This window comes from Microcaecilia unicolor, chromosome 11 (genome assembly GCF_901765095.1).
Source record: "Microcaecilia unicolor chromosome 11, aMicUni1.1, whole genome shotgun sequence".
NCBI classification, from domain to species: Eukaryota; Metazoa; Chordata; class Amphibia; order Gymnophiona; family Siphonopidae; genus Microcaecilia; species Microcaecilia unicolor.
In genome coordinates, this window is record NC_044041.1 from 76,028,710 (window position 1) to 76,309,248 (window position 280,539).

At 44.9% G+C, this 280,539-nt stretch overlaps 3 protein-coding genes across 6 annotated transcripts; 2 read left to right on the forward strand and 1 right to left on the reverse strand.

The window, feature by feature from the left end:
• Window positions 1-4,862: 4,862 nt before the first annotated feature.
• Window positions 4,863-123,151, forward strand: LOC115480561 (retinal homeobox protein Rx1-like). 3 transcript variants are annotated; one of them, XM_030219326.1, is made up of 5 exons: window positions 4,863-4,910; window positions 68,495-69,083; window positions 104,765-105,014; window positions 114,475-114,573; window positions 122,591-123,151. In XM_030219326.1, exons 3-5 carry the CDS (start codon window positions 104,838-104,840, stop codon window positions 122,609-122,611), a joined length of 297 nt encoding a protein of 98 aa, XP_030075186.1. In that variant the 5' UTR covers window positions 4,863-4,910; window positions 68,495-69,083; window positions 104,765-104,837; the 3' UTR covers window positions 122,612-123,151. The 3 variants fall into 3 exon arrangements, with proteins under 3 accessions (XP_030075186.1, XP_030075185.1, XP_030075187.1); XM_030219325.1 differs by lacking the exon at window positions 4,863-4,910 and adding an exon at window positions 5,181-5,253; XM_030219327.1 differs by lacking the exons at window positions 4,863-4,910; window positions 68,495-69,083 and adding an exon at window positions 92,830-92,884.
• A 23,504-nt stretch (window positions 123,152-146,655) lies between these two features.
• TMEM161A (transmembrane protein 161A) lies at window positions 146,656-162,907 on the forward strand. 2 transcript variants are annotated; one of them, XM_030220195.1, is made up of 12 exons: window positions 146,656-146,746; window positions 147,323-147,426; window positions 150,576-150,656; window positions 150,756-150,853; window positions 151,788-151,944; window positions 154,960-155,111; window positions 155,933-155,993; window positions 156,441-156,584; window positions 157,695-157,808; window positions 158,698-158,872; window positions 159,094-159,190; window positions 159,388-162,907. In XM_030220195.1, exons 1-12 carry the CDS (start codon window positions 146,744-146,746, stop codon window positions 159,651-159,653), a joined length of 1,452 nt encoding a protein of 483 aa, XP_030076055.1. In that variant the 5' UTR covers window positions 146,656-146,743; the 3' UTR covers window positions 159,654-162,907. The 2 variants fall into 2 exon arrangements, with proteins under 2 accessions (XP_030076055.1, XP_030076056.1); XM_030220196.1 differs by lacking the exons at window positions 151,788-151,944; window positions 154,960-155,111.
• Window positions 162,908-164,780: 1,873 nt separating this feature from the next.
• Window positions 164,781-249,626, reverse strand: SLC25A42 (solute carrier family 25 member 42). The gene is given in 12 exon segments (XM_030220197.1): window positions 164,781-165,066; window positions 165,069-165,083; window positions 165,086-165,173; window positions 165,175-165,201; window positions 165,203-165,297; window positions 174,164-174,315; window positions 192,284-192,400; window positions 197,051-197,217; window positions 203,767-203,792; window positions 214,987-215,098; window positions 241,886-242,009; window positions 249,530-249,626. Coding segments are annotated over 11 exon segments (978 nt in total). The 5' UTR covers window positions 241,973-242,009; window positions 249,530-249,626; the 3' UTR covers window positions 164,781-164,974.
• Window positions 249,627-280,539: the final 30,913 nt, after the last annotated feature.

Here is a 280,539-nt window from a genome sequence, read left to right on the forward strand (position 1 = left end):
TTGAGCCATTTTAAGATGGGCCTAGGTGAGGTGCAACGAACGTTAGTACAGTTACATAAATAACCAGCTTGGTCAGACTTAGAGACAAAAATAGTGCACGTATTACATTTAGAAATATACCAGAATATATAACATTACGCTAAATCACACCTAATGACATGTACACACCAACACTATAAAATTGTTTATACATACATTTTTTAGCACACTTCCAATAAACAATGTAAATTCGCGCACTGAATTTTGTACATTATAAATGTACATTATTATGCGGTCAGTATTTCCGATTTTTTGGACACAGACCAGCAGCCTACTCTAAAATGCATGGCTCTGCATCCCAACCTGTTCGAACCTTCATTTGGTATTTGAGCTCTTGAGGTCCACTAATTTGTGGATCACAGGAGAGAGAGAAAGAAAGTGAGCTTTCTCCCCCTTCCCCCACCCCTCCTAGCACATTTGAAACTGGACTACAGATAGCAAAGGATCGCCAGTTTTAGACACAAACCTCTCCAAAGAGATCCTCAACGTGGAAGATTAACACAAAGGCTTATTCAGAGAGCAGTCTGTGCCCATAGTTGTGACATGTACTGTATTGAAAAAAAAAACTGCATTAAAAAAAATCTCTTTCTTTCTACTGCTGGAAGCCGAGGCCTAAATATTTATATCAGTGCTAATGAACTATCTATGTAAACTTGAAATAGTGTATAACTGTTGCCGGACGAGAATGGTAATATTTTCTTCTGTCAAACAATTCAAATATTTACATGAATGGACAAGAAGCAGCGGCGGAAATAGAAGATTTGTGGATTTCCCCCTTATGGCTCTGCTTTATCGCCTTGCAGATTTGTTGTCTCTTGATTACCCGCCTTGTACAGTTTGGTTTAAGCGGGGGATGAACGTGGCTTCCCGTTTCCAACTGCAGGAATTAAGTGGCAGGTACAATGACAGGTGCTCTCGGCATACCTACAGCCTTAAAACCGGGCGTGATAGACGGGAAAGGCAACACCCAAGACTGGAGAGGGTAGTCTTATTGCACGGGCTGCTTCCTGGACTCAAATCCATATAAGTTTCACAAAGCAAGAATGGGTAGTGCTACAAAGAAGATTAACCATATTGCCAAGTACCTACCAATTCTGCTACACTTTCAAAGAAGGCTGTTACTACTACTTGCCAATGGGGAGACCGATTTTACTCAGAAATATTAATTTTCTCATGAATTCCTCATCTCTCTTTCTCTGTTTGGCCTACAAATAGGCTTTCTGCCTGATGCAAAAATGAAAAACGGGGGTGGGAAGTTGGGAAGGAAGTAAATTCTCCTGGAAATAACATTTTAGGCCATATCCTGGTGGTACTGACAGCTCAAGCAGGCTATCAATGTTGTTTCTGTACTAAGAGGAAAGATAGAACCAGACCGTCCAAAAGGGACAAGCTAGCCCATTTCCCTGTGTTCTTCCTATGGCCCTGTTCCGTTCCTTCCAATGTCCTGCATCGTGATCTTCCTTCAGGGCCAGTCTCATGCCAGTCCTTATCCTGTATTTCAGGCGGAACTGAATATGGGCTTCTCACATTTCCTTTTTAATATCTATATTTTTTTGGTTCACATCTTTACTCTGCGTCTCTTCTGATCCGTATTTGCCTCCCAGCTCCGTTTTCATTTTAATGTGTAGGTACTATACATTTTGATATCCCTTATTCAAATGTCTTTATTCCAGTGTGTCCAGTGCCGATGTGAAAATTTTGTATATATATAGATAGACAAAAATGTACTTATCGGCATTGGGCACATTGGCATAAAAACATTTGAATACGGGAGACCTACACAGAAAGAGAAACAAATAATTTAAACGCATAACTTATCAATATCGGTAAACAAAATTGACTAATTACCATTTAACAAGCACATTTTAACATCGGCTTCTTAATATGAAAAAGAAAGTTTGGATTACGAATCGAAAAAGAAATTCTCTTCAGAGGTAATATCGCTTTAAAATTCTCTAGAGTCAGAGAATGGCCTGAAGCCGAATAATTTTAGAAATACAAAACCTAGTGGACTCTATTGGCGATAAGTATCTACACTGATTACCTGGGGGGGGGGGGGAGGCAAGGGTAATTGATATCAAAAGTTTCATTTTAAAAAGATGGCTAGATGTATTTTTACATTTAATAATCCTGGAATGATAATGAGGTCTTGTTATGACGATTAAAACGGAAGTGACCGCTCTAAATGAAGACATTAAACTGGACATAATACATAAAAATATTTGGATTTACTATGAAGAGAGACAACCGAGGCCCGCTGAAAATAATAAGCAACTTCAATATGTTATCTGTGGCGGAACCCACACATTTTCACCTTTAGGTTCTCCAGTATATTTCTCCTACAGTTAAAATTGTAATTAAACATTATCTATTTGCTCAGAACATCGAAAATAGCACAGATAACTTGTGTTTGTTTGTAATATAATTAGGAAAAGGGCCTAATATTTCCAAAAGAAGTTCAAACGGAAATAGCATTGGCGGGAGAACCCCTGAGAAACTTAGGAGAGTTAATCAATATAACTATTTTCCTTTAGGCTCACCTCATGCAAACTTTGATAGAGAAAAATATGACTGTTAAGGATCGAAGAAAAAAAATGAACGAATCTTTGTACAGGTGTAACCAGATTCCTTCAGCTACTGTAAGAGTGCTATAGTTCGTATAAATGCAGGAAGGGTTATAAACATGAAGTTATGGATATGTTCTCCTACCATTAAAAATATCAACAGCAAGGAACTCATTATGGGTTATTCTAGAATACTGTATAATCAGGCAATTAAGGTATGGTACAGAAAAATACACGTTACCATAAAGACAATTATATATAAGGGAATTCACACCCTGCAACTTCCTGGGTAAGGAATGGAGCAGGTACCCCTGCTGTGTACACATGCAAATGAGTTTAAATTGGGAGGAGCACTATACAAAATATACACAATATCCTACCTGTGATACATTAGGAGACAAATATGATACATAGTAGGCACACACATTAAAATCGTCATCACCAAATACCTTATAAGTTTGGAGTTTTATTTTGATGGTGTATATACTATCCATTTTACAGATTATGCCAAAAGAGTTCTGTCTACTTTGATGGCTCTTTGAAGAGGCCAGATTGTACAACTGAATTAGCCATCTAGATCCGTATGCTTAGGGCCCAAATGTAGGACCACATTATTATTATTGATTCACGTGTTTCATGAATGTACAGCTGTTTCAAACGTTGGAGTCAATAGTCAAAATGGTCTTCTAGACCTCAAAAAGCTTACGCAGTATTATTGGCACTGCATTTAGACCTATCTCAGGATCATTTATATCCCTCAGGTATGATCTCGTGAACATGGTATACGACATCCCCCTTTACCCCTTAATTTAAAAAAGTTTCCTTCAAAAGCATCCTTGGTGAGATTCAAAAAAAGGGGAAAGGGTGCAAGCACCTATTAAGAGGGTCACCTACTTAAAATGCCCCTTCTGACCAAAGTGAGGAAGAGGAGGAAAAGGTGGAGGTGGGATGGGAGGGGGTTAAATTGAAGGGAGACCCTGCCTGCGTTAAACCATTACTATTACTTGGTTTAATGCAGTCCACCTTGCAAAGGTGGAATTTTCTCCTGCAGTTAAATAGATAAAAATGAAAAAAAAAAAAAGGATGGACATTTTAAGCCTATTTGGCGTTTATTTTAATAATGTCTCCCTTCATTCCAGCAAGAAGGTTACAGACACGAAGCCTTAGTGAGGTGAATCGTGTGGGATTGTATTAAGACGTCTAATTCTCAGGTTGTTAGTAATATTTCCGCATTTTCGCCAAAATGAGTAAAACGTGAAATACTGAGATGTTTCACACCCATCCAAAAGTATCTTGGAGAGGGAGCTGTGAGGTCTTGGTCTTAGGAGTTTCGTTTTCTGCTTCCATAAGGCAGGCCCGTCTCGATCTGCTTTTGCTTTAAAATCTTCTGTTAGGAGAATCAGCTTTGTTTAAGCCTGTATTTAATTTTACACTGTTCATAGACATTTTTACTGGTCAGGAAATCTGAGATTAAAATTATTAATCCCCCCCCCGTCTCCAATTCCACCTCCCCCCTCCATCTATTTTTGCGTGAGATGAACGCGTGAGAAAGGGGAGGGATTCTTTAGAAATATCTGAAAATATTTAATGGCAACACAGGAACGAAAAGTAACTTGAAAAGTGGTCCAGAAAAGAACATATGGAGAAACAGTCGTGGAGAGGATTTGGTTAGCATTGTCCCTGCAAACGGGGAGGGGGAGAGGGCTTGAGATGGGAGACTGGGGTGCAAAATATCTCCCTCCCCCAAATATCGAGCAAACTCTTTCACTGAGGTTCAGAGAGGGATGATTTGTGTTGAAAGTCTAGCAACTACCACAGTTTTTTGGATTTAAAATGCATTCAGTCTCATTGCAAAATTCTTTATAACCATACATAAAATACATAATTAAACAATAATAACCCGTGTGACTATAATCTGAGTGCTTGAAAAAGATTCTTAAGGAAGGAAGGGTTATCCCCTAAGTCTCACACCAAGCAACAGTGTTGGAAAAGAATCGGGTCACGATTTAAACAGAAGCCGGATCTTAAACGAGTCAACAGCATGGGGTTGGCTGGATATAAACATTGTAAAAGTCGTATTTGTGTACACGTATATTACACACGAATTAAAAAAAATTCATAATCCGGCAACCTGTGTGTTTTATGTATTATATTTACACACTGTACAGACACACCACACATATTCCTAAGAGTGCTCTGCAAACTTCCCTTTACCCAGGGTGTAGATCACCAAGTCCAGGGTTGGTGACATCACCATTGCTTTGCTGTGATGACCTCTGGCCCTGTCTGGGCTGTCCCAGCACAGAAGTAGGCTCTATTCAATACCGGTTGCCCCCAGCTCAGCCCTTGTGCCCCTCAGCCTCCTTTCAGCCTCAGACTTTCCCAGCTCAAACAGCCACCACCGCCTCTTTCGTTTTCTCCGAGAAGAAAAAGGGATCAAGTTTAGGGTGAAGCTGCACCCCCACCCCTCCGGGGGGCGGTGCAGAGGGGGGGGGGGGGGGAAAGGCCGTTTACTGGGTCGAGCTGTGGAGAGCTGAAACAACCTTTCGCCTCCTCTGCTAGAAGCTGGATGAGCCGGATCGTGCCTTCTTGCAGTTTGACTTGGGCAGTGAATTTAGGAAGACCCCCTTCTCTCCAGAACCCAAAGCAGGTATTTCCTCCTCTAAAATGTTTAAATTGTCTGTTTTGTGCTTCTGTGGGACTGGGGTGCGAGGATCTCAGAACTGCTTTTAACAATGCTGCCACTGTGAACGGAGAAGCCTCGGGATTTTGAAGCCGCTGTTTTGCTGCTTGCGATGAATCTGTTTGTTTAGAGAATGGAGTAAGACTGGGCTTATTAGAACGGAGAGTGGTTTTGCTCTATCAGAGTTTTGTTACCGGTTCCATCCTCACTCGGATTACGGGGGGTGGGGGGCAGGTCCGGGCTGCAGAAGGCTTGGCCTTTACCGACTGTTGACTTTAGAAGAGAGAGTTTGCTTTTCGTATTATCTCGGGATATTGGCAGAGCTGTGTTGGTGTTAACGTTTGCTTTTTTCTTAAACTTGCACTGGAAAATGAGGACGCTGTGCATTTTGAGTGTCTCTTTTTAGCTTGTAATTGCATTAACTACGGCGGATATATTCCGCGTTTCATACTTAGGCTACGGGGTTTATTTTTGTTCATGGGGTAGGGGAGAGTGTTGTTCCCGGTGGTTTTGTTTTTCAAGCATGTAGGGCTTACACAAGAGGTTGGGTTTGCCAGAGCCGAGTTCGTTTTTCTCTTTGGTTATCTAGCTGTATGAGTGTATCTGATGTCATAAAGCTAGAAAACCGAATGTAAAACCGGATTCAATGAGCTGCGATGGCAGAGCTAGTGCCGTGTCTGCATCCAGGACCTCCCGCAGGAGCAGCAGCAGCGTCGGAGCAGTGCTTTGCAAGAAGAATACTGATCTGGAGTTCGTCCCTTGTCTTTTATTTTTTTTAATTGGGGGGGGGGGGGCAGAAAACGGAGTTAGAAGGTCGCTGGGCTTGTCTAGCTTTCATTGAAGACTCTGTTGGTTCTGAGAAATTTAAAAACCTGACTTCCTTAAATCAACCATCAACAATTTCCTCTTCCAATAAACAAATAAAGTATCCGGAGCCATTGCCAGGGCCGGGTCAACCATTAGGCAAGGCTAGGCAGTCGCCTAGGACAGCAGCTTCTTTGAGACAATAAAGAGCAGCTGTAGTCTAAGTAATTCAATAGGTCCTGACAGTCACACAAACTCAAAGAATCATCAATACCTACTTTAACCTCCATTTTTGTGGGATGATCAAGCTTGTTGAGTTTAATTATAAAAAATCTTGGGGGGGGGGGGGGGGGAGCTGGCGCCTAAAAGTTGCTTGAGGGGGGTGTAAGGCTGGAGGTTTGACTTGGTTGCCCACTACTCTTGCATGGACTCTGGTGATTGACCTTTAGGGTGTAAGAAAAAAAAGTGTTTAAAGCTGAGGATGGGACTAAGCTTCACTCACCTGGAGGTTTGTTTCTGTAAAGGTTTGCAAGAAAGCAGATTGAAAATGAGCCTTTTTCCCAAGCAGGGTACCTAAGTATTTAATCATATTGCATTACCTCATTCCATCCCTGTGGTGAAATAGAAGTAAACAGCTCTTCACTTAAAGAACGGGGTTTGGCCCTGAATAGTTTTCACTTTGCTATAAATGCATTGCTTTGGGATCTTGCTAGTTATTTGTGACCTGGATTGGCCACTGTTGGAAACAGGATGCTGGGCTTGATGGACCTTCAGTCTGTCCCAGTATGGCAATACTTATGCACTTATGTAATATCAAAGTTTCTAGATTCCCTTTGGGGGAGGGTTGTCTTTAGGATTTTGAATATCAATGTGTTTGAAGTTGACAGGCAGCATGTGAAGGTGAGGGAGGGTCTTACTTTTTTCTCTTCCCCCTCCCCTTCCCCAACAAAAAAGAAAAAGGTTATTTTGCTTTTTAAGTTAATAGAATGGCAACATGAAACTAACAAGCCAATCCTCAAAATGTAATGCCAGCGCTAGAAGCGATTAGCGTCGGACTAGTGCCAGCATTAGTGGTCGCAGGATGCTCAGAGGATTCTAGCACTGGAGAAAATGTGCATGCCGAAGATTAGTGCAAATAACATGCAAATGTAGTCAAATGAATTTAATGAGGTCATTTCCAATTCCCTCCAAATGCTTCTAGAACAGTGCATAAAACGAAGCCGCAGTACTAATGCCAGGCAGTTTGGAGCAGGCATTAGGGTGTTTGAAGACAGGATTTTTTCACAATTTTTTTCTTTAAAGTCTGATGGGTTTGATTTCTTTTGGATGTGGAAGAAAGCCCGCTAAGAAATAAATGTGCACGAATCCAAGCAAAAGTGAAAGTACACATTGGCGCCTTCCGTGTAAAAACAAATTGAAAAGCTTATATTTAAAGGCACAGAAAACAGGCACTGTGTGCTTTGATTTTGGGTTTGCCCGGTGCATGCGCACAAGAGCTGAGCTTACTGCAAAACTCTTGCACATGCACCAAGCACATTCCCCCCCCCCCCCCCCCCCCCCCCCGCATTCACTTTTATAGTGCAGGTATAATTTGAATTCCGTTTTCTTTGAGCATTGGTGAGCTAGTTTTCTATGCTGCACTGGCGGTTTCAGTTCTGTGCTGTTGACTTTACTGTGGGAGTTCTGAGCATCGGCCTGTGAGTGGCTTAGCTCAAATGGGGGTAACCCCCCCCCCCCCCATACACACACGCCTGTAAAAGTCTGGAAGGAGCAGTTTAGTTGATATGTAGTAACCTGCTCTGCTGACCTGACACTTTTCAGGGTATTTTAAAAACCATAACCAGATAGGGAAAGGGAAGGAGAATGGGACTTATATACCGCCTTTCTGTGGTTTTTCCAACTACGTTCAAAGCAGTTTACATATTATATACAGGTACTTATTTGCACCTGGGACCAGGGGCTTAGCCAGACTTCAGTGGGAGAGGGGGTCCAGAGCCCGAGGTGAGGGGGCATATTTTAGCCCCCCCTCCCAGCACTGCCGCCCCTCCCTCATCCCTTTTGACCCCCCTCCCACCGCCATCAATCCTCCCCTGCCACCACCAGGTACCTTTGCTGGCGGGGGTCCCCGACCCCCGCCAGCCAAAGTCCCCTTCAGCACCGGTCTCCGAGTCCGGCACGTTTGCTGATCTGGATTCTGTTTCTGTGAGTCCTGAAGACTCGCAGAAACAGAATCTAGATCAGCAACCCGCTGGAGACCGGCACTGAAGAGGACTTCAGCTGGTGGGGGTTGGGGACCACACCAGCAAAGGTACCTGACGGTGGTGGCGGGGGGAGGTTTGGCGGCGGCAGGAGTCGAATGTGGCATGGGAGGGTCATCGGCGGCGGGGGGGGGGGGTGAAAGCAGGGGGCCAGGGCTAAATCTGCAGGGGCCCATGCCCCCATGCCCCCACCTAGCTACGCCCCTGCCTGGGACAATGGAGGGTTAAGTGACTTACCCAGAGTCACAAGGAGCTGCAGTGGGAATCAAACCCAGTTCCCCAGGATCAGAGTCTGCTGCACTAACCACTAGGCTACTCCTCCACTCGGAAAATGCTGAATTGGTTAGTAACATTTCCTAGTATCCATATTCCTGCTATATTACCTTCTACTACCCTTCTTGGAAACAAAACAAAACCCAGAATGTGTGGCACACACCTCTTTTCATGGGAGGGGGGGCAAGATGCATCTCTATATAGACTGTAGTACATTCCGTAAAGGTATCCTGTTATATACTATGAAAGCGTTGCATGTGTATAGACTCTTTGAGTTCTGATAGCACTAGAGAAATCCACATTCAGTGTAAGCTTCATGATACCCAGTACTGCTCCTACCAGCTGTGAAACTTGAACTAATTCATCTCCCTTCTGTGTCTCTCTTACCATTGGCACATCTATTTTTCTGGAGGCTTTGATATTTTGTATTGGCTTTCTGAGGTTCTGGTCCCTTTAATGGACAGCTGAAGTAGGGACCCATGGGATGCTCTTCCTCATCTTTGAAGAATTCTGATCTAGATCCAATATAATAATAACAACCCAGTCTTAGGTTAGAACATGTGAGTCAGCAAATCTGAAGATACAGAAGTAAGGATCATGTTTACTAAAGCTTAAGGCACACTGACAGACATTAATACGCACTACGGGATTAATGCTATTGCTATAAAATAGATAGTAACATTTATACACCAGTTACATGCACAAATATGTATCAAAAGTCATGATATCAAAAGTAATGTCACACATTCGCAATGTATGTGCTGTGATAGGGCCTGAAAGTTGATGGTGGAGTGGAGGGGTAAGGCTAAAAGTTCACCCGGGGTTCCCAGTGCACATGTAAATGCATAAAATCCACCTAAGCACTTTCTGCACATGTGCACATATCTTCCAGCCAGAAGTAAGTTGTAATAAACTTTATTCAGCACCACTCATTTATATGACCCGACATGGGGCTGTGTTTCGATGTGACACACCCTTTTTTTGCTCACTGTTGGCGGGTTTGATGGCGTCTGACTGAATTTCGAGTCAGTGCTTTTACAAACACAAGTATTATTCTGCACCGACCCCTTATTTTTTTGTGTATCTACTGTAAGACCCCTGAAGCAGATGGGTGTGTTTTGTTGAAACACGGCCCCGTGTTGGGTCATATACACGAATGGTGCTGAAGCAGGCGCAAGTCTGGTGCCTAACGTTAGAGCATTGGAATTGGCACTGTGTGCTATTCTATAAAGCAGTGTTTCCCAAGTCCAGTCCTGGAGTGCCCCTTGCCGGTCAGGTTTTCAGGATATCCACAATGAATATGCATGAGAGAGATTTGCATATAATGGAGGCAGTGTATACAAATCAAGTTCGTGCATATTCGTTGTGGATATCCTGAAAACCAGGGCCGCAGAGTTGGGGGGCAGGGGGGTAAGATTCTCCTGGGTCCAGCCTCCAAGGGGGGCCCAGCACCAGGGTCTGTCCATCTCCTGCTTCTGACAGAGCCCAGATGATCGCGTCCCGACAGGAGCAGGAGAGAAAAAACTCTGGTGCCGGGCCTCCCCTTAGAGGCTGGGGAGGAGCAGATACAGGGCATCGGGGCCTCTGGTTTGGCTGGTGGGGGTCCCCAAGGCTCACCAGCGGAAGCCTTCCTCCAGTGCTGTTCCCTGCTGCATTACCTGCCCCGCGGATGCTTTTCCCCTCACATTGCACATGATGAAATGAGCATGAGCAACGTGAGAGGAAAAGCAGCTGCAGGCCAGGCAATGCGGCAGAGTACAGTGCTGGTGGGGCTTGGGGACCCCTGCCAGCCAAGGTATGTGGTGTTGCGGCGGGGACAGAGAGGTGGGGCAAAATGTGCACCCCCCACTTTGGGCTCTGGCCCCCTTTTTTAAGTCTGACTAGAAGCAGTCTTTGTGGGAGCGGCAGCGGTAGCTGTGGTCCCTTCCCCGGGCCCAGCTCAATCCCTCGGCGGCCCTGCTGAAAACCTGACTGGTAAGGGGTATTCCAGGACTGGACTTGGAAAACACCGCTATAAAGGGCACACGCACATAGGATAATCAAAACCAAATCAAAATAGGAAAACCAAATCTTCATATACCTGCTTGCATTAACAATCATTACGAATGAACGTTAATGTTACAACACCAGAGCTCTGATCTTGATAACGAACCTTCCATAATCTGCTTTCTCTTATGAACATGCATGCATTACCAACTTGTATTTCCTCATACCGGAAATGGCGATCGCCATGACGGAACAATGTAAGCCACATTGAGCCTGCAAATAGGTGGGGAAAATGTGGGATACAAACGCAACAAATAAAAAAATAATCCTTTAGCAGTGTACCTGAGTGCCATATGACCCATTCTATTCCTATGACTTGCAAAGCACTTAACACATGCTAATGTCTGTTAGCACATAGGCTAAGCTAAGCCTCAGTAAACATGGCTCTAAATATCAAATAAGATGCAGATCAGACCTTTTTATCAGACTACCTTGATACATCTGTGGCTAGTTTTGCAGCACTGTGCTCCCTTCTTAAGGTTATTGCAGGAACAGCACAACTCCAGTGGGTTCTAAATGGAACAGAGGCTTGAACTACTGCAGCTCATTTTCAATCACATTGCGCCACGTTTGACATTTTTTGGAAGGTTCACCCTTCCTTTACAGCACCACTGTGCCATCACAACTAGTGAGGGTAGGTTCGCTGACAGCATCTATTTCTTATACTGAGAGGCAGATCCTGGATGGGATCAGTTTCTTGTAAAAAAACAAAATATGGAGCCAGTCTTGTCAAAATGTACTAAGAGGGCTTTTTTTCTGTTTTATATCTATGGGAAAAACATTTCATGCATCCAGGCCCTATCAAGTGGAAAATATGCTCAAGGTTCTGTACAGTGTAGAAATGGATGCCTGAGTATTGTACTGCTGCCAGCGATAAGTAGTGGCAACATAGCCAGGCATTATCAGAGGGATCGATATATTTATTTATTTCAAAGAATTTTTGTTCACTTCTTTAAAATACCCAAGTGAGGTACAATATTACTGACGCATTTATCGGTAAGAAAGAGTATTATAAAATTATGGGTCCTGTCTACTAAGCAGTGCTAAGGGTACGCTAGCGTTTTTAGTGTGCGCTAAACGCTTTTACCGTATGCTAATTTAAGGCATGCGCTAAAAACGCCAGTGCATCTTACTAAACAGGGCCCTTAGTGACAGGTACAGGTACCATGAAATATTTGTCACAAATCAGTAGAATTCAAAATGTTTGCATCATATAGGAGGAAGCCAGGAATCAGTAGTAAAAACAATGGGTTTGATATTCAACCAGCAGCACTCCTTATTTTAACCCCAATTTTCAGCTGAAAATGAACCTAAATTCAGAATTTTGCATGTTATGCTCTTCCATTTAGATCTACCATTCTTTTCCCTAGAATTAGGAGCATAATTTGAGTTGCTTAATGATGAAAATGTGCTAATCCCCTAAATTTAGGAGCCTGAAAATAGAAGCATAAATTGAGGACTGGGTTTCTTTGAAAGTTTACTAGGGCTAATTTAGAAGCCCAACCCCATGTGGCATACAGATAAAAACATCAACAAATCTTAAGTCTAATATCTCTACAGAAACAGTCTTAAGCAACTTTCTAAAATGTTTAAAAAAAAGGCACAATATTCAAAGTGATTTAAGCAAGCACTGCTTACAATGTGCTCCGTGGGCCAGCCGCCAATATTCAATGGCAGTTAGCCAGGGAGTGCCATTGAATATTGGCATGAACCAGCCAACTCTAATCTGGGCAGCAGTGAAGCGTTCCAGGGACAGAGTCAGGGAGGAGCTAGAGGTTATGCAGGTGCTGGCAACATTCATTGCTGGCACCTAAGCAGGCACACTGGAGTGCACAACTTTGCCTGCTTAGCTATGTGGGTGCTGGCAATGAATATGCATTACCATACTGGGACAGACCGAAGGTCCATCAAGCCCAGTATTCTGTTTCCAACAGTGGCTAATTCAGGTCACAAGTACCTGGCAAGATCCTAGAACAATAAAACAGATTTTATGCTGCTTATCCCAGGAATAAGCAGGGGATTTTCTCAAATCCTTCTTAATAATGGCTTATGGACTGTTCTTTTAGGAAATTAGCCAAACCTTTTTTAAACCCTGCTAAGCTAACTGTTTTACTACATTCTCTGGCATTGAATTCCAGAGCGTAATTACTTATTGAGTGAATAAATATTTTCTCTGATTTGTTTTAAATTTACTACTATTGTGTGCCCCCTAGTCCTTGAATTTTTGGAAAGTGTAAACAAGTGATTGACATCTATCCATTCCACTCCACTCAAGACTTTATAGACTTCTATCATATCTCCCCTCAGCCGTCTCTTCTCCAAGCTGAAGAGCCTTAGCCACTTTAGCCTTTCCTCATAGGGAAGTCATCTCACATCCCATCCCCTTTATCATTTTCATCATCCTTCTCTGTACCTTTTCTATTTCCACTATATCTTTTTTGAGATGCTGTGACCAGAATTGCACACAGTATTCGAGATGTGGTCACACTAGAGAGCAATACAAAGGCATTATAGTATCCTCAGTTTTGTTCTCCATTCCTTTCCTAATAATTCCTAATATTTTATTTCCTTTCTTAGCTACTATTGCACACTGAGCAGAGGGTTTCAATGAATCCTTTCCTGGGTGGTTGCTCATAACATGAAGCCTTACATCATTTAGCTATAATTTGAGTTTCTCTTCCCTACTTGCATCACTGTGCACTTCCTCATATTAATTGTCATCTGCCATTTGGATGCCCAGTCTTCCAGCCTTGTAAGTCACCCCATCCCCCAAACATGAGTGGTCCCCCCAAGAACAGACCCCCCTTACCCACCCACCTGTAGACCCCTCACTGGTGGTCTAGTGGAGTAGGCCAGACAGGAGCAAACCCTTTCCAGCTGTAAAATGGCCACCTTGAGCTCTGAGGGAAGTCTCGTGGTTCTACTACTAATGGTCGAACTTGCATATATATGGTCTAGCATTGAACATTCAGCACTCATTTAGACAGTGATGGTAAGCATTTTAAAAATGCTAACTGCTGCTGGCTGAATATTGACCAGTTAGTTTCATGTTGAATCTCATCAAGGAGCTTATTTCACAAAAATATTCACTACTTTATTAAAAAAAAATAAAGCCCCAGAATGATATACTTGCACCACAGCTCACACAGAACGGGAATCCAAAAATAGGGCAATATTTATTATTTGATGATGTTTTGAAAAATGCTGTACTATCCATACAAGACTCCTCCTAAGTCCAACCCTCAGTGGAGTCAGTTCATCAGGGGTACCAGACAATAGGTCACAGTCGGGAATGCAGGGGTGAAGGACCATATCACAGTGTAAAGACAGTCAGTGAATCCTGAGATAGAGCCTGCGGTAGTACAACCTCCTTTCCTGGAACAGCCAAAGAGGTAATTCAAGGGACAGAGTCCAGCCAAGATGAGTAAGTTTGATGGCAAAGCCTTGGATGTAACTTCTGTTTCAGGCAACTGATACATACATGATTTAAGAGCCAACTCTTTACCTTGTGGAGAGATTAACTTATCGTTGTTATCTGGAGCACTGAGGGTGTAGACCTGGACTGGATAATGACAAATGTTCAGGATAAATATTTTTACACAGGGTTCCATTTTTGAGTCTTCCCTTTCTATATTATATATTAGACTCCTCCATCTTCTTCCAAACTAGAGCTGCAGGACTGGGTTCAAAGGGGTCGCTCCTCCATGCTGCAATAATAGGCACATAGTAGTACCCTGTAGCTTGCTCTGGTTCCACAGGGGCAATCCACATGGAATCTCCACTCATCTTCCAGCAGCACAAGCTTCTTCTAACTAGTTCATTCCTCAGCTGTGCAACCCATATGGCGTGGAGGAAGGGGAGATCCTATTGTATGTGGTCTTGAAACCGCCTACTCTACAACAATCTCTTTTGCTGGTAGGCCAATGTGAAGATTATTCAGAGGCCCAATAACACACAGGGCCTTCAAGGCAGGAAGTGAGTGGGTAACCTGGTAGTAAGGCTTGCACCTACCATGCAGGGTAGACTCTGTGTATTATACTAAATACGACCCTGCCCCCTGCAGAATGCATCCAATTTGCAGTGGTTGCTGTCTTCCAGAGATTGTGCTTTACTTCCTAGTTGCTTTTCATATACATGTCAAAGGCAACTTATACCAGTGCAATCAAATAGAATCCAAACAGGAACTGCTTCCTCCCGTCAGCTCTCACCCCTTTTTCTCAACACATGCCTGTGTGCATATGCGCACACACAGGCACATACAGAATGCTCTCAGCCCTGCCCTGGATTAACCATTACTCAAAATAAGCATGTGCTTAGAGCACCAAAGGAAGGGTGGCACCACAGAATTTTTTTTTCTCCAGGCAATCGTGCCTTTAACTCTTTTACCATCGTCTGGCACACCCATTATCCAACATGAATTTCAGTGTTTTCTAATCATATATGATGTTTCGTATAATAATGATATTAAGTGTGATATCAAACGTCATGTCACCCACTAGAGAGGGCCTGATAGTTGATATTGGAGGGGGGAGGGTAAGGCTGAAGGTTTACCCATGGTGCTTAATACTCTTGCACTGACCCTTCCCATTCATTTACTGCAGTGTGTTTTCTGTAGGGGAGTGGGGAGGGGGAGAAATGGGGGCAAGGAGTTGACGTTCCTGTTTGTTTTTTTTAATTTGCTTATCCCTTAGCATATATATGTAAGCCACATTGAGCCTGCAAAGAGGTGGGAAAATGTGGGGTACAAATGCAATAAATAAATATACATCATGACAGTCTAGTGTGAATGGAACAAAAATTGAACAATACAAAGGCAACAATTTTGCCCTACACCTCTGCTCTATTCATGGCAATCCCTTCCTTTGGTGGCTGAACACTCCGTTTTTTTTTTTTAGAGAAAATGAGTTTTAAGAAAAGGTAAATAAGCCTCTGTAATTGTAAAGCAGAGCTGTGAGTCAGTACATGTGCGACTAGTGCACACACACACTTGCTGGAGAGCACACGCACACTTGCTTTTTCTAGGTGCACATGCTCATTGCTGCCAGTCTAAAGCATTACTGTTGATTCTGAGCTAGGCACATGGCTGTAGGAAGAGAATGTGGTCATGGGCCAGGAAAACACAGTAACATCACTGTAAAATATGCATGTTATCAGGAGCCAAGAGCTGCATGCCCATCTAAAAAATCTAGACCATAGGCAATGAAGGAAGCAAGTTCAAGGGATATGCAGGGACCTTTGGAAATGCTGTGGGCAGTGTTCCCCTTAAGCTGTGTGGGGAGAGTCTACCACCCAGACATGCTTCAGCCGTGTCATGGCTTGAATTGCCTGGGATTCCCATTAGATCTGTCCATCCAGCATGATTCAGATCATGAGAGGGCTGCAAGTCTGACATATGAGCATAGGTAGCAGACAACACAACAGCTGAGAAGGGAACATTAGAGGTGTGAAAAATTGTAATTTTTTACAGTTTGGGGGCTTTTACAAAGTTCCCCATTCTCCAACATATGTGTCAGCAGAACCATATTACTCTTGAACTGACAGGCGTGGTCAGACACCAGAAGATTATAAAACTCATCAAGTGAACACTTTTCCATTCTGTTTTCCTGGACACTGCAGACCCCTTTAAAGTTTGTGATACATGTTCCACTTTTTCCCTATGGGCCCTAGGAGCAATTCAAGACAGGTGCCGTGCAGCCTATGACAAGGTGGTGATACTGTGAACTAAGCGATACACCGTCCTATGTTCAACAGAATGGATTGGGGGAGGGGGAATTCTCATAAATTCAATAATTCACTCAGGCAAAAACCCACATGTACCTTTATCACAATCAAACACCATAGTGTTGGAGTTTCCTTGTCTATTATAGTGAATCATCTCAATAATCCATAAATGATAGGCTCAGCCTTCAGAAGTAATCCTTCATGTCTAATGTGTGACTGATTTAATTACTTAGTTATATAATAGTCAGGTGGGTGATATACATCCCTCACGTCACTGCTCACCTCAGTTATTTGTAGGACTGCATGGACTTGGGTTCAGTACAGGTTTGGCACCGAGGTCCTGAGCAAATTGTTCTCAAGCTTTTGTTTGTGGGCTCAAGTATTTGATCTTTTGGTCTGTGCAGGGCGCACGTTTGTACTGTGGGGCTTGTATGGTGTGGATATTGTTGCCCTTTGGCCTACCTACTGGGTCCAGTCCAAGACATGGTCATTGAAGTAGTTGTTTCCATGGAAATGCGGATGAAGCTTGATAGGGGTTCACAGCAGCCCTGGATCCAGCATGTGGTGCTACTGTGGGAATACCTGTAAACCCTGCAGGTGACACATGCATCAGTCAGAGCATAGTGGCAGCAATGCTTACCCCTACCTCCTTTCTGCTCTTCACAGTGGGCAGGAAACTAATGTATTAGCCTCAGAACCTTGATATCAGATAGGGCAACCATAAGCATTGACATGACAGCACAGGACACCCATGTCAAAATCAAACTTTCATATAAAATTACATCTTTTGAGCATACATTTGAATAATCTTTGTAGCATATTTACAATTAATGAAAGGAGTGAGGGAAAGGTGAAGGATCACTGTGGGCAGAGGGGAAGGAAGGAGGTCCCCCAAGAGCTGCTCAGGAGGTAGGACAGACTAAGGGTCCTGGGAGGGATTGGGTCCTAGGATCCCAGCATGCTGAAGGGCAGATAGTATGTGTCCTTGAGCTTGCTCAGTCCTGGCCACAGCAACTTCCATGACCCTTTGTTGCTGGTCCACGGCCTCAAACATTAATCCCATCCTCTTCAGCACAGCTTCAGTTCCAGTGGCAGGTTCAGGGCAAGGAACAGTTGTACCTGCAGCTGCAGCTGCCCTTGGATCTGCCAGAACCTCAGCTCTCTGTGTTGGGGAGGATGGGGAAAGATGCAGGAGGCCATTGTCCTCCCCCTCAGAGATTACAAGCCCCTTCTGAGGCTCCAGCTGCTCCTGGGGTGGCACATGGGGTCTGGGGTGGGCAGTTGGGGTGGAAGTAGTTGGTGCTGTGGGGGCTGCTGTTGTCTGAAACTTTTCCTCCTCCTTCTCCTTGACTCCAGTCTCTTGTACTTCCTCCTCTTCTTCTTCCTCCTTCTCCTCCCTCTCCATAGGGGTCTCTGGGCTCATCCCTGTGGCAGCAGGTCTGGGGGTGCTATAGCTGGTGGATGAGCTACAAAGGTGGGAAACATAGACCTTGATTACAGTCATGCTCTCCATTAGCTCCATTTGTCTATTATATATTCTAAAGTGGGCACTGAAGTTTTAGAGTTGACCATGGTATATGTGAGTTAGGGACCAACCTTTGCCTATTGGTTATACATTGCCATTTATACTTTGTAGCGCCATAGATAGTTACCTGCACCCATGTGCCTACCATAGAGAGGGGAGAGGGGCATTTGATACTAGAGCTGTACTATTTGGCCAAATTCAAATAATGACAAATATTATTCAGCTGAAAACCGAATACAAATAATGGGCATTGAGCTTTAACGTAACAATTAATAAAAGAAGCAACATGAAATCAGAGATCAAGTGTTTATTTCAGTAGGATTTAGCATGGTAGAGCCCCGGATTATTCATATTTGAATTTAAATCACTATTCGGCCGAATACGAATAATGTATTTGGGGCACTAGTTGGGGCCGAATCAAATTGAATATGAATATTCAGTAAAGCCCTATTTGATACTGCAGTGTTACTCACCTGCCTGTACCTGCAGCTGGAGTCCCCCCCTCCCAAGGAGATAAGCTGCCTTATGTTACCGCAGGTAACAGGCCCGTTTCCTCAATTCCTCAGTCTGTATGGAGACAAGGCAGATGAAGTGGTTGCCTAGAGTGGCAGCTTAAGGGAATGGCCACCTCCTCTAACATGGAGGTATTCTTCCCTAGGGGGTAAGTGCAAGGCTCCTGATTGACCCTAGTGCAAGGAATCACTGTTTGCATACTAAGGGGTCCTTTACAAAGCCAAGGTAAAAAGTGGCCTGCAGTAGTGTGGGTGCATCTTTTTGGCGTATGCTGGGTCAATTTTTACCATGGCTGGGGAAAAAAGCCATTTTTTAATGGGCCAGGAAATGGGCGTGCACAAAAATTAAAACTAGCGTCCACCTATTTACAGCCTGAATCCTTAGCGCCAGCCATTGACCTAGCGGTACAGGCTCACATGCTACCCATGCAGTAACCATGCAGTGTGTGCCAACATGGCCGCACTGCCGATTACCGCCGGGAATGCCCCCCCCCCCCCCCATGGTAGAAGATAGAAAAGTATTTTCTACTGACAAATCAAACTCGGTTATATATATAAAGTATCACATATCAAGTAAAATGAGTTTATCTTGTTGGGCAGACTGGATGGACCGTACAGATCTTTATCTGCCGTTGCTTACTATGTATGTTATTTTACTGCAAGATTCGGCGCACACAAGCACTATCCCGGTGGTAATGCCAATTTGGCACATGCTCCCCTCATGTTAGCCCTCCTGTGGCTTTCCAAAAGGGCCCCTCATTTTGTACTTCTAGCAATGGGTGGTGAAGTGAATAAGCAGTGGTGAGATTTGAACCAGCCACCTCTTAAATAACAAGTCCACTGTTCTAACCACTAGGCAACTGCCTCCATGCCACAGCACAGTCTGCCAGGCACCAGTACTGATCCATCAGCAGTACAGCACCTTACTTTCAGACTGTAAGACTGCCATCACCATTTATGTCCTGACCTAGAAATAAAGTCACTCCCCCTCCCCCCGCTATTCTATAAATGGTGCTTAATCTGTTAAGTGGGATCCTCAGGTCAAGCTCTCACCCTTAAAACTAAACTTTGCACAATTAGAGCAAGTCCTAAAAGCCTCTACCTGAGGAAATGGGTAGAAGTGTGTACTGACAGTACTTTGTGACTGGACCATTATTTTTCTTTGACTGCAGCTGCTTATTGACATTCCCTGAAGCTGCTGCCCTAGGCAACCACTTTATCTGCCTAAGGGTTAAGCCATTCCTGTCCATAATGAATTAGGAGAAAACCAGTCCTAGATTTCTACCACCCCAAAGTCTCCTGAAACTGGGTAACATGAAAGGTCTATAGTTTATGTTTTTCCAGGTGCTCCTTCCTTCCAATTAGAAACAGACTGCATTTTGCTATGTCTGCTGCAATATCTTGGGCCAGTCACTTTTCCAGCCTCAGTCTTACCCAACTGTAAATCCAATAAATGAAATTCTGAATCCATTTTATTCCTAAAACATGCATCCAGGCCACCCACCACAGAGAGAGCCACACAAACATTTTAAAGTGGGGCAATTGCCATTCCGAGAAAGCAAGGCTGGTGTAAAAATCAGGCAGATTAGGTGGTCACCCTCAGGGCGAATATGGACATTTCTAAGAGCTCATTTATCCAGGCAAATGACTTTTAGAAACTGTCTTCTTTTGTGTGTACATAAAAAAATTACATAAGAACACAAGAAATGCCATGCTGAGTCAGACCAAGGTCCATCGAGCCCAGCATCCTATCTAGCAGGGGCCAGTTCAAGTCACAAGTACTTTTCAGATCCCCCAAAACAGATCTATTTCCCATAACTCATTTCCAGGGATGAGCAATGGCTCTCCCAGTCTACCTGGACTTTTCCTCCAGGAACATGTCCAAGCCTCTTTTGAATTTCACTATGTTTATTTATTTAGATTTTGCTCACACCTTTTTCAGTAGTAGCTCAAGGCGAGTTACATTCAGGTATACTGAATATTCCCCTGTCGGACTCATAATTTAAATTTGGACCTGAAGCAATAGAGGGTTAAGTGACTTGCCCAAGATCACAAGGAGCAGCAGCAGGATTTAAACTGGCCACCTCTGGATGTCAAGACCGGTGCTCTAACCACTACCCTTCCTCCACTCGGTTGCCTTGACCACATCCTTCAGTCATAGAGTCCACAGCTTAATGACAACACACTTGGAGAAAAAAAAAACTTTCTACAATTTGTTTTCAATCTGCTGGCCTCTAGTTTTCTCCTTTTTTGTGTGTTTCACAGGTTAAAACAACTGTGTCCTATTTAATCCCACTCATAATTTTATAATCTTCTATCATATCTTCTCTGTCTGTGAAGAACCCCAACCTGCTTAGTTTCTCTTCATATAGGAGGTGTTCCATCCCCTTCATTAACTAATATTAATATTTTATCTTTAAAACATTCTATAGTTTTCATCATAGTAACATAGTAGATGATGGTAGATAAAGACCTGCATGCTCCATCCAGTCTACCCGATAAGATAAACTCTTAGCTTATGATGCAATATAGCATATATATTCTTGATCTTGATCTGTCCTTGCCATTTTCAGGGCACAGACCATAGAAATCTGCCCGGCATTGGCCTTATTTCAGAAGTACTGGAGTTACCGTCCAAGCATCGCTAAGCTTTGTTTTGCTTCCATTTCTCTTTCCGCATAGGAATCCTTTGTCTTTATCCCATGTATTTTTGAAATCTGTTACCGTTTTTATCTCCACCACCTCCCTTTGGAGGGCACTGCAGGCATCCACCACCCTCTTCATGGAAAAGTACTCCCTGATATTACCCCTAAGTCAACCCCCCTGCAACCTCAATTCATGTTCTCTAGTTCTACTGTTTTCCTTTCACCAGAAATGATTTGTTTGTATATTAATACTTTTCAAATATTTAAACATCTGTACATTGTCACCCTTATCTCTCCTTTCCTCTAGTGTATACATAGTTTCTTTAGTCTCTTCTCAAATATCTTTTGGTCCAAATCCCATATCATTTTTGTTGCTTTTCTTTGAACTGTTTCTTCTCGCTTCCTTAGCAAGATACAGCCTCCAAAACTGAACACAATACTCCAGGTGGGGCCTCACTAATGACTTGTACAAGGGCATCATCCACCATTCTGAGCAGACAACAGAAAGGTGGTTATTTTAGATGCTCTATTCTAGTTTTGGATGTCTGAAAACTAGCATTTAGACATCCATAATTCATGGATGTCTAAAATCCCAATTTTACAAAGGCAGGATATGGATCTCTAACGCTGCAGTACATCCATATGGCAAGGAGTCATGGTCTGGGTGTGTTTTGGGCAGGACTAGGGAAGGCCTAAAATATGGATGTCCAACTCCAATCACAGAAAGGGAAAGGATGTCAATGTCTAAAAAGGTGTACATTTGTATTTAGACCTGGTACTTGCTATGTCTAGGTGCTCTGCTTGAGAGATTAAGGCAGGACACCTTCTTAACCCCCCCCCCCCCCCCCCCCAGTGGCTGCTGTCCCCCTCCCTCCCCTGAATGTGAAACCAGCAAGGGATACCAGGCTGTGTGACAGCTTCAGGCATTATGGACATTCATAACAGAGCTGCATGAAGGTCTGAGGAGTAGCCCAATGGAAACGCAGTGGATTGTGAGCTAAGGGACCCAGCTTCGGCTCTTTTTATTTTTAATTGTGACCCCTTCAGGGACAAAAAAAATACCTACTGTACATGAATATATAAAGACACCTGCAAGCCTGAAGGCTATCGAAGCGGTGTACACTAGTACGATGTTATGCCAAGATACTAGCAACACACAAGGGACTAGATTCTGTAAATGATGCTCAATGTTGTTCTCTAATAAACACTCAAAGATAAGTGCCCATTATAAGGTAGCCTGAGTGCCTATTTCAGCACCCAAATTTGGACTGCTGAAACCAGGTGTAATTCCCGGCACTCGATTTGAGCGCACATCTGTGGTACACTGAGTGCAAATTGTAAGAACACCCCTGACCCGTCCATGCACCTCCTATGGCCACGCTCCCTTTTGGGTTGCACACTATGTGATTTTGGGGCACATTGTTATAGAATGGTGCGTAGCGAGGTGCGTGTGCAAATTCAAATTGGTGCCAATTAGTACCCAATTAGCCAATGTAGTTGGATGCACATCTTGGATTGGACACCATATATTGAAGCCGGGGGAAATGCACACCATCTCCACAGCCTAACAAAAGAAGCTTATAAGACATTGCTACCACTGTTGGCGCTACGAATTATGTAAAAACACAACTACCTAAAATACTGTAAAAACTTAGCAGTAATAATCAGATAGAAAAATTTATCCAAAAGTAATAAGAATAGACATCAATGTCCTATTTTTCATTTTTACAAGAATGGTTTTGTAGAGGTAGTGTTAGAATGACCATGATTATCAGGTCTGGGGGGGCACCCAAGGGCCTAATGGAAATTTGCGGGGGGGGGGGGGGAGAGGGCAAAGGTGAAGGTATATCTAGGGTACCTCATGCCTTTGTGCTGGCCCTGTGCAATGATGCTCAAGGCGGGCAGTGGGTCCAGTGAGTACCGTGGGCCACAGCATCAGACCCTTTCCTTGCCAGTAATTTTCTAGAAAAATATTCAGATTTATAACAGATTGCACTGTCTAAACTCAAGTTATTACTGAAAACAGAAAGAGTCCTAAGCGGAAGTTATAGGTGCTCATTAGAGAAATAGGCATGAAGGCTATAGGCTTCTTAAACATGCAGCTGTCTCTGGACTGGATAGCACCAGGGTACCAAACAGAAAACCGGGACAAAGCCCACATCCCATAAGAAATGGAGCTTAGCAGTTCATATTTCCTGCAGAATGTATTTGAGATGAGGAGTCACAAAATGAGTTCTGAACTAATCTCTCACAAATCTGTTTCTGTAACCCAGACTTTGAGCTCAAGTCTATCCATACCATCTGGTCTTGGAGCTATCTTTTGCATTTCATCACAGTAAGAAGATCTCACAAAACATCTAGTGAATTCAGGTATAAAATGTAAATGTTCTCATCCTGACCCAATTACACAAGTGCCAGGCACTCCTCAGCTACCGCATGCTCAACCAGTCATTTCTCAAGGCTCTTCTGTTCATCTGCATGAATCCCTCCATGTCCCTTCTGGTCGGGAGGGAAGAGATCATACCTGTTACCACAATACTTGAATAGCTTTGGACAAGAGGGCTCATTCCAGGCAGCGGATAGTAATAGTATCTTCTGATTACAATTGGCTCCTCATTTTATGTGACTCGGAAGGATGAATGTCAGAATCAACCACACTAGATTTGGAACCCAAGAATCACAGGATTGGACAGAAGTTTACAGACAGTGCCTCAGACAACCAGCTCACCTCCAAAGTCGACAGTACAAAATATATTTATGATAAAAAGCTTCATTTCATGGAAAGAGTGAAAGCCCCCACACTTAAGTATTTCCCCAGGCTGGGGAAGATGAAAAAAACCACACACTTATGCTTAACTCTGGGCCATTTCTAAATAACCACTGAACAGGCACCAGTAAATAAAATGGTTTTCACTCTGGAATGTATTGCCATGGTCATGGAAAAGCTACAGTTCTTCAGCAAATCCCGGGGACGGATTGAGAAAATGATGTTTGCCGAGCAAGCCTGACTGCAAATGTTTCTAAAGACGTCAGACTTCATTCTGCCAGCTGGATAAATCTGAGGCCTGAAGGGGTGAGAGGCTGCAGAACTGCATATATGATCGAATTGTTCAACTCTTTCCTGGCGGTGAAGGACAGCTTTCATTTCAGAAAGAGTGCGCTGGGGGGAGAGGAAAGAAGGGAGAAGAATATTGGTCCCCCTTCTCCAGTCTTTCAAGTGCAAGGACTTTCACTCCGCTCGCCAAGGTCTGGCAGAGCTATGCTGGAAGTAGGTATCCAGCTTGACCGTTGGTAGAAATTCAAGGTCATACCAGCAAGAGTACAACATGCTGAAAAGGGAAGGGGGAGTGTGGAAACCTTCTTACCCAACTGGCTGAATATTATTGTATGAAGTCTCTGGGGCAGCTGGGATCGGGAGGGCATCTTTTTTTTAAATTCTTTATCATTTTTCATTAATTTACAAGCATTACTACTTGAACAAGAATAAAACAGTCAAGAATTTTCATATAAGAAAAAAGAAAACAAGAAAACATCATAATCATTTATATGACTTATATTAGACCACCAAACGGGGGGTTAAGAGCCGTTCCTTAGGAGATCAAACTCTAACATATATTCTAAAGAAAAACTTAACAAATATCCACATTCATTTTCCCTTATTATCATTCAGGTTCTGTTCAGAATGTGTTACATAGACCGGCATTATAATACTTTTTCTGCTCTATAAATTGTTTTAAATGATCAGGAATAAAGAAAACATATTTTACGCCGAGATATTTTATATTACACTTGCATGGATAATTCAAATTAAAGGTCGCTCCCAAAGCTATCGTAGCAGATCTCAATAAAAGGAATTCTTTTCTTCTGGCCTGGGTTTCTTTTGTCACGTCTGGAAATACCCAGATTTTACCTCCATAAAATGGAGTTTGCAAATGTCTCAGGGCCAGTTTCCCAACCAAATCCAGATCTTGCTGAAATATAAATGAGACTAATAATGTTTGTCTCTCCATTGTAGATGACAATGAGGATTCCAACAAAGCTGATTCATTTAAATCTTCTTGTGGTTGTTTTTCGTTATTTTGTTTTTTAGTGGGTAAATAGTAAATTTTATTCAACGGTGGTATATTCTCTGAGGAAAATTTTAAATGTTCAGTCAAATATCTCTTGAACATCTCCAATGGAGTATAGACTGGAGTACATGGAAAGTTTAATAAATGAAAATTCAATCTCCTGTTGTAATTTTCGAAATATTCCAGTCTATTAAATATCAAAGAAGTATCCTTTACCAACTTTAATGAGGTTTCCTTCAATTTAACATTTTCTGCAGTCAAGTTATTAATTTTTTCTGTTATCTCAGTTTTCATAGAGGAAAAAGATAGGGTTAATTCCTGAACATTACTCACAAGATCTTCAATTTTACCAGTCGATGCCATCACAGTCTGCAACGTCTCCCAAATCGCATCTAGCATTACCACCACAGAAGAACCCCTTCCCGGATTCTTTAAAGTTGAACTAGAAGTCTCTGTGAAACAGAGAGCCTCGGCAGCAGTGCCAAGAGTAGGCCCCATCTGTGCGGTTCTCTTCTCGTTCTCGCGATCACTGGTTCCGCCCCCACTCTCAGGTTCTGCCGGCTGCGGAGGAGGATAATGCAATGGAGGGGACAATGAAACGTCCTGTCCCAGGAGTACGGATTCTCCCTGGTCCGATAACTCAGCAGGACCTCCTGTTGCTGTTAATGTGGATCGCACGAGGTAATTCTCCATAGTTTGTTGGTTAGGTGTTGAAGTTAAAGCTGGTTGGCTCACGGCTCTAACAGAGCCCTTCCTCTTCGAGTGCGGCATTATCACGCTAGTTGTTTTAAACAAAGCGAACGTGCTAAGAAGAAAAAAAGAACTTGCGGAAAAGGTTTTAACTCTAACAACACCACGGAGTTACTCGTGGAGCAGTATCACCGTCACCATCTTGCTCCGCCCCGGGAGGGCATCTTAATCCCTAACAGGAGAGAGGAGATCTTTGATAGTTAAAAGGAAGATGGGATCCCTGTTTAACATATGCTAAAGATCTGGGGTGGGTGAAAGGGGGATGGTACCAGAGAGCTACAGGAAACACAATGGCACAGCATCCGTCCCCTCCCCACAAAGCAGAACTGGAAATGTCCTAAAATAATTCAGCTCCTGGGGCATTGCCCCAGACATCCTGCCCTAGCTATGGTCCTTGGTAGGGTAAACTTTATATTGCTATTTAGAACAGAAGAGAGAGAATTGGTGGGCATGAGTGAAATCTAGTTTTTGGAAGTAATTTTGAATGAAGCACTTAAAGCTCATTTTTCACTAATTATCTAGTTATGTCCCTAGGCCTGGAGCTGAGATTCACAAGTTCTTTTATAGTGAAGAGCATTTGAGACTTAGAAACAGAAAGTGAGGTCCTCAGTGCCCTGCATCTCCTTCTCCTTCTCTCCCTTAGCTAATTTTATGCCTTAAGGATTGAGAAGGGGGGAGGATGCTTCAGAAAAGGGGTGGCAAGTTCCCCTCCCCCCATGGAGCAGTGGAGAGGTGCTGCCAGTCTCCGACTGCCACCTGGGGTGTGCCTCCCCCCTCGGTTATTGGAGATTCCAGCAAAAGCTGGTGAATGACCTGCTTCAAAAAAGGGAAGAGTCTGTCTCGCCTTGTCTGGGGAGCAGATGGCCTCATCTGTAAAGCAGACACATGCATAATAATGTGGGAGTGAAATATTCCGTTCCCTCCATGCAAATCAGATGTACTTTTTTCAGCTTCTCTCTTCAAACCTTGATCTAACAATCTGTACTAACAGGTTATGCATGCTTTAAGAACAAGTGCAGCCAAGAAAATATCAAGGAACCTTTTTTCTCCAATTTCAGTTCTCAGGGAATCCGGTAGCTGTACCAGGAACATAAGAACATAAGCGTTGCCATACTGGGACAGACTGAAGGTCCATCAAGCCCAGTATCTTGTTTCCAACAGTGGCCAATCTAGGTCACAAGTACCTGGCAAGATCTCAGAACAGTAAAATTGATTTTATGCTGCTTATCCTAGAAATAAGCAGTGGATTTTCCCAAGTCCATCATAATAATGGCTTATGCACTTTTCTTTTAGGAAATTATCCAAGGTGTATTGAGAAGACTGGATACAGGGTAGACTATGAAATCCAGCAATTAAGGATTTTCCAGAGATGGAGAAGTTTCTGAACTTTGCAGAGTACACATAAGCCCCCCTTCCTCAACTGGGTCTTCAGGGACAAAATGCACCCATTCTATCATAGCATCATGGGGGCTGGGGGTGGAGCCACAGCACTTAGCAGATGAAAAAGTGAAGAAATGTTTCTCTTATAGTTTATTGGATAACTTTTAAATCATCTGTTGCAGAAGTTTTGAATCAGACCTGATTACACTGATGCTGGTTTTGTTCCTATCCTGAACAAAGGTTTGGAATTTGAGGGGGTTGGTGAGAGCTCAGGGACATTCTATCTTGTCTGAGGTTCAGGAGACATATTTTATTTATTTATATTTTACTTATGCCATTTTTTTTTAGTAGTAACTCAAGGTCAGTTACATTCAGGTATACTGGATATTTCTGTCCCTGAAGGGCTCACAATCTAAGTTCATACCTGAGGCAATGGAGGGTTAAGTGACTTACCCAAGATCACAAGGAGCAGCAGTGGGATTTGAACCGGCCACCTCTGGATGGCAAGATGGGTGCTCTAACTACTTGGCCACTCCTCCACTCTGTATGATGTATTTATTCACCCAAAAGCCAAGGTGAGCTTCCTAGTACAGGACAGCAGAGGCTGTCACTCAAGTGAAAGCATGAGTGGCCATGGGCAGGTGTGTAGGGGGGGGGGACCCATCAAAAAAAAAAAAATTGGAATCTCTGCTTCTTCCACTGTGTATTTCACACAGTGTTTCCAGGCTGGACAGCTCAGTTTAAATTCAGTATAGGCCACAAAAAAACATTCAAAATGAGAGTTGAGAGGAGGGGATCCTGTTAAAGTGCCTGGTTTTATCTTGATCCAATTTGGCAGGATATTCGCCTTAAGCAGATAAAGATTTGGGAAGGTGGCATGGGCTGTGTGTGTGATCCCTAATTTCACTCTTTTGTGTGTGTGTGTCTGATCCCGTTAGGGTGCTTAAGAGATCTTGGTGGGGTAGGGGGTTTCCCTGTAAAGAGTACTCATGCAAAGAGATTCTCCCCTTAATTCCCCCTGACAGAACCTCACTGCTTGCTATCCCCCTCCCTTAACCAAAAGACCAGAGGATTAAACGCTTTGTAAATATGCTTCTTTTTTTTTTTTCAAGTAGTATCCAAAATGACAAATGTGGAGGGTGGTAGATGGGAGGAGGAAAAGGGCTTAGAGAAGGGACCTCAAGGCAGTGTGAGACAATATTATTACCAAGAAGAACTTCCAGTCCCTGAAATTATGACTTTGTAAAAAGTAACTGTTATTCCTCAGAATACTATACTGACTCCATTTTACTAATTCAGCTGTTCCATGCCTCACTGACTCTTCACAACTAACCCCCTACACTTCACTACAGCATCAGTACAGCCTTTTCCAACTTCTGGATAGTTTAATGAGTGGGAAGGGGGGAATTTGCTGTTCTTCAGCCATGATATCTACTTGTGCATCAGATTTCCATGATTCCAATGTATTTCAGTTGAAGATAATTCCAATATGTAGGCAGTAGGTCTCTAATGAATTACGATCTCTTTCCAGCATGAAATCCTCCAATTGTGCTGTGCACTCTGATGAGTATTATTTAATTTCTGCAGACTTTGATAGGAAAACCTTCATCTGTTCTTGAAATTAATCTGAGTAGAGGTCATAGGCACTGGGGTGGGCATGGAGGGGTCCCAATGCCACCCAAATGTTGCAGGTGTTAATGCTGAATTGATACCCCACACACACACAAACACACACACTCATCAATGTCTTACCCTTTGTCCCACCCCTAAATAAGCAAACAAACCACAGCTATGGTATTTTGTTTTCAAGGAAGTAGCCTTCAGAAAATCAAATTTTATCCAAAAACAACAGAGTGTAGCTACTAATGAAGGAGGTTTAGTTGCTTTGAGTCTCTTGTGGGGCCCTTGGCAGCTTTTGCAAATAAGGAGAAAATAGAGGAAAGGACCCACACCTAAGTGAGGCCCACATCTGAATCCCACTCATAAGGAGCTGGTGAATTACTCAAGATGTATTCAAAATCTCACACCAAAAGTTTCTCACACTGAAAAACAGCCAGAGTCAAGAAACCAAGACACATTCACCTATAAATATGCACTGCCACTTGCAGCCAGGAAGTATTTCTGCTGAAGTTGTCTTGGGGGGGGGGGGTCCCTGAAGCCTTGTCCAGAGGTATGCCAGGACTTCACACAGCTCTCTCTTGCCAGGCTGAGGTTGCCACCAAGCTCTGGTTTTCTAACATTTCAGAAATAACACGATGCAGGCCTTCGAGGTGAGGTCAGTAAATCTAATGTTCCTCTAATTCTTGCTACGGTAATGGTCCATAAACTTGGAGCCTGATATTCAAAGGCGTTTATCTGGATAACTGCCATTATCCGCATAAAGGCCTTAGCTATCAGTACTCAGTGGCAGCATCCAGCTAATGCTGTCCAATATCCTTAGCACTATGCAGTGGAGTGAGGGTAGAGGAGGTAGCCAGAAAGCAGCAATATTGAGCCCACTACCCAAATAACTGTCTGGATAAAGTGATGACAGGAAATTGCCAATGAAGTGGACTCTGGTCCTTGAGAGCTCCTGCCTCAATAAACTGGTTAGTCTAACCTGCCATCTGCTTCTGTCAATTTTGCTAACTTTATACAATCAGCTATCACTACTGGCCAGGCAACTTCAGTGTTGACCACTGTACACAGGTATTCAGCACCACTCACTAGCTGGATAGCAGCACTAATATCCATGTTTTATTTAGACGCTGCAGCCGGCATTTGAAGGCAACTCTGACCATGGCAACTGAACAGTGAAGCCATTGATTTATAATATTTAAACACTTGTGGCCCGATATTCAGCCGGTGGTGATCAATGTTCCCATCATATATCTGCTCTTGGTCCCTCAGCTATATGGTAAGCTGTATTGTAGAAAATCTTTAGCATCATATCTATGTTAGTTGAATGTTCCAGAGGCGTAGCTAGGGGGCGCTAGGGGAGCGGCCGCTCCAAACGGACTTCTGCCGGCGCCATCAGCAGTCCGCTCTATGCTCCCCCTGTGCCTTCAACCTGGCTACACTTCTGGAATGGTCTAATGCATTCTTAATAGGTGTACCATTAGTATTATGCTAGCATTGTATTATATCTATAGTATTTGAATTCCAGTCCTGTTAAATGTGTATATTTTTGATACTGTTTCATGGTAGTTCTATTATTAGGCTTCAATTTACTGTTTTCAAGTTTACCTCATTTATTGTATTTATGTTTATTCTTGGTTATTTTATGATTGTTATGCTGTTAATAAAATTGTAAGTTTTATGTTAAACTGTACTGTACACTACCTTGGGTTAATCTCTTCATAAAGGCGGTTAATAAATCCCAATAAATCAAATCAAATAAATAAATATTTTGCTGACAGCTGCTGGTGTTAACTCCATAAATTCAATGTCGAGCCATGTTCGGCCTCTGGCATTGAATTTCTGGATATAAGGAGCCAGCTAAAACATAGCCTGTTAAGTGTGATATTTGGAACTTAACCAACTCTGAAAAACCGTAACTGGTTAAGTTCAGAGTATCAGCACTTAACCAGCTAAGTGCCAACTCTGACTCAAGAATTTGCCCAAAATAGCCGGTTTTGAGTTGAGCACTAAGGAAGAGATTCTATATATGGTTCCTAAAAAATTGGTGCTGAAATCAGTGCTTACTAAGCGTATTCTATAATCGGTGCCTAGATTTAGGCGTGGTATATAGAATATGCTTAGTTGATATCTCAGCACCTAAAACTATGCACATCCATTTACATCAACGAAAATATCCCGGAGCGTAGATTTGTGCACACTGAGCCATATTCTATAACTACGCATGCAAATTTTGGAACACTCGTGAAATGCCCACTTCCACTCCCATAACCTATGCATGTTAGAAGTTCGGCGCACTTTGTTACAGAATACGCTTAGCGAGTTGTGAGTGTAAATTTTAATCAGTACCAAGTAGTGCTCATTATTGCTTGTTAATAGCTGTTATCGATGCTGATTAGCTTGTTAAGCCAATTAAATTATGCACATTGTTATAGAATCCACGACAATATTGGCACAGATCTCTAGGTGCGCTATATAGAATCTGGGCGTAAGTGGGCATTTTCAGTGGCACTATTCGTTTAAGTGTGACTGAAAATGCCTGGCTATCCCTGGACAGGCAATTTAAATGGCTGGGAGATTATTTTGAATATCGGGCCCTTGAAGGATTGGGCGGTATGCACATTCATGATGAGTCTTGAGCACTAGATGTCAGTGGAGGAGATTTATTTTACTTTTCAATAACTTATTATTATTTTAGCTTTCACTGTTTCATATTCATGTTTTTTTTTAATTACATCTGTGTGTTGATTGTATTATCTGATTGTAAGAACAGAATATTAAGCATTGATATTATTGATATTAAATTGATATTATTGATATTAAATGTCACATGAACAGACTCATACTGTACATCTATGGACACGACGTCCTGCCTTTCTTAGGGAAGTCAGAACTACGGGTCGAGTGGAGTGGGGGGGGGGGGGGGGAACTTATCAATATGGCCTACCGTTAAAACATGTTAACCCCAGTTCGCACCTTGAGTATTGCGTTCAGTTCGGGTCACCGTATTTCAAAAAAGATAGCGGAATTAGAAAAGGTTCAAACAAGAGTGACCAAAATGATAAAGGGGATGGAACTCCTCTCGTATGAGGAAAGGCTAAAGAGGTTAGGGCTCTTCAGCTTGGAAAAGAGACGGATGCGGGGACATATGAGTGGTGTAGAACGAATAGAAGTGAATCGATTTTTTACTCGTTCCAAAAGTATAAAGACTAGGGAACACTCGAGGAAGTTACCTGGAAATACTTTTAACACAAATAGGAGGAAATATTTTTTCACTCAACAAACAGTTATGCTCTGGAACTCTTTGTTGGAGGATGTGGTAATAGTGGTTAGCGTATCTGGGTTTAAAAAAGGTTTGGACAAATTCCTGGAGGAAAAGTCCATAGTCTGCTATTGAGACAAAGCAACTGCTTGCCCTGGGATTTGTAGTATGGAATGTTGCTACTCTTTGAGATTCTGCATGGAATCTTGTCACTCTTTAGGATTCCAGAATCCTGCTATTCTTTGGGGTAGTACATGGAATGTTGCCAAGATTTGGGTTTCTGCCAGGTACTTGTGACGTGGCTTGGCCACTGTTTGGAAAACAGGATACTGGGTTAGATGGACCATTGGTCTGACCCAGTATGGCTACTCTTATGTTCTTATATAGTAGCTAGGTCTCATTGCATAAAATGGGACTAGTGGTAAAATAGCACGTCCTAACAGTAGCTCACATTGATGTTTTTGCCTTAGAGTTTGATTGGTGCCATAGCTGAGGCTCAGCCAGAGAAACGTAACAGGACTGTCACCAGGGGCGTAGGCAGACCTGATGGTGGGAGGGGGCTAGAGCCCGAGGTTGGGGGCACATTGAGTGCCACCCGCCGCCCCCCACCTCCTCGCCAACAAATACCTTTCCTGGCGGGGTCCCCAACCCCCGCCGGACGAAGCCTTCTTCAGCACTGGTTTCCTGCGTCAGCGTGCACAGGAGGAGCAAGAAGAAAGAAGAGCAGGGGCAGGGTTGGGGACCCCCGCCAGCCAAACCAGGGGCCGGATGATATTTGCGGGGGCCCAGGCCCCCGTGACCCCCCGTAGCTATGCCCCTGACTGTCACTGAGGGGCCGATGCTCAAAGCCTGGTGCTAAAGCCCACAATGCAAAACCTTATAATGCAATAACAGCACAGGATCATAGGGCCCTTTTACAAACATGTGTAAGGGCCTACGCGTGTCCAACGCTTGCTAAATTGGCATTACCACCCAGCTATTGCATGCCCCAGGCGGTAATTCTGAATTTGGCGCATCCGAAAACACACAGTAGAAAATATTTTCTATAGTGAGGCGCTTACCCAGTGGTAAATGGCAGTTGATGCGCACTGCGTGCTTACCGCACTGGTAGTGCGTGAAACCTTACCACTAAGTCAATAGGTGGCAGTAAGGTCTCAGGCTGAAAATGGACGCGTGTTGTTTTTCATTTTGTCGCATGTCCATTTTTCAGTTCCTTAAAAAAAAGGCCCTTTTTCCAGGACGCAGTAAAAAATGGCCCGGCGCACGCCCAAAAGACACGCTCACACTGCTGCTTAGTAAAAGGACCCCGTAGTGAAGCTATGCTCAGAAGAAGTCATATTCAAATTATATGCATGCTTAATTTGTGCTAACAAATGAATGGTAAAGGGAGAACCGCGCCTGGCATATGCGCACAAGGGTTTTGCAGTAAGCGCAGTTCTTGTGCACATGCCCATACAAACCTGGAAGTGTAAGCACATATCGGTTCTGTTCTTCTGCACTTTTAAATATCAGTTTTTAAACATTATTTGTAGTTAAAATTTTTGAAAGACTCATATTTAAGAGCAGAAAAAAAACAGGCGGCAATGTTTGTTTTCACTCTTGTTTTTGCTCGAACTCGCACACATGCTTATTTCCCACTATCAGCGCTTTCAAGTTGCACGGGCTTCCTTCCGCTTGCAAAAGAAGACAAAACCCACAAGTTTAATGTGAGAAAGTGACAAGAAAGCTTCCCGAAAACCTTCTGATAATATTTTGGCGTTAGCGCCATCATTTCCTTCTGTGCGTTGCAACACTTTCATTTGTGCATTGGGAAAAAATACTTACTGACTCCATTAACATCCATTTAAATACTTTTAAATACAATTTGCAACCATCTTTAGCATGTATGTTAACACTGGCGCTCAAGCCCTCTGAGTATTCTGCGCTGTATAACGTGCGCTCAAACCCAGCATTAACCACATGTTAACGCCAGCGGTAGTTTTGAGCACTGACCCCTGAGGGAGCAGCGTACGTCATGGAGAAACCCTGTACAAAGGATGTTGAGTCAGGCCAGCCAGACCCTGACTGTAAAACAGCAATTCAGATATTTCTACATATTACATTTGAAAGCACATTTTTGTATTTCTCTACTCAGAGAGCCAAACAGGCCCTTAGCTGGTTCTTGAGAACCCGCACAAATTAGCTATAAGTACAGAAGATCAGGTCTGGAGCCCAGTCCCAAAGTGACAAAGTTAAGATCTGTCCCAGTTACAGGGAGGCCACTGCAAGGTCACTGGCACAGCATCCTTGCCTGCTTACGACACCGTGGTCCAGCCAGAATGTCCGGCTGGAACAAGGGCTGCCTGTGAAAGGTCTGGAGCTCACTGTTGCCACTGGCAGACATTATGAAAAAGCAAGCAGTGAATAGGCCCTGAATGATTGATTACTGATTAGAATTAATGAGATGTTAATATCCAACCCACGTTCTGCTATAGCTATCCAGACAGACGGACAGATGGGCAGAGGCAGGGAAAGGCCAAAACTGCACCAAATGCTGATTATCAGCCTTGCGTTGTGGGCTGTTTATTATTCTGTAGGGTAACAAGCTATACTACCCAAGATGGGTATATACATTTTATATATATACATATATAGAGAGAGGGAGAGAGGGTGGGGGATGGGACTAAGAAACTTCAGTCTGTACAAATCTCTTGCCATGGAGATAAGGCAGGAAGGGAAGGGGTACTTTTTGAAATTTGTTTTATGTCCACTGCACTTTTCCAAAAGATAAAATAAACTGAGGGGGAAACACCCTGATTTAATTTCCAGCTTGATCAGGACATTTTGTTTCTGAAGTAACTTTCTCCCTCTTTTCTGTTAACACATTGTAATGCACACCGCTACAATGAGCCCATGTGTGTGACTAAATCTACCCCCCCCCCCCCCCCCCCCGCACTCCTCCCCAAGCAACTCCTTGGCATACACTTGCCAGACAGTGATGATGGGGGGGGGGGGGGGGGGAGGAGGGTCTTCTGTAGCAAGATTGATTGTGGAGGCAGCCCAGGCCCTGTGGTATTTCAATGCAGCTAGGGCCTGAATAATGAGATGAATTTTTCAGGTGCTCTGAAAGGGAGGCTCTTGAAAGAATGGAAAGGGGGAGAGAGGGGGGGCAAGAGGACCAGTCCCCATTGGCGCATTGAATAAGCAGAGCAGCCATGAAAGGAGGTCAGACCTTTTTCCCACGCCCAGAGGAGACAGTGGAGAGAAGGAGTCACACCCGTTGGGGTCAGTTCAATGTTAACATACACACACAGCCAGCGCACTCGTTCAATACACAAGGCGTAGATTTATTTAGCGTGCACACACAGTCTGAAAGGCTGAGAACACTCCTTCCTTTGTAGCAAAGCTCCTTTTAAAGTGCCTGCTCAGTGGCATAGCCATGAATTTTGAACAGAGAGTGCGTCTCTAGCCAGGCCCACAATTTCCTCACACCCCCTCCCCTGTTTACAGTCCAGTATCTCTCAGTTCCCTTCCTGGCCCACAAAGCTCTCACAATTTCCTCCTCCCCCCCCCCCCCCCCCCCCCCCCCCCACTCCACCTGGGTTTACAGTCTGGTATCTCTCCCTTTCCTGCCTGCAAAGCTCTCACAATTCTCTCCCTCCCCGTTTCCCCCGCCCTCCACTCCCCTTAACTTGAAATCACCTTCAGTCTTTGCCTGGACAGGGCCAGCACCAACATTACTCATAGGCTGCCTGTGGCCTGCACCAGGGCTCTGTCTCTGAACTGTTTCACCCTTCAGAAAACAGGAAGTTGCATCAGAAGGGGCGGGAATTCGGGATGGTTCAGAGAGAAAGTCACTGTTAAAGCCGCAAGCAGCCTATGCGTGCCGCTACTGCTGGCACTGCCCAGATGAAGACTGGATGTGATTTTAGGGCATGGAGGGGAGAGCAGAGGGAGAGAATTGCAAGAGCTTTGCAGGGCCGGGAAGGGAGAAATGCAGGACCATGGGCGGAAGGCAGGAGGGAGGGAAATGCAGTGTGGTACTCAACTGACAGGGGGTGCATATACAACACACGTATCATGAATGGCTATGCAACTGCACTGCTGCTAAACCAACAGTGCTTTCATTTTCAACATACATCCTCCCTCTCCAGCCCAGACAACTGTGACTTTTAAAACGTCTGTCCCTGGGAATCAAAGTTACAAGCATCTGATCAAAAATGCACTGTGTATTACCAGTGAATACAGCACAGGATTGAAGAGGGGGCAGCAAGCAGCCTCTCAGCTAAGTCTGCTGACAGTGAGAAGAAAGGGTTGGGGGTGCCAGTGGGGATGGGGAACAAAAAAAAAAAGAATTTTAGAAGCATCAGTTGTAAAGGTGGCTTGGATATTTCTGCTATAAGTTGCACAGTGAAGGCAAGAAAAGTAGGTCATCAAAGCAGGTGCCCACTGAACACAAAATGCCACTGAAAACTGGCCCTGGCGTCTCATCCCACCCAAAAAAATGTGCCTCCGGAAACAAATCCCCTCAATCCAGCTATGAAACCTGGCTTTCACCTTCAGCTAGATGAAGTGGGGGCTGTTACCAGAGAAGTCAGTTTCCCCAGGTAAATGGCTTTAAAAATGACTGGGGAGGATAGTGGGATATTACAGAGCCCACGAGCAGCATGGGAGCCAGGAGATAGTGTGACCTTCACAAAATTTTATGTATTTATTTATTTACTTATTTATTGGGATTTATTAACCGCATTTATGAAGAGATTCACCCAAGGTGGTGTACAGTAGGTTTAACATAAAACTTATGATTTTGTTAACAGCATAACAATAGTAAAATAACCAAGAATAAACATAAATACAATAAATGAGGTAAACTTAAAAACAGTAAATTGAAACCTAATAATAGAACTACTGTGAAACAGTATCAAAAATATATACATTTAACAGCACTGGAATTCAAATACCAGAGATATAATACAAAGCGAGCATAATACTAATGATTTTATTTTTAGTTACATTTGTACCCCACACTTTCCCACTCATGGCAGGCTCAATGCGGCTATGGAGGGTTAAGTGACTTGCCCAGAGTCACAAGGAGCTGCCTGTGCGTGAATTGGGAATTGAACTCAGTTCCTCAGGACCAAAGTCCACCACCCTAACCACTAGGCCACTCCTCCACTTCACCTAATAAGCAACATTAGAACATTCAACGAACATAGAAATAATGCTAAAGATTTTCTACAATACATCTTACCATATAGATGAGGGACCAAGAGCAGATGTATGATGGGAACAAGATGCGTGGTACAAAGTCAGCTGGGATAATTTGATGGTTAGTTAAACTCAAGGCAGATCCTTTCTGGAGCTAAAGCAATGCTACCCATACCTACTTTAAAAAAATGAATTTCTTAACATCAGTAAGCTAAAAGAAAAGGACAAATGTACATCCTAAGCCTAGTCTGCTCATTTATTCCTGTCCAGGCTGCAAGGATATATCCCAGCTGCCAAGCATTTACTTCTGCATTCCAAAAATCCCAAATTGGGCAGAAGCTTAAATCATATAACAGGCCATTATAACAAAACTCTCATAACTAAAACTAGGTACCTACTCAAATTAAAAACCTCAATGCCTAACCACACCCAGAAAAAAGTCTACAAATCAAGACAACAGAATATGACGGTAATAATACTCACCACAAGGTCCCATAATAATTCAGAGAGCCAACAGCAAGGCTGTTATCCAAACATTTGGCCTGCTGGACTCTTGTGGCCTTTTTTGACCTTGCCCCACCATCCAGCTGACACAGATTGCTGATTGGCTAAATGCCAATAGACTGATACAGAACCCCAACAAATCAAAAACCCTCCTAATATCAGAAGGGGAAACTAGGGTACTCGCATCTTCAATACTTCTTTGTGATCTGCTGATCCTGCTGGTACGCTCTTTGCGGGTTCTGGGAGTTATTCTCAACTGTGGTCTTAATGTTTGGTGCCAAATTTCATCAGAAGTTCAGTGTAGCTTCTATAAACAGTGTATGATTGTTCAATCAGGCCTCTACTCCAGCAATCAGCTCTTCATACTCTTGTTCACCTCTCAGTTCTTAGCTAACTTGATTACTGTTACACATTCTATAAGGGTCTTAGATCTAAATATTTACACCATCGTTAATACAAAATACATCCATTAAAATGATTGTGGGAGCCAAGAAATCAATCATATCACCCCTCTACCCAAGGCAGCACATTGGTTACCTATCTCTCACAAAATCACCTGTAAAATTCTGTTATTGGTCTTTAAGATTCAAAGGTCTGGACTCCTGCTTTTCCTCAATCGATTATTAATCCCTACACAGCAGCCAGAGCCCTTAGATCTACCCAACATAATTGTTTAGTTATTATCACCTTTAGACAGATTAAATATGATACTACCCATCACTGCATTTTTTTTCTGTTACTGGCCTTAACGTATGGAATGCCTGCCTCCTCATTTACAGTTGGAAACGTCTTGAGAAATTCAAGGTTGCACTGAAAACCTCTCTGTATAATGATGCCTTCTGTTGGTAGTATCCTCGGTGGCCTTATAGATGTTTTTACATGAATTACCTGGGGCTGGTTTGTGGAACATGGCATTTTCCTTTTCTCGCCACCCTTTTCTTACCTTTTCTGTGAACGAATGAAGTTCCTTTTCAGCTTTCTTTCCTTTCCTTCCCCCATAAATGTTTTTATCTTGCCTTATACTTTAAAGCCTGATATCTATTCTATATTTTAAACTTTGTAAACCACTAAGATAACCTTCAGTGGGTGGTATAGCAAATAACTAATAATCTTGGAAACCTGCTGTACCAATCCAGTCAGCATGAATAGCAGTAGAGGTTGACTGAATTTTGGTCTTGGCGTTGAAACCAACCCAAAATCTGGATTCAGCTATGTTTTGGTTTTGGCCTATGCTAGCTCCAATCTCAAAATGGCTGCTACAACCTTCAGAGGTAGTCTTGCAAGATGCCGCTGAAGGTCTCGGCAGCCATTTTTACAACAAAGATGGCAGGGGCAGGAATGACAGGGTATTACTCCTACCCTAGTTAGGCCACTAGACTACCAGGACTTCAAAGGTAGGCCTGTGGGATGGCGGAAGGTGGCTTTCTGCCGGAGGTGGCTGCAGGGACCACTTTCTGTCTGGGGGGTACCATACAGCCCATTTTCTGTCAGGGTGTGAGTTTCGGCTGAAGCTGTGTGGTGAATTTCAGCCACAGATTTAGTTTTGTCCAAAACCGAAAAACTTGGTTTCGGTCACACTCTAAGTAGCAGCCTGCCAGACACATCAGCACCTGCTTTTCCTCTAGGACGTCTGGTTATTACTGTGCTTGCAGCCTGCTAGACAGATTCAGTTTCTATTCTAGCACACTGTCCTCACTTTATAACTGAAGATTCATCATTTGTGATCATCTCATGCTTTCGTAAAGCCCACTACCATTTTAGTCTCCACTTCATACTCCAGAAGGGCATTTCATCCATCTAGCTATCCACTCTTTCCTCTAACATTGCTCCTGCATCTATTCCATTTCACAACCCCTTGTTCTAGAAGCTCCTTTCCATGGGAAAAGATTTGTTTCTTGTACACTGAATTCTCTCTCCTCTACTCTTGGTAAATTTATTTAGATCCCTAAGTCACCTCTTATATATAAGTATAGAAGCTTCGCCTTTGAGACAGACTGAAAGTCCATCATGCCCAGTATCCTATTTCCAGCAGTGGCCAATCCAGGTCACAAGTACCTGGCAGAATTCCAAAAGAGTAAAACAGATTTTATGCTGCTTATCCCAGGAATAAACAGAGGATTTTCCCAAATCCATCTTAATAATGGCTTATGGACTTTTCTTTTAGGAACTTGTCCAAACTTTTTTTTTAAACCCTTCTAAGCTTGCCTCTTTTGCCACATTCTCAGGTAACAAGTTACAGAGCTTAATTACACATTGAGTGAAGAAATAATTTTTCTCAAATTGGTTCTAAATGTACTACTTAGTAGCTTCATTATATTTCTCATAGTCCTTGTACTTTTGCAAAAGAGTAAACAAACGATTCAATAAACTAACTCATTCCACTCCACTCACTAATTTATAGACCTCCATCTCATCTCCCCTCAGCTGTCTCTTCAAGTTGAAGAGCCCTAACCTCTTTAGCTTTTCCTCATAGGGGAGTCATTCTATCCCCTTTATCTTTTTGGTCGTCTTTCTCTGTACCTTTGCCAATTAAACTGCATCTTTTTTGAGATGCGGTAATCAGATTGTGAACAGTATTTTAGGTGCACTCACTCTGTGGAGCAATATAGAGACAGAATGATATTCTCTGTTTTATTCTTCATTCCGTTCCCAATAATTCCTAACATTCTATTTGCTTTCTTGGCTGCCGCTGCACATGTGGACGGCAGAGCAGCTGCAGTCAAAGCAAATCAATAAGTCCTGACAACCACACCAGCCCAAAGAATCATCAGTGCATACTTTTACCCACAGGGAGAGTGGGCAGCTTTCAAATAGCCCATTCACCTGGGTCAATTACTTTTGGAACCTGTCTTTATTATGTGCATTTTTAATACTTACAAAACATGATGTCTAATTATGTGTTCTGGCAGGGGTGGTATTGCATGATCACACCAGTTGAATTTGCTTTCCAAAATCTCAGGTTGACAGCTTAGCTTAAAATTGCAATACTGAAGGTTTGCCTAGGGCACTCAATACCCTTGCACTGGTCCTGTCTCTCCCTATGTTCCTCATCATCCCTCCAGCTCTGGCCACCACCTTGTTGCACTGTGTCACTACCTTGAAATCAGATATCATCGTCCTGTTTTGTGGGCCTCGATAGCTCAGCCCTAATTGTGTACTGACTTTTGCACCCCATGTATTTAAACTCTGTAGTTTCGGTGCTGGAACTTAGCTGTCCAGGAATCAATCACTCCTTGACCTTTGACTTTCTACCCCTTTTTGGGAGGATTCATAGGTACAGAATCTAAGTATCACCTGTGTAACAGACTAACTTTTCCTCCTACTTCCTCCACTGGGATATTGAACAGAACCGGCCCAAAAACCAATCCTGAAGTGCTCCTTCATCTTTCTTTCTTCAGAGCTATCTCAATACACTGTCTCTATCTCTAAACCTTTCCATTTTTACCAGGGTATGAAGCAGTTTGCCAGTACCATAGAAATATATAAAATAACAACAGATTGAAGCTATACAGTCTATCCAATCTTTCAGAAGTACATAAGTATTACCATACTGGGACAGACCAAAGGTCCATCAAGCCCACCATCCTGTTTCCAACAGTGACCAATCCAGGTCACAAATACCTGGCAAGACATTTTATACTGCTTATCCCAGAAATAGTGGATTTCCCCCAAATCCAATTTAATAATGGTCTATGGGCTTTTCCTTTAGGAAGCCATCCAAACTTTTTTAAACTCTGCTAAGCCACCCGCCTTTACCACATTCTCTGGCAATGAATTCCAGAGTTTAATTACACGTTGAGTGAAGAAACATTTTCTCTGATTCATTTTAAATTTACTACTTTGTAGCTTCATCACATGCCCCCTAGTCCTAGTATTTTTGGAAAGCATAAACAGACGCTTCACATCTACCCATTCAACTCCACTCATTATTTTATAGACCTCTATCATATCTCCCCTCAGCCGCCTTTTCTCCAAGGTGAAGAGCCCTAGCCGCTTTAGCCTTTCCTCATAGGGAAGTCGTCCCATCCCCTTTATCATTTTTGTCGCCCTTCTCTGCACCCTTTCTAATTCCACTGTATCTTTTTTGAGATACGACGACCGGAATTGAACACAATATTCGAGATGTGGTCACACCATAGAGCAATACAAAGGCATTATAACTTCCTCATTTCCATCCACATCAACTACGAAGCTCTCTAATCTCTTCCTCGCCCAGTAACCAGTCTATTTTTTTCACTCATTCCTATCTTATTCCAGCTTATGATGGCTGCTGTCATATTCTGTTCTCCCTAACCTGCCGTAAGTCCCTTTAAACCACACACCAGAGTACATTAGCCAGACAGAAGAATCATCTCAGAGATGCCACCAAGAATGGACCATCCCAAAGAATGATATTTACCAACCCAAAGGATGAGATTAAAGGCCAAATAGCAAGTCCTTTTTTTTTTTTAGATGGTGTGACTGGGGTATAAATCTAGAAAGATTTAAAGGACATATTGTTTTTTGCTTCTGAAAGAATACAGACAGAAAGGAAGCAGCATGAGACAACTGTCAAAGGAATTTGCTAAGATAATTAAGCAGTTATGCAGGTAAATTCTCTGGGATGAAAACCCCCCTCCATTCAGAGGCTAAAATTATTCTCACAGGCTTCAGAGCACATATAGGTACAAGAAAAGGATGGATGGGATAGAAAGAGGCAATGTACGCAGGAAGCTGAGTTCAGATTTCTTTCTGCTGGTTGGGCTACATGGATTTTCTTCTCATAGGTTTGCCTCTCATGGAAGCAGCGATCAGGTTCAGTGCACTGGCACTGAGGCTCTAATGAGTGACAGAAGGGGCTCAAAGAGGGTGACACACTCCTAATGAGTGAGACTTGGCATCTCTGGAATGCCAACCCTATCTCAAATACAGCTCAGAGTGAAAATAAGGCAGAAATTGCCTTTTGACTGGAGAGACACACAGATGGAACGCTAGCAACAGAACACAAAATCCCTCAGGAAGGAATGCAGAACTGTTATACAGCATAGAATTCCAGCGTTCATAGCTCAAAGCCTGGTGATGGCAGTACAATCTCTAACATGGCTATTACGTCTTGCAGGGATGCTTTTTTTCAGCTCTGACTTGTCCCTTTTAAGAGGTTCATTTTAGGGCTGTGAAAGCAGTGTGCAGGTTCCTGTAATTAAAACAAATTCTGTGCTGGTGAAAGCTACTACACTGCCACTTCTGGAAACACAGGCCCCTCTGTCTACTGGCAAAAAAAAAGATACAGATAGAGCAGCAGCAGGGCAAGTTCAGCCTCATCCCCCTTCCTCCTCCACATAAGCAGGTTCAGGTGGGGCAGGAGCAGTGTAAGCCACACAGGGTCAGAGAGAGCCCCACCATCAGGACTGGCTTATCCATCTGGCAAACCATGTGGACACCTAGGGTGGCAGCTTTAGGAAACAAGGAAGCTCGGGGGGGGGGGGGGGGGGTTGCAGGCTGGCAAAGAGTAGCTGCAGTCGAGGCGAAAAAAATAGGTCCCAACAGAAACTCAAAGAACTAAGTGCATACATGGAGAGTGGACAGTTTTGTGTTGCACCAATCATGATTGCTGAGTGTAATTATCAAACTTGTCTGGAGGGGGACAGGAAGAGTGGTGCTAAAGGTCTTATAGTTAATTAGGGATGGGGGGCACAGAGCTAAAGGTTCAACTAGGCATTTAGGACTTGATTCTATATATGGCACCTGAAAAATAGCACCAAAAATATTTCCATCTAGACGTATTCTGTAAACCGTGCCTAGATTTAGGCACAGTATATAGAATGCACCTAGTGGCCATGCCTGCGCCTAACTCTAGGCACATTCATTTACGCCAAATAAGACTTGCTGTAAATACTGGCGCCTACATTAGATGCGGAGCAGGTTTATTCTAGAAGCGTGCATGTAGATTTTCAGAACACCTTTGGTCCACCTATTCCATGCCCATGGCCACACTCCCTTTTTGACAGTGCGCATTAGAATTTACCTGCACCACTTTACAGAACATGCCTAGCGAGTTATGCGGGTAAATTCTAATTAATGCTAATTAGTATCAATAATTACTTATTAAGTGGCTGTTATCGGTGCTGATTGGCTTGTTAAGTAAACCCAGAATATGACCTGATTTACACACAGTTTCGGTCACGCTATATAGAATCCAGGGTTAATGCCCTTGCACCAGCTTTACCCACATCAGAATAGGCAAAGCAAAAGTAACAGACATAGAAACTTCCCCCATATATACACATAGCCCAGCAGAATAATTGCCATGAGACTGCTCAGCAGGCTCCTCTGCACTTCCAGCTCAGTCTGAACTAGGGGAGGGATCTGGCACTTTAAGCTTTTGTTCACAACTACCCAGAGATGCATCCTTGTAATAGACACACAGAAAATGGCAGCAGATAAAGACCGTATGGCCTATCCAGCCTGCCCAACCATACCAACTACTAAGCTCTACTATCCCATACCCCCTCCCCCCTTTAGAAATCCTATGTGTTTCTCCCATGATTCCCTGAATTCAGATGCTGGCTTCATCTCCACCACCTCCATCGGGAGGCCATTCCATGAATTCACCATCCTTCCCATAAAGTAGTATTTCCTTAGGTTACTCCTGAGTCTGTCCCCTTTCACCTTCATCCTATGCCCCCTTATTCCAGAGGTTCCTTTCAGTTGAAAGAGGCCTGTCTCCTGAGCAAAGTTTACATATTGAGATCTTTAAGTCTGCCCCCATCTGTTTTATGATGAAGACCACTGACCATTTTACGCACCACCCTCTAGACCGACTTCATCCTGTGTATATCCTTTTGAAGATGTTCCGGCCGATATTCAGCCTGTGGGAGGCAGGTCAGTTAAATCCCACAATTAGCACCGGGCCCAGATAGTCAATACCGGGTTATTTCTGGTCACCGCCATTGAATATCTGGGGTTTTTTTTGCCAGTTTAAACTTAACTGGCTATGTCAATATTCAGCGCTGGCCGGTTGGGTTTATAGTGGCCAAATATAGGACTGCTATTTAGGAGGTTCTGTTTGGCCACTAAACTTAGCCAGCATGCACTGAATGATCGTAGCTAGCTGGTTATATCACGCAATATAGCTAGATAGCCACTATCCCCCAGATTCTATATATGGTGCGCTGAGTAGTGTGCATACTTTTGTGCGTGCAGCCAATTTACGTGAGCTACTAAAGTAATGAGCCAATTAGTCTTGATAATTGGCTGGTAATGAGCAATTATCAACACTCATTGGGCATAATTGGAATTTACATGCCCTTCTTTTTAGGCGTATTCAAAAAAGCGACGCACGTAAATTCCCACACGTGCAGCCAAAGGGGGCATGGTCATGGGAGGAGGCTGGGCATGTCAGGGCCATCAATCACATCTATGTGCGTGGTTATAGAATTCGGGGGAGCGCACCTAGATATAGGTGCAGGCATGTACATCAGCTTTTCATTGGTATAAATGGTTGCACTTAAATCTAGGTGCATCCACCCAGCCTATGTGCTATTCTATAAAGCATGTCTGAATGTAGATGCAGCTTGTAGAATACCGCTAGGCACGTGAATTGGACGCACCTAGATCTTAGCCACCATACATAGAATCTGGCCTATGTGCTAAGCGGTAATATTCAGCAGAGGCAACCGGCTATCTTGCACTGAATATTAGCACTTAGCCGGTTAAGTGATATTTAACTGGCCAGAAACTGTTTCTGGATGGTTAAATAGTGCTGATTATCAGCCGGGTGGTTGCCAGTACTGTACACAGTACTCCAAATGAGGTCTCAGAGTATTCTAATATCCCCTTATCCTCTTACAAACCTCATCTGGCCAATCCTAGCTTGAACCTAAGGCACTTCTTTATTTGACCCATCTATGACTAGTGAGTCAGCCCAGCAGCTCTGTAATAGCCCTGCAGTGTTTTCAGCCTGCTCCCAGGTCTGAGACACCCCGTGAAGACACAAAGACTTATTTTAATTGTATTTGTACTGGAAAATAGTAGCTCTTATATTTAAGGGATGGGTTTTACTGGGAAATAGGCAGCTAGTAAATCAGACTGTTGTGCTAGACCCTGCTGGCTTGTCCTTTTTTCTAAGTTGGGTGCTTTCTGCTTCAAATTGCAGCTCCTATAAATCAATACACACTTATGAAACCAGTCAGATGAAACATTTAGCTTGAAAGAAGGGAAGTTGGAACTGGTTGTGGTCAATGGCAGGCATGTTCAGTGAGAACAGTGTGTGCAGAGCACAGCCAAGTGAACATCCCTCACCCCCCCCCCCCCCACCCCACCCCCACACCCCCCACACCCCCACACCCCCCCCCCCCCCCCCCCACACACACACACACCAGTGCCACCTCCATCTGAATGTTTTGGGTCATCCTTTGGTACACCAAACCAAACCCAAAGGTACAAAAAACCCTACATATAATCCAAACAGAAATCCAAGAAGAAGGGGTGGATGAAAAAATCTTCACAGCCAGAGGTCAATAAAAGCAACTTTATTCAGCACCAGTGTGGTGCTGAATAAAGCTGCTTTTATTGAAATCTGCCTGTGAAGATTTTTTCGTCCACCCCTACTTCTTGGATTTCTGTTTGGGTCATCCTTCATCCAGAAATCTTGCATACACATAGCACAAAAACAAACCCATCTAGCTCGTTATACCCATAGCCACCCAATCTTGGCTTTCACCCTTGCATCCTGATTTCTAAGAATACCTTTCTGCTTATCCCAAGCTGTTTTTGTCTCTACTACCTCTCCTGCGTGAAGTTGCTCCATGAGCTCACAGTTTCTTCTGATGTTACTCCCAGATCTAGCACAAGAGATCATGCTATGAGGCTAAAGTAGTGATAGAACTTCATTTTTGAGGGGGGCCGTGGCCCTTGCACTTTGGAATCAGGCCCTCCCAATCAATGGCAGCAGCACAGGCCAACAGGAGAACTGGAAGTGAAACCAATGGATAGTGCCTACCCATATTATTTCAGACCGTGTCAAAAAATCATTTCTCTGGCTAGACAGCTGATTTGAAGAATTTGAACATCTCCTAACCAGGGACAGTAGAACACTTTTTGGTTAGGAGGAGCTTACTAACCAAACTCCACCCCCTCCTGAAGCTCACTAGTTGCTGATGCCACATAGGGTACAAAGCTGGTTAGGCCATGGCCTCAATGTTCCACTCCATTCTGCTGCCTGGGTCATTACATATTCCCCTCCTCTTATCTCTCCTCTCAAATTAGGGTATCCATATTAACATCCTTAGGTCAGGGCTTTTGGTGCAGACCCCATGGCATTTGGTAGTCCTGCTCTGGCCCACCTCCAGTCTATACAATATAACGTCATTGCATAGGGCATGCAATATCCCTCCTACTCCTGGTCACCAAGGCAACCACCTCATTTTAAGGCTGGTTCAAGGTTACCTGATAATTCTTAAACTGGCCCTAGCTTTGCTCCCTCCCACCTTGTTGTTTACAATTTTAAAAGAACGAAGATTTCACAGATGCAGTGAAATCAGAAAATGTTGACATTTTCTGTCTGTTCAATCAACCCATAAATAAATTAATCAAATCTGTTTTAAAATTTGTCCAAAAGTTTCCCACAAAAGTGATAAGATGACTTTTCCCACTTCAAACCTTTTCTTTTAAACATCTACGGGTTATCATATCCCTGTCTTCCAATACCCCCCCCCCCCCCCCCACACACACACACACACACCATTCCATAAGACATGGGTGATTGCCTTCCTCTCACTGGGATTTACATGGTTTTACACCAAATTTCCTGTGAAAGGATGAGAACAAGGGCTAATGTAGCTCTCCCAATAAACCCTCTTGTGCCAGCGACTCTCCTACAACTGCCCTCCTGACCACATACCATCTCTTTTCTCTTCCTCCCCCACAACTCTTGGCAGCTTTTAGCTCTTTATGACTGATTTGCCTCTCCAAATCACTTGTCCCTTTGGCTGCCACTCATACTGGGCAAGTACTGTGGCTGTTCCCTGTTTGTGTGTGTGGTCTCCCCCCCCCCCCCCCCCAGTACATTTCCTCCCTTCCTCCTCTTCTTAGGCTGAGAAAAGAAGCCCTCAACTCTCAGAAGAGATTAACTCTGCCTGTTTGTCAACCAAATATCTGCAATGATCAAGCAATACAGAATTTATTCAACCTCATGCATTCCCATTCTGGAACATGCAACTGGCCATTGTAACAGTTTTTTATGTTATACCGAGATTTACTTCTACAATTCACCTTTCAAACCACCTGCCATCTGGCAGATCCTTAGGAAATGTTTTGCATCTTTGTAAGATATAACATCCACATTCACATCTTGTGCCTAGAACTAAAATGGAAAATCAGCGCAGCCAATGGCTGAGAGTTTGGCCTCACCCAGCCTGGAGAGCCACGTTCCAGTCACACTTCTCACCCTCTGTGGGTGATCTTCCAGAAACCTATTCATCTCTCCAAGGTAAAGACTTGAATTTTAACCACTCATTGTTTCAGGGTTCTTGGCTGATCCTAGTGAAACCGATAGCACTTGCAGCAGAAGTCTGAACTCTTTCTATTTATTTGACAGCCCGGGAATTCTACCTGCCCAGTTTTGGACTTGGCTCCTCCCACAGTCTGCCACACTCACATTGTCAGTGGCCTAACCAGGGTACTAGAATGGAACCATAGACGCATGAAGTGCCTCATCCTCAAGTCCAGACAGAGAACTGGGCTTACATCTCAAAAACTCAAGCTTTCACACAGTCCTACAGCGATTGGACCATGGCCCTACAGCATCAGAGCAGTACCAGAGAGAATTAAGCATCATTAGCAAAAGAAAAAAAAATCCAGAGGGCCACAAACAGCTTCCTTAGTACCCACCCCCCCCCACCACCACCACACATTCCCAACCCCACACTCCCTTACCCATCTTCTTTCTCTTTTTCTTGTGTTTGGCTTCTCTTGCCCAGCCTCCTTCATCTCTCCCTGGAACTGAGCCACCCCCCCTCTAAGGAGGGGCTCTTTGTCTCATCGGGCTGCCTGTTATAATCCCTTCTCCTGCAACAAAACCCATTCCCCCATCTCCACCCCCCCAAGGTTGCAGGGGTATTAAACTCCCAATGAGATAATTACTCTGCTACCTTCTGACATTCCTCTGAATGGCTTCTTTCCTCTGCCTGCAAAGATGTCAATTCCCCCTGCTTCTCCCCATCTAGAAGAAACAAGTAAGGATGCAGCTGTGATGAAAAGAAGATGCGTCAAACCTTTTGTTTCCTGCTTCCCCACCCTGAGCAGCCACCCTCCTAAGTAATGCTCCTAGATAACAGGATGAAACACTGAAATGCTTCCATCAAGATGACCCAGTCCAGTCTAGAAGGGAGCATGCTGCCATATGGGAGAACCTGATTTTGAATCATTTCCAGACCCTCCTAGGTCAGTTACAGTCTATGCCTTTCAAATCAATGGAGAATATCACAGCAGACTGGTGCACTGATTTGCTCCTTACTAGAGAATGACACGGGGACAAAGTTTGTCCCCATCCCCACCCCGTCCCCGCAGGTTCTGTCTCCATCCCCGCCCCATCCCCGCAGGTTCTATCCCCGTCCCCGTGGGCTCTGTCCTCATCTACAGAAGCCTTGAAATCTTATGATTTTATATTTAAATCTTTGTATTAAAGTATAAAAAGGAACAGTATGCTGTGCAACTGTTGTGTATAAATTACAAATAGAAAACAATAATAACAATGAGCAGCTATAATAACCCTTCTTCCCACCACCACCCTCTACCCTTCCAACTAGAAAATGACATAGGGACAAAGTTTGTCCCCGTCTCTATGGGCTCTGTCCCCATCCCCGCCCCATCCCTGTGGAATCTGTCCCCGTCCCCACCCTGTCCCCGTGGGATCTGTCCCCGTGAGCTCTGTCCCTGTCCCCATCCCCGTGATTATTGCAGTTCCCCGTTCCCATGTCATTCTCTACTCCTTACACAGTGCCATAGACCCAACAGTCTCAGGCTTTACCCTCGGCTCGTCATATCCAACCATCACAATGTGCTTATCACAGGCTTTCTTGAACTCTATTACTGGTCCCCCCCCCCCCACCCCAGCTGCACCAGGCATTCACAAACAGGTATGTCAGAAGTGACCAGCAAGATTTTTTTGGGGGGGTGGGGGGGTCACTAGTGCTGAATGCTTCCACTGCTGCTGTCTTGCAACTGTGTTATTGGAAGATCTCAGCCAGCTGTCAAATCTAAGAGGGATTTTCCTGCACCCAAAATCTGGTGCCAGTATTTTCACCAGCTGAAACCTGGTGTAACTGCCAGCACCCAACTCATTTGGGCATGAAAATGGTACTCATTTATAAAACCACATGCAACTTTTCAAAACGTTTCTGCCCCTCTCCTAGCCACTCCCCCTTTTGACTTGCAGCTAGAGGATTTAGACACCTGGTCTAATAGAATACCACACAGACAGATGCATGTGCAAATCCCAATTATTTCCAATTAACTGCAAAAATTGATTGGTAACATCAATTAATTGCTAGTTAATAGCTTGTTAAACAATTTATTTGCATTCACATCTTCGCTCTGCCCTAAAATTTGGGTGCCATATATGGAATCTGGGGTAAGATTTCATTCCATCTGGAAACAGGAGGGGCAGCGGGCAACAGCTGCACAGGTAAAAAAAAATCTGGCATATGTGACCACCTTACTTTATTAATGTGAAGCTAATAACAGGGTGCCTGAGGTAATAGGGCAAGAAGGTGTCCATTTTTATAAAGACATATAGAGGGGCATTTTCGAAAGGGACGTCCAAGTTGCGATTTGGACGTCCTTGCAAAATAGCGAGATCCAGGGGTGGGGAAACCTGTATTTTCAAAACAAGATGGACGTCCATCTTTCATTTCGAAAATACTGTCAGGAACGTCCAAATCCTTAAATTGGGACGTCCCTAGATTTGGACGTTTCTGACTTTCGGCAATTTTCGAAACCAAACACGGCCATGTCAAAAATGACCAAATGCAAGCCATTTGATCATGGGAGGAGCCAGCATTTGTAGTGCACTGGTCCCCCTGACATGCCAGGACACCAACCGGGCGCCTTAGGGGGCACTGCAGTGGAATTCATAAATTGCTCCCAGGTACTTAGCTCCCTTACCTTCTGTGCTGAGCCCCCCAACCCCCCTCCAAAACCCACTACCCCCAACTGTATACCACTACCATAGCCCTTACAGGTGAAGGGGCACCTAGATGTGGGTACAGTGGGTTTCTGGTGGGTTTTGGAGGGCTTGCTGTTTCCTCCACAAATGTAACAGGTGGGGGGGATGGGCCTGGGTCCGCCTGTCTGAAGTGCACTGCAGAACCCACTAAAACTGCTCCAGGGACCTGCATGCGCTGTCATGGACCTGAGTATGACATCTGAGGCTGGCACAAAATATTTTGAAAGATGTTTTTTGAGGGTGTGAGGGGGTTAGTGACCACTGGGGGAGTAACGGGAGGTCATCCCCGATTCTCTAAGGTGGTCATCTGGTCATTTCTGGCACCTTTAGGTGCCTTAGTCGTAAGAAAAACAGGTCCGGGTGAAAACATACAAGTGTTCGTCAGGGACGTCCTTGTTTTTTTCGATTATGGATCAAGGACGTCCAAGAGTTAGGCACACCCAAGTCCCGCCTTCGCTATGCCTCCGACACGCCCCCTTGAACTTTGGATGTCCTTGCAATGGACTGCAGTTGGAGATGTCCTAAATCGATCTTTGATTATACCGATTTGGACGTCCCTGGGAGAAGGACGTCCATCTTCTGATTTATGTCGAAAGATGGATGCCCTTCTCTTTCGAAAATGAGCCCAATAGTAGCCCATGTGTAGTTACAAAATATCAGCACAAATTCTGCAGATGCAGCTCCTAGTCTGTGAAAGCTAACATTGGTGATTGGGCCTGAACCAGGTGTAAATGTTAGTGCATAAGGCAGTAGTTTCCAAATTTGGTCCTGAAGGCACCCCAGCCAGTCAGATTTTCAGGATACCCTCAATGAATATTCAGGAGAGAGATTTGCATGCACTGCCTCCACTGCATACAAATCTCTCTCATGAATATTCATTGTGGATAGCCTTAAAACCTGAGTGGCTGGGGTGCCTCCAGGACCAGGTTTGGAAACCACTGGCACAAGGTATGTGTGTATTTTTATTTTATTACAAAATATATGCGTAAATCGCAGCTCCACCCAAACCTCTCCCCTGAACATGCCTAAACATATCATCTAGTCCACAATAGTCAAACGGTCCACAATATCCAAGATGGAGAACAGAAGAGAAGCAGCCCTTTGAGAAAATAGTCTTGATTAACTCTTTAAATCTCCCAAGTGTCAAACAGCATTGCCCGTAATGGCCATGTTTCGCCAGATGGCTGTATCAGGCGAACCCAAGCTGGGTAGCTGTATTTTTTGCCCCTGATGCAAGCTTCTGTCGAAAACATGGCCATGGCAGGCAACACTGTGCGACTCCTGGGAGTTTTAAAGAGTTAATAAAGACTGTTTTCTCAAAGGGCTGCTTCTCTTCTGTTCTCCATCTTGGGTATTGTGGACCGTTTGCCTTTTTGCTTTTCGAGCCTAATTTTAGGCATGACCTAATCTTATAAGAGGCCTTTTACTCATGAAGGAAGTCTATAAAAATTACCTCCTAAAGGCTGAAATGAAGAACCTCCAGAGAAAACCCTTAAAAACACAGAGAAAAAGAACTTTTTATGAAATATAGATTTTCTCCTAAGGCTGTATCGTACCCATGGGACAGGGTTTATCTTAAAGAGCAGCGCCTACCTTCCAGCAGCTGAGCCACAATGTTCCTGCAATTCTACAAGTGGTAGCTCCCTGTACATATCCCCGTGCCACACAGGGAGCACCCAGATTTTGTTACAGAATACTTGTGTAACCCAGCATTGGTATGCCTTACATTTACACCCCCGCAGTTATACCAATAGAGGTAGCATCACTGAGCACCAGGGGCGTAGCCAGACACCCAACTTTGAGTGGGCCTGGACCCAAGATGGGTGGACAGAAGAACCCCTCCCTGTCCCACAGGTGATTTGGTCTCTCCTTGTCTCACCTGCATGCCATCTGCTATTTACAAGGTATGTAGGAGGGACAGTTGTTGGGAGTTTTCAGCTGGTGGGGCTTGGGAATCCCTGCCAGCCACACCATAGGTGTGCTGCTACTGGGTGGGCCTGAGCCCAAAGTGGGTGGGCTCAGGCCCACCTAGGCCTACCCTTGGCTACGCCACTGCTGAGCGCTCCAAAATGCGACAAGGCTGAGTGTAACTTATAGTGTTCTATAAGATGCATGTGTTAACTGGGAAGCAAGGCTGGCTCAACTTTTGCATCAGTGCTCCCGCCCCCCCCCCCCCCCCCATCTGAGATCTGGTAGCTCCCCCTCTCCATGAAGTCTCCCCCCTCCCCCGCCTGTGATAAAGTGCACCAAAATATCGGATCTCAGTCAGGCATCTCTCCCTCCCCCCCTCCCCCCCCTCCCCCCCCCCCCATGCAGGAAGAAGGAAGAGAGAGGGAGAGATGATGGACTGAGATTTTGCTGCCCCTTATCAGCGGGGCCCTGAGCCAGAGTCTCACCCAGTCCATAGGTTGAGCAGCCCTGGTGGGAAACACGCCCATGTCCAGCCCATGCTCTGCCCACATGTAACCCCCACCCCCTTGCATTTGCATACTATAGCACTTCAGCACAGGGCCGTTGAGAGACAAAGCCTGGCTCAGGGAAAACAATCTTGAGGGCCCCACCTCTGCCTGGGCCCTCCACCCGCAGCCCCCCCCCCCCCTCAGAGGAAACATGCTATGGAGAGCTTTGGAATTGGCTTGGCTGAGGAACCGAGTCTTAACTCCGTAGCTGTGTTCAGCCAATCCCCACACCTAAATTCCTGGCTGTTGAAGCCTTCTTCAGTGCTTAATCCTCAGCAACCGTGTCTCTGCAGTGCTCCCTCAGTTGATGCTGAGTCGGCTGTCTTTTTTTCTGCACTCATGCTCATATGTGCCAGCTGGGACACAGGTTAGCGTATTAACACGTTCTCTTCCGCCACAGATCCTTCCTGCCACATCCCCTCCTGCAGCAGAAACAGGAAGTACATCAGGAGAAGGTGGAATGAGGCAAGAAGAAGGACCTGGCACTGACACTTATAGGCATAGTTTCAAAAGAGAAGTACGTCCATCTTTCGACACAAATCGGAAGATGGGCGTCCTTCTCACAAAGTCATCCAAATCGGTGTAATCGAAAGCCGATTTTGGACGTCCCCAACTGCTTTCCGTCGCAGGGATGGCCAAAGTTCATGGGGGCGTGTCAGAGGTAAGTGGCGGTAAGCCTAACACTGGCTTACCGCTCGCTAAACAGGAAGTACCTCTGGGCTACCACAGCAGCCCAGCAGTACTTCCAACTCCTAGCGTGCCATCATATCCAGTGCCCTGCCCGGTTACCGCTGGGTTAGCGCGGGAGCCCTTACCGCCACCTCAATGGGTGGCAGTAAGGGCTCCCCCCCCCCCAAATGGCACGGCAAGTGGAGGATAGCCTAGTGGTTAGTGCAGTGGACTTTGATCCTGGGGAACTGGGTTCAATTCCCACTGCAGCTCCTTGTGACTCTGGGCAAGTCACTTAACCCTCCATTGCCCCAGATACAAAATAAGTACCTGTATATATGTAAACCACTTTGAATGTAGTTGCAAAATACCACAGAAAGGCAGTTTATCAAGTCCCCTTTCCCTTTACTTGCTGCACAACCATTTCCTGCAGAAAAGAGAGACTCATGCCAGCACAGGCCCCCATTTTGCTGCAGCTTGGTAAAAGAGGCCCTAACTATTTAAATGGAAGCAAAAAAAAAGTGTTTGGGGAGAAGGCCGATAATTTCAAAATATGGATAAGCCATGTTTATTTTTATATCTGTATTAATGAACCACACAAGATTATGAACAGAGTAAACATTTTGCTGGTAGCCAATCCCCAGTCCCCCCTAACCCCCTCCCCCTATTACCATATCCAGCACAAACTAGATCTGGTGTACTGTTATCCAGGCCTAGTAGACAAAAGAAAATACGAGATGACTGAGATTAAACAGTGAAGAATTCAAAACCCAACTACGCATTCTGACCAAAATGGTTCCCAGATAGATTGAAATCGCCTCCAACGACCAGGATGATCCCAGCCCGCTAAGTCATGTTTTTGATATGTCAGTCAAATCACAACAGACATGGCCAGGTTCAGGACCTATTGCAATCAATGAAAGCGATTTTGGCTGACAGTTCCCATCCAAAAACCATGGAAGCCATCGTGTTGTCAAAGCTACAAGTTGGCACTGCCAGCAGTTCAGAGCCTCTGCCAACACCACATATCAAAATTTAAATTGCCCCAAAACCCATAAGTCCTACAGTTAAATAAGGGGCCTTTCCTCTTACTCCTTCCACTCCACCTTTTCTCAATCCCAGCTCACCGAAGCACTGCTCCCAGCCATTCTATATTGGAGACAGTTGTCCTCAGTGAGTACCAATGCCCCTTGGGGCTCCTGGGCAGTTGTGGTGGATATTGTCAGAACATGTAGGCATGCACCAGAGGCAGTCACAGGGGACCCAACATGACTAGTACTTGTCACAGCCCTGCCTTGTGATCTCCACAACTGCAGGCCGATTCAGAGACCCAGGCTATGGAAAGGGATGGAGGGGACAAAAGTCAAAACAGGAACAGTATTTCTCAAACTGAACTGGTGGCTTTCCCCTTCCACTCATTATGCCCTCTGCAAACCTCAGATCTTGACCTCATGTTCTAGGAGTAGTAGTTCTCAAACTTTTCCTGGGATGCCCCCTCCACCCATCAATTGGGATTTCAGGGTGTCCTCCATGATTAGGCACAGAATAGGTTTGCTTTTCTGGAGTGTTTCCTCTCTTAAAAATGTTTCTTGTGCTTAGAATGTGTGTGTGTATGGGTGGGGAGGGGGGGGGGTGCTGCATATACTTGTGCCTAGGCATGGGAGGAGGGGTACATGCCTGCTTGATCTATGTTCGACAGGTGCTAGTAGCAGCATCCAGATATTTTTGAACATGAGTCGTCCATGAGGGGAGGGGAAAAGGTTCTGCAACCAGCGCAGGAAAGTGGCTATTTTCTCCATGTAACAGTTTTTACCAAGAGGCTTGCCTTTCACATTTATTTCAATTTCAATGGGGGAAGCAGAAGGATGGCTTTTGTTGAGGTGGCTTCAAGTCCAATGTTGCTGGGAATGGAAGGGAAAAGAGCCCAAGACCTCCTCCTTCCATTCCTGGCCAAATCCCCATTGACAAGTTAGACAAACAGGGCATTCTGTGCCTCTACAGTCTTTGCCCAGCCAGACACACAATGCAAATCCATTATCCAATGGAAGAGAGAAAGGCTTTAGGTGGTGGGGGGGAAATAGAGAGAGAATAACTTACCAATGACACAACACACACAAGTGCTCAATACAGGAGCCCCCTATTGTGTCTGGCTAGTAGAGCTGGGTCTAGCCCCCCATGAATAGCTCATTGTGTCTGAGCTGTCCATCTCTATCAGCCCACCCTCGCTCTACCCAGCTAGTCTATACAGCCAGCATCAGATGGGCTTTGCAAAAGCAATGGGAATTTGGAAGGCTCTTGGCTTCTAATTAAATCCACCCCCCTCCCCCAACACCCTTCCTCTGGACTCACTTTGGTTTCCAACCCTATTCAGAAGCTGAAGAATGCATGAAAAATAAGAACTCTGCGTACACATGTTAACATCTTTCTCATGTGTCTCTGAGCATATTCAGAGTTTACCCTGGAAGGTACCAGCTCAGCCCATGAAGGACTGCTAATGTAGGATGGACAGGACCAGAGCGTGCAGAGGCTGGATTGCCAAATGCTTTGATTATTGTTATTTTTAACAGGCCAATCGAATGCTGGTTTGTGCCAAGGTGTCTGTCAACTTGTAGTTCTGATGTATTTTGTGTGCAGGGTGGAATGAGGAAAGGGAACAGGACAGTCAACCTGTCAGTAAAAAATATGATTTTTTTTGGATACCCATATCTATCACAAACATATGCATATGAGTAGGATGTTGATATATCTGATCTAGATGTTCCTAGTTCCACTGAATGCATAACCATACATATATAGTTATATATAGAAATTGTGAATATCAGCTCTATGGGGTCCTTTTACTGTGGTGCGCCGAAAAGTGGCCTGCGCTGGTGCAGACGTGTGCATTGGGCGTACAGGTCCATTTTTCAGTGCACCTGCAAAAAAGGCCCTTTTTTTTTGTTTGGCCGAACATGGATGTGCAACAAAATGAAAATCAGCACACAACCATTTTGGGCTTGAGACCTTACCACCATCCGTTCACTTAGCAGTAAGATCTCATGTGCTAACTGGGCGTTAAGTGTCAGCCCACGTGCAATGCCGATTACTGCCCAGTTAGCGTCACGTACCGTAACTTTTTCCAGCATGCGTAGTGGGCGAACATAAAAAATGAAATTACCACCCAGGCCATGCGGTAGCCAGGGGGTAGTTCTGATTTGGCGTTCATTGGGTGCGCATAGGCACCTACGTGGCTTAGTAAAAGGGTCCCTATATGTACAGTTTATTCATTTGGCTCCAAACCAGATTAGATCTGTTTTTCTGCATCCAAGCCAAAATTATGTTTTATATATATATATTTAATCTATCCACCCGATATTTAAAACCATTTAAATGGCCAGGAGCAGCTCCTGGCTGGTTAAATTTATTTATTTAAAAACTTTTATTCCTCTTAATCCAAAGTTCTTAGTGGATTACAAATAAACATACGTACATAAGTACATAAGTACATAAGTAGTGCCATACTGGGAAAGACCAAAGGTCCATCTAGCCCAGCATCCTGTCACCGACAGTGGCCAATCCAGGTCAAGGGCACCTGGCACGCTCCCCAAACGTAAAAACATTCCAGACAAGTTATACCTAAAAATGCGGAATTTTTCCAAGTCCATTTAATAGCGGTCTATGGACTTGTCCTTTAGGAATCTATCTAACCCCTTTTTAAACTCCGTCAAGCTAACCGCCCGTACCACGTTCTCCGGCAACGAATTCCAGAGTCTAATTACACGTTGGGTGAAGAAAAATTTTCTCCGATTCGTTTTAAATTTACCACACTGTAGCTTCAACTCATGCCCTCTAGTCCTAGTATTTTTGGATAGCGTGAACAGTCGCTTCACATCCACCCGATCCATTCCACTCATTATTTTATACACTTCTATCATATCTCCCCTCAGCCGTCTCTTCTCCAAGCTGAAAAGCCCTAGCCTTCTCAGCCTCTCTTCATAGGAAAGTCGTCCCATCCCCACTATCATTTTCGTCGCCCTTCGCTGTACCTTTTCCAATTCTACTATATCTTTTTTGAGATACGGAGACCAGTACTGAACACAATACTCCAGGTGCGGTCGCACCATGGAGCGATACAACGGCATTATAACATCCGCACACCTGGACTCCATACCCTTCCTAATAACACCCAACATTCTATTCGCTTTCCTAGCCGCAGCAGCACACTGAGCAGAAGCTTTCAGCGTATCATCGACGACGACACCCAGATCCCTTTCTTGATCCGTAACTCCTAACGCGGAACCTTGCAAGACGTAGCTATAATTCGGGTTCCTCTTACCCACATGCATCACTTTGCACTTGTCAACATTGAACTTCATCTGCCACTTGCACGCCCATTCTCCCAGTCTCGCAAGGTCCTCCTGTAATCGTTCACATTCCTCCTGCGACTTGACGACCCTGAATAATTTTGTGTCATCGGCGAATTTAATTACCTCACTAGTTATTCCCATCTCTAGGTCATTTATAAATACATTAAAAAGCAACGGACCCAGCACAGACCCCTGCGGGACCCCACTAACTACCCTCCTCCACTGAGAATACTGGCCACGCAATCCTACTCTCTGCTTCCTATCTTTCAACCAGTTCTTAATCCATAATAATACCCTACCTCCGATTCCATGACTCTGCAATTTCTTCAGGAGTCTTTCGTGCGGCACTTTGTCAAACACCTTCTGAAAATCCAGATATACAATATCAACCGGCTCCCCATTGTCCACATGTTTGCTTACCCCCCCAAAAAAATGCATTAGATTGGTGAGGCAAGACTTCCCTTCACTAAATCCGTGCTGACTTTGTCTCATCAGTCCATGTTTTTGTATATGCTCTGCAATTTTATTCTTAATAATAGCCTCCACCATCTTGCCCGGCACCGACGTCAGACTCACCGGTCTATAATTTCCCGGATCTCCTCTGGAACCCTTCTTAAAAATCGGAGTAACATTGGCTACCCTCCAGTCTTCCGGTACTACACTCGATTTTAGGGACAGATTGCATATTTCTAACAGTAGCTCCGCAAGTTCATTTTTTAGTTCTATTAATACTCTGGGATGAATACCATCAGGTGATTTACTACTCTTCAGCTTGCTGAACTGACCCATTACATCCTCCAAGGTTACAGAGAATTTGTTTAGTTTCTCCGACTCCCCCGCTTCAAATATTCTTTCCGGCACCGGTGTCCCCCCCAAATCTTCCTCGGTGAAGACCGAAGCAAAGAATTCATTTAATTTCTCCGCTACGGCTTTGTCCTCCTTGATCGCCCCTTTAACACCATTTTCGTCCAGCGGCCCAACCGACTCTTTGGCCGGTTTCCTGCTTTTAATGTATCTAAAAAAATTTTTACTATGTATTTTTGCTTCCAACGCTAATTTCTTCTCAAAGTCCTTTTTTGCCCTCAAGATACTGACAAACATATAGAAAATGTCTTCATAGACATTCATTCTTAACAAGTTAATTCCATGGTCAAGAGTTCCTTCTTTCTCATGAGGAATCTGAGAAGAATTAGAACATTTTTTGAAACTGAACAGTTTAAATTACTAGTTCAAGCTTTACTTTTGTCGAGCTAGGTGTGGTCTTCAATGTCTATAGACAATCCAAAATACTGCAGTCAGGTTAATTTACTCTTTACGTAAATATGATAGGTTTTCTAAATTCTATGTGGACCTTCATTGGCTCCCCACAGAGGCCAGGATTTTGTTTAAATTTTCTTGTTCATTATTTCATGTTTTACGTGGTGACTATCCTGAGTATTTATTGGCTCATTTTGAATTTTCAAGATTTGCTAGGAGCAGAAAAACCATGCATTGCTCCTGCAGCAGCCCGGCGGTAGTTCTGGATTGGCATGCGGTAAACCCGTGGTGGGTTTACCGCTGCTTAGTAAAAGGGCCCCAAAATCTTCTATTCTCAAGGTATGAGACAAACCATTTCAAAACCTTGCTTTTGATACCAATTGATTGTAATCTATTAAGCAAAATGGCATGATTAATGGTTTCAGACGCAGCTGGCACATCCAGTATAACCAATAAAAAATGCTGACCCTTTACTAAAGCCAAATAATGATAACAATAAAGTTTTGGTGTCGTGATGTGAGTGAAAACCAAATTGATTAGAATGCAGAACATCATTTACATAAAAAAAAAATGCACTTAACCGGCAATCCAGAAATATTCAGCAGGAGATTGCCAGTTATCTCCTGCTGAATATTGCTGGTTAGTGCTTAGCATGTAACTGGTTATATCATGCAATATAACCAGCTATCTGCTAATATTCTGTGTATCACTGGATAAGTTTGGCGGCCAAATTCAGCTACCGAAATAGCAGGCCTATCTTTGGTCAGTTTCAACTTAACCATCCAGCTGAATATTGGCTTGGCCAGTTAGGTTGAAACCAGCCAAAAACACCCAGATATTCAATGCCGGTCACCGGAAATGGCCTGGCATTGAATATCCGGGCTCAGAGCCAACTGCGGGAGTCAACCTGGCTAACTCCTGTAGTCTGATTATTGAGCCCTATATATAGTTAACAACACCTCTCCAGAATGCCCTACCATGCCACTTCCACTCTACATTCCATTCCCGGCATTTATATCCCGCCTATATCCAAAAGAAATCAAAGTGGGTAACACTAAAATTAAATACAGACTAAAAGCTATAAAATCAGAAATATTTATCAAAGAAAAATGTTTTCAGTGCTTTTCTAAATTCTAAATATGTATCTATATTCCATATTTGAACTGAGATAGAATTCCACAATTTAATAGCAAGATAGCTAAAAGAACTATCATGAAAACGCTTACAACGGATCTTATTGACAGCCAGATAACCTAAATTTAACAAGTAATTAGAACAGGTAGACGATTGAATTGACGGATTGATTATCAAGGAAACATGGTCCAAAGGACAATAGCCATAAAAGATTTTAAATGTCAGGCAAGCCATCTTAAAATCGATTCGAGCCCTAACAGGTAGCCAGTGTAGGTCTTTCAAGAATGGAGTAGTACGATCAAACTTCTTACTGCAAAAAAATCAATCTGGCAGCACAATTCTGTAAAAATTGCAGCCTAGCTTGAATAGTCTGTTGAATACCAGCATATAGGACACTGCAGAAATGTACTTGAGGCAGAATGATTGCTTGAACCATTACCCTAAACTGGTCAGAAAAAAAGATGATCCAATTTCCCTAAGCTATCACATTTTAAAAAAGATCCTTCTACTTAAACTTTTAACTTGGCATTCCATCATCAACTGTGAATCTAAAATGAAACCAAACACCCTAGAAGTGGTTTTGAAACTCAAACAATCCCCTGTCCTGAGTGCACTACTATCAGGTATTATTTACTAAAATATAATATTTTAGTTTTAGCAGTATTAACTTTTAGCACATTTTGTGATACCCATAAATATGCTTTTTCTGTACAATCTATAATTAAATTCTCTGCTACAGTGCCCATAGGCACAGCATAGGAGGAAACATCTAGCACTATACCCACCGCAGACTATACATATGGGGGTAAGTCTATAACATGGCATATGGCATTAACGCATCACCCCTTTACCTCTCATGCTTGAATTGATCTTTCTACCCAACGTACTCAACAAGTTACTTCATCATTTATGAACTTTAATGTTAAACTGTTTTGTATTTCTCTTGCCGGAAATGGTGATTATCATTACGGCATAATGTAAGCCACATTGAGCCTGCAAAAAGGTGGGAAAATGTGGGATACAAATGTAACAAATAATATAAACAAATATGAAATTAGATGCCTTGATGCTGGTCAATCACATACACCCTGCTACAGTTAGGCACTATTTGTGCACATATATTATAGAATACAGTAATACCTCGGTTTTCGTTGACTTCAGTTATCGTCGGTTTCAGTTTTTGTTGATTTTTTCTGCAAGAAATTTGTCTCAGATTTTATCGGCATGCCCACATGACCTTGCTGCTAATTTTGCGAAAGCGCGTTCTCCTGCTCAGTGTGGCGTTGTTTCTCGTTGTGTGAGCATCACCCCGTGCGTCTAGCCAAACAATTCCATTGCTTTCCAGTGTTTTTGTGCTTTTTTAATTCTTGCCTCGGTTTTCGTCGGTTTTGGATTTCACTGATTGTTTTCGGACGGATTATCGAAGAAAACCGAGGTATCACTGTACTAACATTTAAACGCATACAATGCACACATATGTGCATAAGTGCTGAATGCACTATTCTATAACACACAAGTCACTTAGCACATAAGTGCAAGGAGCATGTACACAATAAGTTATGTGCTAAAGTGTCACATTTAGCCATGAACAGTTATGCTTGCTATAGACCATGGTGCCAAGATTCCACTTATAGAACAGTAGCATAAATTGGCATTGACACGCTTATATGTAGACAGGCCCACTTACGGTAGGTCTATGACTATCATAAGTTGGTATGCCTACGTGTGGCGTTCAGCACATGCAACATAGTATTCTTTAAGAGTGTGCATGTAAGGAGGAGGCGTGCCCATGTACCACCATAATATAACATAACGTGGACCGCATCCAGCTTCTCCTACATAAGCGCACAACTATGAAACGGACTCCCAAATGCTGTGAGAACAATCCATGACCACTTAAACTTCAGAAAATCACTCAAAACTCACCTCTTCAAAAAGGCCTATCCCACCGATCCAACATAGATCCCAGCAACACAGCATAACTAATGATCGTACTGGACAATTTATAATCTTCACTTCCGTCGACCCCTTGATGCTTGATCCACACCTACCTCATCTGACCACAATATAACTTTGTATCTGTTATCAACCAAATTGGCAACAGCCTCTACGGTACTATGTAAGCCACATTGAGCCTGCAAATAGGTGGGAAAATGTGGCGTACAACTGTAACAAATAAATAAATAACCTTCAAAATCTGCTCGCTGGTATACAGAATAATATTTGGCCTCTCACCAAGCTACATGACCAACCTAATAGACTTAGCAATCTGAAACACAAACAAATCAGCAAGATCCTACCTCACCCAGTGGCGTAGCTAGGTGGGGCGCCAGGGGAGCGACCGCTCCCCCAAATGGAGTTCTGCCGGCGCTGGTGCCTATTTATTATTTTGTCCAGTTGCACTGAAAATGTGCGCTGGCGGAAGTCTGTTCTCAGTCCCCCTGCGCCGTCAACCTGCCTCATCCTGCCTCCGCTTCTGACCTCACCCTCTACTTCCCATCATTTCAAGACATCAAATTCAAATCGACTCTCGCAGCTAGTTTTTCCTTTATCTGTGCCAAAACCTGGAATACACTTCCAAAAGACCCAGTGTGTTTTTTCTAGCAAAAAAGGTGCCGGTACTCAAATGCCAGGCCACCCTTCAGGGGTGGGGTGATCACTGAGGGGCCCATCCTAACCAGTCCCCTGCAACCAGTCACAGAATCTATGACATGGCAGAATTGGTGTGTAGAACATGATCTCTTTCATTAAAACTTGGGGTCCATGGGTCAATTTTAGCAGACAACGGAAAAGGTGCCGGTACTCAGTACCCCCAAGTACCCCCTCAAAAAAAGCCCTGAAAAGACCTAAAACTGAAAGACAACTATCTAACCTTCTGAAAACACCTAAAGGCTCGTCTGTTTAAAAAACACATCCCCAATGAACCAATCTAACCTTCCAGCGACCCACAAACTAGACAGTTGGAACAGAAAAAGCACAAGCTCACAACGACCAACTGGGACCAAAACACTTAACACACCTTCAAAAATTTACAACCCAACCCACCCCACGAATTACAAACCCACTGTCCTCTAGAACAGCAACCCAGCCTGACCAATGATTTAATCTTATTCGACCATGTTATGACCTTGACACTTTTTGTAACTCTCTAACAACGAAGCATATAAACCACAACGATTCTTCTAAGGTCTTAACCTGATTCAATACATTCGCAAGAGACCTCTACAGACTATCACTGTCTCTTTTGAACTGTTATTGCCACTCAATACCTTGTAACCACCCCATTGTTCCGTGTAAGCCACATTGAACCTACCAAGAGGTGGGAAAATGTGGGATACAAATGCAATAAATAAATAAATAAATAAATAAATAAAATGTGTTTGTAGCTAACAGAGGGGCCCTTTTACAAAGCGACGGTAAGTCCAATGTGGGCTTACCACACACAAATCTAGAGCTACTGCCGGCCCAATGTGGGTGCCGGCAGTAGTCCCAGCCCCAGTGTATACCATTTCCTGCATTTGGGATAATAAGGCTGTATTTTTTTAGCGTGGTGCTAACCCAGTGGTAGTCGGGCAGCACCACACACTACTTGGTTATCATTGGGTTAGTGCGGGAGCCCTTACCGCCACCTCAATGGGTGGTGATAAGTGCTCCCCCTCACATGGCCACACGGTAATCTTACTCAATGGCCATGGCTATTTTCAGCCTTTTTTACTGCTGCAGTAAAAAAAAAAAAGGCTGCAGTGCTCAGCAAAAATGGCCCTCACTGCTAGCGCAGGGCGCTTTTTACCACAGCTTGTAAAAAGGACCCCAGAGTGATCATCTCCCCCCCCCCTTTGAGATTTTATTCAGTTGTGAACCTGTTAGACCATTTGTATAGGCAGTATATCAAATAAAGTGAATGTGAACGAATGCTCCCCTTATAGAATAATGCGTAGTGCATTTGCATGTATAAATGTCAATTCAGGCACCATTTAAGCACACAAGGCAGGCGTAACTGTACATGCCCAGTTATAGAATGCCCTGATATTGAAGTTAACTGGCACCCATTAAAATTTTTGGAGCCCTTTTATGAGACAGTGGTAAGCCCCACGCTCGCTAAAAGGGAAGTAGCACGAGGCTACCACAGTTCCCTCCCCCAATGTGTGCCATTTCCGGTGCTGCTTAAATATTTCCATTTTTGTACCACCCGGCAGTAATTGGGCAGTGCCGTACGCTGGCCGGTTACCATCGGGTTACTGCTGGAGCCCTTACCGCCACACGGCCATTTCTTTAAGAAAAGGGAAACCTGCCATTACCCACTGCTGTAAAAGGGGGCCTTGATGTGCATTAAAAGCATGCACCGACGCCAGCGCAGACCCCTTTTGTCGCAGTTTCGTAAAAGGATCATGGGGGTATCTGGCTGTGCACTATTCTATAAGGCATGGCGCATGTAACTCAAAAGGGGCGTGGGCATGGGCATGTCAGGGGCATTCTGAATATTTGTGCACGTAGTTACATGATACGGCCTCAGAACGCCTAACTCGGGTGTCAGCATTTACACCAGGTGTAAGTCTGGCACCCAAAGTTAGGCACAGGAATCGGTGCTAAGTGCAGTTCTGTAAAGGACACGTGTCCTTTATAGAATCGTGTTCAGCGCTGACTTTTCTAGCACCAAATTTTGAGTGTCACGTGTAGAATTCCCCTCATAATGGCCCCTGATATTTAAAAAGCACACACACACTTAGACACTTGATAGCATGCCAAACATCTAAAGAGAGAGAGACCGACCTGGTGACCTTACCTTAATGGTTAATTGAGCCATCTTAACCATTATTTATTTATTTGTTTGTTGCATTTGTACCCCACATTTTCCCACCTATTTGCAGACTCAATGTGGCTTACATAGTACCGTCAGAAGCGTTTGCCTAGTCGGTTGATAACAGATACAAGTTGTATAGTGATAGTATGAGGTATTAGTGGAGGGTCGGAAGGGATGAAGATTGCGTGTTGTCCAGTACAATTATAGTCTTGCTATGTTGCTGCGTGAAGAGGTTTACGTGGGGTCATTATGAAGGCGTTGGTAAAGTTGATTAGATCATCTTTGGTGTGCCTCTTGGGCTTACATAATCAGAGGGATTCTTGGGAGGAGCGTAAATGGCTTTGCTGTCATTAGACAAGACTAGGCAGTTGCCTTGGGCAGCAGCAGTTTCTAAGGGACAGCAAAGAGTCCTTGCTAAACAGTAGACCCTAACAGTCACACACAAATAGAAGCAGATAAACTTTGTTTTGCCTGTATGTGTGTATAATATTTAAAAGTATGATGCCCAATTATGTGTTTTTACTGCACTGTAATGTTGGGCTGATCATGATTTGTTTTAGCTCAGTTATCTAAATCTTGATCAGGGAGGCAGGCTTGGGGCCTAGGGTGCCCTGCTGTTGTACCAACATCTCTGTGTGCATTGGTCTTTTTATCTTGACTCTTCTCCCCTCTCCCTATTGCACTCCCGTGACCCCCTTTCTCCACTGGGCCTATTTCCACCCCTTCCTACCTTCCTTACTTTCAGTCCTACTCCACCTGCTTTTGTGAGCAGAAATGCCCCAACATTCTCCTTTCTGTCCAAAAACAAGTGTTCTGAACCCAATCCTCCAACACACACAGCCAGTTAGGTTTTCAGGATAGCCACAATGAATATGTATAAGATACATTTCCCTGAGCTAGCTCCATTGTATGTAAGCTTTCTCATACATATTCATTGTAGATATCCTGAAAATCTGACTGGCTAGGTGTGTTCTGAGGGCTGGAATGAGAACCCCTGGTCTAAACTATATAACTCAGTTCATCAGTTACTTCCCACATCATCACATAAGCTTCCTGACTCATCTTTCTAGGTTGTGATTTTTCAACAGGTATTGTGGTAACAAAATAACATATTTTGTAATTATTCAAGTAAAAAATTGGGGATTATCACTAGGTCTCTGTCTCCCAATTTGAAACAAAAAAACACATCCAAACGAATGAAGTATAAATCAAAGGGCAACAGACTTCTTTCCTGGAATCACAATCTTCAGTGTAAAGAGACTGGTTTCTGCTTTTGGCTGGAAAACAAGATAAGATCTTCATCCCAGGCTCATGCACTGTAAAACTGTGTGGAGGAGAGCATGTTGATACAGAAAAAACATCTCATTGTTGAGGATTTGGGGGAGACCCATATAGTGCTCTCTGCTTTGGGGGAGGGAGCCAGATCCCTTATTTTGTACTCCAAAACTGTAAAGCAGGGGTTCTCAACTTAGTCCTCAGGACACACCTAACCAGCCAGGTTTTCAGGATATCCACAATAAATATGCATGAAATAGATTTGCATAGAATGGAGGTAGTGCATGCAAATTTATCTCATGCATATTCATTGTGGATATCCTGAAAACCTGACTGGCCATCAGGCTTATTTTTAAAAGAGAAGGGCGCCCATCTTTCGACACAAATCAGGAGATGGGCGTCCTTCTCCCAGGGTTGCCCAAATCGGCATAATCGAAAGCCGATTTTGAGCGTCCTCAACTGCTTCCCGTCGCGGGGACGACCAAAGTTCATGGGGGCGTGTCGGCACTGTAGCAAAAGCAGGACTGGGGCATGATTCGGAGATGGGCATCCTCGACCGATAATGGAAAAAGAAGGGCGTCCCTGATGAGCACTTGAGCAACTGTACTTGGTCCATTTTTTCTTACGACCAAGCCTTAAAAAGGTGCCCAAACTGACCAGATGACCACCAGAGGAAATCAGGGGTGACCTCCCCTTACTCCCCCAGTGGTCACCAACCCCCTCCCACCCTAAAAAAATATTTTTTGCCAGCCTCTATACCAGCCTCAAATGTCATACCCAGCTCCATGACAGCAGTATGCAGATCCCTGGAGCAGTTTTAGTGGGTGCAGTGCACTTCAGCCAAGCAGACCCAGGCCCATCCCCCCCTACCTGTTACACTTGTGGTGGTAAATGTGAGCCCTTCAAAACCCACCACAAACCCACTGTACCCACATGTAGGTGTCCCCCTTCACCCCTTAGGGCTTTGGTAGTGGTGTACAGTTGTGGGGAGTGGGTTTTGGGGGGGTTGGGGGGCTCAGCACACAAGGTAAGGGAGCTATGCACCTGGGAGCAATTTTTGAAGTCCCCTGCATTGCCCCCTAGGGTGCCCGTTTGTTGTCCTGGCATGTCAGGGGGACCAGTGCACTACGAATGCTGGCTTGGATTTGGTCGTTTCTGAGATGGGCGTCCTCGGTTTCCGTTATCGCCGAAAATCGGGGACGACCATCTCTAAGGACGGCCATCTCTAAGGTCAACCTAAATTTTGCGATTTGGGCGTCCCCGACCATATTATCGAAATGAAAGATGGACGCCCATCTTGTTTCGATAATACGGGTTTCCCCGCCCCTTCGCCGGGACATCCTGCAAGGACATCCTCAGAAAACTTGGATGCCCCTTTTGATTATGCCCCTCTATGTGTGTCCCAAGGACCATGCTGAAAACCCCTGCTCTAGAGGGAGGTGAATTTTCCCATTGCAATTCCTGATTCACTCCACACTCACCTATCTTTGTTTTGTTTTGTGTTTGCAGGGGACATCTTGGTTTCCACACCATTCAAACTCTGTAATATCTCGTCCTCCCCATCCCCAAGCACCCGAAAAGGTCCATATGACAAGAAAGAGGAAGCCTGGAATTCACAGACCATGGATACTGCGTAACCTCCTGTTCATTCTCCAGAGCCACAGCAATGCCTCCTCTATATGACCCTATTTGGATCTTGCGTGAACGTCTATGGGCACCCCCTTCACAAAAGTAAGACAGATGAGCCAAAATGAAGCCATCAGAAGCATGAATCCAAAAGGGGAAACCACCTTAAAAATGAGAAACCATAGGAAGCAGACTGAACATTTTAAGACCTGTTCCAACTTTTGACTCTCTAGTTTGCACATACTGTCTGGCTGAAATGGGGCAATTTTGGGCATAGTTGCTAGCTGGTGGCTCAGTAGGTGGAACCGTGCTTCTCTTTGGCTTGTGTGAAGAAAGGCTCACCACCTTGTGCTAGGCATGAAAACAGAGACAAGATTCCTGGTAAATATGGCCTGCTAATTGGGTTCCTTCCACAAGCAAAAAGGAGACCAACTCCACAGCGACTCAAGGACTGAACTCTTGCAACGTGAAGGTAATGTGCTGGGATTTCTCTTTATTTATCAATCTTATCATAAGCTGTAGAGCAGTAGAGTACAGAGTTTGCTCAGAACAGATAGAGATTCGAGCTCAGAAGTCCCCATGTTGTTTAAAATTAAGAATGTGCCCCAGTCTGCACAGCACCGAACAAGGTAATCTAAAGGGGATCCTATATATATGGTGTCTAACTGGCTTAGATTCTCCTACATTTTTTAATATCTGCTAGCTGTTGGCATATTTTGGTGCTTGTGGGTGGGATCCAGAGTCTAGATCAATGTACCACTTCAGTTTCCACCCACAAGCACCATTTTAAAAATGTAGGAGAGTCTAAGTCAGTTATGAGAGCTCTGTCCAAGCAGACGTTGGATCACAGCTATAGAATGTTGACCCAGAATTTAATATGTAGGTTGGCACCATCATACCAAGTCTACCTGGCCAACTATTTCTTAAGGAAGTAAAAGGAGCAGCCTGACCATTGTTTGACTATCCCTACTGAAATCTGCTATCTGCAAAGCGGGACGTGGCTGGCCATGACCCGCTGAAAACCTGTGGTTAGCAGCTAGCTGGTTATATCGTGCAATATAACCAGCTATCCACTGATTTTCAGCGTGAGTTTGGTGGCCATATTTAGCCACTTGAATACCTGGAATATCTTTGGCTAGTTCAAACTTAACCGGCCAGCACTGAATATCGGCTTGGCTGGTTAAGTTTGACCTGACCAAAAATAAACATAGTCAATGCCGGGCCATTTCCAGTGAAAGGCATTAAATATTGCCTTTCACTGGAAATGGCCCGGCATTGAATATCCAGATTCAGCCAGCCTCAGTGGTTAGCCGAGCTAACTCCTGTGGTCTGAATATCGGGCCCTTTCTGTTTAATTATTTGTCACCTTGAGTACCTAAGTACACAAATTTCCATTGCCAAACAAACAACCTGCAGCACCCGCCCCCAGGCTCCTACCTGATCCCTCAACACTGCTCCCATCAGCACATTTCCAAAACTGCCCCTTTATCACTCTTATCCCCAGTCACTGTAGCATAGAAACATAGAAACATGACGGCAGATAAGGGCCAAATGGCCCATCCAGTCTGCCCATCCTCAGTAACCACTAACTCCTCCTTTTCCTAGGGTTCCCATGTGCCTGTCCCATGCTTATTAAAATTCTGACACAGTCTTCATCTCCACGACCTCCACCGGAAGGCCATTCCATGCATCCACCGCCATTTCCGTGAAAGAGTATTTTCTTAGGTTCCTCCTAAGCCTATTTCCTCTTAACTTCATCCTATGCCCTCTCATTCCAGAGTTTTCCTTCATTTGAAAAAGGCTCTCCTTCCGTACATTAACGCCACTGAAGTATTTCAACATCTCTATCATATGCCTTCTCTCCCGGCGTATACATGTTGAGGTTTATAAGCCTGTCCTTATATGTTTTATGACGGAGACTGCTTACCAGTTTTGTAGCCGCACTCTGGACCAACTCCACCCTGTTTATATCTTTTCATAGGTGCAGTGTCCAGAATTGCACGCAGACCCCAAATGGGGCCTCACCAGAGACTTATACAAGGGCACTATAACCTCCTTTTTCCTGCAGGTCATCCCTCTCCTTATGCACCCAAGCATCCTTCTGGCTTTGACCGTCACCTTTTGTACCTGTTTGGCCACTGTGATCACTCTGTCCCAATGAAACATGGCAAAAAACAAAGACGAGCTCAGTGTTATTCTGTGTGACAAGAAGCCCATCAGGTTACCCTGAACTCAGACTGCACCTCTAGCATGAAGCAACACATGTCCAGTCATATCCATGCTAAGGATTCAAAATCAGCATTCCAAAATATGAACACAACAGCAACACTAAATATATAACGGGTGAGGCAAAAAAAAGTAACCCCCTAGAGTTTTTTGCTGTTTTCTCAGCAACTGCTTTGAATTTCAATGAGAAATTTTATGTATTTATTTAGTCATCATACTTACATATTACTATTAAACAACATTTAATTATCTTAAGCTATGTTGATGTTACTGACATTTTAGCTTTACTACCTAGCCATTTTTCTGTGTTAAAAATGTTGAAGCTAAAATACAGTAAAATAATGCCATTCAAACAATACAATTAACAATGCGTCAGAATTTCACAGTCGCTGTGAATGCTCAATGTGTCCACCCCAGCTTTAACACAGGCCTTCAGTCGCTTTGGGAAGTTCTTAACAGCAGGGGCAGACTGACAGTGATCTGGGCCCCCCGAGCAGAAGGAGTCATTTCCCCCCCTCCTGCCGCCGCACTCACCATTGTTTCCAGCACCCCCCTTCACACTACAGCCCCTGAGCCTACCTGAAGAGACCTGGTGGTCTAGTGGCCTCTTCGGGGGGCAGAAAAGAACCCTACTCTTTCCTGCCTGCCGTCCCAGCTCTACCCAGTGCTGCTGCTTCTTCTTTATGGCTGCTGAGACTTCCTACGGCAGTTTTGTGGGTCTTGGCAGTCTCGGCAGTCATTTTGAAGACACAGCAGTGCTGGACAGAGCTGCACAGCAGACAGGAAAGAGTGGGGTTCTTTTCTGCTTCTGAAAGACCACTAGACCACCTGGGTCCTTCAAATTAGGCCCAGGGAGGGCCCACTGAGGCTCGGGAGGCTGTAGTGTGCAGGGGTGGTAGAAGAGAGAGGCACTGCGCCCCCCAGACCTTCTGGGCCCTCGGGCACTGCCTGGTTTGCACATATAGTCAGTCCGCCCCTGCTTAACAGTTTTGTCAATTGATCCCTGTGGCAGGCTGTCTGGAGATCATCTGCAGCACTTCCTTGAGTTCCGAGATTGTGGCTTTGGGTGGAGCTTGTGATAGGCTTCCAACATTGCGTCCCAGACAAATGTCTACGTCACTGTAATGTCATTAACAGTAAGCTGGTATCCCATGTTTTGTTTTGGGTTTTATTCAAATAATGGTAGGTTTACAGTCAAGGCTTTTTTTGAGGGAGTACTTGGGGGTACTGAGTACCGGCACCTTTTCCATTATCTGCTAAAATTGACCCATGGTCCCCGAGTTTTAATGAAAGAGCTCAGGCTCTACACACCAATTCTGCCTTGTCATAGATTCTGTGACTGGTTGCAGGGGGCCTGGTTATTGTGGGGTGGGTCCCTCTGTGATTACCCCAGTCATGAAGGGTGGCCTCGCATTTGAGTACCGGCACCTTTTTTCCTAGAAAAAAATGCACTGCATTAAGTGCAAACATTTTTGAAAATCACAGGGTGGTCACATTAAAAAGTCTGTAACTTCACCGTGTTTAAAGACAATTTCATTCCACTCAGCACATAAACATAGATAGTAACAACAAATAAAGCTGTAAAATTTCAATTTGAAATTCCAAGCGGTTGCTGAGAAACAGCAAAAAAACTGTAGGAGGTTACTTTTTGTTTGCCTCACCCTGTAGATGTGCATCAACACTTCATTCAGGCAGCAGCCTTCTGCTTCTGTTTAGAGATTTTTGTATATTCAAAACATCTAAAATTATTGTTTTATTTCTATTCTTTTGCTGCTCAAAGAAGCCCTCAGCAATCGCAGTCTGTTTACAGATGATTGGTGTGAACACATAGCAATAGGAAGGGAGAAATTAAAAGAAAACCGACTCCTTGCTTTCTAACAGCAACATGTGACAATGACAAGAGAGAGAAAAAAAAGGCATTTTGTCTAGGAAAATGTGTCATCTGTGAAAAGCAGAACTAGAGGCAGATGGAGTCAGCTTTCCAAGTAGATAAAAGGGTTGGGCTATGCAGGCGCCTGGTCTTAAAATGGCCGCCCAGCGGTTACGGGAGAATCCAAAATGGTGCCAAGACACTAAACATCATACGCAGGCCTGTTCCCAGGGAAAGAAGAATGCAGGAGAATTGGGGGGAGGGGGAGGGGTGCCCTGGCATGTGCTCAATATGCAAATTGGAATTAATTGCATTTAAATATGCTAATTCAGCCCTGGAGTCAAGCTGTACTGGCTGTCTTTATTGTTGCCGCTGCTGCGGCTGCTGCGCCCCCCCCCCCCCAATAAAACCACACATACACAAAAAGGATTTTATAATGTATGTGGCTTAATTAATGCTCAATCTAATCATTCATGTAAAGAACCTGAGCTTAAAAAGGCAGCTAAAAAATGTTTAATATATACTTGGAATAATGAGTGTTAAGTACAGCATTTGTTAAACAATTACAGCCGCATAGCGCATTAAGGGGAGTCATCTCTTCCCTTTCCTTGCTATAGGTAGAGAAAGAAATTTGGCAGGCATGCATCTGTGGGATTTTAACTATAATGGAACCTGTAATTGGCATCATGACTCAGCGTACAGAGGGGTTTCATAAGCCCTTTCTGTGGACATGAGAAGTTATGCAAACGGTGCAAGTCGTCTGACCAAGGGTGAATTTATGTCCAAATGTATTGATTTTTGAGGAATATTCACACATTCTTGGATATGGGAGGGAAAGTCCCAAAACATCCTGAAATATTTTAATCAAAATAACATCAAACAGAGTGTCTCACTAAGTAGCACAGAGCTGATAGACCTTGATAAAGCCCCACCAACACATATTGCAGTAGTAAATGAAGGTTCTGTAGAAAAAGGCCTGAATAGCTCATCCAGTCTGTTGGGCAAGATGCTTAGACTAGAATTCTAACTGCCACTCTGTGCTGGTTATCTCAGTGCCCTCTGTCTAGGCACGTCACCAGATAAAGCAATGTCTGGTCCCTTCTGTGGCACACCCAGTCAGAGCTCAGCTCCTGCAATAACTATCTGTAGGCACAAAGTATATTCCATACTAATTACTACAGTCAGGGTTCCAGTCTAGCTCAGGTCAATGAGTGAAAGTGTTGACGTGTGACCCACTGAGCAAAAAGGTGCCAAAAGTGGAGTCAGAAATGAAGGCTATAAAAGTTTGGAGGGGTACATTTTAGCCACTTTCATTTTTGAAAGTTTTGTGTACTATAGGGACAAAATTCTATCCATAACTTCCTGTGGTTACAGAGATATAGATGTTTTAAGTTAACTATTTTTCAAGTGAGTTTTTCCAAAAAACATACTTTTTATTGATAAATGTTTCTCATTTTTTAAAGATATAATTAGTCCATATCTGAGGCTAAAATTTTGCAGGATTATACAGTTAATATTCCTCTACTTTGTGACATAAATAAGTCACATAACCCAATTTTTACACAGAAACACACACACACACACATATATATATATATATATATATTTTTTTTTTTTTTTTTTTTTTTTTTCCGGCAAAAATTTTAAAAAGGCATTTTTTGCAGGTGCGCTGAAAAATGATTCTGCGCGCGCCCAAAACACACATCTGCACTACTGCAGGCCATTTTTCAGCGCACCTTAGTAAAAGGACCCCTAAATTAGATATTTTTGAAACAAATATGTTTTTATTTGTTTATGAAAAATGGCATAACAGTTTATTCAGACTTTCTATACCGCCCATACTGACACGCCGAACACGACGGTATACAATCATAAATGAAAAGATACCTGAGTAAGTAAAGATGGTAAAAGCATTCCAAATATGAACTGCTTGATAGAGAAAAGACCTTGTACATCGAATAGATTTAAATGATGGAAAATGTAAAATAGAATTATCTTTTAATTTAGACGAACATCGAACTGAGTAATGAAAGATCAGACTAGACAGAAGCTCGGAAGCTGTACTGTCCCAAATCTTAAAAACAAAGCAAGCTAATTTAAACTCCACACGGGCTTTCAATGGCAGCCAATGAAAGGAACGCAAAAGAGGTGTAACAAGATCAGAACTTTTTTGTCTAAAGATTAATCTGACCACTGTGTTTTGGAGTAATTGGATCTTTTTCATTAAAATAGCAGAAATGCAATCATAAAGAGGATTGTAATAATCTAACTGAGACAAGATTAGTGCCTGCACCAATATAGCAAATTGATTCATAACCCGAGAGTCAAAAATCAGACATGAGTCCACTATTGAACTCATTTTCAAAGCACTTAGACTTACAAAATTCCATAGGTTACTCTCAGCCTTATTTTTGAAAGTGATAGGCGCCCAGATTTCGACCCAAATCGGGAAATAGGTGACCATCTCGCAAAGGCGCCCAAATCGGTATAATCGAAAGCCAATTTTGGGCGTCTTCAACTGCAATCTGTCGCGGAAATGGGCAAAGTTGACGGGGGCATGTCGGAGGTGTGGTGACGGCGGGACTGGGGCGTGTTTAACGACCGAGGTGAGATGGGTGCCTTTGGCCGATAATCGAAAAAAGAAAGGCGTTTTTAGCGTGAATTTGGGTCATTTTTCTTGGACCCTTTTTTTTCACGAACAAGTCCCAAAAAAGTGCCCTAAATGACCACATGACCACCAGAGGGAATCGGGGATGATCACCCCTGACTCCCCCAGTGGTCACTAACCCCCACCCAGCATAAAAAAAAACTTTAACAACATTTTTTGCCAGCCTCAAATGGCATACCCAGCTCCATCACAGCAGTATGCAGGTCCCTGGAGCAGTTGTTAGTGGGTGCAGTGGACTTCACCCACGTGGACCCAGGCCCATCCCCCCCTACCTATTACACTTGTGGTGGTAAATGGGAGCCCTCCAAACCGCCCCCAAAACCCACTGTACCCACATGTAGGTGCCCCCCTTCAGCCATAAGGGCTATGGTAATGGTGTAGAGTTGTGGGCAGTGGGTTTGGGGGGGGGGATTTGAGGGGCTCAGCACCCAAGGGATGGGAGCTATGGACTTGGGAGGTATTTAATTTTTTTTATTGTTACAAGTGCCCCCTAGGGTGCCCGGTTGGTGTCCTGGCATGTGAGGGGGACCAGTGCACTACGAATCCTGGCCCCTCCCTCGACCCAATGTCTTGGATTTGTTCGTTTTTGAGCTGGGCGCCTTCGGTTTCCATTATCGCTGAAAAACGAAACCGCCCAGCTCAAATCCGCACAAATCCGATGCATTTGCCGGGCACAAACCGTATTATCAAAAAAAAAGATGGGCGCCCATTTTTTTCGAAAATACGGTCTGGCCCACCCCTTCACGTACCCGTTCTCAGACATAGACACCCATGGAGATGGGCGTTCACGTTCGATTATGCCCCTCTATAGAACTTTGTAAGTCTAAGGGGTCCTGTTAGAAGCTGTGGCAAAAGGGGGCCTGCGCTGGCATCTGCACATGTTTTTGATGTGCGCTGAGGCCCCCTTTTACTGCAGTGGGAAAAAGGCAGGTTTCGCTTTTCTTAAAGAAATGGCTGTACGGCAAGTGAACCACTTGCCGTGCGGCCATTTCAGGAGGAGGGAGCACTTACTGCCACCCATTGAGGTGGCAGTAAGGGCTCCCGGGCTAACCCGGCAGTAACCGGTCAGCAAGCAGCACCAGAAATGGCACATGTTGGGGGAGGGAACTACCGCTGGGCTGCTATGGTAGCCCGGCGGTACTTCCCTTCTAGCGAGCAGTAAGCCGTTACCCAGCCATAATGTTTTAGTTTTGGCAGTATTCAATTTTAGCATATAGATATGGCCTAATATTCTACCTTCCTGATACAGTTAAGGATATTAGCAAAAGATTCATCTACAGACGAATTGGCTGTCAGCAAGATAAAATTATCATCCACATAGGAAAGAATCAATTCACCTTCTCCTGCCATAATACCGCCTAGTGACAGCATGAAAGTGTTAAATAGTACAGGTGATTAAGGGGATCCTTGGGGGAACCCCATACAGGTCTCCATGACCAAAAAAAAACACCTTACTTTTTAACCATATAAGATCTTTCTTCCGATACCCAAAATTGTTCTAGATATATCTAGATTACTCAATCCCTCTACTAAAAGACTGTGATCAACCATATCAAAAGCTGCCAACAAGTCAAACTGGAGGAGAAAAGCAGAGCCACGTTGGCTAATAATTTATTTGCTTTAGAAACTAATATAATCAAGAGAGACTCTGTAGAGGCTACGAAAAACAAATCACGATGGAAGTAGAATAGAAACTTTTTCCAGATACCTTGCGGTCCTTTTACAGAGCGGCGGTAAGCCCAATGCAAGCTTACCGCTTGCTCTTTCGGGACTACCGCTGGCCCAACGTGGCTGCCGGCGGTAGTCCTGCCCCGAGCGTACATCATTTCTGGGGGAAAAAGAAAACCTCCGGAAATGGCTTGCGTGGCGATAACCTGTTGGTAATCGGGCATCGCGGTTACCACTGTGTTAGCACGGGAGCCCTTATTGCCACCTCAGTGGATGGTGGTAAGGGCTCCCCATCACATGGCCATATGGTAATAGTTCTCTTCCGCATGGCAACGTGTGCCTAGGGTCCTTGTACCCACTGTGGTAAAAAGGGCCCTGGTGCATGGGAAAAACAGCCCTCGCTGCTAGCACGGGCCCTTTTTCCTGCAGCTTGGTAAAAGGACACTTTTGTTAGTTGTTGATTCACATTAGACTCTACTAGTTTAGTAAACAGCAGTATATTACCTATAGGTCTATAATTTAGGTACGCAAGTATTTCCCTGTTCCTGGAAGCTGTGTAATTTCTGGGCTTCTGAAGTCTGGTTCTTGACATGCTGTTAATGGGCCGATGCTCAGAACGTAACGCCAGTGCTAGAGCCAATTAGCACTGGCCTTGCGCCAATGTTAATCTGTGCAGAATGTTCCAAGATCTCTAGTGCGGGAAACAAAGGGCCCCTTTTATCGAGCTGAGGTAAAAGGGGGCCTGCGCTGGCATCAGTGTGTGTTTTTGACGCGTGTTTACCACAGTGGGTAAAAGATAGATCTTTCTTTTTTTTTTCAGGAAATGGCCATGCAGCAAGTGAAGCACTTGCCACACAGCCATTTCAGGGGGAAACCCTTACCGCCACCCATTGAGGTGGCAGTAAGGGCTCTCACGCTAACCCAGCGGTAACTAGGCAGTGTGCGGCACTGCCCAATTACCGCCTGGTGCACATCGGTGCTACAATAACGTCATTGCTCAAATATCAGCACATAGGACTATGAATTCACCAGTATTTATTCTGGGTAAGAATTACTCTTACACTTTTTTACACTGGGGTTTGAATTTGAGAAACATCTTATATTTATGCAGATGATATTTCAGTTCTAATTCCTATTAGTAGTTGGTCTGAATTGGAGATATCGAATGTACAATCAAGATTGAATCTGATAGAAGTCTGGATGTCAAATCATAGACTGAATTTAAATTCAGATAAAACAAAATTAATTGGATATTCATTTGAATTTAATACCTTCAACAATAACTGTGGACCAGAAAAATTATGAATTGTCGTCTTGTATTGAGTAAAATGTTGTGGTAGCCATGTTAGTCCACTTTTAAAGGTAATAAATAGAAATAAATCAAAATAGAGAAAAGAAAATAAGATGATACCTTGTTTATTGGACTAACTTAATACATCTTTTGATTAGCTTTCAAAGCAGGGGCGTATCTGCATGGGGCCACGGGGGCCTGGGCCCCCGCAGATTTTGCCCTGGACCCCCTTCCCGCCGTCAACCCTACCCCCCCCCCTCGAGGTCCGCTTCCTCCTGCCACTGCCTTTAAAAATATTCCTTCAGCTGGCGGGAAACCCCAACCCCCGCCAGCCGAGCCGAGGTCTTTTAAGTTCTTCTTCGTCCTCCGTGCTGTTCAAAGCTGCTGAATCCAGTTTCGGAGTCTGACGTCGCTGCACGTTGTACGTGCAGGACGTGAGACTCACAAAAACAGAGCCTGTGAGTCTCACGTCCTGCACGTACAACGTGCAGCGACGTCAGACTCCAAAATGGATTCAGCAGCTTTGAACAGCACGGAGGATGAAGAAGAAAGACCTTGGCTCGGCTGGTGGGGGTTGGGGTCCCCCGCCAGCTGAAGGAATATTTTTAAAGGCAGCGGCAGGAGGAAGCAGACCTCGGCTGGCGGGGGTTGGGGTCCCCCGCCAGCAAAGGTAGGTGACGGCGGCAGGGGGGTCGGCAGCGGTGGCCGGGGGTGGCGGCGGCAGGGGGGGCTATAATGTGCCCCCTCACTCTGGCTCTGGCCCCCCCTACCACCGAAGTTCAGATATGCCTCTGTTTCAAAGGTAACCCTTCTTCTTCAGATTGTCTTGTATTAAAGTTTTAGGGATCCATTTAGACAATACATTAACATTAGAGACCCAAATAAATTGTTTAATTAGGAAAACATTTTAACTCTTTAGGAAATTAAGACAAATACGTAAATACTTTTGGGAGGACCAGTTTAAAACAAGGGTGCAGTCAATCATTTTTGAGTCAACTGGACTATTGTTGGGATGCTCAAAACAACTTTTTAAAAGGCTCCAAACTATTCAAAACACAACACTTTGTTTAATTTCCTCATTGAAGAAATTTAACAATTTGTCTCAATACTATATTAAGTTGCACTGTCTACCAACTGATACCAGAATTTTGTTTAAATTGTCGTGTTTTCTTTATAAGACTGGTCCCATCTTATTTTCATGGACATTTTAAGTTAGCAATAAATAATAGGGACTCTAGGAAGGGGTATGATAACCTTTTTTTCTTTCCCCTCCCCTAAAGGTATAAAAAGGCTGAATATCTTTCAATATTTGTTATCCTTTCAAGCAGCTAGGTTCGGAAAAGAAATTTCAAATATAATCAGGTTATCTAGCTCTTACATAGAATTCAGATGTCATATTAAAACATTTTTATGTAGGAAATATGTACTGAATTCAGTATAGTGTTAAATTAGAGAGTTGAGGATTGGGATATACCTTTTATTCTCTAATTACTTTAATGTTAAGTGGAACGTGAGGTAGGAAATATTATTTTTTAATAGGTTTTATTATTGTAATTCCTGGGTATTGACCAGTATCTTATTTTGTAAACCTCTCTGAACTGGAAGGCTAGTGTGGGTAATAAGGTTTTTGTTATTATTATTATTATTTTGGTTCCCAAAGGATTTTTTTAATCTAGCTGTTTTCTTCTACTTATTGGGCTTCCAGTTCAGTCCAACTAATCAAGCTCTAATGCCATGAACTTTCTTTCACAGCCATCAGGGATGGGGGGTGGAGGCCTATTCTATGTTTTATATCCCCTCAAAACTCACTTAATCTAGTGGTTACAGTGAAAATTATTGGCATATATATATATATAGAGAGAGAGAGAGAAATATGGGACGTTCCCACCCCTGCCCCACTCCTGACTGAACTGCAAGCCCAAGGAGTAGGAGGAAATGGCCAGATTAAAAAAAAAATTAATCCTTTGGGGTGTCGAAGTTGAAGCATTGTTCAGGTATATAATGTATACTTTCATTTGTGACTAACATGTTTTGTTTATTGTATTTCAATCAAAATATTTGAACATAAATCAACAAGAAATCCTTTGGGGCCAAAATTACTACTCAGAATGAATATGGGTGCATTTAGGGGTCCTTTTATTAAGCTGCATGATGCCCGATTACCGCCGGGTTACCTCTGCATGAGGAAAAAAATGTCAAATTTCCTGAGTGCCAGAAATGGCGTGCACTTGACCCAGAACTATTGCTGGCAGCTGCGTCAGTCCAGCAGTAGTTCAGATTTAGCTTGCGGTAAGCCCACGGTACTGTGTTGAGTCTACGAATAAAGTGGTACTTTATACATCAGTATCCTGTCTTCCTGGAGTCATTGGTCCACTTCCCACTTCCTTTTAACAAATGCTTTAAGACCCGACATGGCACACCCTGCACATGCTCAGTTCAGACACATGAATTGAGCATTCACGGGGAGTGCTAGTGTCAGTAGCTGGAAGCACACCGCTGACTTCCTCACTACTGAAGCAACATGGGGAGAGGGGCTTGGGCAGGGGACCTCTGTGGCAAAGGGGGAGGGATGAAGAGCAGAGGAGAAATGTGTGCCCCCAAGTTCACTCCTCTCCTCCCCCCCCAAAAAAAAAAATAGACTGCAGGCTACACTACTGCTGCGCATTACTGCAACTGGACCCATTTTAGGGTTCTGAGGCAATTAGCAAAGCCATTCCCTTGGATAAAGCAATGCTTTACTCACAAAAATGAGATTTGGAAAAATTATTTGCCCAACTTGTGGGTAAAAGCATGGATCTAGGTCCACACCCATTCCTAGGGCTAGGGTTTGAAACTGTGCACCTACTTTTGAATTTTCAGAATGTTTTACCCACACGGATTAGCAGGGGTGCCAGGGTGAATGGGTGTGGGTACATCCCCACTAGACAATTTTCATGGGGAAAGCGCACACAGATACCTTTAGTCAGGGCTTAATTTATAGACAAAAAATTAGGTGGAACTATGGAGATGGGGAGGGGCTGGCTAGGTAAAGGCGTGGAATTCTATAGAATTCCATGGTCCACAAGAGAAGAGAGACTGCATTAGGGAATAGAGAATCGGGGCAGGAGAGGAGGAGCTGCATTAGGGAGTAGAGAATCAGAGCAGGAGAGAAGGAGCTGCATTATGGAGTAGAGAATCGGGGCAGGAGAGGAGGAGCTGCATTAGGGAGTAGAGAATCAGAGCAGGAGAGAAGGAGCTGCATTAGGGAGTAGAGAATCAGGGCAGAAGAGGAGGAGCTGCATTATGGAGTAGAGAATCAGGGCAGAAGAGATGGAGCTACATTAGGGAGTCAAGTATCAGGGCAGGAGAGGAAGAGCTGCATTGGGGAGCAGAGGAACTGTTCTTGCTCTGCTCCAGGTTTTACCCTCCCCTCCTCTTCCCTGTACAGTGGCTGAAAGGGAGGGGCCAAAGCAGAGAAATACCTGTGCTTCTCTAGATTCTTAAAAGAAATGGATGAACTGCGTTCCAGACCATCCCCCCTCAAATTAAACCCTGAAAACAAGCACAAAGCTGCAGATAAAAAGTACCCACAGACCTCTCATCAACATGGGCAGCTGTAAATTACCCCTCATGTTTCTATATAAATATATATGTAATCCACATACCCCACTGACCCAACATAAAAAACCTGGATTCCTGCCCGTGGCTTAGGAAGGGGGAGCGGTGGGGCGGTCCGGCCCGGGTGCACACCGCTGGGGGGGTGTCGGCTCCGTTGGTTCCTTGCTCCCTCTGCCCCGGACCAGGTTACTTCCTGTTCCAGGGCAGAGAGAGCAAGGAACCAATGGAGCTGATGCAGCTCCCAGCGACGTGGACTCGGGGGCGGATCGGCCCTCCAGCCTGCCCCTCGCTTCTTTGCTTCTTCATCAATTAAGAATGCGCTCTGGGGGGGGAGGGTGCACTTCGGAGGGTTGGGGCGCCGAGGGGGGCGCCATGCTGCACCCGGGAGGGGTGCGTAGCGGCGACCCACCCCGGGTGTCACCCGCCCTTGCTACGGCACTGATTCCTGCGACATAACATAACCAAAGACCGTAATGGACATATCCTAACTCTTCCTCTCCCTCTCTAAGTTCCCGCAATGTATTTACCATTCATGAACCTCATTCTACCACTTTATCACCTTATATTTGTTCATACCTTGTATTTGTTCATACCGGAACTGGCTAACGCCATTACAGTACTATGTAAGCCACATTGAGCCTGCAAAAAGGTGGGAAAATGTGGGATACAAATGTAGCAAATAAACAAGTATGTATTTTGGGGAAGTTTTGATGTGGTATACATGCATTTGGTAAGAAAACAGTCACAGTACTTCCACACATGCAGTTTTTCATACCCTGGCTAAGGAATGAGGTTCATTACTGTCATGATATGCACCAGAGTTGCCATCATTTCAAAATGACTGTGGGTATCAAACACAATACAGTCTACACCTCCCTGGACACAGGAGCTTGCTGAATACTGGGGTGCTCAGCACCCACTGCACCCAGAGAGCTGGCTTCAAGGGTATGAACAAAACTAACCCACTGGATTTATTACTCTCAAGAGACACCATATGAAAATGCCTCTAGCTACCATACAAACACCTTCTGAAAATCCTAGGGCGGCAGTAGATTTCATCCCTACTGATTTGAAAGGGTAGGGAGGTGGGGACAAGAGGACAGCCCTCCATCCTTCATTAAATGGCATGACGTGCAATCAAGCAAGCTCCAGGTGCCAGCCACAATTGCTACACGCTGCCACTGCCCGTGCCTCACTCCCAGCCGCTCTTTGTTTAGGAAAAAAAAATCACAGGCATCTCCCCTCATCTGCCCAGAGTCTGCACAGCCGTCTCAGACACTCCAAGCCATAAATCAAGGGCTTATTTGCATATTTAAAGCGTTGGTGTGGGGGGGGGATCTGCTTAAGATGCACCAGACAAAAATTAGTCACTACAAGCAGAATCAAATGTGTATTCATGGCAGAGAAGGGGCAATATGTGGTGAGTAGGGGGAGAACGATGTGGGTATATCCATGTACAAGAGAAAGGGATTGAGGTCTAGTTTTATCATTATTAACCATACATGCATAGTATAGTAATGCAAGAATTCTACGCAGGGCTTGGGCAAACATGGAGAAAACACCCCCTTCCCCTCAGAAAGCAAAAGTAACACCATAAATGACACCATATTAATTGGTCCATCCAGGCTTCCCAGCTGTCTTCCATGTCTATTCTTTACCACTGTGAGTAGAGGAGAAAATTCTCGTATTTGCATCAAAAGCCCCCCACCCCTACCCCTACCTCTTGTGGGGGGGGGGGGGTTCACACAGCCTCTTAACCCTGTTCCTACTGCTTGTCCTAAAGCAAGACTGAATTAAAACGAGAATAAATGAGGGCCCATCAACCAATGTAGGGCTCAAACCCACAACCTTACTGGCTGAACTTGCCAGAGAAACAATTTAAAGATCTCAGGTTAACCTGCTTCCCATTCTAAATGCAAACCATAACCTCTCATTCAGAAAAAAAAAAGAACACACAGTTCATTGCACAAGCAGGAAAGAAATGAGGGGGAAAGGGAAGGAAACCAAATAAACAAATGTGATCCCTGCTTATTTTAAACCAGGATTGCCGAAGTAATGGTACAGAATAGATCCATCCATAGAGGCTTCTGCTTTCTGTCTTGTGACCAACTGGGAAACATAACCTGACTAAAACATTTTTTAGGGGTCCTTTTACCAAACTTACCACAGCTTACTGCGTGACACGCTCATGTTCTGGGTTAGCGCACGCACACTATGTGCTAAAAATGTATTTTTACTGTGGGGGTTTATCTGGGTGGGGGGGCAAAGAGTGGACGTGCCTGTGGTAATCAGTTTGTGCAGCTACATTGCCGCGCGGTAACTGATTAGCTCCTGAGTTCCTACCGCCTACAAAAGAGGTGGCGGTAAGGGCTCACCTACTAATATTTTTTTTAAATGGCCACGCGCTACTGGTAATCTTAGCGTGTGGTCGTTAATAGAAAAATGTTTTAAAATTGGCCATTTTACTGCTGCTCTAAAAATGGCTTTAGCGCGCAGGAAAGACCCATGTAATGGTGCACTAAGGGCTCCTTTTACTAAGTGGTGGTAAACCCAACGTGAGCTTACCGCTCGCTATACAGGAAGTACCGCCGGGCTACCGCAGCAGCCCGGTGGTACTTCCCACCCCTAGCACCCCGTCATTTCCGGCGCTACAAAAATGTATTTATTTTTGTAGCACTGGAGTGTACCTGGCATTAATCGGGCAGTGCCGCACGCTGCCCAGTTACCGCCGTATTAATACGGGAGCCCTTACTGCCACCTCAATGGGTAGCAGTAAGGGCTCCCCCCCCCCCCCCGAAATGGCCGCGTGGCAAGTGTTTTACTTGCCGCCTGGCCATTTCCTGTAGGAAGGCAAGACTTCCCTTTTACCAGCTGCAGTAAAAGGGGGCCTCAGCATGCGTGTAAAACATGCGCCAGCCCCCTTTTGCCGCAGCTTGGTAAAAGGAGCCCTAAGACCACTTTTTAACACTGCTTTGTAAAAGGGCCCCTTAATGTTTTATTGCTGATGGCTTTGGGAGTCTGATGTAGGGTGGGCAAGGGGGCAGGAGGAAGGTGTACACATTAACGCTGTCTAAATACAGCCAGTTTTTATGAATGCAGCTGCTGTGACATAAAGGTCCACTTTAGATGCTTGGACTAAGAGCCCTCTTTCACCAATAGGAAAGAAAACAATAAAAGGGGGAGGGGAGATGAAAATCTTAATTCAAAGATTATTATAATCACAGGTTTGCTTCTATCTCTTTTAAAGAAAACTTATTCCACCATCCAGTGATCTCAGGAGGGAAAATTCTGCATTCCTATACTTTTGGCAGGGCCACCAAGAGGGGGTGGGGGACAATGCCATCCAGCCCCCTATAAATGGGCTCCAAAATGTAACCCTTTAACAAGTATCCCTTTAAGCGGGTTATATCTGTAGGAGGATGTGTGTCCTGGTTTGGTTCACTTTGAAAGCGTGTTTCCTTCCCTGGGAAGGAAATTCTGCAAGTGAGCTGAACCACATTTTTTAATACCTGTTCTCTCACTTTCGTCCTACTGCATTCATGGAATTGTAGCACATTTTCTAAGGGATGAAAAATTGAGGGAGGGGGCTGAACTGCAAATCCTTGCATGGCACAAAAGCAGAACACATCAGTTTGTTTTGTTGGCCTGGAGTAAAGTGGCAGCCCTATGTGGTATTAGCTACTGACTGATCCAGCATCTGACTGAAGGCAAACTCCATAGAAGACTCCCACCTATCTACATTAAAAAGAAAATCTTACATCTATCAGAACTAAGCAGTCAGCCATTCCCTACCTCACTTTCTGTTTTCACCTCCTGCCCTGCTGGAAACAAAAGAAAGAAAAAGAGAAATGTTATTATTATACTCCACTTTGGACAATCTGTGAAATATAAGTAGTTTTACGTTTATTTAATGTAGAACATTTCTGTACCACACATCCGAAGGTCCTATGAGGCTTACATATAAATAAAAATCATTTTGACACACAAAAGACTGCAAAACAAACATATTCGTACAAAAGAATCCACATAAACACACTCCACAATAATCACACCACAGCCACAATTCAATGGAAATTATCAGGATCAAATAAATAAAGCCTTAACCTGTTTGCAAGATTACAGCAAGTCTGGCATTGACCTTAAATCATCTGATAAAGTATTCCTGGTAATCTGTTTACCTGCCTGCTCTGCAGACTCAGATGACTTAAACAAATGGATCGAGTAGAACTATACAATAAGGATTTCAAAACCAAAATTAAAATAAGACAACCCATGCAACGAGTTAAATACAGTCTGTATAACCTTAAACCAAATCCGGTACTTTATGGATAGCAAATGTAGCTCAAAGACACAGACTAATATGAATAAGCCTATTCTTATTCAAAATTCTCCATACAACTACATTTTGAAACATTTGAGGAGCCTTCAAAAATCAATTCTAGTAAACCCATTGAGAAAATAGATTGAAAAAATAAACAGTAAAAATGAAGGGACCCTTTTACTAAGCCGTGCTGAAAAATGGCCGGTGTTATTTGTAACACGCGGGTTTACCATGCACTGCAGCCACTTTTAGCATGGTGGTAAAATGGCTGCATTTGTATTTTGTCCCGTAATGGCCACATGCTAAGGGGCCCTTTTACTAAGCCGTATAAGTGTCTACGCATGCCCAAGGCACATCAATTTGGAGTTACCGCATGGCTACCATGTGGCCCTTGCAGTAATTTCATTTTTGATGCACATCCACTACGCTCGCTGGAAAATAATTTTTTATTTTGTGGCGTGCGTCAGAAACCGGGTGCTAATCGTCATCCTACGCGCATAGACGATTACCGCACAGTTAACATGCGAGACCTTACCACTAAGTCAATGGCTGGCTGTAAGGTCTCAGACCCAAAATGGGCATGCGCCAATTTTTATTTTGCCGCTCGGCCATTTTCAGCAAAAATGTTAAAAAGGCGTGTGCCCAAAACACGCGCCTACACTAGCGCAGCCCATTTTTTGGTGTAACTTAGTAAAAGGGCCCCTCGTTTCCCAATTAGCGTGTGGCCGTTACCATGGGAGCCCTTACTAAGGGGTAAGGGCTGCGCTAATTGGGAAATGCACGGCAAAGTATCCATGCTACCCAATTAGCGTAGGGCACAGCTGCTCGCCACCCTTAGACACACTTCCTGCACTAAAAATTAAAAAGCATATTGTAACATGGGATTAGCTTGTGCTGATCGGCACACTACTGAGGGACGCTTCAGCATGTCCTGCAGCAGTGATTTTTGGTGCATGGTAGGTACGTTCTAGTACCTACCATGGCTTAGTATAAGGGCCCCAAAATGATCTAAGAAAGAGTGCTACCACCCAAGATACACATCATAAAGAATGCAGGTCTTTATCAGAATTGGTAGCCAAAATTCCAATGTGATACCCAGATATGTCACTTCTGATTTAACAGAAATAAATAGCAGTTGAAAGGCCACACTTTCTAGCAGAAATGAACATTAGTGCAAGTGCTTTAGGGCTTTTTTGCTTTCTTCCCTACCTGCATGTCTGTAAGAATATAGACATGGGAAGAAAAAACAAAAGAAATCAGGAAAGGGAAAGGAAAAAATTTTAAACAAATGCTTTCCCAAATCTTCGTATGCTGTTTAGGGGATGGGATTTGATATACCACCTTTCTGGGGTTACAATCAAAGCGGTTTACATATTATATATCTATTTTGTACCTGGGGCAAAGGAGGTTTAAGGGGTCCTTTTACAAAGGCACACTGAAAACTGGCTTGCGGTAGTGTAGGTGCAGGTTTTCGGTGCGCCTGCAAAAATGCCACTTTTTTTTCCAAAAATGGAAGTGCGGCAAAATCAAAATTGCTGCGCGTACATTTTGGGTCAGCCCCTCCCGATACCCCCTTTCCCACTGTTTTACACTTCCTAAAAATACATAAATATTCATCTATATGATTTGCAAATTCACTTTTTTGGTACGTACTATGCCTGGAAATCAGTTCACTTTTCATGGGCTTAAAAAGTGCCTTTGTCTGTGTAACAAAAACAAACGTGTTTAGTGCTTTTGGCTTGGGGAAATGATAATGTGGAAGGCCGAAAAGCTTTGCTTCCACTTTAATGTTGGTTAACTATGATATCAAATTTCTGGTGTTTAATTTTAGCCCCTTTTCCTAGGACAGTCCCGGCTGCCCCTCGGGGTCCCTGCCTTTATTCCAAACAGGAGCACAGGCGGGCATGTCTATTCCATAAATATTGCAGCTTGACTTGTCTGGGTTTTGAACAGCGTGGGTGTAACCGTGGGAACAGAGCAGCACAGCGAGCCATCAGGCAGCAGTCGGGGCAGCCCAGGCCCAGCTGCTGTGAATGCCTGCGCAGCGGATGAAAGGAGGAGTCAAGGTCAAAGTTGACGCTCATGCATTATTCAGCAGGGGTCAGGGGAGCCTTAACTTTTGTTCACAAACTAATAAATTAAAACTCTGTTCTGTGCCAGCAAGCTTATTTAGCTAGAGATTTTAACACAAGAAGAAAATGTTCCGATAACCAGGACTTAAATTGGGCTGCAAACCATATCGAGGCATTTTACTACGTGGAACACCTGGTTCCTGCCTTGATCCATCTGCCCATCTCCCTCCACCCTGATCCCCAGTCCTCTTTCTCATTCCTAACCCAAATGATATTGGCACTTTTGCTGGCACTCTGTTCTCTGTATCTCTCCGTGCTTGTATTTTCTATTCACTTGGGTGGCTGTTCCCTCTCACTCATCTCTTCATACAGTGTGTTTGTTCAGCCAGGCTCTGGAAAATAAAGTCAGATTTTGATGCAGCACTGTCTAGGCGGCGTTAGCCTAGTCCTTGCCCAGGATGCCCTCCACAAGTCCCCCCCATCCCATTTCCAGCACCAGGAGATAATGGTGTGTGGCATTTGTTCTGGGTCTAGAGGAGGTAGGAGGTGCATTTGTAAAGCCAGCTGTCAGCCCATCTTGCTGTCTTGAGTTAGAAAAAAATCAACTGTGTTTGTGTAGTTTAATGATTTTAACTTGTTCGATTTTAGACAGGTCGTAGAAATAGAAATTAAGACATGAAAGTCAGTGTGTCTCAAGTTTCACCAGTATTTTAGAACAGAATCTTCCTAACGTTGATCTTTTAGCACACAGATATTTAGTCCCCTTCTGAATTGGGGAATAAATGGCTATGAACTTGCTACGCCCTTATCCCATCCAAAACATGCCCAGATTAAACCTCCATGCTAGTTGCATGTGCTTGGATTTAAGACGTGTATACCCCGGCTTTATAACATGGGACTTAGTTAAACATTTAAGTGCCAGTTACTGCAACCATCAAAAGTGAATAGGACTTATAAAATGAGGGCCATAATGTTTTGTTTTGTTGCCATGTATTTTTGAATTTTGAATGTTTTATGCATTTTTTGTGACGTACATTATTGAATGAAATGAAGCTGCAACCTGCCCTGAGTCCTGCAGTCTAATGGAGCAAGAAGGCAGGCAGACTGACAGCCTGAGAGGGAGAGAGACAGAAGAACTGCCACACTAAGAGAATGCCCACTCACAGATGACCCGATGATCAATTTCCCCGTTCTGTTCCAAACAGCGCTGTGAAATTAGCGCCGGAACAGCACAGGGAAATAACGCCCCTATGATCAAAGCTAATAGCATGCAAATTTATGCACGCTATTAGCTTCGATCATGGAGATACTTCTGTGGTATGATTGTGACTGGGCATGCGCCCAAGGCACTATCCTCCCGCAGAAGTTGTTTGACAGGCCCGGGCTGTCAAAAAAAAAGCCCAGACCTGTCAAACATTACCAATGCAAGGGGCTGAAGATTTGATGGACCTCCAGACCCCCCAACCCCTTCCCCACAGACACGACTAGAGGGCTGGAGGTCCAGTTCCTCACCCTGGTGGTCTAGTGCCCCCAAACCCCAACCTGACCCCTTGACAGAAGACCCCCCCCCACCCCCACAACAGAAGAGAGGGGTGGAGATCTGGTGAATCTCTAGCCCCCCCCCTGTGGTCTAGCACCCCCCAAGATGGTCTAGCACCCCCCCAAACCTTCCCGTACCTTGAAGACGGAGGAGGGAGTCCATTTTGGAGACGGCACTGGAAGGAGGAGGGAGTGCCACTGTACTCCCTCCTCAATCATTTTAAGGTATGGGGGCATTTGGGGGGTGCTAGACCACTGCAGAGGACTGGAGGTCCAGACCTCTCTTCTGTCAGGAGGGTAGGGGGTCTTCTGTCAGGAGGGCTTGGCCAGGAAACCGGCCAAAGAGTCGGTTGGGCCGCTGGACGAAAATGGTGTTAAAGGGGCGATCAAGGAGGACAAAGCCGTAGCGGAGAAATTAAATGAATTCTTTGCTTCGGTCTTCACCGAGGAGGATTTGGGGGGGACACCGGTGCCGGAAAGAATATTTGAAGCGGGGGAGTCGGAGAAACTAAACAAATTCTCTGTAACCTTGGAGGATGTAATGGGTCAGTTCAGCAAGCTGAAGAGTAGTAAATCACCGGGACCTGATGGTATTCATCCCAGAGTATTAATAGAACTAAAAATGAACTTGCGGAGCTACTGTTAGAAATATGCAATCTGTCCCTAAAATCGAGTGTAATACCGGAAGACTGGAGGGTAGCCAATGTTACTCCGATTTTTAAGAAAGGTTCCAGAGGAGATCCGGGAAATTATAGACCGGTGAGTCTGACGTCGGTGCCGGGCAAGATGGTGGAGGCTATTATTAAGAATAAAATTGCAGAGCATATACAAAAACATGGACTGATGAGACAAAGTCAGCACGGATTTAGTGAAGGGAAGTCTTGCCTCACCAATCTAATGCATTTTTTTGAGGGGGTAAGCAAACATGTGGACAATGGGGAGCCGGTTGATATTGTATATCTGGATTTTCAGAAGGCGTTTGACAAAGTGCCGCACGAAAGACTCCTGAAGAAATTGCAGAGTCATGGAATCGGAGGTAGGGTATTATTATGGATTAAGAACTGGTTGAAAGATAGGAAGCAGAGAGTAGGATTGCGTGGCCAGTATTCTCAGTGGAGGAGGGTAGTTAGTGGGGTCCCGCAGGGGTCTGTGCTGGGTCCGTTGCTTTTTAATGTATTTATAAATGACCTAGAGATGGGAATAACTAGTGAGGTAATTAAATTTGCCGATGACACAAAATTATTCAGGGTCGTCAAGTCGCAGGAGGAATGTGAACGATTACAGGAGGACCTTGCGAGACTGGGAGAATGGGCGTGCAAGTGGCAGATGAAGTTCAATGTTGACAAGTGCAAAGTGATGCATGTGGGTAAGAGGAACCCGAATTATAGCTACGTCTTGCAAGGTTCCGCGTTAGGAGTTACGGATCAAGAAAGGGATCTGGGTGTCGTCGTCGATGATACGCTGAAAGCTTCTGCTCAGTGTGCTGCTGCGGCTAGGAAAGCGAATAGAATGTTGGGTGTTATTAGGAAGGGTATGGAGTCCAGGTGTGCGGATGTTATAATGCCGTTGTATCGCTCCATGGTGCGACCGCACCTGGAGTATTGTGTTCAGTACTGGTCTCCGTATCTCAAAAAAGATATAGTAGAATTGGAAAAGGTACAGCGAAGGGCGACGAAAATGATAGTGGGGATGGGACGACTTTCCTATGAAGAGAGGCTGAGAAGGCTAGGGCTTTTCAGCTTGGAGAAGAGACGGCTGAGGGGAGATATGATAGAAGTGTATAAAATAATGAGTGGAATGGATCGGGTGGATGTGAAGCGACTGTTCACGCTATCCAAAAATACTAGGACTAGAGGGCATGAGTTGAAGCTACAGTGTGGTAAATTTAAAACGAATCGGAGAAAATTTTTCTTCACCCAACGTGTAATTAGACTCTGGAATTCATTGCCGGAGAACGTGGTACGGGCGGTTAGCTTGACGGAGTTTAAAAAGGGGTTAGATAGATTCCTAAAGGACAAGTCCATAGACCGCTATTAAATGGACTGGAAAAATTCCTCATTTTTAGGTATAACTTGTCTGGAATGTTTTTACGTTTGGGGAGCGTGCCAGGTGCCCTTGACCTGGATTGGCCACTGTCGGTGACAGGATGCTGGGCTAGATGGACCTTTGGTCTTTCCCAGTATGGCACTACTTATGTACTTATGTACTTATGTACTTGGGGATCTTCCATTGGGTGGGTCAGGATAGGTCTTCCTTCTGGGGGAGGTCAGTCAAGTTGGGTCTTTCTGTCCGGGATGGGATGGGGAAGCCTGCTAGCATGCAGATCTATGCTGGACAGGGCTCCCCATTCCTCTTCAATGCTCTGCAAACCCTAACACCAGCTCCGAGCTGGCGTATGTTTTGCTGCAGTAGCAGCGCCCTTGTTTGGCATGCTGCCTGCTGAGCATTGGGGAGGAATAGTTAATGTCCTCTTTAGCATGCATTTGCATGCTAATTACGGTCAGAGCCAGCAAGCACATTGTTTCACATGCTCACCAGCTCTGGTCATGGGATGGGAGCAAACATGGCCGCTACTATGGCGTTAATAGCCTCTAGCACCCACGTTTGCTTCTGATCATCGGCCCCAGAGAGACTAGTATGAGCAAGGCCACCTTAACCCTTAGATACCCAAGAGTAACTGCAGTCCAAGCAAAGCGTTAGGTCTTGACAGCCAAACAAACTGAGAACCATCAGCGTGTACTTTTCATTTTCGGCATGATGATATTGAGATGATCATAATTAAACTCAACAATTATGAAAATCTTGGGGTGGGGGAGGAGCTTATGGCTCAAATTTAACTGAGGGGGTGGGAGGCAGAAGCCTGGCTAAGGCACCTAATACGCTTTCACCAACCCTGAACATGAGATCCTCTCCCCCCACACACACACACACTCTTGAGAAAGAGAAGAGACCAACAGCAAGCTACAGAAAGACTGTCTTGAAACTCACCCCACCTGCAGCTGGAGAGAGATCCTGGCCAAGGTAACACACATATAAAGTATCACATACCATGTAAAATGAGTTTATCTTGTTGGGCAGACTGGATGGACCGTACAGGTCTTTATCTACCATCATTTACTATGTTACTATGTTACTATGTTACTATGTTACAGCAAGAGGAGACAGAGATGATCACTGACCCCTCCCCCAGCCTAAAAAAGAAACAGGAAACATTTTCGAGAATTCATGAGTTTTAAGTCCTGTTGACAACCACCTCCCTCCTTACACTGTACACCTCTCTCTCCACCCCCACCCCCACCCAATGCTTCTAGGCCACCTGTTAGCTTTAAACTACACCCAGGGCCACCTCTTAGAAATTGCTGGGCCCTGTGTGGATCAGTTTGGTACGGCCCCCTACCCGGGACTTAAGATTTCAAATGAGGTGTCAGAGATTTATTTATTTATTTAAACAGAATTCTTTAATCACTGACTACTATTGTAATCTTTGTGATTTATATAAGTCTGGGATGCCCTGGACCCCAGTGGAAGAACAATGGAAAAACAGAAAACCCTTTGTCATCTAGTTTACATTGTTACATCGTATCACTTACATATTACACCGTATTAGAAATTAAACATTTGCTTATATTTATTTTTTAAACACAATTTATAAAAATAAATAAGTTAAACATATTTACATTATGTTCTGGAGCAAGAATATCAAGATGGAGAGGGAGGGAGATGGAAAGGGAAAAGAAGCTTTAACTTTTGGTCAGGCACCAGTTGCAAAGCTGACTCAGTTAAGCGGGGGGGGGGGGGGGCTCTAAGAGTGTGGGACCCTCTGCTTAAGGCTGCTAGGGAAGAACTGGAGAAAAATGTGGTAATTAATGGCTGTCTTGCAGTAAATTCGACCAGTAAGATCTAGCAAATCCATCTAGTGCAGAGCAGGGAATAAAAACTCAACAGCTCCCTGCCTCTCAGCCATTTTCAGACCAGTTTTACCAAGAATTAATCCACTTCAGTTCTGCCCCACAGAGCTTATTCACAGCCACCTGTGGGTGCCACCATCCCCCCCTCCCCGAAACCAAACATACAGCATTTAATCCCTCTCCTTTAACTCTGCCATTACACTAAGAGTTTACTAATAAGAGGAGCAGACCTGTGCACACCCCCCCCCCCCAAACCCAGCAGCAATTTGCTCTTAATACCATTATGCTGTTACAGTTGGACTCATGGTTGGAAGTCAGCCCTAAAGAGTTATGAATATTTCCTTCCATAGCTCTGCAGGTCCTCAGGAGCAGATGCCAGGCTCAGGAATCCAGCCCGAGCCTCTTACCCCCTCTGGGCCATCGGGGAGCCCAAGCCCCTTTACATTTAGTGCATCAGGAGATCACGTTATCCATTGCACAGCTGAACGTGCTACAGCTTGGTAATCTTGGAGGGAGAAGGAAAGAAAATATAGGTTTGGGAATAGGCTGAAAGGACAACTGACCACTTCTGGAGGAGTGAGCTGGTTCTAGCAGCCTGGCGGAGTTCTACAGAGCACCTGAGTGCCTCTCTTTTCTTCTCTGCTCCTTGAAGCAGGAACCAGGCTCTATAGTAATTTTATAAATCCAGATATTTCCTTCCCCATGCCCCCCACCCCCAGCTTGAAGGACTTTTAAGGTTTATCCATTCTACTATAGAAATTGGTTCCCATGGAATATAACCTTGAACTCCCCAGTAGAGAGAGAAAGGCAAGCCAAGGTCTTTCTTCCCTTAGATAACCCCACCCCTGAAAAAGCACAGGTCCCTCATTCAGTACAGAGGGAGAAAAACATCTTTCTTGTCTGTGTAGTTACATGTTTTCTTTATATATGCTGGAGATGGTGGTGGGGGCAGGGAAGAGAGGGGCTGTACAGATGCAGGTCTATATAATTCCCTTAACTTCATTATTTTGCAATCTAACATTGTTGCCACCCCCTACCCCGGTGTCACATGGTCAGCAAATAAGATTTTGCTTATTCTTCCAGTAATATCCTCTGTCTCCCTTACAGGACCAAACTGGGAAGTGGATACATAAGTATTATCTATATGTGACTGGATGGACTGTGTGGGTCTTTAACTGCCATCATTTACTATGTTATAATATACTGCTTTGGAATAATAATTTGTAAATCCTAGATGTTGTTTCTAGCCTTTTAATTCTATGTGATCCACAATGAACTGTGAAGGTAGTTGCATAATATAAGACTTATCTATATCTATATCTATATCTATATCATAAGGTACATAAGTATTGCTACGCTGGTAAAGACCAAAGGTCCATCAAGTCCAACATCCTGTTTCCAACAGTGGCCAATCCAGGTTACAAATACCTGGCAAGATGTTGAAAATGTTCAATACATTTTATGCTGCTTATCCCAGAAATAAGCAGTGGATTTTCCACAAGTCCATTTTAATAATGGTCTATGGACTTTTCCTTTAGGAAGCCGTCCAGACCTTTTTAAAACCCCGCTATCTGTCTGTCTGTCTATCTATCTATCTATAAACACCCACCAAATGTTCGTTTAGTCTGAGCCTCATATTTATTTTGCTAACAAAATTTAGAATAATAATAATTATAACAATAAAATCTAGGTTGCGATGAGTGGAAGATGTGTGGCCAGCCCCAGCTGACAGCCATCTTTCCAAATAAAACCACTCGGTAGGAAACAGGAGAGAGCATGGAGAGAAAAAAAAACACTTGTTTCCTAGAATTCTTTTTCTTCTTTTTCATTTGTCATTTTGCATGTGTTAACAGAGGGCAAATGATATTTCAGCTTTTGTGCATGTGACATGTTGGACAGGGAAATGACAAAGTTAACAAAGTGTTACCTTCCTATTTTAAGACAGCAGCATAACTCTAGCAATAACACTAACCAGTACAACATTAAATAAAGGCAAAACTGTCTTCCCATTCACTGGCACCACATCATGTATCATTCACAAATCACAGTTAAATCTCTATGACTTTGTTTAGTCATCTGTGGCCCATGACAATATGTGGCTCCCATTATAAGCAGCGAGGCCTATTCACTAAACACATGACACTGTGCATCAATGGTTAGTAAATAATGTCAGAGATTCCCTTATTTTCAAGTTTTGTATTTAACACGATGGACTGCATACAGATAAAGAACAGTCAGATAAGAATCTAAGAGGTGCTGTTCTATGTCAGAACAATGGTCCATCGAGGTCAGCATCCAGTCTCCAACAGTGGCTGGTGCAGGCCACTTGCAGTTCACATATTTATGTATTTGTTACATTTGTATCCCACCTTTTTCCCACTTATTAGTAGGCTCAAAGTGACTTACATAGTTCCGGAGAGGTGGTTACAGACTCCGGTGTGAACAAATACAGTATAGGGGTACTATTACAGTGACAGGTACAGTGAAGAAGTATCGGTAAATAGGTAGGGGTGATTAGCCTCAGCTATCAGAAAATAATCCCGAAGTCACTACTAACACAGAAATTTAAGTCCTAGAGGCATGGGGACCAGCGTTTTCCTCACACAGTCATATAGGCACCTTTACCTCCCCTTCACCAGGGAGTGAGTTATTCAAAATGATAATTTTCTTAGGTCAAGTAACATGGCTATCACCTCAATACCCAAAACATAATACTACTACTACTACTAATTGTCTAAGCCATAGAAAATTTGTAATTATGATGGAAATAAATAATGCAATCATATTTTTGGGGTGGAAAACTGTTGGAGTTGGGTATTATGGGACCACTTAAATGTTCTTGGGTCTCACTGCAAATAAAAATTCCATTAGTCCTCAAATTCTGTAGAAAGATTTTAGACAGTGAATGTAAAGCGTACCCAAACTGGGAATGAGCAGGAGAGGAGGGCACCAGCTAGTGCAAGAGGCAAGTAGGCCCCTGTTGTATGAAAAAAAGGCCAGTAGCTTATTTGAACCCTGTAGAGTGCTATGGGGTGCTGCATAAAACCTCAGGTTGCCTTTTTAGTCTTCCTAGGTTTCCTTTTATTTTTATTTTTCTTTTGCTTTAGTAAATTTGACTCTCATGATTTTTTTTTATAGCACACCTTTTTTTGCAAAAAAAAGAAAAGCTATGCACCTTTATATGATAGACACAAATATTAAATTTCATTTATGGAAGGAGATTTTTTTTCTAATTTAATCTAGCTATATTGAATGTATTGGTGCTTAGTTTATGCCAGTGTAACGTTTGCATGGGGAGGGGAGGGCAACCTCTGATAATGATGAGCAGAGCAACACTCATCATCTGTACTTAGATTTTTTATGGGAGAAAGAGAATGTGTTTTAAATTCTGTAAACAGTAATTTTCCCCTAAGGAACAGAGTCAGTCACAGTGATAAAGGGAACCATGATTTATTTATTTATAAGAAGAGCAAAACAAAAACAACCCAAACAAGTAAACAAAATATTTAAAATTCTTTAATATGTCATGACATACCTAGCCCGTCATGACATAACCAATCCCATCATGACATACCTTGTCAGTCATGGCACCGCTAGTGCTATCATGACATAACCAATCCTGTCATGACATACCTAGTCTATCATGACACAGGTAGTGCTATCATGATATGACTAGTCCTATCATGACACAGCGATAGCTATCATGATATAACTGGTATTATTGTGATATAGCTAGTCTTATCATGACATAAATAGTCCCATTGTAATATACTATTGCGATATAGCTGGTCCTGTCATGTTACTACTGCTATTGTGATAATTAGTGCTATTATATAAATTGTCCTGTCATGATATAGTACTATTGTGATATAATTAGTTCTATCATGGTACAACCAGTACTATTGTGATATAACTAGTACTGCCATGACATGCCTATCATGACACAGCTAGTGCTATCATGACATGATTGGTGTTATTGTGATATAGTTAGTCCCATCATGACACAGCTAGTACTATCGTGTTATAACCGGTACTATTGTGATACAGCTAGTCTTATCTTGACCCAGATAGTCCCATTGTGATATAGCCAACACTATTGCAATATAACTGGTCCTATCATATTACTAGTGCTATTCAGGCTTATTTTCGAAAGTGATCGCCGGCGATCTTCCAACATAAATCAGGAGATGGCCGGCGATCTCTCAAAAGCAGCGAAATCCGTATAATCGAAAGCGGCTTTTTTGACACCATTGCTGCTTTCCCGTCGCCGCGCCAGCGAAAGTTCAAGGGCAGCGTAGCGAAGGCGGGACATGGGCAGGCATGGGCGTGGCTACCAGATGGCCGGCTTTTACCATAGGCGTAGTTTGACTGTTTCATTTGGGGGGGCAAAGGAAGGGGCGGGGCATATTAGCATATTCATTTGCATATATGTATATGCAAATTATGCTAATATGGAGGAAGGAAGGGAGCAAGAGCTGAATCGGAGAGGCAGCGGGTTTGGCGGCAGGCAGTGGTGTGCTGGTAAATGTTTAACAACAGACTCTCCCCCCCGGTCCCCCTCTGCGCCCCCCCCCCTCCAAATTGCAGAGCTGGCTTTAGCCGGGGAGACAGCCTGGGGGGGGGGGGGGGGGGTATAAATAAGTAAATATAAACTTTTAATGTTGAGCACCTGATTCTCAAAGTGAACATATTCCAAACACTATAATGAAAATAAAATAATTTTTTTCTACCTTTGTTGTCTGGTGACTGTTTTTCTGATCATGCTGGTCCAGTATCTGATTCTGCTGCTATCTGTCCTCTTAACTCAGTTTCCAGTGCTTCCTTTCCATTTATTTCTTTCCTTTCCTCCTTTCTTCTTCATTTCTGGTCCTCAGCTTCTGCCTATTTTCTTCATCCATGTGCAGTTTTTCTCCTCTCTTCCTTTTCCCTCATCTCATCTCCTTCCTCACTCTTTCCTCCCCTCCATCCATGTCCAGCATTTCTTTTCTCTCCCCTGCCCTCCATCCACCCATGTCCAGCGACCCTTCTCTCCCTTTGCCCTGCAAGCACCCATACCCAGCGACCCTCCTTTCCCCTTCCCCCATGCCCAGTGGCCCTCCTTTCCCCTGCTCTCCATCCACCCATGTCCAGCAGTGACCCTCCTCTCCCCTGCCCTCCATCCACTCAGTCCAGCAGTGACCCTCCCCTCCCCTGTCCCCATACCCAGTGGCCCTCCTTTCCCCTGCCCTCCATCCACCCAGTCCAGCAGTGACCCTCCTCTCCCCTGTCCCCATGCCCCTCCTTTCCCCTTCCCTCCATCCACTCAGTCCAGCAGTGACCCTCCTCTCTCCTGCCCCCATGCCCAGTGGCCCTCCTTTCCCCTTCCCTCCATCCACTCAGTCCAGCAGTGACCCTCCTCTCTCCTGCCCCCATGCCCAGTGGCCCTCCTATCCCCTTCCCTCCATCCACTCAGTCCAGCAGTGACCCTCCTCTCCCCTGTCCCCATACCCAGTGGCCCTCCTTTCCCCTTCCCTCCATCCACTCAGTCCAGCAGTGACCCTCCTCTCCCCTGCCCCCATACCCAGTGGCCCTCCTTTCCCCTGCCCTCCATCCACTCAGTCCAGTAGTGACCCTCCTCTCCCCTGCCCCCATGCCCAGTGGCCCTCCTTTCTCTTGCCCTCCATCCACTCAGTCCAGCAGTGACCCTCCTCTCCCCTGCCCCCATACCCAGTGGCCCTCCTTTCCCCTGCCCTCCATCCACTCAGTCCAGTAGTGACCCTCCTCTCCCCTGCCCCCATGCCCAGTGGCCCTCCTTTCTCTTGCCCTCCATCCACTCAGTCCAGCAGTGACCCTCCTCTCCCCTGCCCCCATACCCAGTGGCCCTCTTTTCCCCTGCCCTCCATCCACTCAGTCCAGCAGTGACCCTCCTCTCCCCTGCCCCCATACCCAGTGGCCCTCCTTTCCCCTTCCCTCCATCCACTCAGTCCAGCAGTGACCCTCCTCTCCCCTGCCCTCTCTTCATCCCACCCTCTCCCTGTTCTTTCTCCCCCCCGCAGCGAGCCAGTTCTCCTCCCTCCCTCCGGATCCATCCCTCACCAACTTGATCTTCGAATTCTTCGCCTGCCCGCAAGCGCTGACTCTCCCCTGCCGGTTCGCGCTTCAAAATGGCCGCCGAGACTAAGTCTCGCGAGGCCGCCTCTGGAAGTCTCGGCGGCCATTTTTAAAGCGCGAACCAGCAGGGGAGAGAGCGCTAGCATGCCGGGCAGACAAAGGATTCGAAGATCAGGTCGGTGAGGGACGGATCCGGAGGGAGGGAGGAGAAGGAACGGGGAGAGGGCGGGGCGAAGGAAGAGCTGCCTGGTGCCGGCCCTGCGTTTGGGGGGGCATTGCCCCCCCTCGCCCCCCCCAGTCTACGCCCATGGCTTTTACGGATAATGGAAAAAAAAGCGGCGTTAAGCAGTATTTTGCTGGGTATACTTGGTCCTTTTATTTTCATGACCAAGCCTCAAAAATGTGCCCTAAATGACCAGATGACCACCAGAGGGAATGGGGGATGACCTCCCCGTAGTCCCCCAATGGTCACCAACCCCCTCCCACACTAAAAATATAAAAATAAAAACCTTTTTTTACCAGCCTGAATGCCAGCCTCAAATGTCATACCCAGCTCCCTGACAGCAGTATGCAAGTCCCTGGAGCAGTTTTTAATGGGTGCAGTGCACTTCAGGCAGACAGACCCAGGCCCATCCCCCCTACCTGTTACACGTGGTGGTGTTGAGCCCTCCAACCCCCCCCCAAAACCCACTGTACCCACATGTAGGTGCCCCCCTTCACCCATAAGGGCTATGGTAGTGGTGTACAGTTGTGGGGAGTGGGTTTTGGGGGGGGGGGGATTTGGGGGGCTCAGCACCCAAGGTAAGGGAGCTATGCACCTGGGAGGTATTTGTATATATTTTTTTAATTTTTAGAAGTGCCCCCTAGGGTGCGCGGTTGCTGTCCTGGCATGTCAGGGGGACCAGTGCACTACAAATACTGGCTCCTCTCATGACCAAATGCCTTGGATTTCGCCGGGTTTGAGATCGCCGGCATTTTTTTCCATTATTGCTGAAAAACAAAACCGGCGATCTCAAACCCAGCGAACTCTGGCATTTGGCCGGGCTAAACCGTATTATCGAAAAAAAGATGGCCGGCCATTTTTTTCGATAATACGGTTCCGGCCAGCTGTTGCACCGCCGCCAAAATAGATCGCCGGTAATCTATTTCGCTGGCGACGTTCGATTATGCCCCTCATTGTGGCACAACTAGTTATATCATGGTATAACTAGTACTATCGTGACTTAGCTAGTACTACTGTGACAGAACTAGTCCTGTCATATAAGAAGACCTATTGTGATATAACTAGTCCTATCATGATATAACTCATCCTGTTATCACAGTCCTATCATGGCCATGTTCACCACTTGATTTTGGGACATTTTCAGCAAAACGTCCAAAGTTGGATTTAGATATATTTAAAATGCCCCTCCATAGGATCTTGGCATATGCAATACTGTATTGTGATGGTTTTCTTCCTATCTCAGAACAGGTCTCCAGTAGGACATCTTTTTATGCACCCTATCCAGTCTTTTTATGGAGTTCCTTAGGACTCTCTTTTAGCCCTTAACATCATCTCAGCATCCTTTCCTTTGCTCATCCAGTCTTTTGGCTGCAATCCCTACTGCTGTGTCAATGACATCCAAATTCCTTCTTCTTCATTGCATATCAGTCCACTTCAGCCACCTTTTTATTTATTTATTTATTTATTTATTGCATTTGTATCCCACATTTTCCCACCTCTTTGCAGGCTCAATGTGGCTTACAATACATCGTGATAAGTGGAAATACAGTTAGAAAATATACAATTATTGGTACAGAAGGATCTTGGGTAACATTATAATAAGAGACATGATAGTATAAGAAGCAGATATAGTAGGACAGTTCTGAATATATATGGAGGAGTTATATATGTTTTTAGGCAGTGGCTGATTGATTAATGGCTAATGGCCCCTTCCTTAATTCTGCAAAATGCGAGGCCATACACTTCCCTTACCTATGTGCTCTCTCGCTCTCCCCCACTAATGAATAGTTTCACCTTGCCTTTTCAGGACAAGGTGCATGTATTGGGTGCCTTTCTAGATACCAGACTCTCCTTTAAACCACAGACCACCTCCCTCATCTGCTCATCCTTTTTTGCCCTATACCAAATTCATTCAGTCAAGTCCTTCCTGCCCTCTCCCCATCCAATGACACCCATCTTCACTCTTGTTATCTCCCATATTGACTATTGCAATGCTCTTTATCATGGCCTCCCTCTCAGCTCTATTAAACAACTTCAACTCATCCAGTCTACCACAGTCAAACTTCTTCAAAATGCTCATTTCTTGTGCAGTGGAGGAGGATCCTAATGGTTAGTATAGATGGGGAGAAGGGTTCAAATCCCTCTATGGCTTCTTGTGATTCTAGGCAAGTCACTTAGCCCTCCATTGCCCAGGTACAAAAACTTAGATTGTGAGTCTACTAGGGACAGAGAAAGTGCCTGCATATTAAAAATGTTAACTGCTTTGGTTGTACCACAGAAAGGTGATATATCACCTGTTTTTCCACCTTTGTCTTCCTATTCAGCTTCACCTACCAGTACGACTAATTCTGCCACTTGGTCCTCCTTGACTGCTCCTTCACTGACTTAGTTGTCTATCATTCTATCTACTATGCACCTCATTATTTCTTTATTAGACCCTCTCTATTCAAGCTGGATAGAGATACCTAAGCATGGACGTCTTCCTTTAATATTTCATATGGTCAGTCTAAGTCTTTCAACTGGTTCTGTTCCATTACCATGGAAGAAAGCAATAGTTCCTATTCTTAAGAATTCTTCTCTTGATCCCCATCTTCCTGGGCATTATCATCTTATTTCAACTTTTCAAAGATCACCGAACAAGTTGTCTTTGATTAATTGCTTTAATTTATTGACCAGCACTTTATCTTGCACCCTCACCAAACAGGGTTCCATACTACTCATAGCACTGAAACCACTGTGACTGTGTTAAACAGTGAATAACATTCTTCCTTAGATTCTGGTAATGTTGTGTTTCTTGTATCTCTGGATCTTTCTGCTGCTTTTGACTTGGTTAATCACTCTTTTCTCTTGGTTTGTCTTCTATCTATTGGTATAACAGGTTCTGTTCTTAGTTAGTTTTCATCTTCTCTCTCCAATAGATGTTTTGCAGTTTCTACCTTTTCATTGGTCTCCTCCACTGTACCTTTGAACTGTGATGTCCTTCAGGGATCTATTTTGTCTCCACTATTGTTCAATATTTTTCTCAGTCCTTTAGCCCTTCTCATACAAGATTGCAACACAACATTTTTCATTTATGATGATATATATTTTTAATTTACCCAGTTTCACCTTTTACCTCTGATCTGTCACCGTTACGGGCATGTCTGCGATCTTTCTCAAACTGGCTTACCCATCACATTATGATTCTTAACCCCTTAAAAACCATAGCCTGCTGGATCACTGGTTCACTTTCCACCCCTTCTGTACCTCTTAACCTGGTTGATATTCAAATTTCTCCATTTTGTTACCTTGGAGTTTTCTTTGATTCTAGGCTTTCTTTTGACCATCAAGTATCTCAGATTATTAAAAGAGGTTTTACTGGATTTGCGAATCCGCTTTTTCAGCCAGTTTTTGAACTTCCCCACTCTTCATATCCTTATTCATGCTTTCGTAATATCTCAAATTGATTATTGCAACACAATCTGTTGTGGAATTTCCTCCTGTCTCCTCCGTCATCCAAACGCTCCATAATTCCACCGCATGATTTCTTTGTAAAGCAAAATGTTGGGATCACTTCACCCCTCTCTTTGTTCATCTGCATTGGCTACCTGTTCACTTTAGATGTTGGTTTAAGGTTTTGTGCCTTACCTACAGGCTCTTCACCTCAGTTTTCCATCTTATCTTTCTTCTGTACACCTTCTCTTCCATTGCGTTCTCTTGTTTCTAATCGTCTGGTATTTCCTTCTCCAAAACTAGCTCACTACAAGTCCAATCTTAGTTCTGCTTTTTTCTATTTATCTCTGTTCCTTTGGAGTAACCTACCACCATATCTCAGGTCTGAATGATCTTTTCCTAAATTTAAGGCCCTCTTAAAAGCACATTCTTTTGAATTTGCCTTCGGTGTTTCTTTAAATTCAAGTCCTTCTTAATAGTGTTTTTTCCCCTTGTGAACCAATGGATCTGCATTGTTTCAATGGTCAGGGTAAGGAGTGTGGATTACGGTTTGTAGGTATTCATGTCTTGTTGTACACCTGGTCTATATCTTTCCTATTTTTATCTGGTGTTCTTTTCTAAAAATGTTATGATTGTTTTATTGTGAGCTGCTATGACCTGTATTCAGTAATGGCGGGATATCAAGAGTTTTAATAAACATGAACATGACCCTTTACCATGTGTCTCTGCTCCTGAAAAAGCAGCATTGGCTCCTTGTCTCAGCTCAACTGAAATTTAAGACCTTGGTGCTAGTTCACCAAGTATTTCACACAGGCATTGCTCTGTACCTAGCAACTCTGGTAATCTCAAAATGCCTAGTCACACTCCCTTCAATCTTCCCACGCATCACTGCTAGCTTTGTCTCCCCCTTCTGTAGCTTTCTAGAGATATCTAGGAACCCCAAGCTTTGCTTTCTTAGCTCCCCAACTCTAGAATTCCTTAATTTATTATCTGTACTGAATCCTCACATGCCAAATTTTAAAAAGCAGTTAAGACCGAGGTATCTGAACTACCGTGTTCAAGTAACAGCTCACGAGCTTTCAGGTCCCTGCAGTTTCCTTTCTCCCTTCATATCCCCTTCCACCTCCCAGCTGCCGCTTTTCCTGCTCACCCTCTGGTTAACTGCTATATTTATTGTAAATGACTCTTCTATACCATGGGTGTCAATGGCATTATATTAAGCATGTGTAAATTTTGTTCTTTGTTCAGGTATCACCATGTTTGTTAGTAAATGTGAGAGGGAGCTGGATGAGCTGAGGACATGTGTGGGCACTGATACCTCATGACTGGCACAGCCGAGGAAGAGCGGCCCAAGAGGAAACATCAGAGGAACCATACCACATTTACCACCTACCAGCTCCACGAACTGGAGAGGGCTTTCGAGAGGTCTCACTACCCTGATGTCTACAGCCGGGAGAAGCTCGCCATGAAGGTTAATCTACCTGAGATCAGGGTGCAGGTGAGCCAAGAAGTCCTGTGTGGAATGTGGAGTTATATGGAGAGTAGACCGTAGGGCTAGGGTTGGAACTGGGCCTATTTCCACTTAAACTGTTGATAATGCGGGGGTCTAAATTAAAGAGAAAAATCTTTGAAATTAGAATGATCACTCTGAGACTAACACAAAAGAACTGAATAGACATTGGTTTTCTCATCCATTATTAGTGAACTGTAAAGTGTTACTATCTATCTCCCCACTCCTATTCATTAATCTTTACTTACAAACGCAGATAGCCTAAGAACTGGATGAATTTGTACTATTTAAACCTGGTGTAACTGCATTCTCTCTTCACCATCCTGATGGACAGGATAGCTCTCAAAAACTTGCCAAAGATCATTTTAATTGAACTAATATAATGTATCACTTACAATTTGGTGGTTTGACCCTTATTTTCAAATAAAGAAATTTCCACTCACCCCTTTCCCAGCACCCAGTCTCTGAGTTTTGGCTCATTTACCTTATTAACCTCCCTCCTGCCAGGGCCAGAGCTTAAACATGCTGCTACTCAGGGTGGTGACTCCTTCAGTTCTGGGCAGTCTTGGGGCTTTCTGTGACAGTGCTACTACTACTAATCATTTCTTTAGTGCTACTAGATGTATGGCTGCACTGTACTCATATGCAGGTACTTTCTCTGTCTCTTGAGGGCTCACAACCTAAGTTTTTGTACCTGGGGCAATGGAGGGTTAGGTGACTTGCCCAAGGTCATGAGCAGCTGTAGTGGGAATTGAACTCAGGTTGCCAGGATCAAGGCCTGCTGCACTAACCATTGGGCCACTCTTCCTCTCCAAGAGCCCCCCTCCCCTGCATTGGCCCTGCCTCAGCTCTACTTCCTCCACTGGGAAGTCCAGGAGACAGAGCACTAGTAACTTCTGCTTCTTCCTGGTGTAGCACTATCCACTGCTTCCTCCTCCTATGCAGGGCCAGCACAACACAATAAGTACGGCTTGGGCGTTCCAACTTTTGGAAGAGTCAAAAGTTTCCCTGAGCATTGCTCTTACCATTGTTGCATTGGCACTGTTTGCACCATGCAGCAACTCTTTTGTTTTAAGTTGTATAGCACAGGAAGAAACTCCAGTGCATGTCTCGACTCGCAAGACTTGTACCAGAATTCCTTTTCACACCATGAACAATGGAGGCAGGATGGTGGTAGTTGCCGTGGCTGTAGCTCTGAGAGGGGAGGAGTGGTATGAGACAGAAATGGCAGCTCCAGGGGAGAGGGGTGGCAGTGCAGATCTGTTCGTAGCGGGGCACCAGAATCCCTGGCTGTACCCCTGCTCCTGTGCAGTTTGTCCATCTGTGTTTGAACTGTGCACGTTTAGTGCTACAGAGAGCATGGTTCAAAGGCCTCATTGCACCACAGGGGAAGAGGAAGCATTGGAAGTACCAGCACAGAAGTTCAACTGCCTGGACTGCAGCAGCATAGAGAGCAGGGCTCCTGGGCAGAGCAGGGCAGTATGCGAAGAACATTCCCACTCATACCTAGAACAGGTTTCAGTTCAGACCTGCAGGACTATTTTCCATGCATGAATCAAGATGTCTTCATGTTTTAGGGTTATCATGCTGAATGGCAAATATTCCAGGAGGGTTGGGATTGTGATCCGAGCTAGTGATTTTCCAGCCCAGTGGTGATAATCTTCATTTGTGTCATCATGTCCTCCTAAACCAGAGTTTGACAAATACCAGGTGTCATATCATCAGGGTGCTTAAAAATTGAACCCTGGCATCTGGCCTTTTGTGCTGCTGCTGTTGCAAAAGAAAGAAAGATGACACATGCCTTGGATCTGTTGAGGATCTCGTTATCTTTAAGCCATGCAGTGTTGGATTGTCCAATGAGTTTTTGCAGATTACAACTAGCAAGAGATGCAGCAGATGCAAGATACATACCGTATTTCTTTCTGCAACAGCTGTTGGCTTGCCTGGGAGGTGGTGTGACAGGGAGATGGGGAGTGGTGCAGGGTGACTTGCTGAGGGATCTGAAAGGGGTGGATGACTTGTTAGGGGTACGGGTCCAGGAGAACGAGAGAGAGAGAGAGAGAGAGAGAGAGAGACTTGATTAGGGCAGGGTGCAGGGGTCATCAGCATACTTCTGTCAGTATAGATGTGGAAGCTGGAGAGGCCATTGGCTTCTGCTGGCACTGTGCTGTATCACATTAAAGGCTAAGCTTTCTTTTCCTATAAATACAGAGTGGGAAAATAGTCTTTAGTAACTCAGGCCCTAAACAACCTGTGTAGAACTTCTTTTTGAGGGGGAGTAGGCGGTATTGTGAGAGAGGTCTCAGATGGCTGGCTTTAGGAGCACACAGCCTGGCTGTTTGTTAACCCTTGAAGTGGTTGCAGATTGTTCTGCCGTTTTGCTTAACACATTCTGATTCATTGACAATAGTTACTTATACTCAAGTCAGACACAGTAGTGGTTAGATCCTGTGACTCCTGAGGCAGACGTTTATCACCGAAACACAGATCTGTGTCAACTCTGGCAACATTTTCATGTGTATTGCAAACTTATTTTCCGTATGTAATTGAATCAGGTAATCTGTTTTTGTATTTTATTGGTTTTAGGACATTTTTATCATCATTATTCTTTGGTCTGTTAATAAATACTACTTTAAGTATGGTCATTCACCTTTTAATTCATTGGAATTTAATTGATCCTCCCCTACTCCCTTCCTTTAGACTTGGCTACAAAGCAGGACCATGCCAAGCTATAATTGTGCCTTGTGCCCCACCCGCTTCACTATGGCCAATGAAAGGACACAGTGGGCTGGGAATAATATTGGCACCTTATGTGGCCACATCAGTTGCACGGTTTTTGGTAAAGTGCTGCTCCTAACTTCAAATACAATTTGTCAAGGCCTGTGCTAAACCATCCCAGCTTCTTCCCCCTTCTACTTTCCCATTCACACTGCCATTGAATCTATGATTCATTTTTATTTTTACACACATTGGGCCAGAGCCAATAAATTAGGGGAAAATTAGGCCCTGGGAAAATTCAGTGCTATTCTATAAAGGGTGTTCGGGATGAGGGCTCTTTATATAATAGAGCATAGCATTGATTCCTGCGACTAATCTGATGTAAATCCTGGTGCACAAGTTGAGCAGGGGTGAGAAACCAAGAAGGCAACCAGTCCACAATATCCACCATGGAATAAAAGACAAGAAGCAGACCTTGCTGAAGAAAATGCGGTCTTTAATAAGTCGTAATAATGCTCCCAGGGTTCTCAGTCAGATGTCCAACATGGCCATGTTTCGCCAATAGTACAGGCTGTATCAGGGGCATAAAGAACTAAGATAAACAACATAAAAATAAATCAGTAGAAGGTTTAACCAGTCACATATAAATAAATAAATAAACAGGTAAAATTACAAAACATGTGTGCATCTATATAAAAGCTAACTTGGTGCTAAATGCTGTGTGCTGCCTGGTTACCATGGGAACCCTTACCGCTTCCTAATTAGGAGGCGGTAAGGGTTCCTTCCGGAAATGACCGCACAGCAAGTGTTACACTTACCTCACTGCCATTCCCATTTTTTTTAAAAGCCCTTTTACCGGCAGCGGTGAAAGGAGGCCTTGGTGCAAGGCAAACCCACAGGCCAATGCCACCGGAGGGGAGAGAAGGACAGATTATGATTAAGTTAATGAGGGGGTTTCTGTTCCCCCTCCTTCTGCCTCTCGTGAACACACTCTCAGAAGAAATGTGCCTAAAATGGACACAGATTATTCGAGACCTAGGGGGTGCCGACTGAATGTTCCTTTTTGGACTTGCTGACGGGTTTGATGGAGATATTGTCGGAAGGGAACTGCAACCACTTTGCCAGGCCTGTCAGGTGCTCACTACAGCTCTCTTGTGTTCTGCTCCTTCCAGCACACAGCCCAGGCTGGGGAGAGGGGTGGAAAGGAGTCTGCATTACAAATTATTATAAGGGAGAGGAGAACAGAGGGGTGGGCAAGACAATGACCCACCAAACCACCAATTAGAGCAGTCCTGGCATCCAGCCCATATAAGATTTTTAAAAAATGTGGAAAAACATTGCTTTGAGTGAACATATCCTATATAATAAAAAGCACCTCCAACGTTCTGAAGCTGACTCCGTAAAAGTGAAGCTTTGACGGGTTCGTGCTCCTGCTGTATCCATCTCCTGAAATGACGTCACGCACTTTTGGGTTTGTCACAAACAGCAGTGACCAATCACTGGAAGGGAACACTGCAGAGTTGCTGTCTTGTCTGAAAGGAAGGTGAGCCCTTAGGTCCCGCAAGGCCCCGAAGGACCTCAGAGGACAGCTGTGCAACCCCAAGTCTTCACCCGCGGCGACCGCCGTTCACCGAGGGTTGAGCCCCCAGCTGCGGGCGGCCAACGGGACTTCCGGAACCGCGGGGTTGACAAACTGACCCAATACTGGAACCAGGAGCCAAGAGGGCAGGTGGAAAACAGAGGAGTCCAAAACAGGCAACAGGTCAGGGCAGGCAGCTCACAGCGTAGTCGAAACAGGCAATAGGTCAAGGCAGGCGGCTAGCAGAGAAGTCCAGGAACAATGCAAAGGTCAAAACCAGGAGCGCAAGGAAAGCAAACTGGAAACTAGAACACACGGAGACTGGCCTCGGGAAACAGAACCTGAAGCAATGTCCTGTCTCAGGCCCGCTCCTTAAATACTGTCAGCATTCAACCGCCCAGCCCCAGCCGACATGGCCGGCCAATCGGAACCCAGTTACTGACGAAATCCTTCTGATTGGTTCTGTCCGACCTCCCAGGCGGGACTACAGCATCGGCCTCCCAATCTATCTCCTCTAAGGCGGAGCTTCGGATTCCCGCGCCTGAAAGTGGAGGAGACGCCGTCCACTGCGTCTCGGCGCCATTCTCTCCACTGGTGCAAGCACGGACCTCATAGCCGGCGATCGAGGCCCCGGAAGCCGCGATCACCGGCCTACGGCCTATGGCCTCGGCCCCGGACTGGGTGGCCATCACCACGGCGAGCCCTGGCTCTCCGCCGCGGCCTCAAGAAGGCCAGCCCTCGCCGCAATGGACACCGGCTCCCACCTCCCGCAGAGGAGCAGCCGGAGGGAGTGACGGATGTGACAGTTGCCAGGCAATGAGACGCGATTTCACACGCATGAGGGTGTCGTCGTCCCTCCCTTCCTCCCTCCCTCCCTTCCAGTTCCAGGCCCCCTCCCTCCAAATTTTAAAAGTCATCTTCACTTATCGGGTTTACGGCGGCCAGTAGCAGCGGTAAAAGGCGTGCAGGCTCGGCTCTTCTCTCTCTCTCTCTCAGCTCTGGAGCCCTTGCGGAAACAGGAAATGAAGGCGGGACCAGAGCTGAGAGAGAAGGGCCGAGCCTGCACGCCTTTTACTGCTGCTGACGGCCGCCGTAACCCTGACTTGGTAAGTGAAGATGACTTCTAAAATTCGGAGGGAGGGGTGCTGGAACTGGAAGGGAGGGAGGGAGGAAGGAAGGGAGGGATGATGACCCTGGAACTGGGAGGGAGGGGGTGATCCTGGAACTCGGAGGGAGGGAGGGAGGGAGGGGGACCCTGAAACTTGGGGAGAGGGAGGGAGAAGGACCCTGAAACTCAGAGGGAGGGGGGAACCTGAAACTTGGTCCCCTGAAACTCGGAGAGAGGGAGTGAGGGGGACCCTGAAACTTGGAGAGAGGGAGGGAGGGAGGGAGGGGGGAACCTGAAACTCGGTCCCCTGGATCTTGGAGGGAGGTGATGACCCTGGAACTCGGAGGGAGGGGGGGACAACCCTGGAAGTCAGAGGGAGGAAGGGGGGATGACCCTGGAACTTGGAGGGGGGGGATGACCCTGGAACTCGGAGGGAGGGAGGGAATAACCCTGGAGCTGGGAGGGACGGAGGGAGGGAGGGGGAGGACGACCCTGGAACTCAGAGGGAAGGAGGGAGGGGATGATCCTGGAACTCGGAGTGAGGGAGGGAGGGGGGACAACCCTGGAACTTGGAGGGAGGGAGGGGACTACTACTACTACTATTTATCATTTCTATAGCGCTACAAGGCATACGCACGACCCTGGAACTCGGAGGGAGGTAGTGGACGAACCTGGAACTCGGAGGGAGGGGACGGACAACCCTGGAACGCAGAGGGAGGGGACGACCCTGGAACTCGGAGGGAGGGGACGACCCTGGAACTCGGAGGGAGGGAGGGAGGGAGGGGACAATGACTCTGGAACTCGGAGGGAGGGAGGGGGGACGACCCTGAAACTCAGAGGGAGCGAGGGGGATGACCCTGGAACTCGGAGGGAGGGGGACCCTGGAACTGGGAGGAAGGGAGGGAGGGAGGGCCCATGGCACACACTCTCATTCTCACACACACACTCTCTCTCTCACAGACACACTCGCACCCAGTCTCACTCTCTCTCTGTCACACACACACACTCGCACATTCACTCTCTCTCTCTCACACAGTCACTCTCACACACACTCTATCAAACATACACACTCCAAGGAAAACCTTGCTAGCGCCTGTTTCATTTGTGTCAGAAATGGGCCTTTTTTTACTAGTGGGATATATAAATAGATATGTATTTATTAAAATAGGCAGCCACCTCAAGGATGGAAATCTATCTGTTAAGACACAGAGAGACATGTTGAAGGATACACACAGAGTTAGTATAAGAGCTGGGAATCCCAGAGAAGCTCATGTAATCCAAACAACACTATCTCCCCTTAGCAATAACATTCATTCCTATTTCTTCTTTCAATTTCACTGTATTTTATTACTTGCAGGTGGCAGCTGCAGAAACTGAAGGAGCCATTTCAGAAAATTAAAACAGCATTTCCTTTAAATAAAATAATCTAATATCAATTTTATGGTTGTTTAGCATGGAAGCTTCCACATAGCTCAGGAAGCAGACACAGGCTGCCTGTCTAGCTGTCCATCTGTCCATCTCTGTACTTCTGGAATCTCAGTTAATGTGGCAATTTGTGATGCTAGGGACTGCATGCACAGTGCCAAAGTGCTCTTCCAACCCACTCTGTAAATATCTACATGGAACTAACCATACAGATCCAAGGTGGAAAATAAAAAAAAGTTAATGCACCTTAAAGCACCCAAGGAATCATTACCCCTTTCCTAAGAATAAAGGAATTTCAGCTTTAGCTCACAGTACATGACACAAATTAATATATAAATGCCAGAAAGCATGATCCCTGGAAGACTGTTGCTGCACTGCATAGCGGTTTAAATTACAGGACACATAGGATCACCAAGGCAAAGAGAAGAAATCCATTCTGCTGTGGTTTCTTCTTGTCTCCTGTTGTCAAAAACAGAACTTCAAATCCCATGAACACAAAGAGCTCCTTCTGACTGGAGACAGCAAGAAAGCTTTATCCTGTCCTTAGAGTCCACCTCCTGTACTAAGGGACCGATGCTCAAAAGTCACTGTTAAAATCTGCGTGCGTTTAGATCCATGGTTGAAACTACTGATTTCGAAATAGCAAGTGATGCTCAAAGAAAATCACATGCAAATAAGCTGCACGCAATTTCAGCGAGCAGCTCAGTAGGGAAAGCACCCAGTGCATGCTTTACATGCTTAGAACAGTCACTAGCTAAGCGTCGTTGCTGTATGCATGCCCATGAAAAAAAAAGCTACAATGCATGTGCCATGGACGCACCTTCACAACGTGCTTCAGCCGTTTTTTTTTTAGGTCCATGACAACTTTTTTACAGTTTCTTTTTGTAGGGTTCCACGACAAATGTCACACCCCGGGGGGAGGGGGAATTATTGTTTATATGTGCATGTATGTAGTGGCGTACCAAGGGGGGGCGGTGGGGGCGGTCTGCCCCGGGTGTATGCCGCTGGGGGGGTGCCGTGGCGCGCGCCTGTTGCCCTGTCTCCGAGTTCACAATTTGCATGTGTTCACTGCTCCCTCTGAGTCTGCCCCGGAACAGGTTACTTCCTGTTCCGGGGCAGACTCAGAGGGAGCAGTGAACACATGTGAATTGCGAACTCGGAGACAGGGCAACAGGCGTGCGCCGCGGCACCCCCCCCCAGCGGCATGTACCCAGGGGGGGTGTCATTTACCTGGGGGGGGAAGAGGTGTCATTTCGCCGGGGGGGGGGGTCGCATCGGCGATCCGCCCCGGGTGTCAGCTAGAGTCAGAACGCCACTGCATGTATGAAAGCCATGTGTAGCTTTGTCCTGCCCTGGTTTTACAGCCTGCTTCACTGACACAAACTATTCAATAATTACTGTGGATTCTTTTGGATTCGTATTAGGTAAATGAGACTTTTATTAGAGGTTATAAAATCTAAAATACACAATGATGTATATATATATATATACAATGATTAAGCTATATACAATGATTATAACTGAAAAGAAACAATACCAATAAACAATCATTACATCACTGGTCCCTACATCCAAGCAATGCTAGGAGTTTTTAGACCAGGAAAAGAAACAATATTACACTATAATATACATACATTCATCACTGGTTCTTGCATCATTTAGGCTTTTTATATCAGCTGAGAGAAGCCCCTTTTTCAGCAAAGTCAGAGTTTGACCAGGAGTCTGGTTCTATGCAATGCGTCCACCCATAGATGAGCTTCCAGCTTCACTGTAAAAGGCCCCCCTTTTTAATAGACTTAGAACTCATGTTCAGAGCTAAGGAAAATTACAGAATGCTTAAGAATTTCTCTGTTTTGGTAAACAAGCCACACTGTAGGAATGTGGTCACATGTTTCTCAGTTCAGGTGGCCAGTCTGAACTCGAAACAGGCTCCACCTCTCCCTTCACATACCAAATTAGTTAGAGCTGTGTCTTATCTTCTACATTCCAACTTATTTTCACACAATCAAAGTTAAACAATCATTTTTAAGCAGAATTACTTCTAATCAAAAATAAAGACCCCTTGTGCACTTGTCGGTCAAGGCAGAGTTGAAAAACAATCTTTAAAATTCACTTCTATTACAAGCTTTTTATTCCAACTGCGGGTGCCATGGACATGCCTCCACAAAGTGCTTCAGCCTTTTTTTTTGTTCCATGACAACTTTTCCACAGTGCTGTTCTGTGTGAGACATACGCACGTGGCATATTTAACACACATGTGCAAATACTATTACAGTATGACAGCAGACTGCTCTGCTGAAAAGTCGCCATCATGCTACAACAGCTCCAGATCACCCATAAAAATTTGCATGTTAAAGGTAGGCGCTTCTTTCTGTGCATTGCTCGCAATAGCTGTTCATCGTTCGGAATGCTCATTTTAATACTAATCAGCTTGTTGTAATACATTTGCATTGGATTATTATTGACTGCTATCATGAACAGTAAGATCAATTCAGAACCCCTTTGTGCATCACTCGCTGAATAAAATGAATGCTAAACTGGCAAGAAGAACCAGTCTTAATTTGTGCATCGGCCCCTTAGTGATTAAAGAACTGTGTTTGTGTCACTTTCCCACCCAGAAAGAAGATCAGTCAGTGCCAAACACTTTGTTCTGTGAACTGGACTGGACCAGACCTGAGATTTCAGGCTCACCTATCAACGGACATTGGGGCACAAAGGTGAGAGTAAATTGACTGGGAAAGCCTGGTATCTGTCTGTGTGTGTCGCTGCTGCCTGTGATGTAGCTGTTCTGCAGTATTAACATCCCATTTTCAGGGAGGTCATTTTCACGTTATGATTCTCTTTTAAATTTTGGAGTTTCCTTACTTTCCATTGCCCTTCTACCATCTTTATTTATTTAGATTTTGCTTGCACCTTTTTCAGTAGCTCAAAGCAAGTTGCATTCATATTCAGTAAGTATTTCCCTGTCCCCGGTGGGCTTGTAATCTAAGCGGCCCTTTTACTAAAGGGTTGTCATGTGGCAACCTGGAACCACCACAGGCTCAATGCAGGTGTCGGCTGTAGTTCCACCCCCAGCATGCACCATTTCCATTGCTAGTGGAAATATTAAAAAAATATTTTTGCAGGGTGTTACCCGTTGGCAAATGGGCAGCATCATGCGCTTCCCAGTTACCACCAGGTTAGCATGGGAGCCCATACCGCCACCTCAATGGGTAGCGGTAAGTGTTCCCCCCCCCCCCCCAAGCAAATGCAAACTTACCGCATGGCCAGTTCTTTTTTTGGCTTTTTAACCTGCTGCGGTAAAATGGGCCCTGGCACGTGGCAAATGGCTGCAGGGCCCCTTTTAAAAGGGCCCCTAAGGGAGGAAGTCACTAATATGGGCTACTGTTATGATGTGTTATTTTACTGTTAATCCTAGTTATTAGTAAAAATAGCACAAGTTAGTGGTAAAATAAACACATCTTAACATTGATAACTATGTCACTAATTTGTACCTGAGGCAATGGAGAATTAACCCCCGCATTCTATATATGATAGAGGTCTATAAGATAATGAGTGGAACGGAACGGGTCGATGTTGAGCGTCTGTTTACGCTTTCCAAAAATACTAGGACAAGGGGGCATGTGATGAAGCTGCAGTGTGGTAAATCTAAAATGAATCGGAGGAAATGTATCTTCACTTAACGCGTAGTTAAACTCTGGAATTCGCTGCCGGAAAAGGTGGTTAAGGCAGTTAACTTAGCGGACTTCTAAAAAGGGTTGGACGGCTTCCTGGAGGAAAAAGCCATAGAACGTTATTGAATGGATGAGGAAATAACGCAGTATTTCTAGGATGGGCGGGACAAATTGCTTGTTCTTTTGACCGCTGTCGGTGACAGGGTGCTGGGCTCGATGGACCCTTGGTCTGTCCCAGCATGGTGATGCTTATGTACTTATCTACTTGTCGTTAGGTGCGTAGCGAATCTTTGGCATGAAAAAGCATTCTCACAGATATAAAGCACTGAAACAGGGCAGAAATAGCAGATCTGTGTGAAAGCACACTTGCACACCCATTTATAGAATAGCGCCAAAGTGTTTCTGCCTGGATCTGCAAAGGGAGCATAAGGATGGATGGGGCATGGGTGGGCCAGGGGCGTGCTCTTAAAACGTGCGCAGTGTTATAAGATAGTGCAGATCCATGCCCAGCTTGCACGCCAGGGTTTCACCCGGTTTCAGTTGGTATAGATCCTTGCGCCCAAAGTTAAGCGCGGATCCAGGCGCTGCGTGCTATTCTATAAAGATCACCATCCCGGAGCACCCTTTATAGAATACCGTTCAGCACCAGTTTTTTTATCACCAAATTTTTAGCGCCATTTACTGAATCCAGCCTGAAGGGGCCCTTTTGCAACAGGGTTGGCAAGTGGCAACAGGCTTGCTGCACACCAATCCAGAACTGCCACAGGACTCTGGTGGTATTTCCCACCCCCCAGCAAACACCATTTCCGGCACTACAAAAATATTTTCTATTTTTGTAGTGCCAGTGCTTACCCAGTGGTAATCAGGCAGTGCCGCACACTTCTCGGTTACTGTTGAGTTAGCGCGGGAGCCCTTACCTCAGTGGGTGGCGGTAAGTGCTTCCCCCTGAAACGGCTGCGCGGCAAGTGGTTCACTTACCACATGGCCATTTCTTTTTGAGAAAAAAAGACAGCCTTTTACCTGCTGCAGTAAAAGGAGGCCTCAGTGCGCATCAAAACACGTGCTGACGCTTTTACCGCAGCTTAGTAAAAAGGACTCCTAATTTACTTGTCCAAGATCACAAAGAGCAGCGACAGGATTCAAATTGTGCTTTCCTGGTTGTCAGCCCAGTGCTCTAACCATTATGCTACTCCGCCACTCCTTCTGGCCTATTCCGTCTACTACTACTACTACTACTACTTAACATTTCTAGACTCTGGCCTTAGAGTCCCCTCTAAGCTTGGACACTGTATGACTGACTCTTCTGTCCTCTGTTCCCCCTCTAATTTGTTACAGGGAGGGAGCACAGGCAGCTGCAGGGTCCCTATTGATCAGAGGTTATAGAAATAGAATTCTGGAGAAAAAATTAACACCTGCACAGAATTTCTCACCCTCTAAATAATTTGTTTATTTAGATTTTGCTCACACCTTTTTTTTTCAGTAGTAGTTCAAGGTGAGTTACATTCAGATACACTGGATATTTCTCTGTCCCAGGAGGGCTCACAATCTAAGTTTGTACCTGAGGCAATGGAGGGTTAAGTGACTTGCCCAAGATTAACATAGTAACATAGTGATGATGGCAGAAAAAGACCTGCACGGTCCATCTAGTCTGCCCAACAATTTAAACTCATATGTGCTACTTTATGTGTATACAGTGGTGGAAATAAGTATTTGATCCCTTGCTGATTTTGTAAGTTTGCCCACTGACAAAGACATGAGCAGCCCATAATTGAAGGGTAGGTTATTGGTAACAGTGAGAGATAGCACATCACAAATTAAATCCGGAAAATCACATTGTGGAAAGTATATGAATTTATTTGCATTCTGCAGAGGGAAATAAGTATTTAATCCCTCTGGCAAACAAGACCTAATACTTGGTGGCAAAACCCTTGTTGGCAAGCACAGCGGTCAGACGTCTTCTGTAGTTGATGATGAGGTTTGCACACATGTCAGGAGGAATTTTGGTCCGCTCCTCTTTGCAGATCATCTCTAAATCATTAAGAGTTCTGGGCTGTCGCTTGGCAACTCGCAGCTTCAGCTCCCTCCATAAGTTTTCAATGGGATTAAGGTCTGGTGACTGGCTAGGCCACTCCATGACCCTAATGTGCTTCTTCCTGAGCCACTCCTTTGTTGCCTTGGCTGTATGTTTTGGGTCATTGTCGTGCTGGAAGACCCAGCCACGACCCATTTTTAAGGCCCTGGCGGAGGGAAGGAGGTTGTCACTCAGAATTGTACGGTACATGGCCCCATCCATTCTCCCATTGATGCGGTGAAGTAGTCCTGTGCCCTTAGCAGAGAAACACCCCCAAAACATAACATTTCCACCTCCATGCTTGACAGTGGGGACGGTGTTCTTTGGGTCATAGGCAGCATTTCTCTTCCTCCAAACACGGCGAGTTGAGTTCATGCCAAAGAGCTCAATTTTTGTCTCATCTGACCACAGCACCTTCTCCCAATCACTCTCGGCATCATCCAGGTGTTCACTGGCAAACTTCAGACGGGCCGTCACATGTGCCTTCCGGAGCAGGGGGACCTTGCGGGCACTGCAGGATTGCAATCCGTTATGTCGTAATGTGTTACCAATGGTTTTCGTGGTGACAGTGGTCCCAGCTGCCTTGAGATCATTGACAAGTTCCCCCCTTGTAGTTGTAGGCTGATTTCTAACCTTCCTCATGATCAAGGATACCCCACGAGGTGAGATTTTGCGTGGAGCCCCAGATCTTTGTCGATTGACAGTCATTTTGTACTTCTTCCATTTTCTTACTATGGCACCAACAGTTGTCTCCTTCTCGCCCAGCGTCTTACTGATGGTTTTGTAGCCCATTCCAGCCTTGTGCAGGTGTATGATCTTGTCCCTGACATCCTTAGACAGCTCCTTGCTCTTGGCCATTTTGTAGAGGTTAGAGTCTGACTGATTCACTGAGTCTGTGGACAGGTGTCTTTCATACAGGTGACCATTGCCGACAGCTGTCTGTCATGCAGGTAACGAGTTGATTTGGAGCATCTACCTGGTCTGTAGGGGCCAGATCTCTTACTGGTTGGTGGGGGATCAAATACTTATTTCCCTCTGCAGAATGCAAATAAATTCATATACTTTCCACAATGTGATTTTCCGGATTTAATTTGTGATGTGCTATCTCTCACTGTTACCAATAACCTACCCTTCAATTATGGGCTGCTCATGTCTTTGTCAGTGGGCAAACTTACAAAATCAGCAAGGGATCAAATACTTATTTCCACCACTGTACCTAACCTTGATTTGTTTCTGCCATTTTCAGGGCACAGACCGTAGAAGTCTGCCCAGAACAAGGCCCACCTCCCAACCACCAGCCCCGCCTCCCCCCACCGGCTCTGCCACCCAATCTCAGCTAAGCTTCTGAGGATCCATTCCTTCCGAAGGATTCCTTTATGTTTATTATTATTATTAGCATTTGTATAGCGCTACCAGACGCACGCAGCACTGAACACCTGATAGAAAGAGACACGCATTTTTTAATTCCGTTACCGTTTTCATCTCCACCACCTCCTGCGGGAGGGCATTCCAAGTATCCACCACTCTCTCCGTGAAAAAATACTTCCTGACATTTTTCTTGAGTCTGCCCCCCCCCCCCTTCAATCTCATTTCATGTCCTCTCGTTTTACTGCCTTCCCATCTCCGGAAAAGGTTCGTTCGCGGATTTATACCTTTCAAATATTTGAACGTCTGTATCATATCATCCCTGTTTCTCCTCTCCTCCAGGGTATACATGTTCAGATGTGCAAGTCTCTCCTCATACGTCTTGTAATGCAAATCCCATACCATTTTTGTAGCTTTTCTTTGCACTGCTTCAATTCTTTTACATCCTTAGCAAGATACGGCCTCCAAAACTGGACACAATACTCCAGGTGTGCAAGGAACAGCAGTGGGATTTGAACCAGCTACCTCTGGATTACAAGACTGGTGCTCTAACCACTAGGCCACTCCATGAATTTTGGATGAAAGATAGAAAATGGCAATACTCATTGTGGACTATGGGTGAATTAATAAACATTTACTATTTTCCATTTTGTGTTTCACAAATTCCACCTCTTTCCCCTCATCATTCCATGTGGTTTTAAAATTCTGCAGGGAATTGAGCCAGGCAGTCTATTGTCACAAATGTCTTCACAGTTTTGTTCCTTTTCCAATTTTTTTTTAATTATATCCCATGCCATCCACCATTCTGAGCGGGTTACATGAAAACAAACAAAAAAATAAAATGAAAGACTACACCAGACAGGAAGGGAGAAATATGAGCCTATCAACATATTTATTTATTTATTTATTTATTTTTAATCATTTAAATTTCACTTAGACCAAAACAGATTACAATAAAAACATACCTAAAAGAGATTAAAACAAGCAGTCATACAATCCATACCAAACTGAGAGCAAACACACTGTATCCTGTGCTTTATGCAGAAAAAGCTTCCAAAAAATTATTCAGCTGGTGATGGTGAGCATTTTCCTGCCCACGGCCACCATTATTCCTGGATAGTCAATGCCGGGTCCTGTCCAGGCTTTGGTATTTAAGGGCCCTTTTACTAAACTATGGTTAAAAGTGCCCTGCACTAGTAGCGAGGGTGTTTTTCCCACTCTCTGAGCTCTTTTTACTACAGTAGGTAAAAAGGCTGAAAACAGAAATGGCCATGCAGTAAGATTGAACTTATCACGTGACCATGCAGGGGGGAGCACTTACCGTCATCCATTGATGTAGCAGTAACGGCTCCCACGCTAACCTGGCAGTAACCAGGCAGCACGTGGCGCTGCCCAATTACCACCAGGTAATTTTGCCGCACGTCCATTTTCAGCCAAAATTTTAAAAAGGCATTTTTTACAGGCGCGCTGAAAAATGGATCTGCGTGCGCCCAAAACATGCGCCTACACTAGCGCAGCCCATTTTTTTAGCGCACCTTAGGAAAAGGACCCTTTAGATTGTTAGACCTCCAGGGACAGGGAAATACCCAGCATACCTGAATGTAACTCACCTTGAGCTACTACTGAAAAGGTGTGAGCAAAGTCCAAATAAACAATTAAAGATTCTCAGATGAATTAGTGATGGGATTTTAAACTGCACTCTATGGAGTGTTTTCAATTACAGGACTAATATGAACAGATTTAGAAACTCTAGTTATCAGTTTGGCCACAACATTCTGAATAAGCTGCAAAGTCTGAAGACCAAATGATGAGATACCCAAATACAATGAACTGCAGTAGTATATTTTCATCAAAATTAAACTTTGCACAACTGTCCTGAAATCTTAAGCAGGAAACCTTGACTTCAACTTACTTCAGTGGCGTAGCCACAGGTGGGCCTGGGGGGCGGGGCCCACCCAATTAGGGCTCAGGCCCACCCAACAGCAGCACACGTATTAGCGGTAGCAGGTGGGGATCCCAAGCTCCGCCAGCAGAAGACTTCCCCCTGATGGTAATGAAATCGCTATTCTCCAGGATACCAGCACCTGCACATGCTCAGCTTTCAGCGCATGCCTGCTGCAGACTGCTAAGGTGGAAAGAAGCGTTTTCCCACCAACTGAGAGTTTTTTTTGATGGTGGGTGAAGGGGAGAACACTTGGTGCCCACCCACTTCTTGCCTAGGCCCACCCAAAATCTGTTGTCTGGCTACGCCCCTGAAGTCAAAGTTGAAAAAAAAAAAGAAGTATTCACAACTTGATATACCTGATTTTACATTATCAAACCTGAATCCAAAAGATCACCCAAACTTTTGGGGCCCCCTTTACCAAGCTGCAGCAAAAGGGGGCCTGCACTGGCATTGGCACATGTTTTTGGCGCGTGCCAAGGCCCCCTTTTACTGCAGCGGGTAAAAGGTAGGTCTTTCTTTTTTTCAGGAAATGGCCGTGCGGCCGCATGGCCATTTTGGTGGGGAGCCTTACCGACACCCATCGAGGTGACGGGAAGGGCTTCCACGCTAATCCAGTGGTAAACAGGCAGCGTGCAGCACTTTCCAATTTCCGCTGGGTAGACACGGGCGCTACAAAAATAAAAAAAATTTGTATCACTGGATATGACTCACCCTGGGGGGGTGGGAACTACCACTGGGCTTCTGCGGTAGGCTGACGGTACTTCCTTTCTAGTGAACGGTAAGCCCGTGTTGGGCTTACCGCCACTTTGTAAAACATAACCTCCATCTTTGACAAATTCAATAGTGAACAAATAAGTCTTCAGCGCAAGTCTGAAATGTAGGTAGGACCATTCCGTACGAAGAGAGAACGGCAACGAGTTCCAAAGAGTTGGGCTAAGAGAAAAGACAGCAGACTGGCAAGTACTTTGAAGTCTGGAGTGAGCTACAGCAGGAGTGGTCAACTGATTTTGAGTAGAAGAACACAAAAGGCGAACAGGGTTATAAGGAATAATCAGAGATGTTATAGCTGGCAGGCAAATTAATCCAACCTTTTATCCTGTCCAACTTGCCTGGATAACTAGCTGGCCCTGAATATCAGTGGAACCCGGTTAGTTTCTAGCTCAGCCTGTGCTGCACCACTGAGCAGATATTCAGCAGCAAGATCTGGTGAAGTCCTGCTGAATATCTGGCCAGAACTAGGGTAACCTCTCACTGAATACTGATCTTTGTAGTGCTGCTTACTTCCCTCGTTCAGGATACAATGCAAAATTTTAATTTTATGTTTCTTTAACAGATTCTTGATATAACACCTTTCTGTGGTGCAATCAAAACAGTTTACATATTAACACGCAGGTTCTTTCACTGTCCCTAGTGGGCTCAAAATCTGTTTTGTATCAGGGCAACAGAGGGTTAAGTGCCTTGCCCACAGTCACAAGGAGCATCAAATTCAGCCCTGCAGGTTCTCAGCCCACTGCACTAACCATTAGGCTACTCCTCAGTGAACAGTTTTCTGAATGATAAATATTTTGTGTAACATTTGCACCTCCTTCAGCTTTCTTTGGGCTTAGAGCAGAGGGCCAAGGGCTTAGTCTTCAAAGATGTGTGCATTGCCTTGACATCTCTTTCCTTCCCATTGGCAGGAGGAAGAACGCAAACAATAGAGAAGAATTATCCAAGTCAGATGCCATCATTACATCACTTCCAAAGAGTGCCATCAATATATGACATCTAAAAGACCAGTTGACCCATCCGGTCTGCCCAGTTTTTCTGTCCAGATGCCAAGGATATATCCCAGGTGCAAGTCACAGAATGTGGGGTATCACTCCTATCCAGCCACATCTTGCAGTAATCCAAAAGCTGCCATCATGAGCTTGGCTGTTGCCCATACATCCAACTTCTTACATCTCCCTGGTGTTTCCGGATGGTGCTCCCCCACCAAACAGTGACCTGATCAATACAAGGAATGCACAGCCTGCAGACACACCAAAGTGCCTGAGCATCTGCATGTTTGTTACGCCTTGCAGCCTGCCAGAGACAGACCCAGCTGCCGATTAGTCCTTCCACCGTGTCATCTCGTTGTTTGTACCTTATGCTTTCTTGAAATCACAAGGTTGGATATCATTATATCTCTGTTAAATCATGCTTAAAAAAAAGACCTCATGCCATATGTTCAGTATCCGTTATTGTAACTGCACACATAAACCTTGCTTAATAAAAACAAACAAAGAATGATTAAAGAAACACAACTGACCATATATATAAAGAAATTCAAATAAATGTAAATTCTATAACCTTTGATGTGGTTGTGTTTTTTTATATTGCTTTCAGTCGCTTTGTTCACAGGTGTTTAGATTTTAGAGTCGATTGTGTAGGGCAGGTACTCATCACTGCAGTGGGAGGTACCAGAACAAGGGGGGTCTCTCAAAGCTCATTTTAGCCACACCTTCATCCTGCACAGTCTGCAAAGGAACCGTGACTGCGATTCAAGGAGTGCAAAAACATGATGAAAGTGAATTTGAACCAAGTTTCCTTATACTTTACATGCTTTGCTGTTAACCATACGAATGGCAGTTTGGAAAGTTCCTACATCAGCTGTGAATGCAGAAAGTCTCACCACATATATGGAGGGGCACACCAGCTTGAACCAGTGGCATAGCCATGAGGAGGGTCTCAGGGTACTGGTCCCTTCATCTTCAGCTCGCGACCCCTCTGCTTTCCTGACTGGTGGAGATGCCAAAGCCTCACCAGCCGAAGACCTCTCCTGCCTGAGTCGTGCCTGCAGCAGCACTTATTCGGCAGGTGAGCTTCAGCCACTAATGCTGGCTCTTTCATACTTGCTCAGTCAGGTCTAACTGAGCATGTGCAGGAGAGTCAGCATTAGCTGCTAAAGTGCACCTGCTGAATAAGTGCTTCTTCAGGCGTGACTCAGGCAGGAGAGATGTTTGGCTGGTGGGGCTTAGCATCTCCACCAGCTCAGGTAAATATATTTTGAGGAGCTGAGGGCAGAGACCAGGGTCATGGGTGGGTGGGGGGAGAGAATTGCATGCTCACCTATGCCTAAGGCCCACCCAAAGTTGGCTGTCTGGCTATGCCACTGGATTGAGCATCTACACCTTGGATTTTTCAACTCTGTGCTCTGATGATCATCATGGGCTCAGATCTGACACACGAGGCTGAAGGCAGCCTACACCTGAGGATAGAAAAGTATTTTCTCATTATTTACTTCTCCAGTGCTTGATGAACGAGGTCTCCAGAGATGACACAGTCCAATTTAGCTGTGAAGTTCTTCAACCTCATTCCAAGCAGGAATTACTTCAACTTTTGGTACAATTTCTTGAAAGACAAGGGCATGATTGCTGAGCCTCTCCACCCCCTTCTGGCCCACAGCACACCATGGAGGTGGAGACATTCAGAAAGGTGCTTTCCATGCAGTGAAGTGAACGGTTATCAACTGAAATAGTACTGGTGCACTATGAGTCACTCCCCTACTTCTCTGAAGACTTACTCCAGTCCCTTATACTCAAACCAAGCTGCAGAGTTTAAAAAGAAGTGTCTATGAATAAGGCACCAAGAAAAGTTTGAAAAGTCTGTATGAAACCATAGCTCTTGACTGAACACCCAAAGGACTTATCTATGTGAGGTTGCTGAACACCACCTCTGGTTTCTGTCCCTCTTCTGTGCCCAGCAGGCGCCCCCATGTTCTGAATCCAGGAAACCATCACTAGATGTTTCCAAAGCCATGATATCAACACTGGACTTATCAAAAGGCATGCAGCACTGTCAACTCAGATATCTAAATAACTGCACTGTTTCAGAGAACACAGAGTATTTGGCTCCAGCCGCTAGGTGACCTTCAATTCTAGCATGGTTGGGAACACACATGATGTATGTGCTGGGGGCGGGGGGCTCTTACTACTGTCTGGGCAGGAGCTTCCAAATAAACTATTCTCATTACCTCCCTGGCTCTTTTCACAAGCGGGAGATCCTCCTTAGAAAGAACCAGGGATGGTCAGAGGACATGGATCTAGCCACCGCCAAACCATGGGGTAGCTGGACATTTTTACTGAATGAAAGGTGGGGGACAGAGGGAACCCCACATTCTCACTTACTACAAATAGAACACCACAGTAAAACCAATAGATTTCTTTATTTTTAAATTCCACAATATATTACTACCACAATACATTCTCCCAAAATTCAAGGGGGAAGGGGAGAATGGCCAAAGCTTGTCAAGCTCAGAGGACTGTTTCCATGTGGAAAAGTGTTGTTCTGCTCCTCCCCCCTCCCAACACACACGTTAATCCAACATTCAGACTGACCACAGACCACCCAGCAGAAGAAGCTGGCCACATTACACAGGCCGGAGGTGAGAGAAAAGACAGAGTTGAAAAGCGATTTAAGAGAGGGCCACAAGATCTAAACACAGAAGTCCCCTCCCACCCTCTTACGTCCTGAGAGGGTTTCTAGGATGCCTTATTTATACCATCCCAAACAGCCTTTCCAGTCAGCTACCCCAGGTGAGCGTACCCAATGTACATTTCAGAAGGGGAAACCCCTCCTTGGGTACAGAGATTTTTCTGCTGAAATTGTCTATTGCCTACAGCCAGATTGTTCTTGTTGTGCACCACCTTATGTGAATTTCTTTTTAAAAATGCAGTAAATAAACCCTAATAAATAAATAAAATGTCTTTCTTTCTATTGTATGCCTAGAGAGATAATTTCTATCATTTGCACCATTTGTCTTGAATCCATTTGTACATTTCCCAGTTAAAAATAGAGCTAAAGGTCAGAGGGAGAAAAATGTGGAAGATTTTCTGCCTCTTGAGCTGACGAGGTCATAGGCCCAATTCTGGCCTTAAAGAGTCAGTGTTTTCAACAGAGTGTCATAATGTGGGTCTCACTCCCCTCAACAAGAGTATTTGGGGATCATTTAAACCTTCATCTTTGGCAGTCACACAAAGTCATCCCGAAAGCACATTGTTATGGAAAAGAAATGAAAGGAAATCGTAACAAGAGGCTACACTAAACCACATTACTCACACTCGAGGCCCCATTCAGGAGTATGAAATCAAAGTTTTGTTTGATTAGATTTGATATACCACCTACATATCAAAATGGTTTATAGTAACAAGGAAATTTAAGTAAAAGCAATTACAGCATATACTGAAGAAAAATATCCATCGGACACAACCCAGAGCTAGGTAGAGCATGGAGAAAATGTTCAATGAGCTTGTCCAAAGCAAACTGTGAGAATGGTGGCAGTAGTGGGGTACTGACATTCATGTGGCCCTCTGTCTGTGTATAAAGGTTGCCCATCCCTGGGCTAACCACTCTGCCAAGAAAATCTAGTTTTGCTGAATGCTTCAAAAAACAAATTCAGACAGATAAGAGTTTATAAACTGACTCGAGGGTAAACCAGAACCATCTTGCCAAATACACCCCAAGTGATTCAAAATAAGTTATGATGTAAAGCGCCACTAAAGCTTGAGTCTTGCAATCTCCATATGCTGCAAAGAATCTACCCCCCCCCCCCCCCCGCCCTCTCCTCCTGCCATGTCTCTTTCTGAGAAACTGACATCCCCTTCCCTTCCCAACCCAAAAAAGCAGCCAGACATAGAACTATATATAAAATCTGTCTGATTAACTGCTGGAGGGTAGATAGGGGGTGGGGTTGGCAGCTTGTTAGGCTAACTGGAGAAGGGGGCTGACTGAGGGTACAAGGGAGCCCCCCCCCCCCCCCACTCATCTATTCAGACCTCTAATTCTTCCTGTGAAAGAGCAAGGGGTTCACAGGCCCTCTCCTTTTGTCATGGTAAAGGTGCCGCTGACACTCACACACACAAAAGGGAAAATATACACACAGCCAGCTGCCCATCTGAGCATGAAATAAAAAAAAAAAAAAATTCCCTCAGTAATGTGATGCAATGCAGAGACCACCACCTCCGGCTTTTGTCCCCCACATCCACCAACACAAAAAAATATATAATTATATGGGGTGGGTTTGTGGTGAAAAGGAAGGCTGGTGCCTGGATGCAGAGTGAGATGATTTTAAGAAGGAGAAAGCTCCCAAAATATGAGTTATGTGAATTATTAACTTTAAACTGTCCCCTCCCGATTAAAGCCAGCCTGAGCTCCCTCAGATCACACTGTCCCTGGGTCCTACCTAAAGCTTTCACAGTCTAACATACTTGGGTTCCCAGCTCAGTCCCGGAAACCTTTCTGGAAGGACACCTTGTGCCTGTGCTGTCCATTTAATATCTAGGAAAGAAACACTGATGTCTCCTGCTCCTCTCCCAGCATATGATCACCGACAGCCAGAAAACTCCACGTCATGACACAGCCTGACCTGGTCTTTCTTCTGCGTCAGTAGTATAAATGAATGGCCTTCCTTTCCTAATTTTATTTTGTTTTTATAATGTGCATCGCTTTGATTTACGTGTTTAAAAAAATCGATGTAGCAAATTCTAATAAACATATAGTGGTGGAAATAAGTATTTGATCCCTTGCTGATTTTGTAAGTTTGCCCACTGACAAAGACATGAGCAGCCCATAATTGAAGGGTAGGTTATTGGTAACAGTGAGAGATAGCACATCACAAATTAAATCCGGAAAATCACATTGTGGAAAGTATATGAATTTATTTGCATTCTGCAGAGGGAAATAAGTATTTAATCCCTCTGGCAAACAAGACCTAATACTTGGTGGCAAAACCCTTGTTGGCAAGCACAGCGGTCAGACGTCTTCTGTAGTTGATGATGAGGTTTGCACACATGTCAGGAGGAATTTTGGTCCACTCCTCTTTGCAGATCATCTCTAAATCATTAAGAGTTCTGGGCTGTCGCTTGGCAACTCGCAGCTTCAGCTCCCTCCATAAGTTTTCAATGGGATTAAGGTCTGGTGACTGGCTAGGCCACTCCATGACCCTAATGTGCTTCTTCCTGAGCCACTCCTTTGTTGCCTTGGCTGTATGTTTTGGGTCATTGTCGTGCTGGAAGACCCAGCCACGACCCATTTTTAAGGCCCTGGCGGAGGGAAGGAGGTTGTCACTCAGAATTGTACGGTACATGGCCCCATCCATTCTCCCATTGATGCGGTGAAGTAGTCCTGTGCCCTTAGCAGAGAAACACCCCCAAAACATAACATTTCCACCTCCATGCTTGACAGTGGGGACGGTGTTCTTTGGGTCATAGGCAGCATTTCTCTTCCTCCAAACACAGCGAGTTGAGTTCATGCCAAAGAGCTCAATTTTTGTCTCATCTGACCACAGCACCTTCTCCCAATCACTCTCGGCATCATCCAGGTGTTCACTGGCAAACTTCAGACGGGCCGTCACATGTGCCTTCCGGAGCAGGGGGACCTTGCGGGCACTGCAGGATTGCAATCCGTTATGTCGTAATGTGTTACCAATGGTTTTCGTGGTGACAGTGGTCCCAGCTGCCTTGAGATCATTGACAAGTTCCCCCCTTGTAGTTGTAGGCTGATTTCTAACCTTCCTCATGATCAAGGATACCCCACGAGGTGAGATTTTGCGTGGAGCCCCAGATCTTTGTCGATTGACAGTCATTTTGTACTTCTTCCATTTTCTTACTATGGCACCAACAGTTGTCTCCTTCTCGCCCAGCGTCTTACTGATGGTTTTGTAGCCCATTCCAGCCTTGTGCAGGTGTATGATCTTGTCCCTGACATCCTTAGACAGCTCCTTGCTCTTGGCCATTTTGTAGAGGTTAGAGTCTGACTGATTCACTGAGTCTGTGGACAGGTGTCTTTCATACAGGTGACCATTGCCGACAGCTGTCTGTCATGCAGGTAACGAGTTGATTTGGAGCATCTACCTGGTCTGTAGGGGCCAGATCTCTTACTGGTTGGTGGGGGATCAAATACTTATTTCCCTCTGCAGAATGCAAATAAATTCATATACTTTCCACAATGTGATTTTCCGGATTTAATTTGTGATGTGCTATCTCTCACTGTTACCAATAACCTACCCTTCAATTATGGGCTGCTCATGTCTTTGTCAGTGGGCAAACTTACAAAATCAGCAAGGGATCAAATACTTATTTCCACCACTGTATTTGGTGATGTGATGTTATAACAGGGATCACCGAAAGACTCTGTCGTAAGGTAAAAAGACTCATCAAGCCTGTGTTTCTCCCACTGCTTACAGAGAAGGGGGGGCATCATTGAAATCTTTTCCTTTGTCAGTCAAAGGAATGCTTGATCTAAGAGAGAAAAAAAAAGAAACTGGAAAAAACAGGACTGTATACTGTGAAAATGAGGACATTTATCAGGATCAAAATAGGGAGAAGTAGGAATAAGACCAGAAAAGGATTACCTGAAAAAAAAAACCACCTCAATCTTTTTATGAACGAAGCGGGGCTGCTATTTCAAAACTACTGCTGAGAAAGCGCCACAGTGCTGTGCCAAATCTTGGCACAGTTCCACCTTGGGCTTATTCCCAAAACTTACATAAGAACATAACATTAGCCATATTGGGTCAGACCAATGGTCCATCTAGCCCAGTATCCTGTTTTCCAAAGAGTGGCCAAGCCAGGTCACAAATACCTGGCAGAAACCCAAATCAGGCAACATTCCATGTAGAACCCCAAAGAATATCAAGTCTCTGGAATCCTAAAGAGTGACAAGATTCCATGCAGAATCTCAAAGAGTAGCAACATTCCATATACTACAAATCCCAGGACAAGCAGTGTGCAGAGCCATGACTTGGCATTGTTAATTTGATTTAATTTTCATTTATTACCATTTATATTCCACTCTTATCCAGAGTGGAACACAACATACACACATAATAAAATCATATGTAAGCCACTTTGAGCCTACTAATAAGTAGGAAAAGGTGGGATACAAATGCAACAAATAAATACATTAAATACATAAATAAAAATACAGTCAGACTTGTCACAGCACTGTGTCCCCATTATACTGAAATCAGATCATGAAGTTACGCCAGTGCCAATAAGATGGAGTTTCCTGAGCTGTTAACAATCAATATTTGGAAGGTCTTACAGGGTGGGGCAAAAATGAGACATCACAGAATGCCCCTTTCACAGAGATTTAGAAAGAAAACCAACATTTGAAGAATGTGCCTAGGGTGCACCCCTCATTAACATGCTGCATTTGACACAGTGAATCATAACATTTTGTTACAGCATTACAAGCAATAAGAATAGATGGAGTTGTATTGAAATGGTTTGCTTCCTTTTTGACTACTATTGTGTGATAAAAGGTCAGGAGTGTTCTTCATTTATGGATATTTGTTCTAGATTTCCACAAGGGTTGGCCCTCTCTGCAACCCAGGCCCATCAAGAGGGGGGCAGGAGGGGCAACATTCCCCTTGGCATAGCCTCCAAGGAGGCTCTGGCACCAGCAACCCCCCCCCCCCCCCCGGTACTGTACTTGCCGCAACAGTGAGCGAAGGGAGTTTTGCATGGCAGGTGGAAGGCATTAATTCTGCTCTGACAGCCATGGGTCCTTCTTCCTGCTGCATCCCACCTATGCAGAAACAGGAAGTTACTTCACAGGAGGCGGGACATGGCAGGAAGAAGGACCCAAGGAGGCCTACAGAGCAGAATTAACCTGATAACCTGGCATAGGAGCAGGAGACTGAGCCAGCCTTCTGCCTGCCACCAGAAACCTCCCTTCACACCCAGGGAAGCAGTGTGGAACCCAGCACAAGACAGGAGTAAAATGGTATGGGAGAGGAGTGGGGCAGCAGCGGCAGGGGGTGGAGGTGGCAGGGGGCCCTTAAAAGTTTTTGCCCTGGGCCTGGCTTTGTCTTTCAGTGGCCCTGCTGCAACCTTGTTTAATATCTTTTTCAAACCTTTATGTTGATTATTTGGGAGTCTAGATTTGGAATACAGGATTTATGCAGATGACATCCAATTTTCCCTGAAAGTCAATAAGACTTATACTGAGACTTTAACATTTTTAGCCTTATCTTTAAAAATAATAAATCAATGCATGTAATCTCACCATTTTAAACTGAATATGAGTAAGACCTAAGTGATGTTTTTGTCTAGCTACCTAGTCTTTTCTTTCCCTAAATCTCTTGTGATGATGGATTTGAAATCTTCTTTATTCAGAAAATATGGTTGTTGGGAGTAATGCTAGATTCTGCACTTAGAATGCAAGATCAGGTCAGACAAGTGACTGGAGTCATTTTTTCTAAATTGAAAATTATAAGGCATTTAAAACATTTTTAATTGCTGGCACTTTTAGGATGGTCGCTCAAAGTATTATGACTCCATATTTTGACTTTTACTTACGTTATACTTTTTGGTGTATCTAAACAGACTTTGAAGTCATTACAAACAGCTCAAAATGCAGTAGCACGCATGATTCAAGGGTTATCTATATTTGAACATTTTACACCAATGCTAATCTCTTTGCATTGGTTGTCAGTAGAATATGTTATAAAATTCTTATGCTGGCATTTAAGGTGTTGACCAATAAGATCTCAGTAGTGGTTTTATCAAATTTATGTTTACATCAGCCTCCTCGGTCATCTTTGGTGATACCCCTGGAAGAATATATCTTATGTTGGTTGCAGGTCCTAAACTTTTGAATGAACTGCCAACTCATATACATTCTTCAACAAGTCTAAAGAAGTTTAAAATTGCTTTAAAAACAATTATTTCAGCAGGCGTTTGGTGAGAATTTGAATGAATCTGCTTAAAACTATTGATGTATAAATTATCTCCTTCTGATGTAGAGCTTGAAGATTGAAGATGGGATAAAGCAGGATTAATGTAATTTCTCTTTGTATTGTTTTATTGCTTGTTTAGTCATTGTTATGTATGCAAGTTTGTAATCTGTTGACATGATTTTTATGAATGTGAGTTGCCATCTGCCTAGAAGTTTTAGATAGTGCGGAATGTAAATGTTTTAAAGTAAATAAATATCATGCTGTGGGTATACAGCTCGAAAAGCGTGGAGACCGTATATACATGATAAAAGCAGGGCATCCCCTTGTAGTCCTCAACAGATGGAAATCTACATAGAAAATCGGCTGGGTCATGGGCCCAAAGAGATAGATTTGCTCCAGGGATTCTCAGACATAGCATAGCCCTGTAGCGGTTTCTTGAGTTACTTTTCCCATCCCTCATAAGTCAGAAAGAAAAAGCATCACTTTAACCTTTCCAGATATTTCATTCTTCTAACTAGGGAAACAATAAGGCAGTTTGCAAGACCCAATCCCCCTGATTCTATAAAAGTCGCCCAAAATTACATGCACAAATTTAGGCACGTTCCTGATTTGTGCAAGCAATTTAACAGAATAATAAGCCAGTTAGTGCCAATAATTGGCTTTTAACAAGCAATTATTGGCATAATTAGATTTAATTGGGACTTCCACGCCTAAAATTTACGTGTGGCCTGAAAAAGGAGCATGGAAATGGGAGGGTCATAGGCGTTTCGAAGCAGATCGGGGGCATGGTTTTAAGTTACGTGCGTAATTGTAGAATAATGGTGTTCTACGCATATGTTTAACCGCGAGCATTAGGAGACAAAGAACAGCGAAGATGACCAAAAATATCAAAATGGAAGATGCTTCAGTTGAGAATCCAATAAAACGATTTAATAAGCAATAAGAGGATAAATAAACAATAAAAAAAATCAGTGAGCAAGACTCAACACAGCTGTGTTTTGGCCTATCTGGCCTGCATCAGGAGTCTTTCTGCTATCCAAAAGCTCACTATTTGGATCTTTCACCTTATTATCTGATCAATTTAGCTCTCTCGTCTGGCGTCTGACGGCTCGTGTCAGGCTGGATCTGAGAAAGTGATCCTATTTATGGTTTTGCGAAGACTGGTTTCTTCTGTTTTTTGCATAAGTGTAAGCATTTACACCACGTTTTCATTGACGTGTAAATTTAGGTGCCACCATTTCCACCACCTTTCTGTTTAAGCGTTAATTCTATAAACCACACTAAACTTTAGGTGTGGCTTAAAGAACACTGCTTAAGTGGTGGTGGAGGAGGGGGGTGGGTTGGTGCCGATTTTTTAAGCACCATGGGCCAGATTCTATATAAGGCACCTAAAAAATCCACGTCATAAACATTTCCGCCCAAGCGTATTCTATAATTGGCGCCTAGATTTAGGTGCGGTATGTAAAATATGCTTAGTTGATATCCCAGCACCGAAAACTATGCACCTCCATTAACACCAATGAAAATGTGCGCATAGATTTACATGCACTGGGCCATATTCTATAACTACAAGCACAAATTTTGGGATGCCCATAAAACACCCATCTCCCCCCATAGCAATGCCCCTTTTGAATTGCGCACATTAGAATTTAGGTGCAGTTCATTACAGAATACGCTTAGCGAATTGTGCATGTAAATTCTAATTATTGCCAATTAGTGCTCATTATTGCTTGTTAAGTGCTATTACCAGTGCTGATTAGCTTGTTAAGCCAATTAAGTTAAGTGCATTATTACAGAATACGCCTGGATTTCGGCACAGATCTCTAGGCGCGCTATATAGAATCCGGCAGCATGTGGAGAATCTAGCCCAATATGGTTAGCAAGAAAAGGCGCAGACCGAATAAAATAATGATCACCTATTGGACAGAGAGCCTGTTTCAGGTGAACTTCCCTAAGAAGGTAAAATAGCTTTTTGAGGAGTTAGATAGGTGGGAGGGTCTTACAATATCGTGGTTGGGCAGAATTCATGCTATAAAAATGATGCTATTGCTGAAGCTGCTGTACCTGTTTCTGGCTCTCCCAATACCAATCCCCCGAGCCTTCTTTCAAAAGCTGAATTGAAAAATGTTTGCCTTTATATGGAGGAAAAGGCCACCTAGGGTGCGCAGAAGCATGATGTTTCAAATGCCAACTAAGGGGGGTATGGGAGTCCCCAATTTTTACCTTTACTACCAGGCAGCACAGCTTAGGATCTTGGCTGAATGGGATCCGAGGGTCACCAAGAAGTGGCTGCATTGGGAGAGAGCTTGGATGGGTACCCGCTTCTTGGGAGACATATTATGGAGATCGGGGAGGGATATATTGGCCGCGGCACGGAGGATCCCAGTGGGGTTAAGCCACTTACTAAACACATGGCTCCAAATACGGAAAAAGGTTTTCCTGGAAAGAAAATATTTTCTGCAGATGGCCATACGAGGAGCACCGGGATTCCCCTTGAGGATGGAGGAGAAAACATATCAGAACTGGGCTCAGAAAGGGTTGTATAAACTGGGGCAGATTTGGGTTAATGGGAAAATAAGAGCCTTTGAGGAATTGCAGGAAGAATATGGACTAGAGGATAAAGACTTAGTATATTATATCTGCTTAAGGAATTATATCTTTAGGCGAGCAAGGGATGAGCTGGAACTGGTGGAAACAGAGTTGGAAAAAGCTATGAGAGGAGGTGGGGGTAGGGGCAGCATAACCCAGCTGTATAGGGCACTCTTGCTTCTCTCATCGCCACAAGAATATTACACAGGGAGATGGGAGAAAGAGCTTAAGAAAAAATACACAATGGAATGGTGAGCAGGCAGCTACAGGCATTTGCTGAAGCCCTCCATCGCCCAGCCGCTAGTTGAAAATGGATACAAAATCCTATATTGGTGGTATTATACACTGGATAAATTACAAAAGTTCTATCCGCAGATCTCAGCGGATTGCTGGAGAGAATGTGGAGGGCAGGGAACATTTATGCACATCTAGTGGGAGTGCCCAAAGGCCCAGGCATACTGGACAGGGATCCTGGGAATGGTACGGGAGATGGTAAAGATAGAGTACCCCTGCCAGGCTGAATATTGCTTACTGCATATGTGACCCGTGAAGAGTCTGCTGCAAAGCCATAAGTTGGTTGTTCAACTCTTTGGAGCAGCTAAACTTGCACTGGCAAGAGCCTGGAGGCAGAAGGAGGTCCCCATTATGCAGGTGATAGAGGGTAGAATGCATCATCTCTATCAAATGTGGAAACTGACAGCTATGCAGAAGGGGCACCTCCAATTGTTCCAGAAAATATGGCATCCATATGAGCAATGGAGAGAAGTACAAGTAATACCACCATAATGCTGGGGGGAGAGGAAGGGGGATAGGAGGGGGAGGGCTATGGGAGAAAAATGTTATTGATGTTAAATTAGCAATATGAAACTAATATTATATAGGTAATGCGTTTAATGTTGGATCAGAGGATGGTTTTGTTGTATACTTTTGAATATAAAAAAAAAAAAAACAATCATTCAAAACTGGAGCTGAAACCAGCCCCAGTGTCGCTAAACTAGCAGCGTGGAGGCAGCTGAAGTAGTGAATGAAACCTACAATTTTATACGGTCTGCTCCTTTTCTTGCTAACCATATTGGGCTAGATTCTACATTTTATTACTCATACCCACCGTGTCTTGGGAGTGTCGTGTTGATCTCGCTACTTTTTTGCTGTTCTTTTATACATATACAGCCGACATGGCCATGTTTCGCCAAGGGGCTGCCTCAGAGGCAAATGGGTACCAGTTGGTGTAAAAGTCCAACCTTTACGGAACTATTAAAAAACATATCTCTGACCTGGGCCTTCATGTAGTGAGTCCATGAAAGCCCAGGGCAAAGATACGGTTTTTAACCTGGCAGCTGAAGTAGTGAATAAAGCCTACAATTCTTCTACGGTCTGCTCCTTTTCTTGCTAACCATTTTTCTCAACAGAGCAGGTAACACTGTGAAAACATGCAAAGAGAATGTAGCGAGAAGAACCTCCCTCCCCCAGCTTGGTTCACCAAAAAAAAAAAAGGATGCTACCAAGCAATGAACCATATAGAGAGGGCAGGAGCTGACCCCTTATTCCAATGTGGCATGGATGTCGCAGCCTGTCTGGAGGTCACCGGGTGCTGTCTGGCTCAGCAGACAGCACAGGACCATCCCCATCCCAAGAGATGCTGTGATTAGCCGAGGCCATCTTCTCTGCCTGGCACAAGTCTTGGGTTGAGCTGAGGGATATTTTTGACTGACCATCACCATCCACATCCACACCGTGTGCTGCTCCACTCCAGGCTCAGTGTGAGCTTGAATGATTGAGGCAGATATACTCTGCTGCTTGGCTTCTCATATATGCACACTTAACCAGCCCATTTCTTCAATTGGGGAACGAGGGTCGGGCAGCTGTCCCACAGTTATTGAACACATTTCTTCCCTTTGTGATAAACACCCTAAGCCTAGCCTAGTGGTTAGCGCAGTGAACTTTGAGTCTGGGGAACTGAGTTCAATTCCCACTGCAGTTCCTTGTGACTCTGGGCAAGTCACCTAACCCTCCATTGCCCCTGGTACAAATAAGTACCTGAATATATGTAAACCACTTTGAATGTAGTTGCAAAAACCTCAGAAAGGTGGTATATCAAGTCCCATTTCCCTTTCCCTAATCAATATGAACTCTGACCCTTGATTTCCTGTGCTATCCCTTTGTTTTCTACATTTTCTTAATCTTTTCTGCAAAAACACCCATGTTTCCTAGATTTTCACTTGTGGGGGAAATGTGCACTTGTTTTTGACCTACAGTTCCCCCCCCCCCCCCGCTTCCAAGTGTGCTGGCTCTGTAGCATCCGTAGCCCGGCAAACCAAGAAGCAAAAGACCTGACCTGCATTTTTTTTCTGTGTGTATATTTCATGTTTAGATGTACAGCCAGAAATTGAACCCAGGCCCGAGAGCCACTGGGCTTGTGCAGGTATGCACTTGTACTGTTCTAAACCTGGGCCTTTCAAAATCCACAAGTTCTAATATAATCTGTGTTTACTGTGGTGCAAACAGAGGCTTTTGACAACAAACAGCACAGCAGCACTGGAACCTACTAGGAAAAAGGACCTGCCAAAACTCACACAATTCTTTTAGGAAGGCTATATAAAAGCATTGAAAAGAGGAGGGAGACATATAAGGAGTGTCTTTGGCCTGTCAAATGAATTTATCTGGAAAAGCAGTGTCATTGATAGGTGTTACAGTTTTAAAATGTGAATAATCACTCTACGATGCTGCACTGAACTTACTCCACACTTCTTCTGTGACAGTTGGAGTGAGCTGAGCCCAGAGCCTTTGGTATTTTTGTAAGTAATTGAAAAGCAGGGAGAAAGTTGGGCTTCTGAGAAAGAGATGAATGCCAGCCCTGCAGCAGGGTGAGGGTGAACCAGACAGCTACTTGAAATCATTATTCAAATCACAATCTGGATTAAAAAAAAACCATCTAGGAATGCCTGTCAGGCTTGCAAGAAGGGCAAACAGCAAAACTGCAGATACAGCTCAAGCCCAACACCTACCACAGCTATCTGCTCCAAAATTAGCTGCACCACTCATGAAATGCAAAGAGCTCCATCCTCACACTGGAGAGGGGCAGGGCAGGGACAGAATGGAGTGATGATGGAAATGAGCACTCTAATTTTGTGTTGCATCATGTATCAAGGGCTTTCAGCCATTCTGTGTCTCTGGCAGAATTTCTTATGCCCAGACTCGATCCCTGAGGCTGGGTGCATCAGAGACTTTTCTGCTGTCCCTCCAGAAAGCGGTTTAAACCTAGATCTTTTGGCTTTTAAAACCAATACCTATCGTACATGAATGTAACTCACCACAAGCTAAATATTTTTTAAAAATACAGATCTGGTATTTCAACAGGCTTTTAGGACTTAATTGTGGCTGCCTTGCCTTAGCAACAAAAAAAAAAAATAGAGAAGCCAACACAAGTAACAGCTCTGGGAGTATATATGAGAAGATCCCACAAAGGTAAATATCCAGGAAAGAACACCTTTATTGGCACCATTATAGACCCGACGTGGGGCCATGTTTCGGCAAGACAAACCTGCCTGCCTCAGGGGTCGTGGAAACATTGGCAGATGTTAAATATTGGTACAAGCATATAATCCTGGAGCAATAGCATATATAAATGTTGACAAACACAGCTCAAAGAATTGTAAGGCTTAAAAAAGCCGTGGTGCAAAATAAGTGGCAAAACCTTGAATACTGGGTGCAATTCTGGTCACCGCATCTCAAAAAAGGTATAGTGGAATTAGAAAAGGTACAGAGAAGGGCGACGAAAATGATAAAGGGGATGGGACGACTTTCCTATGAGGAAAGACTGAAGCGGCTTGGGCTCTTCAGCTTGAAGAAAAGACGGCTGAGGGGAGATATGATAGAGGTTTATAAAATACTGAGTGGAGTGGCATGGGTAGACGTGAATCACTTGTTTACTTTTTCCAAAAATACTAGGACTAGGGGGCACACAATGAAGCTACAAAGTAGTAAATTTTAAAACAAATCAGAGAAAATATTTTTTTCACTCAGCATGTAATTAAACTCTGGAATTCGTTGCCAGAGAACGTGGTAAAAGCAGTTAGCTTAGCGGGGTTTAAAAAACATTTGGATAGCTTCCTAAGGGGGGGTCTTTTACTAAAGGTTAGCTCGAGTTACCTGCAGCAGGTCCCATTTTATTCCTATGGGCCAGGCTGCAGATAACTCGAGCTAATCTTTACTAAAAGGCCCCCTAAAAGAAAAGTCCATAAGCCATTATTAAAATGGACTTGGGGAAAATCCACTGCTTATTTCTAGGATAAGCAGCATAAAATGTATTGTACTGTTCTGGGATCTTGCCAAATACTTGTGACCTGGATTGGCCACTGTTGGAAACAGGATACTGTGCTTGATGGACCTTCAGTCTGTCTCAGTATGGCAACACTTATGTACTTATGTACTTTAAAAAGTCATAATAAACAACAGAATTACCACAGAACACCACTGTTAAATTGCACCAGGGCTTTTTTAAGTCTTACAATTCTTTGAGCTGCATTCATCAACATTTCTTTGTATGCCTGGATTTGTTGTGGTCTCCTATTTTCCTGTTTTTGCTGGTAGGGTCTATACTGGTGCCAATAAAGGTGTTATTTACTTGTGTGGGATCTCCCAGAGCTGCTACTTGTGTCTTCTCTGCTTTTTTTGATGCTTTTGGATTTTCATGGAGGTGTTTTCCTGTTGTCACTTGTGTTGCCTTGCCTTAGTGTATCTCTATGTGATTAGAGCCGAGACCATGCTGATGAAAATGATCTTCTGCGGGATCTTAGCTATATTTTGCTGCCTGAATTTTATTTCATCTTGTTTTATTATAATTACTGTTTTACTTACTATAAAATACACTGCACAAACCTTACATCTTGCATTTGACAGCGTGTTGAATTTGATGCATTCTGTAATATGCTCTTCCTCATCCTTATAGTTTTAGAAAGTGTGTTACAAATTGATAAATCAATGAATGAATGCTGCTTGGCTGCCTGGTTAAAGCCACCCAGAGTTTATTGGTTTTGGAGGGGAGGGGGGGGGGGTAAAAAAATTATTTACTAGCATCGTCAGATTCTGCAGAGATAATTCAGCCTTCAAAGCTCAGGATGTGTTCACTCTTGGCAGCTCCTGTTCTATCCTAATCCCTTCCCTCCAGCCCCAGTTTCACCCAAGACATCCCAGGCACTACTGCTGTACAAAACAGAACTTTCCGAGTGACAACTAGTTCTTGTAACTGAAGGGATGGAATAGGAATGCTTTATGCTGTTTGATGTATGCATACAATCTACATGACTGGCCTTCCCTAACTTCTTTGTATTTTACCCCTGGCAGTGTTGTCCTAAGTCTTTGGGCATTTAGCTCAGATCAGAATCAACCCTTACTGGCATCAAAACCCTGGGTACCCCTTTCCCCCCTCACTATTTTATTTGTAATACAATCTTTTATAATTGGAAAGGGTGAGCATTTGCATTCCTCACACACTGTGCCAAAGACCCTGCCCCACCTCCACATCTGAGTGTAATTGAGCATGCCAAAGGCAAGGGCTTGTTGAAGATCATCCTGTCTGTGAGTCCACAGGCTACAGAGACAGCTAGTTCAGGATTGACAGCCTCTGTCACAGCTTGGGTGCTTGTTTCCAAACGGGATAGAAATATTTATGTTTATTAAATCAAATTTGATATATCGCTAAAGCTCATTTTTGTTTTTCATTATGGGGGGGAGGAAGCCTGTGACCAAATTATTCAAATATATTGCAAATGGTGTTAGCTCATTGACTGAATACTGTATTTTAACATTCTCTGTACCTATTCCTTTTACAAATTACTCCTTCCATTCACCCTTAGTACAGAGGGATATCAGGAAATGGGTACCATACAGATTTCTAAAGACAGAAAAATAATATGTTAATTTTTACAGAAGAATCTCAGACCTTTATGAAAGCCACAGAATAATGGGAGAGGAGGAACAACAATCTTTAATGGGGAGGAGGATATTTTATGGGCCATTTGTTAGGGCTAATGTTGGCAAGAGGCAGGCTCCTAAGTAAATTCAGCCAGGTGAGAAAATTATATTAAAATCTGTATTTTTAAAACACGTTTATAACACAGATGAAGAAGAGAAGCTATTAACTCTGAAAACCCAACAATCATGGGCACGAGCTTGGTGGTCAGTGGCAAACATGTTTCAAAGCGACACCTAGTGGCCTAACCAGGAATCATCATCTTGGAGCCCACATTCCAGCCTGGGGATTTCCTCATCCAAAGTGGACTTCAAGATATCAATTTAGTTTACTAAGCATAGCCACAATTCATTCCACCCGAGGAAGGAAGAAAAAGTGAATCCTTCATAGAGAGGCTCTCTAGTTTAAGAGCATTTTAGATTAGGGTGGGCAACCCCAGTCCCCAAGCGCTATGAACAGACATGAGAGATATTTGCGCACAGTGAAAGCAGTGTATATAAATACATCTCCTGACTATTTGTGGACAGTTTTGAGAGAATGATCTTACCTTATTACCTTTAATTTTTATTTTTTTATTTTCCATCTTTTCATGGAATGACTATTCTTGGTTCCCCTCCCTTTTAGTGGACTATGATTAAGGTTCTTTTCTGAGATTTGAGATTGTGTTTTCTTTTGAAATCTTTTCTGAATTTCTTGTCAAAGTGCATTTTGTCTTTAATGTATATTTGAAATGTAATTAAAAAAAAAAAAAAGAAAAGTATTTGTGGAAAGCTTAAAGAAAATCCCATTGATCTGTTTTTGACTCTTCCCCACCCAAACTGCACAGTCAGGAAGGGACACAGCATTAGCTAGAAGAGCTACATTTTGATTTTCAAAAAAATGTTGTTTATGTTTATATTTTCTGAAGTTAGAAGCATAATTTTTTGTTGTCATTGGCAAAACGAAACCTCCCAAATTTTAACAAAGCAGAACAGAAATTAAAGACAAGGGACCTGATAGTTAAAGGATTTATGCTCCTAACTTTGGGCCTTTTTTATCAAGCCATGCTAGCAGTTCCCATGTGGCAATGCCGATGGAGTCTATTCAAAGTGAATAGGCTTTGTCAGCATTACTGCACCTGGAGCCACTAGTTTGGCTTGATAAAAGAGGCCCTTTAAGAGTTAGGCACCTAAATTAGCCTCTTTGAAAATTTACTAGGCCCGAGTGCCTACCTTATACTGAAAATTTCACTAAACTTCTAAATTTAGGAGCAAAAAAAGTAGATGGGAATAGGAGTGGAGATAGATCGGAGAAAATCTTTAGAAACTTAGCACTGATTTTCAGCATTAGGCTCATAAATTTAAGCAAACAAATTCGACCACAATACAACCTTGTATTTGTTATCAACCAACTGGCAAAAGCCTTTACGGTACTATGTAAGCCACATTGAGCCTGCAAATAGGTGGGAAAATGTGGGGTACAAATGTAACAAATAAATAAAAAATATAAACATAACCTTTAATCCCTAAGAGGGTCTTTTACGAAGGCACGGTAGCATTTAGCACATGCTAAAAATGCTAGCGCCCCTTTATAAAAGGACCCCTAAATTAAGATGAATTTTCAGTCGAAAACTTAGGGGTCCTTTTACCAAGCTGCAGTAAGCACTGGTGTGTGTGTACCGTAGCTTAAAAGGGCTTACTGCAGGACATATTCCGGCATCCTGCTGTAAGTGCCTAATCTACTACTACTACTACTACAAATCATTTCTATAGCGCTACCAGTCGTACGCAGCGCTTCGCAATTGAACATGAAGAAAAGACAGTCCCTGCTCAAAAGAGCTTAATCTGCGTGCTCAAACCAAATGCTAAAAATGTTTTTTCCATAGAGGGCGCGTGTCAGGGAGTGGAGAGTGGGCACTTCTGCACTAATCAGTCGGGGGTCCTTTTACTAAACTGCGGTAAAAAGGGGCCTGTGCTACCCTCTGTGAGTGTTTTTGATGTGCACTGAGGCCCCCTTTTACCACAGCAGGTAAAAGGCTGTCTCTTTTTTTTTTTTTTTAAGACAAGAAATGGCCATGCGGTAAGTGAACCACTTACCGCGCAGCCACTTCAGGGGGGAGCACTTACCGCCACCCATTGAGGTGGCAGTAAGGGCTCCTGCACTAACTCAGCAGTAGCTAGGCAGAGCGTGGCACTGCATGATGGGTAAACATCGATGCTACAACAATAGAAAAAAGTTTTGTAGTGCCTGATATGACGCGTGCTGGGGTTGGGAATTACTGTCGGACTGCTGCGGTAGCCCGCCAGGAGTTCCTGTTTGGTGCACGGTAAGCCCATGGTAGGCTTACTGCTGCTTAGTAAAAGGGTCCCTTAGCGCAGTTACATTATCATGTGCTAATTAGTGCAGGATTAGCACATAAGCCCTTATCACCTACAAAGTAAGGGACCTTTTTACAAAGCGGAGGTAATCCCAACGCGGACTTACCAATTGCTCTTTCAGGCTGCCGCCGGCCCAACGCAGCCACCAGCGGTAGTCCTACCACGAACGTGTGCCATTTCCTGGGGAAAAAGAAAACCCCCGGAAATGGCTTGTGCATTGGTAACCCTGGCGGTAATCAGGCATCGCCACGCGCTGCCCCATTACTGTTGGGTTAGTGCAGGAGTCCTTATCGCCACCTCAATGGGTGGCAGTAAGGGCACCCCATCGCATGGCCATATGGTAAGAGTTCTCTTACCACATGGCCATGTGTGCTGGGGGCTTTTTTACCCACTGCGGTAAAAAGGGCCCTGGCGCGTGGGAAAAATGGCCCCTGCCACCAGCACAGGGTCCTTTTTCCTGCAGCTTGGTTAAAGAGCCCCTAAGTATCAGTAAGTGCTCATATGCTAATTTTTTTTTAATGGCCACATGCTGATGACACAATCCTAAATTTTGTCCCACACCAAAAAGAACTTTTTTCAATTTATGTTTCAACAATTTTTATTGATGCTTCAACAAGTTCAACACAACCTTTAAATCCAACATTTGACACATTAGATAACAAACCATATTCGCATGAATATATCATTTGCTGTTATCATCAATGTTTTTGTGATATTTTCCCTCCTTTCCCCCCACCCAGTACCTCTGTACCCACAATACTGGCACACTGATTTCTAAAGTAAACAACGTAATAACATCTGAAATTCAGTGGTGTAACTTGCCAGCAATCTTTTAATGCTGCAAGACTTTACAGCACCAACCTCTTCATCGGTTTTCAGACATTTTTCTAACAAAAACTTTGTTGTATATATGAAATATTTGCAAAAAACCAGAAGAAACCAGTCTTCGCAAAAAAAATGATATCAAACAAAACAGCGAAGATGACTAAAAAAAAGGGGGTAGACGACGCTTCTAATGTAAAAATGAGTTTATTTAACATGAAAAAGATAGTATATAAAAGGTGGGTGAGTCACCTTTGCTGTTTTGTTTTATATCAAATATTTTACATATCCAAATCTTAATAAATATCACTTTTTGATTTTTCCCAAATATTTCTAACAAAATATAATACTTATCCTAAAACTGTATGTCGTATCAACCAAAGTGGGGACTCAATGTCCGACATGATCATATGTTACCTATCCAGGTTGTCTCAAGGACCATCCCCTGAATCGTCTTAAGCACCAGCTTAGCTCATAAATAGAAAGATTCCACCTGCTAAGGTGCTTAAGACGATTCAGGGGATGTTCTATGACGTATTGTGTTGACATTGTACGTAGTATACTGTGCCATACTTTGTATTGTTATTTGAATATTTTTACTGCTGTTATTGCCTATTGCTCATGTTTGATCTATTCTTACTGTACACTGCCTTGAGTGAATTCCTTTGAAAAGGCAGTAAATAAATCCTAATAGATAAAAATAAATAAAATGTCAAATATACACAATCCACAGAGGAAGCAGGGCAAACTACCATACAATAAAAAACAAAACTCCCTGCTCAACTTGCTGGCACACATATGACCTATACACAAACTCAAATGTAGTGCATAAAAACAGCACAGATGAAAAAAGCAAGAAAACAAATAGGAAGTATAGCCTCAAAGCTAAACACCCCCTCTGAGACAAAGTCTCAACAATTGGGACTATAGCAGATAACTATCACAGGCAAACTAACTTTCACTACCAAACAACACAATACAGGTGGAGAAAAAAGCCAAACGACATAAAAAAAAAAAACTCCACCACAAAGCAGGGGCGTAGCCAGACTGGTGGGAGGGGGGTCCAGAGCCCGAGGTGAGGGGGCACATTTTAGCCCCCCTGGCACCGCTGACCCCCCCCCCCCCCCCCGCTATTTTTGACCCCTCCCCCATTGCTGTCACCACCAACAACTTTGACCCCCCCTGCCGATGACCCTCTCAACCCCTTCCTGCCACCAACCCTCCTCCGCCGCCACCGTTGCCTACCTTTGCTGGTGAGGGACCCCAACCCCCGCCAGCCAAGGTCCTCTTCTTCCGACGCAAGGCTTCATTCTGTTTCTGTGAGTCTGACATCCTGCAGGACGTCAGACTCACAGAAACAGAACGAAGCCTTGCGCCAGAAGAAGAGGACCTCGGCTGGCGGGGGTTGGGTCAGTGCAGTGGTCTGACGTCCTGCACATTGTACGTGCAGGACGTCAGACTCACAGAAACAGAACGAAGCCTTGCGCCAGAAGAGGACCTCGGCTGGCGGGGGTTGGGTCAGTGCAGTGGTCTGACGTCCTGCACATTGTACGTGCAGGACGTCAGACTCACAGAAACAGAACGAAGCCTTGCACTGGAAGAAGAGGACCTCGGCTGGCAGGGGTTGGGGTCCCTCGCCAGCAAAGGTAGCCAACGGCGGCGGCGGCGTGGGAGGGTTGGCGGCGGAAGGGGGGTCAAGAGGGTCTTCGGCAGGGGGGTCCAGGGCCAAATCTACGGGGGCCCAGGCCCCCATGGCCTCACGTAGCTACGCCACTGCCACAAAGGTGTGAACAGTCACAGTATGTCAAACAAAAAAAGTCACTACAAGCCAGTGTGTGCATGCAAAAGGCAATGGTATCAGAAGAGTGGTCTGACCCCCCCCCCCCCCCCCCAAAAAATACCCACTTATCGGGCTAGATTCTATATATGGCGCCTGAAAAATCCACGCAAAAAAAAAATAACCTAGGAGTGTTCTATAAAGTATGACTAAATTTAGGCATTCTTTATAGAATAATCCTAAATGTCCACGTGGATTACAGAATACGCCAAGCGTTCATCCGCGCAACTAAATTTAGTCGTGGGAAGCTACGCCAAGTAAAGCTCGGTGTCAATCCCAATGCCTAAATTAGGCGAGGACCAGGTATATTCTATAACCACATGCACAGATTTGAGAAATGCCCATGACCCGCTCATTCCACGCCCCCTTTTCAACTATGCAACTTAGAATTTATACACATCACTTTGTAGAATACGCTTAGACAGTTCTGCATGTAAATTCTAATTAATGCAAATTAGTGTCAATAATTGCTTAAGTGGCAATTATCAGTGCTGATTGGTTTGTTAACTAATTAACATGCGCAAATCCAGAATATGACTGAATTTGCATGCACAAAGTTGTGCTATTTAAATTCCCCGGGGACTATGCAAAAAGCAGACTTAACTCTGAAGTCTTCAGTACATGTGTGCAGTCCAACCAGTATAGGATGAAATATCCAACAAGGGACCCCTCGTTTTGTGAAACTGCATAACACTTTTGTTTTAATGAAGATCAGGAAGCAGGAGGGTGATTAGTCTATGAAAACAATCAGTATTCACTGATGCAAGATTTTTTATTTGTGTGATACCCAGAGCAGAAAAAAAAATCACCTTTTACCCATAAAAAAAGCTTCTCCCAGTTGAACCTTACTGGGTACTTGCATAGGAGCCCGCTCTGTAGGTGCCAGTGGGTGCTGAGCGCTCCCAATATTGAACGAGCTCCTTCATGTGTCAAGGAAGGGTACTTTGGATTTGAAATTTTGCATTGTGAAATGCTAGCACACTTCGGACTTTTTCAGCAAACTAACGATATTTTTATACGATCGGCAAGGAAAGAACCTGACCCTAACTAGTGTGCCCATTATCTATCTTACTTAAAAGCCTACTCTGCACGCCTTTAGTTTACAATGAGTTTAAAATAAAACTTAGGGGCTAAAGATTAGCTCGAGTTATCTGCAGCAGGGCCCATTTTATTCCTACGGGCTCTGCTGCAGATAACTCGAGGTAATCTTTAGTAAAAGACCCCCTTAGAGAACTTCCCTCCGAGCTTTGTCCCGAAATCCCTGCAGGAGCTCCCCCTCCCTGCGCGGCAGTACGCCAAAGCCAGAGACTACAACTCCCGTCGTGAAACAGTCCCCATGCGGAAACTGCCTCTCTGCTGTACCCCCAGTGTCCCATTGGCTTCAGCCTGCTGGTCCTTATCTCTGCAGCTACTGATTGGCTTGTACTGTCGAGGGCGTTTAAAGGTCGAAGGGGGCGTGTCCCGTCCGAGCAACAGTGGCTCCGGGGCACGTGGATGCAAAGTTAGGCGTGAGTGTGAGGCCTGTGCCTGTAGAGTGCCGGTAAAGCTGGGGCTATGGTGAGTCTGAAATTATCAGGCCCGTCCGAGGTGCGCTGCTACTAGCACGGTGCACGCTTTGCACGCTGGCTGGCTGACTGTGCAGGAGGGGGAGGCCCGTTGCAGATCCAGGTTCTCTGATCTTAATCAATGGGGTAGAACCAGAACTGGATCCGTCTGTCGGATGGCAAACCTACTTGCTGCCCAGTTTATCAGCTATTCCCATACTATCTAGACATGCTGAGCCAGTTCTGGCTGTGCTCATATATATTTGCGTCTCGTCTGTGCACTTCAAAGATTTGGAACCACAAGATTCTGGTCTAGTGTGCTTTGTCAGCCCTATAGCCGAGCTACTCTGCATGCCTTTTCTGCACTCCCGTACCTTGGCTGTTCTAAATGTTCTACCCAGCCATTCCCATACTGGAAGTCAGACTAATGCTCGCTGTAATGTGCTGAGATTGCTAGCTGAGCCAGGTGAAATCCTGACTGGCCGATTCAGCCCTTGTTTTCCCACATTCTGTCATGAACTGCAGACGGATGCCTGTAGCACAAGTTCTCTGCTTGGTTTAATCATGTGTGTTTTGTGCTCTTTGCCAGGCTGTGATGGGTGTGCAGCTGGTGGTAAGTCTGCTGATGGCCAGCATCATGCAAAGGATGTCTCCACACTGGTCCTTTGCTCGCTGGCTGCTGTGCAATGGCAGGTGCGTGCTGGACCTTTCTGAAAACTTCTTATAATCGTCGTATTTACAGAGGGCACTAGAAGCAAAAGCTGAGCGTTCCTGACATGCATAGAAAAATATAGTGATAAAAAAGATCTCATGAGGTGGGAATATATCACAGGCATTAGCACCCAGAGTGCAATAAGTGACCTTCATCTCTCAGAGATCCTTTAGAAGAAAAGCAAAGAAATTTGTTTCTCACCTCCTCACCTCTGTAATAATCTGGCCTAATGTTTGTAAACAAAGCTTACAAACTAGGGGAAATGCTAAACCACCAGAGTCATATCATAAATATACACATTAAGACTCCAGAATTATATCGCAAATACAACTTTTATTGCATCTATGTGTCTTTACAAACCGAATGACACATCTACAAAACACATACAAATACACCACCATTCAATCACCATTCACACTTCACCAGCAATAACAACCAGTATAAAGTACATGTAATTGACCATCAGAAATGTAATTCATGTAATATGGCTGTTACAGTGAACAAATATCCATCAGCAAATGTCCATCAGAAATAGACTGGCGCTTATCTTCTTATGTACTGTTCTTTCTATAGGCGCATTCAATAGCGCTGATGCATATCCTTGCTTGTGCAAGAAAGCAAAGGGGCAGACGATCCGCAAACTCCAAGGTGGAAACTATACAAAGCAGATCGTTAATAAACCAAAATATATTTTATTGATATAACCAAGTTAAAATATGCATACAATAGCCCGACACAGGCCGTGTTTCGCCCAACTGGGCTGCTTCAGGAGCTATATAATAATTCTCCACTACCAAAATAGAAATATGCTGATGAGAGCAAATATACAGTTGATATCCTGAAAACAACGGCTCATCCATAGATGCAGAAACAATTGGTTGTGGACATGAGGTCGAACAGACAGCCTCTTATCTCCAAATGTGCCGAAAAAAACAACCGTTGCATTAACGCTCAAAATGAATACATCTGCTGAACTCAGATGGTACATTGCCAGTTTTCAATTTTTACAACCAGTTGCAGGTCACAGGTGAAGGGTGACTAAAACCACCATCAAGGCAGATACTTTTCATATTCGTCACGAATGTACCATCTGAGTTCAGCAGATGTATTCATTTCAAGCGTTAATGAAAGCAACGGTTGATTTTGATGACTGTGAGTCACACCGGCTGTGGAGCACAAGCAAGGATATGCATCAGCGCTATTGAATGCGCCTGTAGAAAGAACAGTACATAAGAAGATAAGCACCAGTCTATTTCTGATGGACATTTGCTGATGGATATTTGTTCACTGTAACAGCCATATTACATGAATTACATTTCTGATGGTCAATTACATGTACTTTATACTGGTTGTTATTGCTGGTGAAGTGTGAATGGTGATTGAATGGTGGTGTATTTGTATGTGTTTTGTAGATGTGTCATTCGGTTTGTAAAGACACATAGATGCAATAAAAGTTGTATTTGTGATATAATTCTGGAGTCTTAATGTGTATACTAATGTTTGTAAAGTCAGATAGGAGCAGGCACCAGGATTTAGAAACAAAACATTTAATGCAAATTTTATCTTTCCTTGTGCTCAGTCATAGGAGCCAACGTTTTCAAAATTATTGCTGATTTAAAACTAAAAGGCAAAGAACTGAATATTCTTTGCCTTTTAGGTTTAAATCAGCACTACCCATTCTAAATCTGTAAATTATAAGGTAGATCCTTTCTCCAAAGGGTTTATAATTTTAGTTTCCGCTGCAGGTGATAGAGGGTAAAGTGACTTACTCAAGGCCAGTGAGTGGGAGAAGCAGGAGTTGAACCATGGCTTTGCTGGTTCTCCTGTAACCACTAGGCAACTCTGCTTTCTTAAAGGGAAGAGCAAAGTCCTAGTGAAGGTGAGAAGTGCTGCTGATCTTAAGACAATCAGAGGATGCTGGGCTCTTGGACTGGCAGGTTTTTAAAAAAATTATTTCATTACAACTGGGCTGGACCCAGGCAGAAACTAGGAAGGAGGCTCCAGAGCCCATTGGCAAGGCTTGTGCCCTGTTAACTATCCTCTAACATCAGCCCTGTAAATGGGGGGGAAATGGTTGAATTGGTGGGGGGAACCCTCAAAAGTTCATTTTCAGGCAAATGGACATTCCTCCTCATGTGTTTTTATTGAGCATCCAGGACCCAGGGGCTGCATGCATGCCATACAAGGTGTTTCATCCCAGAAGCTACAATGGGACAGATCTATAGGAATTAAAAAGAACATTGTTTGAAGAAAATTAAGGGCTTCTTTTACTAAACTGCGCTAGTGATTCCCAATGCGGAAAATACACCGCAGCCCATTCAGTTTGAATGGGCTGCATCATATTTGCCACACGGGAATCGCTAGCATGATTTGGTAAAAGAGGCCCTTAGGCCCCCTTTTACCGCAGCTGGTAAAAATGAAGCCTCGGCAAAGTAAAGCACTTAACGTGCGTCCATTTCGGGGGAGAGCCCTTACTGCCACCCATTGAGATGGCAGTAAGGGCTCCCACGTAAACCCGGCGGTAACCAGGCAGCGTGCGGCACTGCCTGATTACCGCCGGGTACACTCCAGCGCGCTAGGAGTGGGAAATACCGCCAAGCTTTTGCGGTAGCCTGGCAGTACTTCCTGTATAGCGAACAGAAAGCCTGCTTGGGGCTTACCGCCACTTAGTAAAAGGAGCCCTCAAGTTTCCTTCTTTCTTTTCAACATTTATATCCCACATTTTCCAAAATTAGTTCCGTTTAAATGTGGCTCACGATAAATGTCATAGGAACAAATACAAAAAGTTCATCTCTACAGCATCAAGATACCCAGAAGAACAGAAGCAACTCCTACCTAAAAGTGGCATATTGTTTACTATCATCACAGAAAAGTTTTATGAGAAAAAAAAAGCTTTCAGATGTTTGCAGAAGCTTAAGTAGCTGTGTGGTTTATTTGTGTGTATGATTTCTTTTCTATCACATATTGTATTTCCTTTCCTATGCTTTTGTATTTATTTGTAAACTGCTGTGATCTGTTCATCAGCTACAGCGGTATATTAAGTTTTGAATAAATAAATATTCCTACATCTTAATTCCACCATTTTGTACTTTTAATTGATTTGTGATGTTTTGTGGCTTTTTAAAACTAGCTTATATCGGTATAAACATCCCTCAGAAGAAGAACTTTGTACCCTAGCTGGGAAACAGAAGCCAAAGCCCAGGAGGGACAGGTGAGAGGGTCTGCTTCCCAGAAGTGCTGGGTGGAGGTACAGGTAGGGAGGGGGATTCCAAACCTGGTTCCAGCTGCCTCTCTTTACTTTGTTTCTCAGGAGACTGAATGGAGTGGCCGAGGATAAACCGCTGTCCGTTCCAAAGGACATCGACCTCCACCTAGAGTCAAAGCCCATTACTGCTATGGATGCTCTTGGTAAGTCACTTCAGAAGGGACAAAATGGTCAGTCTTGCTTTTACTGTACTATATCCATGGTGCTTTTCTGCCATCATCTGTAGATCAAATTGACCCATCCCGTCTGCCCAGTTATTCTTGTCCAGAGTGCTAAGAATATACTCCAGCTGCTAGTCTCAGTCTCCGTCTCCATCTCCACATTTGGCTCTCTACTATGCTGAATAGATGAGCATACAAGATCCCACACATAGCCACACCAATCTCTGCCTTACTTTGAGCATAAAGCACCCCTGAAACTGGAGAACACTACCCCGACATATGAGTGCCTTCAGTGGCGTAGCCACTTTGGACGCAGGCCCACCCGAAATTCTAGCACCATTGTTATGGCTGGATTGGGATCCCCAATCCCCAGCTGCTGCAGAGGTTCTCCAGCAGCATGAACAGCTCCCTTATTTGCTCCAGCCTGTGGCACTGTGTATGTGCTGTGCCGTCATGCTGGCCTCCCCCTGCTGCACACACTCGGTTTTCAGTCTTGCGTAAAAACCAAGTATGCGTGAGGGAGCTGTTCTTGTCTCTGGAGGAACTCTGCAGCTGGTGGGTCTTGGGGATCCCCACCAACTTTGGTATTTCATATTTTTGTGGTGCCAAGGAGGGGGGGGGGGGGGGGTGATGTAGAGACTGCATGTGCCTATCTAGTTTTCCCGGTGGCCCGTCCAAAACTTGAAGTCTGGCTATGCCTCTGTTGCCTATCGCAAATGTATTTTCTTTTCTTCCTTTTTCCTATCAGATATTGTAGTTCCATCCTCTTTCCCTCACTGTTGTCATTGTCTGCACATGACCCCAACCATTTACTTAGTATGTAAACTGCTCAGACATACCCACTGATGGACGGGGATAGGAAGTCCTTCAATAAACTTGGAGTGCCTGCAACCTGCCTGTTCTTTGTGTTTTCCAGTTCTTCGTTATTTCTTGGAGTACCAGTGGTTTGTGGATTTTGCACTGTATGCCACTGTCGTGTACCTCTTCACAGAGGTCTATTACTGCTTTGCTGACCCATTGAAGGATGTGAATATTGGGGTCCTCTGGTGCTTGCTCAGTGTCTTCTTTTCAATGTATCCTTCACTTTCTGGCGCAGGAGTTTCACAGCAGGACGCTGGTGTGATTCCATAGATAGCACTTTCCCTTTGTGCTATAGGGAGCTTAAGCTATAAATTTACCAGTGAAAAAAGCTTGACGGTTTTTCATGTGGAGTGCAGTAAAAGCTGAATCATGGTGCTCTGGAATATCCCTTCTGAGTCAATTGCTGCTGCTTCTCATACCCATGACATCTGTGTCGTGCTGAGGCTACCAACCTGCCATGGGCCATGAAAATTCCCAGCCAGCTCTCAAAAGCTCGCAGCCCTTCTCAGAACTCTGAGGGTGGCTGCCTTACCCAGGTCATTGCGACAGGCTGGTGTTGCCCTGACCTTAGGGATTTACTTTGGAAAACCAGAACCACAGGTCAATGCCTACATGGAATAAAACCAGTCCTGGGTGAGGCAGCAACCCTTCTGCCTGAGTTTCCATGGCTGAATTCACAGACTAATAGCAGGCTGGCTAACATTTTGTAAATGTGTCTAATGAGCTGTCTTGCTGAGAGGAGATTGGGAGGGGGTGTGGATACTGCAGGGTCTCTACACATTCTGCTCAGCTACAGAACATTTTTATAGACTGTTTAAAAAACACACACACACACAATTGTGAGAGGCTGGAGGGTGGGTCTGTTTGTTTAGGCTGAACTGCCTCTCTCCAGACCTTCTGCAGGGATGCCATGAGGGGCACTTGCAGGCCATCACACTCAGGTCATTTCTGAATGGGCTCCCAGAAAGCAAGGAAAGAGATCAGAGCAGCAACAGGGAGCTCTGCTTTAAGGTCCTGCCCAGGCCTCCAGCCCAACTTTCCAACCCATACTGGGGACCCTTCAGCTGGTCAGGTTTTCAGTGTGTCCACAGTAAATGCAGTAGATGTATTTATATATAGTAACATAGTAGCATAGTAGATGACAGCAAAAAAAAGACCTGCACGGTCCATCCAGTCTGCCCAACAAGATAAACTCACATGTGCTACTTTTTGTGTATACCTTACCTTGATTTGTACCTGTCCTTTTCTGGGCACAGACCGTATAAGTCTGCCCAGCACTATCCCCGCCTCCCAACCACCAGCCCCGCCTCCCACCACCGGTTCTGGCACAGACCGTATAAGTCTGCCCAGCACCATCTCCGTCTCCCGCCACCGGCTTTGCCACCCAATCTCGTCTAAGCTCCTTAGGATCCATTCCTTCTGAGCAGGATTCCTTTATGTTTATCCCACGCATGTTTGAATTCTGTTTTCCATTTTCGAACATGCGTGGGATAAACATAAAGGAATCCTGCTCAGAAGGAATGGATCCTAAGGAGCTTAGATGAGATTGGGTGGCAAAGCCAATATATATACATATATATATATACATATATATATATTTTTAGTTATATTTGTACCCCGCGCTTTCCCACTCATGGCATGCTCAATGTGGCTTACATATACAGGTACATATTTGTACCTGGGGCAATAGAGGGTTAAGTGACTTGCTCAGAGTCACAAGGAGCTGCAGTGGGAATTGAACCCAGTTCCCCAGGATCAAAGTCCACTGCACTAACCACTAGGCCACTCCTAGTGGGGGTCTGTGATGTATTCAAATCTGTTCACGCAGTTTTGCATATCTTGTAAACTCAACTAGCTATTAGGGTATTGGCAGCTTAGGGGAGCCCAGGACTGTACTATAAGCCGGTTTGAATCTGAGTTTTAAGTGGCTCCATACAGACTAGTTTTTCACTTGCTGCACTGTGCCTGTTCCAGTGACCCAAACTCCTATGGATGTCCATTTATGACCCTTCAGTAAGGCTGCCAATTGGATCCAGATTGGCAGGACAGGGGTGATCCAGTCCTATGTTTACCTCATTGCATGCAGGGACTTGTAGTTCTGATTTCCCCATTGCATTCCCTAGGAAAAGCAAGACTGCAAGCCTCAGCATGCACTGGGGTAACCCTTTAGAGATCCCTGCTATTATCTGCTAAGAACTCAGTCAAGCTGAGCTTTGATTGGGTCCTCAGCTGGCTTTGAATTTTCAGGCTGGTCTGGTCCTGCATTTGTCCTCATTTTAGTCATGGGCTTGTGATTTGGACTCGGGGGGTGACAGGGGCGGTCACACATCTCTGGCACATCTGTCCTCCTGTCTTGGAACACCTCTCTGCTCCATACCTTAATGTGCATTCCCATTTCAGCAGAAAGCATCAGGCAGCGGCAGCAATTTTCATATCCCATCAACTGTCGAGCGGTTTAGAGCTCTCGGAACCCCCACCTCATCCATACCTTGATGTGCATCCACCACGTTTCAGTAGAGAGCAGAAGACAGTGGCAGCGATTTTCATATCCTGTCAGCTGCCGAGCCCAGAGCCTCCTCGCTGCTGCGTCCTGCCCTATTTTGATGTTACTTCTTGCTTCTGCAGCGGCAGGACGCAGCAGCGAGGAGGCTCTGGGCTCGGCAGCTGACAGGATATGAAAATCGCTGCCACTGTCTTCTGCTCTCTACTGAAACGTGGTGGATGCACATCAAGGTATGGATGAGGTGGGGGTTCCGAGAGCTCTAAACCTCTTTTTAATCTCTGATAAATTATGGCTTATGGTGGTGGGCGGGGCCAGGGCCCTGCAATTGCTAAGACTGGTCCTGTTCGGATTGCTGCACTTGGGTGAAGCCAGTACTGAATCCGCCTACCATGCCTGGCATTAGGTTGCCTCATCTGCAGCGATGCCAAGTTACCTAGTTCCAGTCCTGGTTTTGAACTTACATCCCAAAGCAGTGTGGTATTTGTAGTACCTGATCCTGTCCATTGAAATCAGTGCTGCAACTCCCATAATGCACCAGGATAGGGTGGTCTGAATTCCAGAACTGTCCCAAAATCTCCAGCCTGGAACTGGGTAGTTTGCCATCTCTGCATTCGTGGTATCTCTATGTCAAGATATCTCCCAAGTATATATTTAGAAAGCAGAGCGTGGAGACATTGCCTGTTTAGAAGAGTCTTCAATATGGCCTTTGACCTCAGTCCCACAGAAAGGTGCTCTTCACAGTGATGCACCATTACTTCCGCTCAGAGGAAGGCGGAGAGCGCTCAGTCTGCCTCACCTTCGCATTCTTCTTCCTGCTGGTTGCCATGGTGACAATGATTGTGCGGGAAGAGTACCTGGAGTTTGGGCTGGAGTCTGGTCAGTAACTTCCGCCAGGAAAGGTGCTGCAGCCACTCTGGCAATGCTGTGGCATCACTAATGAACAAAATGAGAGTGCAGCAGGTTGCCAAGGAGAGGGTGAATCCCCCCTCCCTCCAGCACCTGATTTTATTATGGAATTTAGAACTACATCTCCCTGCATGCAGTGGGGGTGAAACCAGGGCTGGATCAGACTGTCTGTGGTGAGGTGGAGCTTTATGATCACCTTACCTTAAAAAGCTTCTGTTTCCTTAAATGCAGAGGAACACCTCTCTCCTGTTTCATTGCTGTAACCCTCTCTGTCAATGTGTAAATGGCAGAACCACAAATCCCACAGTTAACTAGCAAGGAAAGCTCAGAAACAAAGAGTACTTAACCTTAAGATAAAAAAAAACGTAATGAGCTCTTCAGTCCTAGAGATAACAGGCTCTGTATCCCTGTGCCCATCTCCTGATCCTTCCAGATCTAGAGGTGACAGGCTCTGTATCCCTGTGTCCATCCCTCGAGCCCTCAAGTGGCAGGCTCTATAGCTCTGTGCCCACTCCCTGAAATCTGCAGTCCTAGAGGTGACAGGCTCTGTATCCCTATGTCCACCCCAGAGCCCTAGAGGTGAGAGACTATCTCTGTGCCATCGCCTGAGCCCTCCTGTCCTAGAGGTGACAGGCTTTGTATCTGTGCCTTCCATTCCTGAGGTGACTGATTCATTTTCTCTGCTGGGTCCCTATGCTTGTCCCCTTGAGCCTTACATCGTACCTCCTTCCTCAGTGGTCCTCAGCATAGATCCTACTGTCCTCATGTTTTGTTTTTGCTTGCATCTGCAGGGTTTGCAAATCTTCACGAGAATCTGGAGTTCTTCCTGAAGCATCAGGGCTGGGATTGGTTGTAAGTTGCCACTGGGCTGGATTGTACCAATTTTAGTGCATGCATGGAAACTTGGAGTGTGCCTTGAAGTGGTGAGAACTGCAGCTGCACATGCCAAGTGCAAGCTCCACTGAAAACATTGCCTCAAATCCAAGCCAAGAAGCCTCTTGCCAGGTTGGAAGTGGAGAAGCAGGTGTCAGAGAAACACCCTTGGGGGTCCTTTTGTTTTCTCCCCGATCATGCTACCTTTCCTATTTGTCCTTGTTTAATTCATTCCTTAGGATTCCCCTAATTTTAAAATGTAAACCACTTAGATCTGATTTGAATTATTTGTGATGCATCAAATAAATATGAAATACAGCTGTAGTGATCCTAAGGGCAGCGTAGAAGGTTTAGGTTCTGGAGTGTGTGTGCTGTACGCTGTGCGTATCTTACCTGGCTGAACCTATTATGTATTTCCATTTACAGAGCCCCTGTCAGCAGATTGGCCATTAAATTCAGCCTGGTAGCTTTCTGCTCCGTCATTGGTGCATGTTTGACGTTCCCAGGGCTGCGATTGGCTCAGACTCACCTGGACGCTTTAAAGATGGCAGCAGATAGACCCTTGCTGCAGTAGGTATATTTTTTTCAGGATGGGGAGGGTACATAAGAACATAAAATAACCATATTGGGTCAGACCAATGGTCCATCTAGCCCAGTATCCTGCTTCCAACAGTGGCCAATCCAGGTCACAAGTACCTGGCAGAATCCCAAATAGTAGCAAAATTCCATGCTACCAATCCCAGGGCAAGCAATGGTTTCCCTTATGTCTATCTCAATAGCAGACTTTTCCTCCAGGAACTTGTCCAAACCTTTTTTTAAACCCAGATTCGTTAACTGCAGTAACTATATCCTCTGGCAATGAATAAAAAATATTTCTTACTGTTTGTTTTAAAAGATTTTCCATGTAATTTCACTGAGTGGCCCATAATCTTTTTACTTTGTGAAAGAGTAAAAAAATCGATTCACTTTTACCCATTCTACACCTCTCAGGATTTTGTAGACCTCTATCTTATCCCCCACTAGCCATCTCTTTTCCAACTTGAAGAGCCCTAACTTCTATAGCCTGTTGAAGGTAGTTTTTTCTCCTCCAGCTCAATATGAACCAGAACTAGAATTCTTCACCCCCAGCCTTTATTCAGAACCATCTAGGCATTTCCCCAGTTCAACAGAGCCTCTCTCTGACTGTTCCTAATCTAGTCATTGCAGCTATGTGCTAGGGAGCCTTCCACAATCATGGGCTTTAAAAACCCAGCAACTAGCTGTGGTGCTTGACCAATAACTGCGCCTTCCCCTCCACCCCCACCCCGGGAGTTGTGAACCCTGTCTCTGCAGCTTTTCTGACCCCATCTGACTCTGGGATCTCCCACTGTACCAGTCCAAATCCAGAGCTTTAAGTACCCAGAACTCAGTGTAAATGCTCCAATGTTTTCTTTATTTTTTAAATTCTGAATGTGATAATGTTTACAATAGTAATAACCTCAGGTAGGTAAAAATACTTGCTCAATGCCCTTGCAATTCAGCTGTTACACCACTTAAGGGCGATTCCCAATCTCTGATTGTGATATTGGGTTCAGAGTTCTGGGTAGCTAATAAGGTCTAAACCTATAGGGTGACAGAGAGGGAGGGGATCCTAGAGATTTGCTGCCCAGATTCCTAACCTGAGCCCTTTCTGATCCCTAGGATCTTACTTCATGCCAGCTTCCTGCCTCCTGTCATTGTGGTGTTGCTGTGGATAAAACCCATCACCAGAGATTTCATGCTGCAGGCGCCTCTAGGCAAAGAGTCTGTCCAGCTGTGAGTATACGGGTTGTGTGCAGTTATGTAAACACCTGGCTGGAAATGGAGGCTGCATTCTGGCTATGGTTTCCTGAGATTCATTTGCTCCGACCTATAATAAACTGGTATTACAGTGTACTGGAGAGATGTCATCTGATTTCATGTCATAAGGAACAGACAAATCCAGTTCTGGTTTTACTCCATTGCATGCATGGATTTCTCAGGAAAAAAATCAGAACTACAAGCCCATGCGTGAACTAAAGGAAAACCAGGACTGGATTAACTTGTTCCTTATGACATGGAGTCAAGCAGCATCCCTAGAGTGTTGAGGCCAGAAGGCTGTAAATTTACTGAACCAGGATTATGCCAAATACATATCATCATCTTAGTGAATCAGATTGCTGCGCTGCTTGGTAGGCCACACACCCCCTCTAATTTCCAGCACATAAGGCAGGAGTTGCTGGACTGTTCCACTGTGCACCATGGAGGGGAGCTTTTCCACACAGCACTAATTAAATCATAAATATTGGAAGGAGGGGGTTGATTCATTTTTTATAAAGCCCCTATTTATCAGTAGAAACTGTGCACATGCTTTGTACTAAGAGAGGCGGCTGCTGGTGCATCTCGTTTCAAACCTTGACTCTCCCCATATGTGACTGTCAGTCACAACCAAACAGGGTGAGAGTACTGTACAATACAAGAGACGGTCAGGATGTGTTTCACCTGTGACTAGAGGGAGAGGTGCATAGCTCTGGCAGCTGCTGGGGGTGGGAGGTGGGGAGGGGAATCATTTACTGAGTGATAAACTTCTCAACTACAGCATGGTGTTTATAATGGGATTTTATTGTTTCTGCACTTATCTATTAAATCTGTTACTGAGGTTTTCTTTCTCCTCTGGCTGGGACAGGATGTCCGATTCTACCTTTAACTCGGTACGCCTCTGGACCATTGTCCTGCTCTGTGCCTTGCGCTGTGCTATGACACGCTGTCATTTGCAAGCATACCTTGGGCTCGCTGACCGCTGGGTGCAGCAGATGAAGAGGGAGGCTGGACGCATCACCATCATTGAGATCCAGCGCAAGGTGCCTGGGGTGGAAAAGAGTCACAGGTTCATGGGGAGTGGGAGGAGGCGATGTGTCTTTATGCAGGGGTCATATTATACTTAAATCACACACGTTGCCTGACACCCCCCCCCCCCCCCCCCCCCCCCAGCTTCCCTGCACATCTTCCTTGTCATGTTGACACTATAATTTCTCTGCCTCGCTGTTCATCCTGAGCTATTCTGGTTTCTTCTCCTTTCCAGATCTCACGTATTTTTTGCTATCTGACTGTTGTCGCCCTGCAATACTTAGCGCCAGTTATTCTCACCTTTCACACCACACTGCTTCTGAAGACAATGGGTGAGTAGTGCCAAAAGCGTGGTCCTGCCTGAGCCAGTTCAGAGCATGCTTCCAGCAATGAAGTCATTTTTGGATGAGGCTATGCTGTAGGTGGCTCCATGGCAGTTGGGTCACTTCTGCTTTTTACCCTCACTGCACTGTAATTTTTCTCTGCTTTTTGAACCTGAAGCAGTGTTTCATTTTTGTTTGCCGTACAGGTAACTATTCTTGGGGTGTGTTCCCAGTTACTTCCCCCATCATAGAGACTGTGCCAGACACCTCAGATGCACCTGCAGCAGATGGAGAAGAGGGTGAAGTAAACATTCAGGCAACAGTAGCACAGATTATGAGTGCTCTGCGTGGGATCTTCACCCCACTCTTTTACCGTGGGCTCTTTGCCTTTCTGACCTGGTGGGTGTCCCTGTGCCAGATCATCACTAGCCTGTTTGGGCTGTACTTCCACCAGTACCTGGTAGCATCGTAGTAGCACTAGAAAGGGTAGCTGGTGAATGCTCCGCACCCCTGGATGAGAGCTTCTCTCTTATTGGGTCTTAAGTACAGGTTTATTAGTACACACATAGTGGCAGTGGAAGGGAGCATAACCTCAGGCAGGTCTGAAAAGAAATTCAAAACCTCTTACAGCACACTTAAAGGCAGCTATGAACAACTTGCTCCTTCTGCAAAGCCTTCATTATGCCTTGGCAACTATGCAAGAGATACAGTCACACAAGTTTCTACCACTCCCAAAGTTCTGTTACACAGAGTTTGTGCTCTGATAACAAAAGGAAATAGTGTTACACCCCAGAGACACAAGTGTATCCCACTAAGGTGATGCATGTGAGGACAAAGATTAACAAAAAGATGCTATAGCAACTGTGCCTTACTAAAGGCAGGCCTTGAGAGATATTTTCACTGAATCAGCCTGAATAATGAAATTAAATGTACAGTAAAAATAAGGCAATGCCACTTGTTTGCCAATGGGATGCTTTGGTCTGTGTGTGTGTGTGTATATGTGCACCTACGTGGGAGAAGGATATGTACATATATCTTAATCTTTGCTGGGGCTGTGGGAAGAGGGCTTGAATAAACCATGAACATTTTTTTTCTTCAGGGCTTAATGTAAACAAAGTATATTGTTTTGATGATTTCTCCTAAAAACCTTGAAAATAAAGGGAAACATATTAGGATGTGGCACTGGAGACTGAAGTACATCATGCTGGCTAGATTGGACTATCACGTATCAGGGAGATCTTGGCCCATTAGTCAGTCTCATGGCCCACTCATGATCCTGAGTGTCAGCTGAACAATTCATTTGACAATTAGTAACTCCCCTCCCCCAATCCTTTTTATCACCGAGTAGGGGCAGAATGTTTTCTTTAAAACCTCTGATATAAGCATAACCCTCCTGGCTTTGCCATGAAAAATTACAAAAAAAAAAAAAAAAATCACACTAGTTCCTTCATTTTCAGCAGAGGATTCCTCTCCCCACCACCTTTGCAGAAGTTAAATAAAAGGACATGAACCCTCCCCTCCTTCATGCACTTTCCCACGGAAAGAATATTTGCCCAAATGTATATTATTGGATACAGAAGAACACCCCCCCTTATGGTTAGAGGCTGGAATTTCCATGCAAATAGCAGCCTATAAAAAGCCATCAAAGCAGCCTGTCACACTCTAGCCTCCTCACGGGCTTTGTTCAGAAAGGGGTGTTGCTTTTTGTCTTGCTGTATGAAGGTGCGGGGGGGGGGGGGGGGGGGGGCAGCACTTCTAGCCTCTGTATCCATCATTCTTTTTATAAACATGGTCACTGTGGTAGTTTGTGCTCATGCTGTAGCAAACTAAAGGAACTTAAAACTGTAGTGCCAGACACCAGAGAAGGTATCAAATATTACATTTTCATGAAAAGTGAGTGACTGTTCCACTTCACTAACAGAATAATCATCTTCTCTCCAGCCAGACAAAATTAAGCCTGGCACAGGCTTGTGAAGGACTTCTTTAGCTGGCTTCACTTAATTATGTGCATTTTTTTGGTGTTGAAGCCTGTGGTGGGGCGGTGGTTGCTAGGGGCCTCGGCTGTGGCCTATTCAGACATGCAGACAGCAGCCCCTCTGGAGAGGTGCCCAGACATGACCCAAGAGGGCTGGGACAATGACTGATAGTCTATATAGACAGCAGGCAAAGAAAATTTGCCGGGGTTATAAATCTGCAAAATCTATGAAATGAAGCAGCTGAGCACGTTGGACCTGAAGTTTTGAGCTGTGCAAAGATGAAGCCACAGTGAAAAATGGATGGATGTATTAGAGTTGGAAACATTAAAAAAAAAAAATAAGGGCCAAGATACATACTGTCCTGTAGCTTCAAGCTTGGTGATGGACTGGTGTCTGGGTAAATACACCAAATGGCTGAAAGGTCATTTGAGAACTGAATTTCTCTTTTAAGCAGGCTTTGGAGTATCTAGATTTTGGCTCTTTGCTGTGTCATTTTTTTAAACTGCTAATTTTGCTCTCTCCTTGCTCTCCTATCGCACTACTGCCCCTGACTTAAATCAGAAGTGAACCGTAGTGGATTGCAAAGGCTGCCCATAAGAGCATCAGCTCTTTCTGCATGCAAGGAATGGAGCCGCTAGAACAGCAGCTCCCTCCAGTGGCCACATTCTGGAGTCCTTTTATAAAGCTGTAGTAAGCACTAGTGTGTGCTCACTGGGGGTTGTGCTCAGGCATCCTTCAGTAAGTCCCAAATGTGCATGCACTAAAAAAAACTATTTTGGGTTGAGGAGGCATGGGTAGCAGTAAGTGCTCACACAGCAATTGTTTTTAATGGCAGTGTGCTGACATTAGCACTGGCTATTAATACCAAAAACAGAAAACCGGCCGTTTTACTGCTGTGGTACAAACAGCCTTAGCATGCAGGAAAAACCTGTGTAAAGGTGCACTAAGGCCACTTTCTTACTGCTCTATATGAGCAGTGCACAGCAACACCAAGCCAACCAGACCAGGGTATGCCACATTTTGGCACTGCTTTAACAGTTCTTGTAAGAAAATAAAGGCAGGCACTTAAAAAACAAACAAGTGTGATATAAACATTAGTTTTTATTATTAAATATGCATCTTAGCACATATCTTTAAAATATATATTTATGTATGTATATATAATGTACATAAAGATATCTTTAGGGCATTAAAATACAATTTCAGACCAAAAAGCAGTTTAAATGAGAAACACTGATGTAATACATACAAAGGCTTAAAAAGGCATTAGGGCACACTACACACACACCTACACTTCTATACAGCTCCTCTTTCATCACTTATCTTAATTGGATTCCATCTCTAATTTCCCAGTTTGTGTGGAAGGCCCCCCCTAATACTTTAGTGACACTCAGGCTGGAAACGAGCTTAAAGCCAAATATGGCCCAACAGTGAGCTGTATTATTGGAATACTGTACTGTCCTCATCCAGCCTGAAGTCTGGTATTCATGTGGACTTGGTGGGGTTCAGAATACTATAACCCACTTGTAACTATACAATACACAGTACTTGAAGTGTCTCTCAAATGCAGAGTCACTTTATAAACAAGCACCCTGGGCCTGGCTGCAGGAGACCACCAGCACACATGGAGAACATGGAATGCACAGTTCCAGATGTGTTCTGCATTAAGCTGAAGGAAACACATCCTGTGCTTTGATTTCTATTTTGAACTCCACAGAACCTGAAGGCTTTTGTGCCTGCATGGTCAGAAGTGACCTGAAAAAAAGTTCCCTTTGCCTTCTATTCTGCTTCAAAAAGAATACGCATGGGCAGAGTCATAATGGAATCTACTAGATTATGTATGATGCTTGGTGCATTTTAAGTTTTTGCAGTAAAATGTGACATTCAATTTTTTTCACTTCAATAAAGAATGTGGTGAACACAGGTTTGGTCAGTGCTGGGGTATCTGGAGGTGAGGGAAAGCTTTCTGCAAAAGGCCCCCCCCCCACCAAGTGTCACCATATCCAGAAACTAGCCTAGTGTGACAGAGCCACTGAGTGCAGTACACACATGCAGAGATATCCTACACACCTGTTCACACAGTAGCAGCCTAGCAGTGGACACTGCTTAAGTGACCTACTGTTTCTGGCCCACACCATGTTACAGTTCCTAAACACTTCCCTATTTAAGTACCTGTGCCTGACCATGCTTTGCAATCGCCATGACTGGGGGAGGGGGGCAGTGGAGGGGAGAGAGTAGCTGTAGAATTTGACCCTTTTTGGGTTTTAAAATTCTATACCACTGACATTAATAAGCATCTGCTTCTAGGGCATGAAACTAAATCATATGGATGTGTACATTATGTATCTACACATCTCATATATACACGTAGAATATATGTAATTAGATACAATATTTGTGTTTTAAAAAAATTCATAAAAAATGAGTTGAACTAGTGCTGTTCTCTCCAGTTTTCCAAGGAGCTGGAAAAAACTGTCCTTGGAGACTTCCTGTCTAATATTGCAAGTGGACTGACTCGAGTCAGCAAGCATGCAGGTGAGGAGACATGCCAGTGTCCATGAGGGCACAGAGCTTTTCCCTCCACACCTCTAGAAGCCATCTTTGGTCATTCTACACTGCCCCAAAATTAAAATTCAGCAGTATTCGGGAAGTTATCTGGAAGTGAAGATGAGGTGGAGAGGGTATGGATGCAACAAAAAACTACAACGGTTTCCATTATTTGAATGGAGCTTGGTATGAACACCTCTGATTAGGCAGCAGCTACCATCAATGTTTCATGCTGTGTTTCTTTCCACCACACCTTATTTAAAAACACAAATACTACCACATCCCTTCTTGTCTTGCTTGAAGATACTCCAGCAGAACCAGACAATTCCCCTCTCTCTTTCTAGATTCTATTCACTTTTTTTTCCCCCTGATGAAAAAGTTCCAAAGCAAGTAGTGTGGTGCAGAAACTATTGGTTGGTAAAAAGGAGTCAACACGAATTGTGTGCTCGGCCTGCATCAGGAGTCAAGCGTAATGAAGAAAAAAAAAAGCTTCATTCTAGTTTATAAATAGCACAATGCATAAGTATCTGTCACAAAATGTAACATAGACAACAGCTCTAGAATACTAGCTGATTACCAACAGTGCAGCCCTTGTCTGCACCATTGTGATACAGCTAAAGAAAGCATTAAGTAGTTGAAAGGTGATCTCAAGAGGGTTTTGGTTTTTTTTTTTTTAATATATAGAGGGTGCAGACTGGGACATGATTGAAAGTTGGTGTTCAACCTTAAGACTAGCACAAAAACATACTAATCTCCTTGGACCAAAATGGAAAATACCAAGAGCGATGAAGTAAGGAAACAAGAGGGCTGCAACCTTTAGGGAGCTTGAGTAGTGATATAGTTTTAAGTAATCAAGTTATTAACCCTTTGGGTTCTGAGCAAGTAAGGCACTGCCTGCCATTGGTATAAAGATCCCTGCTACCAGTTCCATGAGATGCAGAAGACACAGAGAAGAGACAGAGGTCACCTGCTGGCACTTTCAAATAAAAAAAAAATCCTTCAGCTGACAGAAGTGCAGGTTATCTATCAATAATTTACAAGACTAAAACATCAGTGGCCCAAATAGTCAAACCATACAGCATCATAATCCTTCTATACATACATGCATGGGGATGCACCCTGACACCCCAGGTACAGTACTGATGCAAACACACATTGGCTCATGTATAAACAAAATAGTTCAAAGCTTTTCCAAGCATACAGAGGTCACCGATAGTTTGTGCAGACTATATACCATGTACACACAGGTGCCAGAGGCTCTCTTCTGAAGTCACCCCCTCTGTACATGTAGTTGAAATTTCTGAAGAAGGATCTGCATGAGATCAAAAGTTGTGAAGCTGATTCCTACTGCTATGGGGCCTTCACCCAGTTCATACTGAGCCTGTGTACAAGCCACGCACTAATCCCTCCTCTATGATCACCTCCTTCATGGTGTCCAGGATAGTACTGTAGGCATGACCTGTCACCCCCTGCCGTCTGCATACGCCGCCTCACCACAATCCAATGGGTAAGAAGCAGACTGACCAATAAGTCCGGCACATGCACCAAAAAGCAGACGCTCAACTGGGGATGGCTGAGATCGAACAGTGTAATCTAGGAACAGAATTAAAGGGAAAAATGTGTTTACGTATATATGATGAATAACATACCTGGACATTTTAACTATCATAAAGCTGGGACTTAATCTTTGTAAATGAAGTCTAAAAACTGGGAAAAACCCCACCCCACAAAATGCTGCACAGCAAACAGAATAAAGCTACCACTGGTACTGAGCCAGCCAATTAAGAGCTTAATTTAAGCAAAGCTGTATTCTATCCTGCCTGTTTCAAGTCTATATGCATGTATTTCTCGCATAAAAAAAGCTCCAAGGAACCTCTGTACAATCAGTAAAGGGAAGATACTTACCTGTAGCAGATATTCTCCAAGGACAGCAGGCTTCATATTCTCATTAGTGGGTGACGCAGATCCGTGTCACCTGGTCTGGCATTTTGCCAAAGCTAAAAATACAGCTTTGTGGAGCGCAAGCCATATTCCACCATGGATGAGCGACTGTCTTCCCGCCCGTCGCATGAACGTGGTCTCGGTTTAATACTAAAGCAAAAAATAAAGTAAAAATAACCAAGGAGACGACTCCAAGAGGAGGTGGGAGGGACTGTGAGAATGTGAAGCCTGCTGTCCTCAGAGAATACCTGCTACAGGTAAGTATCTTCACTTTTTCTGAGGACAAGCAGGCCTCAATCTTTTCACAAGTGAGGAATCCCTAGCATTCAGGCTCACCCAAAACAACAAACATTGGTAAATTGGGCCTTGCAAAAGCAAGGACATAACACAGATTAACCTGAAACTATATACAATCTGAATGACAGTGCAGCTTGGATCAGGCCTAGGAGGGTGGAGTTGGATTCTGGACCCCAAACAGATTCTGCAACACTGACTGCTCAGACTGTTGTGTCGGGTATCCTGCTCAAGGCAGTATTGTGATGTTGAATGTGTGGACTGAAGACCACGTCGCAGTCTTGCAAATTTCTTCAATGGAGGACGACCTCGTGGGCTACCAACGCAGCCATGGCTCCAACATTATGAGCCGTGACATGACCCTCCAAAGCCAAATCAGCCTGGGCATAACTGAAGGAAATGCAATCTGCCAGCCAAATTGAACTGGTGCATTTCCCGATGGCGACCCCCATCCTCTTAGGATCAAAAGAAACAAAAAGCTGGCAGACTGTGGGGCCTTGTCTGCTCCATGTAGAAGGGCAATGCTCTCTTGCAATCCAAGGTGTGCAAGCTGCTTTCGCCAGGATGGGCATGAGGTCAGGGAAAGAATGTTGGCAAGACAATCAACTGGTTCAGATGGAAACTCCGACACCACCTTCGGCAGGAGCTTAGGGTGCGTTATGATGAAACTTTATACTAAGTATAAGGGTGCATCCACTACTAAGGCCTGAAGCTCACTGAACCTACGAGCTGAAGTAACAGCCACCAAGAAAATGACCTTCCAGATCAAGTACTTCAGATGACAGGAATTCAGTGGCTCAAAAGGAACTTCCATCAGCTGGGTGAGAATAATGTTGACATCCCATGACACTGGTGGAGGTTTGACAGGGGGCTTTGACAAAAGTAAACCTCTCATGAAGCAACCAACTAAAGGCTGTCCAGAGATGGGCTTTCCTTCTATACGCTGATAAGCACTAATTGCACTAAGGTGAACCCGGTCGAGACCAGACTCTGATAAGTGTAGAAGGTGTTCAAGCACAGTCTGTTTAGAGCAGGTAAGGGGATCTAAGGTCTTGCTGTCACACCAGACAGCAAACCTCCTCCATTTAAAAGAGTAACACCTCTTAATGGAATCTTTCCTGGAAGCCAGCAAGACTCGGGAGACACCCTCCAAAAGACCCAAGGAAGCAAATTCTAGGCTCTCAACATCCAAGCTGAGAGCCAGAGACTGGAGGTTTGGATGTAGAAGCAACCCCTCATTCTGTGAGATGAGGATCAGAAAACACTCTAATCTCCACGGTTCTTCAGAGGATAATTCCAGAAGAAGAGGGAACCATTATCTGCCACAGCCAGTATGGTGCGATTAGAATTAGGGTTACGCAGTCTTACTTGAGTTTCAACAAAGTCTTTCCCACTAGAGGTATCAGAGGATATGCATACAGAAGACCTGTCCCCCAATCGAGGAGGAAGGCATCTGATGCTAGTCTGCTATGAGCCTGAAGCCTAGAACAGAACTGAGAGACCTTGTGGTTGATCTGTGTGGCAAAAATATCCACTGAGGGGGTGCCCCACACTCGGAAGATAAGAACGTAAGAGCAGCCATACTGGGTCAGACCAATGGTTCATCTAGCCCAGTATCCTGTTTTCCAAAGTGGCCAAGCCAGGTCACAAGATCTTATGGGCCAAGTCCATATTGAGAGACCACCTGTTCAGCCTGTTGGCCAGAGTGTTGTTTGCACCCGCCAGATAAGTGGCTCTAAGGAACATGCCATGTTGGCGAGCCCAATGCCACATTTGGACGGCCTCCTGACACAGATGGCGTAATCTGGTGCCCCCCTGCTTGTTGGTGTAATACACTGCAACTTCATTGTCTGTTTGAATAAGAACAATTTGGTGAGACAGCTGATCTTTGAAAGCCTTTAGCGTGTTCCAGATTGCTCGAAGCTCCAGGAGGTTGATCTGAAGATTCAATTCCTAAGAGGACCAAGAGCTCCCCAGTCCAGGAGAGATGCATCCGTTGTAAACACTTTTGTGGCTGAGGAATTTGGAATGGAAGTCCCAGAGTCAATTTGGAATGAATTGTCCACCATTGAAGAGAGCGTATGAGCTCTAAGGACACTTGAATGACATCTTGTAGACTCCCCGTGGCTTGATACCACTGAGAAGCCAGGGTACATTGAGTTGATCTCAACTGAAGACATGTCATGGGTGTAGCATACACTGTGGAAGCCATGTGGCCCAGCAATCTCAACATCTGCCGAGCTGTGACCTGCTGAGAGGCACGAACCTTGGACACCAGCGAGACAAGATTGTCCGCTCTAGTCTCCCGGAGGTAGGCTCAAACCTCTGTGTCAAGGAGGGCTCCTATGAACTCCAAATCGCTGGACAGAGTGTAGATGAAACTTGGAGTAGTTTAAAATGAACCCTAGTAGCTCTAGCACCCAAATAGTAATCTGCATGGACTCTCGAGCACCATCCTCTGAGTTGCTTTTCACCAGCCAATCATCGAGATACTGGAACACATGGACTCCCAGTCTACGTAGCGATGCTGGAACTACTGCTAGACATTGGGTAAAGACCCTGGGAGCTGACAAGAGACCAAAATGCAACATGCGGTACCGGTAATGATGTGTTCCCAGCCGAAATACATCCGGTGAGCTGGAAGTATCGGGATGCGAGTATATGTGTCCTTTAAGTGCAGAGAGAATAGCCAATCATTCTGAATCACTGCGAGAAGGGTGCCCAGGGAAACCATCGGACTAGAAATTTGTTCAAGGCCCCTAAGTCTAGGATGGGATGCATACCGACTGTGCTGACAGCTGAATGAATGAGCTCTTGGTGGCCAATTTGAAGGTTTGAGATGCCAACTGAGGGCGTATCCAAGACAGACTATTTGAAGAACCCACTGGTCAGAGGTTATAAGAGGCCACCTTTGTTGAAAAAATTTGAGCCCCCCCCCCCCCCGACCAGCAAGTCATCCGGGATGGACACTTTTACTGCGACTATGCTCTGCTGGAGCCAGTCAAAAGCTCGCTCCTTGATTGACTGGGGAGCAGCAGGGACTTAGGTGCACACTGTTGATGTGAACGAGCGCACTGGGGCTGAGCCTGAGTAGGCTGACGAGCCAAAGGAGTGTACCTACCTAGAATAGTAGAGGGACCACTACTTGGCTTGCCAAAAACCCTCCTAGATGAGGAGGTGGATACAGAACGCACCCAGCAGAAGACAGAAGAGATGATATCGGTAGGGGCATCCACTAACCTCTGCTGCACAGAATGTTCCAAGTCAGAAACATGCAGCCATGAGAGTCTGCACATTGCTATACCTTGAGCAGAGATCCTGGATGCCACATCAAAAGTGTCATAAATGCCCCTGGCCGATAACTTTCAACAGGACTTTTGCTGCTCGACCAACTGGTGAAAAGGCTCAGTGTGCTCCAAAGGGAGGAGCACACTGTGGAGTGCTCCAGAGTGTGCTCCAAAAGGAGGAGCACACCATGGAGTCTTGCAATCCAGAGGTGGCCTGTTCAAATCCCACTGCTGCTCCTTGTGATCTTGGGCAAGTCACTTAACCCTCCATTGCCTCAGGTACAAAATTAGATTGTGAGCCCTCCTGGGACAGAGAAATATCCAGTGTACCTGAATGTAACTCACCTTGAGCTACTACTGAAAAAGGTGTGAGCAAAATCTAAATAAATAAATAAATTCACCAAGTCCGACAGCTGTCATACCGAATTTCGCAAGCAGACGCTTGTGAAGAGCTGGTAAAAAAAAGACTGTATACAGGAGATGAGCATTGAAGCCTGGTGAATCTACCTCCCAAAACAATCCAGGGTTCTAGGTTCTCTGCCTGGGGTCGTGGAGGCATAGTCACTAGTACTCCTGGTTCTTTTAAGAGCAGACTCCACCACCGTAGAATTGTGAGGTAGCTGAGGCCTAACAAAACCAGATTCACTGTGGATCTGATATTGGGTGTCAATCTTCTTGGGCACAACAGGGACCAACAGAGGGTACTCCCAGTTCCAGACGAGGACTTCCCTGAGTACTTCGTGAAGGGGGGCAGTCACAGTTTCCTTAGGAGGAGAGGTGTAGTCCATGACCGCGAGCATCTTGGCCCTAGGCTCATCCACCACTTCCAAAGGAAAAGGAATGGCATCAGCCATTCCTTAACAAAAGATGGAAATGAAAGGCTCTCTGGCAGTGAACCCCTCTTTCAGGTGGAGGGGAGGGTTCAAAGGGGATCCCATAAGTCTCATCTGAGGAGAAGTATCTAGGATCTTCCTCTGAATCCTAAGAGTGCTCCTCCTCAGTGTCAGACAGTATTTCACTATGGGACTGCCAAGACCAAATTTGCCTCAATGCCGAGGAACCATGCCTTCAAGAGCAGCATCGAGAAAGCAGCATCGACAAACCAGCTTCCTCCACCAACATGATGGGGTACCAGCTTGTGTGGCAGTCGACATCAGGGCCACAAGTGGCACCGGAGGCCAACCGCAGGCGCAAGCACCCCTGATACCAATGCATGTTGCTGCATAAGGCCATCCAGCAGCTCTGGGAGCAAGGTCCAGATGCCCTCATCGAGGGCTGACACTGGGAAAAGCTGAGGTGCCGGTTGCAGAACTGCTGGGGTCGACGCGGGAGCAGGATCTTGGCTGCTTGGAGACAGGCGCATCGGCACCTGCATGGAAGGAGAGCGATCCTCCTGGCGCCAATGCTTCTTGGGTGCGGAATCCTTTAACACCTTGGAGTTCCCGGCACCATGTGTCGAGGGTGACCAATGACGATGCTTCTTGGCCTTCGCCCAAAGCGTATCACCAAGGCTCCTCGGTGCCGAAGACGACGTTGAATCCTCCTCGGGTCCAACGATGGATGGTCACGGGGGACCTGCACAGCAGGAGGCCTCGAGACAGGTGGAGACGCCTCACTGCTCCCAGCATCCACAGGTCTTGAAGCAGCCATGCTTACCAACACTCCCGATGCCACTTAAATGCTCGATGTCGATGCCAACGTTGGCTCCAAAAATTCTCTCTCCTTGAGCCTCTCGGGAAACCTGGGTCCTTTTCTTCATGCGAAGACAGAGAACACAATCAACAGGGCTATAGTTGGGCCCAAGATACTGCAGACACCAAGAATGAGTGTCTTTTCCAGAGATAGCCTGACTGCACTGGGTACAGCGCTTGAAGCCACTGGGAGTCTTCATAGACATGGGCTAAATGACGTGATGGTGCCTACAGGGGTAAGGCACAGAAAAAAGAAAGGAAAGAACCTGACCAAAGTGAGGACCTAAAACAGCTCGATGAAGACGGAAAAATAAGAAAACTTAAAACCGGGCATAATAAAACTAAAGAAATTAAAGAACATGTTGGAAAAAAGGCCCAAATAATGGAGCCACAAGAAAAAAAATGAGAAAATTAGCTGAAAGGCACTTAAAAATTCTCAAGAACCAGGTGAGTGAGGACAAAAAAAAAAAAGATGCACCTTATCCTCACATGGAAATAAGAGAACTGAGGAGACCGCATTCGCACAATGGGCGGGAAGGCACTCGTGCATGCACGGTGGGGCGTGGCTCAAGCGCCACAAAGCTCTATTTTTAGCTTTGGCAAAATGCTGGACCGGGCGATGTGGATCAGCGTAATCCACTTGTGAGAAGATTGAAGCAAGCTTGTCCTTGGAGAAAATCCAGCTAACAGCAGGTAAATAATGCAGGCCTAAGAAACGGTGGAGCAGAACAGCAGCTGAAAGCAGGCCTTGGAAGACACTGGATTTGATGCAGTGCTGCAGAACAGCAGTCAAAAAGCAGAGGAGCACCGAGGACAGTAGAATACCAGTATGGCAAAACGGTGTTTACTGAACAGAAGAACCAATACAGCCACATTTCAGCAGCTGCCTGCATTGGGACATAATGTCAGGTTTGCACACAGATAGACTTAATGTAAGTGAATAACCAACCAGATCTCTGTCTTGTCCTTGGAGAAAATCCAGCTAACAGCAGGTAAATAATGCAGGCCTAAGAAACGGTGGAGCAGAACAGCAGCTGAAAGCAGGCCTTGGAAGACACTGGATTTGATGCAGTGCTGCAGAACAGCAGTCAAAAAGCAGAGGAGCACCGAGGACAGTAGAATACCAGTATGGCAAAACGGTGTTTACTGAACAGAAGAACCAATACAGCCACATTTCAGCAGCTGCCTGCATTGGGACATAATGTCAGGTTTGCACACAGATAGACTTAATGTAAGTGAATAACCAACCAGATCTCTGTCTTAAAAGTAAAATCAACAACTCAAATCGGCAGTTATTTATTTTAAACACTTCTAACCCGCCTATAAACTAGGCAGTTTTCATAAAAACATACATACCAGTATAAAACATCTTCAATTAACAAAAATATAACATAAAATGCTGCTATCATAATTTCCAAAACTATAATACATATCACAAAAAGGCTTGAACAAAAAACTGTGTTTTTAATAGTTTCTTAAATTGCTGGAAACTAGTGGTTAAGCGAGGCTGATCTGGCAAGGCATTCCACATTAATATTCCCACTATAGAGAAAGCTGAGATCTGAGTAAAGACAATGTACTGAAGATACCAACTGCAAACTCAGGCACTTGGAGAAATCTGATTTTAAAGACCTTCCTGATGCAAAGTAAAAACTTGACCAAAAATATTATGGCATTTTACCATATATTACTTGAACAGTACTCAAAACTTTATACTGCACTCGATATTTCACAACCACATGAACAATTTGTTCTTTCATTGAAAGACGACAATCCAGAATTACACCCACACGAAGAAACTAAGGCCAATATTCATCCTCCTTTTTCCCTACCACAAGAATTTCAGTTTAATTGACAAATTACATTCATATAAGATATCAGACGTGAGGACAACTGTTATCCCCATGATACTATCGGGGAAAAAAAAATTGTACATCATCGGCATAAAGCTGGTACTCAACATCCAACGTGTCAAAAACCTCACACAAAGGGGCCATGTAAATATTAAACAAAAGCGAAGATAAGACAAATCCCTGTGAGACTCCTCTCAAAACAGGAAAAGATTTAGGAACCCTTCCTCCACTTTGAACTAGCAAAGCATGTTCTGACAAATAGGATGCAAACCAATCATACACTTTACCCCCTATACCAAGCTTTTGTAGCTTAGCCAACAATATAGCTCCATCAACTGAATCACAGGCAGATGACATATCCAATGAAATCAAACAGTAGCATAAATTTCTAGCCATACCTCTCCTCATGGTATCTACTGTTGAAATTAATAATGTCTCTATGCTTTGAGCCTTTCTGAAGCCATACTGAAGTCTATTCAAACAATGATTCTCTTCCACAAAATCTTCAACTTGTTCCAAGACAACCTTCTCAATTACTTTCTCCAAAAAAGGGACCACACAAATGGGCCTGTAACTACTCATACTTCCAGGATTTAATTTCTCATTTTTTAACAATGGCTTTACTGTAGCTTCTTTGCAAACTGCAGAACAAAACATGTTAAAGGCAACACAATTTTGTCAATCATTTGTCGAATAACCCCAGATGAACATGGGTCAGATAAAGACCGAGTAGGGGTAATTACAGAAACTATTCTTGTCATGTGGCCATGTCAGGTCGCCTGTTCAATAAACACCTTTTTGCCATATTGGGTGTTCTACTGTTCTCAGTGCTCCTCTGCTTTGACTGCTTTCAACATTTTTTGTCTTTCCTTTTGATGACGTGTTGTAGAACAGAGCAGTCAGTGGCCAGGGTGCAGAAGCAGAGCTGGGAGCTGTGCCCCATCCAAGGATGTCCCTCTGTACTGAGTTACTGGGATCAAATGTATTGCTCATCTGCCGGTATTCAGGGCTTTGTATATGTTTCTCATGCTACAATAGTTACACCTCAACAGTGCATTGTAATAAGACAGTGCTTTTCAACCCTCGGAGGCACACTTAGCCCGACAGGATTTTAGGATAACAAAAATAAATATGCACAAAATAAATCTGCAAACAGGGTCTCCAATTTATACAGATTTCTCTCATGCATATTCACCTTGGTAGTACTGAAAACCTGAGAGGCTAGATGTGGTGTGCCTCCAAGAGGACTGAGAAGCATTGGTATACAAGACCCACTGACTGGCTGGCTAGTTTTAGTTTAATTTAGGGATTTTGAGGTTTTCTTCATTTCTTATTGAAATAACCTCTGAGGCTTTCAGATTCAGGTAAGTGCAAGACAGAAGCTGAGAATTACCTGCGTGAAGTTTCTTTAGTGTTTCGTAGGTGAAAAAGCTGAGTCCAGCATAGGGAATTACACCCAGAATTGTAGGTGCAAAACCCCTGTACAAAGTCTGTAGGCCTTCCTCTCGTGATATTCGAATGAAAACATGAATGATGTTGCAGTACCTATTGCACAGGGAAATACTGAATTATTCACAGAACAGCGGGAGGCGCTTTAAAATTCAACTGCAGCCAGGGGCCTCAATTTTCAACAGGGTCCCAAAGAGTTTTCTAACCTGTTTCCTGCTGTCAAAACTGTTTTCCTAATTCTTTAAAATGTCCATTTTGAAATTATTTGTGAACTGGGGTAAAGTAGAGGATACTGAAGAGATGTTATTTTGGTAAAAACAAAGGGGTCAATATTCAAAGCGTTTTAAACTGGGCAGGAGAAGCTCCTGCTGGGTTAAAAATGTCATGGTGGCTGACCCAGGAGCAGATATTCAAAAGGCATTTAATTGGACAGTGCCACTGAATATCCACTCTGACCCCAAGGGGCAGAGACATAGCTAACTAGGCACGTTGAACTGCATAAATTAGCTGTCCTATGCCTGGTTAGTTATGCAGTTATAGCACCGAATGTAGACTGTACCTGGATAGCTTCCCAGATGCCAAAAAGATCCAGATATTAATTGCTGGTGCCCAGACAAGACCTCGCATTGAATATCTGGCCAGTGTTTAAAGAAATGATGAGTTCTGCTAGCTGAATCTAACCCCAAAGTTTCTGAGGTGACAATTTTTTTTTTTGATTTCCCACAAAGTTCTACGAACTGAAGTAGCAGGCATTCTCACAAAACAGAAGGTACTGGGGCACAGCAAGAATTTTACCTAATAGGGCATTTTCAGATTCCCAGGTCTAGGACATCAACAGAAAAGAAGCTTTGAATGTACTCGGAGAACGGAGTCTGGGTCCTCGAGAGTAGAGGTCAACCAAATTTCAGTTTTCGTTTCAATGTCATCAATAGAAATCAAACAAAATAAAACATGGAAAAGAAAATAAGATATACCTTTTTTATTGGACATAACTTAATACATTTCTTGATTAGCTTTCAAAGGTTCAGGGCTGTGCCGATGCGGTAAGCGGGGTAAGCACCGCAAGGGGGCGCCCACCTCTGGAGGGCGCCGCCGTGGTGCTTACCCTTGCCCTGCACCGCAGAAGCCTTTAAATCTTTTACCTCAATCGCAGCAGCGTCAGTGAAAGCGCTGCCGACGTCTCCCTTCCCTTGCACTCGTTGGTTCCCTCAGTGTCCCGCCTTCTTCTGACGTCAGAAGAAGGCAGACACTGAGGGAACCAAGAGCGCGAAGGGAAGGAAGACGTCGGCAGCGCTCCGCTTTCACTGACGCTGCTGCGGAGAGGTGGGCCTGCATGGAGATGCTGCAGGGGAGAGACCTGGTTGGCTGTGTGCCACGTGGGCGGAAGGGGCTGCAGGAAGAGAGATCTGGGTGCCTGAGAGCTGTGTGGAGAGAGGAAAGCTGCAGGAAGGAACAGCTGGGAATTGAACTCACCACAGGTCAGGAGGAAGCAACTGTAAGAAGTGGGTTCAAGCTAATTTGAGAGTAAGACTTTTAGGGGAAAGGCATTCAGCCTAAGCAGAGTGAAAACTGGGGGGGGGGGGGGGGGGGGGAGAGTCAGCCTGGGGCACGGAAGTAAAAGATTTAAAGGCCCCAGGGCGCGGATGGGAGGGCAGAGAGAGAGGCATGGATGGGAGGGCAGAGAGAGAGGCATGGATGGGAGGGCAGAGAGAGGCATGGATGGGAGGGCAGGGCCCAGGGAGGACAAATTGCTGGAAGGGGAGGGGAGGGGAGGGGAGAGAGGAGGATTGCTGGCTATGGATAAAGGAGGGAAGGGCAGAGAGGGACAAGGATGGACATGGGGGCCCAGGGAGAGGACAATTTGCTGGAAATGGAGGGGAGGGGAGAGAGGAGGATTGCTGGCTATGGATGAAGGAGGGAAGGGCAGAGAGGGACAAGGATGGACATGGGGGCCCAGGGAGAGGACAAATTGCTGAAAATGGAGGGGAGGGGAGAGAGGAGGATTGCTGGCTATGGATGGAGGAGGGAAGGGCAGAGAGGGACATGGATGGGAGGACAGGACCCAGGGAGAGAGAAGAAATTGCTGGAAATGAATATAGAGCAAGAAATGAAGAAGGAGGAAAGTAAAGGAAGCCCTGGAAATGGAGTTAAGAGTACAGATAGCAGCAGACTCAGATACGGCCAGCATGATCGGAAAAAGAAAAAGTCACCAGACAACAAAGGTAGAAAAAAATAATTTTATTTTCATTTTAGCGTTTGGAATATGCCCACTTTGAGAATTTACATCTGCTATCTTATTTTGCAATGTATAGCAATTTGTTTCTAAGAATATTGCTGACAATTCCTTTCAGTGTGGCAAGTGGTGAGCGATCATTTTCACTGGGGGGGGGGGGCGTGATCATTTTCACGGGGGGGGGGGGGGGAGGCGCCTACTGATAGTCTGCAGGGGGGCACCAAAGACCCTAGGCACGGCCCTGCGAAGGTTGCCCTTCTTCGTCGATCTGACGAAGAAGGGCAACCTTCGAAAGCTAATCAAGAAATGTATTAAGTTATGTCCAATAAAAAAAGGTATCATCTTATTTTCTTTTCCATGTTTTATTTTGTTTGATTTCTATTGATAACCTTTAAGAGTGGACTAACACAGCTACCACACCTCTCTACGTTTCAATGTCGAAACCAGCCCAAAGTTTTTTCTGCCCAGTTTCAGGTTCAGCCAAAAGGTAAGTTTCCTTCCTTTATTCCCAAAGGATCAGTCCAGACTAGTGGGTTATGCCCATCTACTAGCAGGTGGAGACAGAAAGTACGGCAGATTTCTGCCTTAAAAGGCTCCTGTGTATCTCAGCCAGTATTCGATATCCAAGCAGTATAGACAAAAGGAAACATCGTGGAACTCCTGCCTCCTTAATGCCGAAGGCACAACCTGAAGAAGAAAAATGGAAGCAAAAAAAAACAAAAACAGATTTACCTTCAACAAAACAGAACTTAGTGCCTTCAAACCATGAAAAACACAACTATCAACTGGGACATATTGAGAAAGGCAGGTTCTGGACTGATCCTTTGGGACTAAAGGAGACAATATTAGCAGCCGACTACTTTTACCTCAAGTCCCAAGGATCAGTCCAGACTAGTGGGATGTAAAAAAGCAGTCCTCAAGTTGGGTGGGCCACGGAAACCCCCACCGAAAGAACAGATGCTTGGAAAGATGTCTCTGCATAAGCAGAAACATCCCAGCAATAATGTTTAAAAAAAAGTATGCAGAGAAGACCATATAGCTGACCGACAAATCTCACTGGAAGTGGTCTGAGCCTCAGCAAATGAAGTAGACAGCACCCTAGCGTGCTTTAACATTCAGAGAGGCACTCTATTTCCCAAGAGGAGAAAGGATGATGAGATTTGCCCATTGGTTTAGAGATATAGTAGCTTTAGAAGCCTTCATTCCCTTCCAAACACTGGAAATCAGTTCAAAAAGATGGTCAGAACAATGAATATCATTAGTAACCTCCAGTTAAATGCATAAGGGTCTGACAAACATCAAGGAAGCAAGAGGAGTTGAGCTTCACTCCATAACCCTCCCGTCAAAAGGATGGCAGAAAAATAGGTTAATCCATATGAAAGGGGGGGGGGGGGGGGGGAACTACCTTGGGCAGAAAGGAAGGAATTGTCCAGATGGTCACCCTAGCCACAGAAATACTAAGAAACAGGTCTCTAAAGGATAATGCCTGCAGCTCAGAGATGCACAGGGCTGAAGACATGGTCACCAGGAACATAGTCTTCAAAGTAAGGCCTTTCAGCAAGGCCTTGTGGATGGGCTCAAAGGGAGATTTCTGTAGACCCTTCAGCACCAGAGAGACTCCACTCCGGACAAACAGGCTTACGGGGTGGATTCAAGTGATTAAATCCCTTGAGGAATCTAACCACCTCCAGATGAGCCACTAAGGAATAATTTTAAGACATCCCCAGGAACAAGCAAGAGCAGCGACCTGAACTTAAGCAAATTAAGAGTCAACCCTTTTTTAAGACCACCCTGTAGGAATGCCAGAATCTGAGCCAGAGATGAACTAAATGGAGAAATGGTGTGTTCTCCAAACCCTGGCATACGCTGTCGATGTTGACTACTACACTCCTGCAGGTGCGCAAGCGACCATCTCCTCTGAATAACCCTTCCTTCTCAATCTTGACCTTTCCAGAACCAGGCCGTAACAAAGGGGATAGATCCTCCATTGTTACGGAACCATGAGAGAGAAGGCCCCTTGAGACAGAAGCCGAAACGTAGTTATCTGAAGCCAAACTAAGTCCGCGTACCAGGACCTTCTGGGCTGATCTGGAGCTTAACAGGCCTGGGTGATGAAAGACGCACTGAAGAACTCTGCCCACCACTGGCCACAGAGGGAATACAGAGACGACCTGTGGAGCAAGGCATCCAGACCCTCTGACACGCTGTTCCTGTAGTAGCTGTAGAACTGGTGAGCCTGAGCACTGCATTGGGTTGCCATGAGGTTCAGGACTGGAAACCCCCACCTCAAAGTTATAAGCTGGAATACTTCCAACAAGATTTTCCACTCTCCCAGATCAAGAGCATTCCTGCTGAACATAGTAAATGACGGCAGATAAAGACCTGTACGGTCCATCCAGTCTGCCCAACTCATTTTACATGGTATGTGATACTTTATATTTATTTATTTGCAGCATTTGTATCACACATTTTCCCACCTCTTTGCAGGCTCAATGTGGCTTACATTGTGCCGCAATGACAGCTGTCATTAACGGTAAGAGAATAACAGAGTATTGTTACAATTAAGGTACATTAGTTGTCAAGGGAATTGGGAGTAAAGAAATATGTAAACCCTAGCCACAGAAATACTAAGAAACAGGTCTCTAAAGGATAATGCCTGCAGCTCAGAGATGCACAGGGCTGAAGACATGGTCACCAGGAACATAGTCTTCAAAGTAAGGCCTTTCAGCAAGGCCTTGTGGATGGGCTCAAAGGGAGATTTCTGTAGACCCTTCAGCACCAGAGAGACTCCACTCCGGACAAACAGGCTTACGGGGTGGATTCAAGTGATTAAATCCCTTGAGGAATCTAACCACCTCCAGATGAGCCACTAAGGAATAATTTTAAGACATCCCCAGGAACAAGCAAGAGCAGCGACCTGAACTTAAGCAAATTAAGAGTCAACCCTTTTTTAAGACCACCCTGTAGGAATGCCAGAATCTGAGCCAGAGATGAACTAAATGGAGAAATGGTGTGTTCTCCAAACCCTGGCATACGCTGTCGATGTTGACTACTACACTCCTGCAGGTGCGCAAGCGACCATCTCCTCTGAATAACCCTTCCTTCTCAATCTTGACCTTTCCAGAACCAGGCCGTAACAAAGGGGGATAGATCCTCCATTGTTACGGAACCATGAGAGAGAAGGCCCCTTGAGACAGAAGCCGAAACGTAGTTATCTGAAGCCAAACTAAGTCCGCGTACCAGGACCTTCTGGGCTGATCTGGAGCTTAACAGGCCTGGGTGATGAAAGACGCACTGAAGAACTCTGCCCACCACTGGCCACAGAGGGAATACAGAGACGACCTGTGGTTGGCCACCTGTGAAGCAAGGCATCCAGACCCTCTGACACGCTGTTCCTGTAGTAGCTGTAGAACTGGTGAGCCTGAGCACTGCATTGGGTTGCCATGAGGTTCAGGACTGGAAACCCCCACCTCAAAGTTATAAGCTGGAATACTTCCAACAAGATTTTCCACTCTCCCAGATCAAGAGCATTCCTGCTGAACATAGTAAATGACGGCAGATAAAGACCTGTACGGTCCATCCAGTCTGCCCAACTCATTTTACATGGTATGTGATACTTTATATTTATTTATTTGCAGCATTTGTATCACACATTTTCCCACCTCTTTGCAGGCTCAATGTGGCTTACATTGTGCCGCAATGACAGCTGTCATTAACGGTAAGAGAATAACAGAGTATTGTTACAATTAAGGTACATTAGTTGTCAAGGGAATTGGGAGTAAAGAAATATGTAAACCCGAGTTTGATTTGTCCTTGCCTTTCTCAGGGCACAGACTGTAGAAGTCTGCCCAGTACTGTTCTTGTACTAAGTTCTGAAGCTAACATCGAAGCCCCTTAAAATTTACACTCCAGCCTATCCCTATCTATTCAGTCACAATCTGGGCGTAGACCGTAGAAGTCTGCCCAGCTCCCGTTTTGTTTCCAATTACCGGCGTCGCCATCCAATCTCCGCTAAGATTCCATGGAACCATTCCTTGTAAACAGGATTCCTTTGTGTTTATCCCACGCATGTTTGAATTCAATTACCATTTTTATCTCCACCACCTCCCGTGGGAGGGCATTCCACATATCCACCACCCTCTCCGTGAAAAAATACTTCCTGACATTAGTCCTGAGTCTGCCCCCCTTCAACCTCAATTCATGTCTTCTAGTTCTACCGCCTTCCCGTCTCCGGAAAGGTAAAATTATGTATCATACCTGATAATTTTCTTTCCATTAATCATAGCTGATCAATCCATAGACTGGTGGGTTGTGTCCATCTACCAGCAGGTGGAGATAGAGAGCAATCCTTTTGCCTCCCTATATGTGGTCATGTGCTGCCGGAAACTCCTCAGTATGTCGATATCCAAGCTCCATCCACAGGACTCAGCACTTAGAGAATTACACCCACAAAGGGACACTCTGCCCAGCTCACCACCGCCGAAACGGGGGAGGGGAATTAACCCAGCTCATCCCCACACAAGTGGGGGAGGGGAATCCGTCCAGCTCATCCCCGCGGAGCGGGGGAGGGACACCACCCCGCCGATGCGGGGGGATCTGGCTTATCCTGCAACCGCAACCGCGGGAGGAGCTGACTGACCCTAACACCGCCGAAGCGGGAGGGGTACAAAGCTGCTCTACAGCCGCACGAAGCGGGAGGGAGCACCGGCAGAATTTATGTCTCAATCCAGCCCCGTAAAACGGAGGGGAGAGGAATGCAGCAGCTCACTGTAACACAAACTCGTCTCAACTCTTGAAGAATCCAATTGAAAAAACTTGAACACGAAGTCCTCCTGAACAGGAACTGAAGACTAAACTTGAACCTGAAATGCAACCAGAATATAAACAGTACAGATATCTGGGAGGGGCTATGGATTGATCAGCTATGATTAATGGAAAGAAAATTATCAGGTATGATACATAATTTTACTTTCCATATCATCATGCTGATCAATCCATAGACTGGTGGGATGTACCGAAGCAGTACTCACCCAGGGCGGGACATTGAAATCCCTGACCGCAACACTGAAGCTCCAAACCGGGCCTCCGCCCGAGCAGCCACAGTCAAGCGGTAATGCCTGGAGAAGGTATGGGCCGATGCCCAAGTTGCCGCCTTGCATATCTCTTCCAAGGAGACGGACCCGGCCTCTGCCATCGAGGCCGCCTGAGCTCTAGTGGAGTGAGCCTTCAGCTGAATAGGCGGCACCTTCCCCGCGGCCACATAAGCCGCTGCAATGGCTTCCTTGACCCATCTTGCCACTGTAGGCTTAGCAGCCTGCAGACCCTTACGAGGACCTGCAAACAGGACAAACAGATGATCCGATTTCCGGAAATCATTGGTCACTTCCAAGTATCTGATGATGACTCGTCTCACATCCAGAAATTTGAGAGCAGAGTATTCCTCTGGGTAGTCCTCCCTACGAAAGGAAGGGAGACAGAGCTGCTGATTCACATGGAAGCGAGAAACAATCTTGGGCAGGAAGGAAGGCACTGTGTGAATAGTACCTCCTGCCTCAGTGAACTGCAGAAAAGGCTCTGGACATGAGAGTGCCTGGAGCTCGGAAACTCTTCTGGCTGAAGTGATAGCCACCAAAAAGACTGCTTTCAACGTCAGGTCTTTCAGAGATGCCCTCGACAAGGGTTCAAAAGGCGGCTTCTGCAAGGCTCTTAGCACCAGGTTGAGATTCCACGCAGGCACCACTGAGTGCAGAGGAGGGCGCAGGTGATTAACTCCCTTGAGAAAATGTACCACATCTGGCTGCGAAGCCAGGGAAGCACCCTTCAGGCGGCCTCTGAAGCAAGCCAGAGCCGCTACCTGGACTTTAAGGGAACTGAGCGACAGGCCTTTCTCCAGACCTTCTTGCAGGAACGCCAGCACTGAAGAAATTGGAGCAGTGAAGGGAGAAAGTGAGCCTGCTTCACACCACGCTGCAAAGGTACGCCAAACCCTGGCGTAAGCAGTAGAAGTAGAGCGCTTCCTCGCTGTCAGCATAGTGGCGATGACCTTGTCTGAGAAGCCCTTCTTCCTCAGACGCTGCCGCTCAATAGCCAGGCCGTAAGACCAAAGGGGGAGAGATCCTCCATCACCACAGGACCCTGATGCAACAGGCCCTGCTCCACTGGCAGCCGCAGAGGGTCGTCCACTGAGAGCCTGATCAAGTCCGCATACCAGGGACATCTGGGCCAGTCCGGACCCACCAGGATTATTCGGCCCGGATGTTTTGCCACCCGGTCTAGTACCCTGCCCAACATGGGCCAGGGCGGGAACACATAGAGAAGCTCCTGCGTCGGCCACTGCTGGAGAAGAGCATCTACTCCCAGAGATCGAGGGTCCCGTCCTCTGCTGAAAAAGCGCGGCACTTGGCAATTGGCCGATGACGCCATCAGATCTAGGCTCGGCTGGCCCCAGTGCTTCGTGATGTCCAAGAACGCCTGAGCCGATAACTGCCACTCTCCGGGATCCAAGGTATGGCGACTGAGAAAGTCCGCCTTGACATTCATGACTCCAGCAATGTGGGCCGCTGACAGCTGTTCCAGGTTCGCTTCCGCCCACTGGCATAGATTCATGGCTTCCTTGGCTAGAGGGGCGCTCTTGGTACCTCCCTGGCGGTTGACATAGGCCACAGCCGTGGCATTGTCTGACAGGACACGTACTGGCTTCAACGCCAGTACCGGGAGGAACTCCAAAAGCGCCAACCGAATGGCTCTGAGTTCCAGGAGGTTGATAGACCACTTTGCCTCTGCAGGAGACCAGAGCCCCTGCGCTGTCCTTCCCAAGCAGTGGGCTCCCCAGCCCGTCAAAGAGGCGTCCGTCGTGATGACAATCCACTCCGGGGTCACAAGAGGCATCCCTGCAGACAACTTGTCTGTCTTCAGCCACCAGCTCAGCGCCTTGCGCACTGCTGGGTCCAAGGGAAGGCACACAGCATAATCCTCCGACACCGGAGTCCAGCGCTGCAGCAGAGAGTGTTGTAGTGGTCTCATATGAGCCCTGGCCCAGGGCACTACTTCCATCGTGGCCGTCATAGAGCCCAACAGCTGCACATAGTCCCAAGCCCGAAGCGGAGAGGCTACTAGGAACTGGTCCACCTGAGCCTGAAGTTTGACAATCCGATTGTCCGGCAGGAACACTCTGCCCACTTGGGTGTCGAATCGAACTCCCAGATACTCCAGGGACTGAGTCGGGCGCAGCTGGCTTTTCTCCCAGTTGATGATCCACCCCAGGGAGCTCAAAAGAGCAATCACCCAGTCCACAGCTTTGCCGCACTCTGCATAAGAGGGGGCTCGGATCAACCAGTTGTCCAGATAAGGATGGACTTGTACTCCTTCCTTTCGCAGGAAGGCTGCGATGACCACCATTACTTTGGAGAAGGTCCGCGGAGCAGTAGCCAACCCGAACGGGAGGGCTCTGAACTGGAAGTGTCGGCCCAGGACTGCAAAACGCAGAAAGCGTTGATGAGGAGGCCAGATGGGAATATGCAAGTACGCTTCCTTGATGTCCAAGGATGCCAGGAACTCCCCTGCCTTCACTGCCGCTATAACAGAGCGGAGAGTCTCCATGCGAAAGTGCCGAACTTTCAAGGCCCGATTGACCCCTTTGAGGTCGAGGATAGGCCGTACAGAACCTCCTTTCTTTGGTACCACAAAGTAAATGGAGTAACGTTCCTTGCCAAGCTGATTTTCTGGCACCGGAACGACCGCACCCAGGCGGATCAGATTGTCCAAGTTCTGCTGCACTGCCACAGCTTTGACCGGAGACTTGCAGGGAGAGAGTACAAACCCGTCTCTTAAGGGTCGGCAGAATTCTAGCTTGTAGCCGTCTCTGATGACTTCCAGCACCCAAGCGTCTGAAGTTACCCTGGTCCACTCGCCCAGAAACGAGGACAGGCATCCTCCAATCTGCACTGGGCCATGGACCAGGACCTCGTCATTGGGTACGAGACCCTGGGGGAGGACCGGAGGGCGCACCTCCGGGACGGCGGTCTCTGCGAAAGGAATGCTGCTTGGGGGAGAAGTTCCTCTTGAAGGAAGAGGGGGCAGAGGAGCCCGACTTGCCCGGGCGGTACCGACGGGCTTCCTGAAACCGTCCTCTGGAGATACCGGGGCGAGCACTGGCCCGAGCCCTGACCTCTGGTAACCTCTTGCCCTTAGACGTGCCGAGATCGGTCACAATTTTGTCCAGCTCGACCCCAAAGAGCAGCTTGCCTTTAAAAGGCAACTTAGCCAGGCGGGACTTAGAGGCGTGGTCCGCAGACCAATGTTTCAGCCAAAGCCACCGCCGCGCAGAGACTGTCTGAGCCATACCTTTAGCCGAGGCTCGCAAGACATCATACAGTAAGTCTGCCAAATAAGCCAAGCAGCCCTCAAGGAAGGATCCGAGGGGGAAGCCCGCTGCACAATCGTCAGGCACGCCCTGGCCACGTAGAAGCCGCAAACTGAGGCCTGCAAACTTAAGGCAGCCGCCTCGAAGGACGACCTTAAGGCCGCCTCCAATCTTCTGTCTTGGGCGTCCTTTAGGGCCGTGCCACCTTCCACCGGCAACGCCGTTTTCTTAGTCACCGCAGTGATTAAAGAATCCACGGTAGGCCAAAGAAAGGCCTCCCTTTCACTTTCAGGCAAAGGATAGAGGCGGGACATAGCCCTAGCCACTTTGAGGCTCGCTTCCGGGACATCCCATTGAGCCGAAATTAAGGTGTGCATGGCATCATGCACGTGGAAGGTTCTAGGCGGGCGCTTCGTCCCCAGCATAATGGCGGAGCCAACAGGGGCTGAGGGAGAGACGTCCTCTGGAGAGGAAATCTTCAAAATGCTCATGGCCTGCGCTAACAGGTTGGGCAAATCCTCTGAGCGAAAGATCCGCGCTGCAGAGGGGTCATCCGCTCCATCCGAGCGGGAATCCGTCTCCTCCAAGGAATCCCCAAAGGACCGTTGGGAGAACTCAGATACGCTGCCCTCATCTACATCAGAGGAAACAGAGTCCTCTAAGGCCTGGGAATCCACCCGAGGGCGTTTACTTCCGGGGGCCTCAATCCCTTTATCGGACAAGGGAGAAGGGGCAGCGTTTTGCATAAGGAAGGCCTGATGCAGCAGCAAATAAACTCGGGGGAGAAACCCCCCAGACTGTGCACTTCAGCAGCCTGGGCCACAGCCCTAGACGCACCCTCAACCGGCGCTCGCAAGAGCGGGGGAGAAACATGCTGCGCATCCAAGATGGCGTCCGGCGCGACACTCCACGAAGGAGCCGCGCGGGAAGAACGGCGTTTAACTTTAGCCGCTTTTTTGCCGTCGCCCAAATCAAGGGCGGCCATGGCATTAACGTCTCCCAGCTCAAGGGCGGCCCAAGAAGAAGCCGTCCGAGCAGAGTGGCCGGCCAAGATGGCGGAGGCGAGCAGCGGGGGATGGGCGTTTATGGCGGGAAAAACCGCCGCACCGGAGGAAGACCCGGGACACTGACCGGCCTCCGAACTGACACCCAACAAGGGCGAATCAGACTTTAAGACCCCCGCATCCCCGCTAGAAGCGCACACGCGGTCCAGGGAGCGATTCTTCGCGCCCTCGCCCTCCGACGCCATAGGCCACGTGGAGATCGATCGGGGAACCAACTGCCCGCTATAAAAAGGTAAAAATTACCTGCTTCCCGCTCCGAGCTGTAACGACCTTGTGTCCCAGTGAGTAGCTGCAATAAACGTTTAAATAAACGTCGAAATAAACGCCCTTAAGGACGTCCAAAATTTTTTTTATTTTTTTTTTTTTTACGGAGCCAGCGGGAGGGGGGAGAAAAGGAGGGACCTGGCGCCACCAGGTTTGCACTTGCTCAAGAAGAGCCCTCAACCCCAGGTACTCAACAAAACCTAAAAATTAGGCTTGGAGACCTAGCCAGAGCTGCTGCTGTGTGTGACCACCACCTGCTGAGATAGAGAACATACTGAGGAGTTTCCGGCAGCACATGACCACATATAGGGAGGCAAAAGGATTGCTCTCTATCTCCACCTGCTGGTAGATGGACACAACCCACCAGTCTATGGATTGATCAGCATGATGACATGGAAAGTTCGTTTTGGATTAATACCTTTCAAATAATTGAACATCTGTATCATATCACCCCTGTTTCTCCTTTCCTCCAAGGTATACATGTTCAGGTAAGCAAGTCTCTCCTTGTACGGTTTGCAATGCAAATCTCATACAATTTTCGTAGCTTTTCTTTGCACCGCTTCCAGTCCATAAGTAATCTGCCTGACTATTCAACTCTCCTAAGTATCAAAAATAGAGGAACAAAAAACACTGTGGCTCAAAGAAATCAAATATAACACAATATTGAAGAGTCCAGTAGTATTACAAAGACATATATTACTATTTTTGCTTAAAACGAAGAAAAGACCTCAAAACAACCAAACGCTTACTTAAATTTTAGCTGTGCATCAACGTGTGGAAATTTCCAAAGGATGGTGTCATTCATTGCAATGATCACATTTCATCCTGTTCACTGCTTGTTCAACATTTTGCTGAACAAGCAGTGAACAGGACGAAATGTGATCATTGCAATGAATGACACCATCCTTTGGAAATGTCCACACGTCGATGCACAGCCCCCGAGGAAGCCGTGGAATTTAAACAGGTCTGGCCACCGGTCGGGTGTTAGTTAAGTGCTCAACTTTTTTCTTATGAAATAAGTTATACATACAGTCATTGTTGAAAAAAGAAGGAAAGGAATGTGTTTTGTATAAAATTAAGAAGAAAATAAAGAAGAAAACATTTTTTTTTAAAAAATAGTGATAATTATAAATAAAAATAAATTTGAATAGTAACAACAAAAATATCATGAGGTTTTTAGATCAATGATGAATACCACAACCCCCGTGAAAGACGCTAAAATTTAAGTAAGTGTTTGGGTGTTTTGAGGTCTTTCCCTTGTTTTAAGCAAAAATAGTAATATACATCTTTGTAATACTACTGGACTCTTCAATATTGTGTTCTATTCAACTCTCCTGCAATATCAGCCGCCAAAATGAGAGAACACGAGACTCTGCCCACTGAAATAAGAGCAGCCTCCCTGGCAAGAGGAGCACTCTTCATGCCCCCCTGCCTGTTGATAAAGGCTACTGCCATCATACTGTCAGACAAATCCTACCAGCTTCCCCTGGAGCAGCTGCTGAAAGGAAAGCGATACCTTCCAAATCGCTCTGAGCTCCAGATAGTTTAATCAACCAAGAGGCTTCCGTCGCTGACCAATGACCCTGAGACACGAGATGAAGACAGTGAGTCTCCCAGCCTGAGAGGCTGGCATCCATGGTGACTACCATCCACACTGGTGATGCTAGAGGAAGGCCCTTTTGCAGAATGGCCAGACAAAAGCCACCACTGCAGACTGCTCCTCACCTGAAGAGTCCAAGGGAGACAACCATTGTAGTCCATACAAACTGAGGACCAGCGAGAAAGCAGCGACAGCTAAAGTGGCCTCGTATGTATTTTGGTCCTAGGAAGAATTTCCAAGGTGAAAGCCATGGTTCCCAATACTTGAACATAATCCCATGTGTGTGGGAGTTGAGGATGAAGGAGGCACTGTAACAGATCGAAGCCTGACTTGGTGCAATGAGGGGAGAAATATCTTTCCCTCCCTGGTGTTGGGGAGAACCCCCCAGATATTACAGATATCGAATGGGATTGAGCTGGTTCTTGACCAGGCTGACTACCCAGCCTAAGGAGTGCACATCTACCACTCTGGCAGAGGCCTAGGATTTCCTGATAACAGGAGGCTCTGATAAACCAGTTGTCCAAGTAAGGATGTATTCAAACACCTTGCCACCTCAGAAAGGCTGCTACCATGACCTTGGAGAAAATCCGTGGCACCATGGAAAGACTGAAGGGCATTGATCTGAACTGGTAGAGAGCCCTGAGACCCGGAGAAAATGCAGATGAAGCAGCCAGACAGGCCTGTGGAAGTAGGTCTCCTTGAGATCTAAAGATGTTGGAAATTCTCCAGGCTGAACAGAGCCTATGACAGATTGCAGAGTCTCCATCCTGCAGTGCTGAACCCTGAGCGCCTGTTTACACCTTTGAGATCCAACACAGGCTGGAAGGAACCTCATTTTTTGGGGACCACAAAATAAATGGAGTACCTGCCGGTGCCCAGCTTGTCCAGAAGAACAGGCTGAATTTAGCAGGTAGAGAAACTCCAGCTTGTAGCCTTCCTTTATGATCTAAGACCTACTGGTCTGACGTGATCTTGGACCACTCCTTGTAAAAAGCCATAAGACAACCACTGATGACCTGCACAGAGGAGCAAGACGGAATCCCATCACTGAGAAGGGCACGAGGCATTAGAAGTTCTAGGGTTCATGGAGGAAGCCCTCGTCACCACAAAAGGAAGACTGTTGCTGCTGAAAACAGGGTCTCTGAAAGGAGGAGGAACTAGACTTCTCTGACCTATTACTCTTGGCCTCCTGAAAACGGAAGCGAGACTAAGAAAAAGGAGGATTTACACTGGTCCTCAGGTAAATGCTAAGTCTTAAATCCCCCAGATCTTTAACCAATTTCTCCAAGTCCTCTCCAAACAATCTACTCTGAAAGTGAAGCTTCGCTATCCTGGCCTTGGATTGTCCATCAGCTGCCCAGTGTCTGAGCCACAATCACTATTTCACTGAAACAGCCAAAGCCATTTGCTTAGCACACACCCTGAGCAGATCATACAACAAATCCGCTAGATACAAAAGCCTTGATTCCAAGGAAGGGAGGAACACAGCCCTACTCCAAAGAGGAATACACGATCTAGCTGCATAAGAACTGCAAATTGAAACTTGTAGATAAAAGGGCAGCAACTTCAAAGTCGAGCTTCAAGGGAGACTCCAACCTGTGATCGTGAACATCTCTGAGAGATGTACCCCCTTCTACTGGAATGGTAGTCGTCCACCCTAGGCAATTAAAAAACTTATCTACTTCATTAGGGTGGATAGGATAGAGCCTAGACATAGCCTGCAACACTTTTAGACTCAAATCTGGAGTATCCCACTGAACTGAACTCCTGCATAGCCTTGTGTATGTGGAAGGTTTTGGGAGGCTTTTTTGTGTCCAACATAAAAGTAGAAGATGGAGGCACCTGAGCTGCCGGAGACGAAATAGTCAAAATTTACAGAGCTTCAATAACAAAAGCCGTAAGGTCCTCCCTGTGAAACAGTTTAGCTGCTGTAGATCATCTCCTTCCATAAGGGCCACATCCCCCTCCATACCAGCTTGAGAGGGAATGGCCAGAGGCCATGGACAGGGCAATGTCTGAATCCCAACCAGAAGCTACAGACTAGGTCCCTCAAATGACCTAGTTTCCTCCTTTTAGAAAAGACATACTCTGAGGAGAGCCGAAGGAGAGCCGGGTCACAAGGAGGCTGCAACCTCTTCAGTAAGCAAACCTGATAGAGAGCAACAAGACAAACTCTGGCAAAAATGGGGTAGAAAATGACACGGGGACAAAGTTTGTCCCAGTGGGTTCTGTCTCCGCCCCCATCCCATCCCCGCAGGTTCTGTCTCCGTCCCTGCCCCCTCCCCATAGGCTCTGTCCTCATCTGCAAAAGCCTTGAACACTTGATTTTATATTTAAATCTTTTTAATAAAGTATAACAATATGCTGTGCAGCTGTTGTTTATAAATCACAAATAGAAAATAATACAATGAGCAACTATAATAACCCCTTCCTCCCACACCACCAGCCTCTACCCTTTCAACCCCATCACTAGCTGACTTCTACTACCCCAAGGAATCCTAATCCAACCTGTTAAAATGTCCAAGAGTACAAAATACAACCCGTTCTGTATGCCCTAGTAGGAGAGAAATATGCCCTATGAAGCACTGTTATTATTTAATCTGTGGATGAATAGTCAGCAACAATCTCAGGATTCAGTCTTCCAGTCTTTCCTGCAATAGAAGTCATCTTCTTAGAAGATGTGCTGGTGGCAGGAATGGACAAGATCCCCCATGCAAATTTTGCTAGTTGTGGCCAGCATGTTTGCTTGTTTTTCCAAAAAAAATCAAAATATTGTCTGCATCACTCAAACATGAGTAACAGTCCAGTTAATTAACAGGATTCAAAGTAGAAAATGACACAGGGATAAAGTTTGTCTCTGTCTCCACAGGCTCTATCCCCATCCTTGTGTCATTCTCTAAAATGGGATCCCCTCAGCCCCTTATAACATACTCAAAGATTAGGAGATGTCAAGAGGAGCAGAACTGTGCTGGGAAGAGATCGAAGGAACCCCAGGAAAATCACCCGCATGAGTAGCAGAGAGGCATGGTGTAGTTCCTGAAATGACTGCCGCCATGTGGTCAGGCACCGTGGAAGTAGAGCCCGCCAAAACTTCCTCTCGTTGCTGACCTTTGATCTGCACTTGGGCATGGCAAAGCATCCGTGGCCACTAAATCCTGTCTTTCACATCTCCACAAGAGCATAGCACACTTTCATGACGCTGTTCGGTGGCCCCCATACCTTGGACACCCATCGGTACTCACTTACTGGGCCCACTGAAGTCACAGATTCCACAGGTCCCGGCACCAAGCGACTGAATCGCTCCACACTCCACCCCCAAATAAGCTGCTGGAGGCAAAAGCGGCTGCTTCCCCCCTCCCCCACAAAATGAGGCAGGAGAATGCGGCGAAGGGGGAAGGGACCTGGCATCACCAGGTTTGCACTGAAGCTGCTTAGCAATAGAGTTTCTCGATCCCCAGATCAACTGGGTCAAATTCAGTAGACCAGTCTCAGAGCAACTCAGGATAAGCCTCTACCAGCCTGCTGGAGATAGAGAGTACAGCAGATTTCTGCCTTAAAAGCTACTGTGCATTTGCTCTCAGCCACTCTTCTCCACCTCCACCTACTGGTAGATGGGCATAACCCACAAGTCTGGACTGATCCTCAGGACGTAATGGAAGGTTATTTTAATTTTAGGCCATATTTTCAATTTCAGCTGAAGATGACTCTTTTCGGTGAAAGACAAAAATTTGTGCTTTGTCCTGTTTGTCTCCCTCTCTCCCCAGCCTATTTTGCAATCCCTGGTGGTCTAGGGGTGTAATTGGGGACAAAGTGATTCCTACTTACTCCTGCCCATGCTGGCTCTAATTTCAAAATGGCTGCCACAACTGGGACATTGATCCTGCCCTGATTTCACCACTAGACCACCAAAGATTATAAGGTAGTTTGGGGGGGGGAAGGGGGAGGGAGAATTAACTTCTTTGTTTTTTTACTGCGATTGCAAGTAATACAGTTAAGACCTTGCATGATAGTTTATATGGTAAACAGAGTGTTCCAAATAAATGTTTTTGGTACTAAATTTTAGCAGGAATTTAAGCCTGACAATTTGGGGTAAAAACCCTTAGAAATTAGCCCCTTGCAGACATATGTCAGCTATCACTTCAAGTGTAGCGCAAAGTCAGCCACTGTAAAAGCATGGTGACTTTTAGTTTGTTTTCATTAGCTGCAGACCATGTCTTTGGAGGCTATTTTGCCCTGAAGTAAAATACGTCTTTCACTATTTAAATTATGTTCTGGTTTGGATACTGTGGGTTTAGCAGAGGGATGTAGACTGCAAGCTCAGACAATCCCCAGTGGCCCACAATGGTTCAAAGTCACACAATCAAACTGTTTCCAGTTCCAATGTTAGCTGAAACCAGGTGATGAGTTTTGGGTGCAGTTTGTTTTGGCCAAAAGCTTTCAAGACGTTTTCGGTGGTAGTTGAAATTTTGGCCAAAACTGAAAAAAGCTGTTTCAGTTGGCACATCCCTTAACCCCTCTTTACTGGGAGCTATATAACTCACATATCCTTGCGTGTGACAGCCATGCGAGCGCGGACCACATCCAAGGGATACGTCAGTGTGACAGCGGTGATACCAGCCAGAGAACCAGCAAAAAGCCTTGGCACAGGTGGCAGCACCCTGAGTCAGCAGAAACAGAAAAAAAAATCAGTTTTTCTTTTCACATACATGCAAGAAGCAGTGTGTTCACTAAGGCTTTTCCCCATTCTGTAAGTATAGGGATGGATCAGGGCCTGTGAAAGCCTCCTTAGCAAGGCTGGCCCTTGGAGAACAATTCCTACAGCACAACAGAGGATCCAGTTCAATGAAAAGCATCATTCTCTCAATTCACTATAAAAGGTCCCTTGCATCATGGCTGCATTAACAGGGAGTCAAAAGCACAGAGAACCAGGTAACAATGGGCCTCCAAGAGTGAGTTGGCATTCAAACTTAATATGAAACCTTATTAAAGTTCGGATGCAAACCTACTCCTAGAGGCTAATTGTGCTTCTTCTGCTTTGTATTATCATCAGGAAATCAATTTCTGAACCAAGGGTCTTGAACAATGTTTCCTCTAAGTAATGGCAGGGTATGTGCAAAATTTATTTCGTGTGAGCAACAAGTTTTAAAAACCAACAATTTTTGAGCACCAGTATTAACAATGCATTTCTGTATAGCACAAAAGAAACCATTTTTGTTAGCAACCATGTAAAAATCTGTGAGCAACGCTCTTAAAATGTATGAGCCATCACTTATGCGCTCAAAGGAAACATTGGTCTTGAAGTGAAATGATTATATGGCAAGAATATGTAGGGATTTATGGAGGGCCATACAAGCACCAGTATTTAGGAATCTTCAACATATGTACAAAAGGTTAAGACCAGAGCTTGCTGGGTCAGGCCAATGACTCATCAAGTCAGTATATGTCTTGGGTCATGGGCAATACCCAGCAGACTCTCCTTGGAACCTCCATTCCCTATTGCTCCTTCCTAGTTGTAGGGTTCTTATTTAATAATTGTTAATAGTTCTGTCCTCCAGGAACTTGTTCAAAGCAATAGCTAAGTTTCATAAATAAATAAAAAATAGTAACTGCCTTGACCATATCCTCCAGTACCAAAAGCCCCGGAGCTGAAAAAAGTAATCCTCTTAAGTTTATTTTTAAAAATGCTACCATGTAGTTCTGAGGAGTATCCCCTAATCCTTGGCCCTTTGACAGGATAAATAACTGTTCCACCCACTCAGGATTTTATAGAGATCCATCGAACTCCCTCACAGCTGTCTCTAACCTCATTAGCTTTTCTACACAGGGGAGTGGTTCCATCCCCTTTTATCAGTTTTGGTGCCCTTCTGGGTTGTTTTTTTTTTTTAAGATGGAGCTGTGTATATCAGAGCTACACAGAGGCATTATAAGAGTCTCCATGTCTTTCTCAATTCCTTTCCAAATAATTCTTAGCATTACATTTACTCTTCTGGCCACTCCTGTTCATGAAGTCGATAATTTCAATGTATTGGCTGTAACCAAGTATTGTACACATTTAATCAATATTTTTCATGCTACATTAAATTTCATCCATCATTTAGCTGCCCTGTCCTCTTTCAATTTCATCAGTCTGCTCATATCTGAACTACTCTGAATCATTTTTGTTGTCAAACAATGGTTCCAGTACAGCTCCCGAAGATGCTCCACTACTTGAGAAACTGACCATTTAGTCCTCCTTTGTTACCAATACTTTAGCTAGTTACCAGTTCACTTTAAGATAGAGGGCAACTTAAACCAATTTCTTTGGGGTTTGACTGAAACTGACTGTGCATGCAAAATGTGCTGCTTGGTGTCGGCCTAATCTGAAACTGGCAGCCAGGACACAGCTTGGCCTGGCCCCTGCACGGAACAAGCCACCACTCCCTCCCCTTCCCCCATGCATGAATAGAACGAGTTCCCCCTCCTAGAAGCCCCCCCCCCAGGCCTACCATCCATTCCCTGGTGGTCTAGTGGCAGGTGGTGCAAGCACGATCCTTAGTGGCTCCTGCCCATGCCCTCTTTACCACCAAAATGACCACTGCTAGAGATCACGGCAGCTATTTTGGCAGTGGAGAGGAAATGGACATCCCCATTGGGATTTGCTCCTGCCTCACACACCACTAGACCACCAGGGGATGGACAGTAGACCCGGGGGGGGGGGGGGGGGGGTGTGTGCATGGGGAGGGGAGCTAGGGAAGCCAGTCTAAAGTTTTGGTTCCAGATGAAAATGTATTAGCGTTTTCAGCCAAAACAAGGCTGAACATGAATTTCAGGCTGGCTTCGGTGCTGAAGCTGAAACCAAAACTGAATTTGTTCGACCTCTATGCTAGGACACTGCTTCCTGCCCCATGATTTAAGTTTGTGATGAGTTTCTCATGAGGGGACTTGTCAGATCTAAGGAATCATCCCAGAGATTTATTTATGTGTTCTTGTATCCCATTATTATCAAAAAACAGGTTTTGGTTCAAAGTAGCTCACAAATTTTATAGTTAGATGAAGTTACAGTAGTTTTTTCAGTTACAAAGTATTGTGGAACATCTGTAGTTTATGTGTTTAGTTATATAATTTCTTGAAAAGGTAGGTTTTCAGGTCTTTTCCGAACTGGAGGGTAGTTAGTGATATTTCTTATGGCTTTTGGTATTGAGCTCCACCATTTGGAGCCCAGGTAGCTGAATCCAGCCGTGTGGATAGTTTGTAGATTATATTTCTTGCATTTGAGTAGGTGGAGAAGTAGGTATCCTCTGGTTTCCAGGCTTGCATTTCTTGAGGATAGTACGATTAGGTCTAGCATATATTCAGGAGACATACCAAATATATTTTGTAGATGAGGATGCTTATTTTGAAGAACAGTCTTGCCTTGACTGGCAGCCAGTGTAGCATTACAAGTAGTGGGGTTGCTTTCTCATATTTTGATGTTTTAAATATCAGCCTTGCTGCTGCATTTTGGACCGTTTGCAATGCTTTTATTGTGTTTTCTTTGCATCTTGCATATGCTGCATTGCAGATGTCTAGTTTTGATAGCATCATGAATTGTACTATTTAGCCGGAATGATTGTCTAGGAAAATAGTTCCTGATCCTTCTCAGTTTCCATAGTGTTTTAAGCACTGTGATGTAACTGCAGATACTTGGCTGTCCAGAGATAGGTGTTTGTCAAGAATGACTCCCAGTATTTTTCGTTGTGTTTCGATTTTGTAGGTTTGGTGATTGATTGTAAAGTTTTGGTGATTTGTGGGGTTGTACAGGCTGGATAATAGTACCAGGAATTTAGTTCTTTCTGTTTAGTTTGAAGGTTGTCGCCCAATGTTCCATAAGGTCCAGGCCTTTTTTGACCTTGTCTAGTATTTCTGTGATGCTGTGGTTAAAAGGTATGTAGGTGGTGACATCGTAAGCGTATATGAATGGGCTGAGATACATTTGTTCCAGTTTTTTTTCAGAGTGGGGTCATCATTATATTGAACAGTGCCGGTGATAATGGTGAGCCATGTGGTACCCCGCATTTTGAGGTCCAAGAAGAAGATAACTGGTTGGACATCTTTACAATGTAGGATCTGGTCCTTAGAAGCCACTGAACCATGTTGTCACTGCTCCGCTAATTCCCATATTGTCAAGAAGGGCCATTAGTATTGTGTGGTCTACTAGGTCAAACGCACTCGACATGTCAAATTGTAGTAATAAGATTTTCTGACTTTGAAATATTAGACATATGAACTTTGTTATCCAAGTGGTTATTACTGTCTCTGTGCTGTGTTGTGGTCGGAACCCTGATTGAGACTTGTGAAGGACTGAGGATTGAGTCAGGTATTCCATTAATTGTTGTGCTGCCAGACCCTCCATCGTTTTGGTCAGTAGTGGTATTGAGGCTACTGGTCTATAGTTTGTGATGTCGCTGATGGTGGTGGTGGTGTTTTTAGGGATCAGGGTGAGTATAATGTCACCCTTGTCAGATGGGAATTGTCCATTCGAAAACACGTGTGTGGTGTGTTCGGTGAGGCAATCGATGAACCAGTCTGGTGGGTTTTTCATCATATAATTGGGACAATTATCTAGCATACAGTATGCATTGTGTGTATTTTGTCAGTAGTGTCTTAGTTTCTGTCTGCTATGATGTGGGTATCGTTATAGTAGTAGTAGTAGCAGTATCGTTGGTCTCATCATCGTGTAGGAAGTCTGTGATTGATGTTGTGTTTGCGCTAAGATTTGTTCTTGCCTTTAATATTTTTTGTTCAAAATGTTTTGCAAGCTCATTTGCAGTTGGTGGTGTTTCAGTCGATGCTAGTATGTTTTGGGTTTTCAATAGGCTATTCATAAGTTTGAATATCTTTTTTTGTGTTTATCTGTTCATGGTTCACGTATGTATTGTAGAGGGTTTAAAAACAGAACAGTCAACACTACTCAGTCATAAAATGAGCCCAAGGTATAAACAGGAAGGTGAGCAGCAGGTCCCCAGGACCCTAAGTGTTAAGCAGCATGGATAAAATCAACTTTCTTAGAACTAGAACCTGTTACACTGTTTGTACATAAGCTTCCAGGGTTGGCATCCAGACTTAACGGAAGACCTTATTAAAGTCTGGATGCCAGCCCACTCCTGGAGGCTCATCGTGCTTCTTCTGCTTTGCATTATCATCAGGAAAGCACTTTCTGAACTAAGGTCTTTAGGTAAAAAGGATTATATGGCATGAATGTGTAGGTATTTATGGACCATTCAGAGTTATAAAGCATTGGCATGGTACAAATTTCCACCACACAGACACATCAGCAGAGAGATTCTTACTTATTGTGGGAGCCGCAGTAATGCCCCAGGATGCGCTTGAACTGTTCGTGAGCACTAAACTGAATGGCAGCGTATGGAATCACCCGCACCATAGTGGCAGAGTTCCCCCGCCACAAGCTGAAGAGACCTTCATTCAGGTATGTGCGGTAAATGAGTCGATAGGCTTCCTACACAAAACAAAGGCTCTGATTATTTTCATGTTGAAAGTCAAAAGGCAATGCTTTACCCAGACTGGATCTGTTGCATTTGTGGGAAATAACTTCTGAAAACTCAAATAAAGGGGGAAGGCATTATCCATTGGTGCCCTTCTCATTATCAGACACCTTCCACTCAGAAAAAAATGGATTAGAAAAGCAAAGATACTTACCTGTAAGCAGGTATTCTCCGAGGACAGCAGGCTGATTGTTCTCACATGTGGGTCGACATCCACGTCGGCCCAGGAAACAGCAAATTTTTCTCAGCAAAATAAAAAAGTTTTGCCCAGAGACTTCTGGCGCGTGAATCACACGCACCGCGCATGTGCAGACAACTTCCCGCCCATCGCGCGAGCGTGCCCCTTAGTTAAATCAAAAAGCATACAACAAACTAGTAACAACTCCAAAGGGGAGGTGGGCGGGTTTGTGAGAACAATCAGCCTGCTGTCCTCGGAGAATACCTGCTACAGGTAAGTATCTTCGCTTTCTCCTAGGACAAGCAGGCTGCTTGTTCTCACATGTGGGGTATCCCTAGCAACCAGGCTCACTCAAAACAATGAACATTGATCAATTGGGCCTCGCAACAGCGAGGACATAACATAGATTACTACTACTACTACTATACATCATTTCTATAGCGCTACCAGTCATACGCAACGCTTCACAATAAACAACTGAGAGTGCAGCCTGGAACAGAACAAAAATGGGCCTGGGGGGGGGGGGGGGGTGGAGTTGGATTCTAAACCCCGAACAGATTCTGCAGCACTGACTGCCCAAACCAACTGTCACGTTAGGTATCCTGCTGAAGGCAGTAGTGCGATGTGAATGTGTGGACTGATGACCACGTTGCAGCCTTGCAAAGCTCTTCAACCAACGGAGGCAGACTTTAAGTGAGCCATTGACGCAGCCATGGCTCTAACATTATGAGCCGTGACATGGCCCTCTAGAGTCAGCCCAGCTTGGGCATAAGTGAAGGAAATGCAATCTGCTAGCCAATTAGAGATGGTGCATTTTCCAATGGCAACTCCCCTCCTGTTGGGATCGCAAGAAACAAACAACTGGGCGGACTGTCTGAAGGGCTTTATCCGCTCCACATAAACGGCCAATGCTCTCTTGAAGTCCAAGGTATGCAAACTGCTTTCGCCAGGGCGGGTATGAGAACGGGGAAAGAATGTTGGCAAGACAATTGACTGGTTCAGATGGAACTCTCCACCACCTTCGGCAGGAACTTAGGGTGCATGCGGACTACTCTGTTGTGATGAAACTTGACATAAGATGCATGCACTACCAAGGCCTGAAGCTCACTGACCCTACGAGCTGAAGTAACAGCCACCAAGAAAACAACCTTCCAGGTCAAGTACTTCAGATGGCAGGAATTCAGTAGCTCAAAAGGAGTCATCAGCTGGGTGAGAATGACATTGAGATCCCATGACACTGGTGGAGGTTTGACCGGGGGCTTTGACAAAAGCAAACCTCTCATGAAGTGAACAAATAAAGGCTGTTCAGAGATAGGCTTACCCTCTACATGCCGATGATAAGCACTAATCGCACTAAGGTGAACTCTTACGGAGTTGGTCTTGAGACCAGACTCTGATAAGTGTAGAAGGTATTCAAGCAGGGTCTGTGTAGGACAAGAAAGAGGATCTAGGGCAAAACCTCTTCCATTTAAAAGAGTAACACTTTTTCGTGGAATCTTTCCTGGAAGCAAGCAAGACTCAGGAGACACCCTCTGAAAGACCCAAGGAGGCAAATTCTAAGCTCTCAACATCGAGGCCGTGAGAGCCAGAGACTGGAGGTTGGGATGTAGAAGAGAACCCTCGTTCTGGATGATGAGGGTTGGAAAACACTCCAATCTCCACGGTTCTTCGGACAACTCCAGAAGAAGAGGGAATCAAATCTGGCTTGGCCAGAAAGGAGCAATGAGAATCATGGTTCCCTGGTCTTGCTTGAGTTTCAGCAAAGTCTTTCCTACTAGAGGTATGGGAGGATATGCATACAGAAGGCCTGTTCCCCAATAACATAGTAACATAGTAGATGACGGCAGAAAAAGACCTGCACGGTCCATCCAGTCTGCCCAACAAGATAAACTCATATGTGCTACTTTTTGTGTATACCTTACCTTGATTTGTACCTGTCCTTTTCAGGGCACAGACCGTATAAGTCTGCCCAGCACTATCCCCGCCTCCTAACCACCAGCTCCGCCTCCCACTACCGGTTCTGGCACAGACCGTATAAGTCTGCCCAGCACTATCCCCGCCTCCCAATCACCAGTCCCGCCTCCCACCACCGGCTCTGGCACAGACCGTATAAGTCTGCCCAGCACCATCCCCACCTCCCAACCACCAGTCCTGCCTCCCACCACCGGCTCTGGCACAGACCGTATAAGTCTGCCCAGCACCATCCCCACCTCCCGCCACCAGCTCTGCCACCCAATCTCGGCTAAGCTCCTTAGGATCCATTCCTTCTGAACAGGATTCCTTTATGTTTATCCCACGCATGTTTGAATTCCGTTACCGTTTTCATTTCCACCACCTCCCGCGGGAGGGCATTCAAAGCATTCACTACTCTCTCCGTGAAAAAATACTTCCTGACATTTTTCTTGAGTCCAATGAAGGAGAAAGGCATCTGACGCTAGTCTATTGTGGGCCTGAAGCCTGGAACAGAACCGAGGGACCTTGTGATTGGATTGTGTGGCAAAAAGATCCACCGAAGGGGTGCCCCACGCTCAGAAGATCTTGCAGGCTACGCCCATGTCCTGTGACCACTCGTGAGGTTGCATTATTCTGCTCAGCTTGTTGGCCAGACTGTTGCTTACACCTGCCAGATAAGTGGCTTGCAGAAACATGCTGTGACGGCGTGCCCAAAGCCACATATGGACGGCTTCCTGACACAGAAGGCGAGATCCGGTGCCCCCCTGCTTGTTGGTGTAATACATGGCAACCTGATTGTCTGTCTGAATCAATATGATTTGGTTGGACAGCCGGTCTCTGAAAGCCTTTAGAGCGTTCCAGATCACTCGCAATTCCACGAGATTGATCTGAAGACATTTTTCCTGAAAGGACCAGTCTCCTTGAGTATGACACCCATCTACATGAGCTCCCCGCCCCAGGAGGGACGCATCTGTCGTCAGCACTTTTTGTGGCTGAGGAACTTGGAATGGACATCACAAGGTCAAATTGGATCGAATCATCCACCACTGCAGAGAATTCCGGAAGTCGGTGGACAGTTGGATTACATCCTCTAGACTCCCTGCAGCTTGATACCACTGGGAAGCTAGGGTCCATTGAGCTGATCTCATGTGTAGGCGTGCCATGGGAGTCACTTGAACTGTGGAGGCCATGTGTCTCAGAAGTCTCAACATCTACCGAGCCGTGATCTGTTGAGACGTTCAAACTATGGACACCAGGGACAGAAGGTTGTCTGCCCTTGCCTCGGGAAGATAAGCTCGAGCTGTCTGTGTTCAACAGAGCTCCAATGAATTCCAATTTTTGAACTGGGGTGAGATGGGACTTGGAGTAATTGATCACGAACCCCAGTAGTTCTAGCACCTGATAGTCATTCACATGGACTGTAGAGCGCCTGCCTTTGAGGTGCTCTTCACTAGCCAATCGTCGAGATAAGGGTACATATGCACTCCCAGTCTGTGTAGCGATGCTGCGACTACCGCTAGGCACTTTGTGAACACTCTGGGCACAGATGCCAGACCAAAGGGCAGTACACAGTACTGAAAGTGCTGAGTTCCCAGCCAAAATCGAAGATACTTCCTGTGAGCTGGGAATATCGAAAGGTGTGTGTAAGCATCCTTTAAGTCCAGAGAGCATAGCCAATCGTTTTCTTGAATCATGGGGAAAAGGGTGCCCAGGGAAACCATCCTGAGCATTTCTCGAAGAAATTTGTTCAGGGCCCTCAGGTCTAGGATGGGACGCACCCCCCCCCCCCCCCCTGTCTTTTTCTGCACAAGGAAGTACCTGGAATAGAATCCCAGCCCTTCTTCCCCTGGTGGAATGGGTTCAACCGCTTGGGCCTTCAGAAGGGCGGAGAGTTCCTCTGTTTGCGCTGGGAACTGTAAGAATGAGCTCCCGGTACGCAATTTAGAGGTTTGGATTCCAGATTGAAGGTGTATCCTGACCGGACTATTTGAAGGACCCACCAGTCAGAGGTTATGAGAGGCCACCTTTGGTGAAAAAATATCAACCTCTCCCCAACCGGTAAGTCATCCAGTAAGGACACTTTTACAGAGGCTATGCTTAACTGGAGCCAGTCAAAAGCCCGTTCCCTGCTTTTGCTGGGGAGCAGCGCGGGCCTTAGACGCATGCTGTTGACGAGAACGAGCGCATTGGAGCTGAGCCTGGGAAGGCTGTCGAGAAGCAGGTGTACCTATGCCTAGGATAGGAATAGGGAGAACTCCTCTTCCCCCCAAATACCTCCTAGATGAGGAGGTAGTAGCAGAAGACGCCCGGTGAGAGAGAGAATGCATAGCATCATTATGCTTCTTGATCTGATCAATAGGATCCTCTACTTTTTCACCAAAAAGGTTATCCCCCCGGCAAGGAATATCCGCCATTCGCTGCTGGACAGAATGATCCAGGTCAGAGACACGCAGCCATGAGAGTCTATGCATCACTATACTTTGAGCAGCGATCCTGGATGCTACATCAAAAGTGTTGAACGTACCCCTAGCCAGGAATTTTCGACACACCTCCTGCTGCCTGACCACCTGGCAAAAAGGCTCGGCTTGCTCCGAAGGGAGTGCATCAACCAAGCTAAACAGTTGCCTTATCGAATCCCGCAAGTGAACGCTCGTGAAGAGCTGGTATGATTGGACCTTGGCAGCGAGCATAGCGGCCTGATACGTCTTCCTCCCAAAAGAATCAAGAGTCCTAGCTTCTCTGCCTGGGGGCAACGAAGCATAGTCCCTAGTACTCCTGGCTCTTTTGAGGGCGGAGTCCACCACCATAGAATTGTAGGGTAACTGAGACCTCATCAATCCAGGTTCACCATGGATCAGATACTGGGATTCAGCTTTCTTCAGGATCACGGGGCCAGAGAGAGGGGCCGACCAGTTTCACATAAGGACTTCCTTCAGTACCTTATGCAGCCTCTAGGTGGAGAAGAATAGTCCAAGACTTCAAGCATCTGAGTACTGGGCTCATCCTCAACCTCCACAGGGAAGGGAATAGCCGTAGCCATTTCACGGACAAAAGAGGAAAAGGAAAGACTCTCCGGTGGAGATAGTCTCCTCTCTGGTGGAGGGGAAGGTTCAGAGGGAATCCCATAGGATTCAGAAGAAGAAAAGTACCTGGGATCTTCCTCTGACTCCCACAAACGCTCCTGTTCAGTATCAGATAAGACCTCTCTTAAGGTACTCTGACATTGGACCTGCCTCGACACCGAGGAACGTTTGAAGCCGCTGGGTGTCTTTGATGACATGGAAGGAAAAACGGCTTCGATGAAATTAGACGACGCAATTGTGCCAAAAAAGTAAAGGCCACAAAAAGGGAGAAACCCGACCACGCGGGTCGAAAAGAAAGGAAACTTAAAAATAGGCAAAAAAGTAAAAGAAACTATGGGAGTAAAATTTTTTTTTTTTAGAAAATGACAAAATAATAAAGAAAAAAAGAAAATAGTCGTCAGACTCTGTTCCTGGGCCAAAAACGAGGAGAGCAGAAAAATCCTGTCACCTCATCGCGGACAAAAAAAGAACTAAGGGGCACGCTCGCGCGACAAGTCGTCCGCGCATGCGTGGTGTGCGTGATTCACGCACCAGAAGACTCTGGGCAAAACATTTTTATTTTGCGGAGAAATATTTGCCGTTTTCTGGGCAGACATGGACGCCGACCCACATGTGAGAACAAGCAGCCTGCTTGTCCTCGGAGAAAGTAATTTTACACATTATGCATAAGAAAACACAAACTAACATGCTTGCAACCTCTCTGTTCCGAAACAGCATCCCTTGGAAACAGTCAGTTTGTGAGAGCTCTGAACTGTTAGCAGACAAAACCAGACACAAAAGAAGGTAAAGGGAAAAGAAATTCTGCAGCCAATAACCAGCTGCATTCTACCTAGTGGCCACAAGATGGTGACCTTGACACTTATGGTGTACACAACCTCAGATTAATTAAAGTGGATTACGGTAGACTATATCAGTAAATGGATAAATTACTACCCTTACCCAAAAAAATAAATAAGTATAGTATATATGCTGTTCATTTCATGTAAGTCCCTGCTCCACGTGTATTTGCAGGTTCTGTATTTTAAACTTGAGGGTTTAAAAGAACACAATGTTCAGGGGCTGAGGGAAGTTTAACAGTTCAGTTTGATTGAACTGGTCCAGTTTTGGTCTGCTGTGGTTGATTGGTTGTTTCTGGTGCAGCAGCCAGTGAGTGAGGAACATAACATTTCTTTAGTGCCATTTTCTTCGAATTTCATATGCTACCATCACAGGCTACCTACTACACAGTGATTAAATGACACAAGGCCAACACGTCTGCTGTGAAAAAAGATCCTTTTAGTTTGCCTCACCTTGGCAGAAAATCTGTTTGAAGACACTGGAAGATGGACAAGAAAAAAACAAAACAAAAACAAAACATAGTTAGGCCTTACACAGAATACCACAAACTGCAAGTAGCAGCAAGGACTGCAGACACAGGAATATCTGACATAAGAACATGAGAATAGCCATACTGGGTCAGACCAATGATCCATCTAGTCCAGTATCCTGCTTCAGACAGTGGCCAATCCAGGTCACAAATACCTGGCAGACACCCTCTTACCATTCACTGGTAATTACTAGCACCTCCCAAAACAAAACCCACTTACAGCTTAAAGGAGATGTGCTCTCCTCTCCACAGAGCCAGCAGTCATGAAGTTTAGAAAGCAGATGCAAATATATTCAAAGAATTAAAAAACTCAGATGTATGATCCGAATAAGCCTGGAGAAAGCCATGTTGTTCTCTCATGTTTTCACTGATATACATTAGACCTCACTTTAGAGCAGCCCCACAGGCAAGAAAAAAAATTACATCTTACTTGCTATATTTCATTCCTTTAGTCCTACCAAACCAGCCCAGACCAGTGTATTGTGTCCATCTACTAGCAGATGGAGAGTGAAAGTAGTTTCTCATGATTTGCCCTATACGGGCACCATGTAGACACAGGAATTCAGTATTTCTCTTGACAAAGCAGTGATATCACCCTTAGTAAGAGTCATACATAATATAGTTAACCCAGGATATCATTCCTTTATCCGAAAGGATGAATCTGGAAATGCAACTCAGAAGTATAAAGGGTAGAAAAACACTGGTGTTCTTGCACAGCAAAAATCAGGTAAAAATGGTGAAACACTGAGCACTGAAAATCCTCCAGAATGGACAAAAAAAAAAAAAAGCACTTAAAACTATCACATGACCTCAAAAGGCACTTTAATGCAGTTAGCATGCTACTACTACAATGCACACCCTATGAGAACCACCTTGTGACTGAAGACAACCCAGTGCTGGCAGAACCCGATACTGAAGGCAACTTACTGCTGACAGAACTTTGCCAGAAGAGATAACATAGCACAGGCAGACATGGCTACTGAAGGTAACAGAGAAGACAATGTTGTGTAGGCAAGCCCTTAGCATGGCAGGCAATGGAACGCTGGGAAGCCTTAGTCTTGGCAGGCAAGGGCTAGCAGACACAACCTTGCTATTGAATATTATTACAGAGTTCAAATAAACTGTTGTCACCAATGTCAATGGCATGCACATCTCTTCACCATGGTAAGTAATGCAGTGTAGAGAAGTCCTTTGCTCTTGTAGGCAATGTAGAACAAGGCAGCCTTTGCCATGAAGGCAACAGAGTGGGCAAGACTTAGCCACTAAAGGCGGAGGAGTGGCCTAGTGGTTAGGATGGTGGACTTTGGTCCTGAGGAACTGAGTTCGATTCCCACTTCAGGCACAGGCAGCGCCTTGTGACTCTGGGCAAGTCACTTAACCCTCCATTGCCCCATGTAAGCCGCACTGAGCCTGCCATGAGTGGGAAAGCGCGGGGTACAAATGTAACAAACAAACTAACAATGGAGCAGGCCAAACCTTGCCATTGAAGTCAGTGTAGTGTGGGTAACAATTTGCCAAAGAAGGCAATGTAATGCAGGTCAGCTTATGTCCCTGCAGGCAATGCCATACAGGCCAGACCATGCCACTGAAGACCACAGTGCAGTCCAGACCTTGACAAAGGACACGTATAGCAGGGAAGACATTGCCACCCAAGGCAACCTACTACAGGTTAGATATTGTCCCCAAAGCCTACATGGTGCAGGCCTGACTGCCACCAAAGGCTACGTAGTATGGGCTAGACCTTGCAGCACAGGTAAAACTTTGCCTTGCCATAGAAGGCAGTGTAGCATAGGTAGGCCTTGGCCCTGAAGGCAACGGAGAGCCTGCCAGGTCTGCCACTGCCTACCATGAACTGTAGGACTGACATGCGCCAAAGACAATCCAGTGCAGACAAGCCTCTGCTAGAAAGAGGATTCAGAGTAGATAGGACCTCTCCAAGACATAACAGTGGAAGAATTCCATGCTACTACTAACCTGAGTTACTAAGACACTGGTACTTAAGGCAAACTAGAACCTGCTGCCAAGTCCTAGTGACAAGGTAGTGCTGGATGTCTGCCATCACCATGGACAACAGAATGGAGGCTGCAGTTCACTACTAAAAAGGTAACAGAATGCCATGAACGCACTGCCATAAAAATCAAACATGTTGGGAGCACGTGACCACTGCAACCATACAGAGCCACCAGTATAGCAGCACTGAAACCCATATAGTGCAGGGTGCACCATGGTACTGAACACGCCATTGTGCCGGGAGAATACTGCCACTGTAGGATCAATATTGCCATCAGGACACTGGGGGAAATTCTATATATGGCACCTTAAAAATCAGAGCTGTAAAGCCATGTGGTTAGCGTGATTCTATAAACTACACCTAAAGTTAGGCGTAGTTTATAGAATACGCTCACGCACCATTCTTGCAACTAAAATTTAGGTGCACCCATTTATGCCACCTAGGACCAGGTCTAATACCTGCTCCTAAGTTAGGCGCAGATCGGGTGTATTCTATACTAGTGTGCATGGTATTTTGAAAAGCCCACAGCCCAGCCATTCCAAGCCCCCTTTTCGACTGTGCGCATCAGAATTTACGTGCACCGTGTTATAGAACATGCCTCAAAAGTTGTGCGTGTAAATTCTAATTAGAGCCCATTAGTGCTGCTAATTGCTTAAGTACCAATTATTGGTGCTGATATTAATCAAGTTGTGCATGTAATTTGGTCTTGCAGCCAAATCAGCACACACAACTTAAGGCGCCGTATATAGAATTTGGGTTATTGCCGCCAAAAAGGTATATAAAGAGAAAAAAAAAAAAACACAAACATATTCCCATGAAATAACTAGGGAACATCCAGCATATTTCTCCTGAAGACTAGCATTGCAGCCAAGAGGAGAACCCTGAAGATCTTACAGTGCCTCCAGTATTTTGCTAAGAAAGCAGGTTTAGCCAGCCATGTGACATAGCAGAATTGACAAAAGCACCACCCCTAGCAATTTATGGCTGAAGGACATGAAGTGCTAGCAGCATAGCCCACTGTATGAAAAATGGCTGAACTAGGAACACCACCACTGCAGACCTCCTAGAGTAGCTAGCCTAGTAGCAGTACAGAAAAGCCAGATGACAAACCCGTTTGAAGGCACAGAAAAGGAAACATACCCAGAGAAGGCAACTTATAGCAAGTTGGTCTTCTGGACTGATCTGGCAGAACTATAGGAAAGAAAATTAGCAGGTAAGAATTTTTCCTTCCATGTCATCCTTATCAGACCAGTCCAGATCTGTGGAATGTAACAAAGCAGTCCAGAGAAGGTCGGGATAGAACTGTGAAAGGAGAATAGCAATGTAGAGGGAGATACCAAACCATAAAGAGATTCCTGAAATAAATAATCCACTGAAGCTCCCAAGGTTTGCCCAGACAAAGAAGCTGGTTTGAACTGGCGAAGGCCATAAGAAGAGTGTGGACCCCTGCCCAGGGAAAGGGAAAGCTAGCCATTTCTAATATCCATTATGAGAATGTGCACCAGAAAGAAGGTGCTAAGCCAGAGTTAAAAGAAACTTAGGAGAGAGAATTTTCCAAAATAGAGACTATACTCTGGGATACAAAAATATGCTTGTTTATACAGTTTGTTATGAACGATTGCCCATTGTTGTTATATCTTTTAGAATGGAAGTTTTAGTTTGTTGTGATTTTCTATCAAATTAATGGATTTCTTATATGTTTTTTTCTAATATAATATGTTATTTTTAAGATGTAAACTGTTCTGTTTTGTGAATGCAATTAGAAACGGTATAGTAAATAAATAAACGATAGAAGTTCAGAAACCAGAGACACCAGCAGGCTCAAAAAATACCAAACACATAGGAATGAAGATATGAAAAAGGACACCCCTTTAAAGACAACATACAAATTATTGGGAAAATAAAGCATAGCTCCTGACCTGGACAGTTTAATTCCATGAACAGCCTGTGCCTCCAGACATTTTCCTGGTACACATTTCCTCTGGTGATCAGAAAGTCCCACTTCTTCTGCTATGCAGCACTAATAAGCATAGGCACATAAAGAACAGCTATACTGGGTCAGAACAATGGTCCATCTAGCCCAGTATCCCGCTTCCAACAGTGGTCAATATTTTATTTTTGTTACATTTGTACCCCGCGCTTTCCCACTCATGGCAGGCTCAATGCGGCTTACATGGGGCAATGGAGGGTTAAGTGACTTGCCCAGAGTCACAAGGAGCTGCCTGTGCCTGAAGTGGGAATCGACTCAATACAAGTCACAAGTACCTAGCAGAAACCCAAATGGCAGGAACATTCCATGCTCCAATCCCAGGGCAAGCAGTGGCTTTACCCATGTCTATCTCAATAGCAGATTATGGGCTTTTCCTCCAAGAACTTGTCCAAATCTTTTTTAATCCCAGATATGCTACCCGCTGTTACCACATCCTTTGGCAACGAGTCCCAGAGCTTAACTATTCTTTGAGTGAAAAAAATATTTCCTCCTATTTGTTTTTAAAAGTATTTCCATGTAATTTAATCGTGTGTCCTCTGGTCTTTGTACTTTTTGAAAGAAGTAAAAATCGATTCACTCTTACCTATTCTACACCACTTAGGATTTGTAGAACTCAATCATATCCCCTCTCAGCCATCTTCTTTCCAAGACGAAGAGCCCTAACCTCTTTATCCTTCCCTCATTTGAGAGGAGTTCCATCCTTTATAATTTTGGCCACTCTGCTTTGACCCTTTTATAAATTCCGCTATATCTTTTTTGAGATACGGCAACCAGAATTGAATGCAATACTCAAGGTGAGGTCACATCATGGAGTGAAAGGCTGTAACCTTCCTTTACTAGGAAGCCTGGCAACCTGAACAAGTAATTACACAGTGTGAAGGCCTATCAAGTAGCCAAGGAGCTCCTTGGCCATAGAGAATCCTGGTAAGACTATACATAATATGAAGATAAGTAGGCCTGTATAAAATGTCTCCAAGGATTGTGCTGGCCTTAGAGGAAATATTCTGGAAGGACAGGATCCACAAAGTGCTGGGCTGCTTCTAATAATTATAGAGCTCCTTAATAAGAAACGAAAAGATATGCTGGAATTACACATTCCGCTGACTGAAAACGCCAGAGCAACCATTCACATTCCAGAATGTAAGAATAAAGAGGGAATGAACATAATAGTAAAGACACTCTCCACAAGATACCAAGACCAAATTCAGTATGGAGTGACATGAATATAAATGCTGTCATGGGAGGAAATTAAAATCTAGTGTCCCAAACACTCATCAGTAGAATACTCTTATTGAATCATTGCTTATCCACAAACAAATGTTTGCCATATCCAAAGCTGCATTACAGTGTTAATTCACATACATATAGCTTTTTTCTAAAGGGGATCATCATAGTATCCTGCTACACACACCATATGGGAACTGATCCCTTTGTGACAGTGGTATGACGCAAATCGTCATAGATTCGCTTAATATATTTTGTTGTTATTATTATTTGTTTTAATCTTAATTATGTCTTGAGCCTTCATACTTCTAAAGCCAACAGTGGAATTGAAAATGAGTAGCACTTAACTGGCAGTGATTTTTCACCAGGGAGAACCTCTGCCAACATGGTCAGGTTTTGATTTCCTTCTTCAGGGAAGAGGTTCAAAGTACATATCGCACAGCACTCCTGCATGGGGAAGAAAATGGTGGCCATGTTGGCGGAGGTTCTCCCCTGGTGAAAAATCGCTGCCAGTTAAGTGTTACTCATTTCAATTCCACTGTTGGCTTTAGAAGTATGAAGGTTCAAGACATAATTAAGATTACATTTTTTTTTTAATAACAAAACTTCATTGGCTACCAATACAATACAGAGCTAAATTTAAAACTCTATGTCTGATCTTCAAGGCCCTGAAAGGAAATGGCCCCGAGTACCTGAAGAATAGGATGATCCTCCACACACCGCCAAGGACACTAAGGTCCTCCCAAGGACTTACACTAACTACACCCTCTCCAAAAGACATTACACGATGTGATACCCGCAAGCGAGCCTCCTCCGGAGTAGCCCCCACACTCTGGAATGCATTGCCTGAAAGGCTCCGCTTAACACAAGACTACCTCTACTTCAGGAAGCAGGTGAAAGCTTGGCTCTTCAACCAAGCCTTTAATAGAAGAAGTAACTAACTTGTTAGTCTCACTCACACACACACACAAGGATTGACTCGGGCTTCACATACTGCAGCGGGACATGTTTATCCACTCCTACCCTAGCTGAGATAATATTTAACCATCTCTCTGACCTCACGTGCAACTTTCTTCAATCAATCACCTTACTTTCTAATTCTTCCTACTTTCTTACTCATCTATATGTTACAACTTTGCTTTACCCCTCACTACCAATTATAATGTTCTAGTACAGTGATGGCGAACCTACGGCACGCGTGCCAGAGGGCATGCAGAGCCCTCTCTGTTGGCATGCACGTCGTTGCCAGGGCCGCTGAGAGGGGGGTGCAGGGGGGACAAAATTCCCCGGGCCGGTACCGCAGTCCCCTCCACCCAGTGGTGTGCTGGAGCCGGCTCGCAAGAGCCAGTTGTTCTTGAGGGCGAGCCAGCTCTCCTCCCTCCCTCCCCCGAGCTACAGGGTCCCTCCGAGTACAGGAAGAAGGCATTCTTCGGGGCAGGCAGGAAAGATCCCCAGTCTTGCCTGCCCGCTGTTGGCGCTGACCCTCCCCCGCTGCCGGATCGCTCTTTAAAAATGGCCGCCAAGACTTCTGCTGAAGTCTTAGAGGCCGCCCTTGTAAGTCTCGGCGGCCATTTGAAGAGTGATGCAGTAGCACCATGGGAGAGTCAGCGCCGGCAGCGGCCAGGCAAGACTGGGGATCGTTCCTGCCTGCCCCGAAGAATCCACTAGACAACCTGGGTGGCTGGAGGGGGGCAGGGGAACGAGGAGAATCGCTGGGTATGGGTGGATGGAGAGGGGGGCAGGGGAAGAGAAGAGAATCGCTGGACATGTGTGGATGGAGGGGAGGGCAGGGGGAGAGGAGGGTTGCTGGACATGGTGGATGGAGGGGAGGAAAGGGAGAGAGAAGAAATGCTGGACATGATGGAGGGGAGGGAGATGAGATGAGGGAAAAGGAAGAGAGGAGGAAAAAACTGCACAATGGATGAAGAAAATAGGCAGAAGCTGGATCCACTGGAAAGTCAAGTCTGCGGAGAACCCAGCTTTTTCTTACAGATGTAGGGCAAGAAATGAAGAAGAAAGGCGGAAAGTAAAGAAATAAATGGAAAGGGAAGCCCTGGAAACGGATTTAAGAGGACAGATAGAAGCAGAATCGGATACTGGGCAGCATGATCAGAAAAACAAAGTCACCAGACAACAAAGGTAGAAAAAATCATTTATTTTCATTATAGTGTTTGGAATATGTCCACTTTGAGAATCAGGTGCTCAACATTAAAAGTTTATATTTATTTACTTATTTATGGCATTTTATCCCACATTAAACATGAATTAGATTGGAACCTGGGATCTTTTAATTTGCAACAGCAAAAAATCACATTAATTATTCAAAAGCATGCCAAATGCTTTTAAAGTTCTGTTATTCTGGTTAAATTGCCCTGTTGGCACTTTGCGATAAATAATTAGATTGTGGGTTGCTGTTTGGGCACTCGGTCTCTGAAAGGTTCGCCATCACTGTTCTAGTACATATTGTGTTGTCATATTGTATTGTTGTTCGAATATTTTTACTGCTCTAATTGCCTACTGCTCATGTTTGATCTATTCTTACTGTACACCACCTTGAGTGAATTCCTTCAAAAAGGCGGTAAATTTATTTAATTATTTGTTGCATTTGTAGCCCACATTTTCCCACCTATTTGCAGCTCAAGTGGGCTTACATTGTTCCGTCATGGCGATCGCCATTTATCCGGAGTGGAGAGATACAAGTGGTAATACATTAAGATCATGATTGACATAGTAGAGTAAGCAGTCAAGTATAAAGAATTCATATTCAGAATGAGAGATAAAGTGTATTGCATATAAAGCTCATTCGTGTAGAGTAGACATTGGTAGTAGATTATAGAGAGTCGCTGCGCTCCTCCGGAGTCTGTTCCAGGGCAGTGACGTGAGAGGCGGGAGAGGACGGCTGTAGAGCTGACAGCCAATGCATGATGGTTGCCTGTGGTGCCGCGCTTTGCTTTTTAAAAACAGCTGTTTTTGTAGGCAGCCGCTGCTGCTCAACAGGAGAAGCAGCAGTGGCCAGAAATGGGAGCTTGCGCAGCGTGTTTCGCAGGAGACGTGGCAGGTCTGTGTTGGGTGGGCGGGCCTGGAGGGAAAGTGGCTGGGCCTTGGCGGCGACCTCGGGGGGGTGGTGGGGGGGGGGGGGGAGCGGTGGCGACCTTGGGGGGGGGGGCGTGACGGAGAGGGCAGCAGGGGGGGCCTCGTGCTGCTGTCATGTGGTTGGTCAGTGCTGCGTGTGACGTCAGCCTGGGCTTCGGAGCCTAGCAGACCAACGCTGAAGAAAGCCACGGACACAGGCAGACAGACGCATAGAACATTGGAGGTGAGAATTATTATATAGGATTGGGGCATATGTCAGTTTGAAGTGAGACTTGGCGAACCTGTTGATCACTTGGGTGATGGTATCGTCAGTGAGTATGGCGAAGTTTGTCCAGATTTGGTCTGCTGGATATTCATCGGGGTTGGGTCCAAACATCAATGAATTTTTTGTGGTCGGTGGTATTGAGTGGTATCATGAATCGTAGTTTTACAATTTTCTCATTGAAGTATTAGCAAGGGTGTCTGCTGATGGGGTTGTCTGTGCTAATAAATAAATAAAACAAAATATATTAAGCGGATCTATGACGATTTGCGCCACACCACTATCACAAAGGGATTCAGTTCCCATATTTTTTATTTTATTTATTTGTTGCATTTGTATCTCACATTTTCCCACTTATTTGCAGGCTCAATGTGGCTTACATTATTCCATAATGGCGATCACCATTTTGGTGTGTGCGGCAGGATACTCTGATGATCCCCTTAGAAAAAGGCTATATGTATGTGAATTAACACTGTAATGCAGCTTTGGATATGACAAACATTTGTATGTGGATAAGTCATGATTCAAATAAGAGTATTCTACTGATGAGTGTTTGGGACACTAGATTTGAATTATATTGTATTGAGTCCCCACACAAGAAACTGACAATCTTGTAATTAGACTTCTCAATTATTGGTCATGGGAGAAAAGGCATTTGCACTTTTTTTTTTATTAGCATTTATAACTGATATACAAGCAAAACACTTGACAGCAAAGCACAAAAATAGCAATACAAAACAGGAAAAAGCATAAATTGCATTTTAAACCTCCTAAACGTGTGCCACTTACACCACAAATGGGGAGAACCAAGATTGAAGAATTAACACCCTTGAAGCAACAGGGACTAATTAAGGAAAAAAAGGTATGGAGGTAAAGATAAGAGGCTAAGTTGAAATAAACTACGTTATCTTCCAAATATGGGTTATTTCCAAGAAGCTCTGCTTCTAGTGCTTCAGCAGAACTGGCCACGGTAAAACAGACTTGGAGGTAAGGAGCTCCAGAATGGTCGACTGGCGGTAAAGGAGAATCACCTGGGCCTCAGATGGGAGCTTCCTGGTCTTCCCTTTACACTTTTCCCCCAATCGCTGAGGAAATCATCAGAGCTCTTCTTACTATGTCTTCCCATCAAGTCAACATCTTGTCTCCCTATGAACTCTGCAATTTATTATTTTTATTTTTTGCAAACATCTGCTGTCCTAGAACTGAACTAAGCCTCTAATCTCCAGTCTCACAGCCGTAGACGGTTGCCGTTTGCCTCCCTGTCCTAATTGGACCACATGAGGAACACTTGTAAGGCAGTCAGAGAAGAGAAATTCACTGTGCAGAGGGCACCTGGCATTCGAGCAGGCCTGAATAGTGGTGATCAAAATTCCACCCAGTTCGGGTGGCCATAGTGGCTTAACAGCCCATGGCCAGGCGCACTCAGGTTGGGAACACAAAAGCAGAGGGGAATGGAGCCATTAGAACAGCTGGTCCACAAACTGCTGACCCTTGCCATCAGCGAAGAAAAATGTCATGGCATACAGAAACACAGCATCATTGCCTGACAAAATTTCTGGTGTGGGTGTGTGTGGTGGGGGGGGGGGGGGCGGGGGGGGGAACAACAAACAAACAAAACATACCACCATGGCTGCTACCACACGCAATGCTGGAGAAAAACTGCTGCCAAAGCCCATAATCATTAGGTACTTTCTCCACATACATTTATGAAGAGAATTGAGCATGTGTTTGAAAATTTAGCAGCCTGCTGAAAGGAAACCAAACAACCCCCATGAATGAGAAAGTTACTCCTATATTTTACATAAACAAAACATTAAATGTATATTTGCTGTTTCCTATGATGGCCTACAGTGGAGTGGAGGGGTGGGGGAGGGAGGAAGGAAGGCACTTGGGACCCAGTGTTATCTTAAAACTCTGATAACAGGAGGTAGCACCCCTCGCCCTACTGACAGCCAGCCTTTAAACTGGATCAGTAGCCTGCCTCAAACACCCTGCTTATACTTCATCTGAGAACCATCCCATCTCCAAAAATCCTGGAAAAAGAGAGAGGGTAGAACCAGAGAAAGACTCAGAACCCACTAAGTATTTTTTTTTTTAAAGGATTCCTTCCAACCTTGAAGTAGGTTAGCAGAAACTGTTTCAGAAGCTCAGACAGGGCAATCAAGCCCAGAACCTGCACGGTGTGATATCCGCTAGGAGACAGAGAAAATACTGAATTCCTGTGCTTGCACGGTGCCTTATAGAGTGAATCACAAGGAACTACTTTTTTCCCTCTCTCTCTCCATCCGCTAGTAGACAGACACCCACAGGTCTGGACTGATCTGGTCTGGTAAGGACAGTATGGAAAGCAAGGTTTTCACTTTCACTCAAAGGAGGCAACAAGAACAAACGTGCAGAATAGCAGAATTCACAAGTTACAGGGATTACACTGCAGTAAGAACACAGAGGTCATCCATGGCATCAGTAGCAAGCTGGCTGCCTTAAAAGCCAGGACTAGCCAGAATCTTTCTAAGGACACTACAGATCTCACCTCTCCCACTTCACCCCAAGTACACAATATTACCTTGAAACATGATTTTTGTCCTGTCCAGCGGTGCCACAGCTGTCTTGGCAACAGCACCAGCCAGTGCCCCTGACACCAGGGAGTGGATCACAGACTTGTCATCCTTGGTTCCCTATAAACCAAAGGAAGAATTTTATAGCTCCATTAACTGCTCAAGTGTCCCTCTCCCTGCCAGACAGTTGGCGACATCTTTCCAAATACAAAAAAGATTAAAGGCACTACAAGACAAAATGACCTTGTTAGTTGTTTCCTCTACGGTGCAGGGAGAGCTTTAGATGGTTCTTCTTTTATCATGACTTCTGAAAAAATAGACTTGTTCTCTGTTGATCTGGAAGAACTTTGTCCAGCATTGTACTGGACATTCTTGGAGAAGAGCAGACCAAAACTAGACATAGCCCAAAAATAGTTTACAACACAACCCCAGAGTGAGGAAGAGAGTCTGCTTTCATCAATTGGTGATTAGCTGTTACAAACACACACCTTTCTGGTACCACTTGCCCATATCTAGAAACACAGCCATGCTGGGCACATGTATTTAACTCCTCAAGTGTTGTAACGTTATCAATAAAACTGTTTTTGGACTACTTCTAGTTTTGGTTTGTCTTCCTACTGCCTGGCGCTTGCAGATTGTCCACCTTCCTGTTTGTTTGTTTTTTAACATGCATGGGACATTCAAAATACTGGCTTTGGCATAATCAAGGCCACATGGAATGATGGCAGGATAGGTTTGAGAAGTTCCCTAGACAGAATACCTTGCAGCCACAGAGCAACATAATGGTTTTACATTTAGAGTGTCCGCAATAGAGCTAAACCATGGTATCAAGTTCATTTAACATGCATGCCCACCCTCAAGTATTTTTTCTGGGTCAGTCGGGAGCTCATTCCATGAAAGGTAACAGTAGTTCAATCTGCAGCTTATTGATAAAGGCAGGAGTTTAACAAGAAGCATCAGGAGACTAAGACAATGAAAGGATAATTTATCCACAACTTGAGAAGACCCCACTATCAACTGGGGTGTGCAGGATTTTCACCAAGAATGAAGCTGGTCTTTACATCCTTGCCTCATGTCATTCTATTCCAGTGGTGAGAACAGGGTTGGGAGGTTTCAGCACTGGAAATAATACCTACCCTCACTGCTTCACTCCCTTAAGAGAAGTTGCAAGAGTTGGGTTATGTTTCCATTTTCTGCCTCTTTATTTCTCCTAAGTGACACCACAGGTTCTGAGGTACAAAAGACTAAACCTCCCCAAACCAACAGGTCTGTGTCAATTAAATTAAATTTATATTCCTCTACAAACAGGGCCGGCCCAAGGGAAGATGCCACTTAAGACGGAGCTAGGATGTCGCCCCCCTTCCAACCTCCAACCCGTTTGCAGGCATTGCCCTGCCACCCGTCTCTTCCCTTTATTGTGGCTGCCTGAGCCTCTGATGAAACAGGAAGTTACATCAGAGAGGCGGCCGCAGTAAAGGGAAGAGATGGGTGCTGGGTAGCACCATGAAGGGGAGATGCCAGTGTAGGGCAGCGTATGGGAATCGCTGCCGGATAATGCCGCAAAGGGGAGATCAGATGCCGCTCCTGAAGAGTGCTGCCTGAGGCCCCCGCCTCAGGTGGTCTAATGGTCGGGCCGCCCCTGGCTACAAACCATTACTGGATTAGTGCAGATTACAATATATCTGAGAAGTTCTGAGAGAAGAGGACATTTGTCTGGTAAGTGAACGCCACTTTGCTTTGTGCTTTGGGAACTTAAGATTGGGGTTTAAAGGAAGAATTGTAGGTTAGTGTTAGGCAAAAATAAAAATATAAAAAGCAAATTTTAACAACTAATCTCCATAGTCTTTTCCACTTAGTTTTAAAAGCTTGTACCACAGCATTAACAGATAGAATCTAACAGACACTGCAGGATCTAATTTAGCATTCCACCCACCCTCCCCTAGGACAACTCTTCATTTATAGTCAGTTATTTTAATTAGGGTAACAAGGAGTGCTCTTACAGAGTTTTAAATACATTTCATACCATCTAAGAAGGAAACACTAAATAAATCACACAATATACTATATAAACTAAAAGACACTTTTATATTAGGCTAATATCCTTAATACTGTAGCAAGTTAAATTATTGAAAACTCAAAACACTAAGATGGAGTCAGCAGTCCAGCAGCGAGAGGGGTGCTATCCAGTCCTTTTGCTTTGAGTGTCACATGTATGATTATCTCCCAGTTGGTAAGATGTCATATGTGTGTGCCCGATGCAAAGAGCTCCTAGCTCTTAGAGAACGTGTCCGTTCTCTTGAGGCTAGAGTAGCAGACTTGGTGAGTTGAGGGAGACAGAGAGGTACATAGAGGAGACCTACAGGGATGTTGTACAGAAGTCCCACTCCAGTCTGGTAGCCCTTGTGCTACCTTGGAAGAGGGAGGTCTCCTAGAAGGAGAGCATCACCCTGGTGAAGTAGGAAGTACTCCTGTAGCCAGGACCTGCCCACCATGGGATGAACTATCCCTCTTGCACCGAGGATATGTCTCCAGGTGCTGCCCGGGAGGGAAAGGTTAGGACAGCTGTTGTAGTTGGTGGTTCGATCATTAGGCATATAGATAGCTGGGTGGCTGGTGGATGTGAGGATCGCCTGGTGACTTGCCTGCCTGGTGCGAAGGTGGCGGACCTCACGCGTCACCTAGATAGGATTCTAGATAGTGCTGGGGAGGAGTCCGCTGTCTTGGTACATGTGGGTACCAATGACGTAGGAAATGTGGGAGAGAGGTTCTGGAAGCCAAATTTAGGGCTCTTAGGTAGAAAGCTCAAATCCAGATACTCTAGGGTAGCATTTTCTGAAATGCTACCTGTTCCACGCGCAGGGCCCAAGAGACAGGCAGAACTCCGGAGTCCTCAATGCGTGGATGAGACGATGGTGCAGGGAGGAGGGGTTTTAGATTTGTTAGGAACTGGGCAACATTCTGGGGAAGGGGGAGCCTATTCCGAAAGGATGGGCTCCACCTTAACAAGGGTGGGACCAGGCTGCTGGCGTCGGCATTTAAAAAGGAGACAGAGCCGCTTTAAACTAGAAATGGGGGGGGAAGGCCGACAGTCACTCAAAAGCGCATGGTTCGGGATAAGGTATCTTGCAAAGATACCTCACAAACAGGAAGATAGGGTTTCTGGATAGGAGGTTGCACAACAGACCGTGGTAGGCCACGTGCCCTTAAATACAACTAAAGATCAGACAAAAGATGGCAAATCAGTAGTGTCTAGTACTAAGCATCATGCAAATAGGAACAACAAACATACTCTGAATGTCTATATGTAAATGCTAGGAGTCTAAGAAATAAGATGGGAGAGTTGGAATATATTGCACTAAATGAAAAATTGGATACAATAGGCATTACTGAGACCTGGTGGAAGGAGGATAACCAGTGGGACACTGTCATACCGGGGTACAAAGTATATCGTAGTGATAGGGTGGACCGGACTGGTGGAGGGGTAGCAATGTATATTAACGAGAGCCTTGACTCAGATAGATTACAAATTCAGCAGGACACAAATCACACCTTTGAATCATTGTGGGTTGAAATTCCATGTATAAAGGGAAAAGGACGGTGATAGGAGTGTACTACCATCCACCTCGCCAGGATGAGCAGGTAGATGCAGAAATGATAAAAGAAATCAGAGACGCAAACAAAATGGGGCAATGTGATAATAATGGGTGACTTCAATTATCCAAATATAGACTGGGTAAATGTAACATCGGGACACGCTAGAGAGGTACAATTCCTTGATGAAATCAAGGACAGCTTTATGGAGCAGCTGGTGCAGGAGCCAACGAAAGAAGGAAAAATTCTAGACTTAGTCCTTAGTGGAGCGCATGATCTGGTGAGGGACGTTATGGTACTGGGGCTGCTTGATAACAGTGATCATAATATGATCAGTTTTGATATCAACCTTGAAGTAACTATACACAGGAATTCAAATATGTTAGCGTATACTCACGTTAGCCCTCTCCTCAAGTCGCTTCACTGGCTCCCTATCCGTTTCCGCATACGGTTCAAACTTCTCCTTTGACCTACAAGTGCATCCACTCCGCAGCTCCTCTGTACCTTTCCGCTCTCATCTCTACCTACACTCCTCCCCGTGAACTCCGTTCGCTGGGTAAATGTCTCCTGACATCCCCCTTCTCCCCCACTGCTAACTCCCGGCTCCGTTCCTTCTATCTCGCTGCTCCCTATGCCTGGAATAGACTCCCTGAGCCAGTACGTCAGGCTCAGTCTCTGGCTGTCTTCAAGTCTAGGCTTAAAGCCCACCTCTTTGCTACTGCTTTCGACTCCTAACCATGACTCTCTTACTCAACACCCTCACTTATCACCCCTACAACTGCAATTTCCCCACCCTAGCTGTCTGTTCGTCTGTCCAATTTAGATTGTAAGCTCTGTTGAGCAGGGACTGTCTTTTCATGTTAATTTCTACAGCACTGCGTAAGTCTAGTAGCGCTATAGAAATGTTTAATAGTAGTAGTAGTAGCATTTAACTTTAAAAAAGGAGACTATGATAAAATGAGAAGAACGGTGGAAAAAAAAACTTAGGGGGACAACTGAGAGGGTAAAAACTGTACAACAGGCATGGACGCTGTTCAAAATACCATCCTGGAGGCCCGTAGTTAGTGGGGTTCCTCAGGGGTCTGTGCTAGGACCGCTGCTTTTTAATATACTTATAAATGATTTAGAGATGGGAGTAACTAGCGAGGTAATTAAATTTGCTGATGACACAAAGTTATTCAAAGTCGTTAACTCGTGACATGATTGTGAAAACTTACAGAAGGACCTTACGAGACTGGAGACTGGGCGGCTAAATGGCAGATGACGTTTAATGTGAGCAAGTGCAAGGTGATGCATGTTGGAAAAAAGAACCCGAATTATAGCTACGTCATGCAAGGTTCCACATTAGGAGTTATGGACCAAGAAAGGGATCTGGGTGTCATCGTAGATAATACACTGAAACCTTCTGCTCAGTGTGCTGCTGCGGCTCGGAAAGTGAATAGAATGTTGGGTATTATTAGGAAAGGTATGGAAAACAGTTGTGAAGATGTCATAATGCCGTTATATCGCTCCATGGTGCGACCGCACCTTGAGTATTGTGTTCAATTCTGGTCGCCGCATCTCAAGAAAGCTATAGTGGAATTGAAAAGGTGCAGCGAAGGGCGACTAAAATGATAGCGGGGATGGGACGACTTCCCTATGAAGAAAGACTAAGGAGGCTACGGCTTTTCAGCTTGGAGAAGAGACGGCTGAGGGGAGACATGATAGAGGTATATAAATAATGAGTGGAGTGGAACAGGTGGATGTGAAGCATCTGTTCACGCTTTCCAAAATACTAGGACTAGGGGGCGTGCGATGGAACTACAGTGTAGTAAATTTAAAACAAATCAGAGAAAAGGTTTCTTCACCCAACGCGTAATTAAACTCTGGAATTCGTTTCCGGAGAACGTGGTGAAGGCAGTTAGCTTGGCAGAGTTTAAAAAGGGGTTAGACGGTTTCCTAAAGGACAAGTCCATAAACCGCTACTAAATGGACTTGGGAAAATCCACAATTCCGGGAATAACATGTATAGAATGTTTGTACGTTTGGGAAGCTTGCCAGGTGCCCTTGGCCTGGATTGGCCGCTGTCGTGGACAGGATGCTGGGCTCGATGGTTTTCCCAGTGTGGCATTACTTATGTGCTTATGTACTTATTTAAAGAAGTAGGCCAAAACTAGGAAGTTACAACATCCAATGAACCAAGAAAAAATAACTCAAACCTTCCCCTAAGTATATAGAAAATAAATAAGTTTTTAACATTTTACAAAATTTCAGGTAACCAGAAATTAATCTCAATTCAAGAGGAAGCGAGTTCCAACATTGAGCTGATCTATAAACAAAGCCCACTACATGAATAGGGTACTGCAAAGGCAAAGCCAGACTTCGATTTGGGAGGGAGCATGAGCCCAAAGTGGGGAGATGGCACATTTAGACCCACTTTCCCGCTGCTCTCGATCCCCGCCATAACCCCACATACCTGGGCTGGCGGGTGTCCCCAAGCCCCGCCAGAAGAAGCTTTCTTGCAGCGATACTCGCAAATATCGCCACAGGAAAGCTTCTGTTGGTGGGGCTTGGGAACCTCCCCCCCACAGCCAAATCAACAAACCTTGGGGGACCACAAACTCAAATTGGGGGCAAGACCACAGGGATCCAGGAAGATAGACGTTTGGGTGACAATCTCAACATGGTAGACTATCCCTATGTATCAATAAATAAATAAATAAGAGAGAATGGATTTGTTCCCTAGGATCCTGCTAGTTCCTTGACTTCCTCGATTCAGAATTTCAATGTGAGCTTTTATATCTATGCAGATGATATCCTAGAGGTTTTTCCATTCTCCCAGTACAACACTGATCTTTCTCACGTGCAGTCCTGTCTTCACTCCATACAACTCTGGCTCACTGATCACAGATTGGTTCTTAATCCTATTAAAACAATAGCCTGTTGGATTACTGGTGCACTCTATTCTTTCCATCCCTCTTTTGCTGTTTGAACAAATTTGCTCTCCGGTCAGTTGTTTATGATATCTTGTAGTAATTCTTGACTAATTTATCTTTTGCTCAGCATTCTTAACTGTTGTCAAGTCTGGTTTTTGCTCACTCTGCAAACTTCACTCTATTTGAGTTTATCTTGATTTCACTTTTGACTGTATTATTCCTTTGTTCTGTCATCTTCATTGGTTGCCTTTTCCCTTTAGAACGTTCTTTAAAATTCTTTTTTTAGTACATAGGGCATACTATACTGGTTGTCCCGCATTTTGGTTCTCACTCACAACTCCCTATACTCTCTGACTAGGCAACTTAGGTCACCTGACTCTCACCGCCTGGTCCTTCCCTCCCCTAGAATAGCAATCTACCAGGCATTCCGCACTGTATTTCCACAACATTTGCGTGAACATAAGTACATAAGTAATGCCATACTGGGAAAAAACCAAGGGTCCATCGAGCCCAGCATCTTGTCTATGACAGCGGCCAATCCAGGCCAAGGGCACCTGGCAAGCTTCCCAAACGTACAGACATTCTATACATGTTATTCCTGGAATTGTGGATTTTTCCAAGTCCGTTTAGTAGCGGTTTATGGACTTGTCCTTTAGGAAACCGTCCAACCCCTTTTTAAACTCTGCTAAGCTAACCGCCTTCACCACATTTTCCGGCAATGAATTCAAGAGTTTAATAACGATAACGAACAAACGATGCTTCAAAATTCAAAATGAATTTAAAAACTTTCCTTTCCAAGATGCCTATATGTAAAACACCCCCTCCAAGGGGTTGATCTGGATCGCAGCAACTCCCCTCATTTTTATGTTTCCCCAACTTTCCTATCAATATTGTAGTTCCACCCCCCCCCCCCCAATTCCTTTGTTTCAGTCTAGACACCCTTACTCCTTTCTTTTTAGCAAGTAAGCCGACTAGATGTACTTACGCTTGCGATATGGATGGGGTAGTAAACCCCAAATAAACTCGAGACGTCCTATAAGACCTTCCAAGTCATTACTTAAAACTTTCTTTTTTTTCCTCAAGGTTTTGGGCCTCAGCAGTAGAGAATATTACTGTGTAAATTTTTTTCTCTCCCCCCTTAGTTTATGCTCTATTGTTTAGTTGAGTATGGTTGAACTGATACGATTAAGGCTTTCCTGTCATATTTGGAGTTCTTTTCTTTTTCCTCTGCTTTATATATTATTTTATTTATTGTAATCCGCCCCAACCTGCTTGTCCAGATAGGGTGCTATATCAAATTTTAACAAATACTCATGACCTGGATTGGTCATTGTCTGAGACAGGATGTCAGGCTTGATGGATTTTTAGGCTGAACCAGTATGGCAATTTCTTGTATCAATACATTTTTATTAATATAGCAAATAACAGAATGGCAATTCTTAGGCTTTTATGCTGCTCTCAAGATTATAGAAAATAGTGGTAAAGCAAAGTGGTTGGGGGAGTGGTTGATAGGTGCTGAACTGGGGATGAAATCTTGTATGGAGTGGACATCTATCCCGGTAGATAACCTATGAGGAATCAGACAAAAGCCTTTTTGTACAAGGAACAGTATCCTAAAGATAATCAAGATTTATGGCTGACAGCTGGGCAGAATTTACTGGGCAGACTGGAGGAGTCAATGGGTCATTCTACCTTTTTATATATACCTGCACTGAAGGCCCTTCTCCTACCAAAACAAGACAGGAGGTCACAAGAACCTCAAACCGGCTCCTGTGCTGTCATCCATACTTAGCGTAAGTTAAGGCAGCTATGCCGAGTCAGACTAAGCCCAGCAATCTGTCTCTGACAATGGCCAGTCCAGGTCACAGGTACCTAGCAGATCCCAAAAGAGATCAGATTCTTACAGCTTATTTCAATGGAAAAGCAATGACTTTCACATCTATTTAGCTAATAACTTTTTTTAGCCTTCTCCTTCAGGAACTTATCCAAACTTCTTCTGATTCCGCTAGTTTATAATCGCCTTGAACACATATTTCAGCAACATAAACCACAGCTTCATACTCCACTTGGAGGGGTGGGAAAGGACACAAACTTTCTATGATTTGCTTTCAGATCTGCAGGTCACAGTTTCATGGGCAGAACTGGAAAAATCTACGGGTGTCAAACATCGAAAAGCAAACTCAGGCCTTGTAGCAGATATGCACTTAAACACTTCTGTGCCCGATTTCAGGGAGGGAGGGAGGCAGGCAGTAGTGGCACTGAATAATTAAAGATGACATGAGGCAGTAGGACAACACTGAAGCTCAGACCAATCTTGCTGAGGTGTGGGAAGGGAAGGGAGTTACTCCCTACACTACGGAGAGCCTTCATCAAAGTTTGCTTGTGGGCTTCACATTTCAACTTATGCTACATTACCTATGTAACCTCAAGTTGCAAATGCAGGGTCCAATTTCTTAAGGTGTTTTACTCATGGCTTATAGGAAATAAGATATTAATAACCCACCCTTGCAGGTCACTTTCTCTATTCTAGGGCTGCTGGGAAAAGCGAGAAGAGATTATAAAGTGGTGCCAAATTTGTACTGCTCAGCTGAATTAACAGCTTGCAAAATAAAGCTCTGTTTATAAGAGGTAGCAGCACACACAAATGGGGATTTTGCTTCCGCAGCTCAGTTCTCTTGCTTCTAGGAAGAAAGGAGCACTGAGGCTGTTTGAAGGGGCCCTCTAGTCGATATCTGTCACTCATATCCATAGTTGAGATCTGTACTGATCCTCCCTAGATCTCTGATGATTAGACTAAAAGCAAGGACAGTACAATTATATTACCAGTAATAAGTTAAAATTAAAAAAAATTAAAAAGGTGCACGTTGTTTAATACATATTAATATGGGGGAATTAATTCTGAATGGAAAGAGAATGAAGGATTAGAAATAAGGGAAAGTAAGAGACAGGGAATGGGCATCCAGTGCCACCTAGCTGAGTAACCCTTCTGTTGTGTGACTCTGCTAGAGACCTGCATGGGAACGGGGTTTGCAGGAATCCCATGGAACCCGCGGGATTCCCGCAGGGATGGAAGCAGTTCTGCGGGGATCCCGTGGGGACAAAAGCAGTTCCTGCAGGGTTCCCGTGGGGACAAAAGCAGTTCCTGCAGGGTTCCCGTGGGGACGAAAGCAGTTCCTGTGCGGTTCTCATGGAAGTATAAGCTGCACTTGCGCCAGCCTCCCACCTACCAAGTACCAAGTTCTTTGAGTGCTGTCTCCTCCTCCTTGTTTTAACAGCACAGATGCGGAAAGTCTCCATTAAGAAGGTGGTAGAGATACAAATGGTGATGAAATTCAAAAAGGCATGGGATGAACACAGAGAATTACTAATTAGAAAAAGGGTATGATACATACCTGTAGCAGTTGTTCTCCGAGGACAGCAGGCTGATTGTTCTCACGACTGGGTGACGTCCGCGGCAGCCCCCACCAACCGGAAAGAAGCTTCGCGGGACGGTCGGCACGCAGGGCACGCCCACCGCGCATGCGCGGCCGTCTTCCCGCCCGTGCGCGACCGCTCCCGCCAGTTGAATGACTAGCAAAAGATGAAACACACAACTCCAAAGGGGAGGAGGGAGGGTAGGTGAGAACAATCAGCCTGCTGTCCTCGGAGAACAACTGCTACAGGTATGTATCATACCCTTTCTCCGAGGACAAGCAGGCTGCTTGTTCTCACGACTGGGGTATCCCTAGCTCTCAGGCTCACTCAAAACAAGAACCCAGGTCAATGGAACCTCGCAACGGCGAGGAAACAACAGGAATTGACCTACGAAGAACAACTAAGTGAGTGTGCAGCCTGACCAGAATAAATTCGGGTCCTGGAGGGTGGAGTTGGATTTACACCCCAAACAGATTCTGCAGCACCGACTGCCCGAACCGACTGTCGCGTCGGGTATCCTGCTGGAGGCAGTAATGTGATGTGAATGTGTGGACAGATGACCACGTCGCAGCCTTGCAAATCTCTTCAATAGTGGCTGACTTCAAGTGGGCCACTGACGCTGCCATGGCTCTGACACTATGAGCCGTGACATGACCCTCAAGAGTCAGCCCAGCCTGGGCGTAAGTGAAGGAAATGCAATCTGCTAGCCAATTGGAGATGGTGCGTTTCCCGACAGCGACCCCTAGCCTGTTAGGGTCGAAAGAAATAAACAATTGGGCGGACTGTCTGTTGGGCTGTGTCCGCTCCAAGTAGAAGGCCAATGCTCTCTTGCAGTCCAATGTGTGCAACTGACGTTCAGCAGGGCGGGTATGCGGCCTGGGGAAGAATGTTGGCAAGACAATTGACTGGTTAAGATGGAACTCCGACACCACCTTCGGCAGGAACTTTGGGTGAGTGCGGAGCACTACTCTGTTGTGATGAAATTTAGTATATGGAGCATGAGCTACTAGGGCTTGAAGCTCACTGACCCTACGAGCTGAAGTAACTGCCACCAGAAAATGACCTTCCAGGTCAAGTACTTCAGATGGCAGGAATTCAGTGGCTCAAAAGGAGGTTTCATCAGCTGGGTGAGGACGACGTTGAGATCCCATGACACAGTAGGAGGCTTGATAGGGGGCTTTGACAAAAACAAGCCTCTCATGAATCGAACGACTAAAGGCTCTCCAGAGATGGCTTTACCTTCCACACGATAATGGTAAGCACTAATCGCACTAAGGTGATTCCTTACTGAGTTGGTCTTGAGGCCAGACTCTGATAAGTGCAGAAGGTATTCAAGCAGGTTCTGTGCAGGGCAAGAACGAGGTTCTAGGGCCTTGCTCTCACACCACACGACAAACCTCCTCCACTTGAAAAAGTAACTCTTTTTAGTGGAATCCTTCCTAGAGGCAAGCAAGACCCGGGAGACACCCTCAGACAGACCCAACGCAGCGAAGTCTACGCCCTCAACATCCAGGCCGTGAGAGCCAGGATTGAAGGTTGGGGTGCAGCAACGCTCCGTCGTTCTGCGAAATGAGAGTCGGAAAACACTCCAATCTCCACGGTTCTTCTGAGGACAACTCCAGAAGAAGAGGGAACCAGATCTGACGGGGCCAAAAGGGCGCTATCAGAATCATGGTGCCGCGGTCTTGCTTGAGCTTCAGTAAGGTCTTCCCCACCAAAGGTATGGGAGGATAAGCATACAGGAGGCCGGTCCCCCAATGAAGGAGAAAGGCATCTGACGCTAGCCTGCCGTGTGTCTGAAGTCTGGAACAGAACAGAGGCAGCTTGTGGTTGGTCTGAGAGGCGAAAAGATCCACCGAGGGGGTGCCCCACTCTCGGAAGATCTTGCGTACCACTCTGGAATGGAGCGACCACTCGTGCGGTTGCATGACTCTGCTCAGTCTGTCGGCCAGACTGTTGTTTACGCCTGCCAGGTACGTGGCTTGGAGAAGCATGCCGAACCGACACGCCCAACGCCACATACCGACGGCTTCCTGACACAGGGGGCGAGATCCGGTGCCCCCCTGCTTGTTGACGTAATACATTGCAACCTGATTGTCTGTCCGAATTTGGATAATTTGGCAGGACAGCCGATCTCTGAAAGCCTTCAGTGCGTTCCAGATCGCTCGGAGCTCCAGGAGGTTGATCTGCAGATCCTTTTCCTGGAGGGACCACAGACCCTGGGTGTGAAGCCCATCGACATGGGCTCCCCACCCCAGGCGAGATGCATCCGTCGTCAGCACTTTCGTGGGCTGCGGAATTTGGAATGGACGTCCCAGGGTCAAATTGGTCCGTATGGTCCACCAGAGCAGTGAAGTGCGGCAACTGGTGGAGAGGCGGATGACATCCTCTAGATTCCCGGTGGCTTGGAACCACTGGGAAGCTAGGGTCCATTGAGCAGATCTCATATGAAGACGAGCCATGGGAGTCACATGAACTGTGGAGGCCATATGACCCAGAAGTCTCAACATCTGCCGAGCTGTGATCTGCTGAGACGCTCTGGTCCGCGAAGCCAGGGCCAAGAGATTGGTGGCCCTCGCTTCGGGAAGGTAGGCCTGAGCCATCTGGGAATTCAGCAGCGCTCCTATGAATTCCAGAGACTGAGTTGGCTGGAGATGGGACTTTGGGTAATTTATCACAAACCCCAGCAGCTCCAGAAGTTGAATAGTGCACTGCATCGACCGGAGGGCTCCTGCCTCCGAGGTGTTCTTGACCAGCCAATCGTCGAGATAAGGGAACATGTGCACTCCCAGCTTGCGTAGGTAGGCCGCTACCACCACGAGGCACTTTGTAAACACTCGTGGGGCAGAGGCGAGCCCAAAGGGCAGCACACAATACTGAAAGTGCCGTGCGCCCAGGCGGAATCTGAGATACTGTCTGTGAGCTGGCAGTATCGGGATGTGAGTGTATGCGTCCTTTAAATCCAGGGAACATAGCCAATCGTTTTTCTGAATCATTGGCAGAAGGGTGCCCAAGGAAAGCATCCTGAACTTTTCTTTGACCAGGAATTTGTTCAGGCCTCTCAGGTCTAGGATGGGACGCATCCCCCCTGTTTTCTTTTCCACAAGGAAGTACCTGGAATAGAATCCCTGCCCTTCCTGCCCGGGTGGTACGGGCTCGACCGCATTGGCGCTGAGAAGGGCGGAGAGTTCCTCTGCAAGTACCTGCTTGTGATGGGAGCTGAAAGACTGAGCTCCCGGAGGACAATTTGGAGGCAGGGAGGCCAAATTCAGGGCGTATCCGTACCGCACTATTTGGAGAACCCACTGGTCGGAGGTTATGAGAGGCCACCTTTGGTGAAAAAATTTTAACCTCCCTCCGACCGGCAGGTCGTCCGGTACGGACACTTGTAGGGCAGCTATGTTCCCATGGATCCAGTCAAAAGCCCGTCCCCGGCTTTTGCTGTGGAGGCGCAGGGGGCTGCTTAGGCGCACGCTGTTGACGGGAACGAGCGCGCTGGGGCTGTCCCTGTGCCTGACGAGGCCTTCGGGCCGGCTGGTTGTACCTACGCTTCGCAAAAGAATAGGGTGCAGCCTGCCGGGCCCGGGAAAAACGCCCGCCCGCGGGGGCGGGTGCTGAAGGCGCCCGGTGGGAGAGCTTGTCGAGAGCGGTTTCCCGCTGATGCAGTTGGTCAACCATCTGCTCGACCTTCTCGCCAAAAATATTATCCCCCCGGCAAGGGGACGTCAGCCAGTCTCTGCTGGGTGCGGTTGTCAGGTCAGAGGCACGCAGCCATGAGAGCCTGCGCATCACTATACCTTGGGCCGCAGCACGAGATGCCACGTCACAGGTGTCAAAAATCCCCCTGGACAGGAACTTTCTGCACGCCTTCAGCTGCCTGACCACCTCCTGATAAGGCCTGGACTGCTCCGGCGGGAGCTTATCGACCAGGTCCGCCAGCTGTTGCACATTGGTCCGATGTGGATGCTCATATAGAGCAGGTAAGATTGGAATGCGGGTCACGAGCATGGAGGATTGGTATGCCTTCCTCCCAAATGAGTCCAGAGTGCGAGACTCCCGCCCCGGGGGCGCCGAGGCGGTATCCCTCGAACTCCGTGCCCTCTTGAGAGCAGAATCCACGACCGCTGATCATGGGGCAACTGGGGCCGCATGAGCTCTGGGTCAGAGTGGATCCTGTACTGGGACCTCTGCTTTCTTGGGAATGGTGGGGTTAGTTAGTGGTCCGCACCCAGTTCCGAAGCAGCGTCCCTCAGGAAATTGTGCAGCGGTACCGTGGAGGACTCTCTAGGTGGTGATGGATAGTCGAGGACCTCGAGCATCCTCGGCCCTCGGCTCTTCCACAGAGACCACGGGAAAGGGAATGCTTATGGACATATCCCGCACAAAGGAGGCAAAGGAGAGACTCTCAGGAGGTGAGAGCTTCCTCTCCGGTGATTGGCGTGGGGTCCGAGGGAAGGCCCGTAGACTCCTCTGAGGAGAAATATCTCGGGTCTTCCTCTTCCCCCCACGAGTCCTCATCCTCGGTATCGGACATTAGCTCATGTAGCTGAGTCCCGGTACCGGGCCCGGCTCGACGTCGAGGCACCGAGGCCTCGGTGTCGTCGAGCGGTGGACTCCCGCGCCGGCGGGGACGGAGCTCCCTCCATCGACGTCGACGGGGACTCCACCTGCGTGGCGGTCGAGACCGGCACCGCAAGCGGCGGCGGTGTCGACAGCCCCGGCGCCGGGCTAGAGCTCGCCGGCGCCACAGTCATCGGCGCCGGGGGCGCAAGCACCCCCGACGCCGGCACAGGCCTGGCGCATCAGCCCTTCCAGGATCCCCGGAAGGATGGCTCTGAGGCACTCGTCCAGGCCCGCTGCCGGGAAGGCGGTGGGGCCGGTAAGGGTGTCGGTGCCAGAAGCTGCTGGGGGCCAGGAGACGGCACCGAGGTGCCGGAACCCCGACGCGTCGGTACCTCCACCACCGACGGAGATCTCTCCTCTCTACGATGACGCTTCGGCGTCGACTCCCCTTCAGGGTGCAACCGAGGGCTCCCGGTGACGGCGCTTCTTGTCCTTTTTCCGGTGCACGTCACCGGCGCCGGAGGGCATGGAGGAGAGGAGGTCGATCCCCCTCGGTCTCGAGGTACCGGGTCCGACAGGGTTCGGTCCCGTGGCTCACGAGCTGAGGGGAGTGACCGGGGCCGACAGCCCACGCGGCCTCTCAACCCCACTCTCACCGGCGGACCGGCGGGCCGACGGGACCTGTTTCTCCTGGGGTCGCTGCCATCGGTGCCGATGTCTCGGGCATCGATACCGGTACCGAAGATCCGGCCTTCGATACCGATGCCGTCGAGGTCGACGTCGAGGGGCCGGCGCAAGTTCCAAAAAGACGGTCCCGCAGAACTTGCCTCGCAACCTGAGTCCGTTTCCGGAGGACCGAGACACAGCGCACACGACTTGAGATTGTGCTCCGGCCCGAGGCACTGGAGGCACCAAGCGTGGTGTCGGTCTGCGAGATCGGCCGGCCGCAGCGACCACACTTTTTAAATCCACTCGGGACCTTCGAGGACATCGACGGAAAAATCGCGTCGGCGAAGTCAAAGTCGGCAATGGTGGCTAAAATCACACCACGAAAAAACTAGCCGACCGAGCGGCCACTAGGCCGCAACAAGGCGTCCCCGCTGGAAGCGAGGGAAAAGGGGAGCGCGTGCTCCACACGCGCAGTCTTTTTTCTTTTTTTTTTTTTTTTTGTAACAGAGAAATACTAAAAGGAAATTAAACGAAGCGCGATCCGCGTATACGCGATCGCAAGAATCCGGCGGCTGAAGTAGAGAGAGCGGCAAAGCACGACTCTCTCCAGGCGCGGAAAAAGGAACGGCGGGAGCGGTCCGCGCACGGGCGGGAAGACGGCCGCGCATCGCGCGGTGGCGTGCCCTGCGTGCCGACCGTCCCGCGAAGCTTCTTTCCGGTTGGTGGGGCTGCCGCGGACGTCACCCAGTCGTGAGAACAAGCAGCCTGCTTGTCCTCGGAGAATGGAAGTTATAAAAAACCTAAACTTAAATGGCTGCAGAGGTACATAGAGGTACATAGAGGAGACCTACAGGGATGTTGTACAGAAGTCCCACCTCCAGTCTGATAGCCCTTGTGCTACCTTGGAGGAGGGAGATCTCCTAGAAGGAGAGCATCACCCTGGTGAAGTAGGAAATACTCCTGTAGTCAGGACCTGCACACCAGGGGATGTACTATCCTCTCGCACCGAGGATATGTCTCCAAGTGCTGCCCGGGAGGGAAAGGTTAGGACAGCTGTTGTAGTTGGTGATTCGATCATCAGGCATATAGATAGCTGGGTGGCTGGTGGACATGAGGATCGCCTGGTGGACTTGCCTGCCTGGTGCGAAGGTGGCGGACCTCACGCGTCACCTAGATAGGATTCTAGATAGTGCTCGGGAGGAGTCTTGGTACATGTGGGTACCAATGACGTAGGAAAATGTGGGAGAGAGGTTCTGGAAGCCAAATTTAGGCTCTTAGGTAGAAAGCTCAAATCCAGATCCTCTAGGTTAGCATTTTCTGAAATGCTACCTGTTCCATGCACAGAGCCAAAGAAACAGGCAAAGCTCCGGAGTCTCAATGCGTGGATGAGACGATGGTGCAGGAGGAGGGTTTAGATTTGTTAAGAACTGGGCAACATTCTGGGGAAGGGGGAGCCTATTCCGAAAGGATGGGCACCACCTTAACCAGGGTGGGACCAGGCTGCTGGCATCGGCATTTAAAAAGGAGATAGAGCAGCTTTTAAACTAGAAATGGGGAAAGGCCAACAGTCGCTCAAAAGCGCATGGTTCGGGATAAGGTATCTTGCAAGGATACCTCACAAACAGGGAAGATAGGGTTTCTGGATAGTGAGGTTGCACAACAGACCTTGGTAGGACCAGGTGCCCTTAAATACAACTAAAGATCAGACAAAAGATGGCAAATCAATAGTGTCAAGTACTAAGCATCATGCAAATAGGAACAACAAATACTCTGAAATGTCTACATGCAAATGCTAGGAGTCTAAGAAATAAGATGGGAGAGTTGGAATATATTGCACTAAATGAAAAATTGGATATAATAGGCATTACTGAGACCTGGTGGAAGGAGGATAACCAGTGGGACACTGTCATACTGGGGTACAAAGTATATCGTAGTGATAGGGTGGACCGGACTGGTGGAGGGGTAGCATTGTATATTAACGAGAGCCTTGACTCAGATAGATTACAATTCAGCAGGACACAAATCTCACCTTTGAATCATTGTGGGTTGAAATTCCATGTATAAAAGAGAAAAGGATGGTGATAGGAGTGTACTACCGTCCGCCTCGCCAGGATGAGCAGGTAGACGCAGAAATGATAAAAGAAATCAGAGACGCAAACAAATAGGCAATGCAATAATAATGGGTGACTTCAATTACCCAAATATAGACTGGGTAAATGTAACATCGGGACACGCTACAGAGGTACAATTCCTTGATGAAATCAAGGACAGCTTTATGGAGCAGCTGGTGCAGGAGCCAACGAGGAGAAGGAAAAATTCTAGACTTGGTCCTTAGTGGAGCGCATGATCTGGTGAGGGACGTTATGGTACTGGGGGCCGCTTGATAACAGTGATCATAATATGATCAGTTTTGATATCAACCTTGAAGTAACTATACACAGGAAGTCAAATACGTTAGCATTTAACTTTAAAAAGGAGACTATGATAAAATGAGAAGAACGGTGAAAAAAAAATTTAGGGGGGCAACTGAGAGGGTAAAAACTGTACAACAGGCATGGACGCTGTTCAAAAATACCATCCTGGAGGCCCTGGCCAAATATATTCCGCAAATTAGAAAAGAAAGACGAAAGTGTAAAAGACAGCCGGCGTGGTTGAAAAGTGAGGTGAAGGAAGCTAAAAGAAACGCCTTCAGAAAATGGAAGAAGGAACCGTTTGAAAATAACAAGAAGCAGCATAAGGAGTGTCAAAGCAAATACAAGGCGCAGATAAAGAAGGCCAAGAGGGACTACGAACAAAAGACAGCATTAGGCGGCTGAGTAATAAGCTTGGAAGGTAGCTCCGCTGTTACTTGCTCGTAACTCCTTATTTTGCTATCTGATACCTCTAAATTATGCCTAAATGGAGAGGTAAATCGCGAGGAGGACCCGCTACTCTCCTTTTACCTGAGCTGTGACTATGGATCGCTTCCTTCTGCCGGGCACGCCGACGGGGTCTGGTTCGCTGCTTGAGGGTTTGGGGAGAGGTCTCCCGTTCCCTCAGCTTGAACAAGAAACATCTTTCAGCCCCGAGATGAGGATCCCTCCTCCTATGCCGGCCGTGGCGCTGAACTCAGTCCGGAGACTCCCTGAGGCGCAGGACGTGACGGGGTCTCCTGGCGCGGGTACTGGGTCGACGCCTGAGACGCCGACGAATCCTGCTGTGCAAACAGCAGAGGTGGGGGAGGAGAAGTTGCCTCTGAGGAAGAACACGGAGCAGTGGGAAGTCAACCAGCCTTTTCTTCGTTTCTTGCTTTGGATATTCCAAACAGGTCATTTTTGCCTGAAAAGCCTCAACAAATTACCTTGGACAACATCTGGGAAGCACTTGTAAGTTTAGAAACTTTATTTATACAAAAGTTTTCTCAATTAAATAAGAAACTCAACTGTGATACTGAAAAGATTGTTGAAATAGATAAGAAATTGACGTCTGTGGGCAAAGAGGTGGAAATTAACTCTTCAGCAATAAAAAACTCTCAGCAAATTCAAGTGAATTTAATTAAAGAAAACTTGTATCTTCAAATAGAGTGGAAATACTAGAGAATTACCAACGTTCAAATGCTCTTAGACTGATTAACTTTCCCAAACAGGTTGCCATTTCTCCATTGATAACCTTCAAACAGTATTTAAGAGAAGTTCTAAAAATTCCAGAAAAATCACAGCCACCAATTTCAAAGATTTTCTATGTAGAACCGTTTCGGAAGAAAGAACTATTACAAAAAGAGGAGGCAAATGCTCAATCTTTGGACTTAAACTTGACTCAAATTATTGAGGGAGACAATGTGGGCTTGACAACTGCTACACTCAAAGTGATTTTCATACTCCAACCGGACAGAGACTGGATACTTAAGCAACTTTTTCTTAATAAAAGACCAGGTTTCCTTAACTGTAAAATTAGAATGTACCCGGATGTCTCTAGAACTACGCAGAAAAAAAGACAGGAATTTCTTAAATTGAGACCAAAAGTAATGCAACTTGGGGCATTATTTTGGCTGAACTTTCCTTGCAAGTGTGTGATAAAAATAAATTCAATTAAGTATGTATTTTTTGAGGCAACCCAATTGAATTCCTTTTTAGAAGCAAAGTTGGGAGATCCACTGCAGCCATTACCAGGGACAATAGTAACTTCAACCCCATAGTAAGTTTGTATAGCCTGGACAGCTTATACCGGCCAACATGATTTGATTTTAGAAGTTGGCTTCTAAAAAATTTACAGGTTTCCTTAAAATTGTGATAATCCCCTGTTAATTGTGGACTAAAGACGAGTAATGGATCTTTATTCTTGTTTCTAAATTTCCTTAAAGTTTATGCTTGATAATCTTTGTTTTAAGATACTAAATCGTCTTATCTGTATTCAAGATGATCTTGATGTAATTAAAATATAAATAAATAAATAAATAAAAAGATAGCATAGAGGCAAAAAACATAGTAAAATTTTTTTCGGTATATTAAAAGCAGGAAGCCGGCCAAAGAACTCGGTTGGGCCGCTGGATGACCGAGGGGTAAAAGGGGCGATCAAGGAAGACAATGACGTAGCGGAGAGATTGAATGAATTCTTTGCTTCGGTCTTCACAGAGGAAGATTTGGATGGGGATACCGGTGTCGGAAATGGTATTTCAAGCGGATGAGTCAGACAAACTTACTGACTTCACGGTAAACCTGAAGGACGTAATGGGGCAGTTTCAGCAAACTGAAAAGTAGCAAATCTCCTGGACCGGATGGTATTCATCCTAGAGTACTGATAAAACTGAAAAAATGAGCTTGCGGAGGAGCTACTGCTAGTGATATGCAATTTATCCTTAAAATCGAGCGTGGTACCGGAAGATTGGAGGGTGGCCAATGTAACGCTGATTTTTAAAAAAGGTTCCAGGGAGATCCGGGAAATTATTGACCGGTGAGTCTGATGTCGGTGCCTGGGAAAATGGTAAAGGCTAGTATTAAAAACACAAAATTACAGAGCACATCCAAGGACATGGATTACTGAGACCAAGTCAGCATGGCTTTTGTGTGGGGAAATCTTGCCTGACCAATTTACTTCAATTCTTTGAAGGAGTAAACAAACGGTGGGACAAAGGGGAGCCGGTTGATACTGTGTATCTGGATTTTCAAAAGCGTTTGACAAGGTACTCATGAAAGGCTACAGAGGAAATTGGAGGGTCATAGGATAGGAAGAAATGTCCTATTGTGGATTAAAAACTGGTTGAAGGATAGGAAAACAGAGAGTGGGGTTAAATGGCAGTACTCACAATGGAGAAGGGTAGTTAGTGGGGTTCCTCAGGGGTCTGTGCTAGGACTGCTGCTTTTTAATATATTTATGAATGATTTAGAGATGGGAGTAACTAGCGACGTAATTAAATTTGCTGATGACACAAAGTTATTCAAAGATGTTAACTCGCGGCAGGATTGTGAAAAATTACAGAAGGACCTTACGAGGACTGGGAGACTGGGCAGCTAAATGGCAGATGACGTTTAATGTGAGCAAGTGCAAGGTGATGCATGTGGGAAAAAAGAACCCGAATTATAGCTACGTCATGCAAGGTTCCACGTTAGGAGTTACGGACCAAGAAAGGGATCTGGGTGTCGTCGTCGATAATACACTGAAACCTTCTGCTCAGTGTGCTGCTGTGGCTAGGAAAGTGAATAGAATGTTGGGTATTATTAGGAAAGTTATGGAAAACAGGTGTGAGGATGTCATAATGCCGTTATATCGCTCCATGGTGGCGACATCACCTTGAGTATTGTGTTCAATTCTTGGTCGCCGCATCTCAAGAAGATTATAGCAGAATTGGAAAGCTGCAGCGAAGGGCGACTAAAATGACAGCGGGGATGGGATGACTTCCCTATGAAGAAAGACTAAGGAGGCTACGGCTTTTCAGCTTGGAGAAGAGACGGCTGAGGGGAGACATGATAAGAGTTATATAAAATAATGAGTGGAGTGGAACAGGTTGGATGTGAAGCATCTGTTCACACTTTCCAAAAATACTAGGACTAGGGGGCATGCAATGAAATACAGTGTAGTAAATTTAAAACAAATCGGAAGAAAAATTTTCTTCACCCAAACACTAATTAAACTCTGGAATTTGTTGCCGGGAGAACGTGGTGAAGGCGGTTAGCTTAGCAGAGTTTAAAAGGGGTTAGACGGTTTCCTAAAGGACAAGTCCATAAAGCACTACTAAATGGACTTGGGAAAAATCCACAATTCCAGGAATAACATGTATAGAATGTCTGTACGTTTGGGAAGCTTGCCAGGTGCCCTTGGCCTGGATTGGCTGCTGTCGTGGACAGGATGCAGGGCTCGATGGACCTTGGTCTTTCCCAGTGTGGCATTACTTATGTACTTATGATGGTGTCGAGTGACACTTAGATGGCAACTCTGGCTGATACTGGGATACCTGTATAGTCTCAAGGAACGAATTGAGTTCAAGATCTGCACGAGCGTACACAAAATCATTCACGCAGATGCCCACTTTATATGCTAAACCTAGTGGACTTACCGCCCAGAAACACCAAAAGATCGGCCCGCAAATTCCTCAATCTGAACTTCCTCAGCTGTAAAAGGAATGAAAGACAAACAGGCCTATGCTACTACCTTTGCGTACAAAAGCACATAGTTCTGGAACGCATTACTCATGGCCCTGAAAACCATGAATAATCTAACCAGCTTTCGCAAAGCTTTGAAGACACATCTCTTCAACAAAGCCTACAAAAAACATCCTTAATCAAACAAATCATTCCTTAATCCACCCAAGTACATCAAAAAAACACCTCTCACACGACCTTACCCAACACCTTCCATCTAAAACCTCTTTACCTTCTGCTTATTATCAACTGTATTTAAAATCATGTAACGACTATATCATTACAACACTCTGTAAGCCACATTGAGCCTGCAAAAAGGTGGGATAATGTGGGGTACAAATGCAATAATAATATATGGCAATCTGGTTTAGGATGGGTTGGAAAGGGTTTAGACAGCAACTTTAGTGGCTGTAACATGAGGACAGTGCTGGACAGACTTTACGGTCTGTGTCCCGCAAATGAGAAGATGAATAGGCTGGAGTGGGCTTCGAGGGCAACTCCAGCAATTGGAGCATAAGGATAGGGCCAGGCGGACTTCTATGGTCTATGTCCAGAAACGCCAAGAAAGACCATAATCAGGTATATAATATCACATTCATTGTTTGTTTGTTTTTTTTTTACTTTAACATTTTATTGCATTTTGTCATAAATTTACATTCGTAACCATGTAACATAGCGTAAACATCAAGTGTTATAACTATCCCACCATTGTGCCTCTATATACACACTAATCCACTGTTGTGTCTAATTTCTTTTCCAGTTTTACATTTTGACATATATTAACAGGCTTAACTATGTGACCTTAAATAAACATCAATTGTTATAACTATCTCGCAAATGTGTCTCAATATATTCACTAAACGACTTCTTTAACTTGCTTCTTTTCCATTCAGTTACATTTACAAATAACCACCAGGAACATACTCCCCTCTGTATATCTTGGTATCTGAACGTTGATACATCAGACAATCTCTCTTTTAGTTACTGCATATCACCACTTGATCAACTCTGTATTTCCCCCCCCCCCCCCCCCCCCCCCCCCCCCCCCCCCCCCCCCCCCCCCCCCCCCCCCCCCCCAGTAATATCAACATTCATTGTTGATTTAAGCATGACTTGACAATGATTGTGACTATTGGGCAGACTGATGGACCGATCCGGTTTTTATCTGCTGTCATTTACTATGTTACTATTAATCCTCTCTGCTCCCGGACTGATGCGCAGACCTCAGCTGACATAGGCACGAGCATCAGATATCACCTGACCTACTGCCATTTACATGTGGCGATCTCTTAGCACACAATGCCAGTGAAGCAGAGAAGTCTTACATGTGCGCACCAGAGTGTTCCAACTTCTGTTCCTTCCTTGCCTGCAGTGCTGTGGCTCAAACCCAGAGAGAGACTGAGAGAGCCGACAGCAATTTTTTTTAATGTACCATTAAATTCTTGCGGGACTGAGTGAAGACAGGTTAACTTATTGCGGGGACAGGTTAGATTCCCAGTGGGGACGGGCAGGGATGGGTTAGATTCCCCACGGGGATGAATGGGGATGGGTTGGATTTCTGTCCCCGTGCAGCTCTCTACTCTGATCACCTGAGATGTGTCCGTCATGCTCTATTGCATTCAGACACAGTAAAGAATAATTTCAGAGATCAGTCAACTTCAGCCTTTGTGGCCGAGTCTGGCTTGCTAAGAATGGGTGGTGTGGGACTGGTGGTGGGGGGGGGGGGGGAGGAGGGTGGCTGGTAGTGCACGAGGCTAGCTGGGTACAAAGGGCAAAAGTCAAAATCCTGGAAAGTTTTCAGTAATCTGGTCTTAAGCGGCAGAAGTGCTTTGCTTCCAAAAGGCACACAAAGCAGCAGTTACAACATGAAACAGAAATAATGATGGCAGATAAAGAACATACAGCCTATCCAGTCTGTGCATCCACACCATCTACTATCTCTTCCTCTGCCTTAGAGATACTAAGTGCTTATCCCACGTTTTTTTTTTTTTAAGTCAGATATGGTCTTCCACTCTAGCATCTCCACTGGAAAACTGTTCCATGCATCCATTATCCTTTCCATGAAGTATATCCTCATGTTACTTCCAAGTCTGTCCCCTTTCACCTTCATCCCATGCCCCCATATTTCAGCGTTTCCTTTCAATTGAAAGACTTGCTTCCTGTGAATTTATGCAACAGAGGTATTTAAATGTCTAATTATATCCCCCCTCCCACCTTTCTTCCAAACTATATCTATTAAGATTTTTAAGTCTGTCCCCATACGTTTTATCACGAAGACCACCAACCATTTTAGCAGCCATCCTCTGAACTACATCCATTCTGTTAGTATCTTTGGAAGGTGTGGTCTCCAGAATTGTACAAAGTACTCTACATGAGATCTCACCAAAGTCTTATACAGGGGGCATCACCACCACCTTTTTCCTACTGGCCATTCCTCTTCCTATGCATCCAAGCATTCTTCTGGCTTTTGTCATCATCACCTATTCTACATGTTTGGTCAACATATGATCACCCTCAAATCCTGCTCTTCTTTCATGCACAGAAGTACTTCACCCCCTGAACTCTATCACTCCCCTCAGGTTTTTATAGATCACATGCATGACCCTAAATTTAGCAATAAATCTTAGCTGCCAAATTCTGAACCATTATGCAAGCTTTGCTAGGTCCCTCCTCATGTTTATCCACACCATAAGCAGATACCCTATTGCAGATTATGATTTGCAAAGAGGCAAATCTTACTAGACAGCCCTTCTACAATATTGCTCACAAAAATGTCAAAAAAGAACTAGACCAAGAATCAATCCTTGTGACACACCACTGGTAAAACTTCCCTTTCCTCGGGGTGAACTCCAGTTACTACTACTCTTTGTTGACTTTCACCGAACCAATTTCTAGCCCACTCAGTCACTTTAGGGCCCATACTGAGGACACGCAGTTTATTTATGTCATCTATGCAGAACTGTGCCAAAGGCGTTACTAAAATCTAAGTACACCACATCCAGCACTCTCCCTCAATCCAACTCTAGTCACACAGTCAAAACACCAGATTGTCTGACAAGATTTGCCACTAGTAAAACCATGCTGCCTCAGGGCTTGCAATCCATTGGATTCCAGAAACCTCACTATTCTCTATTTTAGAAGCGTTTCCATTAACTTACTAACCATAGAGGTCAGACTAACTGGCCTGTAGTTCCCAACCTCCTCCTCACTTCCATTTTTGTGAAGAGGGACCACAACCACCCTTCCCCAGTCCTCCAGGACCACTCCCAACTCTGCAGAAGCTTTGAAAAGGTCAGCCAGTGAAGCCACCAGAACTTCTCTAAGTTTCTTCAGTACCTTTGGATGTATGCCATCCGGGCCGCATCGCTTTGCCTGGCTTTAGCTTAGCTAGCTCCTCACAAACAACAGTCCTCTGAAAATTATTCAGTGTCTACCACAGCTCCATTCCTATTTATGTTTGTCTTCTGCAGTCCCAATCCCGGCCCTTCATCTGTGAGCAGTACAGAACAGAAATATGAGTAATTCTGCCTTATCCTTATAGCTTCTACACATTCCTTCCCTCATAGGAGCCAACTTTTCAAATGATGGGGGTGCTGAATTTTTTTTTTCTCACAGGTGGTTGCATTCCCCCCTCCCTCCTCCTCCCCCTCCGAGTTCCAGGCCCCTCCCTCCCTCTCCTCCGAGTTCCAGGCCCCCCTCTCTTCCAAGTTCCAGGCCTCCCTCCCCCCTCTCTCCCCTCCAAGTTCCAGCCCAACCTCTTCTCCCACAACAGTCCTTCGCCTGCCCTCGCCTTCCTGCGTGCCACCCAGAATTTAAAAGTCATCTTACCTCTGGGTCCTTGTGGCAGCAGTGAAAGGCAAGTAGGCTCGGCAAGACGGCACTTCAGCCTGCCTTCCATTCTCTCTCAGCTCTGCCTCTGGTCCCGTCCTCATTTCCTGTTTCCGCAAGGGCAGGACCAGAGGCAGAGCTGAGAGAGAAGGGAAGGAAGGCTGAAGCGCCGACTAGCCGAGCCTACTTGCCTTTCACTGCTGCCGCCAGAACCCAGAGGTAAGATGACTTAAATTCTGGGCGGCACGCAAGAAGGCGAGGAGCAGGCAGAGGACCGTTTTGAGGGAGAAGAGGGCGGGCAGCGCGGGTCGGGCTGGCTCCTGGCTGTGAACTTCCGGTTCCGGCGGGCCAAATATTGGGGGTGCTCGAGCACCCACGGAGTCGGCGCTTATGCCTACCTTTCACCTTTCGGTTTCACAATGCCACTTTTGCACTTCCTCCTATCACTATCTAAAAAAAAAAAAAGAAGAGTCATATATTCAATCAACTGGGTGCTCTCTCAGGTGCCACAGGGTTAATTCTTCCTTCCCCCCCCCCACTTCTCTTTCAGAGACAGCCAGGGGTGGTTCTTGTCTTGCTGAAACTCAGTACTTCGTCTTGTGGAGCGTTACAACAATCCAGACCCTCCATGGTGGGTGTTTTGGTTATGTATGAGTATTGTGAGATAATGTGATTATTCTGGTGTCTGGTTGGGTCTTACTTTTGGTTGTGTATTTCTGTTTTGTTCTATGCTTTGCTAGTTTTACAATAGAGGGTAGGGGTGGGGGGGGGGGGGAGGCTCACTTTAATGTAAAATGCCTGATAAGATGTCTTATGTGCCCATTTTCAATTGTGTATAATTTTTCTGTTTTTGCTTACTGTTCTTATTGTCTAGATCTCCTGTTGGTTGCTTGCATTGTCATCAATAAAATGTTTTTCAAGTAATATTAAGCTTTAACATATGCCACTCCCTCTCCCTTTCTTCCTACCCCATCTTTCCTGAACAGACTATAGCCAGTTAAAACTATATCCCAGTCACAGTTCTCCATGAACCACATCTAAGCCACTAAATCCAAATCAGCCTCTAGATCTAGAACTTACTTTCATACTACAGGCATTAGTATACTAGCAAAACAATAGCTAGAATTCAGGTAACTGCCGTTTTGTTCTGTTGTCTGCCAAAAAAAAAAAAAATCTCGCTGTGTACTCTAAAAGTTTTGGACAAAAGGTTGGAAAGCACAGAAGATTTCCATGTTATGAAAAGTGTTAGTTAGAGGTGTGGGAGAGGGGGACACTGCACTGGAATATAAAGTTTGCAGCTCCATGGTGCTTACCTCAGTCTGCAGTGTAGCAGAGGGTACGAGGGCCTGAGGCTCATTCTGTTTTAAACCCACCTGAGTTTCCTTTATACCATTACCCATACCAGACTTGCTCACTTTGGCAGAAATGACAGGAGTCCTATTAAAAAAAGAGAAACAATTACCACATAGCTTATAACATTAACGAAGGATGGAACAAGATGGTAAACAGATATGTTCAGAATACAGATGCTGGCATTCTATGTTATTTCATAAGGAATAAGGAGACATCAGTGCTATCCCTGTGCAGTGCAGAAGGCAGAAAAGAAGAAAAAAAATCACACGCCTCTCACACACAGGTAAAAGAGGTCATTAGGAGTTTGTAATTCAAAGCTTGGGCTGGGGTTGTTGCTTTTTTTGTGTGTTTGGGTTTTTTTATACACACAAACCTTGAACAAAGCTAATCTGCTTGTCAAAGGCAGTACTGATGCCAAAATTAATTCCATAGAAGACTGAGATGCTGCCAATATTCTTAGGAAACAGACAAATCAAAATTAGAAGATAAATTAGAACACCGACATCTGTCATACACAGTAAGAAGTATAAACAGCAGCCATGTATTAAACCAAGGTTCCATTGATCACTTATCATTCATTGGGTCAAGACAAATCCTTAGCCATATTTGTCTGGTTCCATAAACTTAGTAGAACATACAGAGAATTCAGTATGCCTCAGGACCAGAACCTTATGCTACACAGATTGCTTCACAATACCTATGTACTGTACACACAACGTATCAGTTCACTAAAAGCTCTTAGCCAAGCATTGTTTTGGTCTATGAGGATTTCTGAGTGCCACAGAAGTAAGAATCAGCCCAACAGATTTGCTGTTTCACTGTCTGGCAGCATACTGAATCCTTTTGTCAGAGTCATGTAAACTTTGAAGTCTAAATGGGACTTTGTGGGATCCACAACCGGACATAGTGAACCTTTCACAGTAACAAAATGAAACTTAGCAATCTGAAAATGCTTGCATAAGGTTGAAGCATTATATAACCCAAATAGCCAGATCCTACACCACTGCTTAACATAAAACATGTTTGGTCTGGTAAGGAATAAGCATGTTAATCTGCTGAATCCAACTCTGAGGCCTCTTTGGGAAGAATATTTTCACATTCTGCTTCATCAAGTTTTAACAGGTTATTATATCCAATGGCAAATAACCTCATCTCATCTCTTCCCTTTCACACAGCCTCTGGCAAAACTCAGGTCGTACTCTGCTGACCTTATCCTGCAAAGCTATAGATTTTTAGTGCATAAATTGGAGCTCTGCAAACATGTTTCTCAAGCACCCTCGAGCAAAACAGCAGACAAATTCTGCACTGCAGAGTTGAAAAAAAAATCACAGAAAGAATCCCAGTGCCACATCCATCAGTATGCACCCTTTCCCTCTCTTCCTGTGCTTGGAGCTTCTGAACACCAAGTGCCCCTGCACAGCTCAATTTTCAGGTAAATGCTTAGGATGTAATTTTTAGACTTACTATGACTCACATTTCCAAATCAGAGTTGAATCAGTGTAACAAGGGAAGAGACAAAAAACTTGTCTCGTTTCTGTAACCCTATGCCATGAACTTCCACAGTTAGGCATTATGGCAGGAAATGGAAAGTTATTCTGAGGTTCAGTCATGGGCATGGCTTTGTGGCATCTCAGTTATCCAAGAATTGTCACACTTCAAGACATCAGTAACATAAGATTTGTCAAATAAGAAATGCAGGAGATAGTTAAATATGGTGCTCAATTATATCACAAGTGGGCTTTTCCAAAAGAACAGGATCTAAATTAATCCCAAACTGGAGCCACGGGAATGACAAACTCAGGCCATTTTATAAGCTGCCAAAACATCCAGCAAGTCATCTATTTTTCTTTCCTCATGTTTCAGTGGGAAACCATCTTAATACATTTGTTCTCTATTGCTTCATGTAGCCTTTCATAGTATCTCTTGCTGCAAATGAATGCCACACTTTTGTGGAAGTTTTTACATAGTTATTGTTCATCCCTTGTTTGCCATTATGCCAGCCTTAACATTTAAACGCACAGTTGTTGTAGGCCTTCCAGTTTTGAGTAATGCATTCATTTTTTCTTGTATGACATAAAAACTCATCACTTGTGTGTAGTTCAATCTCTACTATTACCATGTTTGCACAACCTCTTCCTCCCCTTCATGTTGACCTTCTGGGCACATTTTATCAAGAATCAATGTTAGTTTCTGAAATTGAAAAATCTTAGCACACCAATCTAAACACATCTCAAAATTACTTAAGTTCAGGCCCAAGTATTTTAAACCAGCTCCAGCGCTAACTAGCGAGCTGCTTCTCTTTGCTATTTATTGTTTTTGTCATTTTCACCTAGCTGTTTACTACCTGGAGTCTATTTTGTGTGTAACAGGGTAATCTGGAGGAGTGAATGCTGATTCACTGGCACAGTAATACTCTCAGACTCTTAAAGTTGCAAAAAATATATACTCATCACTCACAAATAAAAACACACATTAATCTGTAAAAGGTCTGTCCATCTTGTAAGAACTAGGAAGTTATAAATTAATTTATTAAAAGGTACTTAATATATATAATTTTTGCAGTGCAGCACAGACAACTTTGCAAATTAAATTCTGATTCTGAAGTAAAAAGTCTAGTCTGAGCACGTCTGGCTCCAATTGACAATAGTATGACATTGAAGAGTGACTCATTATGGATTCTTTCCCAGTCAAAGGGTAACTTCATAAGGAAGCCTGATTTAAAAGAGCAAGTAAAAGCTATTTTATAAAGACACAAGTGTAGGTATATCTATAAAATACTAACGTACGCAGCAGAAACTGTTCCTACCTTGCAGATGCAGACAGCTGAACCTGCTCTCAAGTAGGCATAGCTGTCCATACCTAAATTCACATATGCACATAGAAAAACACATTTTATAATCTATGTGCACACCTGCACATTCTGCCTATGCTCTACTTAAACTCCACTCCTGTACACATTTACTGGCAAAGTATGCACCATCAAGTCATAGCACATACTTTTGTGCCAGTCAGCATTTCATAACAAGCCACAAGAGACTTATAAAAAAAAAAAGCTTTCCACATCTACAAGGGGAAACATTTTGGGCCTAATATTCAAAAAAAATGTGAGCTCCTAAATAATTTTCAGACTCAACAGGAGCCTAATTTTGAAGTTGAAAATTAACCTTAATTTAGGCCTGCCATTCATTTATGAACATAATGCTGAAAATCAGTACTAAGCTTCTTTTCCTAAATCCGCCCTGTTGTCACTCATTTTCTATACTCCTAAGAGTTTGGTGAAATTTTGAGTAAAAATGTATGCACTCACGCCTAGCAAATTTTCAAAGAGACCAATTAATGAGATATACCTCAAAGTTAGAATATAAATCCTTTGAAATATCGAGTCATTTGTGAATAAGGCTATGCCTAGGCCTTTCTTTGATACGAGTTACATAACCTCAGGTTGGCCTAGGACCTCAACATCCTGGCAGAGGCTGCTGGGCACAAGTAAATGCCTTGACAGCTGAAAAGTTGGCAGTTGTAGCTTCCATCCTACTAGCTCTCCTCAGTTATAACACTCAGCACATAGGTAGTAGGTTCAGGGAGCAGGATTTCTATTTACTACTGCACAACTTGTTTTAGTTCAGCATTTTCAGGGTTTTTTGTTTGTTTGTTTTAATGGAAACAGTTTCAAAGATGCCTCAAGGAGGGAGGGTGTTGAAGAATTCAGGAGCAAGCTGACCATAGTTATCTACATCTGAACACAGGTCACAGAACCTCATGGGAAGAGGGTGATATGGATCCTGTCACACCTAAGACGTGCACACATGAATGCTGAAGCCTCAAAAGAAACAACCAGGAACATAACAGTCAGGCCTTTGACCCAAATACCACCTCATGAGGACAAATCTGGCATGTGCTTTTGAAAAGCTTAGCAGGGTCACACACTCTATATTTAGTGACACCCCAGCTAACCTCCCTACAGTCAGCAATAGAAGGAAGGAGAGAGAGATTTGTTTAGGCTCTGAACTCAGCAGTATTTTTGGCAACATATACACAGATACCCCTTACACAGGGAGAAAACCATTAACATTTAAATACCTGCTCAGGTTGGCATTCTAATTGTGTTCTGATACTGTAGAAGGCCTAGAGGCCTAGGACAAAGGTATTTAAGGGTGGACTGGTGAGAGCATAATGAGGCAGGACTAGATGGGAAACAAGATTAAGAAAAGGGTGTGGATAAAATTCAAATAGAGTTCTTTGTACACAGAAAGGCCAGACTGAAGAAATGTGTTTTTAGAAGACTTCTAAAAGATAGGTAATCACCTTTAAACTTGATTGATTTAGGAAGAGAATTTCAAATGTGTAAGAAAAGATATTCTCTAGATGAAACAAACTACGAGGGGGTAATTCAGTAAGATTATTCATATATGATGGGGCTTGACCAAACAGAATTTGGTGAATGACAACACATAATTTAAAAGATATTCTAATCTCTTATGGTAACCAATGTAGCTCATATAAAAGAGGAGTGGCTTTGGCGAAGCGAGGAGATCTACATATAAGACAAGCAGCAGTATTTTGAGCAGACAACCTTTAAGTCCAGCATAAATGGAACTGCAATAGTCGAATATGATGAGGACAAGGAATTGAACCAAAGTACGAAAGACAGATTTAGAGAAAAATGGTCTCAAACTCTTTAGCTTCCAAAGTAAATAAAAGACACTTGAGGTCAACTTAGAGACTTGATTTTCAAGGGTGAGGAAACATCTATTGTGACTCCCAAGATTTTCATTGCTGACTCAAGGGAATAGGTTTTGTTCTTAATAGTAAAGTTACTAAAATTCATAGAATGGTGCAGGTAGTTACAATTATAAATTTATTTTTATCCATGTTAACTTTTAGTTTGAAATTAGAAGCCTATCATTCCTTACGTTTTATCCCTAATCATGTGAGTTATGTCAAGTAATTCCTTAGAGAATGGGATATAAATAGTGACGTCATCAGCATATATGTACGTTGAAAGATTTGCATGCAAATTTAACTCATGAATATTAATTGTGGATATCCTGAAAATCTGATGGGACTAGGTGTGCCCCGAGGACTGGGTTGGGAATGGCTGCTCTAAAAAATGACCAAGAGGTATCATCATAATGTTAACAAGACAGGGGAAAGAGGGGAACCCTGAGGGACCCTACAGCCAGGAGACCAAGTGGAAGAAAGTACACCTGATTGTTTGACTTGATAAGACCTAGATCTGACCTAGATCTTAATAAGCCAGAAAAACATTTCAGGACAACGCCGCAGATTCCATAATAGTCAAGAATATGTAAAAGAATATTATGATCAACAGTATCAAAGGCACTGGATAGATCAAATTGAAGTATCAATATTTTGTTGCCAAAACTAAATTCTCTCCTAAAGTTAGCTAGGAGGGTGGTACGCACAGTTTCAATACTGTAAGAGGGCCTAAAACCAGACTGTGAACTATGCAAAGTGACATGAAGCTGGAGATACTCCATAAGTTGGCACATGACAAGTCCTTCTATTACTTTAACAAGAAGAGGAATTGAGGCTAATGGTCTATAGTTGGAAACTATACTTAGGCTACCTTGGGTCAAAATATTATTGCCATTGTCAGAGGAAAAGAAACATTGAGACAACATCAAAGTAAGATTCAAATGCAAATGATGTAAGAATAAATTGGGAGCTGACTTGAGGAGATAAATAGGGCATGTATCATCAAGCAGACAATATGTATTTGTGTAACGTGTGATTGACCTGATCAGTAGTGATGAAAACGGACGAGAATAGGGCTTTAGGATATACTTATAAATTAAAGACAAATTACAGTAAAGTCTTGATTGTATGACCTAAACTGGACTGACCTATATGGAAAACGATAACCTCTCAAACAATGAAGAAACAAAGACAGTAAAAGCAGGGTTCCAACTCACAACGGTGGTAAAAATAGAGTCTAAGGTTCAGGAAAACAGAAAAAGAAGCCATGTGACATCACTGTTGGATACAGTGGCGTAGCTACGGGTGGGCACAGGCCTACCCAGCTGCAGCACCACACTGTTCTCTTCCCTTCTCTCCTCTGCAGCATCCCAGCATCTGCACTCCAGTCTCTGAACCCCTTCCCTCCCCAGTGTCGGTGCAGGCATCCTCTGTGCCCGCAGCGATTTATTCTTGCTGCTTGTGCCGGCCCCGCAGGCTTCCATCTGCTGCGTTCCACTAAACAGGAAACAGGCAATGACATTAGCGAGGGCAGGACATAGCTGATAGAAGCCTGCAGGGCCGGTGCAAACAGCGAGAATAAACCGCTTCAGGCATTGAGGACGCCTGTACCAACATCAGGGAGGGACGGAGGTCACATACAGGAGCACAGATGGGAGACATCAAAGAGGAGAGGGAGAAGATGTGAGGTAGGTGAAAAAAAATCCTCTCTTATGTTCTTAAAAAACATCTCCGAAAGATATTTGTGGTGTGTGGTTGGGGGGGGGAGGGTGCACGTGCGCATGTTAGGGCCCATCCAAAATACCAAGTCTGGTTACGCCTCTGGTTGGATATACTGGATGGTCAGATCAGCAAGACTGCACTGTATTTGCATTTGTGCGAATGGCAGGACCTATTATTTTGCTTTGATTGCAGCTGCTCTTTGTTTGACATCCCCAAGAAGTTGCAGCCTAAGCATCTGCCCAGTCTACTGATGGTTAAAACCAGTCCTGGGTTATCATGCTGTAAATACAAAAATGTTAAGAAACCAATAGCTATTATAAAGTGACATCTAACAGACTTCTTGTCCAGCTCTTTGAGCAGGGACTGTCTTTTTTGTGTATGGTGTACAGCGCTGCGCATGCCTTGTAGCGCTATAGAAATGATAAGTAGTAGTAGGTCTAGGAACAGGTACTCCTTTCATCAGTTCTAAAAAATGGAATGAGCAAGTAAGATTATGAATGTTACAAAGCATGTCAATGATCTGTGTTGTTGGTTTGTTTGTTTTTTTTGGGGGGTGGAGGGTTATGAATGATCAGAAGGTGGCAGTATATTTGTTTTGGATGGGGGGAAATGGAACCTCTGCCTCTTTTCTGGTGTACATTAAATGTAATGCCTTTAAAAACTGTATTCCACCTTCAGCACTACAGTGAAAAAGAAATACTTTTGTATGTACGAACATACTCAGTATAACAACGATCAGTGCACAGCACCGTGCCAGAGAGAAAGCGGTGGACATTTTTGATTTTTATTCAACTATGCAAGACTGCACCCACTAACAGTCTCAGACTGCCTGATACCCCCTCCCCCTCCCCGTCTCACTTTCTGACACCTCCCCCTCAGGTCAGTGCACGTGCTCTTTATTTATCTTAGGCTGGTAACAGTGTCAACCCTGCACTACAGTACTGGATCAGGCCCTTGTACATTTTCCACTAAAGAAGATAACCCAATTCAAGTTCTGCGAGACACGTCCCTACGGCTCCGTCCCGGCCCAAGAATAAGGCGCCTGAAGGCACCACACTAACCGCCCCGGTTTTTCACCACATTCTGGCATTTATAATTCTTGCGCGCCACTCCTCGCAGTAAGTTAAAAGTGACGCTGACTACCGGAGTTCCGCTGCACTTACCGAGAACGTAAGGCTGACGTTTCTCACCCACTACGACCACCACCCGCCGCTCAGGGTCTCAGACTGTGAGAAGCAGTGTGTGAGTGAGACGGACGACGCGGGCACCGCCCCCTGATTCATTGGCTCCCAACCATCTGACGGACAAGCGCTATGCCAATGAGAGCAGACCAGCTGGACTCGGAGACAGGCGGAGCGAAGACAGAGGGGGGAAAGATGAAGACAGATGACCCAGGTGGTTGGCCGCCGAGGAGAGAAGGAGCCGACTCCTAACCAACCGGAACAGAGCGGAGGCGGGTTGTAGTAGTTCCTTCGTGGCAGTAAAACTACAAGTCCCAGACTGGTCTGGAAAGAAGAAGATGACGGTCGTAGCTTTGGGAAGTGGCTTGGTGGACACACCTAAGTCTCATAAATTCATCGTTTAATACCCTGTGTAAATATAAAGAAGCTGAGGGATCGCTTCAAATGTGACATCATTTCACAAAACACCCCAACTTAAAAGAAAAAACGATTGAGGATGCTCACAGAGCAGACACTTCTGTTTACAAACGTGCCGAACGCAATGTTCCTTTTCTGTCTTTTTGTAAAGTTCTAATATAACAGGTGAGACAAGAACCGTGGACCGCCACTTCGGACTCTGTTCAATACTTGAGTTGTGGAACATGACATCCTCCATCCAAAACCATTAAGAATACAAAACATTAGGATCCTACCCAAACTGTAATAAAATCTACCCTTAAGAAATACTAGCTCTGCTGTTCTACTGCCACAGGTTAAATTTTCTGGGCTGCATTAATATGTTTATCTGCTGTGGTTATCTATTCTAATGTTAATAATTACCAGCTACAACCTAAATTATATATTTATTTAACACACAAAAGTACATACATATAGGGTAGGAGTCAGCACTCAAGAAAAAGACTTAGATATCATTGTAGACAATGCGCTGAAATCTTTCTACTGTGCAGCAGCGGCAGCCAAAAAAGCAAACAGGATGCTAGGAATTATTAGGAGAGGGATGCAAAATAAGACTAAAACTATTATATATAGGAGTGGAGGAGTGGCCTAGTGGTTAGAGTGGTGGGCTTTGGTCCTGGGGAACTGGGTTCGATTTCCACTGCAGGCACAGGCACAAATATGTACCTAAGCCGCACTGAGCCTGCCATGAGTGGGAAAGCGCGGTGTACAAATGTAATAAAAAAATGCCTGTGTATCGCTCCATGGTGCGACCTCACCTTGAGTATTGTGTTCAGTTCTGATCACCTAATCTTAAAAAAGATATAGCAGAATTAGAAAAGGTTCAAAGAAGAGCAACCATAATGATAGAGGGGATGGGACTGCTCTCATAGAGGTTAGGGCTCTTCATCTTGGAAAAGAGATGGCTGAGGAGGGATATGATTGAGGTCTACAAAATCATGAGTGGGGTGGAGGTGAATCAATTTTTCACTCATTCAAAAAGTACAAATACCAGAGGCAGTGACGATCCTAGGTCAGCTGCCACCTGGGGCAGATCGCAGATGCCCCCCCCCCCCACCCCGGCTGCATTCTTAGCTGCTGGGAGCAGCCGCGCGGCTCTCGGCTCCACTGGCTCCCTGTTCCCTCTGCCCCGGAACAGGAAGTAACCTGTTCCAGGGCAGAGGGAGCAGGGAACCAGCGGAGCCGACAGGCGCGCAGATGCTCTCTGGATCCCTCCAGCGGCGTGCACCCAGGGCGGACCGGCTCCACCGCCCCACCCTTGGTACGCCGCTGACCAGAGGATATTCAACGAAGTTACATGGAAATACTTTTAAAACAAATTGGAGAAAACATTTTTTCACCCAAAGAATAGTAAAGCTCTGGAACTTGTTGCTGGAGCATGTAGTAACAGTAGTTAGCATATCTGGTTTTAAAAATAGGTTTGGACACGTTCCTGGAGGAAAAGTCCATAGTCAGTTATTAAGATAGACATGGGGGAAGCCACTGCTTTCCGTAGGATTGGTAGCATGGATTGGTGCTACTAATTGGGTTTCTGCCAGGTACTTGTGACCTGGATTGGCCACTGCTGGAAGCAGGATACTGGGCTAGATGGACCATTGGTCTGAGCCTGTATGGCTGTTCTTATATTTAATTTTATAACAGGATGGCACTAGGCTATAGGCACATACATGTATATGTTGGTAACATATACACCTATGCGACTTTATAAAATTGCCTTCCCAAAAACTTGTGCAGAAAGTTACAACTAATCCGAGGCAGGCATAACTTTTCCATGTAAATTTGCACCAATGCTATTAGAATCTCCCACCCTTGACAACCTATGAGTTTTCAGTGAATCTATTTATCCAAGTTATGTCACAAGTGAAAGAGTGGAGTGGCCACCAAATAGACATGAATAACTGACACTATTCCTATTTTTCTCCTGTCCTGTCTACTATTAAAGTTCCTTTCTGTTTCCATTATTTATTTTATTGCAAACTACTATACTGCATACTATGAATAGTGGTATCTTAAATAAAATTTAACCATAACATGAAGAGGCAGAGACTCTAAGTAGAGGAAGCAGAGTTTCTGCCAGGTACTGGTGACCTGGATTGGGCACTGCTGGAAGCAGGATACTGGGCTAGACAGATAATTGGTCTGACCTAGTATGGCTATTCTTATGTTCTTATGGCCCTCTATCCAGAAGGTGTCCGCATTAGGGGTCATATGGTGGGTTCACAAACAGAAAGCTTCCTGTACACTGTACAGTTCAGTAGCAAACGTTATGTCAAGCAGTTAAGTCCAATAATGCATCGGGCAGCACAGTTGAAATCCCACTACAGCTCCTTATTATCTTGAGCAAGTCACTTCATCCTTCACTGCCTCAGGTAGAAAGATTCTGAATAGTCCAGGGACAGAAAAACACCTACTGTACCTGAATGTATACCACTTCAATCACTTTCAGGCTTGCAAGTAGTATATAAGAAATTAAAACCAACTAAAATAAATAATGTAGAGGTAATTTTACCAAGCTGCAGGGAAAAAGGGCCCTGCACTAGGGGCCATTTTACCCACACACGCCAGGGCTGTTTTTTTCCACAGCTGGTAAAAGCCAAAAAATAAAAAATGGCCATGCGGTGAGATAACTCTTACCACGTGGCCATGCAGTGGGGGAGCTCTTACTGCCACCCATTGAGGTGGCAATCAGGTCTCCCGTGCTAACCTGGCGGTAAGGGGGCAGCACAAGTCATTGCCAGGGGTTTCCTTTTTCCTATGTATGTGGGATTGCGGTGGGGTAAAATGTGCCCCCTCTTCAAATCAAGGTCTGGCTACACCTCTGTTGAGAACCCCTGCTCTAAGGCATGGTCTTCCCTGTGATCAGTGCCCATTTTTCAGTTGGCCATAATGCACAACCTCCACTCCTAGGAATGTCTACACATGCATTGATAGCACATTATGCATGTCCACTCCTGGGCAATTTTATAAGTGCCTACATCTATGCATAAAATGTTATGCCTGCAAAGAAGGGTTACACAATTATATTGGGCAAATGCCAACATACACACAAAGCAACTGAATTAGCACAAGTGAGCAATATGAGTAATGACCTGGCAACTGACCATTCATACAACTTTCAGAAACACTTGCCTCAAGATAACAACAGGGGCTTCAGCTGGTCAAAGATCAGGAAATTTTATGTCAGTTTTGTTTGCAACCAGTGCATGGAAAATTCTGCTGTTACGAAGTCCCAGTATTCACAGTAGATAATGGCCCATAGAGTCCAACCAGTGCAGTTGTCAGGGTTATAACTGCAATTCTGTGCAAGACTACTGTTTATGGAAGCAGATTAAACACAGTAGTGGGTTAGTGCTGTTTTTTTGTTTTTTTTCTCTGCTACTGAAGGCTTGCAGGCTGTCTCTGTTACTGGGAGACCGATACAGAAAGCAATCACAGGCTTAGCTGCACGCTTACTGAGGGTTGAATGCTAGTTGTATGCACCAAGGAATGCAGAGAGAACTTGTGCATGGGTATTTTTTGTTTTTGGTTTGTTTTTTTTTTGTTACATTTGTACCCCGCGCTTTCCCACTCATGGCAGGCTCAATGCGGCTTACATGGGGCAATGGAGGGTTAAGTGACTTGCCCAGAGTCACAAGGAGCTGCCTGTGCCTTAAGTGGGAATTGAACTCAGTTCCTCAGTTCCCCAGGACCAAAGTCCACCACCCTAACCACTAGGCCACTCCTAGTGGTTAGGGTGCAAATTGTATTAAAATGTATGCTGATGAGGCAATTTAGGTATTCTGTGGTACGCAGAGAGTACACTACTCACTTCTAATGCATGCACAACATGAGAATTTTTCCGGGAGTTTCTGGGGTAGCATGGAAAGTTTTCTTGTCCATCTTTCACATTAAAGTCTAGGACATAGCCAGAAGGTGATTGGGAGGGGGCCAGTGGGTGGACTGGGGTGGGGGGAGAGCATTTTCTCTCTGTACCCTCCCTGCTGTCGTGCCCCTCGCCCCTGGATCATACCTTTGCTGGCGGGGATGCTCAAGCCCTGCCAGCCGGTTTCACTGCTGGAGCCCTGCATGTGCTACCTGAGAAGCAGGGTAGTGTACTCCAGCCTCCGACACCAGCATTTCCGAGCATACTCAGTTCAAGTACATGAACGGAAGTGCCAGCTTCAGTGGCAAGAGCACCTTTCTGAATTCCTGCTGCTCAGGCTGCATGGGCAGTGCTCCGATTGCAAATCTCTTTGGCTGGCAGGGCTTGAGCACCCCCACCAGCCATGTATTGGCTGCCACAATGTTGGAAGGGGCCTAGCCCCCTGTGGTCCCCCATGGCTAAGCCACTGATTAAAGTTTTGTTTTTGTCTGGTTATGCAAGCAGAAGGAAGCCCGGGCAAGTTTTAAAGGCAGATGGTAGGTAACAAACAAGTGCACTTGTCTGAACAAAACAGAAGGTGAAAGCATATATCAGTGTTTGCTCTTCTGTGTCTAAATATGAGCCTCTCAAAAACTTCAAATGGAAACTATTTGTGCAAGGCTTTTATTTAGGCATAGAAAGACAAGCACTGATTGTACTGACATTTTTGTTTTTGGTTTGGACATGAGCTCAAGAAACTGCGCTTACCGCAAAATCTTGTGCGCAGCCAAGCATACTCCCCCTACATTCGCCACAGGTTTGAAACATATACATTTGCATGCAATTTGCTTCCTGATGCTGTGGTATTATGCTTGCGGTAGAAGCCACATGCTCAAATCTGCACACAGCTCTACTGTGAGTCTTTCTGCATCTTCAGCTGTATTACCTCTGCTATTTAATCTGCACAGTCCCTCGGGCCAGTAAAATGAGTGCAACTGATAAGTTGGTATCTGAAATTCTCTTTTCATTATATGTCTGGAGAGAATTTACAATCAGGATTCACTAATCAGTTAGCTGCATTTTCTGAAGCCCGTATGCCTAAGCTCTAAAACTTACCATATAAGCAAAACTGGTCCAAGAAAACATTAGCCAGTTTTTAGGAAAGAACAGCACATGCTAATTCTGCCTTAGCCGGTGGGAAGGAATGGCATAGTATATCCTCCATGCGCTATGTGGTGCATACTCACTAAGGCCTAAAATTCAACCTCTGCTTTATTTCATTCTCACATGCTATTTCAAAGGCTCATGGAACAGGATGTATTGTGAGATGCTGATGTTGGAGATGGAGCTGTTAAAACAGATGGGGTGGAAGGTGTTATTTCACACTTACAGACAGCCTTTCCTGCATGGAACAAGCCAAAGCAGTTAAAAAAAAATGAAAGCATAATAATTACCATATGTACGAGTAGAGCTGAAAGGGCCTTGGCTTTGAATGTTCGGTTATTTTTGAGTCAGCTAACACATAGCCACTTAAGTCAATATTCAGCACTTAAGTAGCCATGGGGTTGTGCATAAAAATGACAGGCTTTTATGAGCTAAACCTGGCCATTTACAGGCTGAGTATCAGCTCTTAAGTGGCCACATATTGACTCCGCCCCCAGAACACCTCTAACATAGCTGGCTTTGAGTTAGGAGCTAACCACAAATTTCAGCTAAAGTTAGCCAGTTAAGTGCTATTGAAAATTAGCGGCTCGTCCCAACCAACCGGTCAGTAGCTGGCTAAATCGCTTTGAATATCGACCGGTTTGCTCTTATCTCGCCAAGTCTGAAAAACTTCTTGTGTCAGTCCAGGTGTAAAGTCCAAATTAGCCGTAACATGTATGCACTGAATCATGTGAGCGGAGATGTGATTTAAGTTACAGTAATTTATGGATAAGTGTGGAAGGGGATTGGGGGAGAAGCAGGTTGGCAAGGATGGGTTGGGAGGAATGGGAAGGGAGGAGGGTAGCAAGAATGTGCTGGGCATGCAGAGGGTTGGAGGGATTTTTCAGGGAAGGGGAATTTCTACTGTTGGGAGAAGGGGAGTTTGGTGGAGATGTTTTACCAATAATAGTGGGTGGGCTTAAATTTGCTACCTGAAATGTGTAAGGGTTGAATCACCCTAATAAGCACAAACATATTCTCAAGCACCTACGAGGTCTTCAAGTGGACTTTGCGCTACTACAGGAGGTTAAACTGAACTCTAAGGAAATGCTGAAACTCAAAGGGGAGCCTTGGTCAAAGCTTTATTTTTCTACAGGGGTGGGGGGGGGGGGGTCTAGATCTAAGGGAGTTGCTATACTGGTTCATAAAAATGTGCCATTTATTGAATATGCTTCAGGGAGAGACAAACAGGGAAGATATATTTGGGTATCGGGGAGGAAAAATCAATGGGAATTTACTTTGCTGAACGTGTTTGCCCCAAATGGCCCTAAAAACTCATTCTTTCCCAAGTTTATCAACCAAATTAGGCTTCAGGGGAAAGGAGAATCTATTATAGGGGGGGGGGGGGGCATGAATGTAGCATTAGGTAAGCTGGATGGGACCCACAAACGTAGCAGGAAGGAATCAGAGAAAACGCAGTCCTGAAATGGATCTTGCAAAACAATGCCCTGGAAGATGTATGGAGGGTGCACAACCCCATGGAGCATCAATTCACTTGTATTCAGGGAGACACCTGTCATATTCCAGATTGGACTAGTGGTGGGTGGACAGATGCCAGGTGGAACAGTGGAGAGATATTACTATTCATCCAATCAGTTTATCTGACCATGCCCCAGTTACTGGAAAGGTGGTTTATGAGCAAATGCAATCCACTGGGAGACAATGGAGGGCTAACGTGAGTCTCCTGGCAAAACAAACAACACAAGACATAGTGAAGTAGAAGTGGGCAGAATACCTGAGATTGAATGACACAGGGGAGGTCAGTTTGGGGACACTATGGGATGCAGGCAAGGCTTACATGAAGGAAGTATTGTTACAACAGGCAGACAGGGTGAAGAAGGCTCAGAGCCAGTGCAGGCAAGAACAACATGAACACGAATAAACTACTCCTAATAATCTACTGCCTTTCCTAATCCACCACACACTGACAACTCCTCTCACAGACAATAATGTACCTACAATAAAAACACCTTGCACACACACCATAAATAACTCACCGACCCAAAAGATTAAACAATAGTACAGAAAACCCACCTCCCACGGAAACAACCAACAGAAAGACAATAAAGAACAAAACAAACCTAAATATCAAGAGGATAGACAACTAATAAAAATTATTACAACCTCGAACCCAACTGAACCTTACCAACTAATACAAATGGGATATATAAACGCTAGATCTGCAGTTAACAAAACTACTATAATAACAGACTGGATCACTGCAGACAACCTCGATTTCCTATTCATAAGTGAAACATGGATCCATGACCTTAAAGACCCCATAATCTTAGAGTTATGCCCCCCAGGATACAAAATCTCCCACTGGACAAGAAACGGAAAAAGAGGAGGAGGCATAGCTATAATATATAAATCCCAATTCACCATCACAATAACAGCTGAATCACTACTTCCCCAACTCGAAATCGCCTCAGTTAGAGTCAATCACCCAACCCTACAAGACCACCTAAATCTCATCCTATTCTACAGACCACCAGGCAACTAGCAAGACTGCCAAACACATTTCATGGACTTCATATCGAATACTTGTCTCTCTGCCCAAAACCTTTTGATCGCAGGAGACATCAACCTCCACTTGGAGACCACCAACCTAACAAACGTAATCGAATGCAAGGACTTCCTTCAACTCTGGGAACTCAACTGGCCAAACATACAACCCACCCACATGAAAGGACACACACTAGACATCATTACACACAAATTCTCACCGGAACTCAACATCACACTAAAAGACATAAAACGGACAGCCATACCATGGTCTGACCACTACAAAGCAAACATTTTCCTCTACTGGCGAACGAAAAAAAATTCTCAACATAAACAAGAACAATTAACATACACCACAAGAGGCAAAATCGACCCAATAACATTTTGGCAACAACTCTATAATAACGAATGGACAACACCAACAGACTCAACCCAATTTCTACAGGATTGGGACAATAGATGCAAAACCATACTAGACCACATAGCACCACTTCAAACTAGAACTTCACATAGAAAAAACTCAATACCATGGTTCAATGAACCATAGAGGATATGCATAGAGGAATCCTGTGCAGAAGGAATGGATCCTCAGAAGTTTAGCTGAAATTGGGTGGCGGAGCAGTTGGGGGGGAAGAGGGGGTGGTGGTTGGGAGGCGAGGATAGGGGAGGGCAGACTTATACGGTCTGTACCAGAGCCGGTGATGGGAGGCGGGACTGGTGGTTGGGAGGCGGGAAATACTGCTGGGCAGACTTATATGGTCTGTGCCCTGAAAAGGACAGGTACAAATTCAAGGTAAGGTATACACATATGAGTTTGTCTTGGGCAAACTGGATGGACCATGCAGGTCTTTTTCTGCCGTCATCTACTATGTTACTATGTAATGAAGAACTTAAAGAACTTAAAACAAGAGTCAGAAGATTGGAGTGGGCATGGATCAAGAAAAAAGACGAATCTGCATTTAACGACTGGAAGCAATTACTAAGAAAATACAAATACGCCATTAGAAAAACCAAAAGATCTCATTATAAAACTAAAATCGGACTGGGCTACAAAGATACACACAAACTATTCCAACTTGTAAACAAACTACTGAATACCACTCTGATCACCTCTAACAACGAAGATACCCCATCAGCAGACAACCTAGCGAAATACTTCAAAGAGAAAATTACAAAGCTACGACTCATGTTACCGACCAACACAACTGACTATGAAAACCTCCTTGAATGTCTAGACCCATTACCTGGGGAATTCCCAGCTGACCGAACATGGACTAACTTTGACACACTATCAATCGATAATACTTCTCGAATGCTAAAAAATTATGCCAAATCACAATGCAAATTAAAAGCTTGCCCCAGCAATCTCATAAGATCTGTCCCCCAACAATTCAAAACAGACCTCACAAGACACCTGAATCACACGCTACAGCAGGGTCTCTTCCCAAAAGATAAAGGAAATATTCTACTTACTCCCCTACCTAAAGACGCAAAGAAATCTACCAACGACCTAACCAACTATCGCCCAGTAGCATCGATCCCGCTGACAACCAAACTCATGGAAGGCATAGTGACGAAACAACTCTCACTAACTACCTAAACAAACACTCAATCCTGCATAAATCTCAATCAGGATTCAGATCGAACTACAGCACCGAAACAGTACTGGTAACTCTAATAAATAAGTTCAAACAAACAATTGCAATGGGCAATAACATACTTCTTCTACAATTTGACATGTCCAGTGCCTTTGACATGGTCAACCATAGAATACTTCTACACATTCTGGAATATTTTGGAATTGGAGGAAACGTTCTTAACTGGTTTAGAGGATTCTTGACAACGAGATCTTACCAAGTCACTACTAAAGCGAAGACATCAGCCCCATGGTCACCTGAATGCGGTGTTCCCCAAGGATCACTCCTCTCACCAGCCCTCTTTAACCTAATGATGACTCCTCTAGCCAAGCTGCTAGATAATCAAAACCTCAACCCATACATATATACAGATGATGTTACGATCTATATCTCGTTCAAACACAATCTAAAGCAAATCACTAACGAGATCAACCAAAGCTTCCACATCATGAACTCCTGGGCAGATGCATTTCAGCTGAAGCTCAACGCAGAAAAAACACAACGCCTTATACTTACCTCACAACATAACACAAACAGCTTCTCCACCATAACCACATCAAACTTTTCCCTCCCCGTTTCTAACTTGTTGAAAATTCTAGGAGTTACCATAGATCGATATCTCACTCTTGAAAACCACGTGAAGAATACAACCAAGAAAATGTTCCACTCCATGTGGAAACTCAAAAGAGTAAAAAATTTCTTCCCAAGAGCCATTTTTCGAAATCTGGTACAATCGATGGTACTAAGTCACTTGGACTACTGCAATGCACTCTACGTTGGATGTAAAGAACAGCTTATCAAAAAGCTTCAAACAGCCCAAAACACCGCAGCTAGACTCATATTTGGAAAAACAAAATATGAAAGTGCAAAACCCCTAAGAAAGAAATTGCACTGGCTCCCTCTTAAAGAACGTATAACTTTCAAAATATGCACGTTAGTCCATAAAATCATTTACGGAGACGCCCCGTCATACATGCTTGACCTAGTGGACCTCCCATCCAGAAATGCCAAAAGATCTGCTTGTACCTATCTTCATCTGCACTTCCCCAGCTGCAAAGGATTAAAATACAAACTGACACACGCGTTCAGCTTTTCCTACATGAGCACGCAGTTGTGGAATGCACTACCAAAACACCTAAAAACAATCAATGAAATAACCAACTTCCGCAAATCGTTGAAAACCTCTCTCTTCACCAAAGCTTACCACAAAAATCCATAACTAACTACAACACACCACTACGCGTCCCTCATTATGAATGTCTTTTTTTTTTTCTTCAACTGTCTGATCAGATCGATATGTTAAGTTTACTACTCTTGTCATCTTTTTAACACCAAATGTATTTCTGTAACCTGGAATGGCGTTGCCATTACAGGTATTGTAAGCCACATTGAGCCTGCAAATAGGTGGGAAAATGTGGGATACAAGTGCAATAAATAAATAAATAAATGAGACTGGGGGGAGGAGTCAAGATGGCGGCTCGAGCTTGAGGCTCTGTGGAGGCTAACGCTGAGCTCTGTTCAATTATTACCTTTTTCCATTATGCCGCATACAAAGCGAAAAGGTGCAGTGAAGGGTGTCTTACCGTCGGCCCAATCACTCCCTCCGGGCCAGCGAACGCTCCTACAGTTTGCCACGAGCACTCCTGTGGATACTGGCATGAGGAAACCCGCTGTTGGATCCGCCGAAGAAGCGGCGTTTCCACTAGGGTCGGAGACATCACTTTCCCCGCCAGAGCTTAATCCGCCGCTTTGCCCTGCAGCCCTTCGGATGAGCGATGAGGACTCGATGGGACCGGAAGTCGGTAACCAAAGGGCCTCAGACGGTAGAACTCTTCCCCAGGATGCAGATGGTTCAAACATAGAGCTTCAAGCTCCCCAAGCGGTGACTCTACACTCTATCTGGGCAGCAATTCAACAACTAACAACTACGGTCACAAAAACTTCTCGAGATACAGCATTGCTGGTAAATAAGCTTGATTCTTTAACATTAACCTTAGAAACTGTTAAGACTGAACAATTTGCTAAAAAAACTGAAATAACATCGCTAAAATCTGTCACGGATGCTTTGATAAAAGACAAAATGAAAACTTCTTTAAAATTGGAACATTTAGAGAACTATAATAGAAGACTAAATTTGAGGTTACTGAATTTTCCTTTTCAAATTGGAGTTACTCCAGTGGATTTCCTTAAAAAATACTTAATGGAAGTTTTGGCTTACCCTCAATTAGCAATACCACTTATTAACAGAGTTTACTATTTACCAGATAAAATCTCCAACGCGAATCCATGTGATAATAATCAAGGTCCAGTAATAAACTTGAAAGACTTATCAGCATTTCTGGAAGAATCTATTTCAGAGATAACTTGTCGAAGGACTCTATTAATATCTTTTGTTTTCGAGCAAGACCTAAATGCATTATTAAGACTTTACTTCAAGAATGCTACTAAACTTTTTCATGGTCAAAAAATCTGGATTTTTCCAGACGTGATAAAAACTACTCAGGATCGTAGGAGAGTGTTTCTAGCTTACAGAGAAGAGGTTAAAACTATGGGCGCTACCTTTTTGCTGGCTTATCCCTGCAAATGCTGTATCAAGTATTTAGGGAATAAATATATATTTTTTGAACCAGACCAGCTAAAAAAGTTTATAGATGCTAAAAAGCTATCCAAGTAAATGTGTAGAAGACATTAAGAAAATGGAAAATTGATGGGGGAATATGAGCCAGGCTATTTACTTTTTGTCTATCTTCTTTTATCTCCTTAATTGCTTTATCTCCTCTCCCTCCTTCTGATTGTTGTGGTCTAAGAAAGTAGACTATGTTTCATAGTTAATATCTGTTAGGTATATTGAAATACTTATTAGTTTGAGATTATGTTGAATTGTTTCATGGTAATGTTAACCTATGACAATTTTACCGCTGTATTTCCATTTATAAGTCTATCTTGTAAAAATGAAAAATTCAATAAAGAAAAAAATTAAAAAAAAAAAATGGCACACTTGGCGTTCTTTCAAAAGTAGCATGAAAAATACCCATCATTAATGATCAGGGGCAAACTGAGTATATAATGAGGAAGGTTAAACGGGACTATATGGAAGGGGGGAATAGAATGGGAAAGTGCTGGCGTGGCAACTGAAAAACAGCAGTGCGAGCATTGGGTAACCAAAATCCTTACAAAATCCGGAGTGGTTAAACATTGCCCAACACTTCCAATTGTTCTACAATAAACTGTATTCTTCTAAACTCAAGTGTTCTGGAGAGGGCATTGGCCAATACTTACAGGACTTAAATTTGCTGCATGTGGGAGAGTTTGACGCAGCAGCCCTGAATGTACCCATATACAGAGACAGAGGTTAGTAGAGTTATTTCAGACTTGTCTAAAGGGAAATTCCCAGAAGATGGCTTCCCCTCGGGGTATTATCAGATCTTAAATAATAGTGTCTCCCCGGTTTTAACCAGATTATTTGGAGAATTGGAAGAAGGCACCACCCTGCAGGGGTCATTCTATAAAGCTAATGTGGTGGTCCTCCCCAAACCCGGAAAAGATCTCTCGAAATGTGCTAGGGACCATCCCACTGCTTTACTACATTGCGATATGAAAATATTTGCAAAGATTTTGGTGAATAGATTGAACCCTGTACTCCCTAAACTGATCCATCCGGATCAGACGAGGTTTGTACAGGGACGCCAATTAGGTGTTAATGTGCGATGAACCGTTAATATTATTGAGGTCATACAGCGCAGACAGGAGCCTGCGTTGTGTGTGGCCATAGACGCTGAGAAAGCATTTGATAGAGTCGAGTGGGACTGTTTGATGTGATGTAACACATGGGTATGGGGGAGGGGGGAATCTATGGTTCCTGGGTCTGATCTCTCTATATGGCACCTAAAAGTGCAATATTAGTTAATGGGATAAGATCAGAAGAATTTCTATTAGGGAAGGGAACTAGACAAGGCTGCCTGATGTCCCTGTTACTATTTGCTATTGCCACTGAGCCTTTTGCGGCCTGTATTTGGCAACACCCCTCCATCGCCCCTATAGAGGTTCGGGATACTCAGCACAAGATACTATTGTAAGCAGATGACACCTTATTGTTTATGGCATGCCCTCAGCAATCTTTGCCATATTTAATGCAAGAATTAGCCTGGTTTGGAGCTGTTTCAGGGTTCAAAACTAATGCTGACAAAACGGAAACGTTGCTGTTTAATGTCACTCCCTCGGTTTTTGAGGCTTTCCCCTTTAAGGTAGCGACTCATGGCTTCGTATATTTGGGCATTGTCCTCTCCAACAAAATGGCAGAACTTTTCCATCTTAATTATGAAAAGATTACAGGCCAAGTCCAACAGGATTTAGACCACTGGAAATTGTTATGATTGACCTGGTGGGGAAGAGTGGCTACCCTCCGAATGATGGTCCTCCCTAAATTTTTGTTTCCATCTGCACAGTTGTCTATCGCAGTCCCCAGTAAGTATTTTCGCAGGTGGGAGACAATGTGGAGGTTTTTTTTTTTTTTTTTTTTGGGGGTGGGGGGGGGGGAGAACCAAGGGTAAAATGGAAGATTTTGATGCTTCTGAAGGAAGAAGGGGAGTAGGGGTCCCAAATTTGAAACATTACTATGAGGCGGAAGTTTTAAAAGCCATAAGGGTCACTACGTGGAGGACCCCTGGGTCCGTTGGGTAGTGTTGGAGAAAGTGCATTTGTATCCATATTTGGAGGGTCCTGATGGGAAGCAGGGGGCAGGCTCAGATGTAATGGTAAGCCCCCATGTATTTTTGTCTTCACTACGGGTGGTGAGGACAGGGGTGCATAAAAAAGTATGGGGCAGATGGATGCATCTTTCCTTTTAGTCTCCTGAAAGATTACCGAACTTGGTCCACAGATTACTTTGCAAGATTGAGAGCTCAATTGGAAGAAGCTGGGTTAGTTTGTTGTAGAGACCTTTTTGTTCAGGAAATGCTAATATCAATAGGACAACTGCAAGATATTCTTGGGAGGAAAATACCATTTTATCAATATTTTCAGAGCAGGGATTTTTTTAAGTTTAATATTGGCCGTAGGGTGTGACAATAATGACCCTGAGCCATTAGTGTTGTAAGCATGGGAGTTGTGTTTATAGGTATGATGGGTTTTCTCATTTGATGGTTCATTCTGGGGATGTGTATGAGTAACGAGATTCCCTTTGTTAGTAGTTCGATTGTTCACTGTAACATGGCCATGTGTAAAACATTTTCACAAATATTAATAAATATTTACAGTTAAAAAAAAAAGATATTACCTACTGGATTGCTCAATCATGGGATGAAATTGAACCTCCAACCCTAGAAAAAAATCATGGAGCTCAGATTAAGAGAAAGCTACCCATCCGCATCCATCGCACAGAGCCCTGGAAGGGAAGAACTTCAGATTTTGACAAGTTTAATTGTGACAGCCTCCCAAAGGCCATTATACACTCCAGAGCCCTGGGCAAAAAATGCTGAGGATCAGCGAGAACCAACAAAATGTCATCAGGAAATGCTAGTACTTTTATCTCAGCCTGGCAAAAAGATACCCTGTGTACTTGTGTATAATTTTTCAGAGTCCTTAAAAGTGGTTCTGAATAAAGCAGGAACAACAATGGGGACAGGGGATAACCTTGACATGTCCCCTACAGGATTGGAAATATGTCAGTAACTACACTATTGACTAATATGGATGCTTGGGGTTTCATATACAATGCTCTAACAGCATGTAGGAACCAACCCTCCATGCCTATATATTAGATATGTCCAATGAACTTGATCAAAAGACTTTATGGCGTCTAGCCCTACCAATACACCTGGGATGCTTCCCTGCAAACAATGAGTCACTGCCAACAAGATTTTTTTGTACATTAAGCGCAGGAGTGGAAGAGTGGCCTAGTGGTTAGGGTGGTGGACTTTGGTCCTGGGGAACTGAGGAACTGAGTTCAATTCCCAGCACAGGCAGCTCCTTGTGACTCTGGGCAAGTCACTTAACCCTCCATTGCCCCATGTAAGCCGCATTGAGCCTGCCATGAGTGGGAAAGCGCGGGGTACAAATGTAACAAAAAATAAAAATAAGATTGACGTCCCTTAACAAATCCCAATTGTTCTTCACCAATTAAGGTTAGCTAATATGCATAACAAAAACTTTATGTCCACATTAATGAGAGAGATTGGTTTACAAGTATCTGGTTGTTAGGAGGGTTTATTAGGCTAAGGGATCAGTGTTATTAATGCCTCATTAGCTCATCTTGAGAAAGCTCCCTCTCCTAAAGGCTGCAGAAAAAGGTGAAATTAGTCCTTACCAGTGGCGTAGCCAGACCTGACATTTTGGCTGGGCCCAGGGCTTCTGGGTGGGGGTGGGCTCTTCACTGCAGGGCAAAAAAAGGTACATTTTAATCATTAAATATATACATTTTTTGCCCTAGGCAGTGAAGTGCTTACCCCACCCAGAAATTCCACAACAATAAATTTTAATAGTGCCCACCAGGCCCCAGCTAGCTTAATTTTAAAAACAAATTACCTTGATGATGTTAAAAAAAAAAGATGTAAAAAAACCCCAAAAGCATTTTATTACCTGCTGCTGGGCTGGGCTGGCAGCTGCTGCTTGGCAGTAAGTTACCTGGGGCCGGGAGACAGGAACTCGACTTCGACCACACCTTTCTTCTGTTTCTTTCCTTTCCCAAATTCAATTTCCACGTTTCCAGGCCAGGGAGGGCAGGGCCAGGCTGAACCCTGCGTACGTGCATGTGGCCATGTGCAGCTTAACCTTACCCTGCCCTCCCTCAGATGCCACATCACGTCGAGTGAGCGGAGCCGAGCGAGAGCGAGGCTGAGGCACGCCGCCATGCACAGCCATGTCCGGGATGGATCATACCGCTACCGCCTGCTAGGTAATGGATGCGATCATGCGAATGCGACGTGACCGTCACCAACAACAACCATGCCACCGACACGCTGCCTCTCTCTAAGCCTGAAGGTAGGTGGGCGTGGGCTGATGATGTCGTCTGAGCCTGCCCTGAGCGCGGGTGCCTGCGACGTACGCTAGGGCGGCTAGGCTCAACTGCTGCATGCAGTGTGTGTGTGTGCGCTTGGGTGGTGGGCGGGCCTCAGGACGGAATCGGACGGAGCCTGAGATCAGCTGCCAGAGCGCCGCGGGTCGGGTGCCATCTCTCTGCCGTCACGCTAGACAGTTAGGCTGCTGCTGCAGTTGTGTATGCGCTGGGTGGGCGGGCCTGGGCCCACCCGTAGCTACGCCCCTGGGCCTTACCTGCCAATTTTCTTTCCTCTAGACCCTTCAGACCGGTCAAGACGCTTGGGTTATGCACTCCCACCAGCAGAGGGAGACTGAGAACACTAAAACTGTAACAATGTATAAGCCACCTGCCAATCCCCAAGCAGCCAGTAAATCAGTAACAAAGCAGAAAAGAACAATCAAGCACATAAAACGCATACATAGAACCCTGTACTCAGAACTCAAAAGAGACACGAATATGCTTCTGTCGACCGAACGCCAAAGCGCTGCGGTCCGCCCCTGACAACGCAGAGGCCACAACCACTGAACTTCAGAAAACGAGAAGTCCAGAACTAAAGACCTATCAGCCATAGCAACCCTGAGGCACAAAACCAAAACCAGTCTGAAGACCACACTAGACTAAAACATACCGGGTGGGTTCTTGACCAGTCTGGATGGTCTAGAGGAAAGAAAATTAGCAGGTAAGGCCTAATTTCACCTTCCTCAGTGGCCCTCCAGACCGGTCAAGACACTTGGGAAGTACCAAAGCAGTAAATAGTCTAAGGGTGGGAACCCCGAAAACCAGAAGTCAGAACTGCTGCACCAAAACTCGCATCCTCTCTAGCCTGCACATCAATCCTATAATGCTTCACAAAAGAATGCAGAGAGGACCAGACAGCCGCTCTGCAAATATCTTGAGGAGGAATCAAACTACTTTCAGCCCAGGATGAAGCCACCCCCTCCCCCCGAGTAGAATGCGCCAAGTACCGAAGGCACCTCACGCCCCTTGAGCAAGTATGCCGAAGAAACTGCCTCTTTCAACCATCTGGATATCTTTGCTTTAGAAGCTGCAGCACCCTTCTTAGGTCCCCCATACAACACAAACAACCTATCAGAGGCCCGAAACACTTGAGTCCTTGTCAAGTAAGAACGCAAAGGTCGACGAACATCCAATTTAGCTAAACGGCGTTGATTCGAATCTCCTGACCTATCGCCCAAAACCAGCAAAGAAATGTCCCGATTCACTACTACTACTACTATTTAGCATTTCTATAGATTCACGTGAAAAGAGGAAACCACCTTAGGCAAAAAGGATGAAACAGGCTTCAGGGACACCTTTTCCTTAGAAAAAGTCAAAAAAGGAGCATGACAAGACAAAGCCTGCAACTACTACTACTACTACTTAACATTTCTAAAGCGCTACTAGGGTTACGCAACTCCGAAATCCGCCGAGCCGAAGCAATAGCCACCAAAAACACCGTCTTCAGAGTGAGATCCTTAAAAGTACTCCAAACCAACGGTTCAAAGGGGGAACCCACCAACACCAGATACAAATCCCACGGAGGAACCACCTGATGCCGCGGCGGACGAATCAACTTTATGCCCCGCAAAAAACGAACCACGTCCGGAGAAGAGGCCAAGGATACACCCTGTACCTTCCCCCGGAAACAAGCCAAAGACGCCACCTGTACCTTCAAAGAGGAAAGAGCAAGACCTCTATCCACACCATCTTGCAAAAATTCTAGCACTTCCGGAAACGAAATGCGCCGAGAAAAAGAACGTTCCTGACACCAATTTTCAAAAATTCCACACACGCGAACATAAGCAACGGAGGTGGACCGTTTACGAGACTGCAATATAGTATCAATTACTCTGGATGAAAACCCTTTCTTCCGCAACCTGTTCCTCTCAAGAGCCAAGCCGTAAGCGAGAATGGAGACGGATCGGGCATCACTATGGGGCCTTGCACTAACAACACCAACTCCTCCAGAGACAGCGGACCACGAACTACCAGATGCACTAGATCTCCATACCACGGCCGACGAGGCCAATTCGGAGCTACCAGAATCACTGTGCCTAAGTGCCGCTCTATTCTCTGAATTACACGACCTACCAGGGCCCAAGGACGAAACATGTACAACAGCTCTTGAGGAGGCCATGGAAGCACCAGGGCATTGATCCCCTCGGACCGCGGATCCCAACGATGACTGAAAAACTGGGGCACCTGAGCATTGGCGGACGTCGCCATGAGGTCCATCACAGGCAGACCCCACTCCATCACCAGACGAGGAAACAGCGGACAATGAAGTGACCACTCTCCGGGGTCCAACGTGTGTCTGCTCAGAAAATCCGCACTCACGTTGTCCACGCCGGCCACATGACCTGCTGAGAGACACTGCAACTGAACTTCCGCCCAATGCATTAGCTCCGCTGTCTCCTCGGCGACCGCCCAACTCTTCGTGCCCCCTTGACGATTGACATATGCAACGGCCGTGGCATTGTCAGACAGAACCCAGACCGCCTTGCTGCCTAGAAGATACTGAAGAGACTGGAGAGCCAAACGGATCACCCGCGTTTCCAGACTATTGACGGACCATCCGGCCTCCGACGATGACCAACGGCCCTGGACCACCTGTCCGAGGCAATGGGCCCCCCCAACCTCCCAGACTGGCATCCGTGGTGAAAACAATCCATTCCAGAGGATCCAAAGGTATGCCCTTCTCCAGATTTGGCGTGTGAAGCCATCACTGAAGGCTGAGGTGGGGAGCATCCGGCAAAAAGAGTCTCTCCTCCAAGTCCTGGGTCTGAGGAGACCAGCGATCCAGCAGGGATGACTGTAACTGCCGCATGTGAGCCCAGGCCCAGGGAACTACTTCTATCGATGCTGCCATGAGACCCAATACCTGCAGATAAGAGCGAGCTGAAGGAAGTCTCTTGGAGCAAAGCTGACGAATCAGAGCCTGCATCTTGACAATCCGAGCTGACAGTAGGAACACTCGCCCCTTCAACGTGTCGAAACGAACTCCCAGATACTCCAGGGACTGCGACGGAACTAGGTGACTCTTGTCCATGTTCACTTCCCAACCGAGCGACTCCAAGAAACTCACCACTCTCGCGGTCGCCTCTACACTCTCCAGTCTTGACTTGGCTCGAATCAGCCAATCGTCGAGATACGGATGGACCAAGATTCCTTGCTTCCTCAATGCCGCCGCTACGACCACCATAACCTTGGAAAAGGTATGAGGCACCGTCACAAGACCGAACGGCAGAGCACAGAATTGAAAACGCTGTCCTAAGACCGCAAAACGAAGAAAACGCTGATGCGCCGCCCAGATGGGAATATGTAGATAGGCTTCTGTCAGATCCAACGAAGTGAGAAACTCCCCCGACTGAACCACTACGATGACCGAATGCAAAGTCTCCATCTGGAAGGAGGGAACCTTCAGCGCCCCGCTGACCCTTTTTAGATCTAAAATAGGCCGGAAGGCACCCTCCTTCTTGGGAACCACAAAATAAATCGAGTAACAACCCGCTCCCCTCTCTGAGGTGGGTACGGGAACCACAGCCCCCAGATCGATCAACCGAAGGAGGGTTTGGCGAATTGCCCTGGCCTTGAGACGAGAGCGACACGGAGATCCCAGAAAAAAAATCGGGAAGATGGCCAACAAACTCTAGGGCTGTGTACTCTGAAAAAGATCGCCCTCTAGGTGCACCATTGGCCCTACCCGGTCTGTACCACCGAGCATCTCGCAGACGACCATGGCCTGATAGCCCTCGACCACCTGTTCTGGGACGCATCTCTGGCAGGCGCGGAACCTTGGCATCCCCAAGACCGCATACCAACTTATCCAGCTCTTCCCCAAACAGCATAGAACCCTTGAAGGGGAGAGAACACAACTTGGACTTAGAGGCCGCATCTGCGACCCAACCTCGAAGCCAAAGAGCCCAACGAGCTCCCACAACCAATGCCATATTTTTTGCCGACGCTCGCAGCAAATCATAAACAGCATCCACTAAGAAAGAAGAGTTCATCTCCAGCTTGGCTAGTTCCTGCACCCAGGAAGATCTATCCACCGCTGGATCATCTAAGAGTTTTTCAGCCCAGCGGAAGCAAGCACGAGCTACTAAACCTCCACACACCGAGGCCTGCAGCGACAAGGTGGACAGATCAAAACGATGCCTAATAAAGGATTCCTATCTTGAGGATCCATGAGAGCAGCCCCCCCATAAACAGGAATAGCAGTGGCTTTAGTGACCGCCGTCACCACCGCGTCTACTGTAGGAGACTTTAAGGAGTCCCTATCCTCTTGCGGAAGAGGATAGATAAAGCCTCGCCATAGCTCTAACCACCCTACAAGCAGAATCTGGGGAAGACCAATCCTGCATGACCGTATCTCTGAGGTCTTTATTCATGGGAAAAGAATGGGAAGACCAGCGAATACCCTTAACCAACGGGTCTACCTGCTTTACCTCCGCCACCATGGTCTCAGGACAATCAAATTTAAGTGTAACCACCACCTGAACAATCAATTCAGCCAGCTCATCTCTATGAAAGATCCTCACTACTGAGGGATCTTCACCTGGCAAGGACCCCTCCTACTCAGGACAGGTACCCAAAAGAATGTCATCTCCAAGATCACTGCACTCCTCTTCTGAGTGCTGTAAGGACAAAAACTCAGGGTCTTCTGACCACTCCAGATGAGCGCGCTTGGCAACTAAGGGACCTACCCCATTCTGAAGGTCTGCCTGCTGGGATCCTGACTTCCACGCCTGGAACATCGACCAAATAAAATCAGGTGGGAATCCCATGCCCCCTGAGCACTCAGGAGACCAGCCTACATTCTGCCCCTGAAAATCCTGCAACGTATGAGGCGAAGCCGCAGGGTCGGAGGAATCCAAGATGGCGGCGGTTCCCGCCAAAATCGGAACCGCCGCTACCACACCCGGGCGCAAGGACGTATCAACAGAGCCCGAGCCGACCCCAGAAACCTCTGCGGACAATACCGGAGGCGAAGAAAGAGGCGGTTTTGGATCCCTACAGAGCCTGCATTGTGCCCCTGGTGCGTCCACACCTCAGTGCACACAGAACCGGCAACGGGACAGTTTCCCCCGCCGACATCCCTCAGGGAAGAAAGCAGGTAAGCAACCCAACAGGCAGCAGGTCCAGACTCACTCTCACAAATGCACTGCAGCTCTCCCGGTCAGCCCCAAAACAAACAAGCAGAGCTTTTCTTTCTTTTTTTTTCCAACTGGCTTCTGACCTTCCAGCCTGGTTGCTAAAAAGCTGACAAGGGCTATGGCTCTCAAGGTTCTTGCAATCACACAAGGCTGGCTGCTCAGGAGAGCACAGCAGGGGGAGGGACCCGATTACTGGGTGTGACACCCCAGGGGAAAAACGGAGCCCCACCAGACCCACTTCCCCGAAGCACACAGATTCTAAGTACAGGGTGCTAACCAACAAAAGGCCTAAAACAAATCCCAGGCCTACCAGACCAGACTGACTGCTCAGGCTGCACGTCTACCGCTGGAGACTGAGATTTACTGGCTGCTTGGGGGTTGACAGGTGGCTTATACATTGTTACAGTTTTAGTGTTCTCAGTCTCCCTCTGCTGGTAGGAGTGCATAACCCAAGCCTCTTGACCAGTCTGGAGGGTCGCTGAGGAATAGTCTAATAAGATAAGGTGTGTTATATACTTTTCTAGCTATGATGACAATTCATTTGCCAAATATTAGAATTTTTATGTGCAAACAGGCTTCCATTCATATAATGTTCAAACAAGGAGGAGCAAAGAGGAAATGAGGACAGAGCATGCACAGTGTAGCATTTGTGCATTATTTTGCATCACATCCACCCTATTCAATGCTTTTATGGGGTTTCAATCAACATTAGCATACACAAAAACAAGTATGAAACAACAATGACAAAATCCTCAAAAAAGGCAAATGTTTTGATTCATTTGATGTATCATCTAAGCTTGATACCACCTAACATGACATTTTCTTGCGTTTGTGGAATATGGGTTTGAGGGGAAAGTATACAAGTAGTTTTGTTCATATCTGGAGAATTGTAAGATGGTAGTGAAATGGGTTGATATATTATCTGGGGTTCATCTGCTGCCACACGAGTCTGCCCTGACCTATTACCTATATTGTTTAATTTCTATCTGAAGGCATTATATGATGATTTAAGAAGTGTAAATGTAGAATTTAGGATTTATATCGACGATGTGGAGGTTTTTTTTTTTTCTGTTGATGATGATTTTGTAATTGGTCATCTTAAATTACAGCATTTTAGAGAAGCTATTCAATTGTGGATGCAGGATAATAGATTAGCCTTGAATTTGGCAAAAACAGAAACTATGCCTATTAGTCAGGAGGAGGTTTGTAATCAGGTGAGTCCAGTGCCTGTTTCATTCTAATTAAGCACCAGGTCATGAGTCTTGGAGTGATACTGGATGCACAGTTGAATTTTAAAGCACAGGTAGCAAGGGTAGCGCAAACTTGTTTTTATCAGCTATATGTTTTAAGTAACATTAAATCTATGATTCCTTGATCTGATTTTAGGATAGTGGTTCAAAGTTTGATTTTGTTATCTCAATCTTGTTGTAAAGCTTTACAGGTTGTACAAGATGCTGCTGTGCACTTGATTGTGGGTTTACAACATAGTGATTATGTTAAACCTTCTTTAAAGGCTTTACACTGGTTACCTGTGTGGTTTAGAGCACATTACAAAGTGCTGTTGCATATTTTTAAAGACTTTGACCAGTATTACTCTTGAATATTTTAAGAAACCCTTGAGGCTCTATGAATCAACTTGCTCCCTGAGATCCACAGGAACTTGGCTTTTGGTGCAACCACCCTTAGCAAGAATTTGATATGTTAAAACCCATGACAGTGAATTATCCTATGGAATAAAACTTCCTGGTAATATTTGGATGCTATCACCTATTTCAGAATTTAAGAAAAGGGTGAAAATACATTTGTTTATTCAGGCATTTATGGAATAAATTGCTGGGGACTGCATTTTGTTACCCATATCAGAATTTTAAAAAGGGGTGAAAATGTACCTTATTATTTACATTTATATTTGGTGTACAGATTGTAATGTGTTATCATTTTGTCTATTTACTTATATGCATTTTATTTTTATGTGTTTTATTGTTCCCCACCTAGTAAATGGGTTATAAATGTAATAAATGAATAAATCTGTTTCTCTTGCATATCCTTCCTACCTCAGGTGGAAATAGCATGAAGACCCCATGCATGTTAAGTGTGTGTGCACACTGTTAAGGGTATTTATTATTTGTACAAAAATAATAATGTCTTGCCCATAATGTATTGTAGGTACACATTAAAATTATAAGCACAAGTTTCAGAAGCTAGGCCCTGTAATCTCTGCATCCCATAAAATCCATCTCAAAGAAACACACGAAGGGGCAGGTTCTTTAAATGGTACAGATAAAATTTGGAGGTCAACGTTATTCTATAAAGGGCGCTCCAGGATGAACACTCTTTATAGAATAAGGTTCAACACTGAATTTGGCGCATAACTTTGGACACGAGGACTTATACCAGCTGAAACCTGGTGTAAATCCTGGCATGCAAATTGGGTGTGGATTCCCGCTATTATGTAACACTGCAAACATCTTTTGTGAACTCCCCTGATTTATCCATGCCCCTCCCATGGACATGCCCCCTTTTCAGTTGTGCACGATCCAATTTAGGCGCCCACTGATCAGTGCCCAATTCATAATTAGTTCCAATTAAGTGCTTGTTAGCTCCAATAATTAAAAAACACTGGAGCCCATTAACAAATTATTTTGGGTGCCGATCTGGGATTAGCGCCTAAATTTGGGTGACCTTTATAGAATCCTGTAGAAAACCCTTACTTAGAACAGGGACAGAGGTTTAACACGATTATGGTAAAACATGTAAAAAAAAAAAAATGCAGCTGTTTCACACATATAAGCCGTAAAGCAGAGCTCATCGCCTTTTATTGTCAATCACAGTGAATCTTAAGGAAATGTTATTGTATTTACATATCCCAAATAAATCACCAGTTCCTTCGGTTTACCACCAAAGAAAGGTTTTTAGTGGTACCGTACATACATAATACATTGTTTCCACAAAACAAACACATTCAAAGATGTAGCAATGAAAGGCATCCTGTCCTCTGGCTGCTACTGCCATAGAAGCAAACAGGATCTCCCAATACACAGGCCATATACTGCAATGAAATAAAATGTTACAGGGCTACCAGGCAAGAGCTGTACCATAGCTAGCCTGCTGGACCAGCTGTTCATCTTGTGCATTACCAAAGGAAATATTTAAGGTGTTGGGTTAGGTTCCAATTCAGAGATTCAAAAGGCACATTTTTTCATTTCTGGAGTTAAAAGGGGAGACATCCACTGTGTAGCAGGACTCTAAAAAGGACAGAATTCAAAATGGAACAGAGGGGAGTTGCAGCTCATTTCAGTCTGGTTTACATATCAGTGGGGAAGGGCACATACATTTATTTGTTTATTTTCTACATTTGTACCCCACATTTTCCAACCTATTGGTAAGTTCAATGTGGCTTATAGTTATCTAAAAGTAAATAGATTACAGGTTATATAGGTTCAAAGTGAATTACAGTTACCTTAGTTACAGAGTTCTTTGAGCAAACAGGCGTGTTATAGAGCCATTTGGGGTGATGCAAACCCAATTCAGTTCTGTCAATTGTTCAGATTGTGGAGCATTTATTTATTGCATTTGTACTCCACATTTTCCCACCTATTTGCAGGCTCAATGTGGCTTACATAGTACCGTCAAAGGCGTTTGCCCAGTTGGTGGATAACAAATACAAAGTTGTATAGTGATCGTATGAGGTATAAGTGGAGGTTTACTCATACTACCCCTCTCCTCAAGTCGCTTCACTGGCTCCCTATCCGTTTTCGTATCCTGTTCAAACTTCTTCTACTAACCTATAAATGTACTCACTCTGCTGCTCCCCAGTATCTCTCCACACTCATCCTTCCCTACACCCCTTCCCGTGCACTCCGCTCCATGGATAAATCCTTCTTATCTGTTCCCTTCTCCACTACTGCCAACTCCAGACTTCACGCCTTCTGTCTCGCTGCACCCTACGCCTGGAATAAACTTCCTGAGCCCCTACGTCTTGCCCCATCCTTGGCCACCTTTAAATCTAGACTGAAAGCCCACCTCTTTGACATTGCTTTTGACTCGTAACCACTTGTAACCACTCGCCTCCACCTACCCTCCTCTCCTCCTTCCTGTACACATTAATTGATTTGATTACTTTATTTTTTTTTTGTCTATTAGATTGTAAGCTCTTTGAGCAGGGACTGTCTTTCTTCTATGTTTGTGCAGCGCTGCGTACACCTTGTAGCGCTATAGAAATACTAAATAGTAGTAGTAGTAGTAGGTTCGAAATGAAGATTGCATGTTGTCCTGTGCGATCATAGGCATGCTATGTTGGTAGGTGAAGAGGGTTACGTGGAGTCTTTGGGGTAGGCCTTTTTGAAGAGGTTGGTTTTTAGTGATTTCCTGAAGTTCAAGTTGTCATGGATTGTTTTCACAGCTTTTGGGAGCCCATTCCATAGTTGTGCGCTTATATAAGAGAAGCCAGCTGCATAAGTTGTTTTGTATTTCAGTCCTTTGCAATTTGGGTAGTGTAGGTTTAGGTAGGATCTTGATGATCTGACTTTGTTTCTTATTGGTAAGTCTATGAGGTCTGTCATGTATTCTGGGAAAACGCTGTATATGATTTTGTGGTCTAAGGTGCAGATTTTGAAGATGAGGAGCCAATGCAACTTTTCTCGGAGGGGTTTGGCACTTTCGAAACATGTTTTGCTGAATATCAGCCTGGCTGCTGTATTTTGGGAGGTCTGGAGTTTTTTAATGAGTTGTTCTTTGCAGCCCGTGTAGATTCCGTTGCAATAATCTGCATGGCTTAGGACCATTGATTGTATTAGGTATCGAAAAGTTGCTCTTGGGAAGTAAGGTTTTAATCGTTTGAGCTTCCACATTGAATAGAACATTTTCTTTGTTACAGAGTTTACTTGACTGTCGAGGGTAAGGTTGCGATCGAGTGTGACACCGAGTATTTTCAAACTGTCTGAGGTAGGGAGCGTATGTCCTGGAGTATTTATGGTTGTGGGCTTGTATTTGTTATATGGAGAGGAGAGGATGAGGCAATGTGTTTTTTCAGTGTTCAGTTTCAGTTGGAATGAGTTTGCCCAGGACTCCATGATGCTCAGACTATCGTTGATTTTGTTGGTTATGTCTGTCAGATCATGTCTGAAGGGGATGTATATTGTAACATCATCTGCGTAAATGAATGGGTTAAGGCCTTGGTTGGATAAGGACTGTGCCAGTGGAGTCATCATCATGTTGAAGTGTATTGGTGATAATGGTGATCCTTGAGGTACTTTGCAGACTGCTTTCCACGGTGGTGATACGTTTGAAATGATTTTACTTGTTAAGTTCTGGTGGTTAGAAAGCCTTTGATCCACTTAAGTACGTTTCCTTCAATCCTGAAGTGGCCTAGTATTCTTAGTAGTATGTTGTGGTTTACCATGTCGAATGCGCTCGACATGTCGAACTGGAGGAGAAGTATGCTTTTGCCAGTGGCAATCTCTTGCTTGAATTTGGCCAGGAGGGTGACTAGGACAGTTTCAGTGCTATGGTGGAATCGGAATCCTGATTGTGAATTATGTAGTATTGAGAACTTGTCCAGGTATTCCATAAGCTGTTTAGTCACGAAGCTCTCCATCATTTTTACTACTAATGGGATAGACGCAACTGGGCGGTAATTGGTGATATCGTCTGTGCTTTTCTTGGCATCTTTTGGTATTGGGGTGAGTAGGATGTTGCCATGTTCCTCAGGGAAGAGACCTTGTTGTAACATGAAGTTTAGATGGGATGTAAGGTCTGCTATGAAGCGGTCTGGGGCAGACTTGAGTAGATGACTGGGACATGTATCCAGTTTACCAGTGATTCGTTTGGCTACGTGGGGTCATTGGGAAAATGTTTTCAAAATAGGTGGGCTTTCAGATGTTTTCAGAATGTTAGGTAATTGTTCATGAATTTAAGGTCTCTCAGTAGTGTGTTACAAAGTTTGGTGCAGACATATGAGAAGCTGGATGTGTATGTAGATTTCTATTTTACACCTTGGAATCTAGGGAAGTAGAGAGTAAGGTAGGATCTTGAGTTTTTGGTTGTGCTGGGAATTGGTAAGTCTATTCGGCTGGTCATGTAGCCTGGCAAGAGGCCAAAGAAAGATATATGTGCTTTGATAGGAAGCCAGTGTAATTTTCGGAGTAAAGATATAGCACTTTGGAATCATTTTTTTTCTGAATGAGTCTTGCTGCTGTATTTGCACCGTCTATAGTTTCTTTAAGATTTGTTCCTTACATCCTGTGTAGATTCCATTGCAGTAATTGGCATAGGTAAGGACTATGGTTTTCACAAGGATACAGATTATATCTCTTGGGAAGTAATGTTTTATAAATTTGTTTCCACATTGTGTGGAACATTTTCTTTGTAGTCTCTGCTGCTTTGCTGATAAGGGACAGATTGCAATCTATGGTGATTCCTAGGATTTTCAGTTTGCTTGCTATTGGGAGGAAAGATCCCTTGATTTTGATGGTTTCAAAGCATTTGGTATTGTGAGGTTATGTGAGAATCAGGCATTGTGTTTTTTCTCTATTCAATTTCAGCTTGAAGGCTGATGCCCAGGATTCCATGATATTTAGGCTGTTCATGATTCTGGATGTAATTTTGAATAGATCGTTCTTGAGGGGATAAAGACTGACACATGGTTGGCGTAAATGAAAGGGTTCAGGCTTTGAGGCCATGACTGCACAGCAGCAAGAGGCAGAGAGAACTGAATGCATTGGGAGGACAATACTGGAAAATGACCAGCTATGCACAAAGCCAAACAGTCACAGAGGTGTTCCTAGTCAAGACGGAGAGTACAGCACATTTAGATGGTGGAACAAATTGGGGGAGGGGTAGCATTTTATGTTGCAGAGGGCCTTGAATCAAATAGATTGAAAATTATGTAAGACACATAACACACCTTGAAATCCCTATGGATTGAAATCCCATGTGTAAAGGGGAAAAGGATAGTGACAGAAGTGTACTACCGTCCACCTGGCCAGGATGAACAGACAGATGTAGAAATGTTATCAGAAATAAGGGAGGCTAACAAACTGGGGGACACAATAATAACGGGTAATTTCAATTACCCCAATATTGACTGGGTAAATGTAACATCAGGGCATGCTAGGGAGGTAAAATTCCTTGACCAAATCAAGGACTGCTTTATGGAGCAGCTGGTACAGGAGCCAACAAGAGGAGGAAAAATTCTAGACTTAGTCCTTAGTGCATTGCATGATCTGGTGCAGGAGGTAATGGTGATGGAGCTGCTTGATAACAGTGATCATAATATGATCAGATTTGATATTGGCTCTGGAGTAAGTACACACAGGAAATCCAATATGTTAGCATTTAACTTTCAAAAAGCAGACTAAGATAAAATGAGAACTGAAAAAAAAATTAGAGGAGCAGCTGTGAAAGTCAAAAATTTACATCAGGCATGGATTCTGTTCAAAAATACCATCCTGGAAGCTCAGGCCACTTATATTCCATGTATTAAAAAAGGAGAAAGGAAGGCCAAGTGACAGCTGGCATAGTTAAAAAGTGAGGTGAATGAAGCCATTAGAGCTAAAAGAAAATCCTTCAGAAAATTGAAGAAGGATCTGACTGAAAATAATAAGAAACAGCATAAGGAATGGCAAGCCAAATGCAAAACACTGATAAGAAAGGCAGCTCCTTGTGACTCTGGGCAAGTCACTTAACCCTCCATTGCCTGCCGCATTGAGCCTGCCATGAGTGGGAAAGCGCGGGGTACAAATGTAACAAAAAAAAAAAAAAGAGAGACTTTGAAACAAAAGATTGCACTGGAGGCAAAAACACATAATAAAAACCTTTTAAAGTATATTAAAAGTAAGACGCTGGCAAAAAAAATCAGTTGGACTGCTAGATGACCGAGAAGTCAAGCTGCAGGAAAAAGGGCTGTGGTAGTGGTGGGGGCCCTTTTTACTGCAGCGGATAAAAAGCTCCAAAAACAAAATGGCCATGGGGTAAGAAAACTCTTACCATGTGGCAGGGAGCCATTACCGCCACCCACTGAGGTGGTGGTAAGGGCTCCTGCGCACACTGCCCGATTACCACTGGGTTGCCATCATGCAAACCATATCCAGGGTTTTTCTCCGCAGGAAATGGCATGCGCTCGACCCGGAACTACTGCTGGTAGCTGTGTTCGGCTGGTGATAGACTTGAAATAGTGAGCGGTATGCATTACAGAGCATATTTAAAATTATGGATTAATGAGACAAATATATTTTCAAAGCACTTAGCCTTCCAAAGTTCCATAGGTTTCTATGGAACTTTGGAAGGCTAAGTGCTTTGAAAATATGCCTAAAAGCCAACATGGATTTAGTGAAGGGAAATCTTGCCTCACCAATCTACATTTCTTTGAAGGGGTGAAGAAACATGTGGACAAAGGTGAGCCAGTTGATATTGTATATCTGGATTTTCAAAAAGCATTTGACAAAGTACCTCATGAAAGACTTCAGAGGATATTGGAGAGTCATGGGATAGGAGGTAGTGTTCTATTGTGGATTAAAAACTGTTTAAAAGATAGAAAACAGAGAGTAGGGTTAAATGGTCAGTATTCTCAATGGAGAAGGGTAGATAGTGGGGTTTCCCAGGGGTCTGTGCTGGAATCGCTTTTTACCATATTTATAAGTGATCTACAGATGAGGAAGCTAGAAGAATGGTCTAAGGTTTGGCAATTAAAATTCAATGCGAAGAAATGCAAAGTGATGCACTTAGGGAACAGAAATCCACGGGAGACATATGTGTTAGGCGGGGAGAGTCTGATAGGTACGGGCGGAGAGAGGAATCTTGGGGTGATAGTATCTGAGGATTTGAAGGCGACGAAACAGTGTGACAAGGCGGTGGCCGTAGCTAGAAGGTTGTTAGGCTGTATAGAGAGAGGTGTGACCAGCAGAAGAAAGGGGGTGTTGATGCCCCTGTATAAGTCGTTGGTGAGGCCCCACCTGGAGTATTGTGTTCAGTTTTGGAGGCCGTATCTTGTTAAGGATGTAAAAAGAATTGAAGCGGTGCAAAGAAAAGCTATGAGAATGGTATGGGATTTGCGTTACAAGACGTATGAGGAGAGACTTGCTGAACTAAACATGTATACTCTGGAGGAAAGGAGAAACAGGGGTGATATGATACAGACGTTCAAATATTTGAAAGGTATT

What these genes read in the sequence shown, in the direction of transcription:
- TMEM161A (XM_030220195.1), top strand. An exon ending in CCAAAGCCCAGGAGGGACAG is followed by an intron (nt 150,657 to 150,755) that starts GTGAGAGGGTCT and finishes TTTGTTTCTCAG; the next exon opens with GAGACTGAATGGAGTGGCCG. An exon ending in CTCAGTGTCTTCTTTTCAAT is followed by an intron (nt 151,945 to 154,959) that starts GTATCCTTCACT and finishes TCAGTCCCACAG; the next exon opens with AAAGGTGCTCTTCACAGTGA.
- LOC115480561 (XM_030219326.1), top strand. Translation starts at nt 104,838, where the DNA reads ATGACTGGCACAGCCGAGGAAGAGCGGCCCAAGAGGAAACATCAGAGG. An exon ending in TACCTGAGATCAGGGTGCAG is followed by an intron (nt 105,015 to 114,474) that starts GTGAGCCAAGAA and finishes TTTCCCACCCAG; the next exon opens with AAAGAAGATCAGTCAGTGCC. An exon ending in ACGGACATTGGGGCACAAAG is followed by an intron (nt 114,574 to 122,590) that starts GTGAGAGTAAAT and finishes TCCCATTGGCAG; the next exon opens with GAGGAAGAACGCAAACAATA.